Below are 288,358 nucleotides of genomic sequence, written 5' to 3' on the forward strand. Positions count from 1 at the left end.
ATATTTAGTAGAGACGGGGTTTCATCGTGTTGGCCATGCTAATCTCGAACTCCTGACCTCAGGTGATCCACTCGTCTTGGCCTCCCAAAGTGCTGGAATTACAGGTGTGAACCACTGTGCCCAGCATGGTGAAATAATTTCAATACAAATTCTAAACAGAAGAAAACGATTGAACTGAAACCCCCTACAACATCCCCAGAACCTACACTAGGGTTACTGTCATGATAACTGCCAGTGGTTAGTGTTTACCATCTCCCCCTGGACCTGAGAGGAGTTCTTAAAGCTTCATCAAAATGCAAAAGAAGGCTTACAAAAAATTTTTCAGAAATGCATATGGCTATCCAGTTTTCCCAATACTGTTTATTAAATAGGGAATCTTTTCCCCATTGCTTTTTTGTGTCAGATTTGTCAAAGATCAGATGGTTGTAGGTATGTGGTATTATTTCTGAGGACCCTGTTCTGTTCTATTGGTCTATGTATCTGTTTTGGTACCAGTATCATGCTGTTTTGTTTTCTGTAGCTTTGTAGTATAGTTTGAAGTCTGGTAGTGTGATGCCTCCAGCTTTGTACTTCTTTCCCAGGATTGTCTTGTCTCTGTGGGCTCTTTTTAGGTTCCATATGAAATTTAAAGTTGTTTTTTCCAATTCTGTGAAGAAAGTCAGTGGTAGCTTGATGGGGATAGCATTGAGTCTATAAATTACTTTGGGCAGTATGGCCATTTTCATGATATTGATTCTTCCTATCCATGAGCATGCAATGTTTTTCCATTTGTGTCCTCTCTTATTTCCTTGAGCAGTTGTTTGTAGTTCTGCTTGAAGAGGTCCTTCACATCCCTTGTGAGTTGTATTCCTAGGTATTTTATTCTCTTAGTAGTAATTGTGAATGGGAGTTCACTCATGATTTGACTCTCTGTTTGTCTATTATTGGCGTATAGGAATGCTTGTAATTTTTGCATACTGATTTTGTATCCTGAGACTTTGCTGAAGTTGCTTATCAGCTTAAGGAGATTTTGGGCTGAGATGATGGGGTTTTCTAAATATACAATCATGTCATCTGCAAACAGAGACAATTTGACTTCCTCTCTTCCTATTGGAATACGCTTTATTTCTTTTCTTTTCTTTTCTTTTTTTTTTTTTTGTGACGGAATCTTGCTCTGTCGCCCAGGCTGGAGTGCAGTGGTGCGATCTCGGCTCACTGCAAGCTCTGCCTCCCGCATTCACGTCATTCTCCTGCCTCAGCCTGCCCAGTAGCTGGGACTACAGGCACCAGCCACCATGCCCAGCTAATTTTTTTTTTTTTTTTTTTTTTTTTTTTTGTATTTTTAGTAGAGACGGGGTTTCACCGTGTTAACCAGGATGATCTCAATCTCCTGACCTCGTGATCTACCCACCTCGGCCTCCCAAAGTGCTGGGATTACAGGTGTGAGCCACCACACCCCGCCAGAATACCCTTTATTTCTTTCTCTTGCCTGATTGCCCTGGCCAGAATTTCCAATGCTATGTTGAATAGGAGTGGTGAGAGAGGGCATCCTTGTCTTGTGCAGGTTTTCAAAGTGAATGCTTCCAGTTTTTGCCCATTCACTATGATACTGGCTGTGGGTCTGTCATAAATAGCTCTTATTATTTTCAGATACATTTCATTGATACCTAGGTTATTGAGAGTTTTTAACATGAAGGGGTGTTGAATTTTGTCAAAGGCCTTCTCTGCATCTATTGAGAAAATCATGTGGTTTTTGTCATTGGTTCTGTTTATGTGATGGATTACGTTTATTGATTTGCATATGTTGTACCAGCCTTGCATCCCAGGGATGAAACCGACTTGATCGTGGTGGATAAGCTTTTTGATATGCTGGTGGATTCGGTTTGCCAGTATTTTATTGAGAATTTTTGCATCCATGTTCTTCAGGGATATCAGCCTGAAATTTCCTTTTTTCTGTTGTGTCTCTGCCAGGTTTTGGTATCAGAATGATGCTGGCCTCATAAAATGAAGTAGGGAGGATTCCCTCTTTTTCTATTGTTTGGAATAGTTTCAGAAGGAATGGTACCAGCTTCTCTTTGTACCTCTGGTAGAATTTGCCTGTGAATCCATCTGGTCCTGGACTTTTTTTGGTTGGTAGGCTATTAATTACTGCCTCAATTTCAGAACTTGTTATTGGTTTATTCAGGGATTCAACTTCTTCCTGGTTTAGACTGTGGAGGCTGTATGTGTCCAGGAATTTATCCATTTCTTCTAGATTTTCTAGTTCATTTGCATAGAGGTGTTTATAGTATTCTTTGATGGTAGTTTGTATTTCTGTGAGATCAGTGGTGATATCCCCTTTATCATTTTTTAATTGCATCTATTTGACTCTTCTCTCTTTTCTTCTTTATGGGCCTGGCTAGCAGTCTATCTACTTTGTTGATCTTTTCAAAATACCAGCTCCTGGATTTATTGATTTTTTGAAGCGACTTTCGTGTCTCTATCTCCTTCAGTTCTGCTATGATTTTAGTTATTTCTCGTCTTCTGATAGATTTTGAATTTGTTTGCTGTTGCTTCTCTAGTTCTTTTAATGTTGATATTAGGGTGTCAATCTTAAATCTTTCCTGCTTTCTCTTGTGGGCATTTAGTGCCGTAAATTTCCCTCTACACACTGCTTTAAATGTGTCCCAGAGACTCTGGTATGTTGTGTCTTTGTTCTCATTGGTTTCAAAGAACATCTTTATTTCTGTCGTCATTTCGTTATTTACCCAATAGTCATTCAGGAGCAAGTTGTTCAGTTTCCATGTAGTTGTGCGGTTTTGAGTCAGTTTCTTAATCCTAAATTCTAATCTGATTGCACTGTGATCTGAGAGACTGTTATGATTTCCGTTATTTTGCATTTGCTGAGGAGTGTTTTACTTCCAGTTATGTGGCCAATTTTAGAATAACTGCGATGAGGTGCTGAAAAGAATGTCTATTCTGTTGACTTGGGGTGGAGAGTTCTATAGATGTCTATTAGGTCCGCTTGGTCCAGAATTGAGTTCAAGTCCTGAATATCCTTGTTAATTTTCTGTCTCGTTGATCTGTCTAATATTGACAGTGGGGTGTTAAAGTCTCCCACTATTATTGTGTCAGAGTCTAAGTCTCTTTGTAGGTCTCTAAGAACTTGCTTTATGAATCTGGGTTCTCCTGTATTGGGTGCATATATATTTAGGACAGTTAGCTCTTCTTGCTGCATTGATCCCTTTACCCCTTCCTTACACCTTATACAAAAATCAACTCAAGATGGATCAAAGACTTAAATGTAAGGCCTAGGACCATAACAATTCTAGAAAAAAACTGGGGCAATACTATTCAGGACATAGGCATGGGCAAAGACTTCATGTCTAAAACACCAAAAGCAATGGCAACGAAAGAAAAAATTGACAAATGGGATCTAATTAAACTAAAGAGCTTCTGCGCAGCAAAAGAAACTATCATCAGAGTGAACAGGCAACCTACAGAATGGGAGAAAATTTTTGCAATCTATCCATCAGACACAGGGCTAATATCTAGAATCTACAAAGAACTTTACAAGAAAATTTACAAGGAAAAAACAAAACTCCATCAAAAAGTGGGCAAAGGATATGAATAGACACTTCTCAAAGGAAGACTTTTACGCAGCCAACTGACATGAAAAAATGCTCATCATCACTGGTCATTAGAGAAATGCAAATCAAAACCACAATGAGATACCATCTCACACCAGTTAGAATGGTGACCATTAAAAAGTCAGGAAACGAGATACTGGAGAGGATGTGAAGAAATAAGGATGCTTTTACACTGTTGGTGGGAGTGTAAATTAGTTCAACCATTGTGGAAGGCAGTGTGGCAATTCCTCAAGGATCTAGAACTAGAAATACCATTTGACCCAGCAATCTCATTACTGGGTATATACCCAAAGGATTATAAATCATTCTACTATAAAGACACATGCACAATGGCACTATTCACAATATGAAAGACTTGGAACCAACCCAAATGTCCATCAATAATAGACTGGATAAAGAAAATGTGGCACATATATACTATGGAATACTATGCAGCCATTAAAAAGGATGAATTTATGTCCTTTGCAGGGACATGGATGAAGCTGGAAACCGTCATTCTCAGCAAACTGTAACAATATCAGAAAACCAAACACCACGTTCTCACTCATAAGTGGGAGGTGAACAATGAGAACACGTAGACATATGTAGAGGAACATCACACACCAGGGCCTGTTAGGGGGTGAGGGGCTAGGGGAGGGATAACATTAGGAGAAATACGTAATGTAAATGACAGGTTGAGGGGTGCAGCAAACCACCATGGCATGTGTACACCTGTATAACAAAACTTCACGTTCTGCACATGTACCCCAGAACTTAAAGTATAATTTTAAAAAGTGCAACTTCCTGACTTTGACATTACACATAGTTATTCCATCTAAAGTCTGAAAAGTGGAGTTGGGGGAGGGGCCATTAAGAATAATGCTCAATTATTTCTTGGCAGATAAACCAACTTTTCCAAAGAGTCTGAAAACCGCTTGATCTCTTTTTTAAGCAACAAGCAATACAATCTCTGTGATCTCATCATTACTGTTCATTTCTTCCAGGAGAGGAATAACACACTTCTGCCTTTAATTGTCAAATTATCCCCATTTCTGAATTAGAGTGAAATATAATTTAATATGATTTTACGATGATAAATTTAGAGTCATTTTCTCCCAGGTACTGCTGGGCTATGATAAAATGAGATCTAAATTACATCAAAATAATTTAATTATTCCAAGAGAAGGGGTGACTGTCAGAATTTTTTAAGTGGGTGCGTAATTTAGATAACCTAGATGCAGATAAACTGAATAAAGCATTTAACTCAGCACATTAATATTTTAACGTGATCATCCTGAACAGTTCGGGCATCACAGGTTCCTACAATACACATTTGCTGTATATCTGGGAGAGTTACATTTCCAACTGGGAGGATGTGGGAGGCTAATGAATATACAAATGCTAGCAACAACTCTCTCCCGTCCTCTGTGAGGGTACGCTGCCTTCCCATGTAATTTACCACTGACAACATCATCATGGTACTCACTGTGCCCTCAAGTGAGTGAAGACTGTTCTGAACGCCAGTACCAACCACAGAGCCTGACACCTAGTAGGTTCTCAGAGATCTGTCAAGTCCATAAAGCCATGAATAAATGACGGAGATTATATTTCTGCACTTGCCTAGAATAAGATCAGAAGTCTGATCTTATTCTCCTTACAAGATACATAAAAACGTTCTTTAGGTGGTGTGGTGGCCAGCCAAGCCTCCTATTCCACAGGAGGGGCACTCACACTATGTCATACCTAACACTTTACCAAGGGTGGTGGTTTGGATTTTCAGTCCTTGACATAGAGTCAGTAAATCATGAGAAATAGAGGAAATCATCAGGGCAGGGACAGTGTCTCAGGGAAGGGACAGCTCTGAAGAAGAGGGCAGAGAGGTGAGAAGAGAAAAGGAGACTCACGTCACAGAACCAGGCCCACCCAAGCAGAGGTGAGACCTCACACCCCTCTGAAGGCCATCCGTAAAGGTTCAGTTTAACAGAGCAGGGAAGCATATCATTTTCAAGAAACTCCAATCAAAAAAGGTTTGGGGTTGTTTTTAATTTTGGCATTTGAGGGGAAAAACTTCAATGATCTGAAATGCCACATTCCCCAACTATGCCAAACAAGGTACACTGCAACAGTAGTCAAAGTAGTGACCGCATTGTTTTAGAGTTGTTGAATGACTAACTCTTAGTTAGTGGTACCAAGTTTCCTTTTAAGACTAACTTTTGGGATCCATGTTGCCTCATTTCAATAATTATCTAATTACCTAAATAACTTCTTCAAATTCTCCTTCATCCTAGCTCTCTAGGGCTCTACATCTCTTATAGCCACTGCAGATAGGGAAATAAGAACTTCCCAGCACTTCAGAATAGATGAGCTGGCTGAAAACCTGTGTTGTGAGGGAAACTTCCTTTAAAAGGAAAAGGAGAGACACACAGAACAACGCATTTAGGCTCCATCCACATCACCTTGGGCTGCAGCTGGCTCTGTGCTTACAGTCGATCACTTCCATGGGTGGCCTCTGCCACAAAACACTACAACACTCTGCTCCCATCAGTGGTGGACAGAAAAATCCCAAAGCCCAGCAAGTTCAACGTTCAGAGAGCCAGGGTGGCAAATGCTCCAAACTAACCCTCACATCTGGGCACACTGCAGACCCATTAGGGAGCATTAACGCAGAGACGGCAACATCAGACAAGGGACCCAGGTACCACGCTCCTGCTCTGTCTTCACACCATCTAGCTGTGTAACCTTGAACAAATCTACTGCCCCTCTCTGGGCCTCTCTTCTACAAGATCTCGTAAGTGCGAGTCCTACTTTCCATTTGCATTCCACGGGCCTCACAATAGAACGGAGGTTTCTGTGTCACTAATGGGCACCTCCTCTGCCCAGCCCCTTCTCGTGTCTTGTTCCTCCTCCCCATCCCACCCCGCCAGCAAAGGGGTTTGTTGTCCTCGGGAGTTGGACTACGCGTGGCAGCTGTACCTCAGTGAGGGGCGTGCCTGTGTTCCCAGCACAGGGACAAATACCTGTCCAACGGCGATGGGAACAGTTAAGTGTCAGTACGTATAAGGGCCCAATACATGTTCAAAACATGCCCACCGGCAAATGCCTTACATATCTAGGCTCCCAACCATACAGTTGCAATTTCTATCTTTCAAACTAACTGTAAATGATAAAGATGGCACCCAAATACCTGTATGCCCATAAGTAGGAAAAGGTAAACTTTTTAAATTCTATCACAATAAATTCTAGATCTTTGATAGACTGACTGAAGGATGTAAAATGTCAAAAGGTGAGACGCTCTCATGTGGCTAAACACCCTCCTATTGCAGAGACAGAACTGAGCCCAATAGCATTCACCTGCTGGTGAGAGGCGCCCGGGGCAGGCAGATGGTTGCACCATTCTCAGCGTCAGCCTCCTCCCCAGTGTGGCGTGGGGGAGAAGATGGTGCACGGCGCCTGGGAGGCTGTAGCCTAAAGGCACACAGTGGGCAAGAGACTACTAGGCAGACCCCCGCCAGCCTTCCGTTCTCCTGCTTCTGGGGCCAGGACTCTCCTTGTGAGCTCTGTCCTGGGAGAAGTGCCCTTCCCAGTGTTTGTGAGGCATTCTCTCCAGTCCTCCTCATTAGCATACCTTGGCCAACCTTTGGCTCATAGAAAAACTCTTTGCTCTTCTCTGAACAACAATTTCTTTTCCACAATTGAGCAAATGACTGCATGAGAGGTGACCACACTCATGACCATACTTATGTTGGTGGTGGTGGGTAGGGGGTGTCCTGGATAAGGAGAGCATTGGGCAACGCCCCCTCTGGCCTCCCCAGTCCAGGGAGCTGCAACCACTATGGGAATCCTGTGGGAGGCCAGAGTAGTCCAGGGTTTCCCTTTGGGCAATCAGCATTCCAACCGTGCCTCCTGGTCCCAAGACAACAAGAACTCTGGAGAACTAAATTACCACCATGCACTTCCCATTCTGCCATGTACCTCAGCCGAGGGTCCTGCTCTTCCTGCATATTCAAGCTGATCTTTCTAAGGAGTAGCTTGCACGGTGCTAGCACTGCCCCCTTATCACAGGCAGCACCTTCCTGTGCCAAGGGAACTTCAGCGTGCCCTTGAGCTCAGGCCCCTAGGCTCAGATTAGCTGACATTCCCAGCAAATCCTACAACTTCTCCTTTCCTTTCATGGATCTAAGACACAGTCCATTATCAGTCTCATTTTTAAAGACATTTCTAAGAGTGTCCTCCTTTCTTTCCCAACACTAGTAAGGACAGTAAGTAGGGTTTCCTGGGAGGGACTGTGTGGTGTTATTTTTGCACTACTACAAGGGTTCTGAAGACTGCCAGGCTTGAAGTGAAGAACCATATTACCTGCCTATCCCAGCCAGGTGACAATGGAAAAGGGGCTTCATCTCTGAGCTGTTTTCCAGCGGTACTGGGCACATTCCACCCCCACCCTGACTCACAAGGTGTTGACAATAATGGACACAACTCTGTCTTCTGCCATGCTTTGAACAACACTACACCATCCATCAGATGGATTCATCCCAAAGGTAAAGCACATTGCTTCTGGAAGGAGAAAGGTAGTATCTTTTTTTTTTTTCCCAGATTGAGTCTTGCTCTGTTGCCCCAGGCTGGACTGCAATGCCGCAATCTCGGCTCACTGCAACCTCCATCTTCTATGTTCAAGCGATTCTCCTGCCTCAGTCTCCTAAGTAGCTGGGATTACAGGTGCCTGCCACATGCCTCGCTAACTTTTAGTATTTTTCAGTAGAAACGGGGTTTCACCATGTTGGCCAGACTGGTTTTGCACTCCTGACTGCAAGTGATCCACCTGCCTCGGACTCCCAAAGTGCTGGGATTATAGGCGTGAGCCACCGCGCCTGGATGAAAGGTAGTATTTTCATGCTACTTTCATTTGATCTCATTTAGAAGGTGCTTGAGGAATAGAGAGGACTGGGTTTTCTTTGGGATTATAGTTAGGCATCACTTAGTGACCAGGACGTGTTCTGAAAACTGCGTTGTTACACAATTTTGCCATTGTGATATCACAGAGCATACACACACGACCCTAGATGGCACAGCCTACTCCCCACCTGGGCTGCACAGAATGGCCCATTGCTCCGAGGCTACACTCCTGTGCAGCATGTTACTGTGCTGAATACTGGAGGCAACTGTAACACTGTGGTATTTGTGTATCTAAACATATCTAAACACAGAAAAGGTGTAGTAAAAATACGGTGGTATAATCTCATGGGACCATGACCACATACATCGTCCATCACCGACAGAAACATGGTGAGGTAGCGCATGACTGTATCTGCAGTCCCTGCCGTGAGGTCAGTGGCAGCCTGGATGGCATGTTTGCCCGCTCTTCTGCTGGTCTTGTGGAAGGCAGCTCTCTGGACCTTATGACAGGCACCACATATCCCTGGGGGAGGCAAGAGTTCACCATTAGTCCAGGTCTCTGCAGCCTCCCGTTCTCTAGGCCTGCAGCCAAATTACTGAACCCAAACTTCTGGGATCCATGAACTGGGCTCTACGTTGCTCCAAAGGAAAGGGGCTCAAGGTATCAGTGCAGCTTAGCAATTGACGGCCCCCTAGAAAGCTCACAGATCAAAAAGCTTCCCTGCATATCAATGCTGTGGCCACCAGCAGCACTTCAACCAACTTTCTGAAAACTGTAAAAATGAACACCAAACAAGCAAGCCAACCACAGCTGTACCAACCACAGCAGACTCTTTTTTTAGAGGCCTAAGTTGAGCTATCAATTGAATAGGCTCAGTTCTAAATGCAGACAGCGGCCCATGCTGGGTGCCTAAGGGGATGTCACAAGACAGTAGGTCTGGAGAGGAACACTCAGGCAGCCAAGGGTGAGAGCTGCACCCTGGAATCACACACGCCTTGGTGTGAATGCCTGCTCTACCTGTGGCCCCTCTGGCCTCTACACCTGCGAGTCCTCATCTGTACAAGGCAAATAATAACAATATTACAAAACAAAGGCAGTCACAAACAGCCACATGAAACTGATGGGATGCTCCACTGTGCACAAGCCATAGAACAAGGCCCGGCACAGAGCACCAAACATCTTCCTATCACCACAATCCACTAGCCCTTCAACTGTCAACGTGCACAGGAGTCGCCTGGGGGCCTTGCTAAATAAAATGCAGCTTCTGATTCAATAGCCTCGGATGGGACCAGAGATTTGGCCTGTCTTGATGAGCTCCCAAGTGAGGTGGACAATGCCAGTCCACAGACTCACACTCTGAAATACAACACCTGGGTCTTTGTGTCCAAATTTGCTTTATAACCTGAAGCAACCTCCCCACAATTTTTTTTTTTTTTTTTTTTTGAGACGGAGTCTGGCTCTGTCGCCCAGGGTAGAGTGCAGCGGCCATGATCTTGGCTCGCTGCAAACGCCACCTCCCGGGTTCAAGTGATTCTTCTGCCTCAGCATCCCAAGTAGCTGAGATTACAGGTGCATGCCACTGCACCAGGCTAATTTTTCTATTTATAGTAGAGACGGAGTTTCACCCTGTTGGCCAGGCTGGTCTTGAACTCCTGACCTTCAGTGATTCACCCACCTCAGCCTCCCAAAGTGCTGAGATTACAAGTGTGAGCCACCTTGCCCAGCCTGGAGCACGTATTAAGTATTCTAATTATCAGGCCTTTCTTCTGAAAATCTTGATTCAGTATGTTTGGGTTGGAGCCTTGGGCATTTGGGAAAACTGGAATTTATTCCTCTCCCTTCAGACAAAAGTCAACTACTGCTGAGGCATGGGCTTCATAAATGTTCACCAAAAGATCCAATTCAACAACCAGTCCTGTATACTTTTCAAACTGTGTAAGGAACTTCTTTGTGAATAATAAGGAACAATTTATTCTTCATCGCACTGAGGAGCCATGTGACCCAGTCGTGCTGGATCAGAGATGAACACCAAGTGACTTCCTAACACCGATGTCATCCTGAACGTCAACAGAAAACATTGGCCACTGAGAAGATTTTTTAACCATTTGAAGCATTTTGCCGATGACTGGACTTCAAGAATCTTCCTTAATTTACAAAAAGAAGTTTTAAACCAGTGGCAACAAAGGCACAGTACTTAACAAAGCAACTAAGTTAGAAGTGCAAGACGCTGATTTATATGCTGTTGATAGACCTGGAGAGACAGGACCATTTACTAGGCTGAAAAGGTGATGGCCTTCTGGTATATTCCTAAAAAAGTATATCAGGGTCCTAATCCTTTTCCAGAAGGCAAACTAAGGCCAGAGCAAGACAAGGTCTCCTAGGCCACACAACTAGTCAGTGACAGAGGAGCCAGTTCAGTCCTGTCCTTCAGGTCTGTGCCTACAAACCAATACTTTATCCGAGTATTCCAACCTGGGCAGAAACATCACAAAACACGGAGCCCTGCATTTTAGGGGGGGAAAAAAGGAGGAAGAAAAAAAAACGAAGGCAACTGAGAAGACAGGGCATGTCCAGTGTGGCCTCCCAGATAAACCTCAATGCGTTGCTTTCTTTTGGCGCAGCCACTTCCTTTGTAACTTGGAAGGAAAGAAAGTCACATCACATTGCATTCTATCTGCCCAAGTGAATTCAACCCCGTTAGGTGAGCCAAACTTAAACACATTAAATTCTACAAATAACCACTTGTAGAATTATTAAGATAGAAAACAATGGTGGGCACTAACAGATTCACTCAGGATTGGGTAGTTAACGGGTTAATTCAGATTATGTGTAGCTCTAGCTGGGAGAAGACACAGGGCTTGGAGGAAGCAAGACTGTTCAGCATGAATTAGAACTGATGTATGAGCTTGCTGTAGCACTCGGAATAGAAAAACTCTTTTCAGCCCCTTTGATCCCTCTCAGACTACACCAGGGTTCAACTGAGGAACAACAGCGCTGACCACCATCCTTCTCGATCCTTGGGGAAATAAACTTTTTGGATGGGGGAGTCAGATGAGGTTGCATTTTCCACCAGGGAACACGAACTGCTGCGGGAAGACCCCAGCTTCTGGCTAAAACTGGGGCGGTAGGAGCTGCCAGCCAGCTCGCCATCCAGTCCCCAGAGCCCGGGCTTTAGGGCGCCGGGATGCGACCAGTTTTACCGCCAAGGAGCCAGGCCAGGCGTGCCTCCTCCCCGGCCTCGCAAGGAACAGGTTAGGGAGAGACTTCCAACTTCCTCCGGCCGGCCCTGAACGCTCGCCGCGTCTGCCCAGCCGCCCACTGTCTGGCAGCCTGCAAGTCTCCGTTCAGAAGCGGCTCCGTGCTGCCCAGTGTTGGTGCCCTGGCGGCTCGGAACCCCGCGGCCAAATGACACGACCTGGGGGCAAAGGAGGACAACAGTTCCCACCAGGTAGGCACTGCGGGAAGGAGGCCGACGACCCCGAGATTCTCCGGCGACCCCGGCGCGGGTCTTGCGGCACGTGAGTGGCGGCTCTGGCAGCTTCCCTGGACCCCCGGGAAGGTCACACCGCCCAGGCGCCGGGGCCCGCCCCGCGCCCAGCTCTTTCCGCTGTCTCCGCTCTCTACGCTCTCTCCGCCCGGGGCGCTCCCCAGCTGCGGAGAAGCGGAAGTGGGCGCCCGGCCGCAGTGCGCCCAGCCCAGCCCAGCCCAGCCCAGCCCGCGAGCGCGCGCGACGCTACCTGCCGACCCTGGAGAAGGAGGAGGCCTGCGTCTCCGGGTGCTTTCCTGCCTCTGAGCTCGCCGAGACCCTCTCTGAGGCCGGACCCTAGTTAGTCCGCTGGACTAGGGATGAGGACTGGGGACTGGGAAGGTCAGTGATTGGGAGAACTTAAATTTTTAGTTAATTTGATCTTGTTGGGCGACTAATACCTTAATTATAACTTATATTTGAGTAAAAAATTATGCTCAGGATTCAAGGTCGTAAGTTAAAATTAAGTATGAAAATACTGGAATTGTAAAGATGGAAAGTAGATTATTTTATTACGAGTTTGTTTTTTTTTCCAGCCATTTCCCAATCCCCTTCTCCAAAGGAAATCCATCTGATGCCATTTCTGTAAGTGCACTGATGAAAACCGTAACACTGTCAGCTCTGATCTTGTAGTCCCCAAGGAATTATAGGTTCTATCTGTGGTTCTCTGGCATTTTATTAAACAAGTGAAAGTATTCAAGGAAGCTGTTGTTTGCCCAGAGTAATTTTCTTTTATTTTCCCTTGCTTTCCTTGCGTTTTTCTTTCCTTCTTTTCTTTCTTTCTTTTCTTTCTTTCTCTCTCTCTTTCTTTCTTTTTTGACACAGTCTCGCTCTGTCGCCCGGGCTGGAGTGCAGTGGCACCATTTCGGCTCACTGCAAGCTCCACCTTCACGCCATTGTCCTGCCTCAGCCTCCCGAGTAGCTGGGACTACAGGCGCCCGCCACCACGCCCGGCTAATTTTTTATATTTTTAGTAGAGACGGGGTTTCACCGTGTTAGCCAGGATGGCCTCGATCTCCTGAGCTTGTGATCCGCGTGCCTCGGCCTCCTGAAATGCTGGGATTACAGGCGTGAGCCACCGCACCCAGCCACACCCCACTAATTTTTTATATTTTTGGTAGAGACAGGGTTTCACCATGTTGGCCAGAGTGGTCTCGAATTCCTGACCTCAAGTGATCCTCCTGCCTGGGCCTCCCAAAGTGCTGGGATTACAGGCATGAGCCACTGCACTCGGCCTGCCCAGAGTAATTTTCTTTAATGCCCTAAGACAAAGGGTCAGAAGGGTCTTGTTCTACTTGAGACAGCCCCTCAACATAACACTCAGCCACCACCTTTCCATTCCTTTGGTTCAGCCTTTGTGTATTGATTTTCATTTTCAACACAATTTTCTTCCTTAAACAGGGCGTGGTGACACATGCCTATAATCCTAACTACTTGGGACGCCAAGGCAGGAGGATTGCTTGAGGCCAGGAATTTGAGGCCATAGTGAGCTGATGGCACTGTTGCACTCCAGCCTGGGTGACAGAGAGAGATCTTGTCTCTTACACACACACACGCACGCACACACATGGTGTAACTTTCTTTTACAACTTTCAGCCTTGCTTGGATGTGCTGTTGGATTATTACCTATGTAATTTAAGTGATTTGATTGGTGATAGTGCTTAACATGAATGCACACCTGAATAGACCTCCCAGGCTGTAGTAGATGCCATGATGGGATCAGAGTGCCTGGTAAATGGGCACTCATCAGAATCAGCACTTTAGAGCTCGGGCTTCTGGACCATAACTGAGTCCCAGAAACAAGCCATGGAGCTGGGATATGACTTATCCAAAGTGACAGGGAACATAACAAATTGGAAGCAGATCCAGGAGCCAAAACTACAGTTACAGCAGCCTAGAGGGGCTGGCAATATCACCTGGTCCAGTGGCTTTTGCAGCTTAAGAAAATGAAACTCAAAAGAACTCTGATTAAGGAAGGACAGACTTGGCTGGGTGTGGTGGCTCATGCCTGTAATCCCAACACTGGGAGGCCGAGGCAGGAGGATCACTTGAGCCTGGGAGGTCGAGACTGCAGTGTGCAGTGTTCACACCATTGCACTCCAGCCTGAATGACTGACCAAGACCCTGTCTCAAAAAAAAAATAAAATAAAGGATAGACCCTGTTACAGATTAGAAAGAGTCCTAGACTTGGGGCCAGGATGTTTGTATAAATGTCCCTGCGTGACCTTTAGTAAGTCACTTAACCTTTCGTAAACCCCAGCTACAGCATGACTGCATTACTGGCTCCTCGGAAACCCCTGTGCTCAGCCTGTTAGAAGAATCCACTGTGCAGGGCGCTTGGTACTTTCCCCCAGCCATTGGGCCCCAGCCTAGTGCTTTGTCTTGTCTTCCTTGAGCCCCTTCCTCTCCTGTCCTCACAAGGGCTGTTCCAGACTGTCATCACTGCCGAGCCTTCCACGTTTCTCCTCTGTATGCCTCCCCTGGGCAACTGTCAGCCTCAATTTGTTCTATAAGAAACAATCTGAATTTTGCCCAGATTTTTAATCCCTAATCTACAAAGTTACCTCTTTTTTTGCACAAACTCTCATCCATTTGTCCACTGTCCAACTTACTTGCTGTGTCCCCTTGCCTAGCCCAATGGCCAGGAAGAATGAGGATGAGGGAGAAACCAAGGCTTAGAGAGGCCACGTCACTCCCCAAACTTACACAGGTGCGAAAAAAAGAGCAGGGACTCAATAAAGTTCTGTCCGACTCAGAAGGTCAGGCGCTCAGCCGCTACGCTGTGCGATGCTCCCTCACAGAGATTCTTATTAAAAGCAAGAGAGCTGCAGGAACTGGAAGCTCTTTCTTCCGGGATAGATCTCCTTCCACAGTATTTTATAAAATCACCTCGGCAGCTTAAAATCCCCCACAACAGTGCTCTTTCTGCTGTCTTTATTTTAGGAAGAGAGAAAGGAAGATATTGATGTTAAAATGCTTCCTATCTCTTAGATGCTCAGAGAACTGATTGCAAAGTCACCTGGTTGGCACTGAATCAAGAAAGTGTCCTTGCAAACTTTGTTCTGAGTGTAATTTCCTAGGGATCCTATGGCCTCTTGAGGACAGCATTTTAGGGACATGGATCACTGCTCTCTATAGAGGTAGCTCAACTCAGTAGTATTTTACATGTAGGCTCCAACCAGCAAACACGTCAACACACTGACCTCTCTGCTCCAGGTGACTGGTTGCTACACTGGGGATTGCACAAGTCAGACTTCACTGCAGCTGGCCTTGTGTTGGGTGGAGGTGTGATGTGGGTCAGAGGTGAGAGGACAGACAGAATGGCTGCATGGAAAAGCAAGCATTTGCTATTCTACAGAATTTCATAATGCACTGGTTAATGACACTAAAAGGAGAAATAATTGCACAAAATGTATCCCTGGTCCTGAAACCACATGGGGCGTGTTTTAACAAAGTGAGTTAATTGAGTTTGCAAATAGATCAAGAGCATAAAACATCTCTGACTCAAATGTATTTTTAGTTAATAAGAAAGAAGAGGGGCCCAGCATGGTGGCTCACGCCTGTAATCCCAGCACTTTGGGAGGCCCAGGCTGGTGGATCACCTGAGTTCAGGAGCTCAAGACCAGCCTGGCCAACCTGGTGAAACCCTGTCTCTACTAAAAATACAAAAAAAATTAGCCAGGCATGTTGGCAGGTGCCTGTAATCCCAGCTCCATGGGAGGCTGAGGCAGGAGAATCACTTGAACCCGGGAGGCCAAGGTTACAGTGAGCTGAGATTGCACCATTGCACTCCAGCCTGGGCAACAAGAGCGAAACTCCATCTGGAAAAAACAAACAAACAAACAAAAACACATAAGAAAGAAGGAAACTTCCTTTTGATTATGCAATTTTAGTTCCCATTAAATATTCTTGGCTACTGATTAGAAATTTTAATTCTAGAATTTAAAAATTCTAGAAGTAGGAGTTTCCAGAGCCAGTTAATTTAACAGCTCAAGAGTATCTGGGGCAGGTTCTCTGTAAGTCTTTTAGCCTTTCCCTCATGACTACAAGATGGCTGCCACAGCTCTGCCTATCACATCTGCACATGCAACATCCAAAGGCAGGGAAGAAGCACGCTCACATACCTTCCTGTCATCAGAGAAAACAATCTTTCCTGCAGCCCTCTGTCAGGCTTCCCCTTGTGTTTCATTGGCCTAGAAATGGGTCTCATACTCCTCCCAAAAATCAACGCTCAGAGGAGACTGGTGTTAGCATGATCGCTTGAGAATAGGGTCAGCAACGTTCTTCTGAAGAGGACCAGCTAGTAAATATTTCAGGCTTTGCAGGGCATGGGGTCCCTGTCACATCTAGTCAGCTCTGCTGTTGTAGAGCCAAAGCAGCTAGAGACACCGGAAACAAATACATGTGCCTGTGTTCCAGTGTCACTGTGGACACTGAAATTTGAATTCCATATATTTTTTACCTCTTACAAAGCATTTTTTTTTCCTTTTCCAGTAAATTAAAGGTGTAAAAAGCATTTTGTATGGTATGAGGCCATACAAACACAGGCGCAGGCCAGATTTGGCTAGCAGGCTGTAGTTTGTCAACCCCTGGTTTGGAGCAATGAGGACTCATCTCCTTGTGGCTGTGGGAAGGGACCACCTTCCCTGAGACATCACCAACCACACCTGAAAAAAAGAAGGGTGAGGGAAGTGTCGTTAGGCAACTGAGAATGTCCCCTACAGCACATTAAGGAGATAGAAAAATGCGGAGGGTTATGATAATTTTTAAAAAGCAGAATACACATCAATATGGGCAGGATGATCCCAACCAATTCTACTTGTTGAAGTCCCTGCCATTCACCGAGATCTATGTTAGACGCAGCCGCCCTATAGCACCTGTTTCTGATTCCTGGTTCTCAGAAGGCAAATTGGAGCATTCCTTCCTATCCATGACAAACTTCCCTTTAGCACCTCTCCTGTGCTGGACGCTGTCAGCCCAAACCGCTGGAAATGCAGAAGTGAAAGAGCCAATGGCTAACCTCAAAGAAATCATTGTCCAAGCAGAGGAGGAAGAAACAAGCAACTATAATTCAGGGGGGTATGCGGCAAGAGGCGTGTGGGTAGGGGGGCATCCCCAGAGGGAATGAATGAGGGATGGAATAGAAGGTTTCAGGGGAGGCCCACAGGAGACCTCCATGCCAACGTAAATGGCATCTGGCCCTTTGTTAAGAGGATTAATGTAGGTTGGTGTATCACCTACTCCAGGGGCCAGGAGAGTTGCAACTCAGCCAGGCTCTTAGTTGTAATCAACAGAAGCACAAAAGAGATTGATTAAAAGGATTAAAAGGTTATAGAGTGACTCTTCTGCTTGCTGGATGGGGAGGTGGAATGCCGTGAATAGCTTCCTGCAACAAGTCCCTATACCCACCGCAGACTTGGCCTGCAGTGGAAACCACTGCTGCTGCCCCTCTGGAGCTCTGGATGTGATGGTTTGTGATGCTGCCCCTCCTTGTACCAGGGCCACAGCCCGGTAACTTCTGCTCCTCCAAAGCCTGGCGCCTGCCTTACCAACTTTGCCTGATACATCACTTCCACACCGCGCCACTGCCTTGGATTGCTCATCTCTAAGTTGGTATCTCATGTAGATGCAGCTGATGGAGGGAGGCTGGGTCATGTGCCTGTACCCTGCTCTGCATAGAAGCCCGGCTGAGGGGGATCTCTGGCATCTGCCTTGGAGAGGCAGGACTCACTCATGTGTTAGGAAGTTCCCAGAACATAGCCGGGGATTCCAAACAATGCTAGGCAGCCAAAAAGCATGATACGTGTCCACTCTGCATAGACTGAGCATCGCAGTCAGAGGAAACATGCAAAGGCACAGAGGTGTGAACCAGCAGAGCACGTTTGGGGAACTGGAAGCATTTTGGTTCTGCAGAAGACAGCAGTGAGTGCTGGGAGAGTGGCTTGGAGTAGCCGGCAGGAGCCCCTGCTACACTCATGGTCCTTGTGGCTCCAACCTCAAGGGAAAATACTTTTTTGTTGTTGTTGAGACAGTCTTGCTGTGTCACCCAGGCCTGAGTGCAGTGGCATGATCACAGCTCACTACATCCTCAATCTCCTGGGCCCAGGTGATCCGCTCACCTCTGTGTCCTGAATGGCTGGGACTACAGGCGTGCGCCAGCACCCCCAGCTAATTTTTGTGTTTTTCTGTAGTGATGGGTTTTTGCCATGTTGCCCAGGCTGCTCTTGAACTCCTAGTCTCAAGCAGTCCTCTTGCTTTGGCCTCCCAAAGCACTGGGATTACAGTTTTGAGCTATCAAGCCCAGCAAGGGCAAGTACTTGCATCTTACTCAGTGTTCTCTGCTGAGGCCCAGGTACTGTGACTAACTCCTTGCTGGGCCCAAGGCCCTGCCCCTGGTGAGTTTTAGTCAATATCTATCTAAAGGAATCATCTTTGTAAACTATTGGATTGCATCATTTTTGTGAAATAGCAAGTGTATGCAGCTTCTCTCTCTCTCTCTCCTCTCTTATGTGTACACTTCCACAATGTACTATTTTATAATTACATAAATAATGGTTCCCCCAGTAAAAATAATCTGAATGTAGCCCCTTTGTGTCTAAAAATTTGTATGGCACCTATCACTAGATACTTAGCCATTTGTAAACATCTTTTAAAAATGCTTTCATTAAATTAGTTATTCTGGGCAGACACAGGCAGATATAACCATTGAAAGGACACACAAATAAAGGCCCAGCAGAGTTGAGATGCCATTGCCTTGGAGATTAGCATGCAGGCTCTGGGTCAGACACCTGAGGGGGATATCCTGGCCTCTCTGCTTCCAGCAGGATGATTCGGAAAAGTCTCTTGGGGTGGGAATGAGAGAAAAGATCTTGTTCCGCCAGTTGATGCTCTAAGTACCCCTGCTCCATGTCGCTGCTTCTCAGCTTCATGAGATTGTACCTTTGAGGATTTCCATGGGCCACATTCTAACCTTTTTTATTTTTTTTAAGACACAAAGTCTTGCTCTGTCACCCAGGCTGGAGTGCTGTGGCGTGACCATAGTTCACTGCAGCCTCGAGCTCCCAGACTCAAAGATCCTCCCACCTCAGCCTCCTAAGTAGCTGAGACTATAGGCCTGTGCCACCATGCCTCGCTAATTTTTAATTGTTTTGTTTTAGTGTTTGTTTGTAGAGAAGGGGGTCTCACTATATTGACCAGGCTGTTCTCAAATTCCTAGCCTCAAAGAATCCTCCAATCTCAGCCTCCCAAAATGCTGGGATTACAGGTGTGAACCACTGTGCCCAGCCCTAACCCTCTTATTTATAATGGGATTGTTTTCCTCACTGGGTCTTAATTTGTAAAACAAGGCCAATTCCCAAATGCTCCATCATTCATAGTATTCAGTCAATCTCTGTTCCAATTAAGCACAGGAAATTTGGAGATGAAAAGCCACACCTCATTTCGTTCATGGAAAATTGCAGAGCCAGGCACAGGGGGCTGGGAGCAGTAGGGCATGGGCACAGAACCCAGCCCAGAGGACCAGGAAAGAGTCTGGAGCTTGGGGCAAGAGCTGAGCCTGGAAATAGGAGCAGGAGTTAGGCAGGGAAGAAGGGAACACACCATAGATTGCAAGGAGGCAGGGGAAGGCATGGCCATGTCCGGGAGCTGCAGGGGCTCCGGTCAGGGTAGGAGGAGAGGTAACGGGAAGGAGACTAGCGAAGGAGGCAGGGCTGATCTTGAGGGGTCTCACAGGCCGTGCTAAGGGAGTGCAGGGTTTCTTTAGAGGATGGTAGAGTGAGCTGTTGAGTAATACAGACTTCCTGATGTGCACGTGGCCGTGTGGAGGAGGCAAACAGCATGGACTCTGGGTTGACTGTCCAGTCCTCAAAAGCTGGCTCTCCTACCTGATGACTTTGTGATGGTGAGAAGTTCCTGTAAGCCTCAAATTTCTCATCTTAAAAGTGAAAAATGGAAATTGAGTGAAGATGAGACAATCCATATAAAGCACTATTACAGTGTCTAATACTGGTCAATAAATGCTAACTACTGTTGTTATTGATCACTTGAATAATAATGAGGTATAGCTTGTCTCATTTTATAGACTTGTGATGATGGAATGAATGAACTTTGTTGAAGGGGTGGCCTGCCCCTCCACACCTGTGGGTGTGGAACGAGAGACTTGAGAAAAGAAAGACACAGAGACAAAGTATAGAGAAAGGAAAGTGGGCCCAGGGGACCAGCGCTCAGCATACAGAGGACCCATACCGGCACCAGTCTCTGAGTTCCCTCAGTATTTATTGATCATTATCTTTACCATCTCGGAAAAGGGGAAGTGGCAGGACAATAGGGTCATAGTAGGGAGAAGGTCAGCAGAAAGACATATGAATAAAGATCTCTGTGACATGAATCAGTTTAAGGAAAAGTGCTGTGCTTTGATGTGCATATATGCAAACATCTCCATAACCATTTTCAGTGCGTAAAGAACAGCATTGCCACTAGCACGTCCTACCTCCAGCCCTAAGGCAGTTTTCTCCTATCTCAGTGAATAGAACATACAATTGGGTTTTACACCCAGATGTTCCAGACAGATGGGCAGGAGACAGATGCCTTTGTCTATCTCAACTGCCAAGAAGCCTTCTTTCCTCTTTCACTAATCCTCCTCAGCACAGACCCTTTACGGGTGTCGGGCTGGGGGGTGTCGGGCTGTGGGGTGTCGGGCTGGGGGATGTCAGGCTGGGGGTGTTGGGCTGAGGGACGATCAGGTCTTTCCTTTCCCGTGAGGCCATATTTCAGGCTCTCACAGGGGGAGAAACCTTGGACAATACCTAGCTTTCCTAGGCAGAGGTCCCTGCCACTTTCTGCAGTGTTTGTGTCCCTGGGTACTTGGGATTAGAGAATGGTGATGACTTTTAACAAGCATGCTGCCTTCAGACACTTGTTTAACAAAGCACATCCTGCACAGCCCCAAATCCATTAAACCTTAAGTAGACACAGCACATGTCTCTGGAAGCACAGGGTTGGGGGTAGGGTTACAGATTAACAGCATTTCAAGGAGGAAGAATTTTTCTTAGTAAAGAACAAAATGGAGTCTCTTATGTCTACTTCTTTCTACATAGACACAGTAACAGTCTGATGTCTCTTTCTTTTCTCCACATTTTCCCCTTTTCTTTTCAACAAATCCGCCATCATCATCTTGGCTCGTTCTTGATGGTCACTGTCTCTTCGGAACTGCTGGGTATACCTGCAGACTAACAACAGACAGAACAGGCACACAAGGATTAATATGAAATTTACAATAGTAGTATTTCCGATGGTCTTAACCCAAGTGACAGGGATTAAGATTTGCGAGGCCATCAGCAACTCCTGCAGTTGCCTCCATTTCTGGTACTGACACAGAGATCACATACTTCACAAGGTAATAAAATATCACAAAGCAAGTGGAGGCAGGGTGAGATCACAGGACCACAGGATGGGGCGAAATTAAAATTGCTAATGAAGTTTTGGCACACCTTGTCATTGATAACATCTTATCAGCAAACAGGGTTTGAGAGCAGACAACCTGTCTGACCAAAATTTATTAGGTGGGAATTTCCTTGTCCTGATAAGTCTAGGCGGGCTACAGACCTACCCTCAGGGCGTATTCTCTTTCTCAGGGATGTTCCTTGCTGAGAAAAAGAATTCAGCAATATTTCTCCTATTTGCCAAAGAAAGAAGAGAAATATGGCTCTGTTGCATCCGGCTCACTGGCAGTCAGTTCAAGGTTGCCTCCCTTGTTCCCTGAGCATCGCTGTTATCCTGTTCTTTTTTCAAGATGCCCGGATTTCTTTTCTTTTTTTTTTTTTTTTTGAGACGGAGTCTCGCTCTGTCGCCCAGGCTGGAGTGCAGTGGCCGAATCTCTGCTCACTGCAAGCTCCGCCTCCCGGGTTCACGCCATTCTCCTGCCTCAGCCTCCCGAGTAGCTGGGACTACAGGCGCCCGCCACCTCGCCCGGCTAGTTTTTTGTATTTTTTTAGTAGAGACGGGGTTTCACCGGGTTAGCCAGGATGGTCTCGATCTCCTGACCTCGTGATCCGCCCGTCTCGGCCTCCCAAAGTGCTGGGATTACAGGCTTGAGCCACCGCGCCCGGCCGCCCAGATTTCATATTGTTCAAACACACATGCTCAATTTGTGCAGTTAATGCAATCATCACAGGGTCCTGAGGTGACATATATCCTCCTCAGTTTAAGAAGATGACGGGATTGAGAGATTAAAGACAGGCATAGGAAATCACAAAGGTATTGATTGGGGAAGTGGTAAGTGTCCATGAAATCTTCACCACTTATGTTCTTCTGCCACGGTTTCAGTCGGTCCCTCTGTTTGGGGTCCCTGACTTCCCAGAACATCTCTCCCTTTCTTTTTATATAAATGTGCCATGGCGATGAAGGCTTGTTCGTTCTCTCAATTTTGACGCAGGATTCTTTGACTGGTCTGGCACACTAAAAACAAGCCGATTAAACAGAGAAACATAATTCCAAAATTTACTACAGTAGAGTCCCCAATAGACTTAATCCAAGTCATGGGGTTTAATCCATAAAGATTTTCTGCCACCTGATCTAACACGTCGGCTCCAGGCACAATGGATAAGTGAGCTTGAGAGGCTTCAAAAATTTGTTCTTTTAATTTAGAAATGTCTAAAGTGAGATTGTCTTCTCTTCCCTGTAAATGGCGTCTAACCATGTCCCAGTGATGTTCAGACTCATTATAAACTCAGGGTGTAATACAAAAATATGACGTATTCCAGTCACACTGTAACTGGAAACGATGTTCCAAGCTCATGAGCCTATCTCCCATCCAAATGACAGTTTGTCTAAGATCATTAATTTGATTTGCCAATTTTTAATCATTACCAGATTGTGAATTCCACAATCTTGTAGAAATCTTTTGCCAATCGTTAACAAAGCTTACTGTCTGAACAGAAGAGTGCAATGCAACTCCTGCCACAGCGGCAGTAGCTGTGTCTGCAATTAATCCCATAATCACTGCAATTAAAGTAAAAATGAATCTTTTGGATCTATTTAAAACGCCTTTTAATACTTCAGTCAAAATATGGACAGATGGCGAGGCCTCCCACGGTCAGTCCATGGATACAGGGATCCACATGCCTTCTCTTGCTCTTACCAGCAGAATACAGTGCTGCCAATTAAAAGTCGAATCAATGCAAGTAAACAATCTGCAATTTTCAGTTTATAGTTTGGGAGTCTGGTTTACTAACTGTATTTCCTACAACTAATATATAAAGGGGCTTTACACAACTTTGTAAACTGTTAGACTGGAATTTACGTTGCTAGAATAAAATGGCTTATGATGTCTTGTTTCTATACTTTGATTTCCAGACCAAATTCTAAGGCGGTATGAAGCCACAGTAAGCCTCCATAATTCTGGATGTTCAGGACCAGAAACAGGACTTATTATTTTTGGTCTTGGAGTAGCCATTTCTTTTTCTCCCCATTCCCAAGGGTAGAAAGACTACAATTTTTTGTGCTTATGTTCGTCTAAACTTTCTGTTAAGTCACTATCAACAACTGCACTCACTTGTGCACTGGGACACGATTGAGTTTGTCCTGTGCAATTGTGGTAGAATTGACCTCGAGGGGCCCAATCTGTAACAGTTCCAAATGTATTGTTTTGTAATATCACTGCACTATTGGCCACACATTCTTCCCAAACTAAAACTTCTGTGTCTTTTGATTCTTTGGGAATTTCCTTAGGGCAGTGTTTCCCTTTTGGCCTAAATTTTAATGATCTTTGATAGGAAAAGTCTTGTAAATAGTTTACCTGGGGTTTGAGTGACATTCTGCTTACCATGTGATAAGTGAATCTACTGGTGGGACTGACAGTAGGTACTTCTACCAACCAATTTTGGATGGCAGGCATTAAACATCCCAGTGCTCTCCCTAGGCAAATAGGAGGATAACCATACCCAGTGGAAATATTTATCATCATTCCTTCTTCTTCCGGTTTGGCAGGGCAACGATCATCTGTGGGACCAGGTACCCACACACTATTGTTAACATATACTTCAACAGGATTATCCATCCATGTGACTGGCCGAATTAAGGGCAGGAAAGGCACATAGGCCCAGTAAGTATAATTAGCTGCAGCTGCTCCTGCAGGCATGGGGAGACTTACCACGGTTGATACAATCATTAAAGCTGCAAGCAGCATATTCTCTGGGGTTTGTGTCACCTTTGTGTTCTCTAGGCTTTTTTCAGCTAACGGTGTCAGCTTCTTTAATTGTGCCCAGGTTGGCAGCTCTGCCTTCTTGGTGGGTGGCGACTTCATCTGTTTCTGATATCACCACTTTGTTCATCTTGCGAGTCAATGGTGCTCAATTGCGGTGTTTCCATCTCCATGGAGGCGCTTTTCTTTGCATCTCCGATGGGTTCACTGTAGAACTTCGAATGTCTAGTGGGTTCTACAGGAAGCTGATTTTCTCCTGGTGAAACACAAGCAAAACCACTCCCCCAGGTTATCACCTTCCCTATTTCCCATGTCTTATTTTTGTTGTCTTTCCACCAACTCAGTTTTCCTTCATGCGGGCTGTTGTTTTTACCAGTAAGATGTTCTGCAGAAGTAGTAGTCTGATTTCTATAAATGTTTAGAAAATTCAAAGTATAGAGTGCTACATTAAGTTGCATCTGAGGAGTGGTACACTTGTTACTGTCTCCCCCTTCTTTTTGTTTAATTAACTGAGTTTTGAGAGTTCTATTAGTTCTTTCAACTGTGGCCTGTCCTTGGGAATTATAGGGAATTCCTGTTGTATGTGTAATTTTCCACTGATTTAAGAATTTTTGGAAAGCTTTACTACAGTATCCTGGTCCATTGTCAGTTTTAATTTTTTCTGGAACTCCTATGACAGCAAAACAAGATAATAAATGTTTTTTAACATGGGAAGTACTTTCTCCTGTCTGGCAGTTTGCCCATATGAAATGTGAATAAGTATCAACTGTTACATGAACATATGATAATCTTCCAAATGAAGGTACATGTGTAACATCCATTTGCCATAACGCATTAGGGCACAGACCTCTGGGATTAACTCCTGCCTCTTGAGTGGGCAGGTGTAGGACTTGACACTGGGTGCAATGTTGTACAATATCTTTTGCCTGTTTCCATGTGACATCAAATTTGTTTTTTAATCCTGCTGCATTTACATGAGTCAAAGCATGAAGTTCTTGTGCTTTTATGAATGCAGAGGATACCAGTAAGTCAGCTTGTTCATTTGCTTTAGTTAAAGGTCCTGGTAAATTAGTGTGTGCTCCAATATGAGTAATGTAAAATGGGAAATTCCTTTTTCTTACAGTTTGTTGTAATAAATTGAACAGCTAGTTTAACTGATCATCCATGCTATATTTAATTAGAGCTGTCTCAACATTCCTTGTAGCCTGTACTACGTAGGCAGAATCTGATACAATATTAACAGGTTGATTAAAATCTTGTAACACTGTAATGACTGCAGCCAGCTCTGCTCTTTGAGCCAATTGATATTGAGTTTTGATTACTCGCTCATTTGACCCTGTGTAAGCTGCTTTTCCATTGCTGGAACCATCAGTAAATACTGTCAGAGCATTTTCTAAAGGTTCATGTCTGATAATTTTAGGTAAAATCCAAGTAGTCAATTTTAAAAACCGGAAGATTTTTGTTTTTGGGTAATGATTATCAGTCATTCCCACAAAATCAGCAAGACCAATCTGCCATGCACCAGAATTGATAAAGGCTTGTCTAACTTGTTCCTTGGTTAAAGGAATGACTATTTTGTCTGGGTCATTTCCACACAATTTTATTATTCGTAATCTTGCCTGACCAATTAATGTAGCTATTTGATCCAAGTACAATGTAAAAGTCTTAACTGTACTGTGAGGAAGGAATGACCACTCCACAAGATTAGTATTTTGAGCAATGATGCCTGTTGGAGAATGTGCAGTAGCAAAAATCAAAAGTTGGAGTGGGGCTAAGGGATCTATTCTATTTATTTGCACTGACTGAATATTTTCTTCCACTAATTTAATTTCTTTTGTTGCCTCTGGGGTTAATATTCTTTTACTATTTAAGTCTGGATCTCCTCTTAGGATAGAGAACAAATTTGACATGGCATAAGTAGGAATGCCTAGAGTTGGCCAAATCCAATTAATAACACCTAGCAATTTCTGAAAGTCATTTAATGTTTTTAATCTGTCTTTTCTTATTTCTATTTTTGTGGCTTAATTTTTCTATTTTCTATCTGCATCCCTAAATAACGAAAAGGAGTAGAGGTTTGAATCTTATCAGATGCTATTGTGAGGCCTGCATTGTCAACTTCTGCTTGCAGAAATGTGTAACAGTCAATTAATTTGTCTCTTGTTTGTGCAGCACATAAAATATCATCAATATAGTGAATGATATAACAGTCTGAAAATTTGTCTCTAACTGGTTGAAGAGCTTGACCTATGAAAGTCTGACAAATAGTTGGACTATGAAGCATTCCCTGAGGTGACACTTTCCACTGAAACCTGGTGGCTGGTTCTTTATTATTTATGGCTGGTATACTAAAGGCAAATTTTTCACAATCCTGCTCTGCCAGAGGAATGGTAAAAAAAATCTTTCAGATCAATTATAATTAAAGGCCAGTCTTTTGGAATCATGGCTGGGCAGGGCAATCTGGGTTGAAGAGGCCCCATGGGTTGAATTACGGCATTTATGGCTCTTAAGTCAGTTAACACACGCCATCTGCCGGATTTTTTCTGAATTACAAACACAGGAGAATTCCAGGGCGAGAATGAAGGCTCAATGTGTCCTTTTTCTGTTACTTTGCTAATAAATGTAAAGCCTCCAGTTTTTGTTTTGGTAGTGGCCACTGATTTACCCATACTGTTTTTTCTGTTCTCCAAGTTGATGGAATGGGTTTAGGAGGCTCTACGGTGGCCGCCCCTAAAAAGGATACCCTATTCCTTTTCTTTCTTGATTTCCCTCAGTCTCAGTTGGGACTTTAATGCCATTTTCATTTTTTCCTAGACCCTTTCCTGGTATATATCCCATCTTAGTCATGATTTTTTGACTCGTGGGGCTGTATAATGGAGCAGGCATAATGATTTTTGCACTCCATTGTTGTAACAAATCTCGACCCCATAGATTAACAGGAATTGAAGTAATCATTGGCTGAACAGTACTTTCTTGATCATCTGGCCCTGAACAATGTAAAATCATAGTACTTTGATACAGTTCTGAAGCTGTGCCTATGCCGACAAGTCCTGTAACAGCCTTTTGTTTAGGCCAATTTTTTGGCCACTGATTTAAAGCAATGACAGAGACACCTGCTCCAGTGTCTACCAACCCTTCGAACTGTTTTCCTTGATTAATGGCCTTACACACAGTTCTGCTCTCAGAGACCTCACTTGCCCAATATGCAGCCTTTTCTGCCGGATCAGTGCTTCCAAACCTTCCTGTTCTTTTTATCTCACTGTTTCCAACTTTAATATAAGGCAGGAGTAATAATTGAGCAATCCTGTCTCCTGGACTGGCACTCCAAGGAATTGAGGAACTAATAACCAATCGAATTTCGCTTTTATAGTCTGAATCAACCACACCAGTATGAATTTGAACTCCCTTTAGATTTAAACTTGATCTTCCTAATATTAGTCCTGCAGTCCCCTCAGGCACTGGGCCATATACCCCTGTGGGGATTTTTTGTGGGGGCTCCCCTGGAAGCAGAGAGACTGCTTGTATAGTACATAAATCTACTGCAGCACTGCCACTTGTGGCGGGGGATAATTGCTGTATTGTGATAACTGGCTTATTCCCTGAGGCACTTGTGACAATGGGGGTTGTTGTCCCCGAAAACCCTGAGGAACAAAGGGCTGAATTGGGAATGCCCCAGTTTGTTGCGGGACCTGAGGCTGGCTCCTCCTGTCGTTTCCTGACAGTGGTTGCCCATTTTTATCAAATTTAGAACGACATTGATTAGCCCAATGTTTTCCTTTTGGACATAGGCCAGGTGGCTCTTTATCTGTTGTTGTAGTAGCTTGAGTAGTTATATTTTGTTTATTTGAGACTAGGCAATTCTTTTTTAGATGACCAATTTGACCACAATTATAACATTTCCCCCCAAATGTTCTAACTTGTCCTCCTAAAGCAACTCCTGTGATTGCTTGAGCCATAAGCATAGCTTTATGCATAGCTCCTCCAATTCCATCACAGGCTTTTATGTACTCTGAGATTACATCTGATCCTGCCGGGACCCCTCCTTTTAATGGCTTAATGGCTGATTGACACTCAGGATTGGCGTTTTCATATGCCATCAACTCCCCTATGACCTTATGGGCATTCTCATCGGTAATTGACATTTGAGCAGCATCTTGAAGCCTTGCTACAAAATCAGAGTAGGGCTCTTTAGTGCCTTGTCTTATTGTATTGAAGGAGGAGTAGGCGGTTCCTGGGTCTTGGATTTTCTCCTAGGCCCGAAGGCAGATAGCCCTAATTTGCTCAATGGCCTCATTTTGCATTATTACTTGTTGACTACAAAATTGACTAGCTCCAATTTTCACCTGTTCCTAATATTTGATCTACATCTATGTTAATTGGAGGATTGGCAGTCCTATTTCTTCGGACCTGTTCTTGTGCCCCATCAATCCACCAACTCTTAAATTGTAAAAGTTGAGAGGGGAGAGTGATGATTTTGCCAGAATCTCCCAATCATAAGGAATGAGTCTATGTCCATGAGCAATGGAATCTAATAATGTTCTCATGTAAGGAGAGTTGGGTCCATACTGTTTTACTCCCTCTTTCATATCTTTTAGCATTTTTATAGAAAAGGACTCATATCTGGCCTCAGCTGTGGGAGGCTGTCCCTCTTGAGCCCCTTCTCCAGGTGGCCTTGATTTTAATATTACTGGGATTTGCCACATCTCAGTATCTCCTTGTTTTCTTGCCTTATCAATAATTTTATGTAATGCACCACCCTGTACACTAGGTGGTGCTGTAGGATAAAGTCTCATAGTGGGCGACTGAGGCTATAGCGCCCTGCCCTGTGGTGCTGGAAACATTCCTGGCTGTCCATACTGATTTTCTGGGGGCAGCCGATGCTGAAGTTCGGCTGGCGGCCAGTTTTGATAGGCTACTGGTGGCTGGGTCTTATTTTCTACCGGCTGATATTGTGGACACTGTATTTGGATTGGCATTGCCGTGACAGAGACTATTTGATCTTCTTTTGGGGTTTGTACTTGTTTAACCTGCATTTGAGGTTGTAATGTTATAGGCATCTGAACTGCTGTAAGAGGAGTTGGCCATCATGGTTTAGACTCTGATGGCTCTGCTAATTCTGGACCTTTTTCTTCTAATTTTAACATTTCAGGATATATCACCTCCTGTAATTGATTATTGTCAACATTTTGCGTTGCCCGAGTCATTACCGGCTCTGCTACATATATACAATGTGAACTTTCCATTCCTTTCCGGGATTCTACCCCTGCCTCTTTTTCACAATCTATTACACAGCTTCCAGGGGCATCAGAAACTAAAACGCTATCTTCTTCTGTTTGAAACAGTTCTAAAGCTACTTTAATAATGACCCAATCATTCCATAATGTAGGTGGGATGATTTTACCTTCCCTACTTGCTTGTTTTAATTTTTTGCCAATTTTTTCCCAGTCTTTTAGATATAAAGTTCCCTGTTCTGGAAATCATGGGCAAAATTGTTCTATTGTTTGAAATAGCGTAATTAGATTTTTTGTAGAGACTCTAACTCCCCCTCTTTTTAAAATAATTTTAATAAAGCTGCGATAAGAGGCGTATTTACTTTTAGTTTGCCCCATTGTTACCCTAGGTTCTTCCGAGCACACAAGCTTACTCCCCCTCTTTTTAAAATAATTTTAATAAAGCTGCGATAAGAGGCGCATTTACTTTTAGTTTGCCCCATTGTTACCCTAGGTTCTTCCGAGCACACAAGCTTACCGCAAGGCTGACTGTAGATGTACTCGGGAGTCTCTCGTCGACTTGTCCTCAACGACCACACTCGAGCGTACCTTCACCTTAGAGAAAAGCACCCACATTGGGCACCAGATGAAGGGGTGGCCTGCCCCTCCACACCTGTGGGCGTTTCTTATCAGGTGGAATGAGAGGCTTGAGAAAAGAAAGAGACACAGAGACAAAGTATAGAGAAAGGAAAGTGGGCCCAGAGGACCAGCGCTCAGCATACAGAGGACCCACACCAGCACCAGTCTCTGAGTTCCCTCAGCATTTATTGATCATTATCTTTACCATCTGGGAAAAGGGGAAGTGGCAGGACAATAGGGTCATAGTAGGGAGAAGGTCAGCAGAAAGACATATGAATAAAGATCTCTGTGACATGAATCAGTTTAATGAAAAGTGCTGTGCTTTGATGTGCATATATGCAAACATCTCCATAAACATTTTCAGTGCATAAAGAACAGCATTGCCACTAGCACGTCCCACCTCCAACCCTAAGGCGGTTTTCTCCTATCTCCGTAAATAGAACATACAATTGGGTTTCACAAGGAGAGGTTCCAGACATTCCATTGCCCAGAGACGGGCAGGAGACAGATGCCTTTGTCTATCTTAACTGCCAGGACGCCTTCTTTCCTCTTTCACTAATCCTCCTCAGCACAGACCCTTTACGGTATCAGGCTGGGGGATGATCAGGTCTTTCCTTTTCCATGAGGCCACATTGCAGACTATCACAGGGGGAGAAACCTTGGACAATACCTAGCTTTCCTAGGCAGAGGTCCCTACAGTGTTTGTGTCCCTGGGTACTTGAGATTAAGAGAATGGTGATGACTTTTAACAAGCATGCTGCCTTCAGACACTTGTTTAACAAAGCACACCCTGCACAGCCCCAAATCCATTAAACCTTGAGTCACCACAGCACATGTCTCTGCAAGCACAGGGTTGGGGATAGGGTTGCAGATTAACAGCATCTCAAGGCAGAAGAATTTTTCTTAGTACAGAACATAATGGAGTCTCTTATGTCTACTTCTTTCTACATAGACACAGTAACAGTCTAATCACTCTTTCTTTTCCCCACACATTGTCACAGCAAATAAGTTTAAAATGTTAGTTGTATATCCTGATAGAAAATATAAACTGAAAAAGATTCCTTTGTGAGATGAGGGTCTCAGTGTGTTGCTCAGGCTGGTCTCGAAATCCTGGCCTCAAGCTAACCTCTCGCCTCAGCCATTGTGCCTGCCTAATATAAACATTTGTTTATTCACTCCACAAATATTGATTGACCAGGATATACCAGGCACAGTTCTACGCTCTTGGGATAAGGTAGTAAATGAGGCTGACAGGGGTCCCTGCTCTCATGGAGCTTACATTCCAGGGGGGAGGCTGATGATGAAAAAGGAAACAATGTGATTCCCAAGACCTGTACATTCCACCAGGGCAGGGAACATGTTGCATTTGTACCTTGATCTATCCCAAGTGCATGAGACAGGACCTAGGTCAGGCACTCGATGAATGTGTTGAGTGAATGGAAGATTATTTCAGATAGTGCTGAGTGCTGGAAGACAAGGAAACAGCGCAACATGACAGAGTGGGAAGGTCGACTTGACTAGATGTGGTGCACAGCTGAGAAAGCACTGCTGAGCTAAAGTGGATGGTGTGAAGGAATCAGTCATGGGAGAGTCTTTGGGACAGCTATTCCAGGCCAAAGAACTTCCCATGCCTAAGCTGAAGGCCCCGAGGCAGGGCTGTGCTGGGACTGCACAAAGAAAGGAATGAATGGACCCCACAGCACAGGGGCCAATCATTTGTGGGTCGTTGGCAGGCATGTCTTTTATCTAACAGGAGACTATTTTTTGCCTCCAGAGGGCACTTGAACATAACAAATGCATCTAAGGGCCAGCTTGAGTTAATACTCAGAGAAGCAGTTTCCTGAAAGCATAACTTCAGAGGGCCAGGAAAGCAAAAAGAAAATAATCTCAACTGAAGCCTTTGCTTATTGAAATTTGAAAGCACCTCATTTAAAAATTAACTTTTATGAGATAGCACAAGTGTAAGCTAGCAATGTGGGCTTTCATACATTAGTGTTAGTTTAACAACATAGCCCTCCCCTTGGTGGATAGATGAGAGAGGAGTTTGACTGGTAGGAGAGGGGACGAAAGGCTAATTTAGAGAGGTCTCGGCCAGGGTGTCTGGACTGGATGAGACCCAAAGCAAGGAGGCTCTGAGAAGCTAAAAGGCAACATAGAGAGGGGCCAAGGGACAGGGGAGAATGAATACAAGAAGGCAAGAGGATGGGCTGGGGGAACCAGAGTATTCTCATGTACTTTAGAAATTGACCTGAGGACAGTTCTGCTTGGTCCTATCTCTGTCATCTCCAAAAGTCATGCGCTAAGCACTGTTTCAACATAGTTCTATGTCATATGCTATGCAATACACACTAGTGTGACACGATCCTGGTCTTCCATGCACTTAAAATCCAAAGCAATTTTACACATGAATATACTAAGAGTGAGTCATCTTACGTGGAGGGGAAAGACAAGTACCTAGACAATCTAATTTGAAGGGCATGAAACCACTTCCTCTTCTGTCCCATCTCCTGTAACTCCAGCCTGCACTCCAGCCTGGAGAGAGAGTGACACTCAAAAAAAGAAAAAAAAAAAAAAATCCAAATATGCTGAGAGGCCATGCTGTGAGGAAGCCCAAGCAGCCAGGTACAAAAGTCATGGGGCAAGCTGGGTGCAGTGTCTCACGCCTGTAATCCCAGCACTTTGGGAGGCTGAGGCAGGCGGATCACCTGAGGTCAGGAGTTTGAGACCAGCCTGGCCAACATGGTGAAACTCCTGTCTCTATTAAAAAAACACAAAAATTAACCAGGTGTGGTGTCATATGCCTGTAGTTCCAGCTACCCTGGAGGCTGAGGCAGGAGGATAGCTTGAACCTGGGAGGCAGAGGTTGTAGTGAGTCGAGATCACAACAACTGTGCTCCAGCCTGGGCAACAGAGTGAGACACTATCTCAAAAAGAAAAAAAAAAAAGGTCATGGGGCAAACGTGTGGAGAGAGGTTCAGCCAGCCCCTGTTTCTTCCAATTACTGCAGCTGAGGCATCACATGTGTGGGTGAAGAAACCATCCTGGACATCCAGTCTTATCTGATGGCGACCACATGAGAGATCAAGGTAGGGACCACCCAGCTGAGGCCCATCTACCACAGAACCAGGAGAGATAGTAAGTTGCTGTTTTAAGATACTGAGCGTTAGGATGGTTTGTTGCACAGTAATGGATAACTGGAACATAGGATGATTTTGTTTCTTCATTTTCCTGTAAGGTTTGTTGAGTTTATTAGTGTAGAATTTCATGAGATAATGTATCAGGACCAATCTCAGTTGAGTCGCTATTTCTTGCCAAAGGTCACTTGTTTCTAAAAAGTACATTTCTAGAGGCTCCTGGGAAGAAAATGACTGGTGAATCATATATCATAATAGAGAGTTAGAGAAAGAAAAACATTTTCTACTTTCTGGCTTTATTTTTGTCACTCTCATAATGATCGCTCTAGACAAACATTGGACCGATTATAGTTTTTGAAAGGACAGACTTTTAAAATTTGGGGGAGTTTATTGAAATTCTCTTTATGGTTTAATTTATGGCCAACTAGAACTATCCTATTTTTTTAAGTGAAATTTATTTATTTATTTATTTATTTATTTAGAGATAGGGTTTCACCCTGTCACCTAGGCTGGAGTGCAGTGGCTCGATCACTGCTCATTGTAGCCTTGACCTCCTGGGCTCAAGCAGTCCACCCATCTCAGCCTCCCAACTAGCAAGGACCACAAGTGCACCATGCCTGGCTACGTGTTGGGGGCCGCACCGGGGGTGGTGGAGAATGAAAGAACACACACAAAGACAAAGACACACAGAGAACATGGCGGCCGCACTCAGAGCCTCCGCCTCACTTTATTTATACTCCATAAACCTCAGGTCAGCAGAAAGAATGCAATGCAAAACAAACTTTCTTTTCCCACATGTAACCTTCTACTCAGTACCTTGTTTCTATATTCTTTCTTATCTACCCGCCTTCTTGGCGCCTACGGGAGTTCATTAAAAGTTCAGTTGGAGATACTGTCCTTGAGCCCTATCTATTCTCAGCATACTGTTTTCAAAGGCCCCTGCACTACGGTTTTGATTTTTTATAGAGACAGAGCCTCCCTACATTGCCCAGGCTGGTCTCAAACTCCTGGGCTCAAGGGATCTTCCTGTCTTGGTCTCCCAGAGTGATGGAATTACAGGCATGAGCCACCATGATCAGCCTAAAAGTCAGGTTTATTGGGTTATAACTTATATGTAGTAAAATTCACAATTTTTAGGTGTACATATCTATGAGTTTTGACAAATGTAAATGGTCATATAAGCCCACCAGAGTCTTAGCAATCTCTTATTTGAGTGTTTCAATAACCCCCAAAAGTTTCCTCCTGCCTCTTTGTCATCAATTCTGTCCTTCCATCTCTATCCCCTGGTAACCAGTGAGCAGATCTGTGTCCCTGTAGCTTTGTCTTTGCAATGTCATGTAAGTGGAATTGTACAGGACTGGTCTTCTTATATCAGGCTTCTTTCACTTAGCATAATGCCTTAGAGATCCATCCTTGTTGTTTCAGATTTTTACCTGTAGTACTGTACCAATCTCTCAGCTTTCTCTTTATGTGTATTCTAAGGACATGCAGAGTTTTGAATAGCTAAATAAGCCACAGGGCCATGATGATTTTTCTCAAAGCTCTGTCAGAGGAACCCTTGCAGAATCACCTGGAGTTCTTGTTAGATTCTCAGATGGAGATCTACTGAGTCAGTGTGTCTGAGCTACTACTCAGTAATGTATGTTAACAAACACCCCCATGTGACTTTTTCACATGACTAAAGTAAGAGACCCTCAGCTATTCCAGAATTAATGAGAATATCAGAGTCAGATGAACTTGAGTTTGAATGTGGTTCTGCCACTTACTAGCTTTATGAAGTTGGGCAAATTACTTAAGACCTCTCTGCACCTGTTTCTTCCTTTTGACTTGGAAACAGTTAATTTATTCACCAAATATTTTTTGAGGACCATTGTTAAATCTAGCTACAGTTCTAAGAAGTAAGATTGTAGCAGCTAATAAGACAAAGTCCATGCCTTCATGAAGGACATACTCTATCATGGCAAGGTAGACAATAAGCATTTTAGCACATAAATATATGAGATAATTGCAGATCATTGAAAATACTCTGTAAAATGAAACAATGTTTTGACATACAGGATACATTGGTTAAGGTACAGCCTAGGCTACTTGTAACAAAGAGACTCACAGATACATTTAAACAAGATGGAAGTGGATTCCTCCTCTTTCCTCTGTAACTCTCTGGAGGAGGTGGTGAAAGACACATGTAGAATGCCTTTGTCACCCTCATCTCTGTAAACTTCATTGTTCGGTTGTCTAGTTGCTTCAACTCCTATCATCTGGTCTGTATTCCAGTTAGCAGAAAGGAGAAAACGTTTGTGGGGAATATGAGCCCATTTTTTTAAGGGCACATCACTTCTGTTCAGAGTCTATTGATTAGAACTTCCGGTCCATGATACATTTTTCTGCAAGGGATGCTGGGCAATGTAGTCTATACCTCTGTGGCCATGTGTTTCGATAAAACTCCAAAAGAGAATGGATATAAGTGTACAACAGCAATCCCTGCCAGAGAGTGTGACTAGATGGGGCGGGAGACTACTTTAACCAGGGTAATCAAAGAAAGCCTCTTTTGTAAGAAAGTAAAATTGAAGGAACCAATTGGTAGAGAAGGCTAAATTTCAATTCCCGCTTGTGACCCTCAGCCAGGCACTTTCACATAGTCTCAGCCTATCTGCTCTCTTGCAGTAGGGAGGTAATTTACTGTGTCTGCACTGCCTTAGAGTAGATTAAGAACAGGATAACTGGGACAAGATTTTCCCCTAGAAAAACTGTGAAATTGAGATGGAAGTTTCTATCTCCTTTGTCAAGAATTTTTTGGGTTTTAAAAAACCCATTTGAAGACTAGTATAAGAAATTGAAAAAAGATGAAGTAACTATTAAATGTGATTTGGATGGACTGCTTATTATACTCAAGAATGGATTTTCCACTGGGTATCAAATGGTATCAAGAAAAGTATGCCTTACTGCTAATAGTCTATTTCTTGATCCAGGTGGAGGTTTACATGGGTGAATTAACTCTGTGATCATTCCTTTAACACATTTTTGGCTGGATGTGATGGCTCACGCCTGTAATCCCAGCACTTTGGGGGGGCCGAGGCAGGCAGATCACCTGAGATGGAGTTCGAGACCAGCCTGGCCAACATGGCAAAACCTCGTCTCTACTAAAAATACAAAAATGAGCCTGGTGTGGTGGTGCATGCCTGCAGTCCTAGCTACTTGGGAGGCTGAGGCAGGAGGATCAGTTGAACCCAGGATGTGTAGGTTGCAGTGAGGTGAGATCACACCACTGCACTCTAGCCTGGGTGACAGAGCGAGACACCATGTCAAAAAAAATTTTTTTTCATCAACATACTTAAGATTCAGGCACTTTTCCGTATTAAAGATGCTAAAGTTTGTAGGAGGCCACAGTTTTGGACAAGCTTTCTGTACTAGCCCCCAGTACACCAGACCAAACCAGAATAGTCACTTGTGTTAAGTGCCAAGTAATCAAATTGTACTTTGAAATCAGGGCCAGTTTTCCAAAAGCAGGAGACTTGCAGCACCAATCAGAGGGGGCCTAGTTTACCTGAGCCAGCATGACAAGGAAATCCCCTCTGTTTTAACCCTATAAGGAAGGTAACTTTGAAATGACCAATCTGATTTTTGTTCCATTTTCTTCAGCCCTTTTGTGCCTATAAAGCCAAACACTTCTGCTCAACTCACTGGAACACTCATTCTACTTTATAGAGAAGGAGATGTTGCCCTATTCTATAATCACAAATAAAAACCAATTAAACTAAAATTACCATAATTTTGTCTTTTGACGAAGTTATACTTCATTTTTTTTAAAAAAAGTTTGTTTTTTTACAAATAAAACAAAGTAAGCATCCCCAAGGGTACTGTGTATAGCATTCAGTCACAAAGGTTCCATTAGCGTGAGTGAATCTTAGGAAGATCTGCTCAATGTAAGCTGTGCTTTCAGCGTCACAAAAGCTCACCTCCCCATCTTGATTATTTTTGCGAGGACGGAGAAAACGTTGATGGGAACTTTGGAATGCCTTTATGGAATTTTAGGCTAGTGGTTCCCATGTGCCCCATTAGCCAAAGTTTCCCGCCGGGTTTATTCTCATGCCCTTCTAGGTTTGGGAACCCCACATCTCTACATCTTTTCTGGGTCACGGTTCCCTTTTTCATGAAGGACAGGAAAAAGCCAAGTCTCTCTCTTTCATCTTTTTATCTTTTTTTTTTTTTTTTTTTCTCTTTGAGACGTTGTCTTGCTCTGTCTCCCAGGCTGGAGTGCAGTGGCAGGATCTTGGCTGACTGCAACCTCCACCTCCCGGGTTCAAGCGATTAGCTCCTGCCTCAGCCTCCCGAGTAGCTGGGACTACGGTCGTGCACCACCACGCTCGGCTAATTTTTGTATTTTAACAGAGATGAGGTTTCACCGTGTTGCCCAGGCTGGTTGGTCTCCAGCTTCTGACCTCAAGTGAACCGCCCACCTTGGCCTCCCAAAGTGCTGGGACTAAGCCTGAGCCACCACGCCTGGCCTGCACAGGTGTTTAATAAAAATTCTATTTCCAAATAGGAGTCCCTAGACCTTAGGGGAAAAATACTTTCATAAAAATAGGTGTAGAATGAATTTTTTGCAAATTTATTTTTAAAGACTAAACCCAAATCCAATGATTGTATTGGTTTCCTTTTCAAATTCCTGTTAAAGTCCCTCACTGATAACAGATTCTATGAAGATTTTAAAACTATGATGAAAATTAGAATATATAAACAATTCTTTAATATCCATAAGCCTTTGCTTTGTGTATGTTCATGATCAAATTAAAACTTAACTCTGAGACCTCACAGGTCGACAGCACAAGCTCCATTAACAAGAGTAATACAACACCCTAATCTTGCACGGAGGCAACTCCTCACTATTAAAAAGAACCATGGTAAGATCTGAATCCTGCACTTCGCGGGAACCTGCGACACGAAAGCCTGGCCAGCCCTTGGAGCCAACGCAGGGTGCGGTTAAGCCGGGAGCACCATGTACCACGGGCCTGCCTCGCGTCTTCTGCCTTCCCCACCGCAGCAGGACACAGAGGGGCGGGAAAGGGTGACCGGGGTCACCTCCCACCCACCCTCTGAGTGGCCCTAAGGGGGCAGCGCCAGCGGCAGCGGCGAGGCTCACTACAGCGCGGGCTGCTCGGGCAGCACAGGCGTACACGCTCCCTAACGGCAGGGAGGACAAATTAAAACTCTCCTTTAAGTTCCCTAAGCGGGAACTCAGGAGAGCGTGTCAGCTTTTTCCCACGCGGCCGCCCAGCCTGTTCCCTGAACCGCCTCTGCCTGCCCAACTCCCGCGCGCCCGCGGGGAATCGGTCCAAGTTTAGCTTCCTGAGTAGCTGGATTTACAGGCGTGCGCCACCACGCCGGGCTAATTTTTGCATTTTTAGTAGAGACGGGATTTCACCGTATTGACCAGGCTGGTCTGGAACTCGACCTCAGGGGATCCACTCGCCTGGGCCTTCCAAAGTGTTGAAATTACAGGCATCAGCCACCGCGCCCGGCCTAAAGTCACTTGTGAAAAATGAAACGTATGTCTTATTTTGACTCTACATCAAGGATAAAGAAGGAAAAGAAACGCTATTTCATTGGGCAGCAGGTCCTATGATAACTTTTTTAAACCTCTTTGGTGGCCATGGCGCATTTTGAGAACGTGATGAACGCTGCAGACCCTTTCCCTCCAAAGAATGGACAGTAGTGCTGTTAAAGAACAGACTGATCGACCGGACGCAATGGCTCACGCCTGTAATCCCAGCACTTTGGGAGGCCGAGGCTGGCGGATCACGAGGTCAGGAGTTCGAGACCAGCCTGGTCAACATGGTGAAACCCTGTCTCTACTAAACGTACAAAACAAAAACAAAAACAAACAAACAAAAAAACAGCCGGGCGTGGTGGCGCACGCCTGTAATCCTAGCTACTCAGGAGGCTGAGGCTCCTGGAGAATGGCTTGAACCCGGGAGGCGGAGGTTGCAGTGAGCTGAGATCGCGCCACTGCCTGGGCAACAGAGGGAGGCTCGTCTTAGAAAAAAAAAAAACCAAGCATAAAAACAGACTGATCATCTGTAGTTTTCGCACTACTAATCACGCCCTCCAGTATCTCGTTCGGCGGTCAGGGATCCTCTGAACACTGGCGAGGACTCGACCTCTAGGAACAGAATCGCCGGATGGGTGGGGTCGCCTGGAGGTAGCTGGCTCCACCCGGCCGCGGGCGAGTCCGGAACACAGTTACCTGCCCCTGTTGCCCACAGGAACGCAAAGGGAGAGGAACGCGCCGGACCGGAAACGGAAGAGAGCGCAGGGGATGTTTTTGGCATAGGGACGCAGTGTTTCAATTGCGCTCTTGGTTGAGTGTGTCTCCGCGGCGTTTCCCTACGGTCTCGGCGTTTCTACCTCTTCGTCCCCTTTCCTCCCACCCTTTGTCCTCTGGAAGCCCGGAGACATCAGCGGCTGCAATTTTGGTACTCGCTGCTCGGATGGAACGGTCAGGTACCGCAGTTCAGCGCTCTTGGCCCCGTAGGTCCTCGGGCATTCCAGTGCCCCGTCCTGTACCTGCAGTTATCCTCTGACTTACTGGGAACAGTGTTATTACCTTCTGGCTTTTAGAAGCTATTGCTTTAAATCTGTGAAAAGGAAATTCCCAGAAAGATAAGATGACTTGCCCAAGGTCATAGCGTGCGTGGAAAACAGAGCTCCGATTACAAGCCTGGTCGCTGTGCCTCATTCCTTTTGTCATCAACTCCTGTCAGTTTATTCAAGCTCCAAAAGCGAAGTTGTTTTATGTTTTGCCTCCCAAGATTTATTTAATAGTCGCGTTTCTGTTTCCTTCATTCTTTAGTTCATTACTGAAAAACTTTACAGCGTGCCAGTACTGATTATAAACCCCAAGTAAGAGCCTTGCCATCACGGAGCGTGTAGTTCCAGCAAGTAGACACTTCAAGGGCTGTGTAGTGAAGTAATTGCTGATAGTGTACGGAAGCACAGAGTACACTCTTCATCCAACAAGTAATTGCTGGCAGAACAAATAGGGACACCTAACCATCGCAGGGCCGTCTCAGGATATCCTTTCTGGAAGAAAAATCTGATGAAATCTGAAGGACCACTGGTTGAACTTAGCCAGGAAAGAAAAGGTGTTGCGGCATACTTGGTTTTGCTATGTATCCTCTGAGTACTTTATTGTTATGAGAGCCTAATTCCACTGTATAAATTCCATGCATAACACTCAGAAGCCAGTTTGGTTAAGTACAGTGTTGAAGCAGGTTAGTAGCCGTGAAGATGGGACGGACCAGCTGAATGGAGGAGAAAAATTGCAGAGGTAGAATTAAGGGGAAGTGACATCATGGGATAATGGTAGGGAGGTCAGAGAGCAAAGATTTCAGCTGGCTGCTTTGGAGGATTAGGGTATCCTTAATGTTAGCAGAAGAATGCAGAGCCAGGGTTGAGAAAGATTTTTACATATGTTATAGTTTTTGGAAAACAAAAAATATCTGTTTATGTCACGGGGCATTTTAATATAGAAGTATGAAAAATGGAAAGTCAGTCTGAAAGGGGACGTCTTGAATGTCGTTTTGAAGGTGTTGCGTTTGAAGTACTGATGAGATGCTGTGAGTGGAAACAAACTCAGGTGGGAGGGTAGGTTTATAATTTTATTATATTAGTGTTACGGAGTTGTAAAATACATGATTTTCCTGTAATGTAGATTGCTTTCTGTGGTGTGATAGCAGTCTTGAAAGAAAACATTGTAGTAAAGATTATATATGATTCATTCCCCAATTGCCACCTTTCTGATAGAATACCTTTAATATTAACTATTTATTTATTTTCTTTTTTGAGGATGGAGTTTCACTCTTGTTGCCCAGACTGGAGTGCAATGGCATGATCTCGGCTCACCACAATCTCCACCTCCCGGGTTCAAGTGATTCTCCTGCCTCAGCCTCCAGAGTACCTGGGATTACAGGCATGCCCCAGCTAATTTTGTATTTTTAGTAGAGACGGGATTTCTCCATGTCGGTCAGGCTGGTCTCCAACTCCCGACCAAATCATCTGTATTTTAGCAAGGAGCATAGATAATTTCTATGGGCCAGGCACAGTGGCCCATGCCTGTAATACTAGCACTTAGGGAGACCTAGGTGGGCAGTGGGAGGTCTAGGTGGTCGGATCCCAGGAGTTCCTGGGCAACATGGGGAAACCCATCTCTACAAAAAATTAGTCCGAACTACTCAGGAGGCTGAGATGGGAGGATCACTGGAGCCCGGGGAGGTCAAGGCTGCAGTGAGCCAAGATCATACCACTGCACTCTAGCCTGTGTGACAGAGCGAGACCCTATCTCAAAAAAAATAATAATTTCTATTCATATTAAAGTTTGAGAAGCAGTGCTGGAGCATATCAGCTTCATAAAAGTAGGGACCATGAAATTCTTATTTACTAATATATAGTGCCCAGCACAGGGTAGATATTCACTGTATTTAATGAATGATCTTTAAAATATATTATACCCTCTTACGGAAACTAACACATTCAGAGTTTTTAAAGTTCTTCAGTAATCAAATGCCAAAAGAGGTTTTTAACTCCACAGAATAAAATTGGATATTTGGGTTACTTAGGACATCTTTTGCATGAGTCTAATATAGATGTAATCATTTGTAGTGTTCTTTTTCATAAATGTATCTAATGAAGAAAGCAAAAATGACATTTCTAGCCATCGATTATTCTCTTTTCTGTTCCATTTTAGCTTTGCTTACAAGTGGTTATGGGTTAAGTGGCATGTAGCTCGATGAGAATGTTGATCAGATTAAAATAAGACCCACTCAGTTTTTTTAAAGTGATCTTTTTGATAGAAATTTATTTTTGTATTGTTTAATTATAACTTTTTAAAGAGGTATTATATCATGTTAAGAGCAAGGACTTGCAGTCAGTCAGATCTGGGTTTGAGAATAATAAATTGTCACTTATTAACCATGTCAGAGTTTTTCTACCGAACTCTGGGGTAAATGGAAGGAACAGATTTGGGAGCACCAGCACCCCCAGGCATCTCCTGGCCACCCCAAGGAGCAGGTGATCAATATCTTAGCACACCTCTACTTATTTGTGGCACGCCAGTGTGTCTTAGGTTTTTGTGAGCTGTGAGGTGCATGACCTTGGGTTAGTTACATCCCTGATTTTCAGTTTCCTTATCTGCAAAATGGAGACCTTAGGGAGTTAATGTGGGTGTGAGAAATGTACATAAAACATATTGCACAAGGTGAGGCATGTAGTGTATGCTAATAAATGGTAAGTTGCTGCTGTTACGGTTTTTAACAATAATTATACAAACAAATGGAAAGGGCTTGAATTGAAAAAAACTTCAGATACATGATTTTTTGCTTTATTAACCTGCATTGTATTTTTCATTTTTTTTCTTTAACGCATCTTTCCAGGACAAAAAATAATATCCAAAGATATTTTGGCACTAACGGCGCAATCTGTAGCAAGAAAGTTGAGTGGTCTGGACTGTTGTGACTTCCAAGGAGACTTCAGAGAACCAAGACAGTGTAAAGGAAAACAGGAAAAAAGACTTGTTAGACATTATTAAGGGCTCGAAAGTTGAATCGAGCACAGTAAATGTACAAACAACAAAGCCACCCAGCAGAAGTCCACTTAAAAGCTACAACTGGCAGGACTCAAAGAGCTGCAGAACATGCTCCAAAGAAGAGGTAAATTTAATTGTAATTTGAATGTTGTTTGAAACTAATTTTTTTTTCTTTTTTGAGACAGAGTCTTGCTCTGTTGCCCAGGCTGGAGTGCAGTGGCGCCGGCTCCACTCACTGTAAGCTCCGCCTCCCTGATTCACGCCATCCTCCTGCCTCGGCCTCCCGAGTAGCTGGGACTACAGGCACCCACCACCACGCCTGGCTAATTTTTTGTATTTTTAGTAGAGATGGGGTTTCACCGTGTTAGCCAGGATGGTCTCGATCTCCTGACCTTGTGATCCACCCGCCTCGGCCTCCCGAAGTGCTGGGATTACAGGTGTGAGCCACCACGCCCAGCCGTTTGAAACTAATTTTTGAAACTCCAGTAAGCTTTTTCTTTTGGCAAAAAATACTTTTAATATAGGTACTTGGGAGATGTTGAATTAATGAAGAATAAATATCAGCTTATAAATACAGGGACTCTAATAATTACTTGAGAAACGCTGTGATTGTATTATGTTTAAATAACAAGAGGATATCTGTACACAATCCAGTGAAAGGAAAAGAGAAGTGATCTCATTGAGAATTCCACACTCTTACATATTTATTGGTGTTATTAACTGCCACTTAACTGCCTCTTTAAGCTGTTAATTAACAATATCATTTACATCTTGATTTGAAGGTGGCCTCATGTCTGTAAAGGACTTGCTTATTTGAAATTTTCCATTTTAAAGGTTTTTTTCTGGAATGAAGTTGTAGCATGTTGATTACAACTGCTCTATATGACCTCCTGTGACCAATAACTATCAGTGCTTTAGGCTTTCTTGGCTTCCTCAGAGCACTGTAATTACTTGTGCTTGTCAAAAGGGTATTATATTTAATTCTAAGTGCACTCAGTGGTATCTTGGCATTGTATTGTAGGTTAAATGGCAGTATTTTTTTTAGTGATACATAATGATGTATTTCAGTGATGTCATTAATTCAAGTAGTGAGGTGTGTGGCTTCAGGATACCCATCACTGACTTCTCTTATCAGAACAAACAGATAATATAGGCTTCTGTTTCCCAGAATGGTTTAACATTTTAATGGAACCTCTTGGTTTCTACGTGGTATCAAAAGTACCTCTGGAAAGTATAATTGGGTGGTAGAGTAAGCTAATTTAGATAATCAGTATCCATAATAGGTACTTCCTCCTCCTCCTACTCCTTTAGAAACAAAACAGTTATATATAAGTGTGTGAAAGTAAATAACACACGCAAACATATATAAATACTTATCAAGAATGGCATTTTTAAGGCTCCCAGACCTATTTATGAACCCTCATGCCCTTTATTATAATTTAACTAACTGCTACAAAAATGGTAAAGTTAGTTGAATGCTTTGGAAAGAGTCAGTAAAGGTCATGTAAAAAATTTCTTTCCAATTAGGCACGAGTGAGACAGATACACATACGCAGGAGCATCATACCCTTAGATTGCTTTGTAAACTTTCTTACTTTCTTGCTCCACTTTTCCACTTAAACCAAAATTGAAAATATTGCAGGATGGGTGTGATATATATAAAAGATATGTCTTAAAACCTTTTATCAGTGGTCCTGTGTTTCAAAAAGAGGCTTTGGTCCTACATCAAAAGATTGGTGAATGTGGTGCATTTGTTTTGAGTTTTTGGAAGGTGTCTTGTAATTATTTTTGCCTCCCCTTCTGGCTTTTCAAGGACTCCAGGGTGCATGGGATTAGATTAGTCATGATCTTTGCTTCATGAGGCACTGTCATCATAGCTTCATGCACAGCCTGCTTTTCTTTCTTTGTATTGTATATTAAATCCCCATTGATACGGTTACCATGGTTACACTACCTCCCAAACTTAGTGGCATAAAACATTCACTCATTATGCTCTCAGATTCTGTGGGTTAGCAATTTGGCTGGAACACAGTGGGGAAGGCCAGTCTGTGCTCTATGATATCTGGGGCCTTAGTTGGAAGACTTAGTAGTCTGAGGCTGGAATCATCTGGAGTTTGCTCACTTATAGGTCTGGCAGTTGATGCCGCTGTCAGCTGAGACCTTAGCTGAGGGTGTTAGCAGAAACACCTACATGTGGCTTTCTTTGTGGCCTGGGCTTTCTCACCGCATGGTGCTGGGTTCCAGGGTGGGTGTCTCAAGAGAAAGTGAGCCAAGAGGAAGTTGTATTTTGTTTCTTTCTTTTTTTCTTTTTGAGACGGAGTCTCACTCTGTCTCCCAGGCAAGGGGAGACAATGCAGTGGCATGGTCTTGGCTCACTGCTACCTCCACCTCCTGGGTTCAAACAGTTCTCTGCCTCAGCCTCCCGAGTTAGCTGGGATTACAGGTGCCTGCCACCATGCCTGGCTAATTTTTGTTCTTTTTTTTAGTAGTGACGGGGTTTCACCATGTTGGCCAGGCTGGTCTTGAACTCCTGACTTCATTATCCACCTTCCTCAGCCTCCCAAAGTGCTGGGATTACAGGCGTGAGCCACTGAGCCCGGCGAGTTGTATTTTCTTTTTAATGACCTAGGCTGATACAAGATTGGACATTACTATGTTTACCCTCTTCCACATTGATTTTCATTTTCCTGGGATATTTGCTTTTACCACAACCACTTCTGAGAAACCATCTTAACAAGGATAAAGTCATTGGTAGGAATGGAGCAATATATAGTTGGCCCTCTCTACGCGTAGGTTCTGCATCTACAAATAACCTCTGATAACATTTTTTGAGAAACACACAGAAAAAAATACCAATTAAAAAATACAGTATAACAACTACTTACGTAGCGTTTGTTATATTAGGTATTACAAGTAATCTAGAAATGATTTAAAAATATTCTCGAGGGGCCTGGAGCGGTGGCTCACGCCTGTCATCCCAGCACTTTGGGAGGCCAAAGTGGGCAGATCACTTGAGGTTAGGAGCTGAGACCAGCCTGGTCAACCTGGTGAAACCCTATGTCTATCAAAAAAAACACAAAAATTAGCTGGGTGTGGGGGCATGTGACTGTAATCCCAGTTACTCAGGAGGCTGAGGTGGGAGAATCGCTTGAACCTGGGAGGCGAACATTGCAATGAGCTGAGATTGTGCCAGTGCACTCCAGCATGGGCAACAGAGTGAGACCCTATCTCAAAAAAAAAAAAAAAAAGTTATGAAGGGGAAAAGTATGTATTCATGAAATAGTCTTAATTACAGGATTGAATAGATTGTGAAAAGATACTTTTTTTTTTTTTGAAATGGAGTTTTGCTCTTTTTTTGCCCAGACTGGAGTCCAGTGGTGTGATCTCGGCTTACTGCAACCTCCACCTCCTAGGTTCAAGTGATTTTCCCTCCTCAGCTTCCCGAGTAGCTGAAATTACAGGTGCACTCCACCGTGCCTGGCTAATTTTTTGTATTTTTAGTAGAGACGGGGTTTCACCATGTTGACCAGGCTGGCCTCGAATTCCTGACCTCAGGTGATCCACCCGCCTCGGTCTCCCAAAGTACTGGGATTAGAGGTGTGAGCCACCACGCAGCCCTAAAAGATACTTTAACAAGTTCTCTTTACATTGTTAAAATCTATGAAGAAAGATCGTTGTATGTATGTAAAAATTATCTTGTTCAATGACACAGGCTCCCTACAATTTTTATTAATTAGAACATTATAAATTAGAAAGCCAGAGACTATAACTATGAAGGAAACCATTGTTATGAAATGCATGATTCTAGAAAATGAATATTCATCTATGTTCTGTGCATACTCTGATCAAATACATATGTTAAAATTTGGAATGAAGTTTGCAAGTGGTTTATGAAATTAATAATAATGACATGGAATAAGGTTAAAGCTTTATTTACAGATAACAGTTCTGAAAGTACATTTCATTTTAACTGTTATATTTGCTTTTTTCTTTTTCTTTTTCGTTTTCTTTCTTTTTTGGTGGGGGGACAGGGTGTTGCTCTGTGGCCCACACTGGAGTGTGGTGGAACACTCATCACTCACCACAGCCTCAACCTCCCAGGCTCGAGTGATCCTCCCACTCAGCCTCTCAAGTAGCTGGGACTGTAGACACATGCCACCACTCCTGGCTAATTTTTTTTTTTTCTTTTTGTGGAGATGGGGTTTCTCCATCTTGCCCAGCCTGGTCTCCAACTCCTGGGCTCAAGCAGTCCTCCCTCCTTGGCCTCCCAGAGTGCTGGAATTACAGGCATGAGCCACCATGCTCAACCCCTTTTTTCATTCTTCTATTTTTCTTCCATTCCTATCAGATTTTAGATCTTCCATATCTTAGTTAAGTCCTTAAAATCTTTTTCCAAAGAAATTCGGGAACTTTAATTTGCGTATTAGGTAATAGATCATAATATAGAAAGCCAGGCATAATAAAATATTAATTTTGAGATGGCAGTTCTCAGTGAGTTTAAAAATGTTGCAAATAGCCAGGTATGGTGACAGATGCCCGTAGTCCCAGCTACTCAGGAAGATGATGTGGGAGGATTGCGTGAACCCAGGACTTTGAGGCCAGGCTTCACAACGTATTGAGATCCCATCTCTTAAAAAAAAAAAAAAAAAAAAAAAAAAAGGAAAAAATGTTATATATAATTTACTTACTTTTTATAATAGAATGTTTTTGTGTGAACTTGCTCTAATTTATTTAGGAAGTTTTTAAAAGCTTTTTCTTATGAAAAATTTAAATCATACGCAAAGAACACAAAATCGTACAGTGAAACCCTTGATACTGTCACCCAGCTTCAACAATGATCAACATTTTGCCATTCTTGTATTATCTATACCTTCACCCACTTTCCATCTCCTACTTGATAATGATTGATGGCTTTTTTTTTTTTCCCAGGTAAAATTTACATACATTAAAGTGTACAAATCTTAGCTGGAGGATTTTGACAGATGGATAAGCCCATGTGACCCACACACTTAACCAAGACACTGTGTTTCCCATTTTCACCTTCCCAGACAGTAGCCTTCTATCCTGAGGCAATTGCTGTTTTGATTGTTTTTTCACCTCAGATTAGTTTTGCCTGTTCTGACACTTGACAGAAATGGAATCATACAGAATATATTCTGTGTCCAACTTCTTTCACTTGATCTAATGTCTATGAGAGTCAGTCATGTTGGCATGAGCTGAGTACTCTTCCATTGTTTAGATATCCTACAGTATGTTTTTTCTTTCTAACAACAGACCTTAGGTTGGTTCCAGTTTGGGGCTATTATGAGTAAAACTTTTGTGAGCAGGTTAAGCTGCCTTAATATTTGCTTGCAGTATATATTGTTTTTGAAATACAATAGCATCTAATTGAAAATTCCACTAATTTATAATTTTTGAGGCTGATCCCGCATCCCTCCACGTTAATATATTGTTCTGAGTTAACATTTCAAAGTTTATGTAAAACTGGTACCTAATAGTTGAGAATTCCTACTTTTGTCAGAAATTGAATTGAATGATACTTTTTTGATCAACAGAAAATTTTCCCCCCAAAATCATTTTACTTTTCACTAAACTAATGGCATAGTAAGCAGTCTCTCTTTCTCTCTTTCTCATTTGGTTTTCATTTTCTTTTTCAGAAATGAGCCCCTGAGTCCTGAGTTGGTGGCAGCTGCATCTGCTGCCCTCTTTTGACAAATAAGCCAGAGCTGCTCAGGCAGCTCTGTAGCATGAGGAAGAGTCAGGAGCACAGAGAGATGGAGAGAGACCTAAAATTAGGTAAGTGAATGAAACCATTAGGTCAGTAATGTTTATATCTCAAAATAGGCCATTTTCATGTGGCTAGTAAGCAATACATATAATATATACCACATAAGGGAATTTACATATAGAATATACCATGTAAGTGGAATTTTAGCAATTCAAGATTTTAAAAAACTTATGTCTTAAGTAAGATTATACTTTTAAGAGACCAATTGAATAGTTACTTTCCTTTTAGGAAATTACAGTTTCTTGTCCATGAAAAAAGAAATGATAAATTCAGTAACGTTATTACAAATAACAGAATAAGGTAGCTTTTCTGAGAAAAGTACTTTTTTTTTCAGTTAAATAGCTTGCTGGTTTTATGCACAGTATGGCAATCTTCAGGTCTGTATCCTTCTCTTTTTCCTCTTATTCTTATGTTTAAGCTGACATCTTTCCACTTACTCTCTTCATCTCTCATTATTTTATACTATGTTAGACTCCTTGCTGCCTACATTGTAGTAAGTGGTAGCACTGCTTCATTTTGGAGAATGATCTAAATCTGTTGTTCCCAATGAACATGTGTACCAGATATATTTCAGGAAGTTAAAAGAAATGGCATTGTGTGGTGGCTCATGCCCATAATCCCAGCACTTTGTGAGGCTGAGATAAGAGGAGCACTTGAGGCCAGGAATTTGAGACCAGTCTGGGCAACAAAACAAGACCCCATCTTTACAAACCATAAAAAAAAATTAGCTGGGCATGATGGCGTGTGCCTGTAGTTCTAGCTACTTTGGGGGCTGAGACAGGAGGATGGCTTAAGTCCAGAGTTTGAGGCTGCATTGAGTTATGATGGCACCACTGCACTCCAGCCTGGGCAACAGAGTGAGACCCTATCTCTGAAAGAAATTATATTTAAAAGAAAAAGAAAACCATAGGTATCTGGAATGTCAGTTCAGTGACTCATTTTGTTTGTGTTTGAACAAATACACGGCAGTAAATAAATATATATATCTCTTGATTTTAATTTAGTTATTGAATGTAGGTGGTAAGTATACAGATATTGATTGTACTTTCATCTTTTCGGAATAATTTTTTATGTGACACTTTTATGTTTGAAATGAAGATTTCTGAAGAACATCTTTAAAAGATGGAAATAAAAATTGTAATGTTCTGTGTTATGTGAATGTTTTTTATTTAAACATAACCTTGTGCGCTATATAATTAGTGGATAAAAATAAAATAAGAATTAAATGATATCACACTTCTGTTTCAGAAATTCTATTACTGTTCTGTAGCTAAGGTTTCTTTCTTTTTTTTTTTTTTTGGAGACAAAGTTTCACTCTTGTCGCCCAGGCTGGAGTGCAAGGCACAATTTCGGCTTACTGCAACCTCCACCTCCCGGGTTCAAGTGATTCTCCTGCCTCAGCCTCCTGAGTAGCTGGGATTACAGGAACCTGCCACCATGCCCAGCTAATTTTGTACTTTTAGTAGAGACGGGGTTTCTCCATGTTGGCCAGATTGGTGTTGAACTCTCAACCTCAGGTGATCTGCGTTGGCCTCCCAAAGTGCTGGGATTACAGGCGTGAGGCACTGTGCCCCACAGTAGCTAACATTTCTAATGCACTTGACCTTTTTATTATTTCAGTTTCAGTAACAAAATATCAGATACGAAAATTGCCAGATGTGCTACAACTAGAGTTAATATTAAGACCAGAGCATCAGATTCAGTTTGACCAAGTCTTTGACAATTATCCTGACCAGGAGAAGACCGCTGATCTTAGAAATAGGTATCAGGCTTTGTAGTCTGCTGGGTTTTGTTTGTGTAGTTTGGTTTTACCTTAACTGTAGATTTACCTTATTGTGTGTGTGTATTATTGCTGTTGGATAATGTGAGCATTATGAACGCATTTACATCTGTGTTCCCTTACTCTCTGTATACCACTTCCTAGAGAGGGAACCATGTGCTGGATTTAGCCAGTCCCGCATTTTTCTATACCTTAAATCAAACTGGGCCATGCATTCACATCTACCCACAGTGAATAGGGGTCCTTTGATTTAGAATAAGTAGAGCTGACTGAATTCTGAACAAACGAATATTTTGTGAGGAACATTATTTTTCATTTTAAATATAAATGCCTAATACCGTGTATTCATTTACCCTTTATATCTCTGTACATGCTTATCTTTTGTTACACCTTAGAAATGACCCACCATCAACGAAAAGAAAGAAAGGCGTAGGCCGGGCGTGGTGGCTCACACCTGTAATCCCAGCAATTTAGAGGGCCGAGGCAGGCAGATCACGAGGTGAGGAGTTCGAGACCAGCCTGGCTAACATAGTGAAATCCCTTCTCTACTAAAAATACAAAAATTAGCCAGATGTGGTGGTGAGCGCCTGCAATCCCAGGTACTCAGGAGGCTGAGGCAGGAGAATTGCTTGAATCTGGGAGGCGGAGGTTGCAGTGAGCCAAGATCGTGCCACTGCACCCTATACCTTAAAATGGTAGATTATTTGTGGCCATTTGAAATTACTGATTTGAAGTTCTTGAAGATGCCGAGCCATGTCTTACTTAGTTATTTTAGAATCTAAAATTGTTGTGTATTTACATTAAAGTTTCTATTCTTTCTCTCCTTTAAACCATGAAAGTGGTAGCTGCGAAGGAGGAGCCAGATATTTGTCATGGCCTGACAAAAATTAACTTGTCTTTTATTTATTTATTTATTTATTTATTTATTTATTTATTTATTTATTTTTGAGACAGAGCCTCACTCTGTCGCCCAGGCTGGAGTGCAGTGGCGCCATCTCGGCTCACTGCAACCTCTGCCTCCTGGGTTCTAGTGATTCCCCTGGCAGCCTCCCAAGTAGCTGGGATTACAGGCACGTGCTGCCACACCCAGATAATTTTTGTATTTTTAGTAGAGATGGGGTTTCACCGTGTTGGCCAGGCTGGTAACTCCTGACCTCAAGTGATCTGCCCACCTCGGCCTTCCAAAGTGCTAGGATTATTGGCATGAATCACCTCAGCTGGCCTAACCTGTCTTTATACTTGGATATGCTCACAATTGGAGTGTTTTCAATACATTGTGTATTCCATAGATTTGTTTTAAGTAAAATCAGGCATTTGAGTTAACTCCTGGGTGTTAAATTACTGATTTATACAGGAAAGTTGGAAAAGGTGGTCAGCAGTTAACACAGGAAGTTCAAGAGTTTATAGTAACTTTGGAATATTATTTGAATTACTGATTTAAAGTGATTTAGTATCTGTTACATATTGTTGAATAAAGTAGAAAGTGTTCTTGGAGTTTTACTTTAGAATATTTAACTGAGTCACTTAATACTCGAGAAAATTTAACTTATTCGTATTGCATATAATACTGTACAACTACATTGGGATGGCATATTTGATTTTTAATATTAGATATTTAATATTTTGAAAATTAAGTGGCAAAGGAGAAGCTAAAACAAGTCGGAAAGGGGTTCCCGTGCCTTCAGTGTGTTAGGAAGCCAGCTGAAGGGGAGTAAGGGGAAGCAGTGGTGTGATGCCAAGTTGTTCACACTGCTATGACTCGGGCAGGGTCTAGGGTATCAACCCCAGACAACCCAGGCCTGGACTGATTGCTTCTGTTGGAAATTGACAGCTCATACTGGGCTCCCTCAGAATGTCGGCACTGCCACTGACTAATTCTGTGACCAGGGCACCTTTTATAGCCTCCATCAGCCTGTTTCCCCAGCTATAAAATGCTGAAAGTAAAACCTAGCTTAAATGGCTTTCTTGAGGAATAGAAAAGAAACACGTATCAACTATCTGGTACACAGTAGGTGCTCAGCAAATGTCCATTCCCTTTCTTTGTTGTACATTCCTCTCTTGAAATTCAGTGCTTTACCAAGGCATTCCCTCTCTGCCGTGACTTGCTTTAATCCACCATCCTGTTCACCGGGCATACAGTTGAGGGAGAAGAATGCAAGGACTGAGGAAAGTTCTGGAACAGAAAAGTCTTTGTTTACAAATAACTTGGGAACCTGCTAGAGGAAAACTTGTATGACTTGAGATCACATTATTTAACGTTCATATGATATTTCCGTTTTTTCCAGTTAGTTCTGTTTAGTAGAGAAAAGTAATTTAGTCTATAAAAAAAGAAGTTAAAATTTTAAAAATTAATCTTCCAGTTTATAAACTGAATTTTAATCTGCCAGTAAGTATATCCAAGTAAATATGTAAATTGATGCATAAAGCAGTTGATTATCAAGTGTGCAAGAAAATGTTACCTATTAACTCTGATATTAATTTCAATCATTAAAAATAGTCATGTAAAGAAAGTTAATTATTTTACAGAATGATTGCTTTATGAAAGGGAAAGTTGTGATTTACCTATGCATTCTTTTATAATTATAATTTGTAATTAAACATTGCAGTGTTTTCTGCCCTTAAAAACAAATGTTGACTTTAACAGCTTGTTTTTAGCATAGTTTTATAGTTTTTCACAACATGGAGTTTTTAAAACTTAATATAAAAGGGAACAAATAAAAATTATGGCAAATTAAGCTAATCTTTTCAATTAGATATTTTGGAAATTAAATTGCTGTAACTGATTTGTTGTATTGTGAAGCAAAACTTCAAGTGAATATTTCTGTTTTCAGTCTCAGTCCTAAAAATGTGGCAGCTTAGCTAAGACGTTTGATTTGCATCAGTGGAATTATTTTTAATTTTTACGTATAATATTTCACTGAAAATTTTTTTTCATAATTTTTGTTGACAGTTTATATTCATTAAAATATATATATATTTTTGGAAAAATACATTCACAGGGAAGAGACATAATAGTTTTAACATTATGGCAGTTACTAAAGATAAGCACTGAATAGGTTTGTTAAGAATAACTATTTCTCAGGTGGAAAAATATTCCATCTTTTCAGGATGTCCTTAGTGTTCTGATGGTGTAATAGTTGGATATTTTAATATTCCCGCCTATCATTGGCCTGGATTCGAATCATGAATGTGGCGGTTGTTAGAAGGGAAACTTGGGACTGTAATGTCCCCCAAATTGGGAAGGCATCGAGAGACCAAAGAATAATTTGGGCAAGTCCAGCTTGATGAATAGGAGTTTACTAGGATTTACATACTGGACTTTTCTAGGCAGCTCTAGAGTCAACCTGCCTCTTATCTCTAAGCTGCTTTTAAGCTTATATTTTGGCTATTTGCCTACTGTGTGTGCACGATGAGACTGTTTTGCTTGATATGTTTTGAGGTATGCCCTGGGATGTTTGGGTTCTCAGGGACACCTGCCCCTCAGCTAGGCATTATGGCCTTGGCTCCCTGCCGAGCCTTCAGGGTTCAAGCAACACACATACACCCTTCAATAACCTGGTGGGGGACATACCACACTACAGTTGTTGATATTGCTAGTTGTGGTTCGGTTTCCCCCTTGAAATGTTGCATTCTGTGAGACAATGGGAGGTAAGTACTACCAATTACATGAATCCAGAGGTCCAGATTAGCCATTAATTTGGGTTAGAATATTATTAATCACCTACCATTTGCAGCGTATCTCTATGCTATTACATAAAGATACACTGGTTCCTGCCCCTAGGCAGCTTGCTATCTAGAAGAGGAGATAGCATTTGTAAAATAACTTATTGAAGTGATTTAGTGATTGTTCAGGAGATGGGAAGAACATTGAAGGAATGTAACAGACTTGTAGTGTTTTTTTCTTAACACATGGTTGGTCTTTGTTCTCTGTTCTTCCCCTTTTCTTTGGGTAAGAAATTTACCATTTTAAGTCTAGAAGAGAAATGAGTGTCCTCTTGCTTGACATTAAATTTGGTTTACTAGTAATATAAATGAAGAAACTCAATACAGATGGTCTCCAGAGTGTAAATGATGAGCGTTTCTGAGGAATAGAAGTTAGTTTTTTGGATTTTGATAGAAATAATGTTGTATATGGACTTAGGAGGCTGAGATGACAGGGTGGCTTGAGATTAGGAGTTCAAGACCAGCCTGAGCAGCATAGTGAGATCCTTTTTCTAAAAAATAGAAAAAAATTATCTGGGTATGGTGGTGCATGCCTATCGTCCTAGCGACTGTGGAGGTTGGGGTGGGAGGATCACTGGAGCCCAGAATTCGATGCTGCAGTGAGCTAGGATTGTGCCATAACACTCCAGCCTGAGTGATAGAGCGAGACCCCCTCTCAAAGGGGGGAAAAATGTTATATGTGATAGATAAGTTCCTAGGCCAGCCTCCAATGGCTCACTTAATCTTTCTACCAGTTACTTATATGAACTTCTGATTTTCCCCCTATGTAATAAACTATATTAGAGGCTAGATCTCGTTCATGACTATACCCTGTAGCATCTACTCATGTGGCTTACAGATCATAGGAACTAGTTATCTTAAATCTTAAATTCTTTTTTGAACAGACTGTACTATAAAATATACATCTCTAAAGGAAAGTAGTTAATTCAATTAACATTTGTTCATTAGAACTGAAGGTGAAGCTAAAAGAACAACCCCCTTGTATTACAAAAACTGCATTCTGTCATGTATGATAAAAAGGAAATGCAAAATGCATAGGGACAATGAATCACCTCTCCCCTGCTCAAGTGGTGTCCGTTAAGTGTGCATCAGAAAGGAATTTTTTGTCAGGGCAGCTGCTGTTGTCCAGCCAAAAGAGACACTTGGATTCTTGAAGGAGCCAGCTTGCTTTTTAAAATAATCTTATTTCTAAAACGGAAATTAGTTGGCAAGGAGGCATTGAAATTTTATGTATTTTATAAAACAGTATCAAATGATTATACTTTAGTGAGGAAAGTAGCACACAAATTTATGTAATAATTTACTCTAATGAAGGTACTGTTTGTGCTATACTTGCATGAGTCTAAAGAATGATTTTGTTTCTAGTTAAGTACAAGAATAGCAAAATATGGAAACTTAAATTTAGCAGTTGTTCACTGTTGTTATATTACCATTCCAAATAATGCTGGAAATATAGTTGGCATTCAGTAATTTTTTTATTGACTGATTGAATGAGTTATTCTGTTCCATGATTCCCATGTCTTGTTCCCCACTAAATTCTTACACTGCTACAAAGGATATAGTCATAGGCCCTACTGGTTATCCTAGAGTTGACAGGCAGTATAGCTTAACAGAAAGAGTGTTGGTGTTGTGTAGAACTGGATTCAAATTCCGATTCTGCCGCACTAACGTTTCCCCAACTGTAAAGGTTAGTACATACATCTCCAGGATTAAATGAGGTCATCTGAGAAAAGTGTGAGGCACAGTGCCTGGAACATAGTACACATTTAATAAATCTTTGCAACTATTAGCAAGTGTAAAAACATGATGATCCTAATGATGATAGAAAAGACATAGGTCGGTCAATGTCCACCAAATGAAAGGTAACTGAGATAGTTATTTTATTGATGTGATTGCTCTGTAAATGTGGCTAACAATTGTGATAGTTACTCAGTATCAGATGATCTAGGCCAAAATACTTAATATCTACCAGTCAGTATGTGGTTAGACACATCTCTGCACATAAAGGCTCATAGAAACAGATTCAGAAAAAGCAAATAGATAAAATAAGGCTTACCCGGGTGGAAGAGTAAACGAGCTAGCTGTTGACATGCTTTAGTGGGCTTGACGAAAGTGTGTAAACAGGTAGGCTGGAGGATAAATCATAATCATATGCAATGTATACCTCTAGCCCAGAAAGATAAAAAATGTTTGAAAAATTAATTAAGGACCAACAATTAGGGAAAAAAGTAGCCAAGGGATGGATATTGATATTCATTTTCCTTTTACAACTTTATTAAGTTATTTGTGTGCAACAAACTGCACACATTTAAAGTATGTAACTCGACTAGTTTTAACAAATAGAGACACCCATGAAACTGCCACTTTCAACTGTGAACATTTTCATAACCCTTAAAAGTTTCCTTATATCCTTTTACAGTACACACACACACACACACACACACACAGACACACAATGCAGGCAACCATTGATCTGCTTTCTGTTAAAATAGATTAGGTTGCATCTCTTAGAATTGTACATAAATGAAATCACACAGTATGTACTCTTTTGCGTCTGGCTTCTTTCACTCAGCTAATGATTTGAGATTCATCCATGTTGTTCCATGTACTAGTAATGCATTTTTATTACTGAATAGTATACAGTTGTATGGCTGTATTACTTTTTTTTTTTTTTGAGACGGAGTCTCGCTCTGTAGCTCAGGCTGGGGTGCAGTGGCGCGATCTCGGCTTACTGCAACCTCCGCCTCCTGGGTCCTGGTTGAAGCATTTCTCCTGCCTCAGTCTCCGAGTAGCTGGGATTACAGGCGCATGCCACCATGCCCAGCTAATTTTTGTATGTTTAGTAGAGACGGGGTTTCGCCATGTTGGTCAGACTGTTCTTGAGCTTTTGACCTCATGATCCGCCCGCCTCGGCCTCCCAAAGTGCTGAGATTACAGCTGTGAGCCACTGCACCCTGCTGATGTATTACATTTTTGTACCTATTCACCTGTTAGTGGATATTTGGATTGTTTCCCAAATTACAACCCACATTTGGCTATTACAGAGACAGCTGCCATGAACTTTCATGTACGAGTCTTTGTATGGACATGTATTATCTCTTGGGTAAATATCCAGGAATGAAATAACTATGATGAATAATAGATGTATTTTTAACTTTTTAAGAAGCCATCAAGCTGTTTTCCAAGATGTTTGTACCATTTTATGTTCCCAGCAGCAGTAACTGGTGGGAATATGGCTCATTCTCAGAAGATGATCTGAAATTTCAAAAGTAAAAAAGTTATTGAAACGTAATGTGACGGTGGTAATTAGCCAACTCATAGGGTTGATTTTGAGGATTAAATGTACTAATGCATAAAAAACATTTAAGCAAAGAGGAAGTACTCAGTATTCATTAGCAGTTCTACTGTTATTATTCTGTTGATCTAACTTCTTTGGTTGTGAACAGTAGTACATTAGTGACTAATTTTGATAGAGTAAAAAATAAACAGCCTAGATTTTAAAAATCAAAGTCACATATTGTATAAAAATATTCATATTCATAAAAATACCTTTAAACAAAATACAAATTTATTTATTTTTTTCCAGTAGAAGGGGTAGTGATTACCTGACATTGTGGTAAAACCAAAGTTAAGCTTGCCATTATTATAGTTGTAGTATATGTGTGTGTGTGTGTATGTATGTATGTATTTTGAGACAGAGTCTCGCTCTGTCACCCAGGCCGGAGTGCAGTGGCCTGATCTTGGCTTACTGTAACCTCTGCCTCCTGGGTTCAAGCAATTCTCCTGCCTCAGCCTCCCAAGAAGCTGGGATTACAGGTGTGCACCGCTGTGCCCAGCTAATGTTTTGTATTTTTAGTAGAGATGGGGTTTCACCATGTTGGTCAGGCTGGTATTGAACTCCTGATCTCCCCACCTTGGCTTCCCAAAGTGCTGGGATTACAGGTGTGAGCCACTGTGCCCAGCCTAGTTATAATCTTTACTATAATTTTTGTTGCTGTTATCTCTCAGTGAGTAACTTTTTATTATATACTGTAATTATGAGGGTCAAGTTATGAAAAATACACGATCAATCCAGGATTGGTTATAACATTTTTAAAAAAGATATTTACATTGACTTGTTCTTATTTAAAATGTCTTATTGTACAGACACATCACCTTCACTTTGGGATATGGAATTTGATAAGCAGTTAGCCACAGAATATGAACAACCCCTTTAAAATGAGATTGCAGTGCTGATCCAGTGGACAAAAGAGGGGAAACTGAGAGTTCCCAATTGACAATTAAGCAGGTAAGTGTTAATTGCCGGGGTTTATAAAATTCATTGATTGAGATTATTTCTGCCAGATATTCACTTTTAGAGTGTAGATACTTAGATGAATTTCAAAACACCGTGTAGATATCTTCACGGTGTCCTAAAGACAGTAAGTTGCAGCAGAATGCATGCAATATAATAGAATTTTATAAAATTCGAAAACCAAAGTTTGAAAATACTTTGTTAGCTCTAAAGGTGATAAAACTATAAAGAAAATGATCAACATAACACGGTATTTCAGGAAGGCAGAGTAATTGAAGAGGGACACCCAGGGGCTTCGATAGTACTATCGTTCTGTTCCTCAAGTTGGATGGCAGGTTCACAGGTGGTCATTTCATCATGCTTTTATGTTATTATATGCTGTATATATTATACTATAATATGTGTTATCCGTATTGTAATTATACATGATATTCTTTTGTTTGTAACAATGTTTCATAATATTTTCAGGAATGAATGGAAATGGCACATAACGAAGATATGCAGTGCCTAGCCATCAGTAGAGTCCCAGCATTATCAGATTCCAGGATAATTCTTATACAAAAACAAGCAAACAAAAGACATGTTATTTAGAGTAAAAAGACCATTCATATTCTAATAAACTAAGACAATCAAATAGGGAATCCCTCTTTTAAGGATGGTATTTGTTATATGCTTGGAAGTGTTTTGAAGTAGAAATTTGTTGTAAATAAATCTCCTTATTAATAGGAAAGTATAAGCTTCCTTTTGATGTCCATTATCCCTACCAAGAAATTAAAAATTCTGGAGGTTAGTATGGCTTATGAACTCACTTACTTGCTTATTAATGACATGTGGATTTACCCTCTTAGGGGATGACCATGGGTATTTTAAAAGATAAGAAATTTGCTGAGAATTTCTTAAATTTTTCTGATTTTTACTAGCCAGTGAGGACCTTGTCCCTTTTTTGCAGGTAGCTTTGAAAGATGATGATACCTCCACAGTTGAGACCATGTTGTTAAAACATCCTTTATTTAACTATTTACACATTTGGTTGTAAAGAATGTATTATCCTTAGATTCTTGGTTCTAAAGAATGTATTATCTTAAGATTTTTGTGTTATTACTATTCTTAAAATTGCTCTAAAACTTGCTGAGGTAATCAGCTTTACATTCTGTAAAAACAGATAACGAAACCCTCTTAATCCTAAAGGTGCTTTTAAAGTTCATGCATTTATACATGTATGCAAATTGGCTATTAAATTGGGAAGATTTTATTCTAAGTAACCAAATCTTAAGGAGCTAAAGCAAACCTGCTTTGTAAAATGTATTAATTCTAGGACTAAGCAATTTCTGAAAACAGACTGATTTACTGTGCCGCTTAATATTTCCTCAAACCAGAATACAAGCGATGGTGGCAGAGGGAGGAAGTAACTCACACCAGGAAGAACAAACAGCTGCTGGAATATACTTGTGGTTTAGAGCTTCTTTTAAAAATCCTGTCAGCTGCAAAGAAAGGAAGGACTAATATTTTCCATGATGCCAGTAACATCTTTATAAAGATGCTTCTTTTGAATGTGGTACAGAAAGTTGGAAAACACTTAGGCATGGTATCTGGCATAGTGCTCCTTAGGGAGCACTTCATATACAGACGGTCTGGGGCTTAGGATGGTTTGATTTAAAATTTTTTGACTTTATGATGGTTCCTAAGGTGATGCACATTCAGTAGAAAGCGAGCTTTGAGTCCCCATACAACTATCCTGTTTTTCATGTTTAGGACATTGTTCCCATAAATTACATGAGGTATTCAACCCTCTATAATAAAAAATAATTTATGTTAGATGATTTTGCTCAAATGTAGGTTAGTGTAAGTCTTCTGAGTACGTTTAAGGTAGGTTAGTCTAAGCTCTGATGCTCAGTAGGTTAGGTGTATTGAAGGCATTTTGACTTACGATAATTTCCCCTCCCAATAAACCCATTGTAAGTCGAGAAGCACCTGTAGAGGTCTACCTTTACCAGTTTCAACTGTGACAAATTTAATGGAACCTGTATTGCTTTTAAATTGGAGAGCAGCAGCAGGTCTGAAATAAATACTGCAGTTAGCTTTGTGTTCTTCACTATTTATTGAACAGTTCAGAGGGCAAGGAAGCAAAGAGAAGCACTCTTGAGTGTGTCTTTGCTTGCCAACTCCTGGCCTTCCTTTATTTTTCTCTCGTTTTTTGTGTACTCTTTTTGTTGACCCTGTCTCAAAAAAAAAAAAAAATAAATAAAAATAAAAATATCCCTTGGGAATACGTAGTATTTGTATATGGAAAACCTCAATGCCTTTCTTGCTACCTGTAGGATAAAGTCCAGAATCCTTAGCTTAACATTCAAATTTCTCCATCAAACTGGGTTCCTAGGCCAACTATTTCAGAGTTAATGTTGTTCTTGTTTTTTTTGTTTGTTTTTGTTTGTTTGTTTTGAGATAGTGTCTCGCTCTGTTACCCAGTCTGGAGTGCAGTGGCACAATCTTGGCTGACAGCAACTGTCACCTCCCAGGGCTCAAGCAGGCCTCTCATTTCAGCCTCCCGAGTTGCTGGGACCACAGGCCTGCACCATACCTGGCTAATAGATGTGTGTATTTTTTGTAGAAAGGGGTTTTCACCATGTTTCCCTGTCTGGTGTCCAACTCCTGGGCTCAAGGGATCCACCCCTCCTTGGCTTCCCAAAGTGGTAGGATTACAGGCGTGAGCCATTGCACCCAGCTGATGTTTTTCTTAAAATGCGAATTCTTTGGTTCCACCCCATACCTACTGAATTTGTATCTCATGGGAAAGCTGTACAGTTTGTATTTTTAACTAGTATTGTTTATTTCTTGCTACTCAGAGTGGTCCCAAATTAGCATCAGCATCACTGGAAACATTTTAGAAAAATAGAACTCCAGACCCTGCTCCAGACCTAATGAATCAGAATAATATAGACATTCAAGTTTGAAAAGCACTAGGTAATCTTAATGTACACTTGGAAGTTTAAGAATAACTGATCTGGCCCCAACCTATCATTTTAAGTTTGTCCTTCAGTGTTGCTCTACATTTATTCATTTAACCAACATGTATTGGGTAAGGTATCAAGGATGGCTCCACATAGTCATGGAACTTGTAGTACAAAGTTGACAGAATATAACGTCTGCCCTCCAGAGACACACTGCGGTTAACCAGTGAGGTTGCTTACTGCTGCGTGTGACCAGCCAGTGACTCTCACCATCCATTTAGACAAAAGGGATCAGTATTTTGGGCACAGCCATAACCCATTCATAGTACATTAGCTGGGGAGCTCTGCCTTATGTCCTGGTATTTCTTAAGATTCCATTCTTGGCTCTCTTCCCACTGCAAATGCTCCTTTGAGAATCTCATCTACTTCCATGACTCAGTCACATCTGATATCCACATCCAATCAATCATGCAGCCCAGGTAATTTATCTCCTCAAAAGCTTTTAATGTGTCATTCATCTTCATGTTTCTACCTTAGTTTAAGTTACCATCATTTCTTACCAGGAATATGCAAACTTCTGAACAGAGTTTACAAGGACCAGCATGATCTGTCCGTATATTACATCTTGACACTCTGTAGCCCTAACATAATCTAGTCATCAACTCCTGAATAGGACATGGCTCTCAGTACTTGGCCTCTCCACACCAAATCATTGAGTCAAGATTGTTTATTAAGGAAGGACCTGTGATGCTATTGTCACTGTCCTTAACCTGTAAACTTTGCCTTCCTCACTTTCCATTTATTCTTTAACCCTCTGTAGTGTTGCATTTGACCCATTACCCTGAAGTTGTTGTTGCAAAGGTCACTAAGAGTAACCAGTTTCCATATTGCTGAATCCCATCCTTCCTTCTCTTCCTGGACCTCTTGATCAATTGATAACCTTTCATAACTCACTTTTCTTCTAAACCCTCTATTGCCTTCAGTTTTGCCCAATCTGAAGTGCCCAACTCTCCTATCCTCCTGCTTCTGTAATATTTTCCCCCTTTTACCATGTAAAAAATAATTTCCTAATGTTCCCTTTGGGTTGCTCCAGAGACTTTTTCAAAGATTGGAGTTCCCCCAAGTTTTGTCTAAAGGTCACTGTTCTTATTCTCTGTTTTCAACTTGTCCGCTTCCAATCTGTTCTCCCCAATGCAACAGGAGTGTCGGTCTAATTATGTCAAGCCTTCAGTGGTTTTTTTAGTCTTTTCAAATGGAGTTGAGGCCCTATATGGTCTCACCTCTTCTTTATTTCACCAGCCTTATGATCAAATTCTACACTCCCAGACATAATAGCAATTAGAATAAGAATGCTTTCAATTGCAAGAAGCAAACAGAAAAACCTAACTGAAAATTATTAAATAATACAAAACAAAAAGTCAGGAGTTTGGAGGCTTCTGGGTTGGTTAACTCAGGAGCTCAGTGGTAACACTGAGGAACCAGGTTTCTCCATCCTTCTGCTTTCACTTTCCTTGGGATATTGGTTTGGTCTTCCAGGATGGCTACTGCTAAAGGTAGCTGCAGTAATTTATTCTATGTTTCTGTTTATCAATAAGGAGACCTTTCCCAGAATCCCTGAGCAGATATCTCATGCATGGCCTAAATGGCTAGATTAGTTATATACCCCTTCGTAAACCATATTGTTGGCCATAATGGCCACTGTGGGGTTGGGGATCCCAATAGTGTGGATTGTGGGATTACCACAAATGACTTAGTCATGTGCTGGAGAAACAAAATTTGGGCTCCACAGCAAGGAAGAAGGGAGGAGAAGTGAAGTATCCTACTGTTAGGTATACTTGTCCTTTCTCTACATACACTGAAAAAGGTTCATGCCCATATGAAAAATGTATTTGTTTCCCAAAGAGAATCAACCAGAATCTCATCCAGATACTCTGTCCAGCTTCATGTCTAAGATCTCTGGTGGAATACACAGGCTGCTTTTTCAACTGGTGGCTGTGGCTCTCTGGTGTTCTGTCCTCAACAGCCACATCTAATATGAGCACTGGGAAGAAGACTCTTTCTAAGGCTGCTCAGCTTTAGAGTACATTTCTTGATTGTGTGACCTTGGTGTCCTGTCTCAGAGTCACTAGTTTCCTAGCCCGAAACAGTTGGGTCTCTGCCCTCCATCCTGCCTTTTCCACTCGGCCAGTTACACACCATTCCAGGTCTGTTTGGTAGTACTCCACTTCCAAATGCCAAATTGTCTGTCAGTTTGGATTTTTAGTCATAAGCAACAGAGATGGATTCTGGTTTTCAGCATAAGATAAATTATATTAGAAGAATATTGTGCTGCTCGCAGAATGGCCAAAAGGACTAGAGAATCAGCATCAGTCTGAGCCACACAGCTGGGAATAAATCCTGGAACTATACTGCATAACTGGTTGGGTGAGGAGATTGTAGCCGCTGTTGCCAAGCACTGGCACACTGTGCTTTGTAATACTATCTGCTGCTTTGGGAATTTAATCTTGACACATGTGCTACTGCATCTGGAGGATACACTAAGGTCCTTCCTTGATTTATTGTTGTTAACTAGCTACCAATTTTAAAGTATGTGCAAGTTCAACTTAAGTCATTTGCATTTTCAGCTTTTATAAAGGGAGACTGGCTTAGTGGGAAGATTCAAGGAATTCCCCAAACATAAGAAAGAGCTGAATTCTAAATAACCCAAAAGAAAGACCTACTTAAGGACAAATCCAGGTTTTGTGGGGCCAAAATTTACACAATTTGGTGGGGTTGTGGGAGTGGGGAGGGGATTTATTTAGGAAAAATACATACAAAATTACATTAACAAATTAGATAGAGGGTTTGAAGGGGCTTTTGCAAATAAACATCCCTGAAGCTGTATTTCCCAAATCACTGGGCTACCTCTGCTTTCCAGCCCACTCTCCTCAGCAGTTTATCTCATGCTGGTTAACTCCTATATGTTCTTCAGGCTTCGGCTGAGACATTACTTCCTCTGAGCTTTCAGAATGTTCTGACTGCTCTCACCCATTTACTCTCTCCCATTTAGACATATATGACACTGCAATAACTGCCTGTTGATATGTGTGATTCCAACACTAGATTGTTAAGCACCAAGATTGCAGTCATTTTAGTATCCCTAATACCTCACGTAATATCTATAGATAGTAGGGATTCAATATTTATTAAGTGAAAAAACTAAATTTTCTTCTTGCCTTTTTTTTTTTCTTTTTTGACACAGGGTCTCGCTATGTTGCCCAGGTTGGAGTGCAGTGGCATAGTAACAGTTCACTGCAGCCTCGACCTGGGCTCAAGCAGTCCTCCCACCTCAGCCTCAGGAGTAGTTGGGACTGCAGGCATGCACCACCACATCTGGCTAATGTATTTTGTAGAGACAGTGTTTTACCGTATTGCCCAGGCTGGTCATGAACTCCTAGACTCAAAGGATGCTCCTGCTTTGGCCTCCCAAAGTGATGGGATTACAGGTGTGAGCCACTATGCCTGGCCTCCTTGTGCTAATGTTCTCATGTTACTTACCACCATCCATATGCTTATGACTATCAACTCTTATCTACAGCGCTAAATGTGTTTTAAAAAATAGCTTTAGGCTGGGCGTGGTGGCTCACACCTGTAATCCCAGCACTTTGGGAGGCTGAGGTGGATGGATCACGAGGTCAGGAAATTGAGACCATCCTGGCTACAGTGAAACCCCATCTCTATTAAAAACACAAAAAATTAGCTGGGCGTGGTGGTGGGCGCCTATAGTCCCAGCTACTTGGGAGACTGAGGCAGGAGAATGGCGTGAACCCGGGAGGTGGAGCTTGCAGTGAGCTGAGATCTCACCACTGCACTCCAGCCTGGGCGACAGAGTGAGACTCCATCTCAAAAAAAAAAAAAAAAGCTTATAGGGCTATAATTGACATAAAGCAAACCACACACATTATTTAAAGTGTACATTTTGAAGTGTTACATATGTATACACTCGTAAAACCATCACCATAATCAAGATAGTGAACATACCTATTACCCCAATATGTTTCTTAATGCCCCTTTTATTCTTAAAATTCCACCCTGCTCTCCAATCCCCACCCCCGCCCAGTAAACCACTGATCTGTTGTCTGTCATACAGATGAATTTTAAAATTTTTCATATAAAAATTTTATATAAATGGAATCATACAAAGTGTACTATTTTTGTCTGGTTTCTTTCACTTAGCATAATTTTGAGATTCGTCCATGTGGTAGTGTGTAGCAATACTTCATTCCTTTTATTGCTGAGCAGTATTCCATTGTATGGCTATACTGGCTATACTACTGTTGTTTTTTGTTTGTTTGTTTTGAGACAGAGTGATCAGGCGTGATCCTGGCTCACTGCAACCTCTGCCTCCTGGGTTCAAGCGATTCTCCTGCCTCAGCCTCCCGAGTAGCTGGGACTATAGGTGCACGCCACATTATTTTTAGACGAGACAGAGTTGACCAGACTAGTCTCGAACTCCTGATCTCGGGTGATCCACCTGCCTCGGCCTCCCAAAGTGTAGGATTACAGGCATGAGTCACTGTGCCCGGCCAGCTGTACTACTGTTTATCCATTCACCTGTTGATGTACATTTGGGTTGTTTCCAGTTTTCAACTGTTAACCATTAAAACTGCTATAAACAGACATTCCTGTACAAACATTGCATGAACATGTTACTTCATATCTCTTGGGTGCTAATTGTGTAGCAGTGGTCTAAGTCATTTTATGGTTGTGCCTTTTTATATTCCTACCAGTGGTGTACGAGTCTTCCGGTTGCTCTACATCCTTGCCAACATGGTCAGTCTTTCTCATTTTAGCCATTTAAATAGGTGTGTAGTGGTATATGGTTGTGGTTTTAATTTCTATTTCCCTATTGACTTACAGTTTCTAAGTTTTGAGAGATCTTCAGATATTCTGGATGCAGACTCTTCATCAGAGATGTGATTGCAAATATTTTCATAGTGTAGAATCTCTTAAATTTTGGTGAAGTCTAATTTACAAATTTCTTCTTTTATGGATCATGCTTTTGGTGTGCTAAGAAATCTTTGTCTAACCCAAGATCACAAAGATTTTCTTCTTCTAGAAGTTTTATAGGACTTGTAGCCCTATAATCCATTTTGAGTGAATTGTTGTACATGGTACAAGATATACATTGAAACTCACTTTTTGGCACATGTATATCCAATCTGTTCTCCTTTTCAACTCTTTTTTCTCCACTGAATTACCTTTGGACCTATGTTAAAAATCAGTTGTCTACATATGGTTTGGGTCTGTTTATGGATTCTCTGTTGCATTAATCTGTCTATTTTTGTGCCAATACCACAAGGTTGACAAGTCTTGAAATCAAGTAATGTTATCTCTCCAACTTTGTTATTTTTCAAAGCTGATTTGGCTATTCTAAGTCCTTTGCATTTTCATTTGAATTTTTTCCCCCATTTGAATTTTAGAATCAGTTTGTCAGCTTCTAAAAGGGAAAAGCTCTGGGATTTTTGAATGTATTTTATTTCAGAGATGGGGTCTCTATTGTCTAGGCTGGTCTTGAACTCCTTGCCTCCAAGCGATTCTCCTGCCTCAGCCCCAACAAGAGCTGAGATTAGGCATGAGCCACCATGCCCAACTAGGGATTTTGATTAGGATCATGTTGAGTCTATAGGTCAATCTTGGAAGAACTGAGATCTCAACAATATTGAGTCTTCTTGACTCATGAATTTGGAGGAGCTCTCCATTTGTTAGTTTTCTTTAATTTCTCTCGGCAATGTTGTTTTTTTTTTCTTTTTCTTTTTTTTCTTTTTTTTGAGACAGAGTCTTGCTCCATTGCCCAGGCTGAAGTGCAATGGCCCGATCTTGGCTAACTGCAACCTCCGCCTCCCGGGTTCAAGCAATTCTTCTGCCTCAGCCTCCCAAGTAGTGGAATTACAAGCACCCGCCACCACAACCAGCTAATTTGTTTTGTGTTTTTAGTAGAGATAGGGTTTTGCCATGTTGGCCAGCCTGGTCTCAAACTCCTGACCTCAGGTGATCCACCCACCTTGGCCTCCCAAAGTGCCAGGATTACAGATGTGAGCCATCATGCCTGGCTGCAATATTTTTTAGTTTTCAGTGCACATCTTGCATATCTTTTGTCAGATTTTTTTCAGTATTTAATATTTTGATGTTACTATAAATGTCATGGCTTTTAGCATTTTAAATTTTGATTATTACTGAGTTTGTTTTAAATCTTTTTTCTATTGAAGTATAAACGTTGTAAAGTGCACAAATCTTTTTAAAATTTTCTTTTTAAAAAAATTCTCTTTGGGAAAGCTTTATTGTGAAAAAGACACAAATAAGAGATTTTGTTAGATTCAGTTTGAAATTATCAAGTATAATACACTTAAGGATGGCTTCAGTGTTAGACTGGGAAGGTTTTCTCTTTTAAATGAAAAGGATCCTTTTCCTAGGAAGATGTTAAGTAACACAGTATAGATGACTATTTTCACTCTTCAGTTTGAAGACGAATTATCCTTCAATAAATGCCCACTTAATCCAGCATGGTTACTCCTCCCCTTCTTTAAATTACCAAAGCTAAGTACATTGGCATATTTAGTTATGTCATTTGCATATGAAAACATTTTTTTAAAACTTTTTTTTTTGAGAGAAGTCTCACTCTTGTCTCCCAGGCTTGAGTGCAATGGCTCAATCTCAGCTCACTGCAACCTCTGCTTCCTGGGTTCAAATGATTCTCCTGCCTCTGCCTCCCAAGTAGCTGGGATTAAGGCGCCTGCCACCATGGCCCCACTAATTTTTGTATTTTTTAGTAGAGACGGGGTTTCACCAAGTTGGCCAGGCTGGTCTCGAACTCCTGACCTCAGGTGATCTGCCAGCCTCGGCCTCCCAAAGTGCTGGGATTACAGGCATGAGCCACCATGCCCAGCCGAAAAATTTTATTAATAACTTCTTAAGCATTTGTCTCTCCTTCCTCCCAAGATTTCAATAAACTGATGCCAGGAATTTATGGAGAAAATTATAAAAACTTTTCTAAAGGATAGATATGAGTAACTGAATGAAGCAAGCAATTACATTCATGGATTGGAAGAGGCAATACAAGGGAAAGATATCATTTCTCCTCAAACGAATCTGCAAAATCAAAGTGAACAATTTGTTGTTGTTAAGAGACTCACACTGTTATGTAGGCTGGAGTGCAGTAACACGATAAGAGTCTCAACCTCCTGGGCTCAAGTGATCCTCCTGCTTTAGCCTCTCAAGTAGCTGAGGCACGCACAACCATCCGTGGCTAATGCTTTTTATTTATTTTTTGTAGAGATGAGATCTCACCACCTTGCCTGGGCTGGTCTTGAACTCCAGGGCTCAAGTGATTTTTCTGCTTTGGCTTCCCAAAGTGTTGGGATTATAGGCGTGAGCGTGTACCCAGCCTGCATAAATCTTGTGCATAACTTGATAAAATTTTATGTTTGAATACACTGCTGTGATTACCAGCCAGATCAAGCTATGTAACATTTCCTGCATCCAAGATTTCTTCATGCTCCTTTTCCCCACCCTCCCTGACAACCAGGAGGTTCCCTTATGATACCTCTCATCTAAGTGGAATCAATCATGATGTACTCTGTCTGGCTTTTTTTTACCACAACTTATGTATATAAGGTTCATCCATATCGTTGTGTGTAGTAGTCGTTCATTGTTACTCATTGCTATGTAATATTTTTTCTCCTATTTAAGGACATTTAGATTATTTCCAGTTTTTGCTACCTTGGGTAATGCTGCAATGAATATTCTTCTACATGATCATAAATAATAAATACTCGGGTATATGCCCAGTGGTAGAATTATTGGGTTATGGTCTATGTATAACTAGCTTTAGTAGAGTATCTGATACAGTTTGGATATGTGTCCCCATCCAAATCACATGTCAAATTGTAGTCCCCAATGTCGGAGGTGGGGCCTGGTGGGAGGTAACTGGATCATAGGGGTGGGTTTCTCATGAATGGTTAAGTACCACCCCCCTTGGTACTGTCCTCGCAACAGTGAATGCTTGTGAGATCTGGTTGTTTAAAAATGTGTACCTCTCCCCACCCTACTTGCTCCTGCCATGTAAGATGGCTGCTCTACCTTTGCCTTCTGCCTTGATTGGAAGCTTCCTGAGGTCTCTGCAAAAGTAGAAGCTGCTATGCTTCTTGTACAGTCTGCAGAACCAAGAGCCAATTAAACATTTTTTCTTTGTAAATTACCTAGTCTCAGGTATTTCTTTATAGCAATGTAAGAATAGACATACAGTACCACAGTTTTCCAAAATGATTAAACTCTCACCAGCAATATATGAAAGATATAGTTGCTGCATATCCTTGTCAATGCTTGGTATTGGAAGTCCTTTTAATTTAAGCCATTCTGGTGGTAGTTTTGGTATCTCATTGATTTCAATGTCCATAATATATAGAACTTTTTCTCATGTTGGGCCTATAGGTCAGTCTTGGAATTCACCCTTTCAGAGGCCGTACATTTATGTGTATTGGTGCATGGCAGAGGCTGGTGAACACACATTAGTGCAGAGCCATAACTGGAGCATACCTGAGACTAACCCCGTGGTCTAAGAAGAACCTACGTTTGGAGTCCTGGGCTAAGGAATCCAGGAGTAGCCAACCCAGAGATTCACTCCTTATCTATGAAGGACATCCACATCCCTGGCCCATATCTTAGGCTGTACAGGAAATCAAGGCCCTTTGTTTTTGGGTTAAACGGAGGTTGCTAGAAGGAGGGTGCTAAGTGAAAATGGTATATAGATTACATGCTTTTTACAAATGGTAGCAGTTCTCCAGGCCAGCCCACCACCACTGGACCACTCTTGTATGTAAGTCCTGAATAAACCTTGTCTCCTTCACTGGTTCTGCCTCTCTTCTTACAGTGCCATCCCAATTGGAGTCAGTGGGTCCAGAAGAACAATTGGTCATTTAGATAACACTGAAAAATAACCAGTGTAATTCACAGTAACATTAAAAAATACAAATGAACATTTCAATAAAGGCAGAAAAAGCACTTGATATTCAATGCTTTCCTCCTGATGTCATGACCAAGACAAGGAAGTCCATTATCACTATTTTTACTCAATAGTGGAAATACTAGCCAGCAACAAAAGGCAAAAATAAATACAAATAAAAGGTATAAAGGTTACAGAGAAGTTAAACCATCTTTATTCGTGGATTGCAAGATTTTGATCGCAGAAATTCCGAAAGAATCTACAGAGTATTACAAGTAACAAGGGAACTTAGCAAGATGCTTGAATATAAGATCAGTATGTAAAAATCAATATTGTTTATTTTTACAACGAGCAGAATATAAAAAAGTCAAAATGCCATTTAACATAATAAATCTAATGTAAGATATGTATGATCTCTATACTGCAATCTATCCAAGCACAGCTGCATTAAAATACAGATATATGTGCAATCTACAAAACATTGCCAGGAGAAATTAAAGACGACTTAAATAAATGGTGGGGTAGAATGATACTCATGGATTGAAGGGCTTAATGTTAAGATACTAGTTTTCCCCAAACAGATCTACAGATTCAATGCAAGTCCAGCAAAAATCCCATTTTTTAATTTAACCTAATTCCAAAATTCACCTAGAAATACAAAGGTCGTAGAATAAGCCAAAGCAATCTTGGGAGAATAAGTTACAGGACTTAAAGATTTATTATAAAACTACATTAAGTTAACCCAGTTTGGTACTGGTATAAAGTTAGACAAAGACTACTCCCTCTCGCTTCTCAATCTGCCCCCATCCCTGGAACGTGCTGGCAGCTTTCTCCATCCGATCCGCAAGCGTAAAGAGCGCTGAGGAAGGGCTGACCGACTGGCGTGGGAAACAAGGCGGCACCGAGATAACTTCTGCCATCTTCCTCCCCTCAGTACCTTCGGATGGAAAAGGTTTCCCTTCTTGGTCTGGGAAACCCACTAAGAAGAAATCATGGGCTGTGGCGTTCCGGGGAAGGGCCGCCTGGCGCGTTGCCCCAAGAACCAGAAGGCTTTTTGCTGCTATTAGGGCAGAATGACTTCCGGTGAGTCCCAGCCGTTTAGGATTCCCAGCCCAAAGGTCGCGGGAATCCATGCGTCATCCGGGCCTCTGCTCCCGGAAGAGACCACGCAGCCGCGAATGAGGTAATGGAAGCGAAAGGACTTGGCTACCTGTGGCAGCCATGATAAAACTAGGGAAAATGGAAGCTCCAAGTAGCTTGCGTTATTAACGGACATACAAACGTCCCTAACCGCCACACGTTCCTGAGGGATGACAGTACGTTACAAAAGTGCTTCTAAACTACTACTGAAAGCTCCGTGGGAGTGCCCGCTGCCGTGGGCACCGTGGAAGCGAGGGAGAACGTGTACGCCCCAGGCCTCAGTAACCATGGCTGCGAGGGGCGGGGACTGGGAGCGCTGGTCCTGGGCCGGGGTGGAGCTGGGAGGAATCGGTCCTCCACTGTCCCGGCTGGCCCCGCGCCGGCGTGTCGCCTCCCTTCCCGCTAGCAGCACGCTGCGTGGCTGCTCGTTGGCTATTTAGGACGGAAGCTCGGTTGGTGTTTCTCCAGAAGTTTCCCCCTTGGGCGGTGGTGGAGGTGGTAACCACGGTAGTAGCAACTCCGGCGGCAGCAACAGTGACTACGAGGGATGGCGGCGGCTGCAGCAGGAACTGCAACATCCCAGAGGTGCGTGTTTTTCTTTCGCTTTGCTATTTATTTTATCCCCCTTTCCTTGGCTAGTGAGCCGTGCTGAAGTCGTTGTTTTCCTGACAGGTTTTTCCAGAGCTTCTCGGATGCCCTAATCGACGAGGACCCCCAGGCGGCGTTAGAGGTGAGAGAGCCCATTTCTGCTTCCTCCACTCTCTTTAGGGGGAACTGGGCCACTTCGGGGCCCAGCTGACTCGCCTTCTCCCAGCACCGCCGCACAGGGACCCAGGCTCTTGTTGATGCTGCGTCTCAGCGCCGGTATTGAGATTCTCGGTCTCCTTTCTCTGTTCCACGGTAGCCGCGTTACCCTAGACTCCTATCTCGCCCTTTCCACTCCCTACAGCTCCTGAGAAAAACCTGTATTTCTTGGGAGCATGGTTGGCATTTGTAGTTGGGTTGAAAAAAAAATTTTTTTTTTAATGGCATTTATGACTAGAAGAGAAAAGTGGGCTCTGGGCTGGGCTGAAAGGATTTTTGTTTTTTAATGACATTTGTGACTAGAAAAGTGGACTCTGGGCTCGATGAAGTTAAATTTTTCGTTTGACAATCATTCTTGCCATTCTTATGTAAAAGTGTCGGTATGAAGTCGGTTTATTGGAGCAAAAACATTTTCCCTCACGTCCCTGAAACTTTCCAGATGTCTTAGCACAGTTCATTATTCACTCATTTGTATATTCATCAAAAATTGTTTTTGAGTGGCAGTGTGCAAAGGCGCTGATTGCTATGGGTTAAAGTCTTCGTTATATACTTAGCTAACTTAGAAATCACTTTTTGTAGGTGTGTAGTGAAGACAAACCATAATGCTGTAAGGGAATGTAAAAGAGCAAGAGTTAAATAATAAGAATTAGAGGAGAACCTAAAGATAAATGATGGTGTGGGTCACAGAATTTAGCCAGGAGTTTGTTTTTTGCGTTACATCACAGAGAAGAGGAAACCTGTTTTGTTGTTATGTTTAACACTTTGAGGCAAGACAGCGTTTTTTCTAGCTGTGACTTTTATAAGAAATGTGCCACATGGTACTAGAGCCTCCGTTGAGAAGATCTTTGAGCTGAGATCTGAAGCAACAAGGGAAATAGCTTGGAAGCTCTGGGGGAAGAGTATTCCAGGCAGGACCAAGAACCAGTGCAGATCCTGAGGTAGGAATGAAGTTGGCCTGTATGTGAAGCAACAAAAAGGCTCTTTTTATTAGAGGGCCCATTTGATTAAAAGATAAGGTTGGACAGGAAACTAGGAGCCAGGTCCTATAAGACCTTTTAGGGTCCAGGTATGTTTTTTATACCTAAATATATAGACCTTTAGATACTGGGAGTAAGGATTCTGGGATCAGTTTGGGGATAATGTTACAGAAAGCACTGATAATTTTTCACCATAATTCCTTGTATTACCTAGACAGCTATTACTTTTAATTTACATTTGTTATTGTCCTGTTAGACCTAGTGCTTCGTTTGGAAATCCGCTTTATGTAAAAGTTGCTTTTAAACAATATTAACACAATGAATTTTATTGTCACTTTCCATCTTACTGTACTTTTAAAAATGTTTATGGAGGCATATATGATATGTGTAAATAACACAAATTTTAAGTCTATAGTTTGATGAATTTTCACGTATGTTTACACCACCAGATTAAAATACAGAGTATCTCCATTCATAATGCTCCTTCGTGCTCCTTCTGAGCCAGTAATTCTTCTTACTGTCCTGCTGACTCCTGTTTTGACCTCCATCACCATCAATTAGTTTTGCTTGTTCTTTACTCATAAACAGAATCATACAGTAGGTGCTTTGTTGAATGTAGGCACTCTGTTTTTGCTTTAATCATTACATGAGTATACATTCATATTGTGTGAAGCAGTAGTTCTTTTGCATTGCTGTGTAATATTCCATTGTATAAATATATGTTGTATAGCTGTAAGTACAGCACAATTCTAACAGTGGACATCTGGGTTTCTAGTTATTAGCTAGCATAAATAAAGCTTCTGTGAATACTCTTGTACGTATATTTTGGTGAACACATGCATTTCTTTTGGTTGTATGTACCTAGGAGAAGAATTGCCTAGGATAGTCATGTGGCTAGTATTAGTACCTTGGTTTTTAATGTGTGGCTCTTGGACCAGCAGTATTAGTATCACCTGGCAATTAATTAGAAGTGCAGCCGGGCGCGGTGGCTCACACCTGTAATCCCAGCATTCTGGGAGGCCGAGGCAGGCGGATCACGAGGTCAGGAGTTTGAGACCAGCCTAGCCAACATGGTGAAACCCCGTCTCTATTAAAAATACAAAAAATTAGCCGGGCGTGGTGGTGGGCAGCCATAATTAGCTACCCACGAGGCTGAGGCAGGAGAATCGCTTGAACCCTGGAGGCAGAGGTAGCAGTGAGCTGAGATCGTGCCATTGCACTCCAGTCCAGGTGACAGTGAGGTCCGGCCATCAAAGGCATTAAATCCCAGCACAGGGTTTTCAGTTTTACATGATCGTGGAGATGTGTCAAGAATTTGGAGAAAGGAAAATGAAATTTTCTGAATTACAAAACCTACTTTAAAAGCAGAATAGATCGTTAATTGGAGGAGGAACAAGGGATAGTGGATAGCAGGAAGATGGTGATGCTGACCGGATCGAAGAATAATATCTGCGTGTAGGGTAGTGATTGAGAGCATGAAGGGGAGTTGTTTTATGTAAAATGCACTGGACTTGGTAACAATTGGAATATAAGGGATGTCTCCTGAGTTTCTGGCTGGGGGAATGTAGTAGGAACTGGTGCCATTCATTTAGATAGCATTTAGGATGATAGCACTTAGAAGATTGCATTCAGCATTGGGGAATAGGTTTGAGGAGAGAAAGTGGTTTTAGATTGTGAATATTTGTACATGAGTTGCCCCTGGGACATTTCAGGTAGTCTAGAGAAAACTATGTGCTGCTGTTGCTCAGGGGCACTGTCTAGGCTCAAAGTAGACTTGAGTCATCAGCATGCATCAACACATATGTGAAGCCCCCCAATAGTTAAGGAATCAAAGAATGTTTGTAGAGGGGAAGAAGCCTTAAGTACTGAGCCCAAGGAGAACATTAGTTTTAAAGAGGCAACAGAATGGTAAGCCGAAAGGCCTGGTTATTATTGTCAAGGGCCACAGAGAGATCAAGTCAGATAGGAATCAGTTGGATTTGATAAGGGGTTATTAGTGACTTTGAGAAGATTAAGACTAGAGAGGCAAATATTTTTGTATTCTGTGGCAAAGGAGATGAGGTCAAAGTAGAGACCAGGGAAAGGTCTGAAAAAAAGTCTGCAAGGAGAAAAATCAATACTTTTCATTGAATGGTTACTGGATGCCACATACAGATCTAGGCAAGCCCAGCACCCTGCAGTCATCTTCAATTTATCTTATCTCACATGTTCACCCATTAGCAGGTCTTGCTGCTTCTAATATGTTCCAACTTACCATATTTCTCTTCGTCACCTCTGTGGCTAACATCCTTTTCTAACCTAGACTTTAGTAGTTTCCTAAGAAGTCTCCGTTTCCAGTCCTGATTTGATAATGTATTCACCAGACTGCAGCCAGAATGACATTTAAAAAAATAGTAAATTGGACCATGCTCTTACAGTGAACTTTCCATGGCTTTCCATCACACCTAAGGTCCAAATTCCTTATACAGTCTGCAGCCTACAAAGTGAGGCCCTTGAAGTAGCAGGTTACAGCTTCTTTGTTCTCTTGGTTTGAGCCACACTTTCTGTTGATTGATTGTAACCCCATGTAATTTGAGGAACATCTGTACATGTTGCTTTGTGAGAGTCACACTACTAGGTTAAAGCAAAGTCAATGATACATGTGGCTCTTGAAATAATTTTACCATTAAAGAAAACTACCAAATCCCTAGAGTTTGTAGTCAGTTGGCAGAAAATAAAAGTGTTCCTGCACTTGTCCTTGATCTCCCAAGTTGTGTAATCTTTTGCATCATTGTTTTTCCAGCTACCACACCTATATGTTGTGACTGCACGGGTTGAAAAAGTTTCAGTCTCTAATGTTAACTCTTGATAGTTGACATAGCCATCTATTAGATTGTGTCTGGGCTTTGAACAGAATATTTAGTTGGGTTTTATTAGAGTTGTGTGCTATTGATAAGAGGCTAGGAGAGGGCCAGGTAAGCTTGATTGTGTATGTATTGATTGTCTTAACCTCCCTGAGTGCTAGATTTAACTTCTAGTCTTTTTTTATTGCACAGCTTCACATTTTCTAGGAATCTCAAATTCTATGTGGTGTTTGAATCTTCTTCAGATTAGGAGGAGGAAATCTGTAATGGTCAATGTATAACAATTAAACTCTTCAGAATATATGAGGTGATAATAATGATCATTTATTGAGTTCTGTAGACCAGGAACTAAATACTTTATGGTACACAGATACTACATTAGATTGTCTACTTTTGGGAGGAGGGGCAAGAGAAGTGGGGGAGATACTGATCCTTTTATAAGGAAAAACTCCAAGGTTATATCCCTGTTAGCTTTCCTCCAAATAGCTTCTGACAATAAGTTACTTGATTAAAAATTATGTTTTAATTAGAATTTGATGGCTTTTTACAAACTTTTACTGACACTCAACATGTTTGTTTTTGTAGGAGCTGACTAAGGCTTTGGAAGAGAAACCAGATGATGCACAGTATTATTGTCAAAGAGCTTATTGTCACATTCTTCTTGGGAATTACTGTGGTAACTTTTCTTATAAAGTATATTGCCCTTTTTAATAAGTTACTTACACATTTTACCCGTGACAAATTAAAGGTTGTCTTTGAGAATTTTTAAATTGGTCTTTGATACAAGGTAAAGTAGCTCAAATGTGACAGACATGTTGAACAACACCCATTTAAATTTTATGGATGTCGCTTTTTCCTTCATTGGGTGGAGAATGTATACAGATTTCATTCATAGTTATTGGGTATGCTGATAATAGCATCACATTTACTATTTGACAGAGTATTAAAATGAAATGCTTGTTTGTATTTTTTTATTAAAAAAGAATGTGACCAGGCATGGTGGCTCACGCCTGTAATCCCAACACTTTGGGAGGCCAAAGCAGGAGGATCACTTGAGCCCAGGAGTTGAGGACCAGCCTGGGCAACATAACAAGACCACCTATATTTAAAAAGTAATATATTTCTGTGTTTTGTAACTTGAAAAAATTATTCTGATCAAGAATCTGAATAGGGTAAAACTGAATACCTTGAGTAAAATTACGTAGACGATGTTAATGAGACAAGGAGGTGAATTTTGTGACACAGCTGTATTCATTGACTAAAGAGCTTTAAGAAGGAAGCTAAATGTTAAGCCAAAAGGAAGATACAAGAGTAATAATTTATTTGAATTCTATCTTGTATTAACTTTTCCTAATTTAAAACCATTTGGCATTTCTACCAACTTGAAAACTTAGAAATCTAAAACTGATTCATATGTTATATGTATTTGCTAGGATCTGTAAATAACTGACTAAAACCCCATCTTTTTCTACATAGTTGCTGTTGCTGATGCAAAGAAGTCTCTCAAACTCAATCCAAATAATTCCACTGCTATGTTGAGAAAAGGGTATGCAATAGCTACTCTTCTTGTTGAGCTTAGTATAGATAGTAGGTGTTTAATTTGTTGAATGAGTTCATTGCAAGCTTTATATAAGTTGTAAAATTCTGTATTTATACGTTATATAGCAGAGATATGATTCAATTTTAAATACAACTTATGGTTCTATTATTTTGTTAACCATAATACGTAATATGAGATCTATACTTAATAAATTTTAAAAGTGATGATTGAAGTAATTGAAAGGTATAGATGAAGCTGATAGATTTCACATTCCTTTTTTTTTTTTTTAATCATTTGGAATTTACTATATTTAATTGACTGGACAGCATCCTATTCAGCCAAGCCAAATAGGCGACATTTAATGCTGTGAAAGCTCTATATCTGTGTACTTTATGTCCCATCTTGTTTCTGTTGATAAGTGTAACTATTCTTTAAGAAACTTCTTTAATTCCTTTGTATAATTATATTTTGGAGTAAGCAAGTTTGTATAATTAAAGTCAGATTCCTTCTGAAGTGAGTTCCAAAACTGAATTTTACTAGGAATTGTACTAGATGTTAAGAGTATATTAGAAAGTCTCTTGGTTTATTAACATATATTTAAAATAAATTTTTTATTTCAACAGTAGAAAATACTAAGTTTTTTTATTTAGAAAGAAGGCTATTTTCCAGATTTTTTATGTCTTAATTTGTTTTAAATACATTCATGCAGAATATGTGAATACCATGAAAAAAACTATGCTGCTGCCCTAGAAACTTTTACAGAAGGACAAAAGTTAGATAGTAAGTATTAAAAATTATACTTTAATAAACTTATCTATTTCTGTCTTAAATACCAAAGCTGAATTTTGGTAATGTTAATTTCAGGTTAATTGTAGAAACCCAATACCTGTTTTTCTCATCTTAATTACATTTCATATTGATTGCAGATATGAGATCACTTAAAATTGATTAAATTAGCCTTTTGGCATTTAAATCACAGATGAACTTTACCATTAGAAGTAAAAAACTATGGAAACACGCTGTCTGTACTTAGTCTGGCTTTTTTTTTCTAATGGAGAAGTGAAAGTTTAATTTGCCTTCTTGGTCAGAAGTCTGTTCATTTTACGTTATTCAGATTGCTGAGATGTGAAATCTTAACATTAAAGATTTTTATGGAGAAGTGAAGTGTATATTTGAATAAATTATGAGAGGGTACAGAAGAAACACAGTTTTGAGAGTATTGTGACTTTTAATGTTACATTTTTGAGGGAAATGTATGAAAAGTATCACGGTGGTAGGGATATCTGGACATACAGAAATTGTGAGAGCCAAGAATTTTTAAATCTGAAAAATACTAAGAGATTGTGAGTAATCTCAGAAAATTGGAAACTACATAATCCTACTTGTACTATCATTTTATCTTTATGTTATGATAGAGTTTTATCACAGTTCTCTTAAAGAAGGGGTTCTTAACTGGAAACAATTTTGTTTCCCAGGAAACTATGCAGTGTCTGAAGAGATTTTTGATGATCATGAATGGTGGAGGGGGGGATGTACTACTGACATCTAATGAGTGTAAACCAGGGGTGCTACTAAATATCCTATAATGCCCAGGACAGTTCTACCTAACAAAGAAGTATCTGGTCCAAAATGTCGGTAGTGCTGAAAATAAGAAACTTCACTCTTAGTATTTTATGTTACATTCTTACTCTACTGTTTTGAATGTTTGCTTTTCTGTTGTGTACCTATTCAGAAAAAAGGATTTTAGCACTGATTATGCAAATGGAAGCTACAGATTAAAAAAGGAGAGGTCTGGGTGGTAAGGCTTATTCTCAAACTTGCTTATCCCAGTTTTGGTACGTGAATAATTAGGGCTATTCAGTCAGCAAACAGGGCATCTGCACTCTTAGCAAATTCTGGAGTCAAGTTATGTAGTGCTTTGATACTTAGCAAATTCTAAAGTCAAATTATGTAGTGCCTTGATACATATGTGAAAATCCTGAAGAAACATGAGTCATACCATTCTCTACATTTTCATTTTTCTTTCTTGTTTTAGCGAGAGAGGGTCTCATTCTGTCGCCCAGGCTGGAGTGCAATGGTGCGATCTCGGGTCATTGCAGCCTCCACCTCCTGGGCTCAAGTGATTCTCCCACCTCAGCCTCCTGAGTAAGTGGGGCTACGGGCACATGCCACCACACCTGACTTATTTTTGCATTTTATTTTTTTCAGAGATGGGGTTTCGCCACATTGCCCAGGCTGGTCTTGAACTCCTGGACTCAAGTGTTCTGCCTGCCTTGGCCTCCGAAAGTGCTGGGATTACAGGCACCAGCCACTGTGTCTGGTCCCTAAATTCTTTTCTTGAGTAAGATCTTAATATCATGCCATTGACATTTATTTTTTAGTTATTTCAGAGGTGGCCTTCAGAAGAGGACCTGTTTGGTAAAATTGCTATTGAGGATATTTCACTTAAAAATAAATGTCTTTAAATCCAGAATACTTTTTTTGTTGTTTTTTGGTTTGTTTTTTTGTTTGTTTTTTGTTTCTTTTTTTGGAACGCAGTCTCACTCTGTCATCCAGGCCATAGTGCAGTGGCGCGATCTTGGCTCACTGCAACCTCTGCCTCCAGAGTTCAGGTGATTTTCCTGCCTCAGCCTCCTGAGCAGCTGGGACTACAGGCATGCACCACCATGCCTGGCTAATTTTTGTAATTTTAGTAGAGACGGGGTTTCGTCGTGTTGGCCAAGCTGGTCTCAAACTCCTGACCTCAAGTGATCCACCTGCATTGACCTCCCAAAGTGCTGGGGTTACAGCTATGAGCCACCATGCCCGGCCAAAATCTGGGAAAAAGTTAAGTTAAGCTTTTAGACTTCTATTTTTATCAGACAGGGTGAAGAATTTTTACCTTTTCCCCTCTTTGTGTGATAGATTGGTTGGTTTTAGTTACTGATTATTTAAAATAATAGGTTACTCAAATCTAAGATTTTGATATAATAGTTCTCTGGAATACAGTGTGTGTACAGTAGAGTACTTTTAATATTTTTAACATATCTTACTATGTACAGTGACTGTTTAAATGTAATGATTGTTCTGTGTCTCCAGAAATGAATAATTTGTTTATGCATTCATTTACACTGTTACCTGTAAATATATAATACATCACCTATAGCCTCTCGACTGCCGTGTAACTTGGAGATATGACAAACTTCACAGAATTTAAAGATACTTAGTGTTGGTAGGAAGGGCATGGTAACAGATAAAGCCACTGAGAGAATAGTGGACTGAATAGGTATCTGCATTGAAGAGCAAGCTGGGGCTGGGAAGGGCTTTTGGACCTCAACTCAGCTCCCAGTTACCAAGCCTCCTCCCCACCCTAACTGATGGCATATTGAGAGTTTGATTTACGTCTGATTTTGTTGTGTGTGTGAGGAAACTTCTCTAAGAGCAGCGAGATTGGGGGGAATGTAGATTATTTTTATCTGTGAAATTAATAAGGTTGACTGTAGTTAAAATTTTTTAAAAATCAAAATGTTTCATGATGAACAACTAAATGTTAAACTATTGGTATATTGATAACTATAGAAGGGTTGGCAGTAAGGTCTGTTTAGACAGATTTTGTTCACTGCTGACTCCCCAGTGCCTAGAACAGTGCCTGGGATGTAGTAGGTATTCAGTAAGTATTTGTTGATTAATAGGTTGTACAGATGAGTGATGTTATAGTCAGTTTTTTCTTTCTAGGTGCAGATGCTAATTTCAGTGTCTGGATTAAAAGGTGTCAAGAAGCTCAGAATGGTATGTGGGTCTCCCTTGGTATTTAGTTTAAAAAGAAATAAACATCTGAATTTTTTTCAGTTTAAATAAATTTGTTTTTACCTTTATAATTTCTTTTAAATAGTATATGTTTCCTTAGATGTGGACTTCCAAAGATACACTGGTTTTTGCATAGCTTCTTATGTTGAATGGGAGATTAGGGTGGATTTGTTTGTGTGGTGTATCAATAAGAAATTACAAGGAGGCCGGGCGCGGTGGCTCAAGCCTGTAATCCCAGCACTTTGGGAGGCCGAGACGGGCAGATCACGAGGTCAGGAGATCAAGACCATCCTGGCAAACACGGTGAAACCCCGTCTCTACTAAAAAAAAAATACAAAAAAACTAGCCGGGCGAGGTGGCGGGCGCCTGTAGTCCCAGCTACTCAGGAGGCTGAGGCAGGAGAATGGTGTAAACCCGGGAGGCGGAGCTTGCAGTGAGCTGAGATCCGGCCACTGCACTCCAGCCTGGGCGACAGAGCCAGACTCCATCTCAAAAAAAAAAAAAAAAAAAAAGAAAAAGAAATTACAAGGAGTCTAAGATGAATTCAGAATGCGAAATGAAACCACTTTCTTTTGGTTAGTTTTCTTTAGTTGAAAAGTATGTAGAATTTGCTTGCTTAATCAGTATGTTTGTGCTATAGGAATCATATAAATAACTTTGCTTATAAATGCACTGTTACCTGAAAATGTTTCCTTTTTATGTTTTAATAGGCTCAGAATCTGAGGTGGTAAGTCCAGTTTTTTCATTCTTCATGTTTTATTTTAAATTTCAAATACCAAATATATTTGAGACAAGACTCAGGAAGAGCTGTCTGATAATTAAATATTGAGTAATTTCGTTTAAGTGCTGGTTCCTCTAGGAACTGAAATAAAATCATTTTTTGATGAATATAGAAGTTTCCTGTCATGAAAATTATTGGCCTATTTTAATGAATTTAGTGTGTGGTTAAAGTTGATTTTGTGTGTTTTAGTATGGTCAGGATGATTATCTTTTTGTTGCTAAAACCTTATTGCATTTTATTTAGGTTCAACAGTTTGAATCACTTGAAGGGCTTTTTGTGATAGTCTAAGACAAAAGTTATTTGGAAATTGACAGGGTCTTGCCCTGTCATGCTGGCTGGAGTGCAGTGGTGCCATCATAGTGCACTTGAGCTTCAAACTCCTGGGCTCAAGCAGTCTTCCCACCTCAGCCTCCCAAGTAGCTGGTACTACAGGTGTACACCACCAAACCTGGCTAATATACTCTGTTTCTTTAAAACAATGTTGTTTTAGTTTAGGGAGTTGCTCAATCTTAGAACTGGCCATTTTATATAAGCAACCTTTTCTAATCATGCCTTTAGAAGTTTTCTGTTATTTAAAGCTCTGTTGTTTTAGAGGAAAAATCTTTTATGAAATTGAAACTAAGATTTTTTTAAGTGCTGAACATTCTAATTTTTTTTTTGAAAACTAGTCGTATTTAACAATTACAATTACCATACTTTGAAGAAAATTTTCATGTATTTTATATCAAAATAACTGCAGTGTTGGATAAATTAATAATATGTGCATTTTAATATACAGTTGCTAAACTGACTTGTAAAAATCTTTCTCTTTCAACTTGCCGAAATCAATCTGCATCCCAGTGGACTCATCAGTCAAAAATCAAGTAAGTGTTTCTTTTTCATAAAACAATGCATGATAGATATTCCTAAAGAAGAAGAAACCCTGTAGTTTAATAGTACGTAAATTCTTACCATGTGATTTTTAAGTTTTTGTTTTCTAAGATTGTGGTAATAGCTTTATGTAAAGCTAATTTTAAGGCTGTGTAAGAATTAATATTTATACTTAAGTTAAATTCAAATCATTTCTCATCTTTAAAGTTGCTTCACTTGATTTCATACTATGTTACCTTTGCATATGTTAAGGAGCGTCTCTTCCAGTTAAGTTTATGGTACTACACAGATAAACAAGTTAGTAGTAGACCTAACAGAATTATAACTTACCCTGCCTTTTGTATTTGGAGCAAATTTTTCATATGAACATTCTCTATGAGTTGAAAGTTAATTGCTGAGGGCAGCAATTACAATAATGAATAAGCAACTAGCAAGTTTCTGACTTTTAATTATTCATTAGCCTGTGTACAGCTTGTATTCTTAGGACTGTAACAGAAACACAAGCCATTGCTCTGGAGCTTTGCATCCTTACTGAATTGCAAAGGGAAACTGAGACTCTTAAAGTTAATTTCTTTAATCAAGTTGGCTTTGGATATAATTACCTAAAATGGCCTGGAAATGTTAAAAAGAATCTATTCATGGTGATTGTGGGGAGATACAGGATAAAACTCTAAGTACCTAGTAGATAAGGAACTTTGACTTGCCCTGGCGGCAGCAGCAGGGGTAGGGCACATAACCATGAAAAAATAAGGTGTTCAGAGCATAAAATAATCCAACATCTGACTTAATTTACGTGTACCAGACACTGTGCTTTGTCCTAGGAATATAATAGTGACAGGATAAACAGTTTTGCCCTCAGGGAGTTTTTAATCTAGTCTAATTGGAAAGTGAGAATTCCCTATTTTTGTACTGAAACTCTATTTTTAGAGTTTCACTCAAACTCTTCACATTTTTAGAGTATCACTCAAAAGATGTAGATAGTAGTGTAATTTAGTAGGAAAAAACTCTTAGAGTTTCAGTACAAAAGGTGCACATAATTAGAATCTAGACCCATTAGTCTTCCCATGTATCTTGAAATTGAAGGAAAGTGTTGTATATGATGTTGTGCCTGACATAGTTAAACTTTATATGATTTTAATTTTAGCTCATTTGCCCCTGTTTCCTGTGCTCAAGTCTATCAGCTTCCAACTTTAGTTATGAGAGCTTGGAGTGTTGACTCAGGCTTATTGCTTCACCTTTCTGAGTTTAAGTTTTATCATCTGTAAAATAGGGATTTAAGTGATTATCTTTAGTATTTGGATGACATGAGTGTAAAAACTCTGTTAATGGCATGTAAATATTAGCTGTTTAAAATAAATGGCATCTTTAATATTTATATTAGTTTAAGCACAACAGTGTTGGAGATGAGTCAGAACCCAGAAAATCATGCAAGTATTTAAGTCTGCTGGAAAGGTGTGAGCATCATCTACCTTACCATTTTTTTCCTTTAGTACAGAGCATAAAAAACTAGTTAAGTAAAGTTGTTTCTGTGAATCAATAGCTGCTTTGCTGTTTTCTTCCTCCAGGTGGAGCTCTTGTTGTTTATCAGACTAGTTTTTGTTTTGACAATAGCTTTAAGAAAATTAGAAGTGTTATTTAAGCTTCTTTTTTTTTTTTAATAGGTATGACTGGTATCAAACCGAATCTCAAGTAGTTATTACACTTATGATCAAGAATGTTCAGAAGAATGATGTAAATGTGGAATTTTCAGAAAAAGAGGTCAGTAGACTTTGAATCATTTTTCAGTGTTAATTACTATTATTTGTAAATTTAGTATATTGCAGAATAATCTATAACACTTTATCAGATAAATGTCATTTCTTTCTGAGATGATGTGGAAAACGCTGAGTAAAATCTGAAGCCATTGCTTTGAGGTAAGAATATGTATGTTGGTAAGTTATAGCTGGATGTGCTTTTTTTTCCTTCAGATTTGAAATTTAGAGCAGAATTTCGTTACATTAGTAAGATAATGTGATTTGTTTATACTTATGTGGTGTACTTCATGAAAAAGATCTAGTGTTGTGATCACACATGTCTTAGAATTGACTAACCATATTAAATGAGTGTGACTTTTTTTTTGTTTTTCGAGACAGAGTGTCCCTCTTGCCCAGGCTGGAGTGCAGTGTCACGATTTCGACTCACTGCAACCTCCTCCTCCTGGGTTCAAGCAATTCTTCTGCCTCAGCCTCCTGAGTAGTTGGGACTACAGGCACATCCATGTGCCTGGCGAATTTTTGTAGCAATGGAGTTTCGCCATGTTGGCCAGGCTGTTGTTGAACTCCTAACCTCAAGTGATCCACCCACCTCAGCCTCCCAAAGTGCTGGGATTAGAGGCATGAATCACTGTGCCCAGCCTCTTGAGTATGACTTTTAACAACTTGATTTCTTAGCATTTAGTAGAGAACCTTTTAATAGATAATTTAGAAGAGATAGTGATAGAGCTGTATGTTTTGCACATGAATTACTTTTTGTTATATATCATTTTGCTTTTGTATGTTTTCTTGAGATTTAAATGTCAAATAGGTGTGATTATATGACAAACATTATGAAACTTTTTTCTGCTGTTTAATGATGTATATAAGAATTCATGTCAAGGATAACAGATGGAAAAAAAAGGTTCTCAAATCTTTCAGAACCTTTTGAGGTTCTTAAATCTAAAATCCCATGTGTAATGTTTAAAATAATTTGTAACATTGAAGATTTATAATTATTTTGTCTAGGTTTTTTTACCCTCCATTATATACATTTACAAAATGTGATGGTAATTTTGTGTTCATTAGTTGTCTGCTTTGGTTAAACTTCCTTCTGGAGAGGATTACAATTTGAAACTGGAACTTCTTCATCCTATAATACCAGAACAGAGCACGTTTAAAGTACTTTCAACAAAGGTAAGACAATTGAAAAGGTTTGTTGCTAGTAATATTTTCAGAATTATAGAAATACTGGTGAACTGATCACCGATGTGTTTATGAGCTTGTAGATTCTTTCAGCCCTTTATATTTACAAGGGACAGGGAAAAGAAGAATGATAACTTTTGAGTGTAAGGGTTATTTTACCTCTCAAATTCTAGTACAGTAAAGTATAAAAATCCACTTAGCTTGTGTGGTGTTTGTGCACTTATTAAAACAGATATAAATGTTTTTCAATAAAGAGATTTTTTTAAAAGATACAATAATGAGCCTATCTTTTAAGATTGGATACTGACAGTGTCTCTTCTCCTGAACTTGTCAGTTTTGTTTGTTTTAATGTAGAAATACTTTTCTCACCCTACCTCATGCAGTTAAAAATACAAACTACTATAAAGATGAATCCTCCTTTTTTTTTTTTTTTGAGATAGAGTCTTGCTGTGTCGCCCAGGCTGAAGTGCAGTGGCGCTGTCTCGGCTCACTGCAACCTCTGGCTCCTGGATTCAAGCAATTCTCCTGCTTTAGCCTCCCAAGTAGCTGGGACTACAGGCATGTGCCACCACACCCTGCTAAATTTTTGTATTTTTAGTAGAGATGGGGTTTCACCATGTTGGCCAGGCTGGGCTCCAGGTCCTGACCTTGTCTTTTTTTTTTTTTTTTTTTTTAATTAAACTGAATTTTAGGTTACTTTGTAATGAGGGAACAATGAATAAATTATAGTTTGACTAGTTTTTAGATTCCTTTATAGTTTCTAAAAGAAGTAGAGCTATACAATAGAATTAATGTTCAGAGAGTATCACTCAAAAGATGTAGATAGTAGTGTAATTTAGTAGGAAAAATACTGAACTGAAAATTTAAAAATCTGACTCTGGATCTTTGCTTGCCCTGTGAATTTAGTCTAGGCACAAAATGACTATAAGACTGAATTTTCAGCACCTTTGAAAGGAGGGCTGTGGACCAAATGAACTCTGGAGTCCTTTCAGCTGTAGAATTGTGTGAAGGTATATGATAAATGAGTTAATGGGAATAAATGATATAGGTAGGCTTTTTCCATTACTTTTTTTTTTTTTTGAGATGGAGTCTAGCTGTGTCACCAGGCTGGAGTACAGTGGTGTGATCTTGGCTCACTGCAACCTCTGCCTCCTTGAATTGGGTTCAAGTGATTCTCCTGCCTCAGCCTCCTGAGTAGCTGGGATTATAGTCATGTACTGCCACACTCAGCTAATTTTTGTATTTTTAGTAGAGACGGGATTTCACTATGTTGGCCAGGATGGTCTTGATCTCCTGACCTCGTGATCCGCCCACCTTGGCCTCCTGAACTACTGGGATTACAGATGTGAGCCACCGCACCTGGCCTACTACTTTTTTATACACAAGTCCTGCAGCATGCTGTGCTACTATTTATTAGGTTGAAGCTCTAAGGACATGTGAAGCTTCCTGTTGTGGAACAGGATCGGAGTTGGCCTGTGTCGTGAAGAATGATAGTTGGGCTTGCAGAAAGGAGACAGCTGCAGAGTGTTGGAGAAGGAAGTGCAAAGTGAAGTAGTTTTTGCATCTAGTTAAAAAAGATCTGCCTATTTATTTGAAGATTATCAAGAACAAAGCTGGTTAATTATGAGGCAGATTTTTGAAATAGCTGCTTGGGACAGTAGAAATTGAGGAAAGGGACGAAATCTTACCAGGATTTTGGTCTGTCACTGGTCCTATCCACATAGTATAGAATTTGTTTAATAAAAGAATTATTTTGAGTAATCAAGCACAAAATAGGTAGATTTGAGAGGGATCTAGTTCAGAAAATTGTGAATTTGACTTTTTTTGATATGTCTATCGAGATTGCTAATGCAAGTGAGCCGAAATCACGCCACTGAACTCCAGCCTGGGCAACAGTGAGAGAGACTCTGTCTCAAAAAAAAAAAAAAAAAAAGAGTTAATGCATGTCCATTTGGAGTTATTTAAATCGAGTGTGAATAAATGATAAATGACTTAAGAACTTATATTACTGAGCCACCTCCTATGGTGGAAGAATATCATGTGTGGTAAATACACAGATGTGTGGCAAGAGTCGAGGATAATTAAGCATTCTTACCTCTTTTTTCTCTTTTGAGTCTTGGATTTGTTAATTTTAACCATTCTTCAATCATACTACTATGTTCTCAGTTTGCCTCTTCTGCCCCTTTCCTCTTTAAATACTAAGTGACTGCTTTTCTTTCTTGTATAGTAGTTTATGTATACATTTCATGTCCCTCATTTCTATGCAAGTCCTTGAGGATAAAAAGCATGTTTTATTTGTATCTTTGTATGTGCCCCAGTTAGGATCCCCAGATAAAGTACAAGATGCTCACTTAAGTTTGTATTTCAGATAAACAATGAATATTTTATGTAAATATGTTTCATGCTATATTTTTATTTGTCAAACTTGGCAGCCCTCACCACGTACATTGTACAGTGGGTGCTTAGTTCAGTGAATGAATTAAAATTGGATTTTGGTTTCAGTCCCATGACATTGGCAGAGTATTTTTAGTCTTAGTTTTGCAGGTGGAAAAAAATCTGAGGTTAATGGACTTTAAATACTTTCCCCAAGTTTACCTGGTTAAGTAAATTGTCCGGCCTGACCCAGGAGACATAGATGCACTTCTGATTGCCAATCAAACTAGTGCATCTTTGCTTAGGTTTTTCTAAGTTTTGAATTGGAGAACTTAGATTCTAAGGATATGTTCTAAAGAATTATTATTTTTCTTGTCCTGACCCTGGAATCTCCATATTTTATATATCGTGTGTGTGTGTGTGTGTGTGTGTGTGTACACACATAATCTTGTTAGATTACTCTTAAGCTATTTGGGGGGAAGCAAATTGAAAGAAGTTTTCTTCATTATGTCTTGGGGAAATAATTGATAAAATCTTTGAATTTCCTTTTTCATACAGTAGAGGAAGATAATATTAAAATACTGAAAATAAAATCTCTGGGTTACTGAGGCTTACTTCGTGGACACTTAAGAGATAGCAGTACTAAAATAATTTGCTTTTCATGTATTCAGATATCTTGATTGTTCTAATATCTTGGACCTTTGTGAATTGAGAAAGGATGCATTTTGCAGAGGAGAATCTGCTTAATAGTAGAGATTCTGTAAAATTTGCAGCTTAAAAGGGCGATTTCTTTGCTTTTGGGAATTCTCTTTTCTTTCCCACCTTCAAGATTGAATGTTGCATATCCATGTATAACCAGTGGTGGTTAAATATTACTAATTTGAGTGATACGTAATTAGTGATGAAAGTAGTAAGAGGTAAAACCCTGAAATTAATGAAATAGCATTTCTCAACTATTTTACAATGTAGTATCCAATATGTTTTTCCAAGCCAGGATTCATATTTTTTCAGTATCTCTGATAGTTATTGCTACTTTTTATTGAATATCAGCTTTAATGTCAGCCTATTAATTTTTTAGAAATTAAGAAACTATATGTCTTTCATTTCATCTTGTTGATTTCATGACAATATTCTCTGGTCACAATCTTAGAATTGTGACTTCAGTGGCACCCATATTGTGAAACATGCATTTTAAAAATTAATTTTCATTCCCTTTAAGATTTAGGATTCACAAGTTGGGCAAGGTGGATCATGCCTGTGATACCAACACTTTGGTAGGCCAAGGCAGGTGGATCAGTTGAGGTCAGGAGTTCGAGAACAGCCTGGTGAACATGGTGAAACCCTGTCTCTACTAAAAATACAAAAAATGAGCTGGGCATGGTGGCAGGTGCCTGTAGTCCCAACTACTCGGGAGACAGAGGCAGGAGAATCACTTGAGTCTGGGAGATGGAGGTTGCAGTGAGCCGAGATCATGCCGTGCCACTGCACTCCAGCCTGGGTGACAGAATGAGACTCTGTCTCCAAAAGAAAGAAAGAATTAGAATTCTCAGTCTTTTGGGGTGAATTTGTCCTTGTGAAAATGTTCTTGTATTCTTATTTTTAGTCACAGTAATGTATACAATATAAAATATGAAGGCCTGGAATTGTGAGAAATAAAAATGTATATCTTAGAAACAAAATAGCCTCCTTTTTCTTCTCCCACTAAAATTTGAGAACTTTTAGAGTGAATCCTATATCTTAATGTTCATAGAAGAATGTATGTATGTTAAAGAAAAATCCTGGTAATAATATAATGGAAAATGGGGTATTTGGGCGTGATGCCTCTGCTGGTCTGAATACATAAATATGGGAGTTTTTAAAATTATTGTTTTGTTTTGCTTTTTTAATACAGTGGTGGTGATAATAGTGAGATTTGATTTTTTTTAAACTGAATTAGTTTAACACCAATTGTAGATCTTGGAATGTATTCTTTTCGTATATTTTGTAGTGTATATTCATACATTTTTAAAAGAAGAATTTTACTCTACATAATTTTCAAACAGCTACACTTTGTTGATATTTTTATCACATCCTTACATATTCAACAGCAAAGCATTTCGGCGTATGCATATACTGTAGCTTATTTAGTCAGTCCCATTTTGTTTGACCTGTGGAGAATTAGAATAGGTGTTTTGACTGTTTTATCACGTCAGGCACTGTATTGTGTATTAACTCATGTAGTTCTCATAGTTACTGCATGGTGTAGGTATTTTTATCCCCAGTTTACAGGTAGAGAAACTTAACCCAGAGATGTTCAATAATTTGTCCAGGTTTTTTAACCGATTATACTGATCAGGATATTGATAATAGCATTCTGTTGTTATTTGCCAGACACGGTTCTTTAGTCTTTTCATACATAATGTCATTTAATCTTCTTGAGAACCCTAAATGAGTCAGGGCCTACTGTTCTCATTTTATAGAAGAAACTGAGGCTCCCTGAGATTGAGTTGCTTGCTTGTGATCATACATCCAACCAGTGGCACCTATTTGTGACTCTTCTAATTATACAACTGATTGTTTTTGTCTTATTCTCAACCCCTGCTTGTTTCTGAGGAATTAAGTAAAAATCCTAGCTGAAAAAGGCACTTACAGCAAATTATTTCATATCTTGGCTCCTTCATCTCTAAAATATGGATAACAATCTTTTTTTTGTAGGGTGATTCCATTAAGTAAGATGATATATGTGAAGCATGTAGCACACAGGATATGTAATAAGAGCTCAATAAATGTTACTAGTACCTTTCTTACTGTTTTATTTTAGTTATTTCGATTTTTATTCAGGCTGTAAACTCAGCAAATGTGTATCATAGAAAATCTGGAAAAGAGAAAGGAGTTTAGGAAGTAATCACTCAGACTCACCACTCAGATGAAATTCTAGCATGTTTCCTTTCAGATAACTCGATATTTCCTGATACATAGGTCAGTCACTACACCTGACACATACTGGAATCTTTTTGTTTATGGGAATGTCTCTCCTGATTGATTAATTTAAGAAGAACAGAGGCTGTGTCCTTATGTACCAGCACTGTTTCTGGCACAGAGTCGTTACTCAGCAAATATTTGAAATGAGCTATTAGAAGTTTGGAGAAGACCTTTCAGTCTTCTCCATTCATTGCCATTTTTTTTGCATTTAAGAAATGATTATAGAAATATTTTAGTGTAAAATCAAGGTAGATGTATTAGTCTGCGTTCAAAGACTGAGCTATTATCAGACAAAGGAATTTGATGTAGCAATTAAACATGCAAACAGCTCAGTAAGAGTATGTTGGGAAGACCGTATTCTGAAGATTAGAGGAACAATTATTTAATGAGTACAGTCTTGAAGTATATGGGTCTCAAAAGTTTGCCAATAAATTGGCCCAGCTCTTTAGTCTCTGGGAAAGATCCCTTCATGTCAGTCTGTAGTGGTAGGTGGGATCTGACTTACCACTTAAGGTGGTGGTGTCAGGATATCATGACTGCTTAAGCGTAATGACATCTCTCTAAATCTGAAATTTCTTTCATTGGAAAGAATTAAACTGTCTGCTATGCAGAGGAGACTTTAGAAGTGGATGGTAATACGTATACTGTTGAGAACTAATGATCCAGCACAGAAAGGATTCTTATGTGTAAACTGTAAATACTCTTTTGGGATATTAGCACCTTGAGAGCCTTCCCTGTACATATGAGAGCAACATTCAAGCAAACTACCAAAGTTTTAAGTTACTTTTAAAGTATTTTTGACTTAAATGAAAATAGAATGGTTTGTTAATGGTTGCAATAAAAACCTCTGAAATTGGACTGGTGCTAATTCTAGACCTATGTGCCAGAATCATCAAGACTTAAAACTTCATTTTTAAAAGCACGTACGAACATTGAAAGTGAATTAAGGGTAAAAAGGATTTCATAGGAAATAGTCCCTCCCTTCTTTTACTTTTTTTTTTGTTGGGGGAGATAGGGTTTCACTCTGTTGACCATGCTGGAGTGCAGTGGAGTGATCATGGCCCACTGTGGCCTCAACCTCTTGGGCTCAAGTGATCCTCCCACTTCAGCCTCCCAAAGTGTCAGGATTACAGGTGTGAGCCAACACACCTGGCCCCTTTTACCTTTTTTAAAAAGCTACTTTAAGTGGTTTATTACATGCAGCTATTTTAATGAATGTATTAAGTGTAATTTCAAGTTGAGGCCAGCTTGTCTCAGCTGAAGCAGGTTGTTACTAAGAGCTTTGCCTTTGGCTTTATAAAGTCCTCTTCATACTGCACAGTTATTCAGGTTATAGTGGTTTTCAGTAGATGCGAATGCTACTCTGTGCTGCTCTTCAGGTGAAACAAGGAACTTTTTATAGACAGTATGTTCATAGTTACAGGAACATGAAGTGTGAATATAGGGTGGCCTGTGGCCAAGTTTAATGTGGTGGTGTACATAGTATTTTCCAGACCCTCATTTTTTAGATGAGCTGAAAATTAAAGATGCAATTTTAATTTCAGATAATATTAGTAGTTCTTTTCAGTAACTGCTGCTGTGTCATTGCGATCTATTTGATTTGTGTTCCCTCTTAATAAATACCATAGCATTGACAAAGTAACCAGAGTACAGAAAATATTGGTGGTATATTACTTTATAAAAAAATTAATTGTAGTTCACTTTAGGGAATTCTAGAAATTCTTATGAAATGTGTTTTTATGTATGTAGAGTTTAAACATGTAAATTACACCAAAGATACTATACTTTTTTTTTTTTTTTGACAGAGTCTTGTTCTGTTGCCCAGGCTGAAGTGCAGCGGCACAATCTTGGCTCTCTGCAGCCTTCACCTCCCAGATTCAAGCAATTCTGTCTGTGCCTCCTGAGTAGCTGGGCCTACAGGCATTTGCCACCACGTCTGGCTACTTTTTGTATTTTTGGTAGAGACAGGGTTTTGCTATTTTGGCCAGGCAGGTCTTGAACTCCTGCCCTCAGGTGATCTGCCTGCCTCGGCCTCCTAACGTTCGGGATTACTACTCTTAGCTCTTATCCCAGTGACATTTGTTTCATATTTTTCTCCTATTATGAAAACAGTTGTTTATTACATTTCTTTGCTCCTAAAGAAAATAAAAATAAACACTTGAGACCACATACGCCACATACATACACCATCATTTTATCTCTGATTAAAAATACTGGCAGTTTTCCCTATGTTAGCACTTGTTAAGGTATTTTAAGGTGCAAATTTTGAAGGTCCTTTTGCTGAATGTGTTTGGTATAAATATTACCAGGAATTGCTAGTTTAAATGAGTCATCTGATAAAAGATAGAAGAACCAAAGGGTGAATAGGCTTCTCTTTTTAAGTCTGCCTTTTGATTTTTTAATTCTGCTTACAAAAGTTGTGATCCTTTTCACAGGAAAATAACATGAGAATATAAAATTCTAATTCAATTGCTCATTTAAAGTGTTTCATATAATGTTTATTGTAGTCCTTGCTTTAATATTTGTACTAAAAATGCTGATTTTAGCCTGTTAAAATAGAGGTGGGAGCATTATTTGAATAAAGAAAACAAAAGGTAGATAAAGTGCTATGTGATTGTGTGTGCTGGGGTAAAGATAGACTCAGGGGGCTAGCCTTAATTAGAGTAAGAGATGCCATTAGGATACTATTAACTTTTCATTTTATTTTTATTATTATTTTTTTGAGACAATCTGACTCTGTCACCCAGGCTGGAGTGCAGTGATGTGATCTCGGCTCACTGCAAGCTCCGCCTCCTGGGTTCACGCCATTCTCCTGTCTCAGCCTCCTGAGTAGCTGGGATTACAGGCACCTGCCACCATGCCCGGCTAATTTTTTGTACTTTTAGTAGAGATGGGGTTTCACCATGTTAGCCAGGATGGTCTCGTTCTCCTGACCTCGTGATCCGCCAGCCTCAGCCTCCCAAAGTGCTGGGATTACTGGCGTGAGCCACTGCGCCTGGCCAACTTTTCATTTTAGTAAGTTAACTTAGTCTTCTCGGTAAATAAGTGAACTAAGTCTTCACGGTGCTCCCCGATGCAGTGTCCTTTCTACCCGTGCTCCAGTTAGGCCATTCCCTGTGCCTCTGCAGACCTACGCCTTCACTCTTGCAAACGCTTCTACCCTTCAAAGCCCTTCAAGGTATATAAAGCCTTTCCTCTTCACAGTCAGGTGTGCGTCTCCTGAGCTTTTAGAACATTTACCTATTTACAACTTTAGTAACTTTCTTAAAGTATCTCACATACTTCGAAATGGTCGAGGATATGTCTTTAGTATTTTAAAAATCCAGCCGGGCATGGTGGCTTATGCCTGTAATCCTAGCACTTTGGGAAGCCGAGGTGGGAGGATGGCTTCAGGCCAGGAGTCTGAGACCAACCTGGGCAATCTCATGAGACTCTGTCTCTACAAAAAAATTTAAAAACATTAGCCAGGAGTGGTGGCAGTTGTCTGTAGTCCCAGCTACTTGGGAAGCTGAGGCTGGAAGATCACTTGAGCCCAGGAGTTCAAGGCTAGCGTGAGCTGTGATCGTCCTACTACACTCCAGTCTGGGAGACAGAGCAAGACCCTGTCTCTAAAAATAAAACAGAAATCTCCCACAGCCTTGAAGACTATACTGTCTCATAGCAGGTGCTTAGTAATTATTTGTTGAATGAATGATTGCCAGAATGTTAGCATTAGTTGTATTATGTTTATACAGTGAAATAAGTTTCTCCACCATAAAACAGGTTAATGCACATGTAAATGCAGTAATTCTTTTAGAATCAGATTTCTCTGTAGTGGCATTATTGACGTTTTGGGGGATTGCCTGGTACATAGTAGGATGTTTAGTAGCAACCGTGGTCTCTACTCACTAGATGTCACTACCACCTCTTCCCTCACTCCAGTATGACAACCCACAGTGTCTCCAGACATAGCTAAATGTCCCCTGGGTGGCAGAATCATCCCTGGCTCAGATTGCTTTGGATGAAAAAAAGCATATGTATTTCAAGTCTCTTCTTGATTGTAGCTTATGTATAGTATGTTTGTTGTTTTTTTCAAGGGTGAATTTTGAGTGTAGAAACAAAGTTGTTTCATAGTTCTTCAAATTTAACCTTGTGTAATTTAAGGAAACTGTCAAAGATACTATTAAGAAAACTGCATTTTTTACTGTTTTGTGTATTTTACATCGAGTAATGGATTTTATTTGGTGTTTCCTCCAGATTGAAATTAAACTGAAAAAGCCAGAGGCTGTGAGATGGGAAAAGCTAGAGGGGCAAGGAGATGTGCCTACGCCAAAACAATTCGTAGCAGGTTTGTTTTCTGGCCTTGATAGCTTTATATTCATATTGTGTTGTGTAACTGAAATTAAATAGTAATGAACATTCTTTTTGCTTTCATTATTTATGTTCTGAAGATAAGATCCATTGAGTATAATAAGGTTGCTCCATAATGAATATAAAGTGACCTTTCTGTGAAAGTTCTAACGTCTCAAATTCTAAGAATAAAATGAATGGCAGCAAAATCCCAGAGGGAGTTGGGATTTATTGTTTACCATGTAAAGTTTATGACATCAGTTGGAGGATGTTTATTGTTGTGTGTTGGCCCCTCCTGTTGTTTCTTTTTGGGTTGTAAGTTGGTTTACTCAGCTGATGTATTTCCCCCTCTTCCCTCTCCCTCTCTCACTTACTCCTTTCTATTCTACTGATATTGTCATCTGATTTCCTGGAATTTTCAGGGCTTTACAGGGTAAGGTATCTACCCCCATTTCTTATTGCTAATTTAGAGATGAATACAAATAGGTAATAAATGCCAAAGGAAAGTCTAGGAAAAGAGTAGAAAACCAGGCTTCATTGTATATATAGTCCTGTAAGAAACAGACAGAACTTTGTGTTGAGGTCAATTTTAAGTATATGCAATAACTAAATAAGAATTTTTGTAATGAACTAATTCACAGCACACTCAGAACTACAACCTAAGATTATGTTTTAGAGCAATAGCCTCATTAATGAGTGGAGGGAAATTTCTTTTTATTAGAAGTAATAGTCTGATTTAATGACTGAAACAAGCTAACGTGTCTCAGCTACTTTTTCTGATTTTGACTGCTTTCTTCTGTAACAGAAAACACATTTCCTTGTGGCACCTTTTAGAAAACACCAAGTTATTCAACAGATCATTCGTGTGTGTGTATGTGTGTGTGTGTGTATATATGTAGTTATTTCTTTAGAAATAATTTTGGATGTTTAGAAGTTTCAAAAATAAGAGATTCTCATGTAGCTTTCACCCAGTTTCCCCCGGTGATAGGGTCTTAACTAGTCCAATGATTACCTCTTAAGTAGTCTATGGTATAATTTTCAAAATCAGGGTATTAACACCAACAGATACTTTCTAAGGACTGAAGTATATCTAGTTGGTATTTAAGGTATTTAGTTAAGCATCTGCTTCCCACTTTATTGGAAAGATGTATGTGCTTCTTTGAGGATTGACTCCAAGAGGTTTTGAGGCTGAGGTTTATATGTAGCTGAAAGGTTTAAAAAAATATAATCACTTTAAATGTAGCATCTTACTTGATTCTAACAGCCCTGCATAACAGGCAGCCCCTTAGTACTCCTCCCATTTTGCAGGCTCAGAAAAGTTAAGCTCAAGATTATCCAGCAGTTCTCATTGTCTAGGACTAAAATCTAGGTCTTCTCAGTTGGTTCCGGTTACTCTGTTAACAACTTGTCTACTTGTTGCATACTGCTTGTTGTTGCATTTTCTAACAATGGAAACAGTCTTTGCCGACATGAGTATCTATGTAGTTATTTGATTTTTTTTTTTTTTTTTTTTTTTTTTTGAGACGGAGACTCGCTCTGTCACCCGGGCTGGAGTGCAGTGGCCGGATCTCAGCTCACTGCAAACTCCACCTCCCGGGTTTACGCTGCCTCAGCCTCTGGAGTAGCTGGGGCTACAGGCGCCCGCTTAGTTTTTTGTATTTTTTTAGTAGAGACGGGGTTTCACCGTGTTAGCCAGGTTGGTCTCCATCTCCTGACCTCGTGATCCGCCCATCTCAGCCTCCCAAAGTGCTGGGATTACAGGCTTGAGCCACCGCGCCCGGCCAGTTATTTGATATAGTGAATGAGCAGGGAGGTTACTCATCTCTCAGTAGTAGTTCTACCATCTCCAGGTGTTAAAAGTTTTTCTGGGATTAAAGATCAAGTTTTTTTAGTGTTATAGTTACCATGTTTTTTCTAAACTCAACACCTTAGATATTCAAGATGATATTCTTCCTGTCCTGTTTTTGTAAGAAATTAATATGCTTGTCAGATTCCTGTGTATTGCAAGCTGGAGACTGTAGATAAGGGCAAGTCACTTAACCTGTCTGAGAGCCAGCTTGGTTATCTGTAAAATGGAGATTAAAACCTCTGTGCTCATGCTTCCTGGGAGTCAGCATTAGGATTAATTAAATCCATGTTTCCCGGGCTCTTACCATGCATGGCATGCATTTTTTTGTTTTATCTGGCTTCTAGTGAAAATATACAAAGATAGAAGGATGTCTAGTAGAAGGAAGGTGGATAGGATTTTCAAAACAATATATTTGGCCCTGAAAAAAACTATGTGTTGGTGGTGTGTGTGTGGTTTTGTCTTGTTTTGAGGAGGAATGGGCAGGGAGAAAGTCGGTTTACAAGTGAAGAGAAAGCGTAGAAAAACAGTGGATGTTAAATAGTTTCTCAGCTATTTTGACAAAAGGGATATAGAGAGCAGTATTGGGAGGAACATTTAGATTAGTATCAATGTGTCCTAATACATGCTGATGGGGAAATTTTGAATTGGGTTTTTTGAAGACTACAGCTGTTTTGTCCAACACAGTAGCTGCTAGCCACACGTTACCTGTTCAGCACTTGAAATATGACTAGTCTGCATTGAGATCTGCTATGTGAAATACATGCCACCGTTTGAAGACTTAGTATGAAAAAAAGAAAAGAATGTAAAATATATTCTTTTTGTTGTTTTTGGTTTCTTTCTTTTTTCAAAAAAAAAAAAGAGTGTCTTGCTCTGTCAGCCAGGCTGGAATGCAGTGGCACTGTCATGGCTCAGTGTAGCCTCGACCTCTTGGACTCAAGTAGTCCTCCCACCCCAGCCTTCCAAGTAGCTGGTACTGCAGGCATGTGCTACCATGCTCAGCTAATTTTTTTTTTTTTTCATAGAGATGGGTTCTCGCTGTGTTGCCCAGGCTGGTCTCACACTTCTGGCCTCAAGCAATCGTCCTACCTTGGCGCCTCCCAAAGTGCTGGGATTACAGGCGTGAGCCCCCATGCCCAGCCTCTGTTGGTTTCATGTCAAAATGATACTATATGTGATATATATCAGGTTAAATAAAATATATTATTAAACTGCATTTCACCTGATTCTTTTTAGTAATGTAGTTACTAGAAATTTTAAAATTATATATGTGACTCACATTTGAGGCTGTCATATTTTTATTGGACAGTGAACAGAGCTGCTCCTATAGCTACTAGGTTGGCTAGTTATTTTCTAATTATTTGTGTGCCAAGATCTTGATGCCTTTGGTCCTTGGAGCAATCTTGTCAGTACCCCGAGCCCCTGGGCCAGTGGCCTTTCTGGCTGCAAGCAGCCTCTGTTTACAAACCCCAGTGTGCCCTACAAATGCTGTTATTTGCTAGGTGTATGGCATGTGGACATTGAACTTCAGATCATCAAGTGTAGTACTTTAAACATTTAGGCATTACTTACTGTTATTGCCTATTGAAATAATCTTATATTTTTGATGTGGGGTGAGTATGCAGTGGCATGGATGATTATTTATATTTTCAGGCTATTTATACTCTGAAAGATACTAAATTCTTTAGAAAAAGCCACATTTTTAACATTTATTAAAATCTTAGTTATGAAAGATTTCATAGGTATCCTTTAAAAAAACTTTTATTTTTAAAATTGTTTGTACTGTCTTTGCAACTTTCCTGAAAACATAAAAGTTCTGTATATTTTTCATCTAGTTTCTCCTGTTATCAGCATGAAGAATCTGCTTTTAATCTAATCTAATTTTATATAATGTGTCAGAAGTTTACACATTATTGAGTTATTGTACTCAAAAGAAATCGCCAGATTTTACATTATGATAACTGACTCAGTTTTTAGAAATGTAAATTTTGTTACTGATGTGTATACCGGAAAGACACTTACTGCATACTTGAAATTCAGTAACCTAAACTGTGCTAAGATGTTCCATATACATGGTCACAAAGTTTACATATTCTTGACATAATTGAAATATGTTGATTAATTACTTCTGCCTTTTTTACTTCACAGATGTAAAGAACCTATATCCATCATCATCTCCTTATACAAGAAATTGGGATAAATTGGTTGGTGAGATCAAAGAAGAAGAAAAGAATGAAAAGTTGGAGGGAGATGCAGCTTTAAACAGATTATTTCAGCAGATCTATTCAGATGGTTCTGATGAAGTGAAACGTGCCATGAACAAATCCTTTGTAAGAATATAAACTTTTTAAGATATATATATATGGGAGCAAATTTTACATATTTTAAAAGAGAAAATCGGTAATGTGAGACCAAATTGCGTGTACTGTAGCTGGGAGAACTTTTTGAATAAGGTCTGTCTGAACGTTTCTTTTTGCTCTAAGAGTAATTTTTGAGGAAGTTGAAAACTTATGGAAGAGATGAGAAACAAGTAGTTTATCCTAAGTAGGTATTTTTTATCAGTGAGTTAGATTGATATGGAGTCCTCTTTCTTGGATTTATCACAGTAGCCAAGTGAACTTCTGTTGTGTCCCTTCTAGATTCGTATGTAGTGCCAATGTTAGAGATGAAGAATATAGATGTGAAACTTTCCAGAATAGTGTTTGCAAGTAGAAGGTGCACATTATTCATTGGTTTAACAACTCTCTTGATTAAGAGAATTCAGGCTTTTTGTCAGGGCAGCATAAATACCTAAATTAGACCTCAAGATTTTAGTAACAATTCGTCACTGTAGAACTTTATAGATTATTTAGCTTGCAGCTGTAATCATGTGACTTTTATTAATACCAGTAGCTCTGGAAATATGACTCTTTTAAGACATTCATATTTACAGTAGAAAGTTAAAATTAGTATTTAGTAATTTAATATTTAGTTAATGTGGTTGAGGCTCAGGTATTTCACACTTAAGAAATATGTGGTAATTGGTCATGATTGTGCTTTTCACAGTTTGTTTATTTAGAGACAAGGTCTTGCCCTGTTGCCCAGGCTTGAGTGCAGTGCGTGATCTCGGCTCACTGCAGCCTCTGTCTGCCAGGCTCACGTGATTCTCCTACCTCAGCCTCTGCAGTAGCTGGAACTATAGACATACACCACCACGCCCACTGGCTACTTTATTTCTTGTAGAGATGGGGTTGCGCCATGTTGCCCAGGCTGGTCTTGAACTCCTGGCTTCACGCAATCTAGCCACCTCAGCCTCCCAAAGTGCTGGGATTATAGGCGTGAGGCACCTCAACTAGCCTCACTATTAATTAAAACTTTTTTTTCCATCACTTTTGGGAGGCTGAGGTAGGAAGATCACTTGAGCTAAAGATCTTGAGACCAGCCTGGGCAACATAGAGAGACCCTTATCTCTACCAAAAAAAAAAAAAATTAGGCCTGGTGGCATGTGCCTGTGGTCCCAGCTACTTGGGAAGATGAGGTGGGAGGATCTCTTGAGCCTGGGAAGTCAAGGTTGCAGTGGGTTATTTTTTGTGCCACTGAACTACACAGCCTGGGCAATAGAGACCCTCTCAAAAAAAAAAAAAAAAGAGTTTTCATTAAACTTTTAGTTTTGAGATAATTGTAGATTCACATGCAATCCTAAGAAAAGAGATTCAACCTTTTACAAAGTTTCCACTGATGGAAACATTTTGCCAAAACTATAGTACAATGTCACAACCATGATATTGACAGTTAAGATAGGGAACGTGGCTGCATGCAGTGGCTGACACCTTTAATACCAGTGCTTTGGGAGTCTGAGACCACAGGATCCCTTGAGGCTAGACCAGCCTGGGCAATGTAGTAAGATCTGGTCTCTACAAGAAATTTAAAAAGTAGCTTGTTGTCATGGTGTTGTGCCCCTGTCAGCTACTCAGGTGTCTGAGGCAGGAGTATTGTTTGAGCCCAGGAGTACAAGCTTGCAGTGAGCTATGATCATGCCACTACACTCAGCCTGGGCAGCAAAGTGAGACCCTATCTCTTAAAAAAAAAAAAAAAAAAAAAGAGAGAGATACAGAAAACATTTTCATGGATTCCAAGGATTGCTTATGTTGCTATTTTTTTTTTTTTTTTTTTTTTTTTTTTTTTGAGATGGAGTCTGGCTCTGGGTCGCCCAGGCTGGAGTGCAGTGGCCGGATCTCAGCTCACTGCAAGCTCCGCCTCCTGGGTTTACGCCATTCTCCTGCCTCAGCCTCCCGAGTAGCTGGGACTACAGGCGCCCGCCACCTCGCCCGGCTAGTTTTTTTGTATTTTTTAGTAGAGACGGGGTTTCGCCGTGTTCGCCAGGATGGTCTCGATCTCCTGACCTCGTGATCCGCCCGTCTCGCCATACTCACCCCACCTGTACCCTTCCATGATCCCTGATGATCAGACATCTGGCAATATTTGTCAGATATGTAGTTTGCAAATATTTTCTCCCAGTTTGTAGTTTTCATTTTCTTAGCAGGGTCTTTCATAGAGCCAAAATATTTCATTTTGATTAAGTCTAATTTACTGCTTTTTATGGATCATGCATTTAGTTTCAAGTCTGTTAACTCTTTGCTTAGTCCTAGATCTCAAAGACTTTCTCCTATTTAAAAAATAAATAAAAGTAATATTGTTTTACATATTACGTTTATTTTTTATTTAGAGATAGGATCTCATTCTGTCACCCAGGCTGGAGTATAGTGGCACAGTCACAGTTCACTGTAACCTCAAAGTCCTGGGCTCAAGTGATCTCATGCCTCAGCCTCCCAAGTAGATGGGATTACACATCCATGCTGCCATGCTTGGCTAATTTTTAAAATTTTTTGTAGAGATGGGGGGGGTCTCTGTGTTGCTTAGGGTAGTCTCGAACTTCCGGCCTCAAGCAGTTCTTTGGCCTTGGTCTCCTGAAGTGCTAGGGTTACAGGTGTGAGCCACAGCACATGGCCTACATACTACATTTAAGTCTGTGATGCATTTTGAATTTTTATGTCAAGTGTGAGATTTAACTTGAGATTCCTTTTTGTGGGGTGGATAGTATGTTCAAGTGTTCTGGCACCTATCTCTTCTCATTGAATCACTTTTGCACCTTTCTCAAAAATCAGTTGAGCATATTTGTGTGAGTCTATTTCTGAGTTCCCCGTTCTGTTAGATTGAGCTGTATGTGATCTATATGTGTGTTCCTCTGTCAGTCCCACTGTCTTGAACTGTAGCTGTATAAGTCTGAAATTGGGCAGACTCATTCCTCCTACTTTATCCTTTATTTTCACAATTGTTTTTAGATACTCTAACTCATTTGTCTTTCTGTGTAAATTTTAAAATAAAGTGATGTATATGTAATTTTGGTGTTCATTACTAGAATCTAAACAGTTAATTTTATGTTTATCTTGTATTCTATGACGTTGCTGGACTCAGTTGTAGGAATATTTTTGGATTGTTACTTTTTTAATGTGGACAATCATCTTCAAATATGGAAGTTTTATTTATCTGCAAATAGAGTTTGATTACTTCCTTTTCTATCTGTATGCCTTTTATCTCCTTTTCTTGCTGTATTTCACTGGCTGCAACTTCAGCACTGTGTTGAGTAAGAGTAGTGAGAGTGGACATCCCCCTTGCTTCCCATTTTAAGGGAAAAGTATTTATTGTTTCATCATTAGAATGTTAACTGTAAGTTTTTGGTAGATGATCTTTGTCAAGTTATGAAAGTTCTGTTGTATTCCTGTTTTTCGGAAATTTTTTTATCATTAACTTTTAACATTGACTTTTTGTCAGATGTTTTCTCTGTGTTGATAGGATTATATGATTTTTCTTCCTTAGCTTGTTAATATGATTTTATATGATTAATATGATTGATTTTCAAGTATTGAGACAGTCTTGCATGAGCCCTACTTTGTCATATAGTGTATCTCTCAATTCTATCTTCTAATGTTTTGTTATGGGTTATTGTGTCTATATTCATGAGGAATATGAGTCTGTACTTTTTGTGCTATCTTTGGTTTGGCGTCAGAGTAATACTTTGTAAAATGAATTAGGAAGCATTTCATCCTCTTCTATTTTTTAGAAGATATTGTGTATAATTGGTGTTAACCTTTTTTTAAGTATTTGGCAGAACTCACCAGTGAAACTGGAGATTTCTTTACTAGGAGATTTGAAGTTATGAATTTAGTTAACCTAAAGTTTTTATCGGACTGTTCAAATTGTCTATTTCATATGGGTGACTTGTGGTTTGTGTTTCTGATAAACTGATCCATTGTGTCCAAGTTGTCAGTGTTTATTTAGTCCCTTATTCTTTTTGTTTGTTTTTTGTCTTTTTTGAGATGGCATTTTTCTGTCGCCCAGGCTAGAGTATAGTGGTATGATCATAGCTCACTGCAGCCTCAGCTTCCCAGGCTCAAGTGATCCTCTCATCTCAGCCTCTCTAGTAGCTGGGACTACAGGTATGTGCCACCATGTCCAACTAATGTATTTTTATTTTATTTTATTTTGTAGATATGGGGTTTTGCCATGTTGCCCAGTCTGGTCTGTAACTGCTGAGCTCAAGCGATCCACCCATCTTGGCCTCCCAAAGTGCTGGGATTACAGTAGTGAGCCACTGCACCCGGCCTTGCTTACTCTTTTGATGTCTGCAGGGTTTATAGTGATACTTTTTTACCATTCTTATAATGGTAATTTGTGTGTTTTCTCTTTTTTCTTAGTCTCCTAGAGGCTTAAAGGATACCTTATCTAGCATATGCTTACCCATCGGCTAGATTTGCTTATTTTATTGATTTTTTTCTCCTAAAGAATTAGCTCTTTGTTTCATTTTTTTCTCTATTTTTTGTTCTACATTTTATTTATTTCTATTATTATTATTATTCTGCTTGCTTTAGGTGCATTTTGTTCTTATTTTTTTAGGTTCTTAAGATGTACATTTACTATCTATTTCTGTGTGTTCACTCATTTTTGAGACAGGGTCTCCCTCTGTCGCCAGGGTGGAGTGTAGTGGTGCGATCATGGCTCAGTGCAACCTTGACCTCCTGGGCTCGAGTAATCTTCCTGAGTAGCCGGGATCACAGATATGCGCCACCATGCCCAGTTAATTTTTTTTTATTTTTTTAGAGACGAGGTCTCCCCATATTGCCCAGGCTGGTCTTGAACTCCTGAGCTCAAGCAGTCCCCTCCCATGTTGACCTCCCGAAGTGCTGAGATTACAGGCATGAGCCACCATGCCTGGCCTGTTGTCTGAAAGTTTTCTGTTTTCCTAGGCAGCGTCCTTTCCTGATCTCTTGGCAAGAGAGAGCAGGGGTTTGCTGGGACTTTTTTTTCTTGTTTGTGCTCCTTGGTGTTTCCAGCTTCTTCAGCTCCAAGTCTAGGATATATGAGGCAAAAGGAAAACCCAGAATTTGCCACCACATCATTTCTTGAGTCCCAAGGTCCTTGGTAGGTCTGTCTTCACTTTACCTTTTGGTGTCTTTATTTTTTTTTTCTAGACAGGATCTTGCTCTGTTGTTCCAGCTGGAATACAGAGGTGCGATCATGAATCACTGCAACCTTGAGCTCAAGTGATCCTCCCACCTGAGCCTCCTCAGTAGCTGGCACTATAGGTGTGTGCCACCACACCTGGCTATTTTTCTTCTTTTTTTTGTATAGAGATAAGGTCTCGCTGTGTTGAACAGGCTGTTCTTGAGCTCTTGGACTTAAGCAATCCTCCTGCCTTGCCCTCACAAAGTACTGGGATTATAGGTGTGAGCCACTGCACCTGGCCCCTCGTAGAGTCATTTTATCTTTGTTTCATATGTAGCGTGTAGGCTGTTTCGATTTGCTACTTGGAAGAATAGGAACAGTACATCTACTCGATCTTCCCAGGAGAAGTCGTTCTCACTTTTGACTTTTGAAAGTATGGTAGACAAAAGTAGCAGTATGTCAGATCAAAGATGTCAAGTCACATCAAATCAAAGATCAAAGATAGAATCTGCAATCATTTTCATATAGAAACTTTGACAATTATAACCAAATTATGTATACCCATAAAATAAGCCATCTGTGCAGCAACATTGATCTGGACTATACCAGGGGAATACGAAAGAAACTAGACCTCTTTCTCTGTAATCTCCTTATCTAGTTGGGACAAAAGACCAAGATATACAAAATAATCACAGGGAAATGCTAAATTGCCCTGCAGTCTATTAGAGATGTGGTGGCAGGGGGCGGAGCACGATAAGTGTCATCAGCAAATATGGTCAGATTGTAAACTAATCTACTTTTTTTCAGTTTTATAACTGAAGGTCCTCTTGGGGTAGTTTGTGTGTGTGTGTTTATTTATTTGAGAGAGAGTGTCGCTCTGTCACTCAGGCTGGAGTGCAGTGACACGATCTCAGCTCACTGCAACCTCCGCCTCCCAGATGCAAGTGATTCTCATGACTCAGCCTCTGGAGTAGCTGGGACTACAGGCGCATGCCACTACGCCCAGCTAATTTTTGTAGTGGAGACGGGGTTTCACCATGTTGGCCAGGCTGGTCTTGAACTCGTGACCTCAGGTGATCTGCCCGCCTCAGCCTCCCAAAGTGCTGGAATTACAGGCGTGAGCCACTACACTCAACCTTGGGGTAGTTTATTATACAGATTTGTCAAATGTAATTCAGTCATTTTATTTAAAGCCTACTATGTGCTAGGCCACTGTGCTTAGAACTGGGATATGAATATTAGTAAAATGTACTCCTTGCCCTTAATGAGCTCTCAGCATTAGTTGAAGTCGAGGGTGGAAAGCAGATATAAGAAGACAGAACCTTAAATTGCAACAATGCAGTGGGACACATGTTATGTAAGTGGTAATTAGGCTTACATAGACGAATTTACAGGAATAGAGAAATAAGAGGTCAGAGTAAAGCCACAGAGAGGTGATGACATTTCATGTTTGGAAGATGACTAAGGATACAAAAATCACAGCCGTGCAAAAAAGCCCATGTAAGGGAGCTCAGTAGAGCGTGTCGGACATGGGGTTACATTGAGGTTCCAGTGTGTAGGATGTATAACTGTATACATGGGCCACTAACCCAATTGGTTATTTTTATGTGTTTATATTTTAATAATTTGCACTATTCTTTGCTGTGGTTCAAATCCATTGATTTTTATCATGTTAAAATAAGAAATGTCCAGATGTTTTTTAAATATATTAATGAATATTCTTGGGTTGTTAGTGGGTGGTATATTCAGCAGATGGTAAATAAATGACCAATTTTTCACTGAGACACTGACTTTCTATACCTGCATATATGTACCTTGATTTTTAAAGAATTTTGGATAAACTTGCTTGTGTTTGGCACAAAGAGAGCACAAAGTAGAGGCCTTAAAGTTCTCTTCAGCTGGTATAGAAAGAGATTATTTTGACTGGTCTTTATGGTCTTCAGCAAAATAAATTACAATAATCACTGTTTTGGGGTAGCTAATAATTGAAGGTAGTTTAATTTGAACCTTCATTTGAAGGTCGTTTTTCCCCATATATATCTATGCTCATTAGCAAAGGATGTAGTGCACCTCCCTGACTACTTTAGGATTTCCTTTTCAGATTTTATTTAACTTGTTAACCTCTGGAATGCCTAAAATTAAATAAAAATACTGTTTTGAGTTTATATTGAGCTATGTATTTTGTCTGTGTGTAATCTGTTATATATATATATATATAGTATAGAGTTTATATTGAGCTATATATAATAACCAATATTTGGGGCTCTATGCTTGGAACATTTTTAGAAAAATATTCTATTTTGATTATATGGTCCAGGAATTAATCTCATTTTAATTTTTCATTGCAGATGGAGTCGGGTGGTACAGTTTTGAGTACCAACTGGTCTGATGTAGGTAAAAGGAAAGTTGAAATCAACCCTCCTGATGATATGGAATGGAAAAAGTACTAAATAAATTAATTTGCTCTCACTGTATTATGTATATTCACCTAATGCCCGTTGTGTATTGATATTGCATTCTTGAATTTTGAACACTGAATATCTTTTTGAAAGATTATACCTCTTTACCTCTTTGTGCTTTAGAAATTATTTTCCTTCAAGTGTTCAAGTCTAATGAAGAATGAAGATAACATTTTATCACTTCTGTCCTTAAAGATTTCAGACATGGTGAAAGTGAATAAAGCGTATCACTTGCTCCTAGATAGATTCATTCTATCTAGTTGTGATGATGGAGAAATCTTTAATGGTATATTTTGGGTTATTGCCTTATTTTTGATGCAGTATTCTGTCAGTAATTTATTAGATCTGGCAGCTTTGGGTGAGCATAGATTTTTCACCTTCAGTGTTACTTTGTGTTTGCTTTTAAAAACTGCTTTTGAATGGAGTTGTAAATACAATTTTTCTATGAAGATGTTTGGTTTATTTACCTTTTTCTTAAGTTTTTAATGAGAACTTTGAGAAATTATCACAGGGAGTTCCCATTTAGTTCTTTTAATGGGAAGAATCTGTAATTTTAATTGCACTGAGATATTTTGGTCCTTACCTTGCAAATTTCTGTATAAAACATAGATACCTGAGTTTTAACACACTGCAAGTTTATACTAAGGATAATCTGCAAAGGTGGGGCAAAGAAGGTTCTAGGAAAGCCCAACTCCACTTGCTTCTTTTATCACAGCAGGATTCCTGAAATTACAGCATTGATGGGTTTTTTTGGTGTGTTTTTTTCTTCTTTATTAGAAAATCTCTGTTGTCACATCCCCATGATTACTTTGGTTTCATTGGTTTATGGTAACTGCTGTGAGTGAATTAATGTGTACATGTTTATTATTTACTCTGTGCCTAGAATATATAGATATCATGAAAATACAAAAAGTAAGAGACATGATTATTAACTTCAAAGAGCTTATAAATGTAGCAGGGAAAAAATAACATTCATGAAGGAACTGTGTAAAGACTGAATGCTGAACTCAGCATAAATACACTTTAGGGACAGGAAAGTGTTCTGTGATTAAAATTGTTTACACTCTAAGCTGTTATAAAGTATAGGCTATGGATGACCTGTAGATCCGACTTTGTTTTCTCACCATAATTTTCTCAACTGTAATACCCCAGAGGTTGGTCTCAGCTCTGTTAGGTGTCAGTAACATTTTTATGGCAAAGCACTACCCTGTACCATCAGAGCAGGGCGAGTGGGAGGCAAACAGGTCATCATTTCAGCCTCCAAAACAGTAGGAATTCAGCTCCTTCCTTCTAGTCCTTTGTTGTGGGGTGTAGGGGAGTTACTAAGGAAAGTTTCAGTAGGGTGATACCAGATAGTGCCCAAACTTGTTATAGCTTGGTTAAGCATTCTAGAGTTTTCATTTGTCCTTTTGTCCACTTAGAGCTACTAGATACATTTTTTGTTCTTGAACACTGAAGGAAAAGGCAAAATTAAGTTTTTGGTTGGATGGATTTCTAAAGTTTTCTCCTTAGGGAAATAGGATAGTGACTTTTGTATTCTGTATGTTAAATTTTCTCAGTACCAATAATCCTAAGATGAGGAGGAAGGCTATTGCTGCAGAGGCATAGTTGAGGACGTACAGCACTACACCAGAGACAGGAATGCTTAGCTCTAGCAGATCTTCTGTCATTGCTGCCTTCATAATCTTCAGCAGGTTTAGGCCTTTCTTAGTTCCTTTGTAAATAATCCATAGAGTCTTAAGTGTCATAATTAAAGATCCATGATTCTAACTACAGAAGCATATTTTTGCCGCTTAACTTTTTCTTTATTAAAAATGACACTACTAAAATAGCTGTTTTGAGCAGGTGCTTTAGCTCATGCTTATAATCCCAGCATTTTAGGAGGCAGAGACGGGCAGATCACCTGAAGTAAGGAATTCAAGACCAGCCTGGCCAACATGGTGAAGCCCTGTCTCTACTAAAAATGCAAAAATTAACCAGATGTAGTGGCATGCACCTGTAGAATTGCTTGAACCGGGAGGCAGAGGGTGCGGTGAGCCAAGATCATGCCGCTGCACTCCAGCCTGGGTGACTCCATCTCAAAAAAAATAAAATAGCTGCTTTTTTTAAAAAAAAAAAAATACTATATTTGGTTGTTTTTAAAGGACATATTATCTAGAATATGCTTACCTATTGGCTAGATTTGCTAAGTGTTGTGGGATTTGCGATTTTGCTGGTCTAAAGGGAGTTTGTAAAACACATGACTGAAAGCATTATAAAACGCACCTTGTCAAATACATTAGATTTATAGGTCAAGGGAATTTTGAAAAGTAGGCTAGATTGCTGCTCAAGAATCCCACTCTAAAGTACTGCTTTGTTTAATCATTCTAGATAATGGAAGCTTGTAAGCCTCCAGAAAGTTAAAACAAAAAACTTCATTCTGATTGAGAGCCTCTTAACTCTCTCCTTATTCTCTGCTATCTCATTATAGCTATTAATTGTTCCCTCTTTGTTTCTAGACTCCAATTTTCATTTCTCAAATTTTGGTTCTCTTAGTGCTCTTAGTAGCCTTTTGTTTGTTCAGAATGTATGTATTTTTCCTCTTAAGTGTTTCCTTTCCCTTTTAAGGTTAGCCCTGGAATACATGTCTTTCTTGGTCTTACAGACTTCATATCTTCTGATTTCCGTAATAATTGGTGCCTTGATGACTCCAGAATTCTCCCACTGTCTTCAAAGAGAATTATCTGCTTCTTTGAACTCTGCTATCTAGTAATCTCGTTAGGTATCTATACCACAAGTTTGAAACATCAAGGTTAATTTTGATAATTTTCTGTCTTACGTCTTAATACCCATTCAGAGTTGATTGCCAACTAACAAACTCAGTCTTTAGCACTGACCTTACTTTCCAATCTGTTTTCTCTCTATAGGGAATGAAATGGAATGGAGAAAGAGGATAGCTTGCATTAATAACTTAGTTTTTAAGAACATTTTTATTCCTTTTTAAAAAAAGTTTTTAGAGACACGGTCTTGCTGTATCACCCAGGCTGGAGTGCAGTGGCACAATCATGGCTCACTGTAGCCTCCAGCTCCTAGGCTTAAGTAATCCTCTTGCCTCAGCTTCCCAAAGTGCTGGGATTACAGGTGTGAGCCACTGTGCCTGGCCCACATTTTCTTTCTTGGCTCACTGTAGCCTTGATCTTTCAGGCTCAAATGATTTTCCCATCTCAGCCTCCTGAGTAGCTGGGACCACAGGCATGCACCACCACAACTGGCTAATTTTTGTTTTGTTTTTTTTTTGTAGAACCAGGTTTCACTGTGTGCCCAGGCTTGTCTCGAACTTCTGGGCTCAAGTTATCTTCCTGCCTCAGCCTCCCCAAAGTGCTGGGATTACAGGAGTGAGCCACTACAGTGGCCCAGTCATGAACTTCAAGTAAATGTTTAAAATGGAGATATATCACAATGCTATTATGAGTTATTTAGATAGAAATGTTAATTTAGTTCAGTACTTAAATATTTTTTGGCTATGCTTTCCCATTTTACCTTTCTGTACTCCCTCCTCAGTTACCTACATATTGGATTAGATTATTGATCTCTGAGATATATCACTGACCCAGAGCAAAACTGCATATTAATTTACCATCTAATCGGCCTAATGCACTTAAATTCCTTTGGAATCTTTCTTGTTCAGATTAGTGTGCATCTCTCTGAACTTGTAGCTTTACTGACATTTCCAAAAAAAGGTAGAAGGTTTCTAGGTGGTGTTTGTTTTTCTTAGTTCCTAGAGCCACTTACCCTTTGTAACTAGCTCTAAAGAAGTACATCTTTTGCTCATACCTGCTACTGTAACCATATGAGAGTATGGATTTAAGTTATTTCTGCCTAGAGGAACTAGAGAGATGATAAAAGCTAGAAGGACAAAATGCTGGTTTCTGTGCAGGGAAGGGTCATACGTAGTTTTAAATAAAAGGGATCATCTCTTTTGATGTGGTTTCCCATTCTCCATCTGTGCATTTTTTAAATCGTAAGATCATTTTACACACACCAAGAGATTTTATTTTAGGAACCTGTGGGGAAAAAATTGATTTACCTACAAATGTTACTATTTGGAGCCATCCTTGTGTTTTGTTTCTGAGATTAATTTAACTCTTAGCCTCACTTCCTACCTTAGTAAAGTTGCCACTCCAAGTCAGCTAAAATCCTATACAATGCTAACCCGTTACTAATAGTGGTAGTTACTGTGTACTAGCATTTCTTATGGACTGGCTGGCACTATCTCATTTTTAATAGCCCTTCAATAGCATCCCATTATTGCAAATCAGAAAGATAATGGGGCCAAAGTAAAGCTCTTTGCCTAAGTCACTCTACTAGTAAGTAATTGCAGTAGCTGGGATTTGAACCCAGACCTGTCAGACTCCATTACCCATACAACTGCAGTCTTCTCATCAAGTTAGTAAGCTAGATGTGGAATGAATGATTTTTATTACCAAATCAGCTGACTGGTAATGGAAGCAGAGAATATGCAAGTTAAATAACTAATTTTTTTTTTTTTTTTTTTTTTTTTTTTTTTTGAGACGGAGTCTCACTCTGTTCCTCAGCCTGGAATGCAGTGGTGCAATCTTGGCCCACTGAAGCCTCCACCTCCTGGGTTCAAGTGATTCTTCTACCTCAGCCTCCTGAGTAGCTGGGGTTACAGGTGTGTGCTGCCACACTGCCACGCCCAGCTAATTTTTGTATTTTTAATAGAGACGAGGTTTCATCATGTTGGTCAGGCTGGTCTTGAACTCCTGACCTCATGATCCATCCACCTTGGCCTCCCAAAATGCTGGGATTACAGGTGTGAGCCACTGTGCCCAGCCAAGAACTAATTCTTATATATGAGCTGGGAAGATACGTTCCTAGAGATCCTCACTTTCTTAAGTAGGAAAGCTTATTAGGAATCCAAGTCTCTTGCCTCATACGGAAAGTAATGCAAAGAAGTAGTCTGATTTTTGAGAGGGTGATGTTTTTCTCAAATCCAGATCATTACAGAGAAACAGTATACCTTTAACAACTGTTGCATGTGTAAGAAGACTGGCGCATGATGTCAGTGAAATTCTTTTTTCCCTTTAACTTGAGAGCTCTCATACCAGTTCCGTTGTACAAATGCTGAGATTGTTTCAAGGTTTTATTCCTACAGACATGTTAGAATTTGTGTATCACTGATTTCTCCAATAAAATTAGAATACTTCAGGTTAGTTCCTTTTTCCTAACTTACGTTAGTTAGCATTTTCTGTGTGTGTGTATGTATATATTTTTTTTCTTTTTTTCTTTTTTTTTAAATTTTGGCTTGTTTGGAGTCTTTTGGATACTTGGTATGCCTTGACATATGAATTTTCAGTTTTATTTTTACATTGAAAAAAAAAAAAAAAAAAGAGACTTCTGCCTATATCATTGACTTTATTTTTTCCTATGATTAAAGGATTCAGTTATAACAAAAAGATGTTTCAGAAATACTACTATTTACCTAAAGGTAATTTTCAGTTTCTTTAGAAGGAGTTAGGAAAATGGTCCTTAATACCTATATAGGGTTTTCTTAAAAACCATACCCTACAATGCAGCCACAAAAGCTCTAAATAATAAACAATTGTGCATACTATTAATATACATTTAATGCTTTTGTTAAGTACATGAAAAGACAGTATTGCATAGTGGTTAAATGCGTGGACTCTGAAGCCATCCTGTTGACATCATCCTGGCTACATTGCTTACTAGCTGTGTGACAGTGGATAGGTGCTTAATGTCTCTGTGCCTCAGTTTTTGTGTCTTTATAAAGGAGATAATAGGATCCACCTCATGCCTCATGGTCTGAGTTGAATGAATTCATGTAACTCCACGGTTATCTTAATCCAAAAGGCTCAAAATACTAAGGTTTTGTGTGTGTGTGTGTGTGTGTGTGTGTGTGCGCGCGCGCGCGCACGCACGCGCGCTCATTTGTATGACAAGTGATATAAAACCCAACCTGTATTTATAATATGTATAGTCAGATTTTGCTGCAGAAATATTAAATGTTTAATTATAGAATGCTAGCACTGATCCTGCTGAAATTGTTACAAAATACAGCAGTTGCCCCTTATCTGTGGCAGATACATTCCAAGACCCCCAGTACTGAATGCTGTATATACTGCATTTTTTTCTATACACATATACCTATGATAAAGTTTATAAATTAGGCACAGTAAGATATTAATAATATAGAATATACAATATACTGCAATAAAACTTATGTGAACAGTTATTTTTGGACAGTAGTTGACTGTGGGTCACTGAAATTGTGGAAAGCAAAACCGTGGATAAAGGGGAATTACTATTAATGGTCTATCTATATTGCATTATTTTCTAAAATCCAAAATTCTGACTTCAAAAACTCATCTGGTCTGAGAGTTTTGGAATTATGTATCTTTGTGTGTGAAGTGCAAAGAGCAGTGCTTCATGTAACAGATAACATCAGAGATCCTAGGCTGGAAGGTGTAAATCCTAGAGAAGCTTTTTTTGTGTTGTAAGTTCAGTCTTGCAAGATTTGGAATTCTCTCTGAGGAAAGTATATCAGCCAGTTAACAATTGTTACTGTAATTTATAAAATTTCTACTTTGGAGAGCATAAGAATTCATGAAAAGTTTTTAATAAATTTTAATAATTTTACTTACAGAGAGCTTAGTTATGTAAGTATTGTCAGCAGCACTTTATAAAGAGTCGTAAAATAAAATGGTGGCAGAAAATATCAACTGTTTGTAGAATGTTAAGGGACTTCCTTCCGAAATTCTCACAACAGAAGGTAAAACTATTAGGATTTGTAAAAAATGCAAGGTGCAAAATCACACTGTTTATAAACCACAGATTATCTTGTTATTCCCATCGGTGAAAAGAAGCTGATAGACGTTTTTATGAGTTAGTTCATCAATCTTCTTCTCACCCCAGATGAATCAGTGTGCAGCAGATACAAGTGTATAGACATTAATATGGGCTCACTCTCAGCTGGGAGTTCTCACAACTGTCACTTTTTACTGATTATCTGTTTTCTAAACTTTTTCTGTGACTTGAATTGACTAAAAGTGAACACATTCATAAGTAATGAGCTTAGGCTGAGGATATATATCCAGTGGGGGATGAAACATGCTTAAGAAAATGAGTGCATTTCCTTGACTTTATTATTATTATTACTAGTTTGCTATTTCAAAACAATTGACTTTAAAAAATTATACTTCACCACAGAGACAGTTATTGTTTTGTAATGGAAGGAGTAGTAACTTACGAATCTAGACTCTTAGAATCCCAGTTCTGATACTTTAATAAATTGTGTGTTTTGAGGGCAAGTGACTTATCTGAACTTTTTTCTTATTTATAACACTGGATGATAACCCTCAGGATTGTGAGGATTTAATAACTAAGTCCTGACTCAAATTATGTGATCAATAAATGCTACTTAAGTGTAAAATCTTTGATTTATTTTTCCCCTCAGTCCTGTTTAGTGTTGAAATTGTTCAAAGGAGGGTGAGTCTGGCATTTACCTGCTATTCAAGAGTTTTCAGAATTCAACCCCAGCCAAAATTTTTAGCCACATCTCTTGTCACTGCTTTGCTGTACTAAAGTTCCCAGACACACAAACATCTTTTAGACATAGTCAAACTTTTTCTTTAAAGGACACTTACAGTCTCTATTGCGTATTCTTCGTTTTTAGTGTTCAGACATCTGCTATATCTGAATATGTCATGTATTTTCATTCCTTTTTCTGCCCCTCTTGGGTATTTCCAGTTTCATACTGATGTGTCAAAACTGAATTTGTATGCTACCTCCAGGAAAGCAACCTAATCTTTTGATACTCTGTTACTGACTTTTGTGGCATTGGATTGGGTTATTTGCTTATGGTTGAGTCATCATTGGATCCTTTGATGGAGTCATACCAAAACTACAGTGTGTCATGAGCATGCTGGAGAGTGCTGATCTATTCCTTGTTTGTCAGATCAGTACATTTATTGATTCATTTCTTCCCCCGTGTGACTGAGCTTCTTGAGGGTGGGGGCTGGCTTCCATCTTTGTATGTGTAGCATCTGGTGCATACAGAACAGGCTCTCAGAATTGGATGGATTTGCTCATGGTCTTATCACTGCACAGAATGCCCTTATTTTCTTCCATTCATTCTATGAGACCTCAATTAAAATATCAGTACTCTTGTGGAATTCCCTGCTCCAAGCCCTCTGCTGAAATGCATTGCCACTCTAGTTGTGATGTGGAGGTGCCTCGTTTATGCCTCTATGATGACACCTCATGGTGTCACATATTTTAGGGTTAGTTGCGTCTGTGTCTGTTTTACCTCATGTGTCTTGGTCAGTGTTACTTAAGCTTTGGATTTTTGATACCTAGCATAGTGTCTTTCACATAGTATGTACTCAAATATTGGAAGTTATTCATCCCAAACTGTAGTGTTTAAAACTGTTTTTTTTTTTTTTTTTTTTAAATCAGCCCCTTAAAGTGGATCATGTATTTGTCAATGTAAGTAGAATAGTGATTTTTTTTAAAAAAAGATGAGGTCTTGCTTTTTTGCTCAGGCTGGAGTTGAGATACCATTTTTTGGAGGGGTGTCCTGAGTTTTTAAATTTATTTATTTATTTACTTATTTTTTAAGGTAAGGTCTTGCTCTTTGCCCAGGCTGGAATGTAATGGCATGGTCACAGCTCACTACAGCCTCCATCTCCTGAGCTCAAGCAATCCTTCCTCAGCCTCCTGAGTAGTTGGGACCACAGGTATGTGCCACCACTCCCAGCTAATTTTTAAATTTTGTGTAGAGATGGGTTCTCCCTACATTGCCCAGGTTGGTCTCTCAAACTCCTGAGCTCAAACAGTCCTCCCACCTTGGCCTCCCAAAGTGTTGGGATTATAGGCGTAAGCCACCGTGCCTGGCTGATTTTTGTTTTGTTTTGTTTTTCAATGGAACAGACTGAAGTTTACTTTTTAACTAGGTTAGCCCTCCATTCATAAAAAAGTTATGAGCCCAAATGTCTTGGGTAGAGTACAGGGGAGGCCAGATCTTAAAAGCCAGGCATGGAATTAGGTTTGAGCATATATAGCAATCTGGAAACAGAGAGTGAGTCAATTTATAAGCATTCCAGTCTTTGGAGACAAAAGTCTGAATTGCTCCCCAGTCCATTTTTTTTCTGGAATCCCCGAAGAAATTTTGAGAAGTTGAATACTAGAAAGCCCTCTTTGATGAGGGTTGTATACTTTATTTTTAAACAGTATTAACACCCTTTGAGGCCCTTGAAGTCTTTGCTGTCAAAAACCATATACTTTTTCTTTGAGTGGGCTTTTACTTTAAGGTATGTAATAGAATAATATAGGTAACTGAAAAAGAAATTAGTTCATGACATCTACTCATTCATTTATTCACTCAGCAAATATTCATTGACTGCCAAATATGCGTCAGACACTGAGCTAGGTGCTAGATACTAGGTAAACAAAATTCCCTGCCTTCATGGAGCTTAGCTTGTGGTGGTGGAAAGAAGCCCTCAGCCTGAATACTCAACTTAGTTGTCTGCCCTTTCTTGACACATTAAACTGTAGGTAATGGCATATGTGAGTCTAATCTTTGTTTAGCAAAGCTGTTTCTTGTTCTGGAATGTAAGTACAGTTACAACAGAATAAGTACCAAGGCAAGATTGGAGAATGACCAGTTGTGAACAGGGACTTAGGAATATGTGTAGCATAGGATTTTTTTTTAGAGTTGTTAAAATCAGATCAACAGAGCATGTTTTTATGGGCCATCTACCAAGACTAGGGGTAGCTTTGGAACCTCTTATTCTCTGGAATGCAAACATGTATTTGCATTCCATCCACTGTCAATATGAGGAGACAAAAACAAAGTCAGGATTTTAGAGCTAGAATGGATCTTAAATACTATGTAGTCCAAACCTTTGGTTTTACAGATGCACTTTTTCCAGAGTGCTGTCATCTCATATACTTTTTTATTTGTAACAGGTTTTTAATGTAACTCACTCAGATAGTTGGCAATAGACTCTCTCTTAAAACTTATTTATCCTAATTTTTTTTTTAAGAGACAAGTTTTGCTCTGCTGTCCAGGCACACAGTAGCTCAATCATAGCTCACTGTAACCTCCAACTCCAGGAGTAAAGTGATCCTCCCGCCTCAGCCTCCCAAGTAGCTGGGACTACACTACTAGTGCACTAAGCTGATTTTTAAATTTTTTTTGTAGAGACAGGGTCTTGCGGTGTTGCCCAGGCTGCTCTCTCAACTCCTGGCCTCAAGTAATCCTTTTCGCCTTGGCTTCCCAAAGTGCTGGGATTACAAGCATGAGCCACCATGCTTAGCTGATGTACCCTAATCCTCTGCTGACCTTCTGATACCAAGACAACTAAAATTATAACATTGGGCAGCTATTTTGTATAATATATAGGGTAGTGGTTCTTAAGCTTATTGGTGAGTAACCCTCACTTGGGAAGCTTACGTTTAAAAATGTAGACCTTCATTACTTTCCTCCTGAGATTTTGAATCAGTACGTTTGAGAGAGGGTCCAGTAAATCTTTGTTGTGAATGAACTGATGGTGTTGAAGCAGGTGACCTGGAGGACTGCATGTAGAACACAGTGATGTCAAGGAGTAAAGGAGAGAACAGAAGTGAGATTAGCACTAATCACCTCTAATGCCTTATTTCCAGTAACGTTTAGAGAAGGGGAAAAGCTACTTGGCTTGCTCCTTTGAAGGTTTTGTTTCCCTCTTAACATGGAAAGTAAAAGGTAGAAGAGAGATGCTGAATGATCCTTTTTTTCTTCTTAACCTTGGGGGTCATTATGATTAAGTTATTGAATCCATATCACCATATGACAGCACGTGATGAAAGAAAATCAAATGTTTGTTTCAGTCGAAGTGAAACAAAATGGGAATAACTACTTGGGCAAAACACTACTTTATCACTGCTAAGATATTACTAGAACTGAGCAGAGAAAGAGTCAGAGAGCCATGACAGTACTAATTAATAATGAGGTACTATTTAGCGACTGGAATATTCTCAGATGATGCCTGTTTAATTACTCATAGGTGCTAAGTGAATGTTAAAAATTACGGTGCTGGTTGAATAGGCAGAGTAGAACTTGTGTTAGGGCACATCCCATGGAGATCTTTTTTACTACTTAATTTTTTGGAGTTACCTCAGTAACTTAACAGGCAGGAATATAGTTTTAATGGAAACGAAACCACTTGCCTTTAACAGCGTTAGTCCCGCTAAGAGGAAGTTTTTGTTTGTCTAGTTTATTACAGGTCTTTGACTTTGTCAGCATATGACAAATTTAGTATAAAAGATGGTTAATTATCTAGGCTGATGAAATATAGGCAGCTGAAAAGAAAATTCTTAGCATTCATACCTTAGAAGGAACCCTGAAGGACAGGAAGCCATAGAGATGCTGTTTTTTAAAAAAAGTAAGTTCAAGTAAATTTGCAAATGCAATGCTAGTAAAAAGTATATAGAGGTATGTCTTTCAAACTCTTGTTACTATTAGAATTTTTGTAGCCATGTGCGGAGGAGAGAAAAGGTGTTGGATTTTCTGTGGTTCTGATTCAGTTGTAAGAATTTGGTGTGAAAAGAATGTTTGCAAAGGAGCGGGCACAAAGGGGAGAACAGGAATATGAAACACAGCATCTGTAAATTACTAAATTCAGAGGGAATTTAGTGGGGGCATATCTCTTAAATGGTTTGGAATAGTTTGGTGTTTTAACCAATGACTTAATTTAACTTAGTGGGTATACTGTTTCCAGTCCCATTACTGATTTTTATCCCTCTGTGATAACATACACCCAAATAAAGACTGCTGTGTATTTGATTTTAAAACTATTAAGATGTAAAAAAGGTTCACTAAGCCAAACACCTTAGAAAATAGCCTCAGCTATTTGCTATGTTTAGATTACACATGCATAAAAGTATTTATGTATAGACGTACTTACCTTACACAGTAAGTACCTAAAAATTGTAAATTGAATACTTTTGAATGTAAGCAGTTGAAGTAAAACCTGTAGTGAGTTCTTCAGTCAGTCAACACTAAACCTGTTTTATAAATTCCATGCTAGTATTATACTGGACTTTCTCAAAATGAAGCACACCTATATATGCATATAGTATATGAGCATGCATATATGTACAGAAGCCCTTCAAAAGGAGTTCAGCTTTTATAAACACCAAAACACTCTCTGCCTGTAAATGTTCTTGCTGAAATTTGTATCATTAACTCTCAAATTTACATCTTCATGTTTGAGATACACTTTTAGGACTGTCTGTGCATGTAGACTTTGGTCAACTCCTTCCTCCTCCCTCAGTAAATCAGTTAACTTAAAAAATATATTGTGACCATTTTTATAAAATACATGTTCATAAAACAGATTAACATATTTAGCTTATACAGAAATAAAATTAAGTCAAGCCACTCTCACAAAGAATTTCTATTTTGTAAAAATGTAGCTTGTATTTCAGTATAATAAAATCTGATGTAAGAAACTGTTGAGTGGGTTAAGTGGTTATTCTTAGTATATCTGTTTTTTTAGTGTCACAGTTATTTGAGGTGTTGGTGGAAGGGGAGGTGTAAAAACATAAGTTTTTGCAGCCGGAAAACAAAAAGAAAACATTTTCGGTATGCTGACTAAATGGCGGTTGTCACATTTTTCCTTCCATTCCAAGTCAAACTAGGACCTTGAAATCTAATTTGAGATGTTCCATCAGGATTGGCTTGTACCACTACTGAGAATTAAGTGAGTCCCTGTAATAAAGTACCAGTAAGTCATATGTCCATACACACATGCTAACTTTTCAGTCAAGATTCAGCACAGCAAACTGGGCTGTATTTGCAACTTTTAGACTGGCCTGGTTTAAAGTAATTTGGGAAATTAGTACCAAGTTGTGAAGAAGTTTGTAATTCTTCCCTGTTGCAGTCTCTTCCTTTATTGAATGCTCATCTGTCCACTTCTCTTTCAAAGTAGACCCTTATTTTCATCCTTGAATACAATTTAAGTCTCCTTTGTCATTCCTGTCCTTAATCCAACCTTGAATTTTTCCTCTGTTTTTAAATCATCCTGATTTTTTTTCTGTTAAACTGATGTCCTTGGGTATTTAGTGACATTTCATAACATAACATAATCCCTTTACCTGTTAGAAGTAAATTATCCATCTCCTATATTTTCATCTAATTATGAAGCTTTGAAAGGGAGCATCTTTTCAAAAGGCAACCTTTCCTTATGACCTGCTGTCCTTATTAAGATGCCTCTTTGGACTGTATGGCACCTGCTCAGTTTTCACATGGGAAGCCACCAAGGGGGATTCATCTAAGGTGAAAACCAGCTTCCTCCTTGCCTGCAACTTTTCATTGGTTCCCTATTTCCTACACACACACACACACACACACACGATATCCCCAAATTATGATATCCCCAAATTAACATGCCACTTGAAGCTTCTGCCTACGTTTCCATCTTGATATTTCCTACCCTGACCTGAATGCTGTTTTCCTGCTTGTACCATGCAGCTTTACACCTCTGGTCTTACTCAAACTCCTTCTGCCTGGAATGCAAATCTCTCACCTTCACTTGGCTAACTCCTGCTCATCCTTGAAAATCTAGAGAGTAGGCATTCTCCAAGGAGCCCATTGCCTCCATCTTTATCAAGGCTTTGTCTGGTGTGCTGAACCCTGATTATCTGTATCTCTCATGAGACCATATGCTCTTCTGGGCTGGGATCACTAAATCATTCTCTTTATTTTTAGAACCCAGTACAGGTTGCTGAGCCATGGGGGTGGGAGATGATATGCATAACCATTGGCGCATATTTCTTTAGTTAATAGAGTAACAACAGTTTTAAAGACTAAACATGTTAAATTCGTAGCTGTAGGAAGTAGCTGCTTCCTGAGAACAGTGTGACCATTACATGTCATTGTGGTGTCTTTCCTTCATCTCTTTTCTCCAGAGACCTAGGCTTGCTGGGTATTTCATTAAATGGAGGGATCTGAGTGTTCACCTGAAAACCAAGTTTTAAAAATTGTATCATTATAGACTTTAATTGGAAAACACCAGTATTAGGGATTTACTGTGGAATACACAGTAATAAGGTGTATTCTGAATATGAGAGTGTAGTGAGATCATGGCATCAAGACCTTTCTATCATCTCAGAATCCTGTGTTTTGGAAAACTTACTTTTATTTTCCTTAGGAAATTTGTTTATCTCTCAAACTGTGGGATGCAAAACTGAAATGTCAAAAATATAAAATACCTGCTCATCTTCTTGATCTAGTATTTCAATTTCTAAAGACAGTCCTTGTTCCTGAGAGACTTTCTTTATGTTATTATACATAAATAAGCCATTCCTCCTCAGCTGTATCTGCCAAGCAACGCTCTCAGCCCTGTTACTAGGAGAGTAACTTACTGGTAATTGGACTACAGCCGCAGCCTGATTTGTACTACAAAGGTAAAAATCATTATGCTGCTTCATGCCCAGTGATCACTTATTGAAAACAGATTGAGAAAGGTGTGAAGACCTGTTTTTCAGAATGTCAATAAAGTCCTTCCTCCCCACAAGTCTGATTTATCTTTGACTGCATTTTTCTTTATCCTAGTGCTCTTTTCCTGGAGGTGACTCTTAACACAGGTCACATGCCAGTGCACTCAAATAATTCCCCATGAGCTTCCACATTGAGGCTAAAAATGTTCACTTTTAGATAGATTCCATTATATATCCTTTCCTTTTTATGTGTTTTTATCTGGGAATTCTGGGGGCACATTTACAAGAGGAAGAGCAAAAAAGATTAAGAACAATTGAGGAATTCTGTACAAACAACGACTTATTTTCATCATGACAATTAAAAGGAGCTCAAGTGTACGATTGAGATTTTTGACAAATTGTAAATTTTCATGTTTATTTCAAAATAGCTTTGGAAGATATAAGCAAGGGAAGACTTATGGCAAAGCAAAGCAAAAAATGACAAATAATAAAGGGGTTATGGCATTTTAGACTTGAACTACCCTTTCAGTACATTTGCACATACTAAAGTTCTGGAAAATTCTGTTAAGAGTGTCAAGAATAACCGCTCAGAGTGTAAAAATATTTTGTGGTCCCATCAGCATCAGCATGCCTTATGCTTCTTTGGTTGTCTCTTCAGCTAGTTCTTATTTTACAGCACATGATACATGAAGTGATTTCACACCATGCCCAAGATGCGGGCCACCCACCAGCTACAAGGCATGATGACTCTGCAGGCCGAACGGCAACCTTGATAATTATAAGGCCATGGGTAATAGCCCCCCAGGGGTTCACAGATCTTCTGGCAGTGGGTGTAGCTCCGCCTACATTCTATACAACAGATTCCTTCATGATCCAGTCTAGGGTCGAATGTCATGCTTTCCCCTTCCTGCTGCTGTGAAATAAAAGATAATTATTTGTGATAACTGCATAATGAGAAGGTCATAGCATGCATGTTATTTTTAAATAAGATTCTGAATTTTTCACTGCTACAAGATACTGTAATCTGCTGTAAAGAGTTTTGATCTTGTTTACCTGCTGTCATTCATAATTCCTTTTGACACCAAGGAATCTACACCTATCTCACCTGTCACTGACTAGAAAGTTGTTTTGTCTTTTAAAATGATATCCTGAAGTTTCTCCATGCCTTTAATGAACCATGGTTACCACTCAGTAACTCAGCTTGTTTTAAGTAGGAAAGCAAGAAAGGAAGCATTATGATAAAAAGTAGCATTTCTGCCACTGCTAATTCTGTCAGTGGAATGCTTGTGACTTCTTGCAGTAATGGCTTCCAGGCTCTTTAGAAGCACATTTTGAAACTCATCAATCTAGGCTAAAGACAGATTTCAGTTCCAGTTACACTGGCTCTGAGAACACTGTCAAGTCATTTAGTTTCTCCTGCTTTCATTTCAGTAACAGAATGGGGATGTTATCTCTATAGGGACAAAGGGGTCTCCGGAAAAGATTCCACAAAAACATGTAAAATTCAAGACCTTAAACTTTACCTTCTAGTTTTTTATGTAAGTATAGTTATATGAACACAAGATTATATTGAAGTAAAAATCTCCATCTTCACTGCTGGTGAGATTACAGAACTGGAAGGAACTCCCATCCCTCCAACCCTGCCCAGTTTACATATCTGGTTTTCCTTTTGGGGGGATTCTAAGGGTAGAGATTCTGCATTATTTTTAATATAGTATTGAAGTACATTCCCAAGAAGCCCTTATCTTTAAATTCTTGATTCAATTTAAGCCTCTTTCTTAAAGTTAGCTGATTCTGGTGTTGAAACAAAAAGTCTTTAATCATAATTTGGGATGGGGAGGAAGTTATTAAAAATTTCAGCCAGGCACAGTGGCTCACACCTGCAATCCCAGCACTTTGGGAGGCTGAGGCAGGTGGATCACCTGAGGTCAGGAGTTTGAGACCAGCCTGGCCAACATGGTGAAACCAACCCCATCTCTACTAAAAAATACAAAAAAATTAGCCAGGCGTGGTTGGTGGACACCTGTAATTCCAGCTACTCAGGAAGCTGAGGTAGGAGAATCTTCTGAACCAGGAGGCGGAAGTTGAAGTGAGATTGTGCCATTGCACTCCAGCCTGGATAACAAGAGTGAAACTGTCTTGGAAAAAAAAAAATTTCAACCATACTGGAGAGTACAGGAAAAAAAATATATTGAATACCAGTAGACTCATCTAGATTGGACAATTGCTAACCTATTGTCAAATTTGCTTTTCCCCTTCCTGCAACAGCAAAAGATAGGGAAATAATGTCCATCAAAACAAAACTAGTATTTTAAAGTGAATTCTGAAGTGAGTTTAAAGAGAATTGGAGGAATTGTGACATTTCATCCATAAATAATTAGAATGTGCCCCCCAAAATAAGGATGTTTTCCTAAATTTACAACCAGATTACCATTATCACAAAATTAACGTGATCTGATACAACCTATATTCAAATTATGTCATCAAAATATTTATTATCTTACTCCTAAAGCATTCGTTTTTTAATTCATCAGACTCTCTCTGTTCTTTGCCTTATTTCTTGAATAGGTTAATCTGGGACAGCAAAAAGACAACAACCTCATTTATTAATTATGGGGCAGGGAGAGTTAAAAGGTCTGTCGGTTGAGGCACTTCCTTATCTGAGGGTCTGACAAAGTTTTAGGATTGAAAGGTTGGGAGGAAATCTCATGTTGTTACCCTAAGATACATTTTTTTAAAGGAATAACTGAAGGACTGAGATCATGGAGATAAATGCTTTGAAAACATTTCTGCTTAAAGTCCAACATATAATAAAGGAAAAAATTGATATAATTGGAGTTTTTCAAGGGATACAGGTCACTCAAGACTGGATCCAAGGCAAAGTCACATCCTGCCCATCTGTAAAGGGATTGATGCCCTCACCCCTTGAGCCAGATTCAGCCAGCCCAGCTCCCCAGGGAATAAACAATATTAAATTTTGTTCATCTATTCAGATTCTTTTTTTTCTTCTTCAAGCTAAGATAGTATTATGGTGTCCTGAATTTTATGATAAGCCTTTGGTTATTTAGAAAATACTTTTTGCTCCAAGGTTTTCTAAAATATTTTTAAAATGATAAACTAGGAAATATATCGACAACACCTGAAATAGTGTTGGACTGAATAGGCTACATAGAAAAACGTGCAAGTGACTTAGTATAAGAAAAGATGCTCACCCTTACGCATGATTAAAGACAAGCAGGATAGACCACCAGGAGATAAAATTTACACCCAAGAGATTGGTGAAAGTTTTTTTTAAGTTTGATAATAAGTGGGTCCTTCCATTACTGTTTGCAGACATATAGCTGATGTAATTTCTTGAAAGGCAATTTGGTATCCTCCATTAAAATGTAAATCTACTTCAATGCAGCAGACTCATGCTTCAGTATTTATGCTAAACATAGACTTCCGTGTGTGTACAAAGCGGCACAATACTAATAGCTAACATTGAGAAAGTTACTGTTCACCTGTGTGTCCCAAGCCTTGTGCTAAGAGCTCCACCTGCATTACCTTGATTTACTGTTGATAATCCTGTACAAATCCTGTAAGTCATGTACAAGATTGTATCCTGTAGCAGTATTTGCAAACAGCAAAAGACGGAAATAATTTATAGTCATGAAAGCATAACTAAATTTCTGTACATTTATGTATACAATGAATTACTATTAAATGAATAGTAGTCATTAAATGAATGAGGTACTGTGTAGGAAAACAGTCTCCAAAATACTGTAACTGGAAAGAGAGCAAGGTATAAAAGTTTTGTGTTAAAACTTTTTTTGTGTTAGAAGTGTGTGTGCTTGTGTCTGTGTGTACTTAAGCAAAGACACTGGACAAATACTCATTGTTAATAGGTTGCTTTGGGGAGGGTGTCTTGGGTGGAAGGAAAACACTTCATAGTATATCTTTTGTACTGTTTTTTAAAAAATTTCTGCATGTATTTTTAAATTTTATTTATTTTTTAGTTGAAGTCTCGCTCTGTCACCCACACTGGAGTGCAGTGGCACAATCTTGGCTCACTGCAACCTCAGTCTCCTGGGTTCAAGCACTTCTCCTACCTTAACCTCCCGAGTAGCTGAGACTACAGGTGCGCGACACTGTGCTCGCTAATTTTTTGTATTTTTAATAGAGATGGGGTTTCACCATGTTGGCCAGGCTGGTCTTGAACTCCTCACCTCAGGTGAACTGCCCACTTCGGCCTCCCAAAGTGTTGGGATTACAGGTGTGAGCCACCGTGCCCAGCCCGTATTTTTTATTTTAAAAGCTAGCTACAAATAAATACTTATTCTGCTTTTTCACCCCCTGAAAAGTATAATGGTAAATACTTTGTGGAAGATTTGAGTTTTTAGCATCTTTGTGTCATCCTCACAAACATCACTTTTTAGTGTTTCAGCCTAAAGCGTTTTACATCTAACTGTGGGTCTATCCTCTAACTGGACTGAGAGCCCCTGAGGGCAGAAGGTTCTCCTGACTGACTGTGCACAGAGCCTGGGAAAGAGCAGGTGCCTAAATGACTGTCTGTTGAATGAATGAATAAAGTGGATATAAAGGGGGAAGGAGAATACTTCCATATGTTTCCTCCAGGGAGCACTCTAGGAAACATTTTCAAATAATCAAATTTCTCATATGAATTTGTTTTCATGAATTTGCCTGTGACTCAAAAAAGAGAGCACAGAAAACAACTGAATAAGGGTTACCAGCCAATCAGGATTTTACACTACAGAGGTAATGCTTAAGTGTTCTTACCCTTAATTACAAGCCTTACAACAGGCTGGGCGCAGTGGCTCACGCCTGTAATCCCAACAACACCTTGGGAGGCCAAGGCAGGTGGATCACCTGAGGTCAAGAGTTCGAGAACAGCCTGCCCAACATGGTGAAACCCTGTCTCTACCAAAAAAGAAAAATACAAAAACTTAGCCAGGCATGGTGGCGGACACCTGTAATCCCAGCTACTTGGGAGTCTGAGGCAGGAGAATTGCTTGAACCTGGGAGGCGGAGGTTGCAGTGAAACAACAACAAAAAAACTTTGCAACAAATGAAAATGTATTTTTAAAATAATTGAATAAAAGTCTAAGTTGAATACCTAAATGCTCGTTTGAAACCTCACGTACAAACACCATTTCGGCACTATTTTTTTTGAGACCCAGTTTCGCCCTGTCACCCAGGCTGGAGTGCAGTGGCCTGATCTCGGCTCACTGCAACCTCTGCCTCCTGGGTTCGAGCGATTCTCCTGCCTCAGCCTCCGGAGTAGCTGGGATTACAGGCGTGTGCCACCATGCCTGGCTAATTTTTTGTATTTTTAGTAGAGACAGGGTTTCACCATGTTGGCCAGGTTGGCCTCGAACTCCTGACCTCGTGATCCGCTCACCTCTGCCTCCCAAAGTGCTAGGATTACAGGTGTAAGCCACCGCACCTGGCCTTGGCACTATATTTAATGCATTTCTCTAATCATGTCATAAAGCACCGGAACGCACGTGATAAGGATTATCGGGATTGAAGGCTTGTGAGTCCTCTTGAACGCTGGGTCTGGTTTCATTATTCAGTCTTCCAGCGCCTGGGTTGCCCTGTGGTCCGTTGTGTGGTCTTTTAGTGGTAGTTGGAACAATTTTTCTTACCACTTCTCTTCTTTCCCTCTGGATTTCTGCAAAAATTTCCGTAAGTTAATCCCTTTATTTGAATAATTAAGGAAATTAGATCTGTGTTTATCAGGGTGAAAAACATAAGAAAAGGATATCAAAGGTGCATAACCAGATGGTTTAAAATTTTTGTACTGATGTTTGTAATAATAAAGCATGTTTTAGAGTCTTGGGCTAATAGTTAAACATACAGATAATCCGAATTTGGTTTTGTAATACTAATTGAGGACGACATTGTAAGATGGCCTGGCAAACCTCAACACCACCTCCCCGCTTTCTTTTGGTCTGCCTTCGCTACTGGGGCTGAGAAAGTAAAACACCACTCATTTCCCCAGCTTCCTTTGCAATTAGAAGTGGCCAGGTGAGACATATCTGACCAGGGAGACATCAGCAGAATATGCTAGTGCAGTTTCTGGGAAGCCTTTTGCTTTCTTGGTAAAAGGGGACAGACAGGCTTCTCTGTCTTGTTTTTCCTTTCTTGAACACAGATGTGATATCTGGAGTTATAAGAGTCAACTTGTGACTATGAAGTGATAGGCATCATAAGCCAGCATGCTACAGGTAGTAAAATGGTAACTGGGAAGAGACTTGATGGTATCATTGAGTAGCAGGTAGTGTCAAAAACCTTCTCTCTCTAGACTTCTGGCTATATGAAAAAAATAAACCTGTGTTTGTTGAAACCACTGTTGATCAAATATTCTGTTAATTGTAGCCCTAAGTATTCCTAATGGATTGACTATATCAGTATAAAGCTTTACAGTTTGCAAGGGAAATATCTTGGTTTATTCTTTTTAAAAATCCTATGGGATAGAAAAAGCAAATGCTTTTATATATGAGGGTATCAAGCCTCAGAAAGGCCTAGTGACTTGGCCAAGATCACAGAATGGTTGGCATAGCTAGGTGCCCAGCGTGAACACCCTGGGTCTAGTTTACCACACAGCCTCATGGGTCCCGCAGTGGGGCTGATGGCTGCCAATTAACAAAAATACAGGCCAGGAGCAGTAGCTCACGCCTGTAATCCCAGCACTTTGGGAGGCTGAGGTGGGCGGATCACCTGAGGTCAGGAGTTCGAGACCAGCCTAGTCAACATGGTGAAACTCCATCTCTACTAAAAATACAGTAATTAGCCGGGCGCAGTGGCAGGCACCTGTAATCCCAGCTACTCGGGAGGCTGAGACAGGAGAATCACTTGAACCCGGGTGGCAGAGGCTGCAGTGAGCCAAGATTGTGCCATTGTTCTCAAGCCTGGGTGACAAGAGTGAAACTCCATCTCAAAAAAAAGTAGAAAGTACCACACAGCTTGGATTTTGATGTCTCTCTGAGACCCAGTTTCATTATCTGTAAAATGGGGATAATAATAGTATCTAATTCATAGGGTAGTGATAGGGTTAATGAGAATCTGTCTAAAGGTTTAAACACAGTGTGTTGCATATAATAAGCACTGAACTATTAGGTGATGAGGATTATATCATGCTTTGTTATTTAGGAGAACTCAGATGTGCTTTAAAGCCATTGGTAGCTTCTACATATAGCATGGTTGGAGAGGCACAAGTGAGACCTGGATTTGATCACAGTTCTGCTTCATTTAACTAACTAAATGACCTTAGGCAAATTACTTACCTCTGTGAACCTTAGTTTCTTCATCTATAAAATGGGAACGAGTAGTTACCCCAACAGTTGTTGGCGAAGATTAAATGAGGACAAAGCGTAATGCTCTAGTGCCATGCCTGACACATAGAGCTCAGCAGGCGTCAGCTCTCCCCCTTCCCTTCTGACCTGTGTCCAGCTGTCATTTCCAGTGTCTCTGATAATACAGCTGTGTGACACTGATGACCTGCTGGCTTCAAGATCCAAGGACATGGGCCACTGGACCCTGGAGTGTGGTGCTTTTATTAGAATTAGGTGGTAGGAAGCCTGGCATCATCAGAGGGGGACTTAGTTTCTTGACTGTATTGTAAAATATAACTGTACTTATGAGAGATGGGGGGAGTCCATCTTTCATATCTATGATATTCCATTTTATGGATATATCAACATTTACCTTTCTAATCTGGGGGCATTGAGGTGTTTTCCACTTTTCTTGTGTACATAATATGTGTGATTCTTGTATGGATGTTGTGGTGATTGAATACTTAAAATGTGTTCATGCTACTGGGCTAGGAGGGACCAAACCACATCTTGAATGTGTAGGGAAGAAGCTCTTTGCCCAAGTGAGAAATTACTCACCATATCAGTTGTCTTAGCATTGCCGATAATGCTGTGTTCTGATCGCCAATGCCCACCCCATGGCCCTGCACTGGCATTTTCCATAGCATCTTGTATCATACAATTTTCTTATTTTAATTTAGTGTTTATTTGCTGTCTCCCCTTGCTACAATGCAAAACTTCTTGAGGGCATGGGTTCTTATCTATTCTATTCACGGATGCACCTCAAGTACCTACGACAAGTATATGGCACATACTAGGCCCTCATGAATGTCTGTCAAATGAGTGAATTAACTCTCTGGGTAAGAGACTTGTCCTCAGTGTGATCAGGGAGAGCCCTGACTGGTAGCGCACTGCAGACTCTCATCCTCAACTGGAAAAGGTGGGAGTTCCTGGGCGATGGAAAGTAAGAAGGCCCACCCAGGTGGTGGCAGGTGTGGAACAGAAAGCCAGAACTTGGCAAGCCATCATAGAACTGTGAGTTGTGACCACCCACAGGAGCAAGAGCAGGAATGGCAACAGCACAGCCCATTTGGCAGCCCCTCTCCTGCCCGCTTCAGCCAGCCAGCCTGTGTTGACTGAGTTTGGAATTCTTTCTTACTGAGCCTGCATATGGTCTCAAGCTCCTTCCCAGCCCGCTGTGCCGGGCAGTTACTGCCAGTGGCTTGTCACTGAATCCTATTTGCCTCACCCAGGCTAGAGAGGAGCCATCTTCTCCAGCTTTGGGACAGAATGGGACTTGTGAACCATAAGAATAAGTTAGTCATGGCAGAATCAGCGACCTGTACTTCCTAAGCCTGGTGGGTACTTTTAAAAATTGTAAAATATACATAATGAAATTTACCACGTTAACCATTTTTAAGTGTACGGTTCAGTGGCATGAAGTACATTCACACTGCCGTGCAATCATCACCACCATCTAGAACATGTTTCATCTTGCAAAACATGAAACTGTACCTATTAAACACTAACTGCCCAGTCTTTTCCCTGCGTGCCCACCAAGCTTAGTGGTTTTAAAGGCCTATATTTTCTTTATTTCCATGCTGCTGTCTGCTAGTGTTCCATAAAATCTTTCAGAAAACATTAGCCTATCTCAGCTATGCTAGGAGAAAGGCCTTTTTTTCCCACACTTGAACCAGAGCTACAAAATAGGCCTTTGGGAGGCCAGTATGGTGACTGCAGTAGAAATAGTGAGAGAACTCGGGGGACAGGAGAAACTCAGGAGGCAGAGCGAGGTCCACCGGGCTCACCTGCCCTTCATCACCCAGAAATAGCTCAAAGATATGCTCCAGCCTAGCTGTGAACTCCAGGGAGTCTGCATTTATTTTCACTGGACTTGGAAGCTAACATTCAAGCTCTGAATTTGAGGAATCTCAGCCAATACCCACAGCAGCTTTTGGCTGTCCCATAATTCTAGGTTTGAACACAATAAAGACTCGGCAGTATGACAGTTTCTTAGTCCCTTGATTCTATGCCTTAGAAATAAAAAAATGTAAAATTGGAAGGTGCAAACAACTGAGATTAAGGGGCAGAGCAGAAAGAAGCGAGAGTGTCATAAACAAAAGCTGCAGGTAATGCCTTGGTGTTGTCTTCCCAATCTGCCTCCTGTTAACCCCACTGCTCCCTCCCTTCCCTACAATAGTCATGGGCTATTTTCCTGCTTTCATCTCTCATGCTAATTACTGAGACACTGCCACATGCATCCTGATTTATCCTCCTTGTTACATGCTCAGGCCTGTGGAGGGGCTTGGAGGAACCTCACATGCATCAACAGGGAGAGTTGTAAACAGCATTAAGATAATTTAAAATGTTACCTTTTGGATAGGTTGGTTTAAGCCAGAAAATAGGAAGGTCGCCGCAGAGTTCTAAGACCTTAGAACTCAAGAAGCTGTTGTCCTTCACAGGCTGATCTACAGCCACCCAGATAAGAGAATTTTCTTCATATTTGACTGGCATGATCTTGCCTTCCTGAAAGTAAAAACGATTGCATTTGAGCAAAGAGGACAGTGAAACATGCTGCATATTAAGAGTCACGTGTTGCTAAAAGGTTATTTTGCCTTATAAAAAATTAATGAGAATTCCGAGTGTGCGTGTATACAGTCGTGCACTTTACGGTTCTAATCTCTTCTCTTTGTAGCTCTTTTCACAATATTCAGCATGCCTCCTCCTGTTGCCCTGACTCTGGATAGCTGTACCATGTGAACATAAGTGCCCTGAGTTGAAGTGAAAATTACTTGATACCAACTTTGAGATTTAGGTTAATCTGATGTTTTTGATCAAAGATGTTTTTGAGGAAAAGCAATTGAACGAACCCTGGAATCCTACAAAGGATAGAGGAAGCCTTCATTTGAAGTGAAAATCTTGTGCGGTTTTGTTCTGCAGCTTCTGAACAACAATGGAAAAAGCAAGTGATTGCCTCTTTAATGTCTTCGGTTCAAAGTATTATTTAACATAAACCATTTCTCCATTTCCCAGCTGTAACAACACATATTTCAGATGTTCCTTGCATCAAGCACACCACTGAGATTTCAAAGTTAAACCTTGGATTTTCTTCCACAGTGAGATGCTGAGAATGGTTTGATAACCCAGGAGACAAATTTATCTTGCCAGCTTGTTCCTTTCATGTATTTATTAGTTTGCAATAGCTTGGAGAAATTAAAATGTTTTCTCCTAATTTTTAGCTAAAAGCGGTACTTCATTTATGCTTTCTCCCTCAGGCTTATGGCTGCATTAAAACAACTTAAAGTTATTGGAGGAAGCTAACAGTCAGGTAATCCAGTTATTTACCTTAAATTAAATGGCTGCATCCAGGAAATGAATGCTCTTTGAGTACTGAAGCTTTTTAAAGTTATACAAAACTGATGAAAAATTTATGAAAGCAAGTGGTACATAAATCTACCCCATCTTAGTCTAAAGTGTGTGGGGAAGAGTGGGGTGATTGGGATAATGCATATAGATGCATCCTCCACGCTAAGAATGTTAAATAAATCTTGAAGTATGTACTTTCGGTTGCCTACCCAATCTCCTTCCTCCCTCACCTGCCTTGTAACATAGTCCTTTTATTGGAAGCAGCAGTGAGCCCAGCCCCAGGAGAGACACTTGCTTTCTCTAGTTCTCCAGCAATCCGGGGTGCCCGGGTGACCAGTGCTAGCCAGCGAGATCCAGAGTATGCTGAGGGTCTGGGAGGCCTTCTGCTTTTCCTGATTAAAGGGAAGTCATGGTTGGCATTGCTCAACCTCTTTTTTCCTGACATTTTTACTTGAATGCCAACTAAGGAAGTCAGGAAGAGGTTGAGCAGTGGCAACCGATTGGAGCTGGAAGGCAAGATTTTTAAAAATCACAGAAATGCTGGCCACTGAGCCAATGCCTGCAGCCACCTGCCTCCGCATTGCTTACTGTGGAGAAAAACAGATCCCAGTTTGTGTAAGTTACTCTAAGGGTAGTTTTCTGCTACTGACAGCCAAATATATTCCTAATTCACACAAATGTATTGTCTGAATTTGTTTCTGTCCACTAGAGGATCCATTATGCATGACATAAACAACTGAAACACACGACAAATAATCTACCTCTTTGGCCTAAGAATCAGATGCAGACAAAGATTTAAATAAAAAAGTATTCACCATCATGCTGAATTTATTTACCATGGTAAATGATGGTATTTAAAAATAGTTATTTTTAATTGTTATTATTTAAAGTAACGAAAAATTGAAGATACCTAAAGTATTTAAGAATAAAAGACTTTTAAAATTATAATCATGTGATAAAGCATTATGTCCATTATAATCTACATTTTAGAAGAACTAAAGTTATGACAATAATAAGCCATACAACAGCATAATTTCACTTATGGAAAGACTATCACTCTCTCTCACACACACACACAACGGAGAAAATTCACCAAAACATTAGCATTAGCTTTTTGTGAATTATATAATTGTATGTAATTTTATTATCTATACTTTTTTTCCCTAAGATGTCCCAGTATTGAACCATTTGTACAGCCCTGAAATAAACCTTACCTTGTCATGACATGTTACTTATTCAACATATTGCTATATTCCTTTTACTCATATTTTAGTTAAGATTCTTACACCTATTTTCTTTTTTTCTTTTTAATTTTTGTGGATCTATAGTAGATATATACTTATGGGTTACCTAAGATATTTTGATACCAGCATGCAATGCATAATTACCACATGAGGGTAATTACTGCAAGCATTTATTCTTTGTTTCAAACAATTCAGTTATACTCTTAGTTTTTTTTAAATGTACAATTATTTTTTACTACCGTCTCCCTGCTGTACTAGCAAATACTAGGTCTTATTTAGTTTTTCTATTTTTTGTTCTTTATAACTATTTTTTGTGCCCATTACCATCCTCCCTTCCCCCAACCATTCCAGCCTCTGGTGATCACCCTTCTGCTCTCTATCTCCATGAGTTCAACTGTTTTAATTTTTTAAAATTATACTTTAAATTCTGGGATACATACGCAGAACGTGCAGGTTTGTTACATAGGTATACACATGCCATGGTGGTTTGCTGAACCCATCAACTCGTCATCTACATTAGATATTTCTCCTAATGCTATTCCTCCGCTAGCACCCCACTCCCTGATAGGCCCCAGTGTGTGATGTTCCCCGCCCTGTGTCCATGTGTTCTCATTATTCAACTCCTACTTATGAGTGAGAACATGCGGCGTTTGGTTTTCTGTTCCTGTGTTACTTTGCTGAGAATGATGGTTTCCAGCTTCATCCGTGTCCCTGCAAATCCGATGAACGCATCGTTTTTATGGCTGCATAGTATTCCATGGTATACATGTGCCACATTTTCTTTATCCAGTCTATCATTGATGGGCATTTGGGTTGGTTCCAAGTCTTTGCTATTGTGAATAGTGCTGCAGTAAGCATACGTATGCATGTGTCTTTATACTAGAATGATTTATAATCCTTTGGGTATATACCTAGTAGTGGGATTGCTGGGTCAAATGGTATTTCTGGTTCTAGATCTTTGAGGAATCACCAGACTGTTTTCCACAATGGTTAAACTAATTTACAGTCCCATCAACAGTGTAAAAGCATTCCTGTTCCTCCACATCCTCTCCAGCATCTGTTGTTTCCTGATTTTTTTAATGGTTGGTATTCTAACTGGCATGAGATGGTATCTCATCGTGGTTTTGATTTGCATTTCTGTAATGACCAGTGATTATGAACTTATTTTCATATGTTTGTTGGCCACATAAATGTCTTCTTTTGAGAAGTGTCTGTTCATATCCTTCACCCACTTTTTGATGGGGTTGTTTCTTTCTTGTGAATTTGTTTAAGTTCCTTGTAGATTCTGGATATTAGCCCTTTGTCAGATGGATAGATTGCAAAAATTTGTTCTCCTATTCTGTAGGTTGGCTGTTGATTTTGATGATAGTTTCTTTTGCTATGCAGAAGTTCTTTAATTTAATTAGATCCCATTTGTCAATTTTGGCTTTTGTTGCTATTGCTTTTGGTATTTTAGTCATGAAGTCTTTGCCCATGCCTATGTCCTGAATGGTATTGCCTAGGTTTTCTTCTAGGGTTTTTATGATTTTAGGACTTACATTTAAGTCTTTAATCCATCTTGAGTTAATTTTTGTACCAGGTGTAAGGAAGGGGTCCAGTTTCAGTTTTCTGCATATGGCTAGCCAGTTTTCCCAAGACCATTTATTAAATAGGGAATCCTTTCCCCATTGCTTGTTTTTGTCAGTTTTGTCAAAGATCTGATGGTTGTAGATGTGTGGCAGTATTTCTGAGGCCTCTGTTCTCTTCCATTGGTCCATATATCTGTTTTGGTACCAGTACCATGCTGTTTTGGTTACTATAGCCTTGTAGTATAGTTTGAAGTCAGGTAGCATGATGCCTCTAGCTTTGTTCTTTTTGCTTATGATTGTCTTGGCTATACAGGCTCTTTTTCAGTTCCATATGAAATTTAAAGTAGTTTTTTCTAATTCTGTGAAGAAAGTCAGTAGTAGCTTGATGGGGATAGCATTGAATCTATAAATTACTTTGGGCAATATGGCCATTTTGACAACATTGATTCTTCCTATCCATGAGCGTGGAATGTTTTTCCATTTGTTTGTGTCCTCTCTTATTTCCTTGAGCAGTGGTTTGTAGTTCTCCTTGAAGAGGTCCTTCACATCCCTTGTGAGCTGTATTCCTAGGCATTTTATTCTCTTTGTAGCAATCGTGAATGAGAGTTCACTCATGATTTGGCTCTCTATTATTGGTGTATAGGAATGCTTGTGATTTTTGTACATTGATTTTGTATCCTGAGACTTTGCTGAAGTTGCTTATCAGCTTAAAGAGATTTTATGCTGAGGCGATGGAGTTTTCTAAATATACAATCATGTAATCTGCAAAACGAGACAATTCAACTTCCTCTCCTCCTATTAGAATACCCTTTATTTCTTTCTCTTGCCTGATTGCCCTGGCCAGAACTTCCAACGCTATGTTGAATAGGAGTGGTGAGAGAGGGCATCCTTGTCTTGTGCTGGTTTTCAAAGTGAATGCTTCCAGTTTTTGCCCATTCACTATGATATTGGCTGTGGGTTTGTCATAAATAGCTCTTATTATTTTGAGATACCATCAATACCTAGTTTATTGAAGGTTTTTAGCATGAAGTGGTGTTAAATTTTATTGAAGACCTTTTCTGCATCTGTTGAGATAATCATGTGGTTTTTGTCATTGGTACTGTTTAGGTGATGGATTATATTGATTGATTTGTGTATGTTGAATCACCCTTGCATCCCAGGGATGAAGCTGACTTGATCGTTGTGGATAAGCTTTTTGATATGCTGCTGGATTCAGTTTGCCAGTATTTTATTGAAGATTTTTGCATTGATGTTCATCAGGGATATTGGCCTGAAATTTTCTTTTTTTGTTGTGTCTCTGCCAGGTTTTAGTATCAGAATGATGCTGGTCTCATAAAATGAGTTAGGGAGGAGTCCCTCTTTTTATATTTTTTGGAATAGTTTCAGAAGGAACGGTACCAGCTCTTCTTTGTACCTCTGGTAGACTTTGGCTGTGAATATGTCTGGTCCTGGACTTTTTTTGGTTGGTAGGCTATTAATTACTGCCTCAGTTTCAGACTTTGTTATTTGACTTCTTCCTGGTTTAGTCTTGGGAGGGTGTATGTGTCCAGGAATTTACCCATTTCTTCTAAATTTTCTAGTTTATTTGTGTAGAGGTGTTGATAGTATGGTAGTTTGTATTTCTGTGGGATCAGTGGTGATACCCCTCTTACCATTTTTTATTATGTCTATTTGATTCTTCTCTCTTTTCTTCTTTATTAGTCTGGCTAGTGGTCTATTTTGTTAATCTTTTCCAAAAAACCAGCTCCTGGATTCAATGATTTTTGGAAGGGTTTTTCATATCTCTATCTCCTTCAGTTCTGCTCTGATCTTAGTTATTTCTTGTCTTCTGCTAGCTTTTGAATTTGTTTGCTCTTGCTTCTCTAGTTCTTTTTAATCGTGATGTTAGGGTGTCAATTTTAGATCTTCCCTGCTTTCTCCTGTGGGCATTTAGTGCTATAAATTTCCCTCTCAACATTGCTTGAGGTGTGTCCCAGAGATTCTGGTACATTGTGTTTTTGTTCTCATTGATTTCAAAGAACATCTTTCTTTCCGCCTTCATTTCGTTATTTACCCAGTAGTCATTCAAGAGCAGGTTGTTCAATTTCCATTTAGTTGTGCAGTTTTGAGTGAGCTTCTTAATCCTGAGTTCTAATTTGATTGTACTGTGGTCTGAGAGACTGTTATGATTTCTGTTCTTTTGCATTTGCTGAAGAGTGCTTTTCTTCCAATTATGTGTTCAATTTTAGAATAATTGAGATGTGGTGCTGAGAAGAATGTATATTCTGTTGATTTGGGGTGGAGAGTTCTGTACATGTCTATTAGGTCTGCTTGGTCCAGAGCTGAGTTCAAGTCCTGAATATCCTTGTTAATTTTCTGTCTCATTGATCTGTCTAATATTGAAAGTGGGGTGTTAAAGTCTCCCACTATTATTATGTGGGAGTCTAAGTCTCTTTGTAGGTCTCTAAGAAACTTGCTTTATGGATCTGGGTGCTCCTATATTGGGTGCATATATATTTAGGATAGTTAGCTCTTCTCGTTGCATTGATCCTTTTACCATTATGTAATGCCCTTCTTTGTCTTTTTTGATCTTTGTTGGTTTAAAGTCTGTTTTATCAGAGACTAGGATTGCAACCCCTGCCTTTTTTTTGCTTTCCATTTGCTTGGTAAATATTCCTCCATCCCTTTATTTTGAGCCTATGTGTGTCTTTGCACGTGAGATGGGTCTCCTGAATACAGCACACCAATGGGTCTGGACTCTTTATCCAATTTGCCTGTCTGTGTCTTTTAATTGTGGGATTTAGCTCATTTACATTTAAAGTTAATGTTGTTGTGTGTGAATTTGATCCTATCATTCTGATGCTAGCTGGTTATTTTGCCTGTTAGTTGATGCAGTTTCTTCATAGTGTTGATGGTCTTTACAATTTGGTATGTTTTTGCAGTGGCTGGTACCAGTTTTTCTTTTCCATATTTAGTGCTTCCTTCAGGAGCTCTTGTAAGGCAGGCCTGGTGGTGACAAAATCTCTCCGCATTAGCTTGTCTGTAAAGGATTTTATTTCTCCTTTGCTTATGAGGCTTAGTTTGTCTGGATATGAAATTCTGGGTTGAAAATTCTTTTCTTTAAGAGGTTGAATATTGACCCCCAAATCTCTTCTGGCTTGTAGGGTTTCTGCCGAGAGATCCGCTGTTAGTTTGATGGGCCTCCCTTTGTGGGTAACTTGACCTTTCTCTCTGACTGCTCTTAACATTTTTTCCTTCATTTCAACCTTGGTGAATCTGACGATTATGTGTCTTGGGGTTGCTTTTCTCGAGGAGTATCTTTGTGGTATTCTCTGTATTTCCTGAATTTGAATGTTGGCCTGTCTTCCTAGGTTGGGGAAGTTCTCCTGGATAATATCATGAAGAGTGTTTCCCAACTTGGTTCCATTCTCCCTGTCACATTCAGGTACACCAATGAAACGTAGGTTTGGTCTTTTCACATAGTCCCACATTTCTTGGAGGCTTTGTTCATTCCTTTTCATTCTTTTTTCTCTAATCTCGTCTTCATGCTGTATTTCATTAAGTTGATCTTCAATCTTGGATATCCTTTCTTCCACTTAATGGATTTGGCTATTGATACTTGTGTATGGTTCACGAAGTTCTTGTGCTGTGTTTTTCAGCTCCATCAGATCATTGAATTTCTTCTCTAAACTGGTTATTCTAGTTAGCAATTCCTCTAACCTTTTTTCAAGGTTCTTGGCTTCCTTGCATTGGATTAGAGCATGCTCCTTTAGCTCAGAGGAGTTTGTTATTACCCACCTTCTGAAGCCTACTTCTGTCAATTCATCAAACTCGTTCTCTGTCCAGATTTGTTCCCTTGCTGGCGAGAAGTTGTGATCCTTTGGAGGAGAAGAGGCATTCTGGTTTTTGGAATTTTCAGCCTTTTTGGACTGGTTTTTCCTTGATGTTGGTGACCTTCGGATGGGGTTTCTGTGTGGATATCCTTTTTGGTGATGTTGATGCTATTCCTTTCTGTTTGTTAGTTTTCCTTCTAACAGTCAAGCCCCTCTGCTGCAGGTCTGCTGGAGTTTGTTGAGGTCCACTCCAGACACTGTATGCCTAGGTATCACCAGCAGAGGCTGCAGAACAGCAAAAATTCCTGCCTGTTCCTTCCTCTGAAAGCTTTGTCCCAGAGGGGCACCCACCAGATGCCAGCCAGAGCTCTCCTGTATGAGGTGTCTGTCAATCCCTGCTGGGAGTTGTCTCCCAGTCAGGAGGCATGGGGGATCAGGGACCCACTTGAGGAGGCAGTCTGTCCCTTCGCCAAGCTTGAGTGCTGTGCTCAGAGATCCACTGCTCTCTTCAGAGCCAGCAGGCAGGAACATTTAAGTCTGCTGAAGCTGTGCCTATAGCTGCCCCTTCCCCCAGGTGCTCTGTCCTAGGGAGATGGGAGTTTTATCTATAAGCCCCTGACTGGGGGGCTGCTGCCTTTCTCTCAGAGATGCCCTGCGGGGAGAGGAGGAATCTAGAGAGGCAGTCTGGCTACAGCGGCTTTGAAAAGCTGCAGTGGGCTCCGCCCAGTTTGAACTTCCTGGTGGCTTTGTTTACACTGTGAGGGGAAAACCGCCTACTCAAGCCTCAGTAATGGTGGACGCCCCTCCCCCCACCAAGCTCAAGTGTCCCAGGTTGACTTCAGACTGCTGTGCTGGCAGCAAGAATTTCAAGCCAGTGGATCTAAACTTGCTGGGCTTCATGGGGGTGGGATCTACTGAGGTAGACCACTTGGCTCCCTGGCTTCAGCCCCCTTTCCAGGGGAGTGAATGGCTCTGTCGTGCTGGCATTCCTGGCCCCACAGGGGTATGAAGAAAAACTCCTGCAGCTAGCTCGGTGTCTTCCCAAATGGCCACCCAGTTGAAACCCAGGGCCCTGGTGGTATAGGCACCCAAGGGAATCTCCTGGTCTGCAGGTTGCAAAGACCATGGGAAAAGCATAGTATCTGGGCCGGAAGGCACTGTTCCTCATGGCATGGTCCCTCACAACTTCCCTTGGCTAGGGGAGGGAGTTAGTTCCCCAACCCCTTGAGCTTCCTGGGTGAGGTAATGCCCCGCCCTGCTTTAGCTTGCCCTCTGTGGGCTGCACCACTGTCTAACCACTCCCAGTGAGATGAGCCAGGTACCTCAGTTGGAAATGCAGAAATCACCCACCTTCTGTGTTGATCATGCTAGAAGCTGCAGACTGGAGCTGTTCCTATTTGGCCATCTGTATATATACTTTTATGTATCTCTCAAATTTCCTACAGTAACAAAGTATTTTTTTTTTAAATCAGGGAAAAATATATTTAAAAACCCAGAAAATATACTGCAAACTTACGATTAAATCTAGGTCAGCCATTGTTGGGGAATTAGTCCTTGTAGAAGGCAGGAGAAAACAAGTTCTGGGTCCATTTATAGGGAAAATGGCAAGGATTATAGTTCACTGAAGTCTTCATGACAGAAACTGAGGGATATGACTATAAAAAATGGTAATGCAATAAGAGAAGCTCGAGGGTCAGAACAAAGGAGGTCTTGGTCCCATTTTTATACTTGGTATAACATATTCGCACCGAGAAGATGGCCTTTGATTCTGAACAGCGCAGCTCATAAGGAACCAGCTGGAACACCATCAGGAGAGAATGACCAGAGCAAGGAAGGTCTGGAATACATCTCACAGGATGGATGGCAAACAGAGTAAAAAGAGAAAACAGAGGAATGGTAGCCAGCTTTACAAACTCATAGGTTTGTTTTTTAGCTTTTGTTTTGTTCTGTATTGAGACACCGCCTGCAGCTGCTCCTATGGGGGAGATCAGGCAGTTTCCAAGCACCTTTGCTTACCCATAGTTTTCCTCTTTTGCCTTGAGGGAGCTGATACTTGCTTTACCTCCTCTCAGGGATACTGGGAGGATCAAAGATGATCATAATAAAATTAACAATGAGCAGCAGCCATCTGTCAACCATCAAGTAGATTCAGGGCCATGGGTACTGTATGCATACCCCCAGCTTGCAGATGACAATATCCATAGGGAGTATGAGAGCTGGGATGTAAATCCATGTCTTTCTGACTTCAAAGCCCATTTTCTCTCCACCCTCTCCTGCCACAACTCAAATAAAAGACAATAATCAATGGGACCACTTTGTAAGCCCTAAACCACCATTAAAAGTAAGGTATTATTGTTAAATGTGTCTTTAGAACACTGTATGCAATTCCTAAAGTAAATTTTTTAAAAAATCAAGCTCAAAGACAAGTTATTAATAATAAATGAAAGAAACATGTTTTAAAAACTCACAGGTTTGACACATAGAAAAGGAATTGGATATACGTTGTGTAGCTTCAATGGGCTGAACCTGAACCACTGGGAAGAAGTTGTAGGAGGAGCTATCTCAGCTTAATGTAGGGCAAAACAATTAGAACCACCCTCAGTGAAGCTGGCTGGCGTTGGGGTGGGGGATGAGTGCCCTGTGGCTGCTTTCCAGTGGAAGCTGTGTGATCCGCTATCGTGAGTCCCTTTAATGAAGACTCTATCTTGTGGAGTCCTTTGTGTTTATTGTGGAGTCTCTTTTGGGTTTTTTTTTTGTTTTTTGTTTTTTGTGGGGTTTTTTTTGGGAGATAGGGTCTCATTCTGACGCCCAGCCTGGAATACAGTGCTGCAGTCTTAGCTCCCTGCAGCCTCATTCTCCTGGGCTCAAGTGATCCTCCCACCTCTGCCTCCTGAGTAGCTGGGACTATAGGCACACACCACCACAGCCAGCTAATTTTTTTGTGTTTTTAGTACAGACAGGGTTTTGCTGTGTTGTCAAGGCTTGTCTGAATTCCTGGCCTCAGATGAACTGCCCACCTCAGCCTCCCAAAGTGCTGGGATTACCAGCGTAAGCCACCATGCCTGCCTCTATTGTGGAGTCTTAACCACAGACCAGATAGTTCCCTAACCGCAGGCAAATAAGGCCATATGAGCACCCAGCCCCTTTATGCACTTTAAAATGTGGCTTCCCAAAACGTTTAAATAAGCTATATCACGTGAGAAGAATCCCTTGACCCCAGTAGGACAAAAACAGTTTAAATTCCTTTGGCAGAGAAGAAATAGAATTTACGATCTAGTCATGAACCTATCCAGATACTAGAAACCAAAAGGGTTGTGCCTTTGGGCCGGGCGTGGTGGCTCACTCCTGTAATCCCAGCACTTTGGGAGGCTGAGGCAGGCAGATCACTTGAGGCCAGGAGTTCAGGAAGAGCCTGGCCAACATGGTGAAAGCCCGTATCTACTAAAAATACAAGTGAGTTGGACGTGGTGGCGTGCCTGTAGTCCCAGCTACTTGGAAAGCTGAGACAGGAGAATTGGATGCAGTGAGCCAAAAGCGCCACTGCATTCCAGAGTGAGACTCTGTCTCAATAAAAATAAAAATAAAAACAAAAAATAAAAACCTAAAGGGTTGTGCCTTTGAACAATGTTTGCCAAGCAGTCTCACTGTCTCAGGCATGTTGGTACCCACCAGTTCGGAGGAGATGCTCTGTTTGGTCACGGCGCCCACCTCAGGAATACGAGCCTTCACTTGCGCTTTAATGTAGCACTTCTCTCCTCCAGCAAAACGAATTCCTGTGATGCCCTATGAAACAAAAGTGTATCCATCTCTCTATCCGTTTGTTCATTTATTCCATTTATTGAGTGTCTACTGTGTTCCAGATGCTGTTCTGGGTGCTAGGGATAGGGATGAACAAAAGAAATGGTACTGCCCTGATGGAACTTACCTTTTAGCATTATTTACCAATAATAAAAAACAGCTGAGCAGCCGGGCACAGTGGCTCACGCCTGTAATCTCAGCACTTTGGGAGGCCGAGGCAGGTGGATCACGAGGTCAGGAGATCAAGACCATCCTGGCTAACACGGTGAAACCCTGTCTCTACTAAAAATGCAAAAATGAAAAAAAAAAAAAAAATTAGCTGGGCGAGGTGGTGGGTGCCTGTAGTCCCAGCTACTCAGGAAGCTGAGGCAGGAGAATGGTGTGAACCTGGGAGGCAGAGCCTGCAGTGAGCCAAGATCGCCACTGCACTCCAGCCTGGGCCACAGAGCCAGACTCTGTCTCAAAACAAAAATAAAAAAACAAACAAAAACAGCCAGGCACGGTGGCTCATGCCACCAGAACTTTGGGAGGCCGAGGCGGGCAGATCACCTGAGGTCAGGAGTTTGAGACCAGCCTGGTCACCATGGTGAAACCCTGTAAAAATACAAAAATTAGTCGGGTGTGGTAGCGAGCTCCTGTAACCCCAGCTATTTGGGAGGCTGAGGCAGGAGAACCTCTTGAACCTGGGAGGCAGAGATTGCAGAGAGCCAAGATAGCCACTGCACTCCAGCCTGGGTGACAGAACAAGTCTCTGTTTCAAAAAAACAAAAACAAACAAACAAAAACAGAGATAAAGTCAGATAATAACTGTTATGAAGAAAAATAAGACAGGAATGATGAGGTGGTAATTTAGACAGCATATTCAGGGGAGGTGACTCAGTGAGGGGATGATATTTGAGCTGGGACAGAGTATGTTAGTTATTCCATCTATATTCACAAGCTCAGATGAAATGCCACCTTCTCCATGCAGCCTTCTCTGACCATCTCAGCCTAAGCAGCTATCTTTCCTCTGCTTTCCCATAAGTCCTCCCCTCTTCATTCCTCAACTGGGATAATTACTCAACTATACATAGCCTACTTAGTTATAAGCTTCTTGAGATCAGTATTTGAATCTTTTTTGTTTTCTTTTGGCGACCCCACAAAGGTTCTCGAAAGATGTTGGTCAAATTAATTAATTCTATGAATTCAGAATTTTCCTAAATTACTGAGCCCAGAGTAAACAGTAAAACTTTTTACAGCGCCTGGTCCTGAACTTTCCTTCTATACCTTACCCAAGGACTTGGATTTTTTTTTTTTTTTTTTTTTGTCTCCTGAGAGATATAAACAATATCTTCTCTTGGTCTGCCTAAGACCTGCCTCAAGGGAAACATCAACCTCAAAGCTCCAGTCTTGGCTGACAGCACAGCCCCGGTTCTACCCACAGAGGACATGATGGGTAACAGGATGTTCTGTCCCAAGAATGTTTACTCTCCCCCTGCTGCTGTTAGTTTCAGGAGTAGTGAACCTAAAATAATATTAAAGGCCTACAATTTTTATGGTATAATAATGGAGATACTAGCACAAATCTGAACCTTATCAGTCCTCTGTTGAGTTGAGGCAAGTGTTGGGATGATATAGATACCCTGGGATGGTACCAGGGCCAGTGACAAGGAATGGGGGAAGAAAACACTTAAAATCTAGGGATCCTGGCTCAAGATTCAGCCCTTTACAATGAAGAAGAAAATTAAATGTAAGTCATGCTGGAGGGGATTCATGGATAGCTCTACCTTATGCAGTCCCAGAGCCAGGAGTCCTACAGAAGCTGGTGAATAAGGGACTGCAGAACACAGAAGAAAAGGCTCATTCTTCCTCAAGCTCTTTATTATTTGTCTTGTGGCTTAATTAATCATGTATACATATGTAACTCATTTCACCTATTTCTCCCAGCACTACTGCTCACTCAGAGAGAGACAGGGGCATTATCCCCACTTTATAGAAGGGGAGGAACTCCGAGGCTTACTGCTGAGGCTTGGCTCTCACTGCACCTGAATTCACTGGAGAGGGTTTAAGAACACAGATGCCTGTGCCCCTTCCCGGAGATTCCCATTTGATTGGTTTGCTTTGGGGCCCAGGTATTGGTAGTCTTAAAAACTCCCCAGGTGTTTATAATTTAAAGGGTTGATGCCAGGGTTGAAGACTACCATATGAAAGAGAAAGGTGTTCAAGGTAACAAAGCTTTTAAAATGATTGCAATAACCTTTGGACCCAAGTTTCTTTTTATCCGTGGTTCACAAACCTTCCCTTGTATCAAAAATCCCCTGGGTCCCCAGCAAAACTTCAGAAGTCTTCATTAACAACCACACCTTAACCCACCAAGGAATATCACAGACACCACTGATGCTGCTTACAGCTAAAAAAAAAAAAAAAAAAAAAAAAAAATACAGAGACTATACTGCTGCATGCACCCAGAATCAAAGCCTAAGTGCCCTACCTACCCAACACCAAAAATCCACCCCATGAAAGTAAATTTAAAAAACTGTAATAAGCAACTATTACATCAGATGCACAGATATCAACGCAAGGACACAAGAAGCATGAAAAAGCCATAAAATATGACACTTCCAGAGGAATACAATAATTCTCCAGCAACAGATCACAATCAAAAACAAATTTATTAAATCCCAGAAAAAAATTTAAATATTGATATTAAAGAAGCTCCATGAGATACAAGAGAATACTGAAAAACATGACAAATCAGAAAGAAAATTTAGGATTCAGAAATTTAATAATATGAATATGAAAGAGAAATTTAATAAGGAGATGTATATTATAAAAAAACCAAATAGAAATTATGGAACTGAAGAATTCATTGAATTAAATACAATATACACTTAAAAGATTCAACAATAGAGGCCAGGCACAGTGGCTCACGCCTGTAATCCCAGCACTTTGGGAGGCCAAGGTAGGTGGATCACCTGAGGCCAGGAGTTCGAGACCAGCCTGGCCAACATGGCAAAACCCTGTCTCTCCTGAAAATACAAAATAAAAAAACAAACAAAAAATAGCTGGCCATGGTGGTGCATGCCTATTATCCCAGTTACTCGAGAGGCTGAGGCAGGAGAATTGCTTGAACTCAGGAGGCGGAGGTTGCAGTGAGTTGAAATGGCGCCACCACACTTTAGCCTGGGCAACAGAGCCAGACTCCGTCTCAAAAAAAAAAAAAAAAAAAAAAAAGATTCAACAATAGACTATTTCAAGCATCTCAGAACTTGAAGACAAGTCTTTTGAAATAACCCAGTCAGACAAAAATAAAGAAAAAAGATTTAAAAAGGGCCAATCATAGTGTCTTATGCCTCTAATCCCAACACTTTGGGAGGCTGAGGCAGGAGGATTGCTTGAGCCCAGGAGTTCGTGACCAGCCTGAGCAACATGGTAAGACCCCATTTCTACAAAACAAATTTAAAAATTAGGCAGGTGTGGTGGTGTGTGCCTGTAGTCCCAGCTACTTGGAAGGGAGAAGGATCACTGGTATATACATCTATATATCCACAATGGAATACTATTTGGTCATAGAAAAGAATGAAATCATGTCATTTGCAGTAACATGGATGGAACCGGAGATCACTATGTTAAATGAAAAACAAATGGCACAGAAAGACAAATGTCACATGTTCTTACTCCTATATGGGAGCTAAAAAAGTTGATCTCATGGAAGCAGAAAATGATAGATACCAGAGGCTGAGAAGGGTATATGGGTGGAGCTGGGGAAATGAAGACAGGTTGGTTAATGGGTGGTACAAACATGCAGTTAGATAGAAGAAGTAAGTTCTAATGTTTAATAGCAGAGTGGGATGACTATAGTTAGCAACAGTGTATTATTATATGTTTCAAAGTAGCTATAAGAGATGACTCGTTCCCAACACATAGAAATGAAAACCAAATACCCTATCATTACACATTCTATTCATGTAACAAAATATCACATATAACCCATAAATATATAAAATATTATGTAACAATTTTAAAAAGGCAAATTAAAAAATCACCTGGGCGGGGCGCAGTGGCTCATGCCTGTAATCCCAGCACTTTGGGAGGCCGAGGCGGGAGGATCGTGAGGTCAAGAGATGGAGACCATCCTGGCCAACAAGGTGAAACCCCGTCACTACTAAAAATACAAAAATTAGTTGGGCATGGTGGCGTGCACCTGTAGGCCCAGCTACTCGGGAGGCTGAGGCAGGAGAATCACTTAAACCCAGGAGGCGGAGGTTGCAGTAAGCCAAGATCGCACCACTGCACTCCAGCCTGGCAACAGAACGAGACTCCATCTCAAAAAAAAAAAAAAAAAAAAAATCACTTGGAGGACTTGTTAAACAGTGTTGTACCTCACCCCCAGTTTCCCTTTCAGTAGGTCTGGGGTGGGGCCTAAAATCTGCATTTCTAACAAGCCTTCCAGTGACGCTCCACTGGCAGCCTGAGGAATACACGTGGAGAATAACTGCTTTCTCTTATGCTACCTCCTGTAGGGCCGCTGCTCTTATTTGGCATGTAAATTTAGGACTCATAGTTTGAAAAACAGAAGGCAGGGAGGGAGATGATGCTCCTTATGTGACATTTTCTCTTAACTTCAGACACATCCCCTGAATGTGACATGTGTGGAGGGAACGCTATACAACCGTCACGATATCCCCAAAGGGGAGAGCTGATTCTACTGAAGGATTCACAGCCCTGAATGGGAATCTCGTATTAAGTTGGTTCTGACAGTCGACACACCGCAGCGAGAACTGAAACCCCCATGGGGTGGGAAGTGTGGGAAAGAATTCACACATATTTACCACCATGTCTAGCTAAAATTCCACATCAAGCAGCCAGATATATTAAGAGATTAAATAGAGGGAACTGAAAGAAGCACAAGAAAGCCAAGTAAACCTTCTGTTTTTGCAAACAAACAGGCTTTAGAAGCTAGTGGTAATGAAGAAATTTGCTAGCAAGGGTGATGAGTGAAGAGTCCAAGAATCTAACATTCTTTTTTCAAAAGAGTGAGGTAATCTTACCTTGGCTGCACGTTTTTTTCTTTCTAAAGTATCTCATCTATCTATTTCTATGGCTTAAACCAGAGGTTCCCAAGGATGGTAGGAGTTCCTGTCCCCAAGACAGCACTTTAGAAATCCTTTGAGGAGTTTTTTGTTGTCACAAAGATTGGGGGCACTCCTGACCTTTACTGCACAGGACCCAGGGACGTCAGGTCCTGCAGAGCCTGGGACAGTCCTGAAGAACTAATTGTCCTGGGTTGGAGGAAAAAAAACCTGTTTGTAAATATCAGTGCCTAGCACTCAATGTTGTTTTATATGTATACACAAAGTAATTTTTGGCATAGTCTTAATGTACAACAAATTTCCTAGGAATGCAATTACTGTGAAATGGAGAGAAAACAGTGCTTTTCTTCACTGTTTGAGAAAATTACATAGCATTTAAATTGCCAACACACACTTGTGTCTGTCTGCATTTTGGGCTGTGGCACTGACAGTCATTCAACTACTACTATACTATAAGTATTTGACTTTATGTCTTTTAGTGCATCTGGCTGAACATTTGCATATGAAGTCCATATTTTTAATATAAATTAGTTTCATTTTCTTTTTCCTTTACCTTGTAGTTGGAGGCTGAATTGATAGGTTATGCTGTCTTTACTTTCTCTAGCTTTTTAAATAAAAAATTTCAAATATTCACAAAATTAAAAGAATTATACAGTGAACACCCATATACCCATCAGTTTATTCTTTCAATTTCTAAGGCTTTTTGTTATATAAATGGGGCATTCAGTCTAAGGGGGTTGGCTTAAAGCACAGCGCTGGTGTTTGTGAGAGTATAACTGGAATGTAACTCACACAGCTTGAATGAACTTGGCTTTTCTATCTCTCAGGGTGGAGAGCCTGGAGCACTTTTTTCAGTGCTATCCTTCCTTGGGGGTTGTTTTTTCCCACTGGGTTCTACTAAAATCTTGGTGGGGTCCTGGATGAACCGGGGAGACTGTTCATTTACAATTCAAAACCTCTTATGATCTAGCCCCACCTGTATCCCCATCTTCTTTCCTTCTCCAAGCTGGGCTGAACTGGGCTACTTAGAATTAGAACCCTGGAACAAGCCTGCACATTCGTGTTCACTATTTTCCCCTGGGCCTGGAGAGCCTTCCCCTACCTGTCTGATGGTTGAAATCCTAATCATTCTTCAGGACCTGATTTGGCCATCACCACCTCTGTAAGACCTGCTCCAATCCCCTATTCAGCAAGGATGTTTCCTCTCCATTCATGGCTCATTGGAACACATTTTCCAGGCTAACCTGAAGCTATTTCTGTGTGTGTGTCTGCCTCCTGGACTGAATTGAAGGGTCCTTGAGGGAAGGGTCAATCATTTTTGCATTCCCCCTGCTTAGCACCATCCCTTGCACACAGTATGTCTCAATAAATGCTTCTTGAATTTGACTGTTGATTCAAAATACAGGAGAAAGCAATAGCGTAGGTACCATAGTGACTGATTCATGTGTTTTCAAAAGTCCAGGCTTGTTTAAACCCACAACAGGTTCTATCCATCAAAAAAATGTTCTACTCACCAGTTCTGACTTAGAGAAATGTGGAAGCTATCAAAGAGAATTGATCAGTTTATAAAATATCTGTGGCCCTGTTGGTCTACGAGAACAAAACACAATCGATACCATTATTAGAAAAGAACCAAAGGATTATAAAACAGAAATACAGGTTTGGGATTAAAATATGTTAAAAGAATATTTTTGATACATGAACATCTCAAGAAAGATGAATCTTTTCTTATTCATCTCTGTAGCTCCCTTTGCATATCTTAATATTGTGGCATACCACAGGTATTCAATTTCTGGATTGAATAATGTGTGTTGGGGAGTCACATTTTATTAGTTTATATTGAGTAGTACAAAGAAAAAATGATTTTACCCTATCCTGTGTCTTGCAGTAAAAGCCTTTAATAAGTGCAGAGAAATTATACGTGTGCATTGACCAGAATCATTTGCAAAGCTATGACTAAACAAAGTGCAGCTGGGCACATACAGAGCTGCAGAGGCTGTCCCCAGGGCAGAGATCATTCTGAACATAGTCAGTCAGTCCTTGTCATGATCAAATAATATCTAACATCACAGCAGCTCTAATATTAGCATCTGTTGGGTACTCAAATGGACTTATGAGGTATATTTTGGTACCAACAAGAGGAGTGCTTTCACTCAAATGAAAAGCATCTTTAGCTTTTCTCATCAATCAGAGGAAGATGGGTCGATGAGGTGTTTGTGGACCAATAAACTATCAGAAGAGACATTATATTCAAGAGTCTTTTTTCATTATGAAGTTTCACCTACTCCATCTGCAGATTTAACAGGAGAACACAAATAGTAATGCCTCTTCCTCATCGTAAAACATGAAAGGGCATAAAACATATATGTTGGCCAGGCCAGGCCAGGCGCGGTGGCTCACGCCTGTAATCCCAGCACTTTGGGAGTTCAAGGCGAGCAGATCACGAGGTCAGGAGATGGAGACCATTCTGGCTAACACGGTGAAACCCCGTCTCTACTAAACATACAAAAAAATTAGCAGGGCGTGGTGCCGGGCGCCTGTAGTCCCAGCTACTCAGAAGGCTGAGGCAGGAGAATGCCGTGAACCCGGGAGGCGGAGCTTGCAGTGAGCCGAGATCCCGCCACTGCACTCCAGCCTGGGCCACACAGCGAGACTCCATCTCAAAAAAAAAAAAAAAAATTTATGTTGACCAACAGGAAATTCGGCCTGGAGTGACACTTTGGTTTGCAGATGTACACTGAAACACTGCTGCACAGCTTAATGTCTCAAATTGCCTGTAAATGAAATTTTTGTTAAAAAATCAAAACAGTCTCTCCTCTTCAAAGGAAGTGTGACTGTTTTATCTCTAATATGCTATGGTCAGAAAACATATGCTATAATAGGAGAATTTGCTCATGGTAATTTTCCGGATTAAATAGGAAATCGGAATTGAGAAAAGTGTGTAAATAGATCCCACTTGTTGCTGATGAGATTATTAGGTCATTAAAATTTCCCTGTACTTCAGAAATTTAAATTTCAAATCTCACAACATTCTTGGATAGTTTTGAGCATTTCATTCATCATGTTACAGAAATTCGCTTGAAAAGAAGTAGCTCCTTCAAGTCTTTCTGCCAAGACTTTATATAATTCTAAGAAGAACTTGTTCTTTTCAGTGCTATGGTTTTTTTTTTTTTTTCCACATTTAAAAATCAAGTTTTATTTTGATTTCCAGGAAATACCTTTAATTTCCTAGAAGTAAAAAAAATTTTTCAAAACAGCTAAATCCTTATGTACATGAATTCAATGAAGGTGGTTCTTTTTGGTTTTGGTATCTTACAACTGAAGTGTTGTTTTTTCTTTTGCAAATATGAAGGACAAAGTTTGGTCCTTTCTCAAAGGGAATATGCTATATGACATATATGGATTAGTGGCATTACAGCTGCTATAAAGAACAGTTACCGTTTGGATGTGTGTGAGAAATGCTGCTTCTCCATGAATTAGAAAAGTCCCCCAGGCTTGCCTGGTTAAACTCTGTAAATGCATGAAATATACTTACATTCTGGAAATCATTAACTTCAATTGCTTCTTCAGCTCCACTTCCCATTTTAAAGGTCTCCAAGTTGTTCCCAGCGTCTATTTCCATTGACCCATCTTGTAATTTCCCATTGATACTCATGGTGTAATGGACATTGTAAATCTGAAAGTGAGCATAAGAGTTAGTGATGTTTTCTTTTTTGAGCAATTCAGGGCTTGTCTTTAGAACGGCAGTGTATGAGGTAGCGTCCATATGTTTCAGAGATACTTGGGATAGTCCTTAATAATAATACATTTATATATGAAGACTTCATTCATAGAGCAATCAGTTAATGCAATGATTTCCTTAAAAACACCTTACGAGTAAAACCTTTGGTTGTCTCTGACACCTATTCCAATAGCTCAGTAATTTGCAATGCTGGCTGTACTTTAGAAGCATCTGGGTAGACTCTCTGGGTACCATGCCTGGGTTTCACCCTGGACAAATCAAATCAGAAGCTGTGGGGAGGGCGCATGGGCATAGGTCTTTCTTATTCTAAAGCTCAACTCTATTATGCAACTGGGTTGAGAACTATTGATGGATAAATGGAAATTGAGGAGGCAGAAGGTTAACTGGACTCCCAGCTGAATACATCTGCAGTGGCACCTCAATTTCACAAGTTGTTTTCATCCTTTGGTCAAGATTAGGCATGGAGTGCCTTAGGCATATGGTATATGGTATTAGGTATATGAAAAGGACTGCAGACAGGACCAGGGTACGCTTGATATAGAGCAGCATGTGTGGAGAGGAAGGCCAATGTGCACGTTTGTTTCAGTTCAAAACAGTAGTACTCCCTGAACGACTTTATGGGGCAGGCCCATGGTGCTGTAGGGCATTTTGTTATGAGATGTGTGGGGTGTGTGGAAGAGGGGAAGGGACCTGGCACTGCAGAACAGCACCGGTCCAGGAATCAGGAAAACAGGTGGCCACACCACTCATCTCTGGATCTTGTGAGTTGCCACGAGTGTAGAATGAAGTTGGACCTCATAGGTGGCTTTCATCCGTGTATTTAGAACTGTTGGGATCTCATGGGCATGACCTAGAGGTGAGGATGGCACTGTAGCACTCTGTTCTCTCCTGTCCATCCACAGTCTAACCAGAGTGGCTCTGCTTTTTCTGTCTTATGTGTTGCATTTCTGACTAACATTTTGTTAGAAAGACAAATTTCAACACTTAAAACATTTTTTTTTTACGTTTGCCACTAATTAGCCGACCCAAAAGGCTCAGACACCTGATTACTGCACTGGTTTCAAAATAACTCAGATGCTGCTCCTGCTCAGTGTGCTGCTGTCCCGGTAGACCTTTCTGTGTGTCGGGGCTAGGAGGTGGGTTTGTTTTTTGGATTTAGATGCATATGGATGTATATCTATATATCTTACATATATTACATATCTTACATATAAATTGTAAATGTATATGTACACATATATATAAATCCTTAAAGGGGAGGAGTGAGAACTGATGAAAAACTGTTGCTACTTAATGTCAGGTCAGCCAGTCAAAACTGCAAATAGCTCAGATCCAATTCAAGTCTGATTTTTCTTCCTCATTATGAAAAGTGACTGCTACGTGCACAAACACTGGAAAAAGGATCTGTTACTGTTGGATCTATTTCTTGCAGAAGACTCATTATTACAAGACCCACAGTGCACTATTTTATTATCAGCAGGGATACAGAAATGGCTTTGCTATCCAGCACCCTTTTAGGAACAGCATTCATTCAGCAGGACAGAAAATACCAGTGTCCTGTTTCAGCTCAACCATCCCTCATCACCCCTCCTTCCCTGTCTCTGTCTGAGGAACTTAGATGTCTGCAATTTACTGTCTCCTAGCCTTCCCTGATCACAAGAACCACTCCTAGGGGTTCTGATTTAGTGGAGCTAGAGCACAGCCCACCAGTCTCTTTTCCCCTTGCCCCTCAGGTGGCCCTTATGATCAGCCAGGTTTGGAAAACCTGTTTTCTTTGGCTGTGAGACTCCTGCAGGTGAGGTTTGGAAAGCAGGCTCTGTTCTGTCCGGTGCTCTCTGAGCAGCCAGTGTTCATATGGGTCAGTGACAACTGTCAGAAGGAGCCTGGCAGGCAACACCCATGTGAGTGTCTTCCACTCATGTGACAAGAGGTTTGTTTTTGTTTTTTGTTTTTAAGAACATTGCACATAAGCTTTTACTAGTGAAGCAATGCAACATTTAAGAACATAACCATTTCTAAATTCTTAGCAGTTCTTAAGGAGACAAGGTTGTCACACTAAAAGGGTGGTCTGTGGTCTGAATTTCACATTCCTCCACCACTACCTCTGGCTGTCTTCTCTCCAACAAAGCCTCCCTAACTAGGTGCAGGGGTGTCCAATCTTTTGGCTCCCCTGGGTCACAAATGAAGAAGAAGAATTGTTTTGGACCGTACATAAAATACACTAACACTAACGATAGCTGATGAGGTTTTTTTTAAAAAAATCTCATAATGTTTTAAGAAAGTACGAATTTGTGTTGGGTTGCATTCAAAACCGCCCTGGGCCTCATGCAGGACAAGCTTGACGTAGGGCAGCTGCAGCCCACCTTTTTTTTTTTTTTTTTGAGATGGAGTCTTACTCTGTCACCCAAGCTGGGGTGCAGTAGCAAAATCTCGGCTCACTGCAACCTCTGCCTCCCAGGTTTAAGCCATTCTCCTGCCTCAGCCTCCCAGGGAGCTGGGACTACAGGCATGCGCCACCATGCCTGGCTAATTTTTTTGTATTTTTAGTAGAGATGGGAGTTCACCATGCTGGCCAGGCTGGTCTTGAACTCCTGACCTCAAGTGATCATCCTGCCTCGGCCTCCCAAAATGCTGGGATTACAGACCTGAGCCACCATGCCCAGCCTGCAGCCCACCTTTTATGTGCACCGCGCCATCTGCATGGGGACAGCAGTGAAAAGCTCATGCCCTCTTGAAGCTACTGGGGGAGGTTGTGGGGGGAGGAGGCAGTCCAGTTTCTAATATACTAGACTGAGCTAGGGATGAGGCTGGGCTGTTGGAGCAGCATTTACCTTATCTGCTCTAAGTCCATGGAACTGTGGACACCCAAGGATATTTTTATCCAAATAAGATGAAATTTATTATTTCCCAAAATTCTGCTCAATATGGTGCCTTTACAGCCAAGAATATTTGCTAATGAGTTTTTAACAAGGCCTACATTCTATAAGATTAATTACATGTTTGGGAAAATGTCTAGAAAAATTAGTCTGAGAAGAAAGGCCCCAAGCAATGATCTCCTTCCCTCATCCCACAGGGTGGGGTTGTCAGTTATCTCACACTGGTGGAAATTTCCCATATTTCAGTGCCTTGTTCCATTTACAATCATGTGGATGAAAAATGGCCTCAATATTGGAGCCCAGTTCAGTTGTACCCTGATTATTAGTACTCCGGTGCTTCATAGTCCTCCAACTAAATTTCAGTAAACCTGTCATAAGGGGATTTACCCACATGAAAGGTGAATTACAGTTGGTTCTCCTCTATAAACCAATACAGAGGAGCCGAGGCACAGATAATCCCCAAAGAGTGGATAATCCATCTGGTATGACAAGTCTTTCTGTTTGACAGAGACTTACCTTTTTTGATTACATTTTGTCTGAGCTATCTAGATTTGTATTCAGGCAAAGAGACCTATGTATGTGCTATGCCTAGATGGTGCCAAAGTTACTCTATTTAGTATTTTGTGATTTGTTTTTCATACTTAAGTCATATGGATCAGGGAGAGAAAAACTATCGTGATTTTCTTCATTCTCCTGTCCGTATAGGATATAGTAATAACTTTGATTGTTGGCAATAAAATGTGCGTCACTGTTCCTCTGAATTCTTAGAATTTAATACTGCTCTCCTGAACCAGACAACCAATCATCTTGCAGTCAAGTAAAAGATATGAAAAAAGGGAGTTGTGCTTATTCAGTATGATTGTTTAATCTCTCTTTTTAGAAGCTTGTCAGTTAGTGAAGTTTACCTTGAATAATTAAATGCCAAGTGGTATTCATTTTAAAATATATATCATGTCCAGAATCTTTACCCAAAAAAAGCATGGCTATTTTTATCCCCCATTGACCTATACCACTGAGGCTTTGTTATTTAAAAGATAGCATTTTAAATGCTATCTACAGGCGGTGGCTCACGCCTGTAATCCCAGCACTTTGGGAGGCAGAGGCAGGCAGATCACGAAGTCAGGAGATCGAGACCATCCTGGCTAACACGGTGAAACCCCTTCTCTACTAAAAATACAAAAAATTAGCCGAGCGCAATGGCGGGCGCCTGTGGTCCCAGCTACTCGGGAGGCTGAGGCAGGAGAATGGAGTGAACCCGGGAGGCGGAGCTTGCTTGCAGTGAGCCGAGATGGCACCACTGCACTCCAGCCTGGGCGACAGAGCAAGACTCCCGTCTCAAAAGAAAAAAAAAAAAAAAAAAGATACTGTTTACATTCTAAAACCACAGAATTTCCCAAAGAGATGACAATCTAAACCCCGCTATTAATGGAGATGTAGATATTGAAATCATTCTCTTATTCACATTTGCTGTTTCAAACATGAGCATCTGGCCCAGCTTCTATATTTAAAATACAAATACATTAAGGCACTTTTCAAATACCCACAAAATACAGTGCAATTCAGATCTTACAAATCGATGCTTGTAAATTTGATATAGTCTCTAAAACAGACTCGGTGCTAAATGGCATGCTTATCTACATTAGACATTTGAGTTAAAAATACAAATTATGCAGTGACTGCAGAAGATGTGATGTGTAAAATGGTTGAATTGCTTTCAGCACCATTTTCTGTAAGTACTGGAATTCGTTCATGCTTTGCATTTCATGGTAGGAGAGAGAGGAAAAAACAGCAATCACCGATCCTCTGAGGATAGTGATTATGAAAGAACCCTTTGTGTGTGCCCTGGAGATGGAATTCTTTTCCATTAGTCGAAATAAGCTTATACCAGACCTGGCAGTGGTCATCAAGATAAAATGCCCCCTTTTACATAGGTGAACACATTCAGAGTATTTAGAGAACACACTGGAGCTCTGCCCAGTCAACTTAGAGGCAGTCTTTATACTCCTCGAGAGCCATGGAGCTTTAAAATAAATAGTTGCATACAAAGAAAGTAGGACAGCAGTCAGTAAAACACCTACTATTAAATCACATGTGATGACTAGGCCAGAATTAATTGTTAAATAGATTTTCCACCTTTAAGGAAGTTAGACTTTTTGTTTGTTTGTTGTTTTTGTTTTTGTTTTCCAGAGAGAGAAGGGAATGTTCATGGCTAGGTCACAGAAAAACCTTCTGAAAGGCAAAAATTCCTTCCCAATGGGTCTGAATATGGGTCTGAGTATTCCTCCACTATCTTTGTCCTGGATTTTACATCCATAGCCTTTCTCAGCAGGCAGAGGCCTTTGAGATCATCCAGTTCCATTTTTTCCCTTAAGGAGGAGTACACTGAGGCCAAAAGGTAAGGTGCCTTCCCCACTGTCGCGCCACTGCTTAGCGGAAGATGCCCGAAAACGGCCTTTCTCGGACCGTCCACTGCATTCTCCCCTACTCTACGCTTCAATCTTCTCCCGTGAAACCTTCACTTGCTTTTCTACAAAGTTGACCTAAGGCGGAAAGTTGCGTGCCACAGTGGGACCGGAGAGGGGAGCTCACGCTGGCCCCGAGGGGTCCTGCGGCAGCCGCGCGCCCCTCGCCGGCCCGCGCTTGGGCTCCCCCTAGGGGCACCGTGGGCAATACGGGTGTCCCCGCGCGCCGCCCTCTGGACTTACGTGACTGTCGCTCCCCTTCCAGAAGTAGAAGGCCCCGATGGCCCCGAAGAGCAGCAGCACCGCCCCTGAAATGAGGACCACAGCTCCCACCTTGAGCAGCCGCGCGGGGCTGGAAGGCTTCACCGTCACCGTAGCGTACGCCTGCGGACCGGGGCGGGAGAGGGACCGTCACGTTTGTGCCGCCCGCACCTGCGCCCCGCGCGCACCCGGGCCCACGCGGTGGCCCCCAGGGAGTGGGGAGTCGGGCGGGAAACAGCTCGCCCGGGCTCCTACGGGTGCCCCTTTCGCCGCGCTCCCTCCCGAGGGTCCTTTGCAGTCGGGCGAGGAAGTGCGGTGAGCAAACCTCGCAACGCGGGGCCTTCGCCCCAGGACCTCCACCCTCCACCGGCCACGGGACGCCCCTCCGTACCTGCCTGTGGATGCCGTGCCCCCTGCACACTCATACGCGTGGGGCGACACCCCACGCACACATTTGGAACCCAAATTTATCCCCCCCGCCAACATACTCATTCGGTGGCACGCATCCCTGAGTCGGAACTGTGGAACCAGACACTCACCCCGGGCCCTGCGTGTGGAATCCCTGGCGGTACTCACCGGGGGGCTGCAGAATTCCACGTCATCAGGTCCTACCAGGGCAATGGGAACTTTGTCGGAGTTCTCTGTCATGGTTGCGGCAGGAGGAGCGAGGCACTCGCAGACTCCCTGGGCGCCCTGAGCTCTGTCCCGCTGCCCCGACGTGCAGGGCATTTCAACGCCGCGCGCACACAGGGTGCACGGTCCCGCCTGGGCCAGCCCAGCGGTCCCCACCCCTTCCAGGGCCTCACCTCTCTCCTCCCTTCTCTCTCCTGCCGCGGGCAGCTAGTCCTGCACTCCCGGGTGCCCCCTTTTCTCCTCACTCTATCCTGTCTACTGACCCCCAAACAGCATCCCGGTGACTCTGAATGTGTGAGGGTGGTTGCGTCCCTCAGAGCGGGATGCTGAATCCTGGGACCCAAAGAAATACTCAAGTGCCAGAGCAACTAGCCATGCACCGAGGATGGTCTTAGAATGTCAGCGGACTCTGCTGTGACACCTGGCTGGAGGCCATTTCCCGCAGGGTCTTTGTATGTGTGTGTTGGGGTGGGGGTGGGGGAAAGATGGCTCATGGAAGGTGAAGGAGAAGACAGCAGAGTGGTGCAGGTGGACAGGAGACACTGGCCTAAGAGTGTCAGGGTTAGGCCACCTTCTCACTGGCCTGGCATTGCTGGATGGCCCCTGGGACTGGAAAACGGAGCAGGGTCTTGGAGATGGCTCCTTGCCACCAATTTTTCTAGGGGATGGGTACACCTGCAGCAAAAGTGAGAGCTAAGTAGAGCAGGGCTGGAGGGAAGGAGTTTGGGAGACCAGAATAAAAGTACACGCTGGTTGGTTGAATAAATTAAATAAGTGCAAACAAAAGCAACAATGGCAAAGCGCGCGCGCACACACACACAAAGATAACTGATGTGTCCAAAGGAATAACACAAATATATATATGTGTGTGTGTGTATATATATGTATATATGTGTATATATATGTGTGTGTGTATATATATATAAAATTTTCACTTTTGGAAATGCCATCTTCCAGTTCCAGGATACATGGTACTTCATTTGGATCCAGGCTTCCTTAATTCACGTTCAATTCTAGCTTTGTGCAGAGCCCTCTGGTGAGGTGTAAGTGAGAAGCACTGGTGAATGGGAGGGATTGAGGCTTCCCCAAAGGGCAGCGGGAGATTGCATGTGCAGGACTGCAGAAGGAAAAAGTGTTGAAGAATCATCCAAGACACATGATAAAGAGTGAGGTGACAAGCATGATGACCTGGAGCTGGGAAGGAGGGCAGAAGTGGAGGAGATGACTTTCACAGAAGAATTATAGGACTTGGCAACTCCTGGGCTGTGGGAATTGGAGGATTCAGACCTAGGAGGATTGGGAGAGTGATAGGAACCCCAGGGAAGTGAAAAAGTTGGAAGGAACAGTTTTAGATATGTTGAGCTTGATGTGGAGATGAAAAGTAAAAGAACCAAGGAAACATGCTGAGCCTGCCTTGGACTCAGCTATGGAAATAACTGTCTGCGCATCACACTAGACTTAAGGTGCTTGGAAAAAACTCCAGCAAGATCTTCTGCCAGGGCTCATCCCTGGGGAACTGCTGAGGCAGAGTTCAAAGATCTCTTCACAAGGGCATTCTTCACAGGAATTTTGGTGAAGGAATAAAAGAAGTAACCGTCAGAGAGGTGGGAGATGGTGCAATATAAAGTAGTACATGTAATTTTTAAAGGCACATTCAAAAAGGGTGGGTCAGCATTGTCAAATGCTGAAAAAAAAAAAAAAAAATGAGCACAGAGAAAGGCCTTGGAAGGGCACAACCAGGAGGCCATGGGGAACCAGCAAGACAATAGTTCCATTTGCCTCCCTGGACACAGAAGACACATTGCAAAGGATTACAGAGTAATTAAAAATATTTGCAACTTATACCACAGACAAGGAACTAGTTTTCTTGTATAGTGTTTTCCTAGGAAAACCAAAAGACCAAAAATGTAGTAGAAAAAATGGGCAAAGAATGGAAACAGAGAGTTGGTGAAACAAAAAGTACAAAGGGCTCTTAAATGTAAGAAGAATGCACAACAGCATTGTTTTGCCTACTTTTTCTTTTCTTTTTTTGAGACAGAGTCTTGCTCTGTCACCCAGGCTGGAGTGCACTGGTGCGATCTTGGCTCACTGCAACCTCCACCTCCCGGGTTCAAGTGGTTCTCCTGCCTCAGCCTCCAAAGTGGCTGGTATTACAGACGCCAGCCACCATGCCTGACTAATTTTTCTATTTTTAATAGAGATGGGGTTTCACCATGTTCGCCAGGCTGGTCTTGAACTCCTGACCTCAAGTGATCCGCCCACCTTGGCCTCCCAAAATACTGGGATTACAGGCATGAGCCGCCACGCCCGGCAACAACTGCATTCATACAAGGAAATGCAAATTAAAAGTAGATTGGTTCACTGGAAAAACATAAAAACACTTGTTAAAACAATCTGTTGAGGAATATGAGGGGCAGTGAATTTATGGACTACTGTAGTGGGTGAATTGGTACAACTTCTATGGAGAGCAATTTGATTCCAAAATGCAAAGTGCTGTTTCGTTTCTATGAATTTATCCTACAGATGCACTCACAAGGGTGGAAAAATCCTGTATGTGCAACGATGCTCACTGCAGCATGTTTGTTAGAACAAAGCACGAGTAATATCCTCAATGTCCAGAGTAGAGAATTTATGATCCATTCTCACCATGGGGCTTTGGCAGCCCTTTAAAAGAATGAGGCAGCTTTGGATATTGTGGTGTAGATAGAACACTCTCTAAGATACTTTAAGTGAAAAAAGCAAAAGGTAGAAAATGCGTAGAAATGCTTCCATTTGTATAAAGAAACACAAACAAGAATAAATGTAAGTATATGCTTTCTGGAAAGACAAACAAGATGCTGGTAGTGGGGGTTGCCACTGAGGAAAATGTGAAGCTTGGGGAGACCAGTAGAAAGAAGATGCTTAACTGTGAACCTTCTGGAATGTTTTGAATTCTATATTGTGAACACGTATTAGCTACTCAGGAATTGAGTGAATAAAGCACTAAATAACAGTGAGTAGGTGGGGAGGAAGTGAATGCTACAAATGGAGACAATTCTTTCAAAAACTTTCAACTTGAGGGGAAGAAGGATGAATCTAAGGAGGTTAGATGAGGGGAGTTAGAGGATCAAGGAAGGTACCACCTTCCCTTGATGAACCTTGAGAAGGAGAGAAGGACTTGAGGAAATGAGTGGTGAGTGGATACTTTGAGGCCAAACAGACATTGACGAGAGGTCGAGGAATCAGGGGAAATGCAAGACCTTGTCTCATTCATACATTTTAAACACATAATATACAGAAAGTAGCTGACCAGGGCGTGAGGGGTGACGAGTGGGTATGGAGATCAGTTGCCTCCTCTGAGCACATTCTCCTAAAGTGGCATATTTTCAACAACTTTAAGGTGGTGTGTTCACATGATGATGGTTATAGATAATGAAAAGGCAGTAGAAAAAGCAGTAAGGGAGCAAGACTGGGAGGCTCACTGCTGTGGTTTGAATGTGTTTCTCGAAATTCATGTGCTGGAAACTGAATTCCCAATGCAGGTGTCGAGAGCTGGATATTTAAGAGATGATTAGGTCATGAGGGGTCTGCCTTTGTGTGAAAGGATTAATTCCACTACTGCAGGAGTGGGTTAGTTATTGTGAGAGTGGGTTCCTGATAAAAGGATGAAAGGAGTTCGGCCCCCTTTCCCTTTCTCACATGGGCATGTGTTCTCTTGCCCTTCCACCTTCTGCCACGAAGGCCCTCATCAGGTACAGCACCTTACTCTTGGACTTCCCAGCTGCCAGAACCATAAGCCAAATAAACTTGGTTTATAAATTAACTGGCCTGTGGTATTCTGTTTTAGCAGCACAAAATGAACTTAGACACTCGTGAAGAATGAAATCAAAGGGGTGCCCCCTGTCACAGGCTTGCTTTCCTCCACCCACCTTGCTGCTGGGCCCACCCGTAGGCTCATTCTCTGGAGGTTATAACCCAACTCTGCTCTCAGGCACTGTGCCAGGTCTGGGCACACAGTATTGAGCAAATGAGATATGGCTCCTGCTCTTGATGAGCTTATAGAATAGTGGAAAATATGGTGATTAAGCAGGTAATCACAAAATATGATGTCATTGCATTTGTGACACACAGTATGAGGAAAAAACATAGGCTACACTAAGATCATATAACATCTAATTTACCCTGAGTGGGGAAGGGGGAAAGCACCTGAAGAAGTGTAATTTAGGTTGAAAACTGAGAGCAGAGGAATTTTCCAGATGGGAAATAGAATTTTCCAAATGTGAAAGGAGATGGGTGAAAGGGTGTGGGAAATGTGGAGGGACAGCGTATTAGAAGGCCATGAAGTGGTAGTTTGGCATTGGAAAAGGGAAAGCTAGATTGTAGAGAACAAAAGAAAGAGTGGCCAGAGATGACTCTACAGAGAGAGACAGTTACCTCGGCTAATAAAGTCTTCCAGGCTATGTTAAGAATTTTGAAAACTTTCCTTTTAGTATTGGGAAGTCATTAAGGGCTTTAAAGCCGTGGAATGGTATGATCTGGTTTGCATTTAAAAAATATCATTTTGGCCACTGTGGAGTAGAATAATCAAACTGGAGTGGGTGAAATAGAAGGGGTAGTTTTTTTAATTTTACTTTTTTTTTTTTTCTTTTGAGATGGAGTCTCTCTCTGTTGCCTAGGCTGGAGTACAGTGGCATGATCTCAGCTCACTGTAACCTCTGCCTCTTGGGTTCAAGCAATTCTCCTGCCTCAGCCTCCCGAGTAGCTGGGATTACAGGCGCTCGCCACCACACCTGGCTAACTTTTGTATTTTTAGTAGAGACGGGGTTTCACCATGTTGGCCAGGCTGGTCTGGAACTCCTGACATCAGGTAATCTGCCCGCCTTTGCCTCTCAAAGTGCTGGGATTACAGGAGAGAGCCACCATGCCTGGCCTTATTTTAATTTTTTAAAGCCAGGGTCTGGCTCTGTTGCCCAGGCTGGAGTGTAGTAGTGGGATCAAGGCTCACTGAAACCTTGAACTCCTGAGCTCAAGTGTTCCTCCTGCCTTAGCTTCCTACAGGCATGCACCATGCCTGATTAATTAATATACACATATATTTATCTTGTAAAGGTAGTGTCTCGTTGCATTGGCTAGGCTGGTCTTGAACTGCTGGCCTCAATCGATCCTCCTCCCTTGGCCTTTCAAAGTGCTAGGATTACAGGCATGAGCCACTGAACCTGGCCAAGAGTAGACCCTTTAGGAGGCTCTTGCAGTGGTCCAGACAAGAGATGATGTCGGTCTGAACTAGAATAATTGTAAGTGATACAGATGGGAAGAAATGTTAATCTGAAGGAGTCCATTAGGATTTCAGATCCGTGCTGCAGGAGGTAGAATCAACATGCTCTGGAGACTGGCTGAGTGTGAGGTGAGTGAGGGAGGAAGTCAGGATGACTGGATGAGTTTTGGACGTGTTAAGTTGAAGAGCTGTGAAAATTCAAGTGCAGATGTTGTACTTGATAGTGTCAGTAAATAAGCCAAGAAGACCATCTGCTGAGACAAAGAGGCTGGAGCAGCCAGCAGGGTTTAGGGAGTGTGGGAGAAGTTGTTATCAGTTGCATGAGGAATACAATAAGAATTTATAAGAGCAGCAACCATTTGGGGCTGGAGAACATGAAGGAGCCAAGACTCCCCATCAGCACTGAATGGACAGAGCAGGTTAGAGGAACCTGGAAGATGTTGGGAGTGTTGGCTTTTTTTTTTTTTTTTTTTTGAAACGCGTCTTGCTCTGTCAGGCTGGAGTGCAGTGGCATGATCTTGGCTCTCTGCAACCTCTGCCTCCCGGGTTCAAACGATTCTCCTGCCTCAGCCTCCCGAGTAACTGGGACTACAGGCACATGCCACCACGCCTGGCTAATGTTTGTATTTTTAGTAGAGACAGGGTTTCTCCATGTTGGCCAGGCTGGTCTCCAACTCCTGGCCTCAAGTGATTCTCCCACCTCGGCCTCCCAAAGTGCTGAGATTACAGGTGTGAGCCACCGTGCCCAGTGGGGTATTGGATATTGAAGGCTGTCTTGAGAAGGAGAGAGAGTCAGGGGCTAGGTGTTTCTAGAACATGGGCTGGGAAGGAAGGTCCATGAAGTGAGGAAAGGCTCATGAACCAGGAATAGGGAAGGACTGGCATGATGATAGTGTCTGGATGGGACAGGAGAGGGAGAAATTAAGAAGGTTGTAACCAGAGAAGGAGAACTCAGACTTTGAGATTTTAGGGGTGGACCAATTTTGCGTAAAAATGTGGTCTAAAGTGTGGACCTACTAACAAAGGTTTGGAGATCATGACACATCTAGGAGTTGAGGATATTGAAGGAAAGGTGTTGAAATTAGCATGCATTTTGAAGTTGTTGTTTTCATCCATTCAGGCTGCCATAACAAAATACCTTAAATGGGGTAACATATAAGCAATAGAAATTTACTGATCACAGTTCTGGAGGCTTGGAAGTGCAAGACCAAGGCACCAGCAGACTTTGTGTCTAATGAGGGCTCAGTCTCTGATTCAGGATGGGACATTATCACTACATCTCACACGGAGGAAGGAGCAAACAAGCTCCCTCAGTCCTCTTTATAAAGACACTAATTCTAGGAGCCCGTATGACCCACCATCTCCCAAAGGTCCCTCCTCCCAGTACCACCACATTGGGGATTAGGTTTCAACATATGAATATGGCAGCGAGGACACAAACATTTACACCACAGCAGTTGCTGTGGGCAGGATAGGGACCCGACCGGGATAAAACCAAAAAACCTGTGAGGGAGTTGCAGAAATTGTGACAGAGAGTGGCAGTATGTTCTATGTGGAACTCCCTAGCCAGAGATGAGAGAGAGAAGAAGGTAGTATGAATGGATGCATGAATGTCAGAAGAGATTTTGCAGATAGAGGGTGCTGGAACAAAGTCCTGGAATGGACAGTGGAGAACCAGAAACAGCCCCTTGTCTCCTGGGAATCCATACAGAGCTTCTCTCTTCCAGAAGGGCTGGGGAGCAGTGGAGAGCTCCAATTCATGGCACTATTATTGTAGTTACATTTACATACAGCTTTCCATCACTACAGCTTTCTGAACACCGAGGCGTTTAGATTAGGAGAAGGGGGTGCTTAGGGACAAGTGGTTAAAGATAAAGGAGAGCCTTTAAGGGAATTTCACCATGTCACTAACATAATTACTCCAATCAAGCAACTGAAGCATCTCTAGAATTTTCTGATGATGATACTGATGTTTACAACCTAGGTGGAGGGGAGGTGAGAGGGCATTGATGTCTGGCTGTCATAGGCAATTAACTTTTTTTTTTTTTTTTTTTTTTTTTTTTGAGACAGAGTCTCGCTCTGTCTCCCAGGCTGGAGTGCAGTGGCACAATCTCAGCTCACTGCAACCTCTGCCTCCTAGGTTCAAGTGATTCTCTTGCCTCAGCCTCCAGAGTATCTGGGATTACAGGTGCCCACCACAATGCCTGGCTAATTTGTGTATTTTTAGTAGAGAGAGGGTTTCACCATGTTGGTCAGACTGGTCTCGAACTCCTGACCTGGTGATCCACCTGCCTTGGGCTCCCAAAGTGCTGGGATTACAGGCGTGAGCCACCGCGCCCGGCCCGGCAATTAACTTTTTATGCATTATTACAGACCCTACATCCTTGTGGCTCACGGGCTCACGGGCTCTATTTGCTTTTCCTTTTCTACTTCCTGTTGTCTAGCCTATTTGGAGTTACTGCAGGGAACATTTTTACATTGGCAAAAAAAAAAAAAAAAAAAAATTGCACTGATGACAGATACACTCCAGAAAAAATAATGTCATATTCTAAAGCCAAATACCAGGTATTCATTTATTATCTGCCTTTTGGAATCATCAAAACAGGGTTTCTTCCCTTTAATTTAGCAAATTTCGAGCCCCTTAAAAGTATATGAGTCCACACAGATAGGTTAATTTTCAAGTTATCTTTACCGAGTGTCTCTAAGTTTCCTCCTTCTCATTCAAATACCAGAGTGTGCAGGACCTGCACAGTGCATAGCGATACAAGACTATGTATAAATAATTGGAGCTATGCTCTGCCCCTGCGCCCCTCACGGTGACTGTATCTTGGCTTGTGGACTCCATCTCACCCTTCCGCTCTCAAGAACTCAAATCGCTTTCAGTGGAGCTTTATGAGGCAGTCATCTCTGGGATGACACAAGAACCTCCTCACTGTCTTCAGTCTTGCTCCTTTTCATCTCTTCCCCTGTGGTGACATCACCTTTTCTGAAGTGCAACTCACGTCCACTCGCACCTCTGCTCAAGACGCTTCTGTGTCTCCTAGTTCCATCAGAGTCAAGTCCAAATGCCTTTGAAGCACATCTGAAGCTCTGGTCCCTTCCCTGCTTTCCTCTTGACCTGTTTAATTGCCTGTTGTCCCTACTAGACCATCAAGTAAGCTTCTGGGAGTTCAGGTCTGCGTCTTATTTACTGTTGTTCGTTGGGCAGAAGGATAGTAAATTAATACATGAAGAGAAAAGTGGGCCAGGCACGGTGGCTCATGCCTGTAATCTCAGCACTTTGGGAGGCCGAGGTGGGTGGATCACCTGAGGTCAGGAGTTCGAGACCAGCCATGGCCGACATGGCGAAACCCTGTCTCTACTAAAAATACAAAAATTAGCTGGGTGTGATTGTGGGTGCCTGTAATCCCAGCTACTCGGGAGGCTGAGGCAGGAGAATCACTTGAACCCGGGAGGCGGAGGTTGCAGTGAGCTGAGATCACGCCACTGCACTCCAGCCTGGGTGACAAGAGTGAAACTCCATCTCAAAAAAAAAAAAAAAAAGAAAAAGAGAGGCAAGTGGGACAAGGACCATTGAAAACATGTGCCAAGTCATTGTACAGAAGACCTTGCTGAAGAGGCTCATGTTCCTTGTGAATCACCACTGCAGAATCATCAATGGGCCAGTCACCTATGGTAAGAATACTTAGGTGGCCAGTGGCCGTTATTTTAGGTAAAAACCAGAACTTCTGCTTTAACAGAGGATTTTTGTCTTGCTTTCAAATAGTAGAGGTAGTCTGAGAAATGTAGTTTGGATTTTTAACTATTGGAATTTTTGGAATATTTCAACGATTTATGGGGATAATAACAGAGAAAATGAAGTATTAGAATGAGCTCAGAAAATCCAGGACCTGTAATCACACATCGCAATGATCATGAAACTGTTGTTGCGTAAACTGTATGAACTGTGTTGTGTTTATTTTGTGAATTCGTGATCCCTTTTGTAAGACAGCAAGCTCTTGGCTTGCTGGGGACTGTCTTCTACGTCGTAGGAACCCTCCCATGTTTAATATGGTGTGTTGAATGCAGTAGATTACTGGTAGATGTTTACTGAATGGCTAAATAGGGACTAAGTCAGTTACCTCCTTGGTGCCACAGATGATTGCTCGGGGGACTGGAGACAGACTATTCGGGAACTTCTAGACACTGTTCACAACAGAGCAATTACCACCTAAGCCCATCAATGGGACTTACCCTGGATTTCCCCAGAGAACAGCACATCCAATTAATAGTTTATTCAAAACGACTCTAACTTTTGCAACTTGCCTTGGAATCACCAAGGAGAATGGGCCAGGCCGATAATTTTCAACCTATCAGTATGTTTTTTTCCCAACCATAGTCACCCAGATACCTTTTTCTGTCAAATGTGGAAAACTTCTAAGAAGAATAAGGACTGTGAAAATAGGAAAGCCGACTGAATTCTCTGTACTGCAAGTAATAAAAAGAGGAATGGAGAGAAATGAAGATGGGGAGCATTCTGAAGGGTCATTAGGTCCGGCTCCTCTTTATCATTGTTGAATAGTTACTGAGTGTCAACCCACAGCGGGCACAGTAAGCGGGTAGGATCCCTGCACAGCAAGTTAATCCATATGCAAACACAGTGACCCCAATTGCTTTGCAATCGTGAGCCACATGGCCTGTGCCCTTAAAATACATCATTTGAGCAGCTGCCAGAGGGCTGATTTATCCCAGCTGGCCAGAAACAGCCCCAAGATCATCAGCGCTTTTGTTAATTGAGAGAGAGGGGCAGAGGAATCAAGATATTCCTGGGCACCAAGCATTCATTAGCCACCTGGCCTCCCTAAATTATGATCCTGCCATGATTTTCCCAGTGCTTCGGCTGAAATTTTAATATTTGGAATGTATTAATAACTCGGAACATGTCATTTCCTAAATAAGCGATGCCCTTCTGGACACATTGGAGAAGAGAGCCCAGAGAGTGGCTGAATAGCACAGATATTGGCTACCCAGTGAGATGAGCAGTGCGGGGGTGACCCTGGAAGTTCTATCCACAAAGCAAATACAAACAGATGCAATATATGAATGGACCTCTGGGTTAATACCCTGGCTTTCTATGCATTTGTTCTATTCACATAGCATCTTAACAGGACAAGCCCCAGGAAAAATGGTGAAATAGATGATAATAGCAGCTAGCAATTCTAGAGCACTTACTATGCCCATGCCATGTAGATTACATGAGACCCCCGCAGGGCACTGGTACATCTCATGGGGATGTTTGCTTCATAAAAGGAGGGACTTAGTCTGTCTTAATCACCTTTTTATAATCCCCAGCACTGAGAACAGTTTCTGGTACACAGTAGTTGCTCAATAAATATCTGGTGAGTGAATAAATGAGTCTCCATGTTAGAACAGGTAGTTGAGGTATGGCAGAGTTTGTAACCTGTCCAGCTTGTACAACTCTAGAAAGTGACAGAAGCAGGATTCACAACATTGTTCACCACCAAGAGGATCCTCAGGCATCCTCTTGTCCTGGGTGCTTGAAGCCCCATCAGCCTCCCATTCAGGTCTGTTTCCCTCAGTGCTTTGTCCTCAAATGTTAGCCCTTGCTATAGGCCGAATGTTTGTGTCTCTCTAAAATTTATATGTTGAGCCCTAACCCCCAATGTGATGGTACTTGGAGGCGGGGCCTTTGGGAGATGATTAAGTTCAGATGAGATCACGAGGGTGGAGAGCCCATGATGGAATTCATGTCTTTGTAAGAAGAGAAAGAGAACCAGAGCCCACCCTCTCCACCATGTAAGGACACAGTGAGAAGGTGGCTGTTTGCAAGCCAGGAAGAGAGCCCTCATCAGGAACTGAATCTGCTGGCACCTTGACATTGAACTTTATAGCCTCCAGAACTGTGAGAAATAAACATCTGCTGTTTAAGCTATCCAGTCCATGGAATTTTGTTATAACAGCAGCCTGAGCAAACTAAGGCAAATTTTCAGGCTCACTCATCAGAATTTACCTATCCTGTATCTTATTCATGTAGGACTCTGCTTTCTACCATCCACCATCCAGCTGGGGATATGACCAGCTTCCTGCCTCCCCTTTCTGCTCCCTCACGCCTCCAACATCTCTGTAGTACCTCAGAGTTTACAAAGAGAATTCACATGCAAGATTTCACATGAAGCTCAAAACCTTGTCAAACAGGCAGATAGTCATTACTACCCCTGTTGTACAGATACTAAACTGAATTTGGGCAAGATCAAGGGACTTACCACAACAATATAGCAAAGACTAGGACTCAGGTCCCCTGACTCCCTAGCCCAGTGGCTTCTTCCTCAGGTCCACCTTGTGGATGATATAATAATATGTCATTCACTCAAGAGTGGGTTGCAGTGTAACTAGAGGCTGATGGGGAGGTGGGATGTCACCTTAAACAAGTGACTCCCTTGGGGCAGCATTTTTGGCAGGTGAGCTCAGAGATTTGGAAATACTTCAGGTGAACCTGAGTTTGCAGGTATCTATTGTTCTTGCTCCTAAGCCTGGGGCAGGATCATTTGAAAATGAGCTGCCAGGACAGGCACGGTGGCTCATGCCTGTAATCCCAGCACTTTGGGGGGCGGATCACGAGGTCAGGAGATCAAGACCATCCTGGTTAACATGGTGAAACCCCATCTCTACTAAAAGTACAAAAAATTAGCCGGTCATGGTGGTGGGCGCCTATAGTCCTAGCTACTTGGGAGGCTGAGGCAGGAGAATGGCATGAACCCGGGAGGCGGAGCTTGCAGTGAGCTGAGATCGCGCCACTGCACTCCAGCCTGGGCGACAGAGCGAGACTCCATCTCAAAAAAAAAAAAAAGAAAAAAAAAAAGAAAAGAAAAGAAAATGAGCTGCCAAACAAGCATACTTATCCAATCGCACACCTCGTTGATCTTCAACCCCTGACCATTCTGAGAAATGTCACCTGCATTTGCACCCTTCTGACCATTCCTACTTCCTGTCCTCACATCTCCACATATACCTCACAGGGCTTCATCCTGTGAGCATGGCTATTGCTGTGGTCTCTTAACTGGACCCCTGCTATACCTCCACCCTGTCCAGGCCTCCTCCCACCTTGGGGCCCTCTCTGGCAACAAGTCCAATAACAAAAACCTCCTACTTAAAAACCAATGTTTGCTGAGCCATGTGAGGTGAATGTGGCAGACTTTAAAAATAGAAAGGATTAGGTCCCACTGATCAATTTTTGTTTTTGTTGCAACTGCTTTTGAGGACTTAGTCATAAATTATTTGCTGAGATTTATGTCCAGGAAGGTATTTCCTAGATTTTCTTCTAGCATTTTTATAGTGTTGGTAGATAAAGATGGAACCATAGACACTGGGGATGACTCAAGGGAGGAGGGAGGGAGAGAGGGCAGGGGGCTGAAAACTACCTATTGCGTACTGTGTTCACTACCAGGGTGACAGAATCATTCGTACCCCAAACTGCAGCATCACACAACACACCCATGTAACAAACCTGCACATGTACTCCTGAACCTAAAATACAAGTTGAAATTTTAAAAAGAGAGAAAAGATAACGAAAGGCAGAAAGATAATAAAAGTGAACAAAAAAAACAAACCCTTTCTTTGGGGAAGACTTAGAAACTATTTTACTCTTGAAAAAATTCTCTTTGTACTTTCTCTTAGCAAGTAAGCTCCGCAAGAACAGGATTTTATCTATTTACAGCACAAATCTGTTAGATACCTAAACTAAATAAAATGCAAAAAAATAACCACACATGATGTTAATTCCACTAAGGCCTTGGATCTTTGGTGTGTTACAAAATTTAAAACAGAATCCATTTACATTTATTTTTTAAAGGTATATGGATTTTGGCCAGGTGCGGTGGCTCACACCTGTAATCCCAGCACTTTGGGAGGCTGAGGTGGGCGGATCACGAGGTCAGGAGATTGAGACCATCCTGGCTAACATGGTGAAACACTGTCTCTACTAAAAATACAAAAAATTAGCTGTGCGTGGTGGTGGGTACCTGTAGTCCCAGCTACTTGGGAGGCTGAGGCAGAAGAATGGTGTGAACCCAGGAGGCAGAGCTTGCAGCGAACCGAGATTGCACCACTGCACTCCAGCCTGGGCAACAGAGCAAGACTCCATCTCAAAAAAAAAAAAAAAAAAAAAAAAGAATATACCGATTTTTGGCTCCAAGGAAATCATCCAAAATAAGAGGCAAATCAAAAAAATGAAAATGATCATTGTGGAGTAATTCATAATAAAGAAAAACCAGAAACTACTTAAGAGTGAGTAGTTAAGTAAATTACATTGTGTCAATTTGATGGACTACCATATAGTCACTAAAAATTGTAATTATGCAGACTGCGTAGCGTCATAAAATGTGATGATATAATGTTAAACATGCAGAGTGGAATAGTAAATTGCCAGTATACTTGATTACAACTCTAAAAATCATGTTTACATGTGGGCAAGGATTGGAAGCAAGAAGAATGGAAACAGATGAGTTCGGCCGGTGGGATTGTAAGGGATCCCCCTTCTTTCTGAATTTGTGTTATGTTGATCTTGTTTGTGCCATCTTAAAAGGATGCTGTTTGGCCCTTTTGGGGACAACTTTCAAGATTGTCAGTCCCAGGAAGGCACATAAACAACAACAAGGACTGCAATTCTTGATTATACCTCATTGCTGGGTCTCTCCTGGGTGCCTGGCTCTGCTGGTGGGAATTCTCTGATCCACCCTGAGCATGGCTGTTTGCACAATTGCTCCCAAATAGAGCGTTGCTGCAGAAACTCAACCACGGGATGAATATTTATATGTAAGTGTGATCATATTCACAGCCATTTACTACATTTTTTTTTTTTTTCATTTAAAAACAGCTCAAGCACAGACTGAGAAACCATTTACTTGGAATGTTGTAGAGGGAATTGCTTATTAGGGTGTAGAAGTTTGAAAGAGATGATCTCAAAGACCTGCGGAATCTAAGTCATGATCCATGTGACCTTTATACACACATGTAGACGTTGTCAGTATTCATAGCTCTTTTACTGCTCCAGGAAGATGTAACACATCATCTAAGGAACAACATGCTGATATGGACTGGCCAGGCTCTGGAGTACACTAGCCCTGGGGTCAAATCCCAATTCTCCTATGGATGAACTTTGTGACTGTAGATGAATTACTTTTTGTGTGTGTGTGTGAGACGGAGGTTCACTCTTATTGTCCAGGCTGGAGTGCAATGGAGCAATCTCGACTCACTGCAACCTCCACCTCCCGGGTTCAAGCAATTCTCCTGCCTCAGCTTCCCGAGTAACTGGAATTACCTCGCCACCACTCCTGGCTAATTTTTGTGGTTTTCTTTAGTACAGATGTGGTTTCACCATGTTACCCAGGCTAATCTCGAAGTCCTGACCTTAGGTGATCAGCCTGCCTTGGCCTCCCAAAGTTGTAGGATTACAGGCGTGAGCCACTGAGCCCGGCCTACTTTTTTTTTTTGAGACGGAGTCTGGCTGTGTTGCCTAGCCCGGAGTGCAGTTGTGCGGTCTCGGCTCACTGCAACCTCTGCCCCCGGGTTCAAGCAATTCTCCTGTCTCAGCTTCCCAAGTAGCTGGGAATACAGGCGTGCGCCACCATCCCCAGCTAATTTTTTTGTATTTTTAGTAGAGATGGGGTTTCACCATGTTAGCCGGGCTGGTCTTGAACTCCTGACCTCAAGTGATCTGCTTGACTTGGCCTCCCAAAGTTCCGGGGTTACAGGTGTGAGCCACTGCGCCTGGCTGACGAGTTACTTTTTATATCTCTGAATGTCAGGTTTGACATCTGTAGAATCAGAACATCAAAACTTATCCCTATGGGCAACCTGGTGAAACCCTATCTCTACTAAAAATACAAAACTAAGCCGAGCATGTGGCACATGCCCATAATCCCAGCTACTCAGGAGGCTGAGGTAGGAAAATCACTTGAACTCGGGAGGCAGAGGTTGCAGTGAGCCAAGATTGCACCACTGCACTCCAGCCTGGTGACAGAATGAGACTCTGTCTCAAACAAACAAACAAACAAACAAACAAACAAAAAACACTTATCCCTGAAAGTTATTGAGAGCATAGAAATGAACTAACATGTGGAGATGCCCAGTGAGAGTGGCCAGCATGTAATAGGTGCTGAGTTAAATGAAGATGCACAGTAGTAGCAGAGTGGCGCAAGCTGGTGGGTTTTCACACATGGAAGCACAGGAAAAGTGAATTTTAAGCAGGGATTAAAAAGAACATATCAATATCATAGAAACAGAAGACTGCTGATAACATATGCCACGACATGAAGGAAAAGCTGGGAGTTACTGCCAATTTACAAATGGCAGAAATACTGTTTCTCCTGGGAGCAACTGTAGCAAAAACAAATGTGAACAATCAAGAGGATCCTAACTTTTCATTTAATTGCAAAAAAAAATCAAATACGTAATCTGAGAATCACCATAGGCACCTGCTCTACTTTCTCTTGTGAAGCCAAGAAAGATCTCATCTGCAGCAATGAGTTAAGCCTTTCGTGCTGCATTTCAAAGAAAAGCTTCCCTAATAAGCTGGCTTCTTAGATTGATGCCAGCTACATATATCATGTGAGCTACTCTCTGTTTTAAATCCCTGGCAGTTCTCTCGGGACCAAGTTTTCCACTGACATTGAGATTCGGTATTAATTCAAAGACTATCTACATAGTTACATAAGAATTAGAGAAATGAAAACAGAAAAATGATGGACTTTTGTAACACACTATTAAGTTTTTTTCCCCCTCATCCCTACCTTCACTTTGTTTAGGAAAGTAAAAACGTTGAAAAGAAAAAGTGACACCTATTATTTTGTATTAAACATAAAAAGCAATAAACCATTTTGATTTCTCGAAACTATACCCTGGACATGTAAGAACCTTCGAATATATCAGAAACGTGGAAACTAAACTAATGAACGTGCCCCATGAAGAGATTAAATACAGTATATGATATTTTCAGAGTCAACAGAAAACCCGCTGGGTATTTGTGGCATCTGAAGATTGGTTTTATGAAACCTACTGAGCCAAGTTTTGTGCTGAAGCCAGACCTCTGAAAAAAGTTGGACAGAGGCACTATTCATAGTGCTTGGGGATTTGTGTGGAAACAGTTTACAGATTTTCTGACAACCTTGTCTTTCAATTCAGATGAATGAAGCACTATTGTTTGGTCACGAGGAACTTTAATAAAAAAGTTGTCACCAAAGCTGTTTCTCATTGGGTGCAAGTGTGTGGAAATGACAGTCTTTAAATTTTGCTTGAAAAATGAAATTATACCAGACACCAAAATCAATGCCAAAATAAAGTTAACTTTGAATTAAAAAAAGAAGAAAAGTGACAGAACGCTATGTTAGGACTAATAACCTTTGGACTTTGTTAACAGATTCGTTGTTGTCTCCCAGTTGGACCTAGATTTAGATTACTCTAAGAGGAGTGTTTAGGGTCTTCAGAACAACAGGGTATTTTGTAGGTGGCCGCTTGAGTGTTGCTTTGAAACTACCTTACTGCATGCTTTCAATTCAACACATTGACCTGGTGGAGGGCTTAGTGATGGCATTTTGAGGCATGCTTAGGTCTTCTAAAATCATAGGTCTTGGTTTCAATGTAAAATTTCAAATATCATGCTATATATGAATGTACTTGCCTCAGTCCATTCAGTGCTGCCATTAAGGAATTATTGAGGCTGCGTAATTTATTTAAGAAAGAGGTTTATTTGACTCGCAGTTCTGCAGGCTGTACAAGAAACATGGCCCCGGGCTGGGCGCGGTGGCTCGTGTCTGTAATCCCAGCACTTTGGGAGGCCTAGGTGGGTGGATCACTTGAGGTCAGGAGTTCGAGACCAGCCTGGCCAACATAGTGAAACCCTATCTGTACTAAAAAAAAATTAGCCGAGTGTGGTGTCGGGTGTCTGTAATCCCAGCTACTCAGGAGGCTAAGGCAGAAGAATTACTTGAACCCCGGAGGCGGAGGTTGCAGTGAGCCGAGATCATGCCACTGCACTCCAGCCTGGGTGTCAGAGTGATACTCCGCCTCAAAAAAAAAAAAAGCATGGCCTTAGCCTCTGTTTCTGATGAGGGCCTCAGGCTCCTTCCACTCACGGCAGAAGGGGAAGGGGAGCCCATGTGTAGAGATCACATGGCCAGAGAGGAAGCGAGAGAGAAACACAGAGGGGTGCTAGGCTCTTTTCAACAGTCAGCTCTCACAGGAATTAATAGAGTGAGGACAGCACCAAGCCTTTCATGAGCGATCTGCCCATGTAACCCAAACACCTCCAATAGGCCCCACCTCCAACACTGAAAATCAAGTTTCAACATGAGGCTTGGAGGGTTAAATATCCAAACTATAGCCGTACTTCTGTATGTTAAGACTTCTGTAGTTTCTGAGGCATCTTCTGTTTGTAAATCAGTTTAAAAGTGCTGTTGGGTAGACAATTGCTGTAATACTCAATGAGCTGAAATAATCAACATGGAGCCCAAGGACGCTAAGGATTTCAAAATATCCAGCCCAACAAATGCCAGTTAAGAGGGGAGAATATTTATTTCTCTATTCTCTTCAAGGCCAGGTGGTTCAGCAGAAAGTGCAATGGATTCGTAGTCAGTAGACCTGGATTGGAATTCTAGTAGATAGAGAGTGAGATTTGGAATCTGGGATGTGGGTATTGAATTGACCAATCCTACCAATGGTGAGACCTTGAAAAGGAAAACTTTCTCACTTATCAAAGCCTCAGTTTACTTCTGAGAAATGGGCCTACTAGTAAACATTGTTCTAATAGGACTATAGGGAGAGTTCCACAGGATATGGTGAATTTAAAAGCACTTAGTGTCTTGTAAAGTACTATAGTAATTTAGCCATTATTCTTACTAGTTGTGTGATCTTGGACAAATCTCTTAGCTTTTCTGAGCCTTAGTTTCCTTCTCTGTAAAATGAAGAGAGTAACAGGAGACATATCCTTCTCATAAATGTATCTTAAAGCTCCAAACAAAATGATGTGAAAAACACTGGGTAGTCTGCAAAATACTATTTTAACAGCTTTTTCTTTTTCTTCTTGGTTTCTTTTTGAGACAGGATCTCATTCTATCCCCTGGGCTGGAGTGCAATGTGATTACAGCTCATTGCAGTCTTGACCACCCAGCTTAAGCAATCTTCCCACCTTAGCGTCCAGAATAGCTGGGACTACAGGTGCCACCACGTCTGGTTAATTTTTAAACTTTTTTTTATAGAGACAAGGTCTTGCTCTTTTGCCCAGGCTAGTCTGGAATTTCTGGACTCAAGTGATCCTCTTACTTTGGACTCTCAAAGTGCTGCGGTTACAGACATGAGCCAACATGCTTGACCTCTTTTTCAAATTAATTTAAGAATATTTAAGTGGAATGCCCTAAGTATTATAAACTTTGGGATAATTTAATGATTTTTATATCTTGTCAAATGCTGCCATTCATTTAATTTGATCTACAGGTGATTTTCAAGATTTTCATAATCCCGTAAATAGCCAAAGGCATAATTATATTGGTGGTTTAGCAAAATGATGTTCTCTTGTTACTATGGAATTGTTTTCAACGACTCACAGGACAATCCCGTCTTGAAAGTCGACCCGTCACTGTACCTACCTTTTCTCCTTTTGGTGGTGGATATCATCTGTTTTCTAACCTCTCTATTTGCTTCAGTGATGACACATATTAGGGAGCTAACCCTAGTTCCCTCATTATTCCTTTCGCCCTTTGTGAATCTGGAAGAGATGGTCCCTGCTAAAAAGTTGGCATTAGTCACACAGTTTTTGTGGAACAGAAGAGAGTCTGACCCACTATGGAAACAGATACATTAAAAATATGAGGCCAGGCGTGGTGGCTCAAGTCTGTAATCCCAGCACTTTGGGAGGCCGAGACGGGTGGATCACGAGGTCAGGAGATCGAGACCATCCTGGCTAACATGGTGAAACCCCGTCTCTACTAAAAGATACAAAAAAAACTAGCCGGGCGAGGTGGAGGGCGCCTGTAGTCCCAGCTACTCGGGAGGCTGAGGCAGGAGAATGGCGTGAACCTGGGAGGTGGAGCTTGCAGTGAGCTGAGATCCGGCCACTGCACTCCAGCCTGGGCGACAGAGCGAGACTCTGTCTCCAAAAAAAAAAAAAAAAAAAAAAAAAAAAATGTAGATAGGGCTGGGCGTGGTGGCTCATGCCTGTAATCCCAGCAGTTTGGGAGGGCGAGGGGGGCAGATCATGAGGTCAGGAGTTCAAGACCAGCCTGGCCAATATAGTGAAACCCCATCTCTACTAAAAATACAAAAATTAGCCGGCATGGTGACATGTGCCTGTAGTCCCAGCTACTCAGGAGGCTGAGGCAGGAGAATCGCTTGAACTCGGGAGGCAGAGGTTGTGGTGAGCGGAGATTGTGCCACTGCACTCCAGCCTGGGCAATAGAGTGAGACTCCACCTCAAAAATAAATAAATAAATAAATAAATAACCTAGATAGGTCGGGCGCGGTGGCACATGCCTGTAATCACAGCACTTTGGGAGGCCAAGGCGGGCAGACCACTTGAGGTCAGGAGTTCGAGACCAGCCTGGCCAACATGGTGAAACGCCATCTCTACTAAAAATACAAAAAATTAGCTGGGCATGGTGGTGCATGCCTGCAATCCCAGCTACTCGGGAGGCTGAGGCAGGAGAATTGCTTGAACCCAGGAGGCAGAAGTTATAGTGAGCTGAGATCATGCCACTGCACTCCAGCCTGGGCAATAGAGCAAGACTTTGCCTCAAAAACAAATAAATAAATAAAATTTAAAAATAAAAGAATACCTAGATAGACAGATAGGACTGAAGAAATAGCATGTGTGCATCCTCGAAGAAAAACCTCTCCTTGCTGTGCAGTAACATTGTAGCCTTTGAGGTATTTTATAAGCTTTCAGCGCCAATGTACCATAATGTTCACATAAGAGCCAACGTGCCTTGAAAGATTCTGTCATTGCCTTTATTCGGAGTGGGCCGGCTCAGCCCAGCTGAACACATACCCTTTCTTTAGAGAGGAGCCCAAAGACAGACACTGTTGACATTGTCTTCACACTTTCAAATAAAACAGTCCTTGGTGAAAGGCGGTCTTGTTCCTCTCCCAAGATCTATCAATATTGTCTCGCAGCTGGTCTTTGCATTTCATGGGGGATGTGAACTCTTCTGCATCTCTGCAAAGTCCTTCCTTAGCAGGCTCTTACCTAATCAAATAGGGACAAAAGGAAGATTTTTCTTTTTCAGGGGATTTTGACTTCTGAAGAATGACTGTGAGGTTAAAGGGCCATATGAGCTGGTACAGCAAGCCCAAGGACTGAGCTATTTTTCACATTTCTGTGTGCAAAGCTCCCAAATGAAAAGCAGAAAATGGCCAATTTAGTTAAAAATTGAGAATGTGAAGTGGCAAAAAGGATGAAGTCTTTATGAAAAGTAAAATAACAAAAGAAAGCAAGTAACAAAACTGGTTAGCGGCTACCCAAGAGGTAAGAGCAAGGGGCAGCACTGGTAAAGATCTGTGTGTGTGTGTGTGTGTGTGTGTGTGTGTGTGTGTGTGTGTATGTGTGCATATATGCAGTTTGTATTAATAGGCAGGAAGCAGAATAGGTTAGGACAGGCAGTCTTGGGTTGAATTATAGCCCCTAAATTACTTTACTGTTTTGAATTTTAGTTTTTTCATCTGCAAGCAGGAAAAATAATAGCACAAATTTCATAGGATTGCTATGAAGATTAAATGAGATATAAGGCATGTAAGACACAGCAAGCACTGGGCATAGAGTAAGTTCTCAGTAAGTAGTAATTATTTTATTATCCCCATGTATTTCCTGTGAATGTAAGTTTGTAGAGATAAAATGAGCAGTTAACCAGTGGTTTTGGGGTTTTGAGATTGGAGTTTCTACCTCCTGCCATCATAAAAGGGAAATGCATGTCCTTAGTTCTAATGATTTTTCTTGTAGTTTTTTTTGGGGGGGTTAAATTTTTCCTCTAAGTTTTCACTTTTTGGAATATTTTTTGAATGGCCACTCATCTTTTCTCTTTTATTTTCCATTAAAAACTTCTAATTTCTGTGAGCTTTTTGCGACTTTATCTTTTACTTCTTTTATTCTGCCATAATCTTTCTTGTTCTCAAATGGTTCTTAAAAATAGCATTTTATTTTAGTTTCATTGCTGTAATATCTTCTGTCTGTGAGCAGATTACTTACAATTTTTAAAGAAGTTTTCTTTTACTCCCTGCATTGCCTTTTTTCTTCCAGGTGTCTTTGTCCCGTGTAACGGTTTTGGTCTCTTTTTCTGAAGTAGTTTTCCTCACGTGTTGGGGATCATCGGCTGTCATTCATATCTAGATGTGAGCCTCTGAAAAGCTAAATGGAAGCCTGGAGCACATGGGTAGGATCATGACCTGATATGGTCAATGGGTGGGGATTTGGCTTTTTGATGGGGACACCCAAACGTCTTTACCTGTGGGTCTTTCTCTCGGGCCTATCAATTTTCTTTGGGAGGATTCCTCTCTATGCTCTTGTCTTGAAGGTTTAAGTTTAGTTCCAGCACTGGGGAAGCAGGAAGGGAAGAGGGATGGAGGTTCTCTCCTTTCAGCCTGCGATATTTTAACTCTCCTAATCTTAGGGACATCTCCTCTTGCCCTCACCTGTGCCTGAGTCCCAGATTCTAGCACCTGGCTTGTTGATCCTCCCTAGAGAACGAACCTTATCTTCTGCCTGTTGAAGGAAGGGCTGTTGCCTGGCAATGTGGGTGGGACATTTATCGGGGCACAAATTGCTTCTTGCACAGGGTTGTAACCAATCCTCCTGTTTTCAACCCAACTTTGCCCCTCTGTCTTTCAGGGTACCTGGTACATATGATCAATTTCTGGGCCTTTCTGGGGTCCTGTGTGCAAACAGGTTTGCCTCTGTTTATCTTCCCGTGGGCATTTAGATTCGGTTTTCTCTGTTGACTCTTCCATGCAGTTTCCATGGTACAAAATGTTATTGACATTTCTCATCTGCTGTTGGCTCTACTCCTGTTCTTTTTGCTTTTGTATATTTTTAGCTCCTTAATTCTTTTTGCTGTCATTTTATGGGGTTTTAGGAAGAAGTGGAGATAAGCACCTGTGTTTACTTAGCCAGGATCCACCCATGAAATTTTTAACAATACACAGGCACTAGGCCCCATCCCTAAAGATTCTCATTCAGGGATCCGGGGTGGGATCTGGGCACTGCTATATTTTAAGGGCTCTACAGGAGGCTGATGGAGTGAGCTGACTTCGTGGCCCACTGAGCCCCAATGGAGTGTGGCTTTGAACACATTTCTCATGCATAGTTGACTTTTCTCCTTCTTGCTGAAGCACAACAGTAGAAAACAGGTTTGAAAAGCATTTATTGGGTGCTTTCTATGGCCCTGGAACTGTGTTAAAAGATTCTGTTGATTGCTGATGATTAAATCAAACAGTGTTGGCCGTGAATTTTTGGCTGCTGTAAGTCAGTGGTGGCAAAGGTAGCTACTCAAGCACCACATGGGCTTTTCTGGTCTCCCACCAACTATTTTCTCTCTGTGTTGGCTTCATCCTGCATGAGGCTAGGAGCGTTTCCGCTCTCAGATTTGGTCTTTCATTATTACAGATTCAAGTGCAGAACGCGAAGGGTCTCTCCCTCTCACCCCTCTATTTTCCTTCCTGCTCAGGTCAGCCATGCTGGGAAGACCTCTGGGAGGCCCAGCATGGGCCAGGTTTTACCTCCTAACCCATCATGTTAAGATAATGGCAGCTTCAGATCCTCTAGTGAATGGACAGGAGGGATGGCTCTCCTGAGGGTAAATCTGAGGAGAAGACAGAGAAAGGGTTGTATTTAAAAGGAAATAATGCAGGGTAAAGAGAAAAATAGATCCATTACAGCCCATATCCTTGGCTATTCAGTGCCTGGGTATGAATGTGCATGCACGTGCACACACACACACACACTCACAGTCCTTCCAAGGCATTTCCAGAAATGTCTCGTCCAATTTAATGCAACTATCTCATGGAAAGATTACATGCTTACTTATTTCCTCAGCATCTTGAAATATTTCAAAGTCATGTCTAACTCATATATATCTTGTATACCCAACCACATCATTGGTGACGTTCCTTCTTTTTCATCAGTTCCAGGAGAAGCTTCTTAGGAACTTGCAATTTATAGATGATATGATACATTTAAGTACTCTCAATTTGCCCGAATCTCTAAAGTTCTAGTCTCAGTGGGCTGAGTCCCCAGACATGGCAGGTAATCACTTAACAAAGAGCTTAACTGACTCTTACCAAAGATTGCTATCAGAAAGAAGGAGTTCTGACTGCCTTCACTTGCTATTCTGGTTATCTGTTGCTGCACAACAAATCACCCAAAACAGTGGTTAAAGCAATTACAATCATGTATTTTGCTCACGATTCTGGGGGTTGACTGGGCTCAGCGAGGGAGGCCTTACTCATGGTATCAGACAGAAGCTAAGGGGTTCTTGCAAAGACTTCATCCCATGAAGGCAGTGACTGAAATGGGAAGACTCCAACAGCTGGGGCTTCTCAAGCAACCCCCTCTACGCAGTCTGTCCACATGGCAGCCTCGGGGATCTGAATTTCTTCTGTGGTGACTGAAGGCTCCCAGAGTGAGAGTCCCAAGGAAAACTGCCAGAAGCCCCATGGCTTATTTCTTTCCTAACCTCAAAAATCATACAGTGTCATTTCTACCACATTCTGTTAATCCAGGCAGTCACCAAGACCTGCCCAACTTCAAGAAGGAGCAGAGACTCTACCTCTTGATGGAAGGGGTGTTAAAGAATTTGCACATGTTTGTTAAACCCCCATATCCTTAATTCAGCCAGTTCCACATTTCAGATTCTGTTACTTTAAATACCCCCTTCTGGCTGTTACAGGATCCTTTTGCCTGTATGGTGCATAACCACAATTCAAATTAGCATATCACCATACTACAGAAAGTCCGGGACTGGAGCCAGGGGCTTCAATATCTGCCATCTAGGTTCCTTTGGAAGAGTCTCATTGACTTGCTTAGGACACACACCCATCCCTCGACCAGTGAGGGTAGTTGTGGGGTGTGTACCGTGCTTGGCATAACTTGGAATGGGTGATCACCTCTTGATTTGTCACTGTCTTCAAGGTCATGTAGAAAGGCAGCAACTCCCATTTGGATTGCTACGGTGAAGTTGGGGGAGGAAGGGTAATTCCCCAAGAGAAGAAGGATGCTTTCCCAGAAGAGGCAGAGGTGATGGGCTGGCTGAGCCACACGATTCCACTCAGTGTTTGCTGTGTCATCTCATGTCATTCCAGCAACAACCTACCATGCAGTAGCAGTACTTTAGTTACTCTGTTTTAACAAATGAAAAAGAAAAAAAAGAGGCTTAGGGATATTCAATGTCACATTCAAGGTCACACAGCCAAGTGTGGCAGTGCGAGTCCTTGAACCCAAGCGTGTCTGAGTGCAAAGTCTGTGCTCTTAATGTTCTTCTCTCCCCTGCCGGCAGCCCATGCTCTTCAGTGCAGTCAGTGTAGGTGAGAGACTGGAGGAGCTAAAGAGGGTGAGAGAGAGTGCCCCAGGAGGAGCCCAGGAGGGTCTCTAGCTCCTGATTCTGACATTTTGCTTTCTCTCCTGGTTACCCCACCGTCTTCTGCCTGCCCTCCCCTGTTTCCACTTGAGCTTTAGTCACCACTCCTCCAAGCACCAACGCGGGGAGGTGGACTGATCTTTGTTCATTACTTGGGTCCAGGTGTCTGCATCCTTTCTGCCCATGGTTCAGCTGAAGTAAAGTTGAATTTTTCCCAAGGAAATCTTACTAGAAAATGCACTGGAAAAACAAATCCAAACCAGACAACACAGAAATACAAGAGGGAGGAAATGAATGTGATCATAGAGTGCTGATTCCTTACTTTAGTTTCACGAAAGTTCTGTCACCAATTAGTCTGGGTGCCACTGCTGGCCAGGTCCCCAAACAGCTTGTTTTTTTCCCCAGCATTTCCTGGTATGATTTCACAGAGACACTTTCACCAGCTTCTTTTTGAGGCTGATTCAAGAAGGGTAGGTTTAGCGTAGTTGGTCACAAAGGCCTAGGCTCACCAGTGGCCACTAGGTCTCCAGGAAGGGAGCCATCACCCTTGATAATGGCCTTCTCTCACCTGAAAAGACTGGATGACCCCATACCTTCCAAGGTCTAGGATCTTGTAGGATCACCTCGAGAGTTCCTGAATTTACCCCATTCAGCTCATTTGCAGGGCCCAGGTCCTTGATGTGGTCAAAACCCAAATAGATGGCTGAGTGTGGTGGCTCTCGCCTATAATCCCAGCACTTTGGGAGGCCAAGGTGGGAAGATCACTAGAGATCAGGAGTTCGAGACCAGCCTGGCCGATATGGTGAAACCCCATCTCTACTAAAAATAAAAAAATTAGCTGGGCATCATGGCAGAAACCTGTAATCCCAGATACTTGGGAGGCTGAGGTAGGAGAATTGCTTGAACCCAGAAGGTGGAGGTTGCAGTGAGGAAAGGTTACACCACTGCACTCCAGCCCGGGTGACAGAGCGAGTCTCTGTCTCAAAAAACTAAACAAACAAAAATCTAATAGAGATCAGGGCCTTTTGCTCAGACCTTTTCCAGGGGATCCTCCTGGGGCATGGCATGGCAGAATTCTGATTGCTGTAATTTTTCAATCTCAAAATGCCACATGTGTACAGTAATGACAACCCACAGGTAGTTAAAGGAAGGGGGAACACCAAGAGATTTCCCTTTCTGGACCTTTGTAGACCCCAATATTACAGGAGAAACTTCTGTTTGTGCAAGAAAGAAGCAGAAGAACCTGAGGCGGGTATTGTTTCCAAGCTTAGGGCTCAAGGGTTGGGGAGGGAACGTTGTTTTTAAACAGTCGAACGCATGATGAAGTAAAATCACAACAGTTTGATAGCACAATTTTAATAAGTTTTGCTTTTTTTCTGGCACCGAGATTCATCAAATCATGGCTTGAAGCAATAGAGGGATGATAAGGAAAGAAACAAGTGTTGAGACATAAGTAGTCACTGTGGTGGGTGCCTTGAATGTTATTTGGTTGTGAGAATTGTTCACACCATTGATATTCCCAAATGCTTCACCAACTTAAATTAAAAAATGGTTATTCAATATATTCAACTCTTTCGCCCACCCTTGAGAGAACAAACATTACGGCCTTCCAAGTTGGTGAAGGTGGAGCAGGAGTGGATTCATAACTCTGCAAAGCCCTCCTCACCCACCCCTGTCTCCTGCAAGTTGGGGTCATGTTCCACCACCTTGCAGGCTACAGCTGAAAGCCACGGAGAACTCAGCTTTTCTGGGGTGCTTCAGAAGATATGCAGGGATATGATGCTGGTGGAGGAAGAGGGGCAACAGCTGCTGGGGCTTCCATAGAATGCTTGGACATTCTAGAAATCCTGTAATTCGGTCAATTATTATGATCATGATTATTAAGATTATTTTTGTAGACAGGCCTCATTCTATCATCCAAGCTGAAGTGCAGTGTTGTGATCATAGCTCAATGTAACCTCAAATCCCTGTGCTCAACAATCCTCCTACCTCAGCCTCCCCAGTAGCTAGGACTACAGGTGTGCACTACCACACCCAGCTAATTAAAAAAACTTTTTTTTTGTAGGCTGGGCATGGTGGCTAATGCCTGTAATACCAGTACTTTGGGAGGCCAAGCCAGGTGGATCACATGAGGTCAGGAGTTTGAGACCAGTCTGGCCAACATGCTGAAACCCCGTCTCTACTAAAAATACAAAAATTAGCTGGGCATGGTGGTGCACACCTGTAATTCCAGCTACTGAGGAGGCTGAGGCACAAGAATCTCTCGAACCTGGGAGGCAGAGGTTGCAGTGAGCTGAGATGGCATCACTGCACTCCAGCCTGGGCAGGAGAGTGAGACCCTTGTCTCTAAAAAAAACTTTAGAATGGGGGTCTCACTCTGTTGCCCAGGCTGGTCTTGAATTCCTGGCCTCAGGCAATCCTCCTGCCTTGACCTCCCAAAGCACTTGGATTATGAGAGTGAGCCACTATCCCCAGCCTCATTTCATTGTTGAATCATTCTTTCATCCATTTCCTGTGCAATGCTACATGCTGACTTTGTGCTGGGTGCTGCAGATGCAGGTGAGAAACAGGCAGTCCTACTTCCTGACTCTAAAGATTGTTCTCTGTCCCTACCTGGAGCCCTGGGTCTGCTTGGGGGATTGGGAGGCGCTCTGAAGCAGGTTTGCCTCCAAGTGTAACACAGTCCTACTGGACCTTAGGAAAATTCATGAAGGTAGTGATAGTTCAGGTACCTGTCAAGGTGTTCTACCTGGGGAGGTGTTAGGGGTGTAGGAACCTGGTATTGTTCTGGGCATTGCACTAAATAGGTGACTGGTCCTTGTAATGCTGGCCCTGTGATATTCCCTTACTACACAGTCCTGTGAGCCTGGGGTCTCTCGGTTTCTGACAGCCTGCTTCAAATGAGGATAAAATCTGACTTCCTCATTAGCATCAGTGACAGATGGTCTGCATATCTTGACTACTCTAAGTAACACCAAATAAGAATGATACACACGTTTGTGAAGGATTTCATACTTAAAATTGTCAAATCATGTCGGTTTTCTACCTCTGCAGTATCTCTCCTGTCCATCAATTTCCCCCTTCCCATCTCTACCGTCCTAGTTCGATCCCTCATTATCTCTTGCCTAAGCTTATTGCATCTGCTTTCTTACTAGTTTCTCTGCCCCCATTCTCTCTGTCTTTGAAATCATCCCACATAATGCTGCTGGATTAATCTTCCTAAAGTAGAGCTCAGATCGCATCATTCCTTGACTCAGAAACGTTCTGAGAGTTCTTTCCATTGTTTATTAAATTAAGAGAATTTAATTTAATACATTAAATTCATTTTTTTGAATGAAAAAAAATGGCCTAGCACTTTTGGCCTAGCACAAGGTAGGCACCCCCTCCACCACGTGATTACGTCTTCCCTCCCTGTATTTTCTCACATAGCTCATGCTCATACACCCAACATTCCAGCCAGCTTGGGTACTGCTGGTTTGCAAACTTGCCCTGCATGTTATTGCTTCTCTGCTTTTGCTTTTCCTGGCTTTCTGGTTGAAAAGTTCCTTCTCATGATCTTTGCCGGCTGAAACCCTATCTACCCTTCTAGACCCAGCTAAAATGCTTCATCAATCGTCAGCCTTTCCTGCTCCCACAATGGTGGTATCATTGTTCCCACCTGAGACACCATAGCAAGTATTTTGTCCCTCTCTTATGACAATTGTCATAATTAGAGGTGAGCACTCTCTTTGGATAGCAAGCTCATGAGGCCAGTGACTTACATCAGGAACCCAGATAATGTCTGTTGACTCTGGTGAAGGAGCAGCTCATCCATCTGCGCATTCCTGGCATGTAGTACATATCATATGGATCTTCTTGTTTTGTGGAAAAATAGAACTGATAGAACTGAGACCCTTTAGATAAGCTACCATTGTGATGGTAAAGCAACAGTAGTTCATACATTGCATACATTGTTCATGATTGCAGTCTGGGATGTACAAACATAAATCCAACCCAAACTAGTTTAATCAAGAAAGGGACTCACTGGAAGAACCTGAGTTTGCAGAATTGAAGAGAAAGGGAACCTTAGGGACTAGAACCAACAGTGCTGTGTGTTGCACAGACCTTATCTGCATCTCTTACTGATTTCTCTCTGGGAGTTAGCATTAAGATAATGGTGGAGGTAATGAGTAGTGAGAAGGATGAATGAGTACGGAGTGGGCTTGCCTGGGTCATATATGACCAAATAAGGGGATTAAGTGAATGAACAAGCTTGGTCTTAGTGCTTTTGGCCCAAACTGTGAGATTTATGAGAAGACATCGAGCCATATTGACCCTAATTGTTTTCTGTAGCTCCTGCAGACCCACAGGGGCAGCCTCACTTTTCCTTTTGCAGATGGACAGAAGAGTCAGAATGCTGTGGTCTGAATGTTTGTGCTGCCTCCAAATTCATATGTCAAAATCATCACCTCTAGGGTGATGGTATTAGGAGATGGGGCCTTTAGGGGTTATTAGGTTAATTAATCATAAATTGCATAAGTGCCTTTATAAAAGAGACCCCAGAGAGCTAGCTTGGTCCTTCTTCCATGAACCAGGAAATGGGTCCTTATCAGACATCAAATCTGCTGGTGTCTTGATCTTGGACTTCTTGGAACTGTAAGCACGAAATTTCTGTTATTTATAAGCCACCTAGTCTAAGGTATTACATTTTGTTTTAGCAGCTCAAAGGGACTAAGACAAGAGAGTCAGAAGGAACAAGTATCAGAGAGCTGAGAGCTGGAGCTGGAGATGGCTGGTTATGATGGTGGAAGCAGGCAGCAGGGTGGGTGAATGGCCAAGCCACTCCAAGAAGGATTATAGTTCTCAACTACTAATTCTGGTTTAGGCATGGCACATTGGAAGTTGAGCCTTTTAATTAACAGAAGTCGATAAAAATGTCCTGGTTGCAGGAGCAATTAGATCACTGGAAAGGACTTGGAAGAATAACTGAAGAAGCAGGTAATGAGAGACACATGAATCTGTGAGTCTGTGACTGATGATAAGAAACATCTGCCTACCAGAGGTAATGTGAATATTTAACATTGTGAATCTATAAATATTTAACTACTTTCAAATATTTAGCTACTAAAATTGCCTCTCTAAAAAAATGAGATTTTCTGAATACAGGGCCATTTTTCTTAAGGCACAGTGTAGTCTAAGCAATTCATTAAAAAAATCATTTTTGACAACTTACCATCGATTACAGAATGCAGCCCGGCGCGTGGTAGGATCCCATCTGATACACTGATCAGACAGAGTGTAATAAAAGCCCTGATCTGGCTATCTCTCATCACACACAGGATGTCGGAAAACCGCTCCTGGTTTCTTGACATTTATAGATCATATCCTTCCCTTGCTTTCCCTAGGGCATCTTGTGAGACTCTCCTCTGAGCAAAATTGTGCCACAATATAGAAAATATATGCACTGAGGAAATGGTTAACAACAACAAACCAAATAACAGCCAGCAGTGGGAGTTGGATTTGTGAAGGGGGAGGTGGGGAAGGCAAATCTCCAGGACCTTTGGCTGCACACACATCCCGAGGCAAATTAATGCGTGGAAATGGAGGATGTGGAACTTAATTCTCCAGAACCATCCTGTGTCCTTAGGAAAGTCTCTGCATAACCCCAGGGCTCCAGTTCTTCAGTCTGAAGATGGTTGCTCTTCACACATCCTTTGTCTCTCCAATTCTTATCTGTGTCTGATGTACTTTTTTCTCTCTCAACGCTTTTTCTACCTTCAAATTTCAGAGACGACAGCTGCCAAGCAAAAAAAAAAGGGGCCTCGGTAGGCTTCCACCTACCAGTCCTTATCAATTCCATCACCATTGCCGAAGCCTTTACCACCTCCACTTCCATTCCCATCACAGCCTCCCTGATTTCCAAACTACAGTTGTCAACTTTAAGCGCTTCCTGCTCTATTACTTGATAAATGATTAAATAATTATCCAACATGGACTTCGGTTCCGTCTGCTACCTTAGAGAGGCCCAGGGAGTTAATGCCCTTTGACGACATGGAAGAGACATACGTGTGTAAGTGTATTGGTTAAGGGATGTTTATGACATCAGCAGTATTGTTACTGGAAAGGGATCCCAATCCAGACCCCAAGATAGGGTTCTTGGATCTCACGCAAGAAATAATTTGAGGCGAGTCCATAGAGCAAAGTGAAAGCAAGTTTATTAAGAAAGTAAAGGAAATAAAGGAAATTTTCTCTTCCCTCCCTCCTTCCCTCCCTCCCTCCTTCCCTCCCTTCCTTCCTTCCTTCCTTCCTTCCTTCCTTCCTTCCTTCCTTCCTTCCTTCCTTCCTTCCTTCCTTCCTTCCTTCCTTCCTTCCTTCCTTCCTTCCTTCCCTCTCACTCTCTCTCTCTTTCTCTCTCTCTCCACAGGGTCTTCCGCTGCTGCCCAGGCTGGAGTGCACTGGTACGATCACAGCTCACTGTGTCCCTATCTCTGGGGCTCGGGTGATTCTTCCACCTCAGCCCCCCAAGTAGCTGGGACTACAGGTGCACACCACCACACCCTAATTTTTGTATTTTTTGTAGACATGGGATTTCACCATGTTGCCCAGGCTGGTCTGGAACTCCTGGGATCAAGTGATCTGCCTGCCTCGGCCTCCCAAAGCGCTGGGATTACAGGCATGAGCCACCATGCCTAGCCCCAACTTTTCTTTAAAGAAGCAGAAATAAAAGTGTAGACAAAGAAAAAATCTAAAATACACTAAACTATTGATAATGTAAATTATCTCTGGAGGGAAGGACTCTGGGGGAAGTTTTCTTTTAAAATACTTGTATGGCTGGGTGTGGTGGCTCATGCCTGTAATCCCACCACTTTGGGAGACTGAGGTGGGCGGATCACCTGAGGTCAGGAATTTGAGACCAGCCTAACCAACATGGAGAAACCCCATCTCTACTAACAATGCAAAATTAGCCAGGCGCGGTGGCACATGCCTGTAATCCTAGCTACTCGGGAGGCCGAGGCAGGAGAATCGCTTGAACCCAAGAGGTGGAGGTTACAGTGAGCTGAGATCACACCATTGCACTCCAGCCTGGGCAACAAGAGAGAAACTCTGTCTAAAAATAAATAAATAAATAAATAAATAAATAAATAAATAAATAAATAAATAAAATACTTGTATCATATTTGATTTTTTTGTTAACATAAAAGGCAAAAACTCTTCCTGAAAGCACCTACCCTGGTTACCTCCCTCAGCTCCTTAGCACACTGTACGTTTTTAGGTCCTTGTTTCAACCTTGGTTGTTTCACGTATTAGTCTTCTCTCCTGAACTGTAAACTCCTTGCACCCAGGGTTTGTGTGACTTATTTTTGTATAAGGCTGACCACATTACATTGCCAATATCTGACCTTTTTCTTCCTACAAAAACAGCAGTTCAACCGAGCCTAGCCTGCTGTCTCCTCAGCACTCAGCACCTAGCCAGGCTCTTGACTGAACTGACTTGAATAGATTTTACATTGGTATTTGTTGTTTAGAAATAGGCTGGTTTTATGTCTCACATGAACATCCTTAAATTTATTCACAGTGTTAATACAATTTGCAGGATAATTTATACTTGCATTTTGCAAATATAGTTCAGGTGTGTGTATAATGGGACGATTATTGATGTGTTTGTGCAGGGAGAAAGAGATTGAAAATGGAGCTTCAAGATGAATTCTAGAAGCAGCACCGCCTCTGACTGTGAGGAAAAATAGGCAAACCTTTAATTCTTTCTGGTTCTTGATTTCTTTTTAAGACTTGTCAGCTAAAGAAAGTGAGGAGGCTTGAACCAAGGCCAATGTAATTTTTTCTACCCGAAGGAAGCCTTCAAGCTGCCTGGCTCTGAGAGAGAACGCTGACGGTGGGGTTGGATGGGACTGACTGTTCATCAGCATATGACTTCTTTAAGGACAGCCCATTTGTCTGGAGGAATTATCCACATTTCATGGATAACGATTTGTCCTTTCTTTTCTTCATTACAAACAGGTATGATATTAGACTTTAGTGATTGATCTCTGGCCTCATATTTTCCCCAGGCTCAGACAAGAGTTCTCTTTTTGAACATAAGAGGTCGGTTTGCTTTTGGAGAAAAAAAATTAAATATGCAAACTTGGGAACCTAGACAAAAACCCTCCTTTTAAAAGAAATCTCTCTTTCTCTCTTCTCTCCTCTCTCTCTCTCTCTCTCTCTGTGTGTGTGTGTGTGTTTGTGTGTGTGTGTAATTTCAACTTTTATTTTAGATTCAGGAGTACATAAGCAGGTTTGTTACATGGGTTTATTGTGTGATGCTGAGGTTTGGGGTGTGATTGAATCCATCATGCAGGTAGTGAGCATAGCACTCAATAGGTAGTTTTTCAATCCTTGCCTCCTCCTTCCCTCCTCCTTCTTATTGTCCTCGGTGCCTACTGTTCCCATCTTTATGTCCATGCGTACCAAATGTTTAGCTCCCATTTATAAGTGAGAATATGCAAAATTCGGTTTTCTGTTTCTGTGCTAATTTGCTTAGGATAATGGCCTCTAGTTGCATCCATGTTGCTGCAAAGGATATGATTTAGTTCTTTTTTATGGCTGTATAGTATTCTGTGTTATATATGTACTACATTTTCTTTATCCAATCCACCATTGATGGGCACGTCAGTTGATTCCCTGTCTTTGTGACTGTGAATAGTGCTATGATGAGCATACGAGTATATGTAGGTTTTTTGGGAAGAATGATTTATTTTCCTTTGGATATGTACCCAGTAATGGGGTTGCTGGGTCAGGTGGTTGTTCTATTTTTAGTTCTTTGAGAAATCTCCAAACTGCTTTCCACATTGGCTGAACTAATTTACATTTCCACCAACAGTGTAAAAGGGTTCCCATTTTTTCCCCAACCTTGCCGACATCAGTTATTTTTTTTGACTTTTTAATAATAGCCAAGGAATGTGTGCATTTGAAGAAGAGATTGCCACTTCTTACAGATGGTGCATTCTCCTTTGAGAGAAAAGCCTGAGACACACACCCATGGATCCGAGGCACTAGGGGGGCGGGAGAAGAGGGCAGGTCCCTGATCTCTTCCTCCTGCCATGCCTGGACAGCCTGTCTCTGTGCCGGCCCCAGCAGGAGGCCAGCCTTGCCCAGCACATGCCAGGTAGGGTCAAGGCTGAGAAACAGAATGGTAGTTGAGCTTGTAGTTGCATCGTAAGTTTTTTTAAGTAACTTAAAATCAGAGTTCATTAGAACATTAGAACCAGAGGGATCTCACAGATTGTGTTGTTTCCTAAGGTTCTGTAGGATATTTTTAGGTTTTGAAAAATAATGGAGGAGGCGTTCTAGGGTCATGGCGTTTTGGGAAAAGCTGATGGAGCAGATGCTGTTGGTGCTCTGCTGTATCCCTCTAGTCTTACTGCTTCAGTGCAAGAGGCTGACGTCCAGCACTCGAGTCTGAATCTTTTTGTCTAGGGTCCTTTCTGAAGCCATGGAGGGTTGTTCTGCCTTCAAATAATGGGCCAAGAGTGCCAGGAGCTTGACACTCACCACAAGCTGTCCTCAGCCTATGACTGGCAGGTGGTGGTGTACGAACACCCCAGCTCCCCCACCCCTCAGGTGTGATCACTGAACTGTGTCCTACTCTGGCTTCTAGAATTTCCCCAGTGGGATTGTGAGCTGGCTGTCCCAAGGGCAGTTAACTTGATTATGTATCCTTTAAGACTGACTTTCCTTCTTGATTTCCTTACCGTTTTCCCCTCCACTTCCCAAATAAACTTTTTGCACTCAAATCCTTGGCTCAGTGTCTGCTTCGGGAGCCCAAAGTAAGATCGTGGGTAAAGAAAAATGAACAGATTTCTTTACCACAGAACTTTGCAGCTCCTTTAACATGCTAATGTGTTTTGTGAATATCCAAAAGAGGGATTAAGTCTGCAGCATGTCCCAAATATTTGACTACAAAACCATATTTTTTCCCCGCAGATATCTCTTGACACCAGTATTCCAAGGAAAATATTTTGGGAGACATTCTCTTTATTTTGCTGATGAAAATGTTGTCGATCTCTACGTTTTACTGACCAGAGGCCTAGTCCCAGGAAGGTCAAAGACTCCTCTCAAGTGTCACAGCCAGGAATGACAGAATTATGGTTAGAATCTTGGTTTCCTGATACCTGGTCCTCTTATCTCTTCACTACACCATTTTGCATCTGCACATGGTCAGCCCAGGGTCGGAGTTCTGAAACCTTAAAAAACACAGAATTGGGAGTTAGGTCCCAGGGGTTCTGTCTGGTCTCCATTGCCAGCCAGCTATGCCTCTCTGCTCAGCCGTTTATAATAATCCTTTGTCTCCCCCTCTTCATATATTACCAGAGAGTTAAGTTAGCCTTTTTTCTTGTGGTAATATATGCATAATATAAAATTTACCAGCTGGGCATGGTAGCTTATGCCTATAATCTCAGCAGTTTGGGAGGCCAAGGTGGGCGGATCACCTGAGGTCAGGAGTTCAAGACTAGCTTGGCCAACATAGTGAAACCCCATCTCCACTAAAAATACAAAAATTAGCAGGGCATGGTGGTGTGCTCCTGTAATCCCAGCTCCTTTGGAGGCTGAGGCAGGAGAATCACTTGAACCTGGGAGGTGGAGTTTGCAGTGAGCTGAGATGATACCACTGAACTCCAGACTGCCTGGGTGACAGAATGAGACTTCATCTCAAAACGATAAAAATAAAAATAAATAAAAGTTACCATTTATACCACTTTTAGGTGTACAGTTCAGTGGCATTAATTACAGTCACACTGTTGTGCTACCATCACCACCATCTATCTTCAGAACTTCTTTATCTTCCCAGACCGAAACTTCATACCTATCAAACAATAACTCCTCACTCTCCTTTCTCCCCAGTTCCTGGCAACCACCCTTCTACTTTCTGTCTGTATGAATCTGACTATGCGAGGTACCTCAGTGTATTAGTCTGTTTTCTCATTGCTATAAAAAAAAATACCTGAGACTGGGTAATTTATAAAGAAAAGAGGTTTAATTGGCCCACGGTTCTGCGGGCTGTACAGGAAGCATGACAGCATCTGCTTGCCTTCTAGGAAGGCCTCAGGAAACTTACAGTCATGGTAGAAGGGGAAACAGGAACAGGCACTTCACACGGCCAGAGCAGGAAGAAGAGAGATTGAGGTGGAAGGTGCCACATACTTTTAAACAACCAGATCTCACAAGAACTCACTACCACAAGAAAAGCACCAAGAGGATGGTGCTAAACCGCTCATGAGAAAACCACCCCTATGATCCAATCACCTCCCACCAGGTCCCACCTTCAACACCGGGGATTACAATTCAATAGGAGATTTGGTGGGGACACAGATCCAAACCATATCACTCACAGAAGTAGAATCATACAATATCTGTCCTTGGTGTCTGGCTTGTTTCACTTAGTATAATGTTTTCAAGGTTCATTCATGTTGTAAAACGTGTCAGAATTTTCCTTAAGGCTGAATACTATTCCATTGTATGTGTATACCACATTTTGTGTTTCCATTCATCCTTCAATGAACATTTGGGTGGTTTCTACCTTCTGGCTACCATGAAATAATGCTGCCAGGAACACTGGTGTATAAATATCTATTCTGGTACCTGCTTTCAGTTTTGTGTGTATATGAAGAAGTGGGATTGCTGTGTATATACACAATCATATGATGGGTCTATGTTTACTTTTTTTGAGGAATGCCATACTTTTTTCCATAATGGCTGTACCATTTTACATTCCTATCAGCAGTGCACAAAGGTTCCAATTTTTCCTCATCCTCACCAACACTTATTTTCTGTTTTGTTTTGTTGTTGTTTTTATATAATAGCCCTCCAAGTGGGTGTGAAGTGGTATCTCATTATGGTTTTGATTCATATATCTCTAATAATTAGTGAAGTTTGGGCCGGGTATGGTGGCTCATGCCTGTAATCCCAGCACTTTGGGAGGCCGAGGCAGGCAGATCACCTGAGGTCGGGAGTTTGAGACTGACCTGACCAACATGGAGAAACCTGTCTCCACTAAAAATACAAAATTAGGCGAGCATGGTGGGGCATGTCTGTAATCCCAGCTACTTGGGAGGCCGAGGCAGGAGAATCGCTTGTACCTGGGAGGTGGAGATGGCAGTAAGTCAAGATTGTGCCATTGCACTTCAGCCTGGGCAACAAGAGGGAAACTCTGTCTCAAACAAACAAACAAACAAAAAATTAGTGAAGTTTGAACATCTTTTTGCATGTTCATTGGTTATCTGTATATCTTCTTTGGAGAATTGTCTATTCAAGTCCTTTGCTCATTTTTAAATTGGGATTTTTTTGTTGGGTTGTAGGGGTTATTTTTTAATATGCTTTGGATGTTAATCTCTGTTAACTGACTTTTTAAAAACTTTTTTTTTTTTTTTTTTTTTTGAGACAGAGTCTCGCACTGTCATCCAGGCTGGGGTGTAGTGGCGCAATCTCAGTTCACTGCAACCTCTGCATCCTGGGTTCAAGTGATTCTCCTGCCTCAGCCTCCCAAATGGCTGGGACTATAGGTGCACACCACCCCGCCCAGCTCATTTTTGTATTTTTGATAGAGATGGAATTTCAGTGTTGGCCAGGATGGTCTCGATCTCTTGACCTCGTGATCCGCCAACCTTGGCCTCCGAAAGTGCTGGGATTACAGGTATGAGCCACCGGTGCCCGGCCTAAAAAACATTTTTACAAACTTATTTATTCTCTTATTTATTGGAAGACAGCTAGATTCTTAGATTTGCTTCTCTATTTAGTCTTTTATGATTTCACACATCAAAACCCCCCTGGAAAACTCTGTTGGACACTTGTGAAAGAATGAGTGTGAAACAGAGAAATTAACATCTTAGTTTACTATAAAAATAGTTTTGATCTCATGAACCCTTTCAAGAGTCTTAGGAACCCTCCAGGTCCCCTGACCACACTTTAACAACCACTGTGTTAGCTGAGTTTTAAAGGCTTCTTCTTGTCTGAAAATCTACACATCTTAAAATCCCACCAACGGTAACTCAATAGACCTTATGCTGTACCGTAGGTAGCCTAGAACCTGGCCACTCAAAATTTACTTTCCAGAGGGCAGCATCAGCCTCGTCTGGGAGGTCGTTAGAAATGCAGACCCTTGGGCCTTACCCCAGACCTCCGGAGTCAGAGTCAGCCTTTGTACAAGCTCCCAGGTGACTCATATGACGCCGACGCCTGAGAAGCACTGCTCGAGAACACAGTGTGGCTGTGTATGATATAATAGGAAGCAGGGATTTTTTTTTTCTTCAATTTTTGATTCCAGAATGATCCCATCCTGGCATTCTTGCCTTTTCTACTATTAAAAAGCAAGACCAAACTGTGCAGTTCTGATGGTGCAGGTCATGAATGTATGGCCCTTCTTAACCCTGACATGCTGAGATGGATGTTTCTCTAGGGTTGAATCAGATCAATCCATATGTCTACATCTTTCTCTATCTATTTCTCTTCTCTCTGCTCCAAAAATAAATGTGGCCAGTGGCTGTACCTTCTGTTTCTTTCCAGAAAAAAAAAAGGGAACAGATTCCCATGCTGCTTTTCAGTGGTCCATCTGACACAGTGCTTTATTTCTTAGCTGCTCTGTGTAAATTGCTTGTAGGCAATTCTCTTCTTAACCTCCAACTGGGGCTTGTGGAGCTGAGGTGGTTATTATCTCAGCAAGTCAGTGACATCAATCCATCCTTTCTCCTGTGGGACTGTATGCCTTTAATGAGCACACTCCCCGAGTGTCCACTTCTGAGCCTTTAGGGCAGGGGCAGTAACCAAGGACGAGACCTGCCCACCACACTCTGCACAGGAACCTTTGAACCAATGACACCTGTTCACTACACCCTTCATCTGATCATTAGCCTTGAAACATACTCTTGGCTCAGACAGATTTCTGGAAATGACAATAATGCACAAGATACCCATCCTGATAGACACATTCACCTTGAATATAGGGCTGGCTGCTTATTATTTTGTTCCCTCATGGCAAATCTTGCTTTTAATGGCTTACTGAACTCATCCCCTGTTCAGTCTAAGTCGTCTTTTAATGATATGAACATTATCTTTGTTTATACTTATTTGCATTACTTACAGCACCCAGGTAGCAGGAACTTCAAACTAAAATACATAGTTTCTCACCATTCCTTAGCAGGACCAAAAAGAAGGAAGTGGGAGGGGGGCATCTACATGTAAAATGATGTTCAGCATTAGTCAAAAATCTCAGTCTATTGCTTGTGATGCTCTCACGGAGTGACTGCAGGGACGGGGGAAATGAGGACATGCGCAGAGGATGTGGTGTTTGGCCAACATTCATTCTTCTCCCTTTGATTAGTGTAAGCCTATTGCAATTATTCTGTTCCCTTGCTCATGGTTGGTTCTGGAAGGACACATGATGAAATGAGGCATGCAGGGATGTCTCGGGGTAAAGTGAAGAGGGGAAGATTCTGAGAGAGGTTTCTATTTCTAAGAAAAGGTGTTTCTGGCCAGGCGCGGTCGCTCATGCCTGTAATCCCAGCACTTTGGGAGGCCAAGGAGGGCGGTCATGAGGTCAGGAGATCAAGACCATCCTGGTTAACATGGTGAAACCCTGTCTCTGCTAAAAATACAAAAAATTAGCCAGGCGTGGTAGCGGGCGCCTGTAGTCCCAGCTACTCGGGAAGCTGAGGCAGGAGAATCGCATGAACCCGGGAGGTGGAGCTTGCAGTGGGTGAGCTGAGATCTCGCCACTGCACTCCAGCCTGGGCGACAGAGTAAGACTCTGTCTCAAAAAAAAAAAAAAAAAAAAAAGTGTTTCCTTTTTCCCCTTAACTTTGTTAGATCGGGGGGTGATACCTGGAGTTCTTCTGTCATATTCTCAGCTACAAGCCTGAGAATAAACCAGCACTGAGGGGTGCAGAGGAAAGGGATGTAAGGACCTGGGACTGCTGACATTGCTGATCTCAACAAACCCTGAGATCCTGATTCGTTTTGTGAGACAGTTAATTTCCTCATTGTTTAAGTCACTGTCAGTTAGGATTTTTGTTTCCAGTAGCCGAAAGCATCCTAAGAGACACAGAGGGAAATTACCGACAGTTTCCCAATATTTTAGTCCTTTGGGTTTATTTAGCTTACAATGCTGTAAGTTCACGGAAGAAAACAGATCTATATTCCAAAGTACATTATACAAACACATTCCAAAGCTGTATATAAATTAAATGTAACTTTTAATGTTTGCTTACATTGTAGCTCACCTACCCCCACGACTTTTATTTTTTTTTCTTTTAACTAACACAGATAATTAAAAGCTGGCTATTGGCCAGGCACGGTGGCTGTCACCTGTAATCCCAGCACTTTGGGAGGCCGAGGCAGGCAGATCACGAGGTCAGGAGATCGAGACCATCCTGGCTAACACGGTGAAACACCGTCTCTAATAAAATACAAAAAATTAGCCATGCGTGGTGGCAGGTGCCTGTAGTTCCAGCTAATCTGGAGGCTGAAGCAGAAGAATGGTGTGAACCCGGGAGGCAGAGGCTGCAGTGAGCCGAGATCACGCCACTGCACTCCAGCTTGGGCGACAGAGTGAGACTCCGTCTCAAAAAATAAAAAAATAAAAAGCTGGCTATCTTATTTCCATTGAACTGTGCATCTTTTGGGTGTAGTGGGGTAACCCTGTGTGCCGTGTTTTCCATCTCAATCTATTCCCTTTGAGCTTGGTTATGGGTCCATTTATGATATGGGCTCACAGCCCGTAATGTGGGCTTAAGGATCTTAAAATTGTAATTTTAAATTCTATTAGTTTGTAGGTAGGATAAAATTGATTTGTAAAGGGAATGCCTTTAAAATGAAGTGCTAATTATTTTCTGAATAATTGATTCATGTATATGGTACCTAATTTAAAGGCACAAAAGGGTATACAGTAAAAGGAATATCTTCTTATCCCTGGTTCCAGTCACGCAGTTCCCTTTCCTCAAGGCAATCACTGATACTGTTTATGAAAGGAAAACCTATCTCCTCAATCCACTCAGGCCTTGTGTCAACCCAGGACAGGGGCATGGCAGGGACCTATGATATTCTGGAGAAGTTGGATTGAGCCACAGACCGAGACTCACGAAAACAGCACTCTGGTCCTGTCTTAAGAGAACAGCTGAGCCACTGCCCTTGAGGAGTTCATCTGGATCTCTTAGGCCTCTGTAGCCTCACCTGTACAACGGGGATAATAAAGCCTAGTTTACTCTTCTCATGAGGTTAGATTTTAGATGCGATATAACAGTAAAAGTTCTCTGGAAAAATGAATAACAATAGCAGTTGCATGCAGACAAATGAAACTAGTTTACCCCATTAGGGTCCAAAAATAGGATAAATATTTTCTTTCACATATTTAGAATTCTGTTTAATGTTTCAATAATTTCTGCCTGAGCTAAGATAAAAATGTAAAAATAAAGAATTATGGAACCTATTGTCACTAGGCTCTAATTAGTTGGCTCCACTATTTTTGACCCCTTCTGAGGTAAAGGAAGCTTTAGGATGTAGGTAGATTGTTTTCCCATCCTAGGTATTGAATGCTGGCACTTCAGTGCAGGGGTGAAAAATGGAGAAGCAGGACCTAGTTTGCACAATTCCTAGCTGGTGACCGTGGTGGGTTCCGGAATAGTATGGTGGCCATGGTGGGTCAAACTTGACGGGCCGTGATGGGAAGGGTAAGCTCCTGCAGTCAGTTCCCTGGTCCTGGACTCTGGGGTGCCTTTCCAGGTGTGTAGGCAGTGCATGGATGCCTGGCAGTGCGCTGGGGTCAGCAAAGCAGGCACCACTCAGAGGACAAGCTGGTGGCGTCAGGACTCCTCATGCTAGGCCTGAGTTCTTACTAAAGGAGCAAGCCATCATTGCAGAGGAATTACAATCCAGCCTCTGTTTTAACAGGGGGCTTTTAGGACTACACTGAGCTACAGGCAGAGCTGCGGGCAGCTGAGTGGGAAAGCACCCAGCGCCTTCAGGGCTTAGCTTGGTTGGGTAAATGAGGGTTGACTAGCTGGGAAAAAGCCAGCATTGCGAGGGGCCAACTGCAGGCTACTGCGGGAGACCCACAAGTGGAACGGGATCCTGTCGGAACGGTGTGTGTATTTATTCTGGCAGCTTCCTTAGTAAAGCCATGCTGAGCCCCATCTGGGATACTGTCAGGTATGAAAGGGCGTTTCATCTTCTGCAAGGCGCCTTTCAGCGGCCTCCAGGCATCTGCGGTTAATCTGTTTAGATTGCGAGCTGGGCAGAGACACTGCCCCTTTGTGGAAGGTTGCTGTGTCTGAGAGAGGCTCTGATTCTTTTCTGTTTTATTTCTTTTTTTTCCCCTTGAAAACAGGCCTCTCTGAATTAGTACTCAAGCTACTGCCCTAGGATTGGGCCAAGAATTTGTGGTAGCCATGGCAACAGCACCTTCTCCTACCTGAGCAGGATTTTCCTCAGCGTTCAGGTGCATTCTGCATCCTACCTCTACTTCCACCCCAGGTATCTGTGGGTGAGCCCCCGTGTGCTAAGGTGGTCACTTCTGGAATGAGGGGTGCCACTGTCCCCATTGACAGTGTCATTCCTGTTGCTTTCTACTGTCCCCAGCCCAAGTCCCAACATATTTGTGAATTTGGCAAAATTGGGCTTTGATTCTTTACCACCTGTATCACATTTTTCCTTTTCATTTCAAGGAAAACCAATAAAGTGGTTAGGAAATCAGGAAGCAATTAGGTACAAGGCTCCGGAATGAAGGCTTCTGAGTTTGACCGGGAGCTTCTACATTTCCCAAGTACAGTACATGTCTTTGGGTGCTTAGTCCCTCTGTTTTCTGATCTATAAAAGGGGATGAACAGTGCTTTCCTCCTAGGACTCAGGGAGAATGAAATCTGGATAATGTGTGCAAAGTTCTTGGCATGCAGCCTGGCCCATAGTGAGAACTCACAAATAGGATATTAGCTATTGTTAGTGTTAGAAGCTATGCACAGCTCTTTTAGGCTGAAGCAGTACAGGAGACAGCCAGCAGAGACAGATACTTGAAGCCTTATGGCTTAGTCCGTTCTATCCATGTGACGGGCATACCCAGCTCCTTCTAACTGTCATTGCGGTTTCTAGCCTATTTCTGGTTACTGGGTCATCAGCTGCTCTCACACCTGCGTTGCAGCCCAAGGTCTCCATGCCTCCATCTTGGTTCGACCTAAGCTGGTTAACTGCAGCTGTTTCCTGAATTCACCCTTACCTCTTTTTCTAAAAATTATTAATCAGATTCAGAGTGGTTGTTGTTTAGTTTGTCATGTTACTACCCAAATCTATTCTTATACATGTAATATATATACAAGCATTATCTATGGAGGATGACTTCACAGCAACATTCTCAACCCTGTGTGTAATCCTTGTTTGCTTATTTTTGTTCTAATTTGGTATGTATGGGTTGAGCCCAGTCTTCTTTGGGTTGAGTTCTGGTTGAAGAAGTTATCAATGGGATTAGGGATGGGGCTGATTGACTCAGTGGCAGAAGTCATGATGTCTTTCATCACTGAAGGCTTTCAGCAGCCAGGAACTCTGTCCAGTTTATGCCTTTCTCACTGCTTTATATGTTCTCCTTTTAAGACTAACTCAAAGGAGCAGCAAACTTTGAATCACCAAATTCTTTCCTGCTGCCAGTGAGAGTTAAAGATAATTACATAGACATTTGACATTTGCTTCAGAGAAGGAAATGTTCAATGTTAGTAGTTAAATGAACCTTGTATTTTCTTCCTTGAATCTTGCTGTGTTTCATGAAAGGAACCCACATAGTGATGGCTTATACATTTATGAATTATATTCTAAGAACAAATACATACTTCATTTCTCTGTAAGGGGAAGATCATCTAGAAGATATGAAGATGATGCAGATGCAGGCTGGGGAAGGGTTTAGGTCTTCTCACCTGGAAAGACGGGTAAATAACAGGATGCCTCAGAGGGTGTTAAGGGGATGAAATGCCTTAATACACAAAAAGCTCTTATCAGTGTGCCGTACACATAGCAAGTGCTCAGTAAATGGTGGTGGTTATTAACACATGTGTGTTCCTCCGTCTGAGTCCTGATGTTATTGGCCTCTTATATCCTGAACTGCACTTTATTTTAATGACCAGTAGCCAAGCAGAGAGACTGTTGACACTTAGCTGGAAAATACAATTATGTGTAAAAGATGTGTGGCCATTCTGGGGTTTATGAGGAGGAAGATGTATGCAAGATGCCTAGAATTACAATTTGTTGAGTCAAATAATGGCTGAGCCAGCAAGGGTCTTTGACACCATTTAGTGAATTGTTTTATAAATGAAGGTCTGAGAAAGTGAAGCAAAAGACCCAAGATTCTCCAGCAAGTAATGGCATACCACAGTAGAAGTTGGCTCTTCAGACCCCTAGACCAGTGTCTACCATATTCTACAAGGATACCATTCTCAACACTGGGCCCATATCATGGGCATGAGCCAGAGGAGGTGGTACAGGGTGGGGTGGTGGGGACACAGTCCCTAATATTACTTCCACCCTAGGCCAAAGAAGGGAAGAGATGCTGTTTCACTAGAGGTCCAGTTTCTCCAGAGCAGTAATTCCCAATCTTTTTTAGAATGAGGAATACTATTTTTTCTTTTCTTTCTTTTTTTTTTTTTTTTGAGGCAAAGTCTCACTCTGTCACCCAGGAGTGCAATGGCACGATCTCAGCTCACTGCAACCTCTGCCTCCCAGGTTCAAGTGATTCTCCTGCCTCAGCCTCCCAAGTAGCTGGGACTACAGGTGCAGGCCACCACACCTGGCTAATTTTTTAATTTTTAGTAGAGATGGGATTTCACCATATTAGCCAGGCTGGTCTCGAACTCCTGACCTCAGGTGATCTGCCTGCCTCAGCCTCCCAAAGTGCTGGGATTACAGGCATGAGCCACTGCGCCCAGCCTGAAAATGAGGAATACTTTCTTACATTGATAAATTTCATTGATCTTTCTCCCCATTTCCAGCATGATATAGCAGCTATTGACTTGATATTCAACATTAGAGAAAATGTACAATAACACAATACTAGCCACTGTAAACTTGCCAGCACTTTACAATGAAGATGCATTTGAAAAGTGGTTTACCTATATTATTTATTCAGACTACCAATGATGCTTGGATGGCATTTAGATTTGTGAGCAGCTTGCAATAACATCACCACCTTACTAGATGACTTTCACATCCATTGCCATGAAGGGCTGTTGGTTTCCTTTACTTTCTGAGAGTTATGAAAAGGGGATAATAACGTAGGGACAGTGTAGCAAAAATAAAGAGGAGCAGAAGGCTAAACCGTTCTGGTCCTTTCTCTAAAATGGTCCAAGGTTAAGCTGTCAGCTACAAGGAATGAGGCTTGAGTAGGAAAAAAAAAAACAACATGAAAACAAAGCTCTTTCTTGTTCTTTCATGTAAATGCAATGGTGAATTGATACCCAATTTGGAATGCTGGCTCCAATAGTCTGAGAGCCAAAGTATTTGGGGGCAGTTATGGTTCATTAACTGCAGTGAAAAACACAGACAGACAGTCAAAGCTGAAGGTTCAGCAGCCAGGCCTGTGCATTTTCTGATATGAGATACGTGTAACAGAAACAGATTCTATTTATTGCAAAATTCTGACTCCATTTTGTGTATCCCAGGGAAGAGCTGGGAGGTGTGGAGAGATGGGTTTCTGAGAGGCATAGACATTGGCTCCTTGGAGTCGTTTTCGGGCTGGTCTGGGCCAGTGGACAAGGATTAGTGAGTAAGTAGAGTAAGAACTCCCCACCGCTAGGTGAGCCTCCGCAATGGAGTCGCTTGAGAAGATGGTGGGTGGGACTTACAGTTACTGCAGCATGAGAGGTCAGTGATTCCTCTTCACAAAAAAAGCAGAAAACTGGAATAAAAGTATCAAGAATAACCATTTCAAAGTACTGTACATTGACCAAAGACAGACAACAAATTGTGAAACTTTTATTCCTGAAAAACTGCTGGGGCTTCGGGTAAGAACAGCAGGAGTCTTTGGCCTTCTTGCCTGGAGCTGCTCCATCTTTTCCCACAAACCCAGTTGGTCAGAACTGGGGCTTTAAAAGCACAGGACTGGCCATGAAAATGAGCAATTTGCTGCCAGGAGGGATGGACTCACTTTGGGGTGTGTGTGTGTGTGGGTGTGTGTGTGTAAACCTGTGGCTTTGTTGGCTAAATGTGGAATACTCTATTGGGAAAGAATGAGGAAAATCTGTGACTTTGCTAGCCCAAGACTGTGTTCTTAGTTAAGGTGGGCTGTGGACCAGCAGGAGATTTGATGGGGAGATCCCGGAAATGAAAGAGTGCCACAAAAGAGCAGAGATAAATCCTCCACATATTCCTGGCTGACTGGAAGATGGTGTTGCATAGGAGAGACCCAAGAGGGCCCAGGGAGACTGAAAACCAAGAGAACTGAGAACTGGCTGCAACTTTCAATGTGTTCCCCAACTTTTACACAGACCAACTGCTAGAGGTATGGAGACCTCATCAGATGACCCCAGTGCACTTTCCACTGAACCATATGTCAAAGACACTGGAGACACTTGAGGCCATGAAGTGATACTGGATTCCAGTTGAGTGACATGTTATTTCATGTGCTTCCATAGCCATATTGTTACGGCAGTGTGGCTTAGTAGGAATACAGGTTTGTGTCAGACAGAATAGGGTTTTAATCCCAGCTCTCTCTCTTACTATTTGTGTGAATTTGACGAGTTATGCAACCTCTCTGTATCTTAGTCAATCCTTGTAAAATTCCAGTGAAGTAGGCATTATTACTGTCCTCATGTTCTAAAATGCAGTGACCTGGAGACTGTTTAATCTGTGAAATATATATATATTTTTTTTGGTGAGGACTAAAAATTATAATGCTATAAATAGTATACCACATGGTAGGTGCTTAATAAATAGTTTTTTAACTTTGTTATTGATGTTATTGCTGATGATGCAGAAAAAGAACTACAGTCAAGTTGATAAACCCAGAGAGCTTATCCCCCCAGACAGTCACCAAGAAAATCATAAGATGCTGGCATTAATGCTATAGTGGGTGAGACCTCTACATGGGCTCTGTGTTGGTTTTTTATTGCTGCCGTAACCAATTGTCACAAATTTAGTGGCTTAAAACAACACAAAATTTCATTTCATAGCTCTGTGGGTGAGAAGTTTAGGTAGAGTGTGTGGCCTCATTGAGCTCTCCCCTTCGAGGCTAAAATTAAGACGTGAGCAAGGCTGGGTTCCTTTCTGGAATCTCCAGGTCTGAACCCAGCTCTAGGCTCGTTCAGATTGTTGGTTAAATCAAGTTCCTTGCAGTTGTGCGATGGGGTCCCTGGTTTCCTGCTGGCCTGTCAGAGGCTGATCCTTGCTCCTCAGCGCTGCGTGAATTCCTTCTTGTGTTTTCCATGTGGCCCTTCTCCAGCAGCAGGGCATCTTGTCCCTCTCATGCTCAGGATTTCTCCAACTTTTCCTTGTCCTGAATCTCCCTGACTCATGTGGGCCCACTGGATAAACCAGGCTAATTGCTGTATTTTATAGTCCATGAGCTGAATCACAGCTGCAAAAGCCCCTATTCATAGGTTCTGGGAATTAGGGCATGGACCTTTTTGTGGAGCAGGCGGGGGAGTACATTCTGCCTACGACGACCTCTGAAGGAAGAACAGGTTATAGGCCAGCTCCTGGGATAGGAAGACACATTCAGATGAAACCAGGAGCGTCTAGACTTTAGGGAATGTGAAAATGTATAGATTTGTGTCAGTGAGGCTGTCTGTAAAGGAGATCTGTTATTTTTGTCCACTCAACATTCCTTTCTTTGGGAGAGATGCCCTTTCTTCATTCTCTGTGGTTTTTATGGGGCTGCCACATACAGGATTCCATCTACTTGGCGCAGGGATAGACTCATGGCCTCAAATGGGCCAATTATCACCATCACCTTTCTCAGGAATCCGCTCTTGAGTGGAGACATGCAGGCACTGGAGGTGACTGCAGTGGAATGATGGTATGTCAGCATTCTAGGGAGGGGTCCATGAGTCCTGTTGTTGAGTTCACGGGAGCAGCTTTCATTTAGTTCTTTCTGGGACCTGGTTGTTCAGCTCTTCCTTAAACACTGGGACCCACTTAGAATTCTTCCCAGAAATACCCTTTATGGCTCAAGTAACCAGAGTTGGTTTCCGTTGCTCACACCAAGAATCCTAACTGATGTCTCTCCCTGCCATGGCCACCACCCTCATTACACAAAAGAGCATTTATTCAAGTCTCCTTGCTCACAACCATGCTGGGAATGAATTACTGACATGGTTTCTAATCTCTGTCATGGAGCTTCTTACCTTGAGCCACGTCTTTTTAACACTTCCTTCATTAACCCTGATAGGGTTAATCCTGAGCAGACGTACAGAAAACTAGTTAATAACATGTAATGCCTCAAAAATCAGGATCCATTAAAAGCATCAGCCAGACAGGCAGAAATCACCACTACTTAGCCTTTTATTACACACTGTATATGAATTACAAGCGCACAATATAATGCTCATTCAAGACGATGGCCTGAATCATAAAATTTCAAGTATGAAATGTCCTCTGTTTATTTCAGCAGGAAAGCATGCAATATGACCAGGCTCCTTGTTTATTTTTTATGATTCAGTGCTTTAAGGAGTGAGCCCAAATTACATGGCACTTTCACTCCTCCTGCGTGCCTCATCCCCTGACAAGGAAGGGATCAAAGAGGTGTTACAGTAGGGAGGAATTAAGATTCAGGTTGCGAACAAGGCACCAACCATTGTATTTCTGGCATGATGAGCTGAAGGGAGTGTTCTGAGTGACTCGCATTTATTCAAAGGAAGGTTGAAGGGGGTCACCGCTCCTCTTGCCCTGGCTCTGACTACGATTCTTGAAGAAGGGAGTGTTTCAGGATCTGTTCTGATCACTTAAAAGGCAGGGACTCCAGATGGGCAAGAAAGTGGCCCTTGCTTGGTGATCTTGGGAAAAGCTTTGATGTGAGGAGTACAATATTCATTTTGATCCTTTCTGAAGAGAGTTACAGCAAATTTAGTTCCACCCAACTTCTCACAAGGTCACACATCCAGTTGGTTCTCGGTGAAGATGAAGATGCAGTGAGTCTGCCTGCTGAGGTATCCACTGCAGACCCCCTCACTATGTCTCTTCACATCCCAGGAGCCCAATTTCTCTAAAGAAGAAATTTGCAGAAACAATTTGCTCCCTCAGTCTAATTTCCCTCTTAGGCAGGAGAACAATCTCTCAAAGACAATTCTGTCAAATAATAATAGTAATACAGATGCCACAACCACCTCCTGTTTTTATATCACACTGCCCTTCCAGAGGGACAGAATGCTTTGAAGATCCTCTCTCCTTCCAGAAGACAAGGAGCTATTGCTCCCTCTTGAACTCCCAGGAGGCTGGGTGGTGATTAGCCTGAAAGAATTTGTTCTTCACAAAATCACCCCTATACCCTGTGATCTTCTCAGAGCTTGTAAATGGAGTTTTTGATGCCATAGTCTATGGAGGGTTTTTCTTCTTTTTTTCTTCTCTCCCTCCTCCTCCCCCAACTATTTTCCATTTCTTTTCTTTGTTCTTTCTTTTAGTCAGATTGAGCAGTCAGGATGATACTGCTTACAGTCATCCGCCAAGGAAGCTTCTTTTCAAGCTTAGAAGTCAGTGGTGCTTTTCCAGTCCTTGGGCCCATCAGCAGTTCTCTAGACTCACACAGGGTAATGGGCAGCCTCCGTGGTGAGTCAGCTGCCGCCTTACATGACTGGCTGTATTGCTTTCCTCTGCAGTGACTGGGCCAGCACTCCATCCCTTTAACACAAAGGCATTGTTATTGACTAGTTTTGAAGGAAAATTTATTTTCCTCCACCCTCCTAAACCACAACTTCAACGCCTCCTCCTCCTCCTCTTCATAATAGTCACAGTAGGATTTTCAATTATAGCTAAAAGCCCTAGATTTAAGTGACAGATTAAGAGGCTCGGCAGGTTGCTCCTCTAATGTTCATTTCACCCGTTGGTTTTTTTTTTTTAACCTGCAGGCGCTGGGTTTTAGGTAAGCCTTTTGACAAGGTGCTGTTTGCTGATGCATCCTGTGGTGGCCCAGCCTCTCTGCAGGGCACTGGGTATGGGCTTTGGGCAAAGTCAGCTGCAGGAAGGGCACTGCCCACTACCATGGCTCCTTTGATCCCTGGCCCTAGTGCCAGAGGCTCTGGCCACACAAAGCAGCTGGAGGGCAGGAAGAAGCCCTCTGACACCACCTCCTGTCCCAGCCTGGCACAGAGCCTGGCACACAGTGGGTGCTCCACACAGTTTGCAGGGCGAAAGAATGAAACACTCCAAAGCCAAGAGGCTTAAGTGTCTGCATTTGCTTCAGATAGAGATAAGGGGAGAACTACAAATGCTGCCCACTTCTGAAATTACAAAAGAAAAAAATGCTTCTTTTTCACTTTGGCTTCATGATGCTTTAAAGGGCATATTTTTTGCTCTCAGTAACTCAGTCCCTCTTCCTCTCCTCCTGCAAGGACCCTTCCCAGGAGTCTTTGATCCCCCTGGGGCCTCACAGGAAATTGCTCTCAGCTGCTCACGTCTTCACCTGGGACCTCCTTATAAATTGAAGACAGGGTTTTCCAGGGAACTTTATACTTTAATAAGGATACAAGATTTCTAGATTCTAAATGAAATTTCAGTGGTGGAAATCCAGATTCCCTTTACAGGTAAAAGAGAAGCCATCTGAGAGATTTCCCCTACAGCTTCTCAAAGCCACTCGCACCTTCCTGTGCGGGGGAGGCCGCTACCTCAGACACCTGGGAGTTTCCTGGTTCACTGCTGGGCAGAGACGATGAGGGAGTCAGGAGCTGCTTTAGGTTGAGCTCAGCTCGTGTCTCACTTCAGGTGTTGAGCCGAAGGCACTCAACACCTCCCGGCACCTTCCCGGATCTTTCATAGCCCCAGGGCCCTGCACTTCACTAGGACATTCAGGGCACTCTGGGCAACTTGTCCTCCAAAGCCCCATCAGGCTGGTGTCGTCCAGGTGCTGGAGCTGATCTGACTCTTGACTGACTAGGTTGCTGCTTTCAGGTGCTCCAGGCACGCCTGGAATTTCCCTTCACTGTATTTGGATTTTCTATGTCTTCTCCCAGTGGGCTCTGAGTTCCTTGAGGGTAGGGATGGTCTTTCTTATTTTACATTCCGAGTGCCGAGTACAGTGCCCAGCCCATTATAAACAAGGAGAAAAATATTGAGAAAGAGGGCGAGTGGGAGGGGAGAGACAGAGAAAGAGAGAGAGAGAAGGAGAAGGAGAAGAAAAAAAGGCAAGGGGGAGGAGGAGGAGAGGAAGGAAGAAATTGCAGATTAGGCCTCTAGTTTCTGCTCTTGACACCTAGTGTAATAACTAATTGCCAACCTGGCTCTAAAAGAAAGCTAGTGTCTGTACATCTCTATAGATTTGAGTTTCCATCCTGAGGGCAACTGATTCGCTTGCTGAGAATTGGAGCACTTGTCTTATAGCTGTGATGGCACCATCTAATATGTAATTAAACCTAGGTTTTTTTCGTCCCATCTTCTTGATCCTCATTGTTAGTAACTACCCCAATCTTAAGCCCCCCTTAGAAGTCGGATACTGTTGGAATTTTACATTTAGCCTTTATCAGCCACCAGTTGGTGTGTGGTAATTGCAAATTATCTGAACAAGAGGCAAATTGTATAGCGAGAATCTGAAAAGGTCAGGGGAGCTGTGTCTAGAAACGGCAGCTAGAGAATTGAAGAAACTTGGCTTGAAGAATTATTTTTAGGCAATCACTAAGCCCTGCTAAATTAGACTGGAAATGCATCTGGTATTTAGTACCTGATCCTTCTGCAACCAGCAAACTGGGGCAGAACTTTCTGGCCTGAGAGGTGTGTGTGTGTGTGTGTGTGCACGCGCACATGTGAACAAGATTCAGCCAGGCTAATGGTCAGCTGCCACGCCCTGGTTGGGCCATCTGGTTGTTAGGTCCAGCATCTATTCTGAATCGTCAGTGCTCAGGCTGTCTATATTAATTATTAAACATAACGGGCCGGATGCAGTGGCTTACATCTGTAATCCCAGCACTTTGGGAGGCCGAGGAGTGTGTATCACTTGAGGTCAGGAGTTTGAGACCAGCATGGCCAATACGGTGAAACCCTGTCTCTACTAAAAACACAAAAATTAGCCAGGTGCGGTGTCATGCACCTGTAGTCCCAGCTACTCGAGAGGCTGATGCAGGAGAATCGCTTGAACTCGGGAGGCTGAAGTTTCAGTGAGCCAAGCTGGCACCACTGCACGCCAGCCTGGGTAACAGAGCAAGACTCAATCTAAAAAACAACAAAAAAGAACACAACAATTTTCTCCAAAGCAGCAAGGCTTAAACATCTGCATTTGCTTCAGATGGAGAGAAAGGGAGAACTACAAATGCTAGCCATTTGTCCTGAAGAAAAAAATGCCCCTCTCTCTCTCTCTCTCTCTGTCTCTGTTTCTCCCTCTCTTTTGGCCACAAAGTGTATGTTAAAGTTTAGGCAAGTTTCAAACACAAAAAATGATATTTTCATATCTTGCATTTTAGGCTAATCTGGAGGTTTAGCCTAAACTCAACATGGAAATACGCGAATTAAGTTTTGAATCATGTCAGCTGTGAAGCTGCCCCTCTCTCATCCCTCCCATCCATGTCCCAGGCCGTTATTTCCGTTATGTCAGCAGAGTCTGTCCCTCCACACAGTCATGTTTTGAGCTCCCCTTCTGTGTCTGCAGTTTTCCAGGGAGCACAGGAGCGTGGAGTTTGAGGCTTTCAGGATTTTCCCCTTAGTTCCTCTGCCAAGCTATTGCCAGGCGAAGATGGATTCATGGAGTTCAGCCCTTACTCCAACTCCTCTGCTCTCTGCATCGGCCAAGGAGTGCCCACCATCTTGGTGTCTTCAGGCCTTTCTGTGAGCCGCATTAGCTCTCCCGAGTCACCAGAGTGCCAGCCTTGCTGCATCGGCCTTGCCCAGGGGACACCCCACTGGCCACCGCCCTGCAGCCTGAAAGGTACTGATAGGGCACACAGCCCCCACTCTTAGAAGGCGGCTGCTGAGAAATCCATCATCCAGGCCACTGCAGTACTAGTCCCAGACACCTTTCCTCCCACTTGCCCTGAGCTCTTTTCAAAAGACTAGGGCGGAGGTTCTCAAGGGCCTTCTTTTCCTTCCTACCAGAGGCCTGAGTGCGCAGACTCCTAACTATGAGCCCCCCTGTGTCCCCCTGTGCCTTTGCCAAGGGTTGCCGCCCCATCTTCCGTTTTCCTCTCTTTCCTTGCCTACCATTCCTTGTCTCCACCCTCACCATTTTTTTTTTTTTATGTTCTTTACCTTTTGTCCCCGTCTTTCTCTCTGAACACTCCCATCTCCACCACTCCCTGCAAAGCCAGCTCCCTCCCTGGGTCATAGCCCCTTCCCCCAGAAGGAAGGCCCTCTTCCAGCCCTGCCTGCATCCCCAACCCTTCCCACCCCTCCACATATCCAAATACTGCTGGATTTCCAGGCCCATCTCCCTTTTCCCCCTGCCCCTGCCTCAGCTTCCTCCCCCTGCACTGCATTCCGCAGGGCCAGGGCCAGCCCGGGGTTTCATTTTCTTTTGTTTCTTGTTCTTGTATGCCAACTTTTCCCTCCCCCGTCTCCCCTCCCCTCCCTCTGCCTCCCCTCCCTTCCCTACTGTGAGCTCTTTAGGGATAGGTAATACACCCATTTTTCCTTTTGGTTCCCCTTATAGCCTGGAAGGTGCTTTAAAAAACACTTATAATCCTAGCACTTTGGAGGCCGATGGGGGTGGAACACGAGGTCAAGAGATCAAGACCATTCTGGCCAACATGGTAAAACCCTGTCTCTACTAAAAATTAAAAAATTAGCTGGGTGTGGTGGCGTGTGCCTGTAGTCCCAGCTATTTGGGAGGTTGAGGCAGGAGAATCACTTGAACCCGGGAGGCAGAGGTTGCAATGAGCCGAGATCTCACACCACTGCACTCCAGCCTGGCAACACAGCAAGACTCCATCACAAACAAACAAAAACAAACACTTGTTTGGCCAGCTGCAATGGCTTTCACATGTATTCCTAGCACTTTGAGAGGCTGAGGTGGGAAGATCACTTGAGCCCAGGAGTTCCAGACCAGCCTGGGCAACATAGCGAGAATCCATCTCTACAAAAAATTGAAAAATTAGCCATGTGTGGTGGTGCACGCATTTAGTCCCAGATACTTGGGAGGCTGAGGCAGGAGGAGTGCTTGAGCCTAGGAGTTCAAGGCTGCAGTGAGCTATGATCACACCACTGCACTCTATCTAGCCTAGGTGACAGAGCGAGACCTTGTCTCAAAGACAAACCAACAGTTGTAAAAGAAAAAGAAAAAGAAAAAGAAAAGCAAACAAACCGAAAAAACCCCAAAAAACACTTGCTGACTGGTTGATGCAGATATTGATGAGGTGATCAAGCCTGTCTAGCTTCTTGCAGAACTAAGGTCAAATCTCTGAGCTGAGTTGTCTTCTCTGACAAGTGCATGGGGAGAACTGGAGTGTGGGCCTGGGTGGGAGCCCAGGCTTTGGAGCAGAGAATTACAGAATCCAATCCTGGCTCCATCACTGACCAGCTGGGGGACATTGGCAAGTGATCCCACCATTGTGAGACTCAGTTTCTTCATCATTTAATGGGGATGAGAATAGCCTCGGGGTTGCTGTGAAGGTTAGAGAGGATGGTGTTTTAAAGGATCACTGCATGCTGTTTTATTATCTCCTCCAGCCCCTGCTTGTGAAGACACAGGGGCCAAGCTCTGGATGGGGGCAGCATCCCTGGAGGGCTGTCAGTGTCAACTGAGAGAGAATATATGAGACAGGGAAGCAGGGGGGTAGCAGCACCCAGGTCCAGCTGGCTGGGGCTGCTCACAGTTACCCTGGGATACTGGGAAAGTTATGCCAATACATCAGGGAATCAGGGATGGACGTGCAACCTATTCTTGCTCACACTCCACATCTGCTCCTCCTGTCAGCTTCCTTAGGCAGATGCTGATGACTTTGGGGCCCTGGGAGAGTACAGACACGGAATCTTTCTAGATTTATCCTCTGGATGAGGCTGTGGTGCTCCTGGGGTGCAGATGGTGTTGGCCTCACTGCCCCGACAGAGAATGGGATCCCACCCTGTGTTCTCAGTGACAGTTCATGCCCCATCATGATATGATGATTCTGGAGTGTCACCAGGGTCCCAGTAGGCACTCTGGAGTCACAGAGACATTGGTTCAAATTCTTCAACAACTGGCTGTGTGATCATGGCCAGTAACTCAATCTCCTTGAGCTTTGATTTTCCTATCTGTAAAAATGGGGATTGGACTGCACGGTGGCTCACACCTATAATCCCACCACATTGGGAGGCTGAGACAGGAGGATTGCTTGAGGCCAGGAGTTCGAGACCAGCTTGGGCAACAAGACCCTCATCTCTACAAAAAATTTAAAAAATTAGCCAGGTGTGGTGGTGCATGCCTGTAGTCCTAGCTATTTGGGAGACTGAGGTGGAGGGTGTTACTTGATTGTGCCTTGGAAGTCGAGGCTTCAGTGAGTTATGATGGTGCCAATGCACCCCAGCCTGGTCGACAGAGCAAGACTTCATCTCAAAAAAAAAAAAAAAAAAAAAAAAAAAGGAGGGGGGATGATGACATCAACCTCATGAAATAAAGATAACATGAGATAAAGTGTGCCAAGCTTCTAGTAGAGGCCAAAGAGAATGCTCTCAATAAAACATACCAAAACTTACCAGGCCCAGAGGCATTATGTGCCATGACCTATTGACTGGAGAAGAATGCGGAGGAAATGAAAGGTACAACTTCACGGATACACAAATGCTGGGGTTTGGAGCTAATGCTGAGAAGATGCCCCTCTGGACTGACAGACTACAAGTCTCTGAGCTCAAGACTGACTGTCTTTATTCTGAAATTTCTCAAGGGGTCATGGGGGATGCCATAGGCCACATGCACATAGGGGTCTAGGCATTATGGTAGCTTGAGCAACTGAGTCCTCCCACTGTGGGGTTTTCATGTGTGTGAGATGTGAAATGTAGCATGCCCTGACATCATTTTAATAAAGCTCAGGCACTTTCAGGGGATGCTCCAGAGCCTTTCACTGAAACCACTGTGCTGTCAAAAGCTGACATTATAACGACATTGCAGAAGGGATTCCCTGGGAAATCACTGCTCATTCCCTTTCAGGCAGTTCGTTTACCTGCAGAAGCTGGACCCGCTGCTCTGCTCTGCAGCATTTGGCGATTGACATGATCCTGTAAGTCAATTTTGCAGCTGAGTGGACTGAGGTCCCAGAAAGCCAAAGGCCTGAAGTGGAAAATATAGAGCAGGTGACTCATTAAGCCTTGAGTCTAGGACTTGAGCCCCGAGGAGCAGCCTACGCACTGCTGATCTTACTGAATATTAGGAGGCCTGATTGGACTGTGGCCTCGTTTTAGGCCAGTGTAGGAAGGAAGAGAGAGCTTGAGAATACTTTCCACTACTGACTTTTTGGGGGTTTTAATGCATTTATTCTCCTACCCAGCTCGCTTTGATTCTTCATCCAATTCCCATTGTCTGCCTAAAACTGTCCCTTGTCTCCTTTCCCCTTCCATTCTGTTCTATCCAAGATGCTTGCAAATGTCCTCCCTTCTCTTCAGATGCTCCCTACCCCTGTCCCAACTAGGTGGATGGTCACGAGAAGACAGGCCCACTGGAGTGATCTCTGGTCATCTCCCCTCCACTCCGATATGTCTCTAGTTTGTCACCTCCCCTGCCCTCCACTTTCCAGTTTCAGAAGATGAAGTGGACATATTCCTCAACAGAGCCAGCCTTGGAGGTCATCATTTTGGTTGAGACCCTGTGTTCTTTCCTGTAGTCTGGATTGTGTCTCTTTTTATCCACTGGCCCTTCTCAGCTTTCAGACACACACTTGACCCGCTCCCCCAGTTCTACTTCTTTTCACTGGTGAGCTTCTTTACCAGTCATCCTCATCTGCCACCAATATTATCTGGGGCATATCCCTGGGGCAGCTTACGCCTCCTCAGTGGTGACCTTCCCTAGCTTCTTATTCAGATGGCACCCCGACATCGGGGCGTCTCTCCAATGGTCAAGTTGCGCAGTGCCCATCCCTTAATACTCTGTAATCTTGGGTGCTCTTAGCAACCCATCTTCCTTGAAGCTCTTTCCTCAGAGGGCCTCCATGACATTCAATGCTCTGTGTTCTCATCATACTTCTGAACTGTTTCTTTCTCATTCCCTTGGCATCTCTTCCTCTTTTCATAACAGATCTACGCAACTTTCGGCTCAATGCATTATTTCCATATTTTCTTTTTTCTTTTTTTTGATAAGGAGTCTTGCTCTGTCACCAGGCTGGAGTGCAGTGGTGCAATCTCAGCTCCCTGCAACCTCCATCTCCCGGGGTCAAGTGATTCTCCTGCCTCAGCCTCCCGAGTAGCTGGGACTACAGGCACCCGCCACCACGCCCTCTCATGTTTTGTATTTTCAGTAGAGATGGGGTTTCACCGTGTTGGCCAGGCTGGTCTCGATTTCTTGTCCTCATGATTGGCCTGCCTTGGCCTCCCACAGTGCTGGGATTATAGGTGTGAGCCACTGTGGCCAGCCCACTCACCTATTTTGTATTCTTTTTCTGAAAACGCACTTATTGTCATGTCTCTAAGTTCTCTGGGGGAGGAGGTAGACCTCAAAGCTGGACTAAGGCAAGGTGTGGGTTTAAGAAGAAAATAAGAAATAGTTGGTAAAGGAAACTGAGATATTGAGAATGTGGGAGGTGCTTGTTTATTTTTGGGTTTGCTGGCATTTTAAGGGATTGTTCCGGCTAATCCCATCATTGTTCATTCCCTGGCTTCCTGTTTCCTCCCTTGCATTATGCAAATATTAATTCAATATTCTATTTATGGATTCAGGAACCATACTCTTAAGGTGTGTTGTTTACTGGGTGACTTCAAGATGAATGACAGGTCTAAAACCCTTCCTACCTGGTTCGTGAAAACCAATCTTCTGTGCCTCAGCCATTCTGATGAGATGTGATGTAGGACCGACCTTTGCATGGACTGATTGGGGGATACACAGACCCCAGGCTGGGCATGATCCATTGGTTTGATGTGCAGAGCTGGTCTTATTCAGGATGGCTCGTGTAGCTTTTATTTGTAGGAGTATTCCTGTTTCAGAATCAGAGTGCTGCCCGGGATGAGGGAGTGCCAAGTATTCCTTTTCTATTACCCTCTCTTTTCAAGGGAACAACATTTGAACAGCTTCCAAACTAAGCATCCCTAAAACTTGCCCTCAAGACCAAGAGGCTTCCTTTTCCAGTCTTTAAATCAGTCTCTGTGTCTGCATCTGGCTTTTAAGATTTTTGCGAACTCCATCAACATCACTGACAAGCTGGGAGATGCCCGAATCTCAAATCAATCAAGTGTTACAATTTTTGGGAAAAAAAAAGTTGCTTTGTTTTCTGACTTGTACCACAAACAGTGGCTCCAATCTGTCATTATGACTGAGAACATGTCACAACAATCTGTTTTGATTCTTTAGGAAAGAAAGGCATCTTGCTCTCCTCCAGCTACAGCTAATTTGGAAAATTTGCAAGCTGACATGCAACTTGATTAAAATGACCTGGAGCCACCAATTCTTTTACAATGCAACTCAGTGCTTACAATCCCAGACCTCCTGTAATCCAGTTATCTCCTCTAAAGTTTTTTGGGGGAGGAAGGGAGGAGATGGGGGAGAAGAAGAGTTATATGTTATAACCCACCTAGAGATTTTAAATTATTTATATTTTCCCCCTTCAACTCTACTGTCACTATGGATTTCCTTCACAGCTTAGAGGAGAGGAAAAGTAAAGCCTGACATTTCTTTTTCTTTTTTTTTGAAACGGAATCTCGCTGTTGCCCAGGCTGGAGTGCAGTGGTACGATCTCAGCTCACTGCAAGCTCCGCCTCCCTGGTTCATGGCATTCTCCTGCCTCAGCCTCCCGAGTAGCTGGGACTACAGGTGCCCGCCACCACGCCCGGCTAATTTTTTGTATTTTATTAGAGATGGGATTTCACCGTGTTAGCCAGGATGGTCTTCATCTCCTGACCTCGTGACCACCCGCCTCGGCCTCCCAAAGTGCTGGGATTACAGGCATGAGCCACTGCACCTGGCCAAGTCTGACATTTCTAAGAGATTGGTGTGGGTTTCATAGTTCTGGGTACAGAGCAGGGACATCTTCCAAGTGAAGCACCTGGTTTGAAGCTGGAGACTATTTGACATTGTGGTTTCACTCCTATTCCATAGTTTTAGAAAATACATAGGAATTTGTCTCAGTTTGAATGGGCTCACTTGGTCTTTGTCAAAACCTGGTTACACTGAGAGTATTGATATTTTCTTCTTGGGAAATCAATGAGTAAAACAAAACAATTACAGTTTGGCCAATTCCAGCAGTGGGAACCATAAGGTCCTACATGATGGAAACTGAGGCAGTGTTCAGAAGTCAGAATTTAAGTTTGGTCTATAAATATGTTTCTGCGAATATCTTGGCTTTCTTTATGGCTTCTACAAATGTGTATTATTGGCCCATCAGTGAAGGAGGATGTTAATGTAGGAGGTGTTAATGTGAGCTGCCCTGGGTGCCCACAGCTGCATTGTTCACCAAGACAATGTATAATTGCTAAGAGACAATATATAATTACATGTTGAATTGTGTGCTGCAAACTGCAAGTGTTGACGATTCAGCTTGGAGAGGGGAGTGCTAATACTGGTTGAGACCACATACACACAGACACTCATTTGTTGGGAACTGTACAGTCATGAGAATCATTCCCGAATCCTGTTGCCTTGGCAACCTTTTCTAAAATGATGTCGATAAAGAGCTAGCAACACTTATCAATGAAGCCAGCATGTCTTGGGAAGAAAGCTGCTGAAAACAAGGCATCAAGCATCAGACCAAACTGGCTTTTAGAGGGATGGCTCTGTCTAAAGTCTGGTAAAGATGAGAAATGTGGGATCAGATATTAAGGTCGTGGTTATCAGCAATACCCCCATGACACCCTGGCCAAACACATATCCACTGTTGAGGTCGTGGGACATTCACCAGCTCAGGCTTCAGCTCTTGTTCATGGCAGATCTTCTGTTTTTGTGTGATTGGGCAATACCTGAGATGCCAGAAGGGACACCCTAGGGTGAGGCAGCACCCCTGTCTGGAAGACATACAACTCCAGGGTAGCAAGGATGTCTGGACATTTTCCCTCTTCCTGGTCACTCTTGGCTTAATGTAAATGTCTGGTCTGATTTGTTTTGCAACACTCTGAGGTGGTAAGGGAGGACTGATGTAGTTAGTCCCTTTTTAAAGATAACAAAAATAAGAACAGCAAAGATTAAGTAACTTGTTTATCTTGTGTCTTAGAGAAAAGTCAGTGCTAAAACCAGGGATTTGATTTGTTCTTCCTGCCATGTGGTGTGGAATCCTTCAGGAATCCCACTGTCCACCTACCCCACCTCAGGACCTGCAATATTTCTCATTTCTTACTCAGCACAGCTGACAAGGGCTCACTCTGTGGTTCTGGGTTCAAGTCCTGCCTGAGCTGTGCAGACTGAACTCTGACTCAGGCTCCTGGAGTCAGATGGGTGGCAGGTGCCTCCTCTGGTTTTCAGTGAAGAAAGACTGATGAACCTGTCTGGAAATAATATTTTATCTTGAGAATATCAATAAAAAGATTGTGAGACTGCATTTTAAAGTTTATTTTTAGAGCAGTAAATCTTGTCCAGGATTTTTCTTTTCTTTTTCTTTCTTTTTTTTTTTTTTTTTTTGGAGATGGAGTCTTGCTTTCTCACCCAGGCTGGAGTGCAGTGGTACGATCTTGGCTCACTGCAACCGCTGCCTCCTGGGTTCAAGCGATTCTCCTGTCTCAGCGCCCCAAGTAGCTGGGATTACAGGTGCATGCCACCACACCTGGCTAATTCTTTTTTAGTAGAGACAGGGTTTCAGCATGTTAGCCAGGCTGGTCTCGAACTCCTGACCTCAGGTGATCCACCCGCTTCTGCCTTCCAAAGTACTGGGATTGCAGGCGTGAGTCACTGTGCCTGGCTTGTCTGGATTTTTCTTACCCATTCTAATTATGTTATTTTAAATTATATACCATCAAGTACAGCTTGACTACATTCAGACCAAAACATTTACCCAGGCATCTTCTAGATATGGGACTTCAATAATTGTTTACATTAGTGTCAATCCTGAGATTGAATGAGCAAAAGGGTGCAAATTTGCATGCTATTAAATTTGCAAAATTTAACACTACAAAAAAACACTCAGAGAAAAGGATTAGAGCATAAATTGCCTATAGTAGCATATGTCTAACCCCTGGGCTCCTAAGAGGAGCAAAACTCTTACAAAAAGCCCCTTTGCCCTTGTTAATTACAGAAAAACAGATTGGAGAGGGCAGCATCCTCCTACTATATTCCTTCATATGCCATAGTTCCCTCCCTCCCTCCCTTCTTCCTTCCTTCCCTCCCTCCCTCCTTCCTTCCCACTCTATTTATTGTGCCCTGTTTTATCAAGCACAGCTCTGGCCCCTGGAGATATGAAGGTATCTGAGGTAGAGACCTTGCCCATATAGGGTTCTTCTTCTGGTTGGAAATAGACATAAGGTTTTGATGACCTCTCACCAAAGTCATGTGGGTACACAGAGAAGATCAACAAGGTCAAGGTCAGAAAAGGGGTCATGGAGCAGGTGACCTTTCTCTTGGGCTCCAGAGGAGGGTAAGAATTTGCCAGTTGGAGAAAGTATTTATGGGAGAGGAAGGGACTTTCTAGGTAAAAGGAATGGCATGATTAAAGGTACGATGACAAAAAACAATGGCTTAGGGAATATTTTCAGTTACTGAATGTGGCAGAAAAACCACAACAAAATTTGTATTCTCTAATACCGTAGAATAACTGCCCAGCCATGGACTACATTTCCCAAATGCATTTGTGTCCAGATGGGGACATGTAACTAGTATTCTTATCAATGGTTAAGGTGGTCAAGAAGCGAGCCTACTTTTCCATTCTGTATTCCCCATCTGCTGACTAGGATGCTAAAGATTCTGAATCCCAGGCAATGGAAAAGTCACCAAATGGAAGAAACCTGGGCCTTGAATCACTGTGGATGGCCACCCACTGACAAGTAACTCCTGTATTTCACTAATAGAACCATGTCAGTAAGCGGGAAACTTTTATTGTGGAAGGCACTGAAAAAAATCGGGATTTCTTCATTACTGGAGCTGGCATTACCCTAGGTGTGACCAGATGGCATCTTAATATGCATTCAAAAACAAAGGAAGAAAAAAAGAAAGAGAAAGAAAGAAAAGAAAAGAAAGAGAGAGAAAATTTAGTTCCACAGTGAACTAAATTTGAGAAACACTGAATTCAGTAGGCTTCATGACTGCAGGATGTTACAAGTTTTTAATATGCTTAGGTGTATTATGAATCTCTGAGAGGGATCTAGTGTGCAGTGATTTTGTTAATACTTGTGAACATACTGTGGTTCTATAGAAGTCAGTTAGAGAAAAGCTAAAGTCAACACAGGGCAATGTGTTGAGGTAGGAAAGGTAGAGCCCTTGGGGTGCTCCCTTCCTTCCCCCTCCCTCCCCACTCCCTCAAGTTCTGGCTTCTAAGCTTTTCTCTCAGCCCTCAAACGAGGCATGCTTGGTATTGTGTTTCTGGTCTCTGCTCTGCCTGGATTGTTCTCCATTCATTTATTCAACTTTTTTCCCAAAGCCCAGCTTTCTTTGTGAACTGCATCTCCAAGTCAGAGTGAATTCTGTCCCTCTTGGCCTTCATAGCACATGGCTTCCATTTCTGCTTTTCACCTACTTTGTTCCACCTTACAACGTGAGGAATGGTTCATGTGTCTGTCTCCCTCATTGGAAGTAAATTCCTTTAGGCTAGGCGTAGTGGCTAATGCCTGTAATCCCAGCACTTTTGGAGGCCGACAAGGGTGGATCACCTGAGGTCAGAAGTTTGAGAACAGCCTGGCCAACATGGAGAAACCCTGTCTCTACTAAATATACAAAAATTAGCCAGGCATGGTGGCATGTGCCTGCAGTTCCAGCTACTCGGGAGGCTGAGGCAGGGGAATTGCTTGAACCTGGGAGGCAGAGGTTGCAGTGAGCCAAGACCATGCCATTGTACTCCAGCCTGGGTGACAGAGTGGGACTCTGTTGCCAAAAAAAAAAAAAAAAAAGTAAAGTAAATTCCAAATATAATATAATTCCAAATTGTGTAATATACTTTACACAAAAAGTACACATAGTATGTATATCGACCTGGATGAATTTTCATGAACACTCCTATGCAACCGACATTCCAATCAAGAAACAGCACTACCAGCACCCTAGAAACCCCTATGGTCACTACTCTCACCAGGATAATCACCATCCTGACTTTTAGTACCATAGATTATTTCACCTGTTTCGTAATTTACACAAATGAAGTCACACAGTATGTACTGTTTCCTGTCTGACTTTTGTGAGAGGCATTCATATATTTGTGTGTAGATATAGGCCATTTTAAAAATTTCATTGCATGCATAAAGCATAATTTATTTGTTCTACTGTTGATGAGTATTTAGGTAGTTTCCAGCTTTATGCTTTATAAACAGTGTTGCTGTGAGCATTCAAGTTCATGTCTGTAATGAACATATAGGTGCATTTCTGCTGGGTGTATACTTGGAAGTAGAATTGCTGGGTCATATGGTATGAGTACGTTCAGCTTCAGTGGATTCTGCCAAATGGTTTCCAAAGTAGTTGTACAACTACACTTCCACCAGCTGTATTTGAGAATTGCAGTTGTCCTGCTTCCTTGCCAACACAAATTTCCTACATTTCACTTTTGGCATTCTGATGAGTGTACTGCATTGTAGTTTTGGTTAGCAATTCTCTTATGATTAATTAACCAATTTACTGTATTTGGTATCTGGAGATCATCTTTTGTGAAGGATCTAAGTCATTTGTCCATTTTTCTATTGGGTTTTCTGTATTTTTCTTATTGATTTATAAGAGTTATTTACATATTCTAGTATGGACTCATTAAAAAAAATTCTCCAAGACCTGAGCACTACTGGTTTCCACATTCAATACAATTTTGCTGCATAAAAGAGAACAAAAGAACACTATCAGATCTTTAGCCACTGGGTGGGCTTCACCACTATGCAGTGTTTCCCTTGTCACCACTACAGCCTTCTTAGCAGTTAAAGGGGGAATATCCATATGGGGCAAGTTTGAATGAGGCTCAGAAAAGTCTTGGGGTCCAGGTGGACCTTTGAGAGTCCATAAGCAGCTGTTGGACTGTCCATAGGCAGCTGTTGATTGAAGATTCACCCAACAGTGGCTGCTGGGCCATTCAGCCTGGACCACATAGACATTGCTCAGTGGGTGGGGATGGTTTCATTCATTCATTCATTCATTCATTCATTCATTCATTCAACAAATATTTATTGAGCACCTTCTAGGCACTCTTTTAGGTACTTGAGCTACATCAGTGAATAAAACAAAGATATCTGTCCTCATGGAGATTATATTCCAGTAGAGGAGATAGACAAGGAGGGCTAAATACAATAAATTCTTATGTAATATCTTAGAAGGCAATTTGTGCAAGACCAGTCGGGGGTGTTTGTGAGGCAGTAGGGTGAAAAGGTGAGCTTAAGCAGGGATTGGGGAGGAGAGGAAGGTAGCCATGAGGATGGCTGGAGCATCCGTGGAGGAGAGGGTTCATGCAGAGGCCTTCAGTGGGAGAGTGTCAGGCATGTTCAAGAAGCAGTAAGGATGACAGGAGGTGACAGAGGTCACAGGAGCCCTATCCTGGTAGGATCTGGGAGGCTTTGCTTTGAGAATGCTTGAGATGGGGGGATGTCAGAGGATTGGAGCAGAGGAATCACAGGATCTGACTTACATGGCAAACAGCTCCAACTGTGGTGCAGAGAAGAGATGAGGGTAGGACAGGCGCATGGAGACCCATTGGGAGGTGTGTAATAAACCAGGTGAGAGGTGCTGGTGGCTGGCACCAGGGTGGTAGGAGCAGAAGTGGTGAGAAGTGATTAGATTCTGGATGCATTCTGTAGGCAGAAAAGGCTTTTCTGATGGAGTGTATGTGGGGGTGTGAGTGAGGACAGGAGTCAAGGATGACTTGACTGTCTTGAGACTTCCAGTGGCTCACGCCTGTAATCCTGGCACTTTGAGAGGCTGAGGCGAACAGGTCGCTTGAGCTCAGGAATTCAAGACCAGCCTGGGCAACACAGTGAAACCTCATCTCTACCAAAAATACAAAAATTAACTGGGCATGGTGGCTCACACCTGTAGTCTTAGCTACTTGGGAGGCTGAGGTGGGAGGATAGCTTAAGCCTAGGAGGTAGAGATTTCCATGAGCTGAGATTGTGCCACTGCACTCCAGCCTGGGTGACAGAGCAAGACCCTGCCTCAAGAAAATAAATCAAAACCCAAAAAATGAATGACTTGGCTGTCATGAGGCTTCCAGTTCTGGTCCCTTATCATAAGGACTCCTTCTTTCCCTGGGGTGTCCTCCCTGCTCACCATGTCTGTTGTCCTCCTCTCAACCCCATCCCCCATCCCATCCTGGGTCTTTATTCCCATCCCAGTCCAGTTTAACTGTCACCTAGTGGACACCCCTTCTCTTCTTTCCATCCATGGTTATAATGAAAACTCTCCCCAGCTTCCTCCAGGGCTTCACTTTGAGCTCTGAAAGGCTTATTTTGAAAGCAAAAAGAAATATTTTCTTCCTTTTGCATTCCCACTAAAGCATTCCTAATTCTCCTTGAGGCCACACGAATGCCTCTGACTGACTCAAAAGCGAATCATAAAAAGGAAAGCATGATTGATTAATATTTCAAGGAAACTTGTTATTTAGTTTACTTTCTGTATGTTTCTTACCACTTAGAGTCCGGGAAATCTCTGGTGTTAGAGTCAAAAGATAACCAAGAGAGACTCAGGAAGGTTAACCTAGGCCCAGGGAGGTGAACCAAGATCTAGGGAGGTAACTGAGGCCAGGAAAGTAAAACAATCCACAGGTTAGTTTGTTCAGCAACTGGACTGCAAGTTTTTCACTCTTGGAGAAATGGTTCTTCCATGACAATAAACCTGGGATGACCTAGTCTGTTTCTGAGCTTTTTATCTGAACTTTCTGTTTTCATTGGCCTTTTCTTCCTCCTCATTATCTCCCTCCAGATAAGACAAGCCTGCAGTTAAGGCCTCTTGGTTTCAGAGTTGATCCAGTTACATTACACATGAATAGCAGATGTGTCCCTAAAAGGCTCTGGGCTCACTTCGGGTCCTCCATGGTAAGCTGACCTTTTGGCAGGCCTTGGAGGGTGCATGCCTTTGGAAAGGGCAGCCGTCTTTTGCCTGCCTCTCCAAACCCGTGGCAGGTTCTTTCCAGCCTTCCCAGGGCAGATTGCTCTGGCTGCCTTCTCCTCCACACCCACAGGGGCTGTTCAGTGCATCCCCTCTGCCAGTCCTGGGCCTCCCCTTCAATAGCAGCAGTGTCTTCCCTGGCTCTGATGGGGTTTGAATTAATGTAAACAAACATAGGCAGAATAGTGGATTGATAGAATGGAAAGGTTGGACTGGGAACCCATGCCCACACTGCATAATTTGTGGCCACTTTGGTTGTAGGAGTTCAAGCCCAGGCCCTATTTCCCTGAATCAGTTTGCTGCTTGTGTCCCTAGAAAGGATGCAAATTGTGGTTTGTTGGCCAGTTATGACTGTATCATAAATACGTACTTACAAATGTAAACGACAGTATTAAAATTTACACATTTACAGCATTATACAGCACACAAAGATGTCTGAGTTTGCAGATGGGGTCACTGAGGCTCAGAGAGATGAAGCAAGGTAACCGTCCAAAGTCATAGGCGGCGAGAGACAGAGCTGGGGTTCCCAATCAAAGCTCCCATGACCCCACAGCTCATTCTTTCCTCATTGCATTACCTGTCAAAGTCCTGTCAATATCTCTATATGAGGCATATTCCACATAAATCTCTGCTCCCAAGTCAATCACCAGGCTTGGCCTCTACCCCTGGGGCATGAGTTACTAGCTTAGCCCTCCCCAGTTGCTCCCCATGGTCCACAGAGGTTCCCTATATCGGATCTATTTACCCTTTTCTGAAGCTCTGATTGAGCACTGTGGGACATCCATCTCTCGCTCAGAGATCATTTGATTTGTGACATAGTCTTTTTTTTTTTTTCTTTTATTATTATTATTATACTTTAAGTTCTAGGGTACATGTGCATAATGTGCAGGTTTGTTACATATGTATACTTGTGCCATGTTGGTGTGCTGCACCCATCAACTCGTCAGCACCCATCAACTCGTCATTTACATCAGGTATAACTCCCAGTGCAATCCCTCTCCCCTCCCCGCTCCCCGTGATAGGCCCTGGTGTGTGATGTTCCCCTTCCTGAGTCCAAGTGATCTCACTGTTCAGTTCTCACCTATGAGTGAGAACATGTGGTGTTTGGTTTTCTGTTCTTGCGATAGTTTGCTGAGAATGATGGTTTCCAGCTGCATCCATGTCCCTACAAAGGACACAAACTCATCCTTTTTTATGGCTGCATAGCATTCCATGGTGTATATGTGCCACATTTTCTTAATCCAGTCTGTCACTGATGGACATTTGGGTTGATTCCAAGTCTTTGCTATTGTGAAGAGTGCCGCAATAAACATACGTGTGCATGTGTCTTTATAGCAGCATGATTTATAATCCTTTGGGTATATACCCAGTAATGGGATGGCTGGGTCATATGGTACTTCTACTTCTAGATCCTTGAGGAATCGCCACACTGTTTTCCATAATGGTTGAACTAGTTTACAATCCCACCAACGGTGTAAAAGTGTTCCTATTTCTCCACATCCTCTCCAGCACCTGTTGTTTCCTGACTTTTTAATGATTGCCATTCTAACTGGTGTGAGATGGTATCTCATTGTGGTTTTGATTTGCATTTCTCTGATGGCCAGTGATGATGAGCATTTTTTCATGTGTCTGTTGGCTGTGTGAATGTCTTCTTTTGAGAAATGTCTGTTCATATCCTTTGCCCACTTTTTGATGGGGTTGTTTGTTTTTTTCTTGTAAATTTGTTTGAGTTATTTGTAGGTTCTGGATATTACCCCTTTGTCTGATGAGTAGATTGCAAAAATTTTCTCCCATTCTGTAGGTTGCCTATTCACTCTGATGGTAGTTTCTTCTGCTGTGCAGAAGCTCTTTAGTTTAATTAGATCCCATTTGTCTATTTTGGCTTTTGTTGCCGATGCTTTTGGTGTTTTAGACATGAAGTCCTTGCCCATGCCTAGTGAGTGACATAGTCTTCTGATGCTCCTTTGTTTCCGGTTCTGTCCTTTTGCAGAACATGACAGTTGGCATAAGGGTAGAAGTGAGGGACTAGGAATCAAGCAGCTGGTGTGAGTCCTGGCTGTGCATGGTCGTGTATGACCTTGGGACATTCCTGTGCTTGGGTGCAATTTTCTAATCTATAGAACAGGGAGATTGGGAATAATCTATCTGGACTCTCCCAATTCTAAAATTCTGTGCTTCTCTTTAAAAAGGTAAGCAAGCAGACTAGACCCTAAAGCTAACAATACCTTCCTGAAAAAAAAAAAATCCTCAAATCCATATCCAGTAGGGATGGCATTTGTGATCTGGGTGCTGGCATTCGTGAATGTGATTATAAGATTCTAATATAGTTGCTGCTAAAATTTCATCAGAAAATTTGAAGGAATGCATGCTGATAGACTCTAATCCCTAAAAGTCCTCTATGCAATATTTTGAATATATATTTTGTCAAAGATTTGATGCTCTCTGCTTAGGTATTTCTAACAAGCGCTCTCTCCAAACAAATCTCTTTGAAAATGCATTAGATAACATGGTTCCTTCAATTCCATATCTTCCTTTCTGTCTAAACTGAAAAAGCCAGTTCACGTTATTAATGACAAGTCATTTTGCAGAGTGCCCGGGTTAATAGAAGAGATAACTGGCAAAATAAAAATGTGTAATACTAACATGCTGAAGATAAAACAGAGGTCTGATGTGAATGCATAATGTGGAGAATGGGAGGAAAAGTCACTGACTGGTGAGGAATTCGAGTAGAATGAACAGGACAGCTGTGGCCACCAGCCGGTTTGCTGGTTTCCCAACTTGCTACCTTTCTGCCCCGCTTTTCTCCCAACTAACGTTGTTGAACCCAAATCCTAGAAGTTTAGAGTTAAAAAAAAGGCCCTTAGGGAAATTTGAGGGTGAAGAAACTGAAGCCCAGTCATGGGGGGAACTCACCTAAAGAAACACAACCAGTTAGAGGCAAAGGTGGCTCAGGAACCCGTGTTTACTACCCTTTTGGTGCTTTGCCCATGATTCTACGATTCCAGGTGCCTGCTCCTGTCTTCCCTACATCAACCCAGGCCAGGGAGAAGGAACAGGGATTTAGCAAATAAAATTCAGGGGACAGTTGATTCTAATTCCACCTGTACCCTTGCCTAGTTGTATGGCTTTGGGAAAGTCACTTCTCCTCCCTGTGCCTCAAACTCCCCCACTGTACAATGAGCTGATGCAGGCAGAACCCTTTGCACTCTCGTGAATGTCCAGAAAAGTTAGTGATGGTTGTTCGTATTCGGTGATTTTTTATTCGTTTTTAGTTATACAGTCCCTATCTGGAAGCAGAAGACAGGATTGGAGGACTTCTTGAAGTCATATCTTGCTTAAGAATTGTGTGTTTTCGGCCGGGCGTGGTGGCTTATGCCTGTAATCCCAGCACTTTGGGAGGCTGAGGCGGGTGGATCACCTGGGGTCAGGAGTTTGAGAGCAGCCTGACCAATATGGTGAAACCCCATCTCTACTAAAAATACAAAAATTAGCCCGGTGTGGTGGCGGGCGCCTGTAATCCCAACTACTCGGGATGCTGAGGCAGGAGAATAGCTTGAATCCGGGAGGTGGAAGTTGCAGTGAGCTGAGACTGGACCATTGCACTCCAGCCCGGGCAACAGAGCAAGACTCCGTCTCAAAAAAAAAAAAAAAATTCATCCTCGAGGATTATGAAAAGATGCAAAACAGAATTGGGGCTGGATAAACTTCCTTCAAGAGCTGGGTCCTTTGTGGCCTGGCGCGGTGGCTCATGCCTGTAATCCCAGCACTTTGGGAGGCCGAGACGGGTGGATCACGAGGTCAGGAGATTGAGACCCTCCTGGCTACACGGTGAAACCCTGTCTCTACAAAAAAAAAAAAAAAAAAAAATTAGCTGGGCGTGGTGGCGGGCACCTGTAGTCCCAGCTACTCAGGAGGCTGAGGCAGGAGAATGGCGTGAACCCAGGAGGCGGAGCTTACAGTGAGCCAAGATCATGCTACCGCACTCCAGCCTGGGCGATAGAGCGAGACTCCATCCCCCCCCACCCCCCCAAAAAAAAAAAAAAAAAAAAGAGCTGGGACTTTGCAATCAGGCATGCATACCTGGTTTTCAGCCGTGTGACCCTGGGTAGGTGACCTCATGTCCTGAAACCTCACTTTCTGCATCTATAAAATGGGGGAAGTATCAGTTCCTTCTTTACAGGGTTGGAATAAGAATTGATGAGGGAATACACATAATGTGCTTAGCATACTGTGTGGCACATACCATTTAATTAATGCTAATTATGATTAACTTTTTAAAAAGTGGTTTAGAAAAGCTAATTAATGCCTCACTTACTTACAACTCTTCGACATTAAAAACATTTTAAAATGCCTCAGCATAGATGTTCAGTGGGAAGACTTTTGTCTGTTCTCAGTTAACCCTCCTGATATTTAAATAGTGAGTGTGTGTTGAGGGGCAGGCATCCATTCTCATTTAGCAAAGCCCTTTTGAATGGGTAGTTCCGGCCGGGCGCGGTGGCTCAAGCCTGTAATCCCAGCACTTTGGGAGGCCGAGACGGGCGGATCACGAGGTCAGGAGATCGAGACCATCCTGGCTAACACGGTGAAACCCCGTCTCTACTAAAAAGTACAAAAAACTAGCCGGGCGAGGTGGCGGGCGCCTGGAGTCCCAGCTACTCCGGAGGCTGAGGCAGGAGAATGGCGTAAACCCGGGAGGCGGAGCTTGCGGTGAGCAGAGATCCGGCCACTGCACTCCAGCCTGGGTGACAGAGCCAGACTCCGTCTCAAAAAAAAAAAAAAAAAAAAAGTATGGGTAGTTCCTTGAGCTGGCTCTAGGAGAAAGCCCTATCGTGTGTCTAAATGACCCACATTATTTGGAAAAGCAAACAAAGCTGGATTGATCTGAGTTGATTGCTTTCAGAAACAATAAATTGGCTGGATTCCACGATTTCCTCCTTTCCTCCACCAGCCAATTTTGGGTAGATACAGCTTCATTATAAAATCTGACCGAGCTTGACTCTATATAATTCAATCTCAAAGTATAAACAATCTGGAATGTTTTGTGGAAGATCTTGAATGATTTCTGAGCAGGAGATGGAAGCCTGAAGAACCAGAGAGTGAATGCATTCAGGTTTTCAGTGGCAGGTGACCTTGATTAGCACACAGCAACAAACCAGTTGCTGTCTCCTGAAACTGACCCCTCTCTCCCTTGGTCGATGAGTTTGATCCATGCTACTGTCTCTGGAAGGATACTGGAAGAAACCTCAGGGATGAGAGGAGCCTAACCTTTCATTCTGTAGATGAGGAAGCTGAGATCTAATGAGTTTGCATGACCAGGATCTATTACTCTACAATATTTTCCTCTTGGTTCTAATGCCATGCTCCATTTTCTTCAAGCAAGAACTATTGGGGGAAATTTTCAATCATTTTCCAGTTTCCATGTTATTCACAATAAAACACAGTTATCTTTATTAAAAATGTAAAAACGTCAGGTTTTTAGATCTGGGTTTATCCATTTGTTTCCCTGGGAGACAGTGGGGAAGAGGCACAGGGTCTGGGGGTCCAGGGCCTGGGAGGGTGGCGCCAATGGGGAGGGTGAAGAAGACCTTTACTGCCACCTTGTGGTCACCTGGGCCAAACAGGGTCACTCCTCTGGAACCTCCCCCTCTGTCTAGCTTTTTCGGCTGCTTGCCTGAGCTCTTTATCAATGCAGTCAGCATTGCTCAATGAAACTTTTTAAATAATTTTTCTTCCAGTGCATTTCCACTTTCTTTAGCCCAGGGAAGGGGAAGTTGTTGAAAGCTAGCAAAATTCTATATGCTGGAAAAACATCTGCAGGAAGGAAGAGGTCAGAATCCAGGAAAGGCTCTTAAGAAGAAATATTTAAGAGCCTTGCAAGATCCTTGTCTCATCTTGCAGCATCTCTCCACAAGAGAGAGATTATGGGGCAAAAGTCAGGCCTGAGTTGGTTTTATTATTATCACTTGGTCAACTGAGGAAGTTAGGACAGAGGAGGATTCATTTATTATCTCATTTATTGGCCTTGTTTGCAGTCCAATTTAGTTCTCACATCACATTCTGATAGTCTCAGATTCAACAGCATCAGTTGAAATACTAACAATATTTTTCAGTGCAAAAGAATGACTTTCAAGGTATGTATTATGGAAAGGATTATAATAAATTAAATGCCTAAACTGGCAGAGTGCAAACAATTTTGACTCAGATCTAAATGTTTGCACTGGCTGTTTAAACATTTAATTTGTTAGAATGGAAGTAGCGGCACAGAATAAGCATGTTAATTAAAATTGGGCTTTAGCAATGTGAGTCATCCCACGGACACAGAGCGTGACAAACCCGGATGGCAAAAGTCAATGTGCGTTGATTTCTCATTCTCCAAACGAACATTTTACATCTTTAAACCCTGCAGACATTAGTGGTTTTTAATGAATTGTTCTGTCTTTTTGAGGTGACTTTTAGATGATGCCATAGTACTGTTAGTCTGGGAAACAACTTTGCCAATTAAGTTACAGGGAAGTTATCACCGCAGGTAATTGATTAAAGTGATTATACGGCAAATTCGTTCCATGCTTTTACATTAAGAAATAGAAAAATGTAAAGAAGAGGTATAAAAACAAAACCTTGAAATACCAGTTTATCAAAAACCAAAAATCTCTATCATCACCATCATGTTACCATCACCACTGCCACCACCGCCACCATCATCACATCTTTTGGGGCTATGGAATATCTAGGCCCAGATTTCCTGTCTGGCCCTGGTTCTACATGGTAGAGTTACGGTAATATAACGCTGGTTAAGTCACTTGTCTCCTCTAAGCTTCAGGTTCCTCATTTGTAAAATGAGGGCCTTTTTATTGGTTAGGGTAAGGCTAAGCTTATGTAGCAAAGAGGCCCCCAAATAGGGTGATTTACATAAAGATAATAGTTCATTGCTTCTTAGAAGTAACCCAGTTGTTTCAGGCTGTCAGGGGAGCACTTGGATCCCTTACTCAAACATCTTTGGTGACTCCTTACTGCCTGCAGAACTCAATTCAAGATCCTTCACAAACTGACCTCAACCCACACTTCCAACTTAGTCACTCATAGCCTTTCTACTTATTCTGTGTCTTTTCTGTCCTGTTCCCTCTGCCTAGAATTCTCTTTCTCTTTTCTCCTTCATCTATTGACATTGTATGCATTTTACATGGCCTACCTCAGAGGCTGTCTCCTTTTTGAAGCCTTGTAATTCCCTGCCTCTTGCCCCTTTCGATTACCTTTTATAATACTCATTATTTCTTCCTATGCCTTCCCATATCTTTGCCTCCTTTATAGTATCACATTCCATTTGCCTTATAATTAAATCAGTTATTTATGCAAATAGGCTTTATGTTTCCAGAGGCAACAGACTGCATGTTATTTATCTTTGTTCCCCAACTTCTCTCTCCTTCCTTGCTTTGCCCAATATCCAGCATTGTTGCTTGCCCAATAAATGTATGTTGAACTGAACGGAGTAAAAAAGTTGTTACAGATAGAAAAAACCCAGTCATCAAAATAGTAACTGTTTGTTAACTCAAGGGGCCAATTAGTCAATGAGCTATTCTTTGGAAAATTCCAGATGTGAATTAAAACAGTTCCAATTAAACTCATATCCTGTGCTAGACCCAGAATAGCATACAGAAATACTCCTTGGGCCTACATCCACATAGAATAATGTGCCACTCATGTTTGTTAGGAAGAACATGATTCCTGAGACTGCTATTATTTTTCTTAAAGGTTTTGTCCATGAGCCATGTGAAAAAAAATTGTATATTTGCCTTGGATGTAAGTCCATGGATGTTGTATATCATATGCTTTAAGTCTATCTCCATTTGTGGAATTTCTGTCTTCATTCTACCCCATTTTAGCCACATCAGAATCTGAGAATTCATTGTCTGAAGGAGTCTCATTTCAGATAGTAACCGAGCTCATGGGATCAAGTGCAGGGAGCTCAGAGCTTCGGGCCCTATATGGGCTTACTGCACAGTTGGGAAAACTTGTCTATTTTCCTCAAACCTCACTCTTCTCATTTGTAAATGGAACAGCTACAACCTCCTCCTTCTCACAAGGCTGTTTGCACAAATGGTGGCAGCTCATTAGTGAAGTGCTTTGAAAAGATGGTGTGGAATCCTGCAGGGTGCTGTTGAGAGGCTAACCTCCAGGCTTTTATGAGAATGGATATGAAAACCATGCATCTGCTTGTTCCAGTCACTGGGTGCACATGAACAGTCCCTTAGTTGTATTTATCAGGCTCGTTTTTTCCTGAAGAAAGAAATTAAATTTGTTTTTTCAAATTTTACAAATATAACCACGAGTTAGTCTGCTTGAATGAATTTCAAATCATAATTTAGATAATGTCAAGATGGCAATAAAACTTATGAAATAGAGCAAGGGTAGTGAAGAGAGCAAGCAGGAGGGAGACACTGAGATGATTCCACCTTTCTGCCTGGCAATTTTCTTTTTCTTTTCTTCCCCCTCTATGCCTTTCCATTCCCTTGTGCACATAAACCTTTCTGCTCCTCTTCATTTAAATGAATCTGGCCAGGTGGCATTAATGCTTGTAAAAGTAAATGGAAACTGCAAAGACAGATGTAGAGTCTGTCACCCAGTTCAGGAATTTTCAATTCTTTGTAACTATCATCTTACAGCTCACCTAGGATTGAAACTAATCGAGCCCAAAATGGTGAAGTTGAGGATGTCTGAGTGTGGTGCCCACACCTTCCCCTCCTCACCATATCTTCCCATTTGATTCATTTATTCCAGCTGGGGTCCCTGCCAGGTTCCACTCTTATACCAGTCTCTGTGCAGTGAGAACTCAAATATGAACAGGTCCAGTCTCTGCTTATAAGGAACCTTACCTTATAAGGTAACAGTGTTTCAGGAAGACAAGATTTAAACCCAAGTATTAAATGGAAATGGTACAGTTTTAAGAGTAGGAGGAGTTTAGAAAATGCAAAGGGCTTTTGGGGTGTCTCAGAAATGATACCCCATGGCTTATGATGCTGGTGCGTAAGACGGGACCTACTTGTAAGAAAGAATTTATCATCTCCATATACAAAGGGGAAGGCCTTTGGAATAAGGTTAAATAAATAGCCCCTCCCTCAGTACACACATACATAACACACACACACACACACACATAGGTGAGAAATAACAATTGACACTTGCCTTCATCAGGGGCCGTTTGGCCACAATTTGCTCAAGTTGGTTTAGGCAAAAAGGAAAATTTGTCTCACAGAGTCCAGGAGCAGAGATAACAGTGGGGCTCCCATGGGGCTGAACAGGGCTCAGTTCCTGAACCGAAGGCCACCAAGAGGCCTCGGGGCTCTGCTTCTCTCTGTCAGCTTGATTTATTTTTCTCTTCTCGACTGAGTGATTTTCTTAAGTCACACATACACCAAGCATTTCTGCCTCTTCCCTGATCTTCAGAGAATCCCAGAGTCCCCAAGCCAAATTCCCCCAATAAGCAGTTCTGATTGACCAATATAATTATTCTAAAGGTGGTTATTTGACCAAATTGGTCCAACCAAGTGGTCTCTTTTAGATCGATTATCTTTGGCCAGGGGTTTCAGCAGAAGGCTGGGAAAGCCTTTTCTTGAGAAGAGAATGTGTAGAGAACAGAGAAGTGAGATCTCTGGTTCAACATTTAACTTTTGATTGTTTATGAAATGATATCCAGTGTGAGGATTTTCCAGGTTGTTTGATTTTACATCTCCCTTCTTTTCCTAACCTTGAACATTTCACTGTTGGCCTGGGGAAAATTACTTTACTTTTTTTATTTTCATTTTTGAGACAGAGTCTTGCTTTGTCACCCAGGCTGGAATGCAGTGGTGCAATCTTGGCTCACTGCAACCTCTGCCTCTTGGGCTCAAGAGATCCTCCCATCTCAGCCTCCTGAGTAGCTGGGACTCCAAGTGCTCAGGCGTGTGGGACCATGCCCAGGTAATTTTTTTGTATTTTTTGTAGAGGCGAGGCTTTGCCATGTTGCCCAGGCTGTTCTCGAACTCCTGGACTCAAGTGATCCACCTGCCTCAGCCTCCCAAAGTCCTGGAATTATAGGCATGAGCCACCATGGTGGCCAGTCTACTTTACTTCTTAATAACACTGTGGTTTAAGTAATAGTTTAACAAATAGAGGCTGATGTAAGAAATGTATGTTTCTCTCCTGGAGCCCACAATTTAGTGGGGAAGACAGATAAAAAATGAAAACAGAAACAAAAATACCCAATAGTAAACAAAATAATTACAAGTTGTGTTAAGCGAGGAAAGAGAATATTGAATTAGAAAATATGGGTGGGAGAGGAGGGGACCTATGGACCTATTTGAGGTACAGTTACTGAAGGGCTGTTCCAGGGAGTTGACTTCTTGGTAGCCTATGAAAGGACCCATTATGAAAAAGGTAGTAGGGAGGATGCACTTGAAAAAAAACGTATCTCGGCCGGGCGCAGTGACTCACGCCTGTAGTCCCAGTACTTTGGCAGGCCGAGGCGGGTGGATCACGAGGTCAGGAGATCCAGACCATCCTGGCTAACCTGGTGAAACCCCGACTGTACTAAAAAATACAAAAAACAAAACAAAACAAAACAAAAAAACAACTAGCCGTGCGAGGTGGCAGACGCCTGTAGTCCGAGCTACTGGGGAGGCTGAGGCAGGAGAATGGCGTAAACCCGGGAGGCGGAGCTTGCAGTGAGCTGAGATCCGGCCACTGCACTCCAGCCTGGGCGACCGACCGAGCGAGACTCCGCCACAAAAAAAAAAAAAAAAAAAAAAAAAAAAAAAAATTCAGAAATTGAGAAAAATTCCTCAAATGAGTGATTGTAAAGAGCTAAGAAAACCTTCGTACAAAACCCACCTAGAGGAAGACTACTGTAAAGTCAGAGTAGAAGGAGAGAAACTCTGAACTCAGCTTCAGCATATGCAGTAAACAGGCAGAGTCCTGGGACAGCTGTTAGGAAATTAACGAGAGCTGCACTCAGACCAGAAAGGCAAGTTGCAACTCTTACTAAACCTCTGACTGAACAGAACAGCAAGGCTGGTAAAACACAGGAGGGGACAGTGTCCTGCAGGGGACAGATTCTGAAGTGACTGGAGGGCTTGGGAGGCAAATAACCAAGGTACCCTTGAGGAAATTTCAGATTTCAGGCTCACGCCTGAAATCCTAGCACTTTGGGAGGAGTTATTCACTAGGAAACCAGTTGTAGTTCTTTCTAATCCTCTTTCCCTCCAAACCTGCTTTGCTGAAAGTTGCAGAAAAGGAAGTGTGTGACCAAAAATGGAAAACTTCAGTGTGGATCAGATGATGTCAATCCATAGTCGATTCGTGTTAGTTTGTCATGTGGAAGCAGTGATTTTAAGACCCACTGATTAAAAACAAACAATTCCTAAGTGTATCTGGGAGATGCAGTTTATTTGTTAATTAAAATGCTTTTTTCTCAGTCTCTTAAATTATGGCTTTCATGTAATAAGGATATTTTTAGTGAAAAGTTGTTTTCCTTTCAAATCACAGACCTTTTATAAAGACTTAATTTGAACAAGTACCTTTTCATTTGACACTTTTCCTGTTTCTAAACTTAGGAAATCCAGAATAGCATTTGACAGAAACTATGTTTTCAATTTATCTTTGACATCTGTCCCATTTCATTTTGCTTTGTGACTTCATTCAATAATAAATTATCTTAGAAAAAAAAAAGAATGTAGAGCAAAACTACAAGGAGATGAAAAGTATAGGGAAAAGCTAATACAAAAAGTATCAGTCCAGGAAGGTCCAAAACACCAATTGAACAGGAATTCCAGAGTCAGAGAACAGAGTCAGAGGCAGGAAGGAGATAATGGAGGAAATACTTCTTCAAGCTAAAGAGAGACAAGAATCATTTATTTAAAAGGAGCCATTGAAAGCTAGTGGAACTAATATAAAAAGATCCACACCAGAAAATACTGGTGAAAAGAAAATTTGAAATGTTTCCAGAGAGCAAAAGAAATTCCATTTACTATAGTAGATAATAGTTGTTACAGTTTTAGCTTTCTTGTTTGCTTTTTTCTCTCCTTTCTTCCAGTAAAAATGTCTGTCCTCCCTCCCTCCCTCCCTCCCTCCCTCCTTCCCTCCCTTCCTTCCTTCCTTCCTTCCTTCCTTCCTTCCTTCCTTCCTTCCTTCCTTCCTTCCTTCCTTCCTTCCTTCCTTCTCTTTCTTTTCTTTATTTTCTCTCTACATATCATTCAGATGGGACTATGAATTTCAGGACCACCCCAACCCAGGCCACAGGGAGAAGCCCAGAACCCACACATGACTAATCAGAGAATCCCACTTTCTGGCTAGAGTGATTAGCTCAGAATGGGCATGGCACCAAAAAGGGCTCACTCCAAGTCCTCCCCAGGATTTTCATGTGTTAACGGGGAAGTTTGTCTCTTTCCTTTGGGGTTATGTGGCTACAGGGATGTTGGCTACAGCTGCATGTAGTTGTCTTTCTTGCAGAGGAAGCTTGTTGCAGTAGTACAGAATGAGCCAAACATACAGAAAGAAATACAGACACAGTCACAAGACATGGGAGAGAACCCCAATGGCACCATTTGAACTACTCAGCCATACTTGAGGCCAGCTCCACCTCTGGACTTCCCAGGGATGAGTCAACAAATTCCGTACTTTGCTGAAGGCAGTTGAGTTGTTTCTCTAATATGCACCTGCAAAGAAATGAAAATCAGTTTGGCATCAAGACTTCTCATCAGCCACACGGAACACAAGAAGATAACACAGAGAATTCTTCAAAGTTCTGTATGAACTTTGAACCTAGAATATAATTTTGAACCTAGAATTTTATATCCATTCAAACTATTATTCTAGTGCGAGGGCAAAATAAAGACATATTTAGAATGTGTAATGACTCAGAAAGTGTTCCATTCACAGAAGTTTTCTGAAAGAATTTCTTGAGAATGAATTGTAACAACAAGAAAAAATGGATTCAAGATGTAAGACTATGGAATATGCAAAATAATGTTAAGCAAAGTCATCAGTGAAAGTTGTGATTAATCTAAATAAACATGATGCATAGTAGAAATTTAGTTCCACAGTACTCTGGAACTAAATTTCTGAATTACTATGACATAGGAGAGAATGGTAGGACAGAAACACTGTTAGTGTCTAAGAGTTTCATATCATTAGGGAGTAGCTACAGATAGTAAATCTAGGCATGAGTAGCAAATTTAAATTTTATTCATTTGTCAAAATGTATGACAACTACTAAAAAAATACAAATAGGATGTGTAATTTCCAAACCAATAAAGGGGGAAAAATCCCAATCCAATAAAAAAGGCAAATGAGGGGAAAAAATAAATAACAAAACACATGGAAAGAGAAAGCATAAAACAGGCTGACAGGAATAAATCCAGACACAGCAGGGATCACAGTAAGTGTGTGAGTATGTCAAATGCTAGAGTGTGAACATTATGAAGGCAGGGATTGTAACTGGTTTTGTTCACTGCTGAGTCCTTCAGTTAATCTTTGTTGAATGAATGAGTGGATAGATGTTCTAAGATTTGATTTTCAACAATCCTGTTTAATAAATAGATCTTGGCTTTGCAGATGCCGCCAAGAGCCCCATACTACCAGCCATGGTCAACCCCACCATGTTCTTCGACATGGCTGTCAATGGTGAGCCCTTGTGCCACGTCTCCTTTGAGCTGTTTGCAGACAAGTTTCCAAAGACAGCAGAAAACTTTCGTGCTCTGAGCACTGGAGAGAAAGAATTTGATTACAAGGGTTTCTGCTTTTACGGAATTATTCCAGGGTTTATGTGGTTTGTGTGTCAGGGCAGTGACTTCACACACCATAATGGCACTGGTGGCAAGTCCATCTATGGGGAGAAATTTGATGACGAGAACTTCATCCTGAAGCACATAGGTCCTGAACCCTCACGTCCCCAAACCAATTACTTGTCCATGGCAAATGCTGGACCCAACACAAATGGTTCCTAGTTTTTTACCTGCACTGCCAACCAAGACTGAGTGGTTGGATGGCATACGTGTGGTCTTTGGCAAGGTGAAAGAAGGCATGAATATTGTGGAGGCCATGGAGCGCTTTGGGTCTAGGAATGGCAAGCCCAACAAGAAGATTACCATTGTTGACTGCGGACAACTCTAATGAGTTTGACTTGTGTTTTTTCTTTTTTCTTTTTTTTTTTTAGATGGAGTTTCACTCGTTTCCCAGGCTGGCGTACAATGGTGTCATCTCGGCTCACTGCAAGCTCCACCTCCAGGTTCAGGTGATTCCCCTGCCTCAGCCTCCCGAGTAGCAGGGATTATAGGCACGTGCCACCATACCTGGCTAATTTTGTAATTTTAGTAGAGATGGGATTTCACCAGGTTGGCCAGGTTGGTCTCAAACTCCTAACCTCAGGTGATCCACCCGCCTCAGCCTCCCAAAGTGCTGGGATTACAGGAATGAGCCACCATGTCTGGCCAACTTGTGTTTTTTCTTAACCACCACACCATTCCTTCTGTAGCTCAGGAGAGCACCCCTCCACCTCTTTTGCTTGTAGTATCCTGGAATCTTTGTGCTCTCGCTTCAGTTCCCTTTGGGTTCCATGTTTTCCTTATTCTTTTCAACGCCTAGCTAGATTGCAAAGTTAAGTTTATGGTTATGAAATAAAAAGTAAATAACAACAACAACCACAAAAACAGATTTTTATTTTATTTTATTTTATTTTATTTTTGAGACAGAGTCTTACTCCACCCAGGCTGGAGTGCAGTGGCACAATCTCAGATCACTGCAACCTCTGCCCCTCTGCCTCCTGGGTTCAAGCGATTCTCCAGCTTCAGACTCCCGAGTAGCTGGGACTGCAGGCATGTGCTACCATGCCTGGTTAATTTCTGTATTTTCAGTAGAGATGGGGTTTAGCCATGTTGGCCAGGCTGGTCTCAAACTCCTGTTCTCAGGTGATTCACCTACCTCGGCCTCCCAAAGTGCTGGGATTACAGGTGTGAGCCACCATACTGGCCTTAAAAACAGATCTAAATCAAATAAACAACCCACATATACCATATGCACACACATTAAAGCTGGAAATAAAGAGATAGGGAAATATTTCCCAGGAAAAGATTGACAAAAAGAGCAAGTATTGTCATTTTGGTATCAGATAAAACAATGTCAAGGTCAAACACATTAAACCAAATCAAGAACAATATTTTTATAACCTGGCTAGGAAATGCAAACAAATCAACTGACAAAGAGTTGGATCCTATAAGATAGGTCAGTAAGATGGCAAGGCACAAAATTAACCTCCACAAATTAATAGCTTCTCTGTATACTAGAAATAACTAATTAGAAAACAAGAGGGATAAAAGATTCAAATCATATTCACAACAATAAAATGCACAAAACACTAATATGATAACCTTAACAAGAAATGGGCAAGAGCAATAATGAAAAAAAACTATAAAATGATGATGACAAAATTATTATAAAAGCCGAGAGTCTAACCCTGAAAACAGAGAGACACACCTAAAATGGAAGTACTCAACATTGTAAATATGACAGTACTCCCCAAGGCAGTCTTTGGAGTCACTGTAATCCAAGTAAAATCCCCAGAATTTGGTAAACATATACTAAAATTAATCTGGGGGAGAAAAAGCATAAGAATAACTGGGAAACATTTTGATAAGTAGTGGAGGAGAGACTTTCCCTACCAGATATCAAAATATGGTCCTCAAGTTTAAGAATTAAACTTGTACAAAAAGTGACAGATTAGTAATACAGAATAGAGGATCCAGAAACACAAATCAATTTATGGCACTTTAGTTTTTGATGAAAATGGCATTTCAGGTAATGGGAGGTGATGTTCAGAACGATGTTGGGAAAAGTACCTATTCATTTTGAAAAGTAAAGTTGGAATTTAAACTTGTGCCAACACAAAAATAAGTGGGTGAGGTATTGAAAAGCTAATCATAAACCTAAACTTTAAAATATTGGAAAAATAGAAGATTTAAGAAAAATTATGCTGAAATGGAGAATGCCTTCTTATGTAAGACACAGATTAAAAAAATAGAAAACAAAAAATAGATAGATTTGACTACACAAAACAAAACAAAAAAAAATCCAAGACACAAAAATTCTCTGTGGGAGGAAGTATTTACAGGATATAAAATACACGAAGCATTAATGTATATTATACTTAAAGAACTCTCATAAATCAACATACAATCCAAAAAAATGAACAAGGGACATGAATAAGCAATTCACAGTAGAAGAAATACAAAAGTCAATATATATGTGAAAAGCACTCAACATTATTAATAAAAGAGGAATGCAAATTAAATAAGAATGTGATGTCAGTTTTTATCCACACTAAGATTGAACACAAATTTTAAATGATAGAAACCATTCAGTAATATCACATATATATCAGTAAGCTTTTTGGTTTTAGGTAGCATAAACGCATGATTTAAACTGCCTTGAAGAGTTAGTGAATTTGTTATTTGACATAACCGAATGTCTAGAGATATGACCAGTTCCTGGTGCGGTACCTTCAGTGACTTATAATGACCTTTCTTTATTGCTCTGCCAAACTTCATCCTAAGGCTGTAACTCTTAGAGTGGCAAAAGGGTTAAGGCAGTTCCAGATACCACATCCAGTCCTGAAAAGTTTCACAAGAAGAGGGTATCTTTTCTCTTGTGACCCTTTTAGGAATAAGGAAACCTTTCTAGAAGTTTCCCCAGGCACATTTCCCTTCATAGTTCATTAGCCCAGAATTGGGTCACATTTCCCTCTCTAAACCCATCTCTGTAAAAGGAAATGGGCTTATCCTTATCACCTGAATAAGGAGCCATCCACCATGACTGCTTTAACAAGGGCATGGGGAAATTGGTACTCTTACTCGCTACTGAATTGGTTCAGCCTATCGGTATCTTCCAAAATTCAAAATTTGTACGTTATTTGAATTATCACTCCAAGGCATCTCTATAGCTGCAGAAATACTGGCATGCTGCATCAGAAACATTTGCAAGGATATTCACTACAGTGATGCTTATCTTAAAAATTGGGTATCCTCTGAATATGCATCTGTAATGGAATGGTACATTCACACTGTGCGATATAAGCAGCAGTTTCAAAAACTCTTTAAAGCATAAGTGAAAAAATCAAGTTATAAAACTGTTACATTTATGTTATAAATGCACTTAGAGATGATAACTATTTTCATACAAATGCATAGAGAAGGCACTCAAAGGATACATGCCTTACTTTCAAGGAGGAAAGTCAGGATGTGGAGTATATAGATGATTCTTCTTATTTATTTGTTTGACTTTTTAGTCTTACCATAGTGGCTTAGTCCATAAAGACATTTATTGTATTGACATTTGTGTATCTCACATAAAAGTCTGGAGGTAGATGTTTCATTGTATGCGTGTGTGGCAAGGCAGTGATATTACTAAAGACCCTAGCTCTTTTTATCTGCTCAGTCATTCTTAGCATATTGGCTTAAACAAATATTTTTATTGATACATATATTTATACATATTTATGGGGTATATGTGGTATTTTGTCACATGCATAGACTGTGTAATGATCAGGTTGGGTATTTGGGGTGTCTATCACCTCCACTATTTATCATTTCTATATGTTGGGAACATTTCAAGTCCTCTCTTCTAGCTATTTTTAAATAGAATACATTGTTGTTAACTATAGTCGCCCACTCTGCTCTCAAAGATTAGAACTTATTTTTTGTGTCTAACTGTATATTTATACTCATTAAACATGTTGGCTTTTTGCTCTTAGGTTTATTACAGAGGTTCCCAAACTTTCTGGTTTGTGGTACCATTAGTGTCTCAATGATTTCTTTTAGTGGTGCCACTAGGCCAAAATACCTAAAATTTATGTTTATTGGGTAATTATTAATTGGTCCAAACAATTTAGTAAATATTCATGACCTAATAATTTAGTAGCTATTTGAAAAAAATAATACACATAAATTGAAAGACAAAGTATTTTCCTTTCATTGGTAAATAACTGTGATTACTTACTAATGGGATCCATAATTCCGACGGGCACTATACAACTTCTCGAACTTTACTGCTATCCTCAACTCCCATTGCATTTTCATTTTTGCACAGTACTTAAAAAAAAACCACAACTGCTGAAAACCCCATTTCACAAAGATATGATATCAGTAGGAATCTAGTGCAATCTAATGTTGAAAGTATGAACTGTCTGAATCTAGCATTTTCATGATGCTTGATATATTGATTATCACTGTTTTTAAAATTTTCCTATGCAAATTTACATTGTGATGCCTCTGGAGTTCACTGTAGCATTCCAGGGTGCCTTGGTGCATGGTTTGGAAACTGCAGGTTTATCATCTTGTAGCTGCAAGATGGTTGTCTCAGCTCCAAGCATGCATCTCTGTACAACAATGTTCATGCAGGAAGAAGGTACAGGCTTTCTTGTTACTTCTTTCATTTCATTTCAAGTTTATTGCAATAGAATTTCATAAAACAAAGTGTACCTATTTTGAGTATATGGCCAGATAAATTTTGACAAATGTATACATCTGTCTAATCTTCACTACAATCAAGATACAGAAGACTTTCATCACCCCAAGAAGTTCTTTTGAGCCCTTTTCCAGTCAATCTCCCCACCATCCCCCAGCGACTAGTGATCTGCTTTCTATCACTATAGATTAAATTGATCTTTTCTAGGTTTTCATAGAAATGGGACACAAAGTATGGACTCGGGTGCTGCATACTAATTCTGAGACTCATCTATGTGGTTGCATGGGTCAGTAGTTCACTCCTTTTCTTGCTGAGTAGTAGTCTGTTGTTTGACTATACCACCATTTGTTCATCCATTCACCTGTAGGCAGACATTTGAGTTGTTTCCAGTTTGGGGCTGTGATATGGTTTAGCTGTGACCCCACACAAATCTCATCTTGAATTGTAGCTCCCATAAACCCCACGTGTCATGGGAGGGACCTGGTGGGAGGTAACTGAATCATGAGGGCAGGTTTTCCCATGTTGTTCTCATGATACTAAATAAATCTCATGAGATCTGATGGTTTTCTAAAGGGCAGCTCCCCTCCACACACTCAATTGCCTGCCATCATGTAAGACGTGCCTTTGCTCCTCCTTTGCCTTCCATCATGATTGTGAGGCCTCCCCAGCCATGTGGAACTGTGAGTCGATTAAACCTCTTTTTCTTTACAAATTACCCAGTCTCAGGTATTTCTTCATAGCAGTATGAAAATGGACTAATACAGGCTGGTATGAGTAAGGCTGCTCTGAACACTCAGGGACAAGTCTTTGTGTGCATGTATGTTTTTATTTGTTTTGGATGATCTCTCTCTCTCTTTTTGTAGAGGGCAAAATTATTTCTAGGGTCCCCATAGCAGACTTTCACTTATGTATCATTGGTCAGTCCTGGTCACCCTCACATCCCCAAACCAATTACTAGAGAGGGAAATGGAGTCACGTTGGAGCAATCCCTTGACATCCTTTGGAGTTGGGGGACTGAGGTCCTCCCGGGAGTGAGTTGCCTCCCTGAATAGTCGGCCTTACAAACACAGGAAAAAGGAAGGAATAATTCTTGAGTATGCAGCCATCCGTGTCTGTCACATTACTTTAGCCGTGAGTATTTTTACTACAGAATATAGTAGTAGCATTATTTACATTTCACAGTGAGTCTTTTCTCTGACATAAAGGTGCTTAAGCAGATCCATTGCCAACAGATATTCAACAATAGTCGCAGGAATAAGCAGAGAAGAGAAAAACATAAAAAAAGTTGACAGAGAATTGCTCTGGGGAATATGATATGAGGGCACAAGCGTCATATGGAGAGAATTTTACCAACTGGCTGCCAGATGTGGGCCTGCCCTGGGCTGAGGCACAGCTGGTCTGCCCTACAGTAAATCAGATGTGGGAGGCAAGTGCCATCTGGCACATAAACTTGGCAGAGCCTGGAAAGACAAGTGAACTCACGTGTGAAGTGCTTATTATTATGGATGAACATGAGTGGAGCCCTGGCACCAGCAGTAGGGCGAGCTGTCTCCTTCCCCTTGGGTCTTAGGTCTCATCTTCTACTGCTGCCACAGCGTGGCCAGCCGAGGGACTCCCTGGCCCTCAGCACCTCTCCTCTGGCTGAGGCTGAACTGTGCTTTAGTTATGAGGAGCTAAGGAGTTTGGCCTTTTAATCTCAGCCCCCATTTAGCATTTCTTCCCTTTCTCACCCGTCTTTCCCTTGTACACTCTTCCCAAGAGTTTGTTTCCCTTCCTTGCTAAGCTTCTCAAGTGCAGGGACCAGATCTTGCATATTGTATTCGCCGTTTCTGCTCCTGGCATTCTGCCTGGCACAAAGTAGGTGCTCAATAAGGCATTGCAAAAATGTCTTTGCCACAGATAAAGACCAGAGGGAATTATTGTGAAAGCGGTGTTTCCACCCTCCATTCTTTGCATCATTTCCAATTATCTGTTGATTGGTAACATCTAAGAAGGATCACAGCAAATATTGTACATGTTTAGTGCACATTTCAGTTTGTTAACCTTGCCCTAAAGGATTCTGTTAACCATAATTCTGATATATCCACTACTGAGAATCATAAAATGTTCGAGCTGAAAGACACTCTAGAGGTGAGCATTTAAGAGGCCCAGAGATTTGAAGGACTTGCACAAGGCCATATTGGAAACAGAACAGAACAGTTATCTATAACCCACCTTATTCCTACAAGAATTTAAGCTGTTTTTTTTCTTTTTCTTTTCTTTTTTTTTTTGAGACAGAATCTCGCTCTGTTGCCAGGCTGGAGTGCAGTGGCACGATCTCAGCTCACTGCAAACACTGCCTTCCGGGTTCATGCCATTCTCCTGCCTCAGCCTCCCAAGTCACTGGGACTACAGGCGCCCACCACTGTAAGCTGGGTTTTAAGGATAAGTAAAATATAAGCTAGCAAAATTACAATTAGGAACAAAAGAAGAAAGAGCATAACTTAAAAATGAGCTGAGAGTAAGATCAAAATAGAAATATATACCAAAAAGGGCGCCTGCAACAGGTTAGCCCCAAACTTGGCTCTAAATATGTAAATATCAAAACAGGAAAAGAAACCTGGTTACATACAACATTCATGATGTGCGTGAAAGTAAAACAGACCAGTAACTCCTAGAAGTTGAATCACTGTCGGTACCAGTACTTGACAGGCATCACCCATAAAAAGAGCTCCGTGGGTTATAACAAAGGTCCTCCACGATATCCCAGTGATGCATAGAAAAAGCATCCCTTAGTGCAGGGCTGGTAGCTGATGGCAACTCAGCAAAGCTCATTCTGAAAAAAGCACTCTATGTGGGTGTAGGGGAGAACTAAGAACCAAATCCAGGATTACCAGCGGAAGAAAAAAAGCTTGCCAAATTGAGATGTGAAAGAATTGAACTCAGAATTCTGTGACATCAGGAGTACAATAATAATTACTGTTCTTAATTATGACCCAGAGGCACTGTAGGCTCCAAAGTATTTTCTGAATCATCTAAGAGATTTTTTTTTTAAGTTCAATCTGGTTTCATATTAATTTAGCACTTAATTAGCTACTGTCGTCTGTTCTAGCTGTTATTTCATATGTTTGTTTTATCCCCTTCAATTAGATTGTCATTTTCTTGAGGGCTGGGGTCTACATATAGAGAAAGTGCCAACTTACTTAACAAATGTAACATGAATTTCCTAAAGTTGACTATAGAGGTGAAATCTCTGCATGAGGAAAGACTGCTGGACTTTTTAGCCCTGATTGTTTTGAGCTCTCTGTGAATTTCTGTTTCTATCATGAAAATAGGAGGTGGTACTGCTTTCTCCATTAATACCATCCCTTATTCCAGTCCGTTAACATCCCATGGCAGATTTAAGACTAATTTTGAATATTAAATAACACCTTATAAAGAGGCCTAAAATAGTAAGAGGAAAATAAATATAACATGTGAAACTATAGAATCTAGTTTACAACCATTACCAACCATGACTAACATCAACATCAACAGGAACTGGCAATGTAAGTATTGGGAACCCAGATCTGGAACCAAACTACTTGGGTTCAAATCCTAGCTCTACCGTTTACTAGCTATTTAACTTTGGACAGGTTACTTAACCTCTCTGTGCCTCATTTTTCTCATCTTTAAAAAGATAATTGTACCTACCTCACAGAGGTATTGTGAGGGTTAAATGAACACTTATAATAGTGCTTGAACATAGTAAATATATATTGGCTATTAATATTATAACTAGGTACTTTTTATAAGCGACACACTTTATATATAATATTTGTTAATTTAATCTTCACATAATGCTCTACTTCAGTAGTTCTCAAATTTTTTGGTTTGTAACACTCTTGAAAATTATTGAGAACTCCAAAGGACTTTTGTTTATGAAGGTTTTATGTATATATATTTACTATATTAAAATTAAAACTGAGATTCTTAAAAATATTAATAACTAATTTAAAATAATGATGAGCCCAATGCATATTAACAAAATAATATAATTACTATTAAAAAAGTATCTTTTCAAAACAATTTTATGAGAAAGGGGCATTGTTTTACATTTTTGCAAATTTCCTTAATGTCTGGCTGAATAGAAGATAATTGGATTCTCATAATTGCTCCTGTATTCAAGTTGTTGCAATATGTTGTTTTGGTTTAAGTATATGAGAAAATCCAGTATCATACAGACATGTAGTTGGAAAAGGGAAGAGTATTTTACTAGCCTTTCATTTAATTGTGGCCCTCTTTGTGATTCTCTGTACCAAAACTTTACATGTGGTAGTATTTTATAGGTTAGTGGCCCTGGAATCTGAAACCAGATCAATGAAATTTTCATCCCTTGTTACATTGGTCTGTCTTGCACTTTAAACAGATCATTTACTTACGCATGACTTTGTTACATCATCTACTGGCCACTGGGAAAATATTGATTCACTGAGTCATGTAGATCAACTAAATTTTGAAACATTCACATTTGTTAGTATCATCACCAGCAGAGAGCTCTGTCTTTTCTTTCTTTCCTTCTCTCTATCTCTCCGCTCCCCTCTCTTTCTTTCTTTCTTTCTTTTTGAAATTGGGTTTCACCATGTTACCCAGGTGAAATCCTAGGCTCAAGTAGTCCCTTTGCCTTGGCCTCCCAGAGTGTTAGGATTACAGGTATGAGCCACTGCGCCCAGCTGGGCTAGTGCTTTTCCTTGAGACAACCATAGTGCTTCTGAACACAGCAGAAATGTTCTCTGCATACTGTCCATTTTGTCACACAGAATGTTAAAAAGACATATACTCAATGGTTGTGATTTAATGAAAATAATACTTATTACTGATCCATCAAGGTCATTCTTAAGTACATTTTTTCTGTAAGTGCAAGAAATCCAGTGATTAGTAGTGTGGCACTCTTATCTTGACTGGTACTAGGGCACCTGTAGTAGTTTCACCCACTATTTCTTTTGTATCATCAGAGCAAATGTCAACCCATTGAAAAAGGCAAATAACATGTTAGTATTATTATGAAAATTGTTTTATCCTAGCAAACCTTCCAGAAGATTCTAAAGAATCTCCAGAAGTCCAATAATCATACTTTGAGAAACACTGCTTTAACTTTCTACCTCCTCAGTGTTACTGCAAGCTCATCCAGAATCTTTTACGTCCAGACCGAATGGACTGAGAACTAATCCCCTCTCGAATCTACCCAAAGGCCACTGTATTAATCCATTCGTACACTGCTACAAAGATACTACCAGAGACTGGGTAATTCATAAAGAAAAGAGGTTTAACTGACTCACAGTTCTGCATGCCCAGGGAAGCCTCAGGAAACTTACTATCATGGCGGTAAGGGGAAGCAGGCACGGCTTACATGGCAGCAGGCGAGAGTGTGTAGGAAGTGAAGGGAGAAGATCTCCTTATGAAACCATCAGATCTCATGGGAACTCACAATCATGAGAACAGCATGGGGGAAACTGCTCCCATGATCCAATCACCTCCCACTAGATCTCTCCCTCACCGCCTAGGGATTACAATTCAAGATGAAATTTGGGTGGGGACACAAAGCCTAACCATATCAGCCATAATCTGAATTTTCCTTTTCTGTCTCTTCCTTAGATATTCGGTGCTTGAAAGGATAAGGCCCTTCAAAGTGAAAAGAGACCATGTTTACTCACAGGAGCATGGCCGTATTAGACTGGGTGTGAACATCATATAGTCAACATCCATAAAGAGGTGCTTACAGGCAGTGCCAGGGAGGATGCTCATTTATGTTGTCAGCGCCCTCTTAGAGACAGATCCTGGCCTAGTGCCAAGCCCGTTGTAGCAAAAACACTGCCTTGTAAGGGTTGTTCTTATAGTCTCCACATCAGCAAAATGGGAATGGTGGCGCCAACACTGACGTGGTCTCTGGAGAAGAGATGGGCTTTCAGAGGTGTCATCTATCATCCCAGACCTTCATATGCTTCTCTCTGACAAGGATACTCATGTGCTCATATCTTCAGTCTGTGATCATGGTCACCATTCATATGCTGATCTTTATCCTATTCAGAACAGTGCTCAGTTGGGGATAGGAAGGTGGGGGAGAGAATGGGGGCAGTGTTATACTACAAAATAAAGACCTATGGAAGCCCTGGGCAAGATAATAAATGGTGTGATCTTTCAAAGCAGGACTATTTTGTTGCAGTTGAAAATAAAAACAAATATATAACAAACACTTGTGTGCCGCACTAACCAGAATTGACAAATGCGAATGTTTTGTCATATTTATTGTAGATCTATTTAAATAAAATAACTAAAATATTACAAGTAAGATTTTAGTCCCCTAAGCCTATATTATTTAAATATTCATTTCACATTTATTTTGAAGAATGGCAGAGAGCTGTGTGAGGAAAGTGCAGAGGAAGATAATCACCCTCTCCTCCTAGCAGTTCAGCTTTCCCAAAACTTGCCTGCCCACTCAGCAAACAAAAGCAACACAATTTATGATAGTTGCCCCTTGGAAGGCAGTTTAGCAGCCAACCTCCCCTCCAACCCAATGTGCCCGAGCCCCCCTTTCCAAAATGCCAGCCACACAGGACTCTTTCTGAGAGGAGTTCTGGAAATTATAATTTTCTGGATCTCATTACATTTCATGGGGGTTTGGAAGCTCATTATAAATTGGTTTCCCATGCACCGTCTGGGCCTGCACATTCCTTCTGTCTGGTTGGAACTACTTAAGCCTAGCAATCCCCACACGGATGACTTGGTCAAGCAAATGGCAATTGTCTGTGTCTACAGCTTCAGGAGTAAGAGAGCACAAACAACCTAGTTTTGCTTTTTTTTTTTCTCCCCACATCTCCACAGCTACAGTAAATCAGATCGCCTGACATTTCTTTTTAGCTGCATCTGAATCTAATGCCCTCAGCCTAGAAATTTCCGTTATATCACCCAGTGCATGGCAAGAGCAATGGGCTTTTCTGATTAGTGAAGCTGAAGAGTAGAAATGAATCACAGCGCCTTTGTATTCTAGAACATGAGTCTGGGATGAATGAATGCGGGAGGTTGGCCAAAACACAACCCCGGCGACTCAATTCTTAAATGATTTACAATGAACATAAGTCTGGGGACTTATGATGAATAAGTATCTCCATTTAATAAGCATTAAAGAAAGAGGTAAGGTGAAAGGCCTAGTGAAGGGCTGGGAAGCCACCGCTTCTGATAATCTCAAAATCTCAGTTTCCCTCTCTGTATGATGGACTGCTTATCCTCATCGGCTCTCCTAGGGCTATTGTGAGCAGTATATTTTAGAAGTGACTGAAGGTGGTTTGGAAAATACCTTACAACATATCAAAGGCAATTTCACTGGGTCAAGACTTGGGCTTTATACCATAAAAGGAGAAAATAACAGCCTTAGTCTCCCAGATCAGCTAAGCATCCAACAAGGGAAGCAGGAATTATTCTGGCTCTTTCAGAAAGTTGGAAGGAATTGAGGGGCTCTTACAAAGCAACTGGGATAAGAGGTAGAGCGCTAAACTTTCTGTCATTTGAGAATCAGGTAAAGCAGGACAGGATCCTAAGAACATCTAGAGAGAGGAAGAAAAAATGCACCAATAATTTGCATAAAGTCATTGTACTGGTCATGGTTCTCCAGAGAAATAGAACTAATAGGATACAGATAGGTACATAAGGGGAGATTTATTATGGGAATCGGCTTATGTGATTATGGAGGTTGAGAAACTCTACAATATGCTGTTCCCAAGTTAAGAACCAGGAAAACTGGTCACGTAATTCAGTCCTTGGCCAAAGGCCTGAGAACGACATGGGAGTAGGGGGTGGGGGAGGTGTCTACTGATGTCCCAGGGCCAGATAGTATGCATGTCCCAGCTCAGTAATTGAAAACTTGTCTTTCCTCCACAGTCTTGTTCTATTCAGTTCCACAGTGGATTGGACGATGTCCACCTACATTGTTAAGGGCAAATCTTTACTCAGTCTATTGATTCAAATACTAATCTCTTCCAGAAACACCCTCACAGACACACCCAGAAATAATGTTTTTCTATCTGGGCATCCCTTAGCCCATCCAAGCTGACGCCTAAAGTTACCATTAAAATCATCAACTAATAGGCTTGGGAAAAAACTTAGGAACGGCCTGATTTAACCTCCAATACAGATGCCTTCCACTCCCACCTCATTCCATCAGCTGATTGTCTAGCCTTTGCTTAAAAGTTTCCAGTAACAAGGATTTACCACTTCTATAGATAGCCCATTCCAGTTGTGGGTATCTTGCATCATTATGGATTGTTTACCAAGTCTCCCTCACAAAGCATTATTACATTGAGTCCCCTCATCTCTGAATCCTTCCTCTCTGAACATGCCACAGTTGCTCTGTGTCCCCAACAAGGTGTATCACTCAGAGCTGTGCTTGGCACTCCAGAAGGGGCCTGGCCATCTGTGCGCAGCAGGGACTGCTTATCAGCAGACTTCTCTATGCTCTCTTTGTCTCCTTCTATACCTCCTATCTGAGTGCTGTGATGGGGAGGCGGAGGGCTGAAAAAGGGAGGAGGCAGGAAGCGGTGTTGATGATACCTTGGTAGATGAGACAAGGGCCCTGCCTTTTTTTAATTTCTTTTTTTTTTCTTTTCTTTCTTTCTTTTTTCTTTTTTTTGAGACGGAGTCTATTTCTGTCGCCCAGGCTGGAGTGCAGTGGCACGATCTCGGCTCACTGCAAGCTGCCTGCCAGGTTCACGCCTTTCTCCTGCGTTAGCCTCCCAAGTAGCTGGGACTACAGGCGCCCGCCACCATGCCCGGCTAATTTTTTTTTGTATTTTTAGTAGAGACGGGGTTTCACCGTGTTAGCCAGGATGGTCTCCATCTCCTGATCTCGTGATCCACCCGCCTCGGCCTCCCAAAGTGCTGGGATTACAGGCGTGAGCCACCACTCCGGTCCGGGCCCTGCCTGTTTAACTGTAACCTCCACACTCACCATTTTACCCCTTCTCTACTCAGGGGATTTATGCCTGCTCTTTGTGTTTGTGACAAGCATTGGATTGTCAGAGAAGTTTGAACCAGAGTGATTCCATCTTGAATAGGGGCTGAGACCTACTGGGCCGCATTCCCAGGAGGTTAGGCATTCTAAGCTACAGGATGAGATAAGAATTCAGCACAAGATACAGGTCACAAAAACCTTGTTGATAAAACAGATTGCGGTAAAAAAGCTAGCCAAAACCCACCAAAACCAACATGGCAATAAAAGCGACTTCTGGTCATCCTCACTGCTCATTAGACACTAATTATTATGCATTAGCATGCTAACAGACACTCCCACCAGTGCCATGCACCATGGCAGTTTACAAATACCATAACAATGTCAGGAAATTACCCTATAGGTCTGAAAAGGGGAGAAGAGGAACTCTCAGTTGCAGGAATTGCTCACCCCTTTTCTGGAAAACTCATGAATAATCCACCCCTTGCTTAGCATATTAACAAGAAATAACCATAAAAATAGCCAACCAGTATCCCCTGGGGTTGCTCTACCTATGGAGCAACAATTCTTTGTGTCTTTACTTTTTTTCTTTTTTTAGACTGAGTTTCACTCTTGTGCCCCAGGCTGGAGTGCAATGGTGTGATTTCGGCTCACTACAACCTCCGCCTCCGAGGTTCAAGTGATTTTCCTGCCTCAGCCTCCCGAGTAGCTGGGATTACAGGTGCCTGCCACCATACCCAGCTAATTTTTGCACTTTTAGTAGAGACAGGGTTTCACCATGTTGGCCAGGCTGGTTTCGAACTCCTGACCCCAGGTGATCCACCCGCCTCAATCTCCCAAAGTCCTGGAATTACAAGCAGGCGCCACCGCACCTAGACTGTTCCTTTACTTTCTTAATTAAACTCGCTTTCACTTTACTCTATGGACTTGGCTGAATTCTTTCTTGCACGAGATCCAAGATCCCTCTCTTGGGGTCTGGATCTGGACCCCTTTCCGGCAACAGAATCAAATATTCTGAAGATAGTGATTGAAGATTATATTCTATAGCTGGGTAAAACCTGACCAAATCATAGCAGGTCAGAAGGTATCTTGGTCCAACACTGCACAATCTCTATAGTGCAGTGGTTCTCAAAGGGTGGGCATTGGACTAACTATATTGGCATCACCTGTGAACTTGTTAGAAATGTCAAAGGATCCTGTCCTCAAACTATCATATATAGCAATATGTGTCTGTGTGTGTGTGTGTTTAGAGATGGGGTCTCACTCTGTTGCCTAGGCTGGTCTCAAACTCCTGGGCTAAAGTGATCCTCCTGCCTCAGCCTCCTGAACGTCTGGGATTGCAGTTGTGGGTAACTGTGCCCAGTGCAATCTGTGTTTTAACAGCCCCTCCAGGTGATAGTGATTTGAAAACCACTAATAGACTAGATGCTGTGGTGGCCCTCCCGACAGGCATGCGCTTAAAGAACCTGTGTACTCCTTCCTAGCTATTATGGCTGCAAAAGGCTCAAGGTAGCTCTTTTCCTTTTTTTTTTTCTTTTCTTTTTCTTTTTCTTTTTTTTTTTTTTGAGACGGAGTCTCACTCTGTCGCCCAGGCTGGAGTGCAGTGGCACGATCTTGGCTCACTGCAAACTCCGCCTCCCAGGTTCACACCATTCTCCTGCCTCAGCCTCCCGAGTAGCTGGGCCTACAGGAGGTCGCCACCATACCTGGCTAACTTTTTGTATGTTTAGTAGAGACGGGTTTCACCATGTTAGCCAGGATGGTCTCAATTTCCTGACCTTGTGATCTGCCTGCCTCGGCCTCCCAAAGTGCTTGGGGATTACAAGTGTAAGCCACCACACCTGGCCCATGGTAGCTCTTTTCTTGACAGAACTGCCATTAACCAAATATGGAGTCCGCTTGCCATGGGAGTAATGTAATGCACCCCTGCTCCCCCATCCAAAGGCCAGTGACTGACCTGGGGTATAAAAAGGTTGGCTTCTTGCCTCAAGGGCAAGCTCTAGAGCACAACAATTTGCGCTCTAGAGCTCTGACTGAGGCCAGGCTGATATAAAGACCACCATTTGTTGAGCTTCTCTCCTATCCTATCCTGCTTGCTTCTCGCTCTCTGTCTCTTTTAAGAGACAAGGGTCTTGCTATGTTGCCCAGACTGATCTTGAACTCCTGACCTGAAACAATCCTCCTGCTTCAGCCTCCCAAAGTGCTGGGATTACAGGCATAAGCCACAGAGCCTGGCTGCTTCTCTTTATTTCTGTGAGCACTTCCTCAATAAATGATTTTTATAAGAATCCGTCTCACAGACGATGTTGTTGCAGGAATTTGACTGAAAACAATAATACAAAATTGAGGAATTGAAGGATTTTTTATAAAGATGCTTAAAAGTTCCATGTGAGTACTTGAAAAATATCTAGATAATTATGTAGAGTATGATTTTTACTAGCTCTTGTTTGTAGACATAGCTGGGGGGATGCACCACCACAGACACAGAGAGGAATACCAGGGACAGAATGGTGACATTTAATTTCTTTACCTGACTGAGTCCTTAGCATTCCAGGAAGCACTTAAGCATCTTCATTAGTTCATTCTCCAACCTTCCGTGAGGGTGGTGATTAAGGACTTTGGGCTGATAAGTAGAATGAATCACAACGAGGTTAAATGGCGGCTGAAAGTCAGTTGCTGAATACAAATGAGATTCTACCCCCACCCTCATAACCCAGCACTTTCTCTGATGATCTAGTGACGTTCATTAGAAGCAAATCCTCACCCCTCTACTGGGGTATTTTTCCTAGAATTGATAGGAAGAACATTTGGCCAAATAAAATAAAAAACTAATAACACTTAACGAAAACAATCTGATGTTTTCATCAACTTTAGGGTTTGCTGTGTTTGCATAGAACAAAGTAGAGATTTGACAATTATCTGGATTATTTGGGCTGCATGGGTGTAGGTACACAAATGGACTAGACTATATCAATCTCTAGATACATGAGACCCCGCAGAAACTTCTGGGCCTCTTTTAAGTTGGGTCTAAAAAGATGCTGCTGCACTAAGACAGAAGGAGGGGAAGGCTTGACCTTTAGTGGGTAAGGTGACTTGGACTTGGCCAGGGCTGGTGTTGCTCCCGCATCCCCCAAACACTCCAGTCACTAGACTAGCTGGGGTGGATGAGATGCTGAATTGATTGGTTGTGTCTGATTTGGAGGCTTATTTAGCTCTGATCCCTTGTGGGAAGATAAGATGACTGGTGGATGTAGTCTCTTGGCTATGGTGTATAACTATGACGTTTTGTGCTTAGCTCAGGGAATCATTCCATTCAGCAAGCACTTTTTAAAAATTGAATCCTGATGATGTACCAGCCAGTGTACCTAGTGCTGGGGATACCCAGTTGAATGACACAGACAGTCCTTGACTTCATGAGCCAGTAGTGAAGCAACAGTTGTCCTCAGTTGGCCCCATACTGAGGCTGCACAGAGGGGCAGGCCCCACCTGGCTGTTGGCTGGGAGAGAGGGTTGGGGAAGGCATGGCATAGAAGTCTTTTCTAGTGAAATGATTCTTAAACAGTCTTGAAGGATAAGAGGAATGGGTCAGAGAAGAAAAAGTTGTGTGGGGAGAGTGGGAGAGGAAGTAGAATGCCATTCCAGGAGGAAGGATCAGAAATGAGAGGTGAAACAAAGTAATTCTTCTAACTGAAGCATCAGATGTGTGAGGGGCATGGGAGGGAAGACAGCAGCGGGATTGAGTCTGAGGAGGGAGGCAGGGCACGACGGGTCTGAGATGCCATGGACAGCACTTTGGACTTTAATCTAAAGGTGATGTGAAATCATGAGAGTTACAAGATCAGGTGTTTAGAAAAAGATCTTTATGGCAGCAGTGTGGAAGATGGAGTGGAGGGAGACAGGCAATGGATGCAGAGACAGCAGGTAGAAGATTTGTGCTAGAACCCAGAAAATAAGCAATGAAACTTGAATACAGTAGTATGATTTAGTCTGTTTCAGATCTTGATTTTAATTCTAACTCCATCTAATATTAGCTGTGTGGCCTGTGGCAATTTACCTTACCTCTCTAAGCCTGTTTTTTCCTCATATAAGATGGTTTAATGTATAGTTGGGGGTATTAGATAATACCCATAAAGTGCTTGGTGAAGTACCTGGAACACAGTATTCTCTGTTTTTTTTGTTTTGTTTTTGTTTTTTGTTTTTTTAAGATGGAATTTCACTCTTGTCACCCAGGCTAAAGTGCAATGGCACAATCTCAGCTCACAGCAACCTCTGCCTCCCGGGTTCAAGCAATTCTCCTACCTCAGCCTCCCAAGTAGCTGGGACTACAGGTGTGCGCCACCACGCCTGGCTAATTTTTGTATTTTTAGTAGAGACGGGGTTTCACTATCTTGGCCAGGCTGGTCTTGAACTCCTGACCTCATGATCCTCCTGCCTTGGCCTCCCAAAGTGCTGGGATTACAGGTGTGAGCCACTGCATCCGGCAGAACACAGTATTCTCTTAAAAAAAAAACCAAACCAAACTGTTATTCCTATTATTATGCAGCCATCCTAACTTGGACCATCCTCCTATACCCAGACACTGAAACAAGGACTGGGGTGCAAGTAGTTTATTTGGAAAGTGATCCCAGGAAGCACAAGCGAGGCAGTGAGGAAAGTGAGCAGGGAAAGGCAGGAAAGCCAATAAAGGAGGTATTATTGGGTGGGCTGCTGCTGTGGGCGACTGGGGCTTACGTTTCCTGGGGACGCTCATGAGAACTGTGCAAATCACAGCTCAAAGTGTTTCCTTTGAGAGATGGGAGAGCTGGGATATTTAACCACCAACTCCTATCCCTCATTGGTTGAGGGTTGCTTCTGCAGATCTTAGTACTTCCAGGCTGCTCTGTGCAGAGGCTGAACAACTTTCAGGTGGGACCACAAGCGCTCAGCAAGTCTGCAGCAGCAGAGATGGGTGCTTGAGATGGAAACTGCCATAGTGCAACTGGAACTATCCACTGCAGCTGAGGTAGACTCAGAGGTCAGCAGTGGGGACATGGACAGAGCATCATACCTGCTACAATGAAGTGAAGGGACAATTAAACAATATTTGGAATGTAGAATTAATAGATCTTGATGAGTGATTGGATCATTGAGGGGTAAGAAATAGGGTAGAGTCTTAAAATGACTTTTGCATTTCTAGTTTGGTTTAAAATTTGCAGTCCCATTTATTGAGTTTAAAACAATTGCCAGAGGGGTAGTTTTGGCCATAGTGATGGCAGAGAAGAGGAGTTGCTTTTTCATTTGGGCATCCTGAGTTGGAGGTGTCTGTGATATAGCAAAGTGTCACACTGGGTTGGCAAATGGAATTCTCCTAATTCCATATTAAACTATGCAGGCTTCAGTTTGGCATGTTTGAAATTCTTTAAACAGATTTTGTGGGAACAAATCCTGACTGTGATAATGAATGATTTCCCCCCTGCACATTTAATCTGGTGGTTTAAGTGATGGCTTTTAAAATAGCCTGGTGTCTCTTTCTACCTGCTGTTCACTTATTAGTTGACTTTGAACCTGTTGGTGAATTCTACTGCAGATCGTCTCTCCTTGAAGAAAGGGAATAATAAACACCCTTTTGAGTTATTGCATAGCTGTTGAAAACCAAGACAGCATTTCAAAGCTCTTCTGAGTTGTTGCAGAGCACAGTGCCCCATCAAGTATTGTATTTCTTTGCTTCAGTTTGCTTTCAGAGCTTACAGCATTCCAATTATCCTATTATTGGATATTCAGTAGTAAAGTGAATATGCTTGTCTTCTAAAATGGGATTTTTAGATGTTAAAAGTTTATATTTGCCAAGTGAAATAAGCCAGATATTTAGCTAATTATGGCATGGAACTTATCCTGATTATAAATATATATTTTTCCCTCTGTATGTGTGTGTGTGTGTGTGTATATATATATTTTTATATTTGTATTTAGAGATATGCATCCTGTTTCTGCTCTATTTCAGAATGCATTTTTCAATAGATGTTGAAACCACTAACAGTTTAACTTTCTAAAGTGGTTTCCTTATAGACATTTTATTATAGGAAGACGTGTAGAACATCCAAGTCAATGGGGCCAGAGACAGAAATGTGAAACAGGTAAAGCCTGGCTTTAGCTTTCTCTCTTGAGGTGACCTCTGTCTTCCCCAAAGGCTTTCTCATGTCCCAGTATTCACTGCTAATGTGCCCAAGGGTTGTTGGCCTCTACTTCCAGAGAGCTATCTGTGTTATAATCACAGACCTCTAAGGCTTGTGATTTTACCAATGACATTCACCTTAGCCTTGCTTGTTTGTAAAGTGTTGACTACACATGAGGCTCTGGACTATTTGGTGAAAGTGGAGGGAGTGAAGACAGCAAAACAGGGTCAGAGCAAGGCTGGGCCTCCTGGGTCTACTTTGTCTGCCTCAGTGAGTGGGGCAGTGCTGATAGTACTGTGGAGACTGGCTCCAGAAGAAGGCAAGGAAAGAGGAAGTAGGATAGACTGTAGTGGGAACTTACTATAGGCCAAGAATTATGCCAAGCATTCTGCATATATATTATCTCATTTAATTTAATAAAGCAATATATTTCCTTAAAAATGTGCTTGAGAGTAAACATTTCTGGAGACAAGTGAAAAGCCTCCCACACACAGCTCCTATTTCTTGGAGAGTTCCTGCTGCTGGCCCATAGAGGAACCCCTCCAACCTTTTTTGTTTAAGCAAACAGTGTTAAGGACTGAAATGAAAGGACTGTTTGATTTTTTTTAAGTTTCAAATCAAAACAAGGTCTGATAGTGGTTATTTTGCTAAGGAAAGAAATGATAGTGAAGTCAGAGGTTTTGAAACCCAAATTTTTGGAGTAATGAAATAATTTGCACAGTACAAAATAAAATAGTGACAATAACATTATTTTACTTTTGAAGGACAAAAGCAGCAAACACATTCAGAGACTGGATGCTTTTAGACTGCAGTGGGATCATTCACTCTTCTGTTTTGCATTTGATGAGACTAGCTCGAGAAGAAAGTTTTAGATGTTATAATGGTAGGTCTACCTGGGAGTCTGTTCCCTGGGGCCTGGCCATGATGGCTCTGGAGCTGTAATGTTGTCTTTTGGAATCCACGGTCTGGGCGGTCTGAGCTTGTCAGGCGCATGTGCGACTCCGTTGCCTGCAGAAACCGCTGAACTTTGCACAGGCCGTGGGTGGTGAAGCACTTGTGTGTACCCACCCTGCTGTTCAGCCTGGAGCCACCACTGGTTTCAATTATGACTTCAACAGGCAGCTTTGAGGGCTTCTCTATTCATTACAGTGCCGCACACTCTATAATTAGTAATAAAGGAACACAGGCACTTCACAAATATAAAGGGCTAAACAGTAATCATGCAGTAAAGGCAATGCATTGGGACTTTTCTACCTAATTCCTTGTTTCTTGCGGGTTAAAAAAAAAAAAAAAAGCAAACAAAAAACAACTTGTTTCATTACTTTGTTTTATTTTTTTGCACTGAATAACCTAAGTTTGAATCTCACCCTGGATACTTATTAACTGTGATTTTTGGCATTTTATCTCACCTTTTTGTGCCTTGGTTTCTTTATTTGCAAAATGGAGTTAATGATACTTCCCCTATCCTGGGGGTAGTTTGCTGATTAAATGAGATAATTCATGCAGAATGCTTGGTAAGGAGCTCTGCTCACACAAAGACTTTCTCAGTAAATGTTAGGTCTCATTATGATTATCATCATTTTAATTTCAAATGAAATGCATAGAGTATGAGACACAGGCATAGTACTCTTGAGTGTCCTTTTTTTAGACTTTCCATTATGTACATTTTCAAACACAAACAAGTAGAGATACTGGTGAAATTTCCCTACCTCACATGCACCTATACTAGCATTGACAATTATTAGTATTTTATCAAATCAAATCAATCTTGTTTCACATAGCTCCCTGTTTTTTTTCTAGAACATTTTAAAGCGAATCCCATCATGTCATTTTGCCCGTAAATTTGAGTGGGATAGTGCTGATAGTTACTTTGGAGACTGGCTCCAGAGGAAGGCAAGGAGGGAGGAAGTAGGACAGAATGTAGTGGGAACCTATTACATTCCAAACGACTAAGATGTTAGTCTTTTTGTTACTAACACCCCGAATAAGCTGAGGACTCTTTGGGACTATGTCTTCTTCACCTCAAACTCCAGCTTGAGGAGGAGTACCAGCAGCTAGTAAAAGTTCTACAGATGCTTGTTTAATTAGTGAATGAACAACCCAGACTTAGCTTTCTTCACTTTTTGGTGTCTGCTCAATAAATATTTACCCAGATAATAAATGAGAGCAGGAATTTTATAGACCAATGCATGTGGAGATGCTTATAATTTATGAAATCAACACACATTTTTAATACTTGGGTGACATTTTGCAATACTTGAAATCCCACAGGTTTAATATTGTCATGAACATTAATAATGCCCAGATAATGAGCACTTGAAAGGTTTCATTCTGATACTCATATTATTTGTGAATGTCTGACTATAGGCAACTTCATGAAAAGCAATTAGCAGATTCTTCAAACACATGACAAATCTTTTATTACTGTGCTTATAAGTGACACGGTTTACAGAAAACCAAATGTAATTAAATAACATTGAACTTGAAATCTACCACAGAGTCAAGATATACAAGTTATACTTGGCAAGGCAAAATTTCTCAAACACTAGGTTGTTTCAGGTGAAAGATAAATTTCAATTAAGTAATTCCAACATGTTTTGTTTTTTGTCTTACAGACAGTTCCTTTGGCAATAACTTCCACTTTAGCTTTTATTATATAAAAATATAACAAAATTTCATTATATACAAACATTACATTACACAATGTACAGGTTAAAAACACTAAGAAAATGGCAAGCCACAAGTGAAATTAAAGTCAATAGCATGATAAAAAAATTAAATACTGCACACATTTCATAAAAATTACATTAACTACATTTTTGTTTGCAAATACCAAACAGTACCAATGTGATTGGAAATAGCTTCCAACAACTTCATTTTAAGGCACATCTTGCATATTTATATATACAACACTGAAACCGGTCAATAACTTAGGGGCTTCTCGGAGTGACCTGTATAGGTGTGAAGACATGCAGCATGGGATTACACATTTTCATTGGCTCCCTTCTTCGGGGACAGGTACCTGCCAGGAGGGGACTGGTAGAGGGGTACCCCAATCTCCTGCAGGTCTGGGAGCCTCCCTGGACGGGGAGGGGAGAGCAGAGTGACTGTCCTGTCATAGTCTCTGTGCAGTACTTTCTCATAGACGCTCTGCAGCCCCACTGTCTTGGGCAGCTGGGCCTGGTAGTAATTGTCCCTGCGCAGCGGATCCCGAGGCAGGGACGTGCTCTTACAGAAGGTTGACATCTGGGCTGGTGGGTGAGGCGAGGGATGTGTGTTGGGCCCACTGCAGGATGGGCTCCAGCAGCGGTCAGAGTGGCCCAGGATCTTACACTCAGCGGTGCACGCCCACAGTCCTAACACAAAAGGGAAAAGGAAACAGCATGACGATTACTCCTGAGATTATACATACCCAGGCTTCCATCTTTAGAATGTCAGCCTGGGTCAGGGCAGCTGAAAGGAAAGGCTGTGTACATAAAGATATACACTGTGTCTCAAGAATGGAAGGCACATTGCTTCCTGTAAAGCCATCTTAATGCAAAGCTGGTCCACCTTCTTCAGCTGGAAGTGAAAAAAAAATTGATAAGCAGAACCCCCTTTTTAATGGCTAGCATCACCCATGCTGCTGCCTAACAGGATGAGGGTGTGCTTTATTCAAGAGCTGGAGTTGCCTCTACTTGGCATTTTGAAATTCACTGTGTGAGGTAGGCCAGGATCCGCAACTGGAGGAGTGAGAAAAAGTGGGGAAGAGGGAAGGGGGCTGGGAACCGAGATTGACAGGAGGCAAGCAGTAGTGAAGGGGAGGGAAGGGAGGAATGTCGAATTTGGTGGGAAATAAGAGTCCTCACCACTCTGCATGTGGTTGATGAGATCCTTTTTCAGAGCGTCCCCGCTGATGTCAGAATCGCTGTCGTTGAAATCACTGTCCCCTTTACCGCTGTCTTTGCCGCTGAACTTCTCTGCTTCTCTGCCGGAGATGGTGTTGAATGAGTGTCCTTTCCACACCGCCACAGGGGGCGCCGGCTCCTTTCCAAAACCCGGGGAGGCACTGTAGGGCTGCAGCAGGGAATAGGGGAATGGGGGTGGGGGGTGGGGGGTTGGACAAGAAACAAACAAACAAAAAACAGGTTCGACAGGTTAAGTGTCTACCTGCATGCGCCCACCCTACCCCTCCAGTCTCCCTTCCCCCAGCCTGTCCGCGGAGCACGGAGCGGGGCGCCCAGCCAAAGGAAGGCCTCACCTCGGCGTGCGCGCCGCGGAGCCGCTGCTGCCCCTCGAAGTGACAGGCGCTTTCCCCAGTGGCGCTGCCGCCCTCTGAGCCCGGCACTTCGGCCGCGGCGACCGCAGGCGGAGGCGCGTCCGCCGCGGGGCTGCCAAAGGGCGCTTTGCCGGTGCCAGGGAAGGTGAGCACGTCGAACATGTTGGGCCTGGGCCCGGCTCCCCGGGCGGCCTCCTCCGGGGAGCCGGGAGCCGAGGCTCCGCCGCCCGCCGCCCCGGGCCGCTCTTCCCGGAGGGCCCCCCCTTTGCGCACCTCCTTCTTGCGGCGGTTGCAAGTGGTGGCGATGGCGATGATGGCGGCCAGCAGCAGCGTGCAGCTCCCGGCCAGCACGATGATGACGATCAGCGGCGTGTCCCATTGCAGCGCCGACCCGGACGCCCCGAGCCGAGAGCCAGGCGGGCGGGAACGCTCCGGGCTTCCTGCGCTGGCAGGCGCAGCAGGCCCACGCCCGCCCCCTGCTGTTACCACGAAGCTGACAGTTGCGGTGGTGGTGAGAGGGGGACGGCCGCCGTCGGATATGACCAGTAGCGCCCTGAACACGCGGCCGGGTGGCTCCTGCGAGAGGTCGCTTGTGAGCACTATCTCCCCCGTGCGGCGGCCGATGGCGAAGGCTTCGCGCGGCTCCTGCTGCTGCAGCTCGAACGCCAGCTCCCCGTTGGCCCCTTCGTCTGCATCCCGGGCCTGCACACGGGCCACGGCAGTGTCCTTTGCGGTGCGCCCAGGCACCGCCACTTCTAGGGAGCCATTGGCTGGCGCCGGGTGCACCAGGACCGGCGCATGGTCGTTCTGGTCCAGCACGCGCACTTGCACTAGGGCGCTGCTGGAAAGCTGAGGGGAGCCGCCGTCGCTAGCTTGGATGCGAAAGTCGAGTTGGCGCAGCGTCTCATAGTCGAAGCTGCGCAGCGCGTAGATGGCTCCGGTAGCTGGGTCCACCGAGACATAAGTGGACACGGCACCCCCAGCGCGGCCCACCTCGGCCTCCAGCAGCCGGTAGGTGACCTGGCCGTTGCGGCCCAGGTCCCGGTCCCGGGCGGCCACCGTGGCCAGGTAGGCGCCGGGCGGGTTGTTCTCGCGCACTGACACTTCATAGACCGGCCGCGTGAAGAGCGGCGCGTTGTCGTTCTCGTCGCCCACGCGCACCGTGTAGGGCCGCACGGTGCGCAGAGGGGGCGCGCCGCGATCCTCGGCCACCAGCGTCAAGTTGTACTCGGCGATGCGCTCGCGGTCCAGCGACGCCGCGGTCACCACCAGGTAGCTGCCCGCGTAGGCCGGCTGAAGCCGGAAGTGCTCGTGCCCATAGAGGGCGCAGCGCACCTGCCCGTTGGCGCCCGAGTCCCTGTCCGAGGTGCTGACCAGGGCCACCAGGCTCTCGCGCGCCGCCCCCTCCGGCACCAGCGAAGTGGCGCCAGCCTCGGGCGTCCCAGCTCCCGCCGGCGAGCTAGCGTCCGCTCCCCCGAGCGCAGCGGCGGCGGCAGCAGCGGCGAAGGGCGAGGCGGCCGGCGCGCCTGGGGCGGCCAGCGGGGTGATGGCGATGTCGGGTGCGTTGTCATTGACGTCGCGGATGCGCACGATGACCTTGCAGGTGGCAGCGCGGGGCCCAGGTCCGCGGTCCTGCGCCCGCACGTCCAGCTCGTAGGTGTCCTGACGCTCGTAGTCCACGGGCCCGGCCAGGGTGAGGCGTCCCGTTCGCGGGTCAAGCCGAAAGAGGCGGCGCGCCTCCGGCGGGGTGCGAGCGCCAAAAGCGAACACCACGTCGCCGTTAGGGCCCTCGTCGGGGTCGGCCGCGTCTAGATCGAGAAGCAGGGAGCCCACGGGCGCGTCTTCCGCCAGTTCCACTTCGGCCACGGCGCCCTGCGGGAAGGCCGGGCTGTGGTCATTGGCATCCAGGACGCGTACGCTGAGGGCAGCCGTGGCGGAGCGCGGCGGGCGGCCGCCGTCCTGGGCTACCAGCTCCAGGCTGTAGGCGGCCTGGCTCTCGCGGTCCAGCTCCTGCAGCAGCACAAGGTCCGCGCACTGAGCGCCGTCCGCTCGCGTCTGCAGCTCCACCCGAAAGGGGCTGTGCGGCTCGGCCAGTCGCACGCTCTGCAGCCCGTTGGCGCCCACGTCTTCGTCCACTGGCACCTCCAAGGGGATGCGCGTGCCCACGGCCGCACCCTCGGACACCTCCACCGGGATCTGGGCCCGGGGGAAGCGCGGTGCGTGGTCGTTGACGTCCCTCACCTCCACCTCCACGTGCACCAGCCGGAACTGCTCCTGCGAGAAGCTGACCACATCGAAGGCCAGCACGCACTGCGGGGCCTGGCCACACAGCCGCTCGCGGTCCAGGCCGGCGTCCCCGACGGTCAGCTGCCCGTCGCCTTCGCGCACCCGGAGCAGAGAGCTGTTGAATTGCTTCATCAGGCGGAAGCTTGTGTCACCCGATACTTTCATATGCAGGTCCTCTGCCAGGGTCCCGATGACCGTGCCGGGGGCATCCTCCTCGAAGGTGCTGTATCTGACTGTTTTGCTCTGGGCCACTGAGAGCACCCAGCAGAGGCTGAAGAGCTGCAAGGGGAAAAGGCAGGGGCTGCCCCAGCGCCTCACAAGACTCATGCCTCCAGCTTTAATTGCGATCCGAAAGGCTAAGGAAGAGAGTCTTCTCTGGTTTCCAGGTCGGGCGTGAGTCTCAGGCTCTCGGAATCACGCTCTTTGAGAGCCCTGTGCGGGAGAAGTCTGCGGGTAGCAGCTCCGCGCCTCCAGCCGGCTCTGAGGACGCGCGGACCCGCCCTCACCCTGCGCCTTTCCCTGCCTTACAGAAGCTGCGCCTCCTCGCGACGCCTTTGCCTTTATAGCCGCCGATATGCTAATCACCCGAGCCGGGCAGCCAATGGCCGCCTCCCCTCGCGTTGCTCCTCCGCCTGCCTCTGACAATCCCTTTAATGTGGAAAGGCTTAGAGGGGAAAACAAAAAGGAAAATTAGGGAATCTTTCTTTTGTTTAACTCCTTTTGCTTTCTCTCCCTTTTCTTGTCAGCACCCTGCATGTAGAGGAGTTGGCACAGGGCTCCAGGAGTAAAAGGAGCGGATGATTTTGTTAATTGTCGCCTGTATCCCTCCGTGCCGCGGCTAGAACTAAGTGCGAACACGCTGGGATTTCTCCCCAGAGACTCCAGAATCCCCCTTCCCCCAGCCCCTGCCAACACACACACTCTGCATTTTGCACCTCTGAGGCTTCCAAACCCTTGCAGCCCCCTACCCACAGACTTGCTCTGCTGAGTGAGACTCTGCTTTCCTTCTCTCCTAGCTTCCTACAGTGCCTGGAATAGCCTCTCGATTAAGAAGCCTGAAGGATAAGGGAAAATTGATTTTATTCAAATTTGTGTACGCAATTGTGTTTTGCTCGTGTGAGCCCCGGTGATCAGAGCTGCCACTTCCCTTTCAGAAAATAGCCCCGCGATATGTTAGTATGCATGTCACTGTCCAAATGGCTTTCTTAAGCCTTGGGCGCTAGCAGGCAAGGAAAAAAAAGTTCCAAATAGGATTTAGCATAAGCTTGAGGAGATTTGGAAAGGTTTCAAAGATCAGACTGTATCAAAGGCTTATGAAGCCCTCGTTAGCTGTGGAAATAGAATGGTGTGGCAGGCGATCCCATTGGAGGCCCCAATGTCTGTATTATTTCACTGTGACAAGCTAAGGGGAGAGAAAGTTGAACAGTTTCCACAACTGAGTTGGGCTAACTTGAATATAATGAGCAAACGCCACATGTATCCATTATGTTCCTCTATTCATCCCCAATCACTGCCATAACTCTCCGGCTAAACGGTGATGGGCGCTGAATTCCACACAATACCCGGCTCGTATTAAAGAGCATTTAGAGAAGTTTTTCCTCCTGATGCCTTGTTCCGCCTATTTAGAGGATTTTCTTTCTGTTCTAATAGGGCCACTCTGGGAAGCAACACTCGTCCGGTTCCAGAAGAACAAAATCACAGCGTGACATTGAATCCTGGCAGGAACGTGGGGGGAACTTAACCATCTGCCTAGGAAAGTGTGGAGCTTCGGCACTGCCAAAATCTGGGCTGGGCGAATCCTGAGGCTGGCCAGGCGCTGCGCTGCCCCACAGATAACCCCTTCCCATCCCTGAAGGCCAGGGAGATGGAGCTCGGATCTGGAATAAGATGGATTCTTAATGATGCTTACTGAAGGGCTTTATTGAGCAGGCTATGCAAATACACACGAAGGAGGAAAGGTAAAAAACAGAAGCCACACACTGGAAGAAATTTTGCTTTTTAGGCGATAGGTTTGGTAAGCAGATTGCATTCAGTAAACATTCTTCAGAATCCCGAATTTTGGTCCTGCTGTCAGCGTCCTATCCATATTTTCTTTTCCCTCAAAGTCGAGGGAGTGTGTTTTGGGGGTCTTTTCAGAAGAGGGTCAGGAGTTTTCCCTGGAGTAGGGAGACCAAGCCGGGAACTGGGTGGTGGGGATGAGAGAGGTGCTTGGAACTGTCAGCAGAACATGCAGCCCCAGCCATCCATAAATAAAAGCTGTTATGATACTGGGGAAGGGGATGGTGACTGGAGGCTTCCTCAGAGCGGTGTGTCTCTGGGTTCCCTTCTCCACCTCTTCCACCTTGTAGCCTTGGGTACGCTAAAAGCAATAAGGCCAGGCATCTGCAGCCGCGCGGGGACGTGTAAGGAGGAGCGCCCCCTACAGGAACCCAAACCGCAGCCCTTTCTTCCACCTCCCAAGTGCGATTTAGTGTCTTGCCCTCCCCCTGTCCCCTCCAAGAGATATTCCTTGGGGAACACACGCAGCCGAAGGAACTTTCTATTTCCTTCCGAGCCCCGCAACACTCCCACCGCAGCCTGGGGCTGGCTGGTGACCTTTAGCGCCCCTAGGCTAACGTCATCTTTCCTCACCCCTCTTCCCCCGGAGACCCAGACGGGAACAGGTTCAGAACTTGGCTGGTGGACAGCGGCCTCGGCGCTTCCGCTGGCGTAACTAGGGAAGGTCTGGCCAGGGTGGCGCGGCTGCTGCTGGGCGGAGGACTCGGAAGGTGGGGAAAGTGGTAGGCAATGGGGTTGGAGTCCCAGAGGAAGGGATTTCAGCGATTCCCGCTAGCACAGCCAGGCCGCGAGTGGCTGGGACCCGGACCTCACGCCAGCGCCCCCTACGCCCCCGCACCCGGCAGTTCTGGGCTGGACTCGGGATCCCAGCCACGCGCTAAGTTTGGTTTTTTTGCTTGGCCAGAGATTCGGAACTACTTGCAATTTCTACTTAAAGCGCTTCCGCGTCAGCATGCTCATTGTCAAGGCTGAAATAAACCAAGGAGTGCTTGAAAGTGGGAAAAGGAAAGGGGAGCAGAGGCAGGCGAAAGCCAGGAGGCGAGAGGAGGGGTGTAGGGTGGCTGGTAGCAGGTCCAAAGCATTTTTTCCGCGGCCAGGTCCTCGTCGCTCGGAAGTAGCCACGACGGCGGCGGCGCCGGGAGGCTGAGAGCCGGGAGCCGGGGAGCCGGGAAGGGAGCCGCGAGTCTCCAACCGCCACTGGTGTGCACAGGTTTTTCCGTGCCGGCGGTGGAGGTGTGAAGGCACGCGAGCACCGTGAGCTCCGGGCCGGCCGCGGCAGCCGCTCGATTATGGAAATACGATTTAAAATAGAGCATCAACGTCCGCAGCAACTCCCCGGAAAGGAAAATATGTCCAGGGAGGTGGCCGGGGAGAGAAGTAGGGGAAAGGGAGGGGAGTTCGCCCGCCCCGGCGCTGATCCGGCCTCACAAAAGCCGCCCGAATCGCCTTGTTATCATACCAAAAGGTCTGGGCAGGCTCAAAGGAGCCCCTTTCTCTGGGTTTTAGCAACTTCACCGGCAACTGTCTCGCAATCTTGAGAACAAACACAGCTCCACAATGGCCGGCGTTTTCTTGGAATGCAAATGTTGCAGGCTTCGCAAAGCTGGGTTTCTGCTACCGAGCCTAATGCCGGCATTGTGAAACTCGCGTGCAAACACCGAGATTGACACGGGCGTCACGTGACGGATTAGGGCTCTAGGAAAGTTTTCAAAGAGACGACAATGGGGGGCTCAGGCTGATCTGATATCTCCCACAGTTTAGAGGGAAAGAAAATCAGGATATATTCTCATATGTAATAGGATTATCTTGTCCATTTCAAGTTCTATACAGCATGTAATTTATTTTTAATTAGGATTATATCTACCAGGAAAGGGAACTAGACTTCACTGGAAAGTGTAATTCTAAGGATGGATGAAGAGAGGGGTTATTTTTTAACCTTTTACTTTTTTTTTTTTTTTCTTTAAAAATAAGCCCAGGGCCCTGGTTTTTCCTCCTGCAGACTCAACATTGGGTAAACCCCTCAGGGAAGCTTGCAGCAAGTGTTCGGCCAAGCAAAGAACAGAGGAAGCTCTTCGGGGCATCTAATTCATTTTTGTAGTGAAAACACATTTTGCAAAAATCTCATCGAATTCTGAAGCCTCTGGGTTTTCTGGGGTTGATGCTCTAGAAATGCAACCAAGTGGTTTTCTACACTCCAAATGCTTACTCTTTAAGTTCTCTCTCTCTCTGTGTGTGGTTTTTGGGCCGTCAGTACTGGCATGGTGACTTTTAAACTGTATAGTAAACCACAAAGCAGCATTCTCCATAGCCCTGATTCAAATTCAGCAGTCAGACAATGAGACAATTTGGGGGTGAAGGTAACTGTTATTTAAACATTGATTTTGGATCGATTCCAGTGCCAGATGCTCACAAACCCTGGATCATTTCCAGATCTTGGGCCACTCTTCATTTTGTGTGTTCCGTGTGTCAGGACACTCTGAGAGACCTACTTTACCTGATAAGAAGCAGAACACACCTGTTGACTGCAGGATCTGGAATCATCCTGCTTGGATTCAAATCTGATCATTACACTGATTGGCTGTGTGACCCATGCAAATTATTTTCTCTCTGTGTGGTTTTTTTGTTTTTGTTTTTCTGTTTGTTTTTTGAGACGGAGTCTTGCTCTGTCGCCCAGGCTGGAGTGCCCTGGCATGATCTCCGCTCACGGCAATCTCCGCCTTCTGGGCTCAAGCAATTCTCATGCCTCAGCCCCCTGAGTAACTGAGATTACAGGCGTGCAACACCACACACACCCAGCTAATTTTTGTATTTTTTGGTAGAGACAGGGTTTCACCATGTTGGCTAGGCTGGTCTCAAACTCGTGACCTCAAGTGATCATCGTGCCTCAGCCTCCCAAAGTGCTGGGATTACAGGCGTGAGCCACCATGCCTGGCCTCTCTCTATATCTTTCTTAGTTCCCTTATCAGCAAAATGGGTATTTGCAAGGTTGTTCTGAAGACTGTGTAAGATGATATAATATCAGGTGCTTAGGAACACATGTTAGTTTTTATTTCCCTTTAAAGCACAGGGAAGAAACATCAAAGACTATGTAATCTAAACCTCTTATTTTATAGGCAAGGGATTTGTTCAGAAAGAAAAATAACTCTCCCATTTCCTGTCTGCTTCTTTGCTTTAGTGACAATTGTCTCCCCAATTCCCTGATTCCTCTCTGGAAATAATAGGTATTGTTGTAGGTATATAGATCCCAGAGGAAAGAGGCAGTGGTCACCTGAGGGTTCCAGGAATTTTCATGCCCTCATGTCATTTCAAAACCTTTTGGTACCTTACTCGCTAGTTGAGATCAGATGTTGACAAAAAGGAGTTCTCAGTAGAGTTTTTTTTTCTAGTCATTTCTATAAAAGCCATGTATTCTGACTGAAGCCACCTACAGATACAGATATTTAATGGACAGGAGCCCATAATTCTGGAGGAGCAGAATATTTCAAGGGACTTTCCCTCCTGGAATGCCTAGAAGCAGCAGGTGACCTCCTGCTGACTTATACTGAGCCAAGGTACAAAAAGTGTTTGACTCCTCTATTACTCTGCTAGAGCTGCCGTAACCAAATGCCATATACTGGGTGACTTAAACAACAACAATTTATTTTCTCACAGTTCTGGAGACACGAAGTCCAAGATCGAGGTGCCACAGGGTTGATTTCTCCTGAGACCTCTCTTCTTGGCTTGCAGATGGCCGCCTTCTCTCTGTGTCCTCATATGGCCTTTTCCCTGTGTGCTGAGCCCCCTGGTATCTTTTCCTTTACTTAAAGGGACACCAGTTGTACTGGATTAGAGTCCACCCTTATGATCTCATTTAATCTTAATTATCTGTTTAAAGGCTCTGTTTCTAAATACAGTCAGTCTGTTGTCCTAGGAGTTAGACCTTTAACTTACGGATTTTCGGAGGTCAGTCCGTAATACCTTCATTCTCTCAACCAACATTATTGAGAACTTACTAAGTTCCAGACTTTGTGATAAATGCTGTGGAAACAGAGATTAAAAAATAAAGTATCCATACTAATACAAATAAATGATCAAATAAATAAGTGGGAAAGGAGACAATTCTACCACAAGGAAGACCATTGAAGAACTTACGTAGTAGATTCTGTGCCCACATAAAAGTGGATCATAATTTCCCACTCTGTAAGTATGGACTATGTGGATTGTGACTTTCTTCCAAAGAATACAGTATGGAGTGGAGAGAAAAAGACTAACTTTACATGGAGAAAGCTGTCAAACACTCCCTTGGTCAGGTGCTCAAGGTCAATAATCACAGTGATAGGTCATGTTGATAGTATGCACCTTAGGTATGATGTGATGAAAATGGCACTTTATCTCTGTGATCTTCCTCAAGACCAAAGCACTTCAGTCTCATAATGAGAAAAACATCAGATAAAACCAAACTGAAAGATGACATTTTGCAAAAACTGACCGGTATGCCTCAAAACTATCAAAATAATCAAAAACAAGGAAAATCTGAGAAACTGCCACAGCAAGAGCTTAAAGAGACATGATGACTAAATGTAATGTGGTATTGTGGCACAGAAAAAGGACTTCAGAGAATAACAAAGGATATCTGAATAAAATGTGGGCTTTAGATAATAACAATATTAGCTATTAATTGTAACAAAAGTGCCAGAGTAAGATGTTAATGACAGGGGACGTGGGGTTATGGGAACTCTCTGGACTAGCACTACAATTTTTCTATAAATGTAATACTGTTCTGAAATAGAAAGCTAGATCCTGCCAGCCCTGAGGATGGGGAGATAGAAGAGTAATCAGACAGCGAATGCATGTGAGAAGTGCTGTAAGGAAGGTCCACACCGCTGCTGATCACAGGTGGCTTCTTGAGGAAGAGGAATACCTGGACATGTGGCGCAGGGCCTAAGAACAGGGGTACAGGTATGTTCTGCCTGACCGTATGGGCCCAGAGGAGGGAGGCCCAGTTGTGCTGGGAAATGGGAGTACTCAGGGAAAGCTTTTGGGTGACATCTGAGTTGAGTTTTGAAGGATGAAGAGAAATTAACTAGGGCTAGAAAGGGAGAAGGTAGGGGTGGAGATGAAAAAAGCATTCCTTGCAGGAGGAACAGCAAGTGACACAAAGGTCTCAGAGCTGGGGTGTAAGGCTCTATGAAAGGACCTAGTGAGTACAGACAGGTGATGAAAGCTGGGGTGAACAGGTGGGTGCTTTGTGTATCTTGTTAAGGCATTTGGGTTTTACCCTTAAGGCAATGGAGAGTGTTGAAGGATGTCAGCCCGACATAAATAGGCTCACCAGAGTAAAGTGAAAGAAAATCAGGTGCAGGAAAATGGAAGTGGAGAAAGAAGCCTGCGCTGGTGGAACTTTGACCTGGAAGGAAGGCCAAGGGTAATTCTCTCAAGTAACTGTTTAGGGAAGAGTGACTAGTCAGTGACCGGTAAGGCCAAATCCCAAGAGACTAAGGGGAGAGAAGAGTGCACTCTGATGACACTTGTTCATCTATGGGCTGAGCCTGAGGACTGTGTTTCCTACTATGAGTCCCATCTCCCTCCAACCAGGAGCTGAAGCAAGCGGTGTAGGAATTGCTGGTTGGTGTTCTCCAGCCATCACCAGTCCTCTGGAGAATGCAGTTCCTCCTGGGAGCCTTCTCTTGAGTTTAGTTTCAAGAAGAATGCAGGTGGACAGTGGTAGGAGAGAGGATTTACTTTTTCTCGCAAGTTGAGGCTTCTCTGGGTTCAACCACGAGCAAATCCAGTGGCACCTCGGTGTATCTTCTGTTGGACATCTGTCCTTGACAAATGATGGTGGAGTGGAAGTGGGATGTTCTACAGCTGTCCATGGCCCAGGGGTGTTTCCCTTATCACCCCAAGGATTCACTGTGTTTGAGGGAGAAATTAAAAATTTCTCTGGAGCCTTTTGGCTGGAGGGTGTGGGATATGGGATGTGGCCTGGGTTCCTACGACCTTATTTATGGTGCCTGGGCACTTTGAGGCAGAATTAGAAGAGATTACAGAGTTCCTGGGGGAAAAAGAGGTTGGGGGTAATGAAGCAAACCTGCAGTGAAGACCACAACTCTGTGCCTAAACTACATGCAGGAGTTCCATAGTTACATAAACTGGATGGATTAATTGGTCTCAGAGCCTAAAACATGTTGCTACAAATTTAGGATTATTAATAAATCCCACATGACTTAAAAGAAATTAAGGCAGGTTGCTAGAGCCTTTTCTAGGCAGAGAGAATTTTAATCATTGGCTGGTCTTTTTCTTCCCCCTCAAAGTCATTGTTCTGTAAGTGCAGAAGACTTCTGACTTGGGTCTTCCTTTGCATCTGACAGCTTGAACTCACTTGCTTTAAGTGGGTCACAATCCACTTTTGAAATGGAAATGAAGTCTGCATGGCAGCCTCTGCCTCAGAACCCTGGGACCCAGGCCCAGCCAGGACACGGTGGAGCCTGGTGTTATAAATTTCTCTATAGATCTGAGAGCAGTTTTACACCATTGATCTCACGTCACTCAGAATCGAGATGGAGTGACAGCTGATAAACTGCATGGTGACAGGCTATGGCCTTGGAAAAAAAAATCCAGATGTGGGATTAAAAAAAAAAAAAAGAGCTGATGGATTAGTTATTGGCCCTCGAATTCCCCTTACCCTGGATTTCTTCCAACCATTTTAGAAGCATTTATTTTCGGGTAATTTTACAGTTGTCTCTTTGTCCTTCAGAGGTGCTTTGGTCTATGAAACCTCTCAGGGAATTTAGATGAAATCATTTTTATATGTATTGCCTGACAGCCCCTGGAAGTCCCAGAGCCCTGCTCCTAGGTCTGAGCCTTTAGGAAGCTTTTACCTGCACATTCAGGGGACTGGGGATGCAAGTAAACCATTGATATTCATGCTCATTGATGATTCTATAGCAGAATTACCCAGCCTATAGCCCTCAAACACCACTTGCTTTAATGGGGCAAGTGGGGAGGAAGGTGCATTGGTGGGTGTGGGAATGGGAGATGGGTTTCTCTTTGGCCAATATTTAAATGAGTGGGGTTTTTTTTTTTTTCATGCTACAATTAAACTTTTTGAATCACTGTTTGATTCCAGCTCCTCTGTCCAAAGGGCCTGGGACACCTTCAGAAAGATTTTGAGTAGGCGAGGTGCGAGGGCCTGTGTTGGAGAGATTGGGGAATGTGGTGGATCATTTGTGTTTGGAGGATGAACAAAGGTTGAATTCTTGCTGCCCTGGCTCTGAGCTCCTGCTTTGGTGTCCAGTGTGGGAACCTGAAATGGGGAAGAATGGGCTGCTCTATGCATTGAACCACGAGCCCTCCCGGGCATGGCCATTCGTAGGGCATCAATCTTGCTTTGCTTTGCCTCAGAGGCCTTGTATAGAGGCCTCTGGTCTCAGGGGACAGAGAAGAAGGTTAGATGGAGGGAGCAGAGCCCCCACAGGGAAAAATAATGTGACAAGCTGTCAGAACATGGCGACTGGGTGACTCCTGTTCCCTCAGTGGCCAGGGGGCCCCGCCGGGCCCTGTATCCTTCAGGACTGGGAGCTGGAAAAAGGGAACAATATAGGATGTGTGATAGATTACACACCTTTCCATCAAACTCCAGTGGGGGCTTTTGGTGGACTTTTGGAAAAGGAGAAATGGAGTGGCTTTCCCCAGGAGTGGAATGTTGTGAGTAGATTATTTTGGAGATGGAATTCTAGGAATAAGGTGCCATGAAATCTTTAAGGACCAGAAAGGCTGCCCACTGAGGTCAACTGTGCAGGTAGGCTTCTAGGAGAAAACACAGGGGGCAATGGCAAAATATAACTTGTTTAAGTCTAGGATAGGGTTTCCATAATGTAGGAAGATTATATACATCAGGGTGGGCCAAGTTATGCTTCAGTAACAACCCCCAAGTCTTAGTGTCTTCAAACAGCAAAGTTTCTTTCTTTCTTACTCTCCATGTCCATCATGAATTGGTTGGGGGATGTGCTACATGCTGTTCTCACTTGGGTACCCAGGCTTATTGACCAGCCACCATCTGGAACTTTCTCCTTGCTGTGGCAGAAGGGAGAGGGTATGGAACAAGCTGTGGATTAACTTTTAAAGTTTCCACCCAGGTATGACAGACATCACTTCTGCTTACATTTCTTTGTTCATTTCAAAGTCCTGAGAATGTAGAAGAAAGCTCATTGGTTGTTAGAGGGATGGCTTGAGAAACCAGAGTAGGACAGTTGGACAAAACCTTTAGACAAGAGAAGTGCTAGGAAATGTATTCTGAGCTTGCCTTCCCTTCTCAAGTCTTAGACAAATCCATACCTTTTTTTCTTTTCTTCTTCTTCTTCTTCTTTTTTTTTTTTTGGTGGCAGGAAAATAGCAATTGGGAGGAATGCCGGTCAATGGCATATGTGCCTGTAAATTCAAAGAAGGTCAGAAATAAATTAGAAGTGTCCTCATGTGACACATTTCTTCAAGTATAGGGTAAATTACAGTTTCAGACTAATTAGTGGGGAAATCTCCCGAGAGTGAAAGATCAAGTATTGGTAATGGGATTACATGTCCTCTCACTTGCACTTGGGGAAAACTTGCATAAAGCATCTTCATTAATTACAGTCCTAATGGCTTTTACTTTTACCACCATCAACCGACCACCAAGATCAAAAACATTTTACTAAGCAATTTTCAGAATGTGGAACTAGGCATGCTGAGTGCTTTACAGTTTGGTTAAATCACCTGTTTAACCAAAAGTACTCAAGACAGAACTACTTAGGACAACTAAACAAATACTGAGAGCAACGTGAATGTGAATATTAACACTTTGGGAAGGCTGAAGAACAAATATTTTTTGCAGGGTAATCTTTGCAGAAGGGATTATGAATGGTATTTAGGAAGAATTGAACCAGAAGAATTTAATTCATTATTGTGTATGTCATTCACAGTACGAGGCACTGGGGTATAAACTCTTGCCCTCTAAGGTGTGGTGGTCAGTGGGGAAGACGGTCACACTGTCTTCATAATGTCAGTCACGTTGCCCAACTTTAGTGTAAGGTGGTTAGTTATAGATAGAGATTTGCCCAGGAAAGGAGATCAGATTCTAGGAGCTTATTTGAGAAGGAGAGAAGATAGTGCAGTGAACTCCTTGTGAGAAGGAAGGAACTGTTTTAGGCCAAGTATTGGACTTGGGAGTATGCGTAGGGTAAGCATAATTGCTGCTGTGTACTCTCAAAGCTCAATTATAACCACCAGTATCCAAAAGAACTGGGGACTAAAGTATCCCATTAGAGATGAATATAGTATTCGTTTGTCTTTGGAAGTAGGCAGGTATAAGCAATACATAAAGCAATATTTTAATACAGAATCTAGAGAACTGGAGGAGGCACAGGTTACCATCCTGGTCTCCTCGTCTAAACACTCTAAGTTGGTTAAATGAAGTGGATAATTCTTACCCTACCTATCTCAGAGTAGAGGTGAGGGTTCTGTGATATAAAGAATGCAGGTCTTTTATGAACTGTAAGGCATCATATATATTAGGCCATAGTGCTGATGGATATGCTTAAACTAAAGAGACATTAAGCCAGTTGTGCAGAGACAAGTGTGGGTGAGAGATGACACAGGAAAGGAAGTGGCTTGGGGTGGCTGCTGATAGGCAAGTGGGGGGCTAGAGCTGAAGTCCATCAGAAAGTTTTGATGCCCTTGAACCGTGGGCTGTGGAACAGTGCTAAAGGGAAGAAAGGTAGCACTCTGTTTAGCTGGGGATAGGAGAGGCTAGAGGCTGGATATTGGTTAGACAGGGGGTTGTTCACTGCTTCGTGCTCAGTGCGTGGCATTAAGAAGTCACCAATAGGCCGGGCGCGGTGGCTCAAGCCTGTAATCCCAGCACTTTGGGAGGCCGAGACGGGTGGATCACGAGGTCAGGAGATCGAGACCATCCTGGCTAACACGGTGAAACCCCGTCTCTACTAAAAATACAAAAAACTAGCCAGGCGAGGTGGCGGGCGCCTGTAGTCCCAGCTACTCGGGAGGCTGAGGCAGGAGAATGGCGTAAACCCGGGAGGCGGAGCTTGCAGTGAGCTGAGATCCGGCCACTGCAGTCCAGCCCGGGATACAGAGCAAGACTCCGTCTCAAAAAAAAAAAAAAAAAAAGAAGTCACCAATAAATATGTGTTGAATATATTGAATGAATGGAGAAGTGAAAAGACCCAACTGTCTTGGCCTTAGAGCTCTTCTGAAATAACATCTCCCTCAGTTGTATCAGGGGCACAGATATTGACTCCCTGCCCTGCACATGTGCTGAAGACTCCTTTTGGTTAATTTTAGCAAACGTGAGCCAGGAGATGGGGGCAGGGCAGTATCAAAGATTCAACTCAACATGGGCATCTTAAGGCTGGTCAGGTCTTGGACAGCACTACTAGGAAGTCCTGGTGCCACAGATGCAGATGCAGAAGTTTGGCCTTCTCCTGGTTCCATAACTGGAAACATTTGACCCCTCTTTCCTGAGAGCCTCCAGACTGACTTTGGCTCCCTAAGACAGGGCTGGCTTCCTCCCAGCCACCCCTGCTTGACGCCAGCTGGCCAAGGCAGCTTAAGCCTTCAGGCCTTTGCTGAATCTTTCTTCTTCATCAAGGGCCTTTATGGTTATGGCATCGCTGCTTCCCAGCCTTCATCTCTCCTGTTGCCAAACCCAGCTTGAAGGTGGAGCTAGTTCATTTACAGATAAGCTCATATTACATGTCATTTATCAAAATTACATTCATATATTAAATTCTGTCTCTAGGAGAAAGGGGCATAATCCTAGGACAGATCTTGGGAAGTTTGCCACTGATACATCACTTTAATCTGTCCTGGCTGGCTCTGCAGGCACTCCTATCCTACTCTGTAGGTGCTCAACAAGGCTTTTTAAGATGCAGCCCTCTGCTGATAATAATAGCAATAATACTTCTAATGATGGTAATGGGTGTCGAGTACTTGCTTTTAGCCACATATTCTGCTAGGCAGTTCACATACTTAATTTAATTCTCTTAGCAGCTTTGTAAAGTTGGTCTTATTATGGTAAGTTTCAAAGAAACCAAGGCTCAGAGAAGTTAATATCTTCAAGGGCTCTCAGCTGGTTAGTAGAAGGAAAGACTTAAATCCCATTCTAATGTGCAAAAACCCAAGTGCTTTCCATTATATGAAGCTGCACCCCTATTTCACCACCTTCTTACTCTCAAGGGCTCTTTGGGTCCTCTGTCTCCTCTCAGAGGCCCCTCAAGGTTTGCAATGTGCAGAACTCCAGCTTCTCCATCTGAAGCCCTGATCCCTTGCCTGCACTCCCACTCTGTTTTACTTGGGCATCTTGTTTGTATACTTAGCTGTAATTTCCCACCCAGTAGGCAGCAAACAAAATTCATCACATCATTTCTCCAACTGATAATTTTTTTCTGATCTCTCTTTCTGTCACCATCACAGAATCTTTCAATGCTTCAGATAGGAAGTAGATTTACATTTTCACTCCCCCTCATCTCCTCTAACCATCAGTTTTGTTTTGTTTTGTTTTTGTTTTTGTTTGAGATGGAGTCTCACTCTGTCACCCAGGCTGGAGTCCAGTGATCTCAGCTCACTGCCACCTCCACCTCCCAGGTTCAAGCGATTCTCCTGCCTCAGCCTCCTGAGTAGCTGGGACTACGGGTGTGCGCCACCACACCCAGCTAATTTTTGTATTTTTAGTAGATATGGGACTTCACCATGTTGATCTTGAACTTCTGACCTCAAGTGATCCGCCCCCCTCGGTCTCCCAAAGTGCTGGGATTGCAGGCGTGAGCCGCTGCATCTGAATCTATCAGTTCCTTTTTAGGGTTGTATGATGCTTCCAAATGTTTCTTGCAGTTATTTCTGATTTCCCAGCCTATGGCCCCCATCTTAGGTCAGGCCCTCTCCACTCAGGCCTGAAAGCTTGAAAGAGCTTCTGAAGTGAGCCAGCTGCTACAACACATGGCACCTCTACACACATCAGAGAAAGTCTTTTTTCCTCTGGGTAGATGCAGTCCCACACCAGGGCACGAGGCTTGGCAAACAGAGCACAGGCTGGAATTGCCACTGACTCCCCCGTCAGGGAAACTTGTGCAGTGAACAGCCTGCACATCAGTGCATGGTGACCCCTGAAGTGAAGACTCACCTTACCTTATATTCTTCACAATTTAAAACATCTCATCTGGAGTGATTTCAAGATATTCAACAACTGGTATGTCATGGACATTGACCAATTAGAATGGACACTGATCTTAGCCTGGGAGCAGGTCTGTAGGCTTCCCACTGAGCCAAGCATTAATCCTTTAACTTCTGGATTGTGGGAAGCTGAGGAGATAACTAGGGGAGAGGCTAGGGCAGTACTAGTGATTTATACCACGCCCTGTAGCTGTACTTGAGTATTTTAACAATAAGCACATTACTGGTGCATCGGTGCTTAGCCCACCCTGAGGAACCCTCTACAGGCCCCAGTCTAACTCCATTCATCAATGGCACCTTGTTATTTCCTACACTTGGCAAACACCAATTTCCACTGGCAACAAGAACCTCCACATACATGATTGTTTTAGGATAGGCTTAAATTTAGGTGTGATTATCAGAGCAGGTTCAGGCTATTTGGGGACATGCCTCCAGGGGGCGCGCAAGATGACAGCCTCTTGCCCAAACCTCCCAATCATTCCATTCACCAACAGCCCCTTTCAGGAGGATATCCAACCTGGGGTTAAGATTTACCGGGATCTATAGAGACATGCAAATGGGCTACAGGGTAGGGGAGATAGATAGATTTTAATTCTTGGTATCTAGATTTATAGATGGACATCTATCTACTTGCCTATCTATAAAATATTAAGTTTTACCTTTTTTCTTACTACCTTCCATTCCAACAGGTAGTCCTTAATTATAGGATTTTCACTGGACATAGAGTAGAAGCTGCTTGAGGAGCCAGAGGGGCAGGAGAGAAAGGGGTATGCTTCTGGGAGTGTGGATGCGGGTGTACTATGAGTTTTCCCTTTGTTGGGAAAGAAACAGAAGTGCCATGCCCTGGGGAGGGGCAAGGCCTGGGAAGGCGTGGTGCTTCTAGGGAGTCTTGCTTTCTGGGTCTCCCAGCCTTACCTGAAGAGACCATATGTGTCCCGGTGTACCTGCTGTGACTCAGTGATGGGGGTGGGGGGTGTCACTGCAGAAGCCCCTGGGACTTTTGCTTGAATCTGGAGATGGAGCCCCAATACTCACTGCAATTAATTTCTGACTAGCTCAGCAGGATGGTGGCTTACAGTTGGACTTAGTAAAGAAAATAAAGTCATGAATATTTTTTTCACACCTGGATTTCTAAACAAAATTGTATACCTACCTTAAAGTTTTCTCCAGGTCTCTGTCTTACACCTCTCTGCCTCTTAAAACTTTTTTAAAAAATTAATTAATTACACTTGTACACATTTATGAGGTACATGTGAATTTTGTTACATGCATAGATTGTGTAGTGGTCAAGTCAGTGCTTTTAGGGTATCTATCACCTGAATAATGCACATTGTACCCACTGACTAATTTCTTTTTATTCACCTCCCCGCTCCCTCACCCTCCTGAGTCTCCACTATCATTCCACTCTCTAAGCCCATGTGATCACATATTTTAGCATCCACTTGTGCGTGAGAACACGCAATGTTTGATTTTCTGTGCCTGGCTTGCTTTACTTAAGTCAATGACCTCTAGCTCCATCCATGTTACTGCAAAAGACATAGTTTCATTCTCTCCTGTGGCTAAACAGTATTTCATTGTGTATATATACCACATTTAAAAAATTAATTCTTTGGTTGATGGACACTTACTGCTTCTGTCTCTTAACCCATCTCTGTTTGTATTGCTTTTTGTCCTTCCCACGTGGATAAATGTGGTAACATGGGCCTGGGTTGCCTTCCTTCAGAGGGGAGCCTTTCTATTAAAGGCAAGTAGAACCCAGCAGTGACTCAAAGCGAGAAGGCAGGGGTCTCTTGCTTGGGCCAGCTCTACTGTAGTCATTAGGGGGAGGAACTCGACTTTGCTTGGTTCTGTTTCCATGAACCCTGACTGAGCGGTAGAACCCAGAGGGACAGAGGCAGGCTGTGGACCTAGGGAAGGGACAGAGTTAGCCATTAATCCTGTCTGTGTCCTGAGTCTAAGGCACCAAAAGGGTCCTTGGAGGACAACTTGACTCCTCAAATTCCTTTTCCTCTTCTTCCATAGAAAGATAACCCTGAATTTTTTTTTTTTTTTTTTTTTTTTTTGAGACAGAGTCTCGCTGTGTCACCCGGGTTGGAGTGCAGTGGCTGGATCTCAGCTCACTGCAAGCTCCGCCTCCCGGGTTTACGCCATTCTCCTGCCTCAGCCTCCAGAGTAGCTGGGACTACAGGCGTCCGCCACCTCGCCCGGCTAGTTTTTTGTATTTTTTAGTAGAGACGGGGTTTCACCATGTTAGCCAGGATGGTCTCGATCTTCTGACCTCGTGATCCGCCCGTCTCGGCCTCCCAAAGTGCTGGGATTACAGGCTTGAGCCACCGCGCCCGGCCGATAACCCTGAATTTTATCGGGGCACATGGCCATTTAAAATAAAGACCACATTTCTCAGTCTTCCCTGCAGCTAGGTGTGGTTGTGAGAATAAATTCTGGCAATAAAATATAAGCAGAAACATCATATATGACTTTGGGGAAATGGCCTGGGGTACTGTGATCTTCTTTGTCTTTATTTTTGTCATCTAGAATAGGAGTTGGCAAACTTTTTCTGTAAAGGGCCAGAGAGTAAATATTTTCAGCTTTGTGGGCCATATGGTCTTTGTTGCAACTAGTCAACTCTGTTATTAAACTGGGAAAGCAGCCATAGACTATATGTGAACAAATGGGTGTGGTTATATTCCAATAAAACCTTACTTATTAAAACAGGTGGAAGATGGGATTTGGCCTATGGGCTTTGATTTGTCAGCCACTGGTCTAGAATACATATGTGATAGCTGGAGTGGGAGCAACCACCCTGGACCATGAGGTGAAAGTCATGTACTGAGGATGGCAGAGAAACAAACTAGAAGGAACCTGAGTCCCTGTTATCACAGAGCCGCCCTGTGACCTCTTTGGCTTGGATTTATGTGAGAGAAATAAGCTTCTATGTTGGTTATGCTAAAGCATAAGCAAATGAACCTAATCCTGATAAACACATCGTTCATGTGTGCTTAAGCCCGGCTGACCAGACCAAGAGACTATTTAAGAATATGGGATTAAAGCTCCAGCTAGGAATAAAGTATGCATTTTTTTCAGGGGTATATTCTGTACTCTGAATACCTCCAGAATTTTCCACCCATCTTGATTAACCAAGGACACAATCAAAACTTTGGGATTGGTCTTCGTGTGACCCACAAGGTGGTGAACAGCACACAGCGAAAGTTGTTGCAACTGACTTGTGGTCCATGTGACAGGTGCTGGGGTTGGCAGCATGTAACATGCCCCAGCAGCAGGGCCTTGCCAGCTCTCCACACCGGAACCCAGCACGCTGACACATCTCTAATGAGATTTACAATGTGTAAATGCAACTACACTGAGTTTTAGCACCTTTTAAAAATTTTGGCTGTCAGTCAGAACCTGTCCCTGAAGTCAGTAATGTTGGAAGAAGCTCTGGAGTCCTTTAGCAATCTTCCTGATGATTTAGTTTCATATGTTCCAGTGACTGACTCTGCTGCATTCCTGGGGAGATCCAGAAGCTCAGTTCTTAGGATTTGGGAGTCTTAGGCAAATAAAAAAGAATGATGGGGTAACTGAAAATTTAAAAGTTGTAGAAAAACACTGGAACTCGGCTCCAACTTCAAAAATATTTTCTTCTATTTCCTCCAAAAATATTCTTTTTTCTTTTTTTGAGATGGAGTTTCACTCCTGTTGCCTAGGCTGGAGTGCAATGGCATGATCTTGGCTAACTGCAACCTCTGCCTCCCAGGTTCAAGTGATTCTCCTGCCTCAGCCTCCTGGTAGCTGGGACTACAGGCACACACCACCATGCCTGGCTAATTTTTAAATATCTTTCGTAGAGACGGGGCTTTACCATGTTGGCTAGGCTGGTCTTGAACTCCTGACCTCAAGTGATGCACCCACCTCGGCCAATCAACGTGCTGGGATTACAGGTTAAGTAATCAGGCTGGGATTGAGCCACCATGCCTGGCCTGAAAAATATTCTTTTTACAGCTGCTAGAATGTTGTAGTTGACCCCACTAGGAGCCTTGTTCATTTTTCTTTTGCTGCAAGAAATCCTGCTCTTGCTTCTGGGTCCAGACATCCATTTTACAGAGGACATGGGTTTGTTATTCCTGGAGAAAAGAAAGCTGAGTGGTGCCCACATTCTGTCTTCAAGCATTTAAAGCTGTGTGTGTACATGGAATACTGTGCAGACATAAAAAATGAAATCATGTCCTTTGTAGCAACATGGATGCAGCTGGAGGTATTATGCTAAGCGAACTAACCTAGGAACAGAAGACTGAATACTGCATGTTCTCACTTATAAGTGGGAGCTAAACATTGAGTACCCATGGACACAAAGACAGGAACAATAGACACCAGTGCCTACCTGAAGGAGGAGGGTGAGGATCAAAAAACTACCTACTGGATATATACTTATTAACTGGGTGAATAAATCATTCATACGCCAAACCCCAGTGGCATACTATTTACCTGTTTAACAAACCTGCACATATACCGCCTGAACCTAAATACATTTTGAAAAAAAAATTAGTGTGTGTGTATGTATGTGTGTGGTGCTTAATGAAAAAGTTGTGGGCAAATTGTTGCTTATATTTCATGAAAGACGGGAGGAAGGTGCTACTTTCAAAGTAATTTTTTTCAGAGTAATTACTTTCAGAGTAATTTTGATGAGACCTAAAGAAGAAACATCTCAGCCTTCAGAAGGATGGATTGCTCCCCTGGGAAGCTGAAATAAAATCTCTAATCTGAGATGGCAAAGGGTGGGGTGAGGAGTACAGAGTTCAGAACCACAGGTGATCCACCTGCCTTGGTCTCCAAAAGTGCTGGGATTGCAGGCGTGAGCCACTGCACCCAGTCTCAAAAATATTATTTTTACAGCTGCTGGACCTGGCTTCACATCCTAGCACAGCCTCTCACTTACTGATTGGCTTTGGGCATGTTGCTCAACCCCTCTGCACCTTACTTTTTCTTTATGGAATGGTGATAGTGATACTGCTGATTCGCCAGTGATGCTGTAAGGAATGGATGTGATAATGTGCACAAAGGGCCAACACAGCATCTGACCAAGAATACATTCTCAGAACATATGAAATGACAGAAGAGACCTCATTGCTCCTGTGCAGGTCAGACATTTGGCCTAAATGAGGCAGCTTGCTGAACACTGGGCACTCTGTGTCTATCCAGGTTGGATTAAACTGTAGGACCAGAACAACTTCCATTGTGAAGGCTTTCCTGGTTTCCTTCCTTCATGTCTTCACCTTCTGGAACTCAGGTCAAATGATGCCTCCTCTGAAATCTTCCAGACTTCCCTGGCTCCCATGGCTATGTCAGAGCCCTCACCACATACTCTCAGGACCCTATAGACCTTGCTTTGTTACTCTGGCCTCAGCAGCTGGTGTCTATGATTATGGGATTATTTGATTAATGCCTGTCTCCCTCCCTGACCAGGCTGTACATCCTGAGAAGGTAATGTCTGTTTTTCTTACCATTGTGTCCGTAGCAGCCAGCAGAGTACCTGGCACATAATAGGTGCTCAATAAATATTTGTTGAATCCATGAGTAAATGAAGTCAGTGTCCCTCTGGTTGCATTTATATTGGTGCTGCCTGCTCTCTCAGATCAATTTATGTAACTATTTTCCTAACATGACCAGTTCTGCCCTTTGCCTCCAGCTTCATGAGTCTCTGTGGGGTAAGGGTGGAGGGTCTTTACCTTGGTGAGCTCAAAAACATCTGATTGTGGTGGCAGGAGGCTGACCAGAAGGTGTGGGGTCAAAAGGCTGGGAAGCTGTGAGATAGCAAGAGAATTTTGCTTTATAGATGGGCTGCTGCCTAACTATCTGCTTTCAAAGGCTTCAGGCTAATCAGAATTTCAAAGGACACTTTCAAATGTAATAGGATTCTACCTGCAAGAGTGATGAGTGAGGCACTGGAACTGTTTATTTCTCTAGTTTCTATTCTAGGCTTGTTTCAAAGATAGCTGGGGTCTTCTGATTTTATTTTCATTCATGCACAAAATGGAAAAATCAAATGCAATGGCAGGATGGCAGTGATGGCAAGGCCACAAAGAAATAGTGCAGCCAGCTTCTTGCCTCAGTTATTCTGGGAAACAGAGAATCACGGCGAGTGAGCAGCACTGTGTCATTCTTAGTCCATTGTCGAGATAATGGGATGTCGTCATTTGCACAGGTCCTAGGAAATAGGGGACAAATTTCCTCTTTCCTTCTTCATAACAGCCTTAGCCATTCTTCCTGGGTTAGACAGATCCTCAAACAAACAGAATGTCATGTACAAAGTGTTAAGAATCCGCTTTGAAGTTAAAATGACTAGCATGAACACTTTACATTGTTTTTATAACTGTTGCTTTTGACCATAGTAGTCTTGGGGAAAATTGTGTAGAAGAAAAAAATAAAACGACCAAAACAATCCTTTCTCAAAATTGCGGTGGGGGAGGGAGGGGAGTATGCAAGTACAGGGAAAGCATGCAAGTACATATGGTATTTAAAAAGATCTGCACCTGCTTTTCTCAGACCAGCTGGCAGACTATTCACAGAAAAGTACTGTTCTTTCTGGAAATACTCAGGACTGAAAGCATCTGCAAAGGAGTTGACAGAAGCTTTCTCAGATTGATTGCATGAAGACAGTGCCAACCATCATTTTAGAAATTTGAACTGAATTAGAACAGGTACGGTGTTTTAAAGCTGTGGTTTTGAGGTTTTGACACCCTGTAAGTTTTACATATGCCCAAGAAATGGCAGAAGCAGCACACATCTGCTTTGCACATAAAATTGTCATTTCCATATCTAGTTGCTTTATAACCAGATTCTTGTGCTACTTTGAGATGCAGTGGAACAAGAGTTTTTATCAGCCTCACCTGAATAACAGAGACATCGGGCAACAGCTGGGAGGTGGCCTGTGCAGATCTTTAAGCTTGATTCCATCCTCTTGGGCCTCTGAGCCCAGCATTCAGAGAATTAATTCTTTGCACGGGGCCTCTGCATGACCTGCCCCTCCCCCCTTGGTCAACCTGGAGCCTGCATCCTTGATTCTGGTTCTTGAAGTCTAACATCTTGGAGACAGTTACTGAAATTTAATGGAAATCCTGTGAAAAGAGTGATGTATTTGGACCAGATTGATAGCTATCTTAAAAAGCTGTGCCTGGGCATGATTCCTGAGAAACTGCATTTAGTCTGTCACAGAGCACATGAACCCAAAGGGTACAAATACCCAACTCTACTATTTAAAACCACCCAGGGCTCTCACTGTGCCTTTTGTTGAGTGAAATTGCATTATCTAATGAACAGTCAATGTTCAGCTGACACCTGAGGGTTCAAATAGCTAATCCTGAACTAAATTTACTGATTTGTTCTCTGTTTCTAATTGTTACCATTGTTGAGCTTGTTCTCCTAATGTTGAGCCCCTCTCGAGGCCCTGACTCTCAGCCCATGAGTCTCAGCCTGGAAAACCTGTGGGCTCTGGAACCACAACTGTTATAGTTTAGACGTAATGGAAGCTATGCTGACTATTGGACCCACTTGTGACTTTAATTCACCTACCTCCTTTATTTTTTCTCATTCGTTCATTGTTTTCACTCACGCAAAACAAATTTATTTGTGAGGGACTCTGCAGGTGCTGAGCCCAACGATTTTGTCCCGGCCCCGAGGAGTTTGTGGTCATTGTCAATCCCAGGATGCAGTGGTAACTCACCCAGGCTTTGGGCTTTCACTCTCTGGATCTCAGATATTGGAGTAGACCGTGTCTCTGATTTCTCAGAGCCTGTAAATGCAGGGTCAAGGCCTGGCTTTCCTGGTGTGAAAGTTTCCCCACGTATTTAGTGATGTAGCACTGCATGGCAGTGGCTAAGTCTAATGTGTTGATTCTGTATTACAGAAGAGAATGTCTTTCATCTTTGCACCACGTAGAAGTCCAGCATGGTATGTCAGAGCACCTGGAGGGAAAGGACCATATTTTATTCATTGCTTTCTCAGCTTCTGGCACAAAGCCTAGCATGTAGTAGGAGCTTTCAAAACGAATAGTGTGAACGGATATATCTGCTCAAAGTGCGTATCTTCCTCCAGGATCAGTGAGGTCATTTTTCCAGATAAAGAGAAACTTTATTCTTCCAGTGCATAGTTCAGCTTCTGAAATGGAGACAAGACAAAAGAGAATGACCCATCACCTCCCCATGAATGCAGCCAAACTGGATGTGACAAGATGTGGCACCAGCCAGCAGAGTTCATCTTCTCTGTTCTGCAGAATGTTGTTGATGAGGCATGGACCCTTACTGAAGGTGTGACTTGGCAGAAAGGGGCTGTGCCCAGAGACCAGAAGTTTAGGGACCAAAATAATGCAACCACTTCCCTTCTACACATCCCTTCCTGGAACTGGCATTTCAATTGCTCAACAAATTGCAGGTGAGCTTCTGTTCTGATTATTGGGGATGTAATAGTGAGCCAAGCAGAGAGTCCCAGTCTTCCTGGAGCATTTCATAGAGCATTCATGTGCCAATGTGGGAGTGTGTGTATGATCTATAAATGCAATCAATGCTTACAGAGTATGTTAGAAAGTGACACATGGTATGGAGAGATATGAAGCAGGGAAGGGGGTAGGGGATGCTGGGGTGGGGATGATTTTAAACAGGGTGGCAGGGAAGCCTAGTTGTAAAGGTGATATTGGAGAAAAAGATCTAAAGCTGGTAAGGGAGTGAGCCACGTGGATTTTGCTGGGAAGAGTATTACAGAGCGAACAGGGTCTATAAAACCTCAGGCAGGTTGTGTCTGGTGTGGTCAAAGAACAGTAAGGAGACCAATGTGGCTGGAGGTGTGGGGGGCGTGGGTGAGGGACACAGATCAGGTGGTGCCTTTTAAGAAAGGGAGGAACTAAACGCCCGCCACGTGTTTCTCGTTCCTCCACACTTACCAAATTCCTTCACTTTCTTCAAGGGTCTACATAGGTCAGTCATTCGGGAATCTGAATCAAAATCTTCCAGAAACGTAAAACAAGTAGTTATTGGCCCAAGATTGAATTAGAATGCTGAGATTGCTCTGCTCTGAGTCTCATGCTATATCTGTTAGGGTATATAACCATGCTATATCTGTTGGGGAGGGAAGCTTGGTACTGTAAAATTAGGCACCTTGAGGAGTTTAATAAAGGTGTTATTTACAATGATGCAGGCAGAGTGTAGGGAGAGAAAGAGGGATGATGTAGTGTCCAAGGGATTAGCAGCACCAGGAGCTGTTGCCACTCCCAGGCCTGAGGGAACAGAAAGAGGGAGGAGTACCTGGAGCCAGTGAGGCCAGCTGTCTGGAGAGGCTCATCTGGCAGGAGCAGTGACCTTTGACTGAGGGTCTCACCAGCCCATTGTGACCCCTAGGGAGAGAGCTGAAGTAATAAGCCCAAAACGCATTATCTTCTCTCCCTCTGTCCTCCTGCTAGTGCTGCCCATGAGCTGACTTCAACTAGAAACTGGAGGGCAGGGGAGCTCATTGATGTGGTGTGCATGGGGCAAACTTCCGGATTATGGAGCCTGCTGGAGAAGAATGGAGAGTGGATCTGAAGGAGTGACTGGAAGGCATCTGACATAGGC

General features: G+C 42.3%; 3 protein-coding genes, 1 long non-coding RNA gene and 1 pseudogene across 7 annotated transcripts; 3 read left to right on the top strand and 2 right to left on the bottom strand.

The window, feature by feature from the left end:
* The first annotated feature begins 38,182 nt into the window (after positions 1-38,182).
* LOC103214551 (small ribosomal subunit protein mS31-like) lies at positions 38,183-48,976 on the top strand (annotated as a pseudogene).
* Positions 48,977-50,077: 1,101 nt separating this feature from the next.
* Positions 50,078-69,134, top strand: LOC140708576 (uncharacterized). Its single transcript, XR_012092590.1, has 3 exons — positions 50,078-50,316; positions 50,730-50,833; positions 58,204-69,134. It is a non-coding gene; the product is annotated as an uncharacterized lncRNA (long non-coding RNA).
* Positions 69,135-71,756: 2,622 nt separating this feature from the next.
* Positions 71,757-107,855, top strand: SUGT1 (SGT1 homolog, MIS12 kinetochore complex assembly cochaperone). 2 transcript variants are annotated; one of them, XM_073014374.1, is made up of 14 exons: positions 71,764-72,004; positions 72,092-72,149; positions 76,629-76,719; positions 77,520-77,589; positions 78,293-78,363; positions 80,277-80,370; positions 81,296-81,351; positions 82,080-82,096; positions 82,991-83,013; positions 84,682-84,778; positions 85,840-85,947; positions 95,527-95,617; positions 99,614-99,795; positions 107,296-107,855. In XM_073014374.1, the coding sequence occupies exons 1-14, from the start codon at positions 71,967-71,969 to the stop codon at positions 107,395-107,397; spliced, it is 1,098 nt and encodes a 365-aa protein (XP_072870475.1). In that variant the 5' UTR covers positions 71,764-71,966; the 3' UTR covers positions 107,398-107,855. The 2 variants fall into 2 exon arrangements, with proteins under 2 accessions (XP_007958690.1, XP_072870475.1); XM_007960499.3 differs by lacking the exon at positions 80,277-80,370 and having other exon boundaries at positions 71,757-72,004; positions 81,298-81,351.
* A 14,437-nt stretch (positions 107,856-122,292) lies between these two features.
* On the bottom strand, positions 122,293-158,204 carry CNMD (chondromodulin). 2 transcript variants are annotated; one of them, XM_007960502.3, is made up of 7 exons: positions 157,999-158,204; positions 157,405-157,545; positions 151,617-151,757; positions 142,881-142,994; positions 131,594-131,747; positions 127,413-127,579; positions 122,293-122,815 (listed from the first exon to the last, which is right to left on the bottom strand). In XM_007960502.3, exons 1-7 carry the CDS (start codon positions 158,149-158,151, stop codon positions 122,603-122,605), a joined length of 1,083 nt encoding a protein of 360 aa, XP_007958693.1. In that variant the 5' UTR covers positions 158,152-158,204; the 3' UTR covers positions 122,293-122,602. The 2 variants fall into 2 exon arrangements, with proteins under 2 accessions (XP_007958693.1, XP_007958692.1); XM_007960501.3 differs by having other exon boundaries at positions 122,293-122,818; positions 157,999-158,199.
* A 102,158-nt stretch (positions 158,205-260,362) lies between these two features.
* On the bottom strand, positions 260,363-265,038 carry LOC103214488 (protocadherin-8). Of its 2 annotated transcripts, none has more exons than XM_007960505.3 (3): positions 262,491-265,038; positions 261,808-262,015; positions 260,363-261,315 (listed from the first exon to the last, which is right to left on the bottom strand). In XM_007960505.3, the coding sequence occupies exons 1-3, from the start codon at positions 264,828-264,830 to the stop codon at positions 260,942-260,944; spliced, it is 2,922 nt and encodes a 973-aa protein (XP_007958696.2). In that variant the 5' UTR covers positions 264,831-265,038; the 3' UTR covers positions 260,363-260,941. The 2 variants fall into 2 exon arrangements, with proteins under 2 accessions (XP_007958696.2, XP_007958694.2); XM_007960503.3 differs by having other exon boundaries at positions 262,200-265,038.
* Positions 265,039-288,358: the final 23,320 nt, after the last annotated feature.

The sequence above is a fragment of the Chlorocebus sabaeus genome, chromosome 3 (genome assembly GCF_047675955.1).
Source record: "Chlorocebus sabaeus isolate Y175 chromosome 3, mChlSab1.0.hap1, whole genome shotgun sequence".
Lineage (NCBI taxonomy): Eukaryota > Metazoa > Chordata > Mammalia > Primates > Cercopithecidae > Chlorocebus > Chlorocebus sabaeus.

Excerpts from the sequence above, each read along its gene's own strand:
- SUGT1 (XM_073014374.1), top strand. The coding sequence starts at position 71,967 with ATGGCGGCGGCTGCAGCAGGAACTGCAACATCCCAGAG. Across the intron at positions 83,014-84,681 it reads ACTCATCAGTCAAAAATCAA|GTATGACTGGTATCAAACCG; the intron begins GTAAGTGTTTCT and ends TTTTTTTAATAG. Across the intron at positions 99,796-107,295 it reads GTGCCATGAACAAATCCTTT|ATGGAGTCGGGTGGTACAGT; the intron begins GTAAGAATATAA and ends TTTTCATTGCAG.
- CNMD (XM_007960501.3), bottom strand. The coding sequence starts at position 158,151 with ATGCCCTGCACGTCGGGGCAGCGGGACAGAGCTCAGGGCGCCCAGGGA. Across the intron at positions 131,748-142,880 it reads AGAGCATCTCCTCCGAACTG|GAAGGCAAGATCATGCCAGT; the intron begins GTGGGTACCAAC and ends TTTTACTTTCAG. Across the intron at positions 122,819-127,412 it reads ATCCCGATAATCCTTATCAC|CAGCAGGAAGGGGAAAGCAT; the intron begins GTGCGTTCCGGT and ends TTTATTTCACAG.
- LOC103214488 (XM_007960503.3), bottom strand. The coding sequence starts at position 264,830 with ATGAGTCTTGTGAGGCGCTGGGGCAGCCCCTGCCTTTTCCCCTTGCAG. Across the intron at positions 262,016-262,199 it reads TCCGCGGCGCGCACGCCGAG|CCCTACAGTGCCTCCCCGGG; the intron begins GTGAGGCCTTCC and ends TCCCTGCTGCAG. Across the intron at positions 261,316-261,807 it reads CATCAACCACATGCAGAGTG|GACTGTGGGCGTGCACCGCT; the intron begins GTGAGGACTCTT and ends CTTTTGTGTTAG.